This window comes from Pyrus communis, chromosome 14, assembly GCF_041283825.1.
Source record: "Pyrus communis isolate YQ-2024b chromosome 14, ASM4128382v1, whole genome shotgun sequence".
In the NCBI taxonomy this organism is placed as follows: domain Eukaryota; kingdom Viridiplantae; phylum Streptophyta; class Magnoliopsida; order Rosales; family Rosaceae; genus Pyrus; species Pyrus communis.
The window spans coordinates 6675333-6946459 of NC_142578.1; the positions used below are offsets into that span (position 1 = coordinate 6675333).

The 271127-nt window shown below is 36.8% G+C and overlaps 29 protein-coding genes, 1 long non-coding RNA gene, 1 other non-coding gene and 6 pseudogenes across 47 annotated transcripts; 19 read left to right on the forward strand and 18 right to left on the reverse strand.

Annotated features, from left to right (window-relative positions):
* Positions 1–9520: 9520 nt before the first annotated feature.
* On the reverse strand, positions 9521–12369 carry LOC137713748 (uncharacterized). The gene is made up of 4 exons (XM_068453095.2): positions 12234–12369; positions 11752–12057; positions 11078–11266; positions 9521–10052 (listed from the first exon to the last, which is right to left on the reverse strand). The coding sequence occupies exons 2-4, from the start codon at positions 12004–12006 to the stop codon at positions 9969–9971; spliced, it is 528 nt and encodes a 175-aa protein (XP_068309196.2). The 5' UTR covers positions 12007–12057; positions 12234–12369; the 3' UTR covers positions 9521–9968.
* Positions 12370–12401: 32 nt separating this feature from the next.
* Positions 12402–16491, forward strand: LOC137713135 (uncharacterized). The gene is made up of 2 exons (XM_068452394.2): positions 12402–15927; positions 16044–16491. The coding sequence occupies exon 1, from the start codon at positions 12632–12634 to the stop codon at positions 15710–15712; it is 3081 nt and encodes a 1026-aa protein (XP_068308495.2). The 5' UTR covers positions 12402–12631; the 3' UTR covers positions 15713–15927; positions 16044–16491.
* Positions 16492–17119: 628 nt separating this feature from the next.
* Positions 17120–22702, reverse strand: LOC137713988 (ADP-ribosylation factor GTPase-activating protein AGD1-like). Its single transcript, XM_088684467.1, has 20 exons — positions 22447–22702; positions 21891–21967; positions 21424–21524; positions 21277–21347; positions 21069–21131; positions 20851–20895; positions 20626–20691; positions 20459–20506; positions 20273–20368; positions 20152–20193; positions 19825–20040; positions 19605–19736; positions 19296–19520; positions 19105–19191; positions 18687–19022; positions 18467–18609; positions 18292–18376; positions 18027–18192; positions 17700–17949; positions 17120–17579 (listed from the first exon to the last, which is right to left on the reverse strand). The coding sequence occupies exons 1-20, from the start codon at positions 22489–22491 to the stop codon at positions 17465–17467; spliced, it is 2409 nt and encodes an 802-aa protein (XP_088540593.1). The 5' UTR covers positions 22492–22702; the 3' UTR covers positions 17120–17464.
* Positions 22703–23713: 1011 nt separating this feature from the next.
* LOC148691149 (uncharacterized) lies at positions 23714–25857 on the reverse strand. The gene is made up of 4 exons (XM_088684649.1): positions 25740–25857; positions 25116–25245; positions 24706–24855; positions 23714–24187 (listed from the first exon to the last, which is right to left on the reverse strand). Exons 3-4 carry the CDS (start codon positions 24850–24852, stop codon positions 23714–23716), a joined length of 621 nt encoding a protein of 206 aa, XP_088540775.1. The 5' UTR covers positions 24853–24855; positions 25116–25245; positions 25740–25857.
* A 7678-nt stretch (positions 25858–33535) lies between these two features.
* LOC137713620 (magnesium protoporphyrin IX methyltransferase, chloroplastic-like) lies at positions 33536–35244 on the forward strand (annotated as a pseudogene). Its single transcript, XR_015955407.1, has 2 exons — positions 33536–34166; positions 34642–35244. The product of XR_015955407.1 is annotated as a magnesium protoporphyrin IX methyltransferase, chloroplastic-like (transcript).
* Positions 34973–39643, forward strand: LOC137713621 (protein MHF1 homolog). 2 transcript variants are annotated; one of them, XM_088683620.1, is made up of 5 exons: positions 34973–35112; positions 37933–38031; positions 38138–38209; positions 39015–39095; positions 39290–39643. In XM_088683620.1, the coding sequence occupies exons 3-5, from the start codon at positions 38152–38154 to the stop codon at positions 39436–39438; spliced, it is 288 nt and encodes a 95-aa protein (XP_088539746.1). In that variant the 5' UTR covers positions 34973–35112; positions 37933–38031; positions 38138–38151; the 3' UTR covers positions 39439–39643. The 2 variants fall into 2 exon arrangements, with proteins under 2 accessions (XP_088539746.1, XP_088539747.1); XM_088683621.1 differs by lacking the exon at positions 37933–38031 and having other exon boundaries at positions 34993–35112.
* Positions 35397–36799, reverse strand: LOC137713619 (trihelix transcription factor ASR3). The gene is made up of 2 exons (XM_068452942.2): positions 36019–36799; positions 35397–35828 (listed from the first exon to the last, which is right to left on the reverse strand). Exons 1-2 carry the CDS (start codon positions 36767–36769, stop codon positions 35542–35544), a joined length of 1038 nt encoding a protein of 345 aa, XP_068309043.2. The 5' UTR covers positions 36770–36799; the 3' UTR covers positions 35397–35541.
* A 17008-nt stretch (positions 39644–56651) lies between the features above and the next one.
* ML1 (MEI2-like protein 1) lies at positions 56652–64138 on the forward strand. 3 transcript variants are annotated; one of them, XM_088683638.1, is made up of 16 exons: positions 56806–57435; positions 58051–58236; positions 58443–58488; positions 59146–59484; positions 60010–60386; positions 60504–60662; positions 60791–60907; positions 61002–61153; positions 61258–61340; positions 61421–61840; positions 61933–62587; positions 62769–62853; positions 62943–63011; positions 63119–63298; positions 63424–63443; positions 63555–64138. In XM_088683638.1, the coding sequence occupies exons 2-15, from the start codon at positions 58159–58161 to the stop codon at positions 63427–63429; spliced, it is 2766 nt and encodes a 921-aa protein (XP_088539764.1). In that variant the 5' UTR covers positions 56806–57435; positions 58051–58158; the 3' UTR covers positions 63430–63443; positions 63555–64138. The 3 variants fall into 3 exon arrangements, with proteins under 3 accessions (XP_068307760.2, XP_068307759.2, XP_088539764.1); XM_068451659.2 differs by lacking the exon at positions 63424–63443 and having other exon boundaries at positions 56652–57456; XM_068451658.2 differs by lacking the exon at positions 63424–63443 and having other exon boundaries at positions 56655–57435.
* Positions 64139–65305: 1167 nt separating this feature from the next.
* LOC137712652 (uncharacterized) lies at positions 65306–69997 on the forward strand. Its single transcript, XM_068451769.2, has 7 exons — positions 65306–65596; positions 66450–66852; positions 66972–67128; positions 67783–67827; positions 68337–68499; positions 68637–69007; positions 69364–69997. Exons 1-7 carry the CDS (start codon positions 65468–65470, stop codon positions 69680–69682), a joined length of 1587 nt encoding a protein of 528 aa, XP_068307870.2. The 5' UTR covers positions 65306–65467; the 3' UTR covers positions 69683–69997.
* Positions 69998–72666: 2669 nt separating this feature from the next.
* On the forward strand, positions 72667–76085 carry LOC137712653 (uncharacterized). The gene is made up of 5 exons (XM_088684752.1): positions 72667–72786; positions 73622–74034; positions 74234–74353; positions 74457–75043; positions 75528–76085. The coding sequence occupies exons 2-5, from the start codon at positions 73630–73632 to the stop codon at positions 75607–75609; spliced, it is 1194 nt and encodes a 397-aa protein (XP_088540878.1). The 5' UTR covers positions 72667–72786; positions 73622–73629; the 3' UTR covers positions 75610–76085.
* A 5180-nt stretch (positions 76086–81265) lies between these two features.
* On the forward strand, positions 81266–87156 carry LOC137712651 (protein BONZAI 1). Of its 3 annotated transcripts, none has more exons than XM_068451768.2 (17): positions 81294–81910; positions 82389–82436; positions 82706–82854; positions 82957–83005; positions 83325–83381; positions 83851–84039; positions 84165–84299; positions 84669–84730; positions 84821–84923; positions 85009–85123; positions 85431–85507; positions 85591–85728; positions 85820–85984; positions 86108–86221; positions 86356–86452; positions 86531–86651; positions 86756–87156. In XM_068451768.2, exons 1-16 carry the CDS (start codon positions 81761–81763, stop codon positions 86623–86625), a joined length of 1743 nt encoding a protein of 580 aa, XP_068307869.2. In that variant the 5' UTR covers positions 81294–81760; the 3' UTR covers positions 86626–86651; positions 86756–87156. The 3 variants fall into 3 exon arrangements, with proteins under 3 accessions (XP_068307867.2, XP_068307869.2, XP_068307868.2); XM_068451767.2 differs by having other exon boundaries at positions 86531–86629; XM_068451766.2 differs by having other exon boundaries at positions 81266–81910; positions 86531–87156.
* Positions 87157–88302: 1146 nt separating this feature from the next.
* On the forward strand, positions 88303–90892 carry LOC137711962 (ethylene-responsive transcription factor ERF114-like). Its single transcript, XM_068451112.2, has 2 exons — positions 88303–88925; positions 89994–90892. Exons 1-2 carry the CDS (start codon positions 88727–88729, stop codon positions 90605–90607), a joined length of 813 nt encoding a protein of 270 aa, XP_068307213.2. The 5' UTR covers positions 88303–88726; the 3' UTR covers positions 90608–90892.
* Positions 90893–97695: 6803 nt separating this feature from the next.
* LOC148691150 (uncharacterized) lies at positions 97696–98393 on the reverse strand (annotated as a pseudogene).
* A 17172-nt stretch (positions 98394–115565) lies between these two features.
* On the forward strand, positions 115566–117001 carry LOC137713843 (ethylene-responsive transcription factor ERF114-like). Its single transcript, XM_068453198.2, has 2 exons — positions 115566–115977; positions 116345–117001. The coding sequence occupies exons 1-2, from the start codon at positions 115830–115832 to the stop codon at positions 116824–116826; spliced, it is 630 nt and encodes a 209-aa protein (XP_068309299.2). The 5' UTR covers positions 115566–115829; the 3' UTR covers positions 116827–117001.
* A 6229-nt stretch (positions 117002–123230) lies between these two features.
* Positions 123231–125055, reverse strand: LOC137713686 (mitochondrial import inner membrane translocase subunit PAM16 like 2). 4 transcript variants are annotated; one of them, XM_068453018.2, is made up of 5 exons: positions 124913–125055; positions 124664–124760; positions 123988–124075; positions 123698–123828; positions 123231–123578 (listed from the first exon to the last, which is right to left on the reverse strand). In XM_068453018.2, the coding sequence occupies exons 2-5, from the start codon at positions 124664–124666 to the stop codon at positions 123450–123452; spliced, it is 351 nt and encodes a 116-aa protein (XP_068309119.2). In that variant the 5' UTR covers positions 124667–124760; positions 124913–125055; the 3' UTR covers positions 123231–123449. The 4 variants fall into 4 exon arrangements, with proteins under 4 accessions (XP_068309119.2, XP_068309120.2, XP_068309121.2 ...); XM_068453019.2 differs by having other exon boundaries at positions 124664–124734; positions 124913–125016; XM_068453020.2 differs by lacking the exon at positions 124664–124760 and having other exon boundaries at positions 124913–125001.
* A 1698-nt stretch (positions 125056–126753) lies between these two features.
* LOC137713195 (E3 ubiquitin-protein ligase ORTHRUS 2) lies at positions 126754–132106 on the reverse strand. The gene is made up of 9 exons (XM_068452467.2): positions 131466–132106; positions 129780–130312; positions 129536–129661; positions 129214–129316; positions 129061–129122; positions 128884–128986; positions 128562–128706; positions 128120–128334; positions 126754–127850 (listed from the first exon to the last, which is right to left on the reverse strand). Exons 1-9 carry the CDS (start codon positions 131901–131903, stop codon positions 127017–127019), a joined length of 2559 nt encoding a protein of 852 aa, XP_068308568.2. The 5' UTR covers positions 131904–132106; the 3' UTR covers positions 126754–127016.
* Positions 132107–140765: 8659 nt separating this feature from the next.
* Positions 140766–143884, reverse strand: LOC137712309 (uncharacterized). The gene is made up of 5 exons (XM_068451410.2): positions 143696–143884; positions 143473–143601; positions 142706–143395; positions 141790–142103; positions 140766–140888 (listed from the first exon to the last, which is right to left on the reverse strand). Exons 1-4 carry the CDS (start codon positions 143831–143833, stop codon positions 141792–141794), a joined length of 1269 nt encoding a protein of 422 aa, XP_068307511.2. The 5' UTR covers positions 143834–143884; the 3' UTR covers positions 140766–140888; positions 141790–141791.
* Positions 143885–145007: 1123 nt separating this feature from the next.
* LFY (floral meristem identity control protein LEAFY) lies at positions 145008–148419 on the reverse strand. Its single transcript, XM_068453051.2, has 3 exons — positions 147901–148419; positions 146459–146862; positions 145008–145767 (listed from the first exon to the last, which is right to left on the reverse strand). The coding sequence occupies exons 1-3, from the start codon at positions 148355–148357 to the stop codon at positions 145405–145407; spliced, it is 1224 nt and encodes a 407-aa protein (XP_068309152.2). The 5' UTR covers positions 148358–148419; the 3' UTR covers positions 145008–145404.
* Positions 148420–153906: 5487 nt separating this feature from the next.
* LOC137712308 (uncharacterized) lies at positions 153907–155371 on the reverse strand (annotated as a pseudogene).
* Positions 155372–159314: 3943 nt separating this feature from the next.
* On the forward strand, positions 159315–162480 carry LOC137712933 (putative beta-1,4-xylosyltransferase IRX10L). The gene is made up of 4 exons (XM_068452140.2): positions 159315–160069; positions 160657–161045; positions 161238–161479; positions 161763–162480. The coding sequence occupies exons 1-4, from the start codon at positions 159973–159975 to the stop codon at positions 162274–162276; spliced, it is 1242 nt and encodes a 413-aa protein (XP_068308241.2). The 5' UTR covers positions 159315–159972; the 3' UTR covers positions 162277–162480.
* Positions 162481–163386: 906 nt separating this feature from the next.
* Positions 163387–164358, forward strand: LOC137712990 (uncharacterized). The gene is made up of 3 exons (XM_068452214.2): positions 163387–163769; positions 163895–163953; positions 164065–164358. The coding sequence occupies exons 1-3, from the start codon at positions 163522–163524 to the stop codon at positions 164265–164267; spliced, it is 510 nt and encodes a 169-aa protein (XP_068308315.2). The 5' UTR covers positions 163387–163521; the 3' UTR covers positions 164268–164358.
* Positions 164359–164678: 320 nt separating this feature from the next.
* LOC137712989 (chromophore lyase CRL, chloroplastic) lies at positions 164679–166959 on the reverse strand. The gene is made up of 8 exons (XM_068452212.2): positions 166565–166959; positions 166382–166442; positions 166247–166282; positions 166104–166154; positions 165800–165892; positions 165251–165355; positions 165011–165103; positions 164679–164908 (listed from the first exon to the last, which is right to left on the reverse strand). Exons 1-8 carry the CDS (start codon positions 166798–166800, stop codon positions 164768–164770), a joined length of 816 nt encoding a protein of 271 aa, XP_068308313.2. The 5' UTR covers positions 166801–166959; the 3' UTR covers positions 164679–164767.
* A 1115-nt stretch (positions 166960–168074) lies between these two features.
* On the reverse strand, positions 168075–170119 carry LOC137712749 (succinate dehydrogenase assembly factor 2, mitochondrial). Its single transcript, XM_068451900.2, has 5 exons — positions 169938–170119; positions 169727–169834; positions 169477–169603; positions 168547–168615; positions 168075–168458 (listed from the first exon to the last, which is right to left on the reverse strand). The coding sequence occupies exons 1-5, from the start codon at positions 170021–170023 to the stop codon at positions 168312–168314; spliced, it is 537 nt and encodes a 178-aa protein (XP_068308001.2). The 5' UTR covers positions 170024–170119; the 3' UTR covers positions 168075–168311.
* An 11122-nt stretch (positions 170120–181241) lies between these two features.
* On the reverse strand, positions 181242–184113 carry LOC137711991 (NAD(P)-binding Rossmann-fold superfamily protein). The gene is made up of 4 exons (XM_088684670.1): positions 183948–184113; positions 183279–183537; positions 182960–183154; positions 181242–182248 (listed from the first exon to the last, which is right to left on the reverse strand). The coding sequence occupies exons 1-4, from the start codon at positions 184037–184039 to the stop codon at positions 181853–181855; spliced, it is 942 nt and encodes a 313-aa protein (XP_088540796.1). The 5' UTR covers positions 184040–184113; the 3' UTR covers positions 181242–181852.
* Positions 184114–187105: 2992 nt separating this feature from the next.
* LOC137713927 (uncharacterized) lies at positions 187106–190635 on the forward strand. 5 transcript variants are annotated; one of them, XM_088684228.1, is made up of 6 exons: positions 187106–187249; positions 187394–187528; positions 187613–187718; positions 188834–189689; positions 189889–190038; positions 190183–190635. In XM_088684228.1, exons 3-6 carry the CDS (start codon positions 187630–187632, stop codon positions 190402–190404), a joined length of 1317 nt encoding a protein of 438 aa, XP_088540354.1. In that variant the 5' UTR covers positions 187106–187249; positions 187394–187528; positions 187613–187629; the 3' UTR covers positions 190405–190635. The 5 variants fall into 5 exon arrangements, with proteins under 5 accessions (XP_088540354.1, XP_088540356.1, XP_088540357.1 ...); XM_088684230.1 differs by having other exon boundaries at positions 188837–189689; XM_088684231.1 differs by lacking the exon at positions 187613–187718.
* A 2945-nt stretch (positions 190636–193580) lies between these two features.
* On the forward strand, positions 193581–196423 carry LOC137712929 (uncharacterized). 2 transcript variants are annotated; one of them, XM_068452133.2, is made up of 5 exons: positions 193581–193788; positions 194333–195185; positions 195328–195480; positions 195779–196046; positions 196125–196423. In XM_068452133.2, the coding sequence occupies exons 2-4, from the start codon at positions 194340–194342 to the stop codon at positions 196034–196036; spliced, it is 1257 nt and encodes a 418-aa protein (XP_068308234.2). In that variant the 5' UTR covers positions 193581–193788; positions 194333–194339; the 3' UTR covers positions 196037–196046; positions 196125–196423. The 2 variants fall into 2 exon arrangements, with proteins under 2 accessions (XP_068308234.2, XP_088540358.1); XM_088684232.1 differs by lacking the exon at positions 196125–196423 and having other exon boundaries at positions 193609–193788; positions 195779–196118.
* A 5727-nt stretch (positions 196424–202150) lies between these two features.
* Positions 202151–204462, reverse strand: LOC148691151 (uncharacterized; annotated as a pseudogene).
* A 3780-nt stretch (positions 204463–208242) lies between these two features.
* LOC137712907 (calcium-dependent mitochondrial ATP-magnesium/phosphate carrier protein 2) lies at positions 208243–211277 on the forward strand. The gene is made up of 4 exons (XM_068452106.2): positions 208243–209221; positions 209552–210340; positions 210453–210543; positions 210693–211277. Exons 1-4 carry the CDS (start codon positions 208750–208752, stop codon positions 210880–210882), a joined length of 1542 nt encoding a protein of 513 aa, XP_068308207.2. The 5' UTR covers positions 208243–208749; the 3' UTR covers positions 210883–211277.
* A 5366-nt stretch (positions 211278–216643) lies between these two features.
* On the forward strand, positions 216644–216725 carry TRNAS-AGA (transfer RNA serine (anticodon AGA)). Its single transcript has one exon. It is a non-coding gene; the product is annotated as a tRNA-Ser (tRNA).
* A 1847-nt stretch (positions 216726–218572) lies between these two features.
* LOC137713930 (uncharacterized) lies at positions 218573–219475 on the forward strand. The gene is made up of 2 exons (XM_068453291.2): positions 218573–218667; positions 218762–219475. The coding sequence occupies exons 1-2, from the start codon at positions 218650–218652 to the stop codon at positions 219251–219253; spliced, it is 510 nt and encodes a 169-aa protein (XP_068309392.1). The 5' UTR covers positions 218573–218649; the 3' UTR covers positions 219254–219475.
* Positions 219433–221601, reverse strand: LOC137713929 (pentatricopeptide repeat-containing protein At2g22410, mitochondrial pseudogene; annotated as a pseudogene). The gene has a single exon (XR_015955447.1). The product of XR_015955447.1 is annotated as a pentatricopeptide repeat-containing protein At2g22410, mitochondrial pseudogene (transcript).
* Positions 221602–222152: 551 nt separating this feature from the next.
* LOC137712828 (calnexin homolog 1-like) lies at positions 222153–225172 on the forward strand. The gene is made up of 6 exons (XM_088684130.1): positions 222153–222412; positions 222512–222581; positions 223178–224307; positions 224409–224480; positions 224565–224678; positions 224768–225172. The coding sequence occupies exons 1-6, from the start codon at positions 222323–222325 to the stop codon at positions 224945–224947; spliced, it is 1656 nt and encodes a 551-aa protein (XP_088540256.1). The 5' UTR covers positions 222153–222322; the 3' UTR covers positions 224948–225172.
* Positions 225173–226232: 1060 nt separating this feature from the next.
* Positions 226233–232264, reverse strand: TUDOR2 (TUDOR-SN protein 2). The gene is made up of 17 exons (XM_068451996.2): positions 232045–232264; positions 231396–231582; positions 231091–231165; positions 230876–230989; positions 230679–230789; positions 230339–230545; positions 230001–230219; positions 229819–229926; positions 229440–229610; positions 229146–229343; positions 228682–229047; positions 228352–228582; positions 228091–228276; positions 227929–228009; positions 227647–227841; positions 227082–227459; positions 226233–226780 (listed from the first exon to the last, which is right to left on the reverse strand). Exons 2-17 carry the CDS (start codon positions 231549–231551, stop codon positions 226592–226594), a joined length of 2985 nt encoding a protein of 994 aa, XP_068308097.2. The 5' UTR covers positions 231552–231582; positions 232045–232264; the 3' UTR covers positions 226233–226591.
* A 2826-nt stretch (positions 232265–235090) lies between these two features.
* LOC137712307 (uncharacterized) lies at positions 235091–243685 on the reverse strand (annotated as a pseudogene).
* Positions 243686–249827: 6142 nt separating this feature from the next.
* On the forward strand, positions 249828–252298 carry LOC137713305 (inositol polyphosphate multikinase beta). 2 transcript variants are annotated; one of them, XM_068452590.2, is made up of 2 exons: positions 249828–249999; positions 251231–252298. In XM_068452590.2, the coding sequence occupies exon 2, from the start codon at positions 251234–251236 to the stop codon at positions 252080–252082; it is 849 nt and encodes a 282-aa protein (XP_068308691.2). In that variant the 5' UTR covers positions 249828–249999; positions 251231–251233; the 3' UTR covers positions 252083–252298. The 2 variants fall into 2 exon arrangements, with proteins under 2 accessions (XP_068308691.2, XP_088540855.1); XM_088684729.1 differs by lacking the exon at positions 249828–249999 and adding an exon at positions 250043–250878.
* Positions 252299–253031: 733 nt separating this feature from the next.
* On the forward strand, positions 253032–254134 carry LOC137712097 (RmlC-like cupins superfamily protein). The gene has a single exon (XM_068451241.2). It carries the CDS (start codon positions 253166–253168, stop codon positions 253841–253843), a length of 678 nt encoding a protein of 225 aa, XP_068307342.2. The 5' UTR covers positions 253032–253165; the 3' UTR covers positions 253844–254134.
* Positions 254135–257436: 3302 nt separating this feature from the next.
* On the reverse strand, positions 257437–258030 carry LOC148691152 (uncharacterized). The gene is made up of 3 exons (XR_015955709.1): positions 257818–258030; positions 257607–257702; positions 257437–257521 (listed from the first exon to the last, which is right to left on the reverse strand). It is a non-coding gene; the product is annotated as an uncharacterized LOC148691152 (long non-coding RNA).
* Between the last annotated feature and the right edge of the window lie 13097 nt (positions 258031–271127).

Below are 271127 nucleotides of genomic sequence, written 5' to 3' on the forward strand. Positions count from 1 at the left end.
TCATGCCGACATGTTTACGACATTTACATATATGTTTTTGTACATCTCTTTATTATGGTTGTTTACTAAAGTCATTGTAACGTAAGGCTTGTAAGCTAGCCTCTAGGATTAGTCCAAATAATAAGAGTGGGTAAGGAGATGAGTAAGGATTAAATTCAATAAGTTCAGGGTCGCTTATGTTAAACTATATTATACTATCCAATAAATAAATAAATCTAATATTTGAATTATATAATTTTACTAGAGACACCATCCATAGATGGTGGTAGTTGATCAAATAACTGCAATATTTAGTTGCTCATGTTAAACTATACTAGCATAGGGTTAGTCCAAATAATAAGAGTGGGTAAGGAGATGAGTAAGGATTAAATTCAATAAGTTGAGGGTCGCTTATGTTAAACTATACTAGCATATGGGAACACACAAAGTGTGATAATTTTTTTTTATTTTTGTTTTTGAAATAGAAGAAGAGAGGAAGAGATTGATAGACAATATGAGAGTAGGAATTTATTTTTATTTTTATTGCTCATGTGCATATGACGATATTAGGCAAAGTGTCGATATAGGCAAACTAAAACATAAACAATAGTTATCAACACTTTAAAAAAAGTACACAAATCAAAATGATCCAATATTCTTTTTCTTTTCTAATTTTGAAAAACAATGTTATAATTATTTCTCTTGAAATCCTAATTCGCCAAATACTTAAAAGAACAATAATTGGTTATTCAAAAAAAGAGCAAGAGTTCCTACTCAAAATTATTCGTTACCGATTCATATAACTTCGTGGTAATGATCGGAACCATTCATATTACAAATCACTCTATAAAGATAAGATCTGAAAAAATATTTAAAACTAAGGTATTTAGTCATCGAATTGTATAAAAAAATAGACATAATTAGTAAAAGCATTACAAACTTACTTTTAATTTATTTTTTTGCAGAGGTGACCTTTACCAAGTGATTATAATACGAATAGTTCTCATCATAAATATGAAACTCTATGATTCGAGAGATTTTTCAATGTGACCGGTACACGGGGTGATACAACAAGTGTCACTATACAAATAGTGATATATATGTGTTAAAAAGTTAATAACTTGAAAAATAAAAATTTTCACAACATCTATAAAAATACATAGTATATCACTTGTATTCCGATCACAATAAAAATTTCTCCTATAATTCAACAAGAAGAATTTTGAAGAAAAATTTGCATTCACCTTTGAACAGCTATGAGCTAAAGAGCAATAAAAATCAAACCGAACCGAAAAAGGGGTTACACCGTACTACGGTGGTCCAAACGCGAGAGAGGCGGTGAAGGGGAATGGAAAAATGTTTGACTGACGCGTGAAGCTGTAGGAAATCCGGCTTACCATTTTCTCGCAGTAAAGTAAATGACGGTGGGTCCCATCCCCACAACCACAAGGTGTCTCCTTATTAGCTTACAACAAATCCAAGCTGTGGGCCCGTCCTTTCTCTGCCTCCTATCCCTTAGCAGTTCGGGCACTCCCCTAATCCTCCTCCATCCTGACCCCTAACCCACAGACCAGACCTCGTCATGTCTTTCTCTTACATCCCAAATTTACCCCTAACCTTTTTTTTCTTTTTTTTTTAAAATCCATTTTTTCGCTAAAGTCACCGGAAAATCTTAATTACCTTTCTCACGGCCCCAATGGCGCTTACGAACCTCAGGCGGAATTAAATTACGGTTTGCGGAATTCAACTGAGTATTCAATCCAGTTAAGGATCTTTATGGGGGGGGGGGTGACTGCTTTTAATGGACGAATTAGGTGTTGCCACGTGGATGTGAGAGGTCAGTTAGGAGACACGTGGGTCTCTCAGGTAAATGCCAACATGCGCAAGCTTTTTTTACGGTTTCTGAAAATTTGGTTACGTCCTAATCCCCGCACGGGGTTTGCGTGACTCTGGATAGGTGGGGATGGAAATAGCGCGTCATATTTATTGTTCTAAATTTTTAATATGTCATTTATTATTAAAGTGTAATAATATTTTTTTTATTTATAAGTAAGAAGTTTTAAATTCGATTATCATCAAAGACGAATTTGAAAATTAATAAAAGTAAATTGAAAGTAATAATATATAATGTGAACGATGGAGATAAGTCCAAGTAAAAAACCATTCAATCATTCCTAAATGGTGTGACGAGAACAAACAAATGGAAAGAAAGAAAGACGACCACTATGACTTGTGATAGTGATGGCCTCGATGTGTTTGGAAAAGAACGGTACCTAATCTTTAGTTAATTAATCAAATTTTTAAGATGAGATTACAAGGAGATAAACATGAACAACAAATAATTAAAAATTAAATGAAACCTCGTTCATATCCCCTCTCTTTTTGGTGGGTGGCCTGGTGGGAAAAGGACCGTGTCACGTAGATTTGATAAAATTCTATGCCATGGACCCTACATGCATGCCCTTCTTTGTTCTTGTGATATTTAATTATTTTTGGCCATGTGTTGCAAGTGTATATGGCAATGTCAAAAGAGCTTTCTAATATCCAACCAAACCTAGTAATTTTTTCCTTTAATTAGGGGTTTTTCTAATTTTAGTAAATGTCATAAGTGCTTTCAAATACATAGAGAATAGTCAAAGTTTTAAGAAATACTTTAGTGCTTCTAATGAAAGCATTTTTTATGCACCACCATCTAAATCCAACGATGGACTTAGAATTTTGTTTTTGTGAGAATTGACGTTAGTAGTAAGTCCTATTAAACACTGTGTAGGCTTCTCTAATGATCAAATAGATACAAAGCCTTTAGCTTTTTTGATTTTTCAATTTGTGCGACGCACTCATAAGTAATTATCAATTGTCAATGTAAATAATGAGTCCACGATACATAATACGCTCGCACTCCCTACTGCTAGCGCGCACAACTCAGTCATGTACAACACTTATGCTGTTCATATTCAACCTTTGATATTATGGTGCAGAAGTGATCGTGGCGTTTTTGTCTTGGTCGCCCTAGACACCATTCTCTCACTTGGAGGGTCTAAGTCAATGGCCGAAATATTGCAAATGTTATCATGTCATTCAAGAACTGCCCTTCTGCTTGTCCGAAGACTCTGAACATAAAGTGGGAAAATTAAACATTCGGGGAATTTTGGAGATTTATAAACGCTTTTTGATTAAAATGATTTTTGGAATTGTCATAATTTTTCATTTTGATTATTAAGATTGAAAATCAATAGAAGGAGTTATTGAGTTTGTTTATTATCAATTATTTTGGTTATTCAATAAAAAAATCTCTATGAAATTAAAGGTATTTTGTTCGATCAATCCCTCCCCTTGCTTTCCATTAATGAAGATTTTTCACAAAATGATTCATGGTGGATAAATTCAGAACCACTTCTATCGATTTTCATCATCACGAGAAGTAATTATGCCAGTTTCAAGAACTATATCAGCTAAAAAGCCGATTTATAAATAAAAGAAACAAAAAGGATAGCCTTGGACGAAAGCCAACGTATAAAAATCACCGGCTATGAAAGGAGGCAGCTAGGGAGGCATCCTATGCATTCTACCTCCTCCAACCAAGGAACAAACTAGGGTTTGATGGGTTTGCAGGCATATTTTTTGTTATCATTAACCCTTAAATCCCATTATTTTATGAATGGTCTGTGATTAATTATATATAATCACCAGTCACAAAAGGATTCCAACTAATTAAATACGCACTAACAATAAGAAGAAAAATAAACCATAAATTAGAGCTCGACAGCTAAAAGATGTGCTGGTAAGATACCATCATTGTTGAGTACTAAATTTGAAGCAAATAATTATTTAACATATCCATCAGATGCATGGTTTTTTTAATCATATAGGGTCCAATCCTTCTCAAATTTCAATTTTTAAGGAGGGCGGTTTGTTCATTAATTGCTGTCTTTCGTGCATGAAAAATTTGTTTATTAATTTTTGCTCATAAAATAATATGCAGATAGAGATTTGAACTGTCAACTTGAGATTATTAAATTAATTATAATTTAATTAATATAAAAAACAAGGTGCAGGAGGCCCAATAATCCTCGAAGTGGCACGTTTCTGGCGTGATTAGTTGTTAATTAAGCATCAATAGTCTCATATTTCTTGCTTGCATGTGCGGCTGAGACAATTCAAACTCATAAGGATAAAATAAAAAATAAAATGAATAGTATTATAATTGACGTTTTAGTATAAAAGTGTGGTTTTTCATTAAAGTGAACAGTACTGTAAGTGTTTCGTTAAAGTTTCCAATAATCTATTAGACTTTTTGATCTGTATTTATAGTTTCTTTTCAGATCACTCTAATTCTATATAGCTGTTTCCTTGTATAGTGCCAAAAAAAAAAAGTAAATAAATAAATTTGAAGGAAAGTTTGAAGAAATCAAATTATTTTTAACAAGGATTTGTTATGTACACACATAAACATTAGACTTGGACCTATTAAAAATATCAAAAACTAATTTGACATGTATCGATGCATGGGAAAATTCAAACGGGACCTTTAATAATACTTTACTAGCATATGGTCACACAAAGTGTGTGTGGAATTTTTTTATTTTTGTTTTTGAAATAGAAGGAGAGTGGAAGAGAGTGATAGAGAATGTGAGAGTGAGAATTTTTTTTAATTTTTTAATTAGAGATATATTAGGATTACATGTAGGTGAGACTTTGAAAAAAAAAATTTGGTTTTGTGAAATTACATTTCTACCCATATTTCTTATTCATGTTATATTTTAATTAGAGTGTTAAACTTGTAATTTCATAGAATTTTGGTTGACAATGAGTGCTTTATTAATAAGTAGAGATTAGTGCTTGCAACTACAATTTAGTTGTTGACTTTGCAGCAAAGAATACACGAAAAACCAACCTTTAAATGAAACTTCAATGTTGTATTTTTTTGAAGGTCTTGTTCACTTGGTATCATAAAAATAAACGGATTGTTAATTATTTAGTAATGCATATTTTTGTAGCTTTCTTTACTTATTATGTAATCATATTTGCAATATTGATAATTAGCGTGGATTTTAAATTTGTTTTAATTTTAGTTATTGCTTTTTAACATCAATATATTGAAATTATTTTTAGAAGATCATCTTAAAAAGGCCCTTTATAAATTTACAATAAAATTTCTGAAATCTCAGAGATAGCTCTTGCTACCTGCAATACGTGCGCGTGCGCGCGTGCTTGGAAAATCTTACAAAGAAGAGTAAAAAAAAAAACACTAAAAAGCAAAAGTAATTTTGTTTCTTGTTTTCCAACATAGTATATATAATAGTGTATATTTATACCCTTTGTGTTGAAATTAAACAGGGATTATTCTTCATAGTTTATGAAATGGAGTGAGGGCCAGGGCAGGGCAGGGCCTTGTCAAAGAAGGCATAAAATTTGCAGGCTTTTTGTTTGTTCATATTTGAAGTGATAAACGTGCATGCCTAACCCTTTCTACTTTCTACTTTCTGCAGGGGGAGCATACAGCCATATATTCTTTTTTTACCCTAAAATACAAAAACCCTAATCAAGTTAATTTGCATGCTTTCGTACGTCTACCAAATCACTTCGGCTTCTAACAATGATGATATTAATTTTATAAAGTAATAGTGATATAAGTTGATAGCCAGCTTTTAACCGCAGTTGTGCTTGTTGCTAAAACAGTTTATCCGTCTTTTACATTCGAATTCAGTAAAGTAGAGGATTTTAAATGCAGTTTATCATCGATATTTATTAATTTTCTTACATCTCATTAATATAAGGTGAAATTTGTGGGGCTTTTGAGGAGAAAATTCTTACGATAAAAAGTGTATGTAAATCAATAGAAGTAGTCCCTAAGTTTTTCCACTGTCATAATTCTTATGATTTTTGGAATTATCATAATTCTTCATTTTGATTATTAAGATTGAAAATCAATAGAAGTAGTCCCTAAGTTTTTCCACTATCATAATTCTACTTCCCTAAGTTTTTCCACTGTCATAATTCTTATGATTTTTGGAATTGTCATAATTCTTTATTTTGATTGTTAAGATTGAAAATCAATAGAAGTAGTCCCTAAGTTTTTCCACTATCATAATTCTTATGATTTTTGGAATTGTCATAATTCTTCATTTTGATTATTAAGATTGAAAATCAATAGAAGTAGTCCCTAAGTTTTTCCACTGTCATAATTCTTATGATTTTTGGAATTGTCATAATTCTTCATTTTGATTGTTAAGATTGAAAATCAATAGAAGTAGTTTCTAAGTTTTTCCATTGTCAATCATTTTGGTTATTCAATAAAAAAATCTCCGTGAAATTAAAGGTATTTTGTCCGATCAATCCCTTCCCATGCTTTTCCATTAGTGAAGATTTTTCACAAAATGATTCACGGTGGATAAATTCAAAACCACTTCTATCGATTTTCAACATGAGAAGTAATTATGCCAGTTTCAAGAATTGTGTCAGCTAAAAAGCCGATGTATAAATAAAAGAAACAAAAAGGAAGGCCTTTGACGAAAGCCAACATATAAAAATCACCGGCTATGAAAGCAGGCAGCCAGGGAGGCATCCTATGCATTCTACCTCCTCCAACCAAGGAAGAAACTAGGGTTTGATGGGTTTGTAGGCATATTTTTTGTTATCATTAACCCTTAAATCCCGTTATTTTATGAACGGTCTGTGATTAATTATATATAATCACCAGTCACACAAAGATTCCAACTAATTAAATACGCATTAACAATAAGAAGAAAAATAAACCATAATTTAGAGCTCGACAGCTTCAAGATGTGCTGGTAAGATACCATCATTGTTGAGTACTAAATTTGAAGCAAATAATTATTTAACATATCCATCAGATGCATAATTTGGTTTTTTTAATCATATAGGTTCCAATCCTTCTCAAATTTCAATCTTTAAGGAGGGCAGTTTGTTCATAAATTGCCGTCTTTCGTGCATGAAAAATTTGTTTATTAATTTTTGCTCATAAAATAATATGCAGATAGAAATTTGAACTGTCAACTTGAGATTATTAAATTAATTATAATTTAATTAATATAAAAAACAAGGTGCAGGAGGCCCAATAATCCTCGAAGTGGCACGTTTCTGGCGTGATTAGTTGTTAATTAAGCATCAATATTCTCATATTTCTTGCTTGCATGTACGGCTGAGACAATTCAAACTTAAGTTGTTCAAAGAATAAATTTTAGGTATAATCTTAAGCAAAACTAATGAAAAGGGTTTGAAAATTTTGAGTTTTAACCATAAGAACAAAATAAAGGGTAGAGTGAATAATATTATGATTGACTTTTTAGTGTAAAAATGTGATTTTTCGTTAAAGTGAACAGTACTGTGAGTTTTTCGTTAAAGTTCCCAATAATCTATTAGACTTTTTGATCTGTATTTATAGTTTCCTTTCAGATCACTCTAATTCTATATAGTTGTTTCCTTGTATGCCAAAAAAAAAAAAGAGTAAATAATTAAATTTGAAGGCAAGTTTGAAGAAATCAAATTATTTTTAACAATGATTTGTTACGTACACACATAAACATTAGACTTCGACCTATTAAAAATATCAAAAACTAATTTGACATGTATCGATGCATGGGAAAATTCAAATGGGACCTTTAATAATCCTTTATTATCATATGGGTACACATAAAGTGTGTGTGAATTTTTTTTATTTTTGTTTTTGAAATAGAAGGAGAGTGGAAGAGAGTTATAGAGAATGTGAGAGTGGGAATATTTTTTTTTGAATTAGAGATATATTAGGATTATATGTAGGTGAGACTTTGAAAAAAAAACAAAAAATATTTGGTTGTGTGAAATTACATTTCTGCCCATATTTCTTATTCATGTTATATTTTAATTAGAGGGTTAAACTTATAATTTCATATGATTTTGGTTGATAATGAGTGTTTGATTAATTAGTAGAGATTAGTGCTTACAACTACAATTTAATTGTTGACTTTGCAGCAAAGAATAAACCAAAAACCATCTTTAAATGAAACTTCAATGTTGTATTTTTTTGAAGGTTGTGTTCACTTGGTATCATAAAAATAAACTGATTGTTGATTATTTAGTAATGCATATTTTTGTAGCTTTCTTTACTTATTATGTAATCATATTTGCAATATTGATAATTAGCGTGGATTTTAAATTTGTTTTAGTTTTAGTTATTGCTTTTTAACATAAATATATTAAAATTATTTTTAGAAGACCATCTTAAAAAGGCCCCTTATAAATTTACAATAAAATTTCTGAAATCTCAGAGAAAGCTCTAGCTACCTGCAATACGCACGTCTATATATATATATATATATAAATAAATAAATGTGCTTGGAAAATCTTAGCAAGAAAAGTAAAAAGAAAACACTAAAAAGCAAAAGTAATTTTGTTTCTTGTTTTCCAACATAGTATATATAATAGTGTATATTTATACCCTTGGTGTTGAAATTAAACATGGATTATTCTTCATATTTTATGAAATGGAGTGAGGGCCAGGGCAGGGCAGGGCCTTGTCAAAGAAAGCATAAAATTTGCAGGCTTTTTGTTTGTTCATATTTGAAGTGTTAAACGTGCATGCCTAACCCTTTCTACTTTCTACTTTCTGCAGGGGGAGCATACAGCCATATTTTCTTAATTTACCCTAAAATACAAAACCCTAATCAAGTTAATTTGCATGCTTTCGTACGTCTACCATATCACGTCGGCTTCTAACAATGATGATATTAATTTTATAAAGTCATAGTGATATAAGTTGATAGCCAGCTTTTAACTGCAGTTGTGCTTGTTGCTAAAATAATTTACCCGTCTTTTACACTCGAATTTAGTAAAGTAGAGGATTTTAAATGTAGTTTATCATCGATATTTATTAATTTTTTTACATCTCGTTCATATAGGGTGAAATTTATGGGGCTTTTGAGAAGAAAGTTCTTACGATAAAAAAAAAATGCACGTAAATCCAAAAAATTGAATAAATTCTCTTCCCCCTGAACGAGTTGGATTTACAGTTTGGTTTGGACAGATCTTTTGAGTTTTTGAAAGGGCAAAAATTGAATTCAATATGAAAGGCTAGTGGCAAACACACAACTCAGTGAAAGATGTTGCACACTGACATTCTTGTCTCCGATTCTTGATCACTCAATTTGGCATAACTGCGACTCACCGAGCAAGTGATAAAGGGTGAATAAACTTATTGGTGTTGAAGGAGGCGAAGGAGGGGGCGGGAGGAATATATTAGATTTGTGTGGTAAATTGTCACGGTGAATAAACTTATTGGCGTTGGAGGAGGCGGAGGAGGGGGCGGGGGGAATATATTAGATTTGTGTGCAGAGATCACTGCTCTTCTCTATTTGATCTAGAAACCCTCGCGATCAAAGAACTTACCTACAATGAGAATGTCGTTGTGCTTGCTGGCATCTCAAATTAATGACACACGGCTATATTAAAAAGTTAAAATCCATGGCACCACCTGATTGACTTGAAATACTACCACCGTAACAGCTCAGGCGGGAGATTTTAGTTTTTACCATGAAGATGGAGATTGGAGAATAAGATAATACTTTGTCAGTTGCAGCCCAAGATACGAGAGTTTGCCTTTGGAAAGCAAAACATAATACAACAAATAGGTCCAACAAATTGAACAAAATCGTACACATTTGGCTCTGCAAGCTCTGCCTACCATCACATGGAGTGTGCAAGTTGAGCGAATGCTTTACCATATGCCTTTGCCACCATTGCTTTGTGATGGTTTTTGGAAGTATATTTTCTACATTAAAGCAGCACAAAATTATACCAGAAACCAAATCCACACGATTGCAAGATGTTCTTTCAGAAGCTCCTCAGAGATGCTAATCTTCGGGAGGCTCATAAGCGCGCAGAATTTAGCCTACATAGGCTTTGTGTATGATTGATATCGTATAGAGAATCAAAATGTTGAAAAAAAAAAATCTGATATTCACCAAGTGACATGCTCAAAAGACGGGGAAAAGTCACTTGGAAGTGTGTCTAACACTTTCTTCAACCCGAGCAAAAGCATCTGTGAGCACATCAATCGTCCAATCCTTTAAATCCTCCTGCGAAAAACATGTGAACAAACATTCTTTAACTGCTCAAAAGCAAAAAATAAGAGAAGCACAAGCATATGCACAAAACACGGAAGCTTTTTCATTCGAGAAAGTGGAATATAAATTTCTGACTAATGTTCTTTAAGAGAATTCCATTAAAATGAAAACGTTTAAGATCTATGATTTTCTACACTCTACAGCAGTGTAAGACCCTTCCCCTGTGGGCAATGAACCAAATTATGAAACAAAAAGCACCGAAGTAAAATATCACAGAGATTGCCCGTGCATAATACTTTCTAAAGCAGTTAAGCATAGCAAGGTCGCAAAAGAAGACTTTATGCTGGTTGGAAGCTATTAAGGGTGAGAAACATGATACAACTTAAACTCCTTAGATCAAGAGGCAAAGATATGGTTCAGAACTTGCGAAAAGGTCAGCATGCTATTTTTTATCAGCAGTAACGTAAACATTCAGCAAATTAGTCACCAGTGCAGACCTACACATGTAAATATCCAAGTGCTAAATGGCCAATTGAAAGGCAAAAAATAAAAATCAAAGATGTGGTTGCTTAAGCATTCACGTATGTTAGAAAAACCAGCGGTAACCTAACATTCATGTACATTAGAAAAATGATCGGTAACCTAACATTCATGTAAATTAGAAAAACCATGGTTAACGTAACATTCATGTGCAGTAGAAAAACCAGCAGTATCCTAACATTCACGTGCATTAGAAAAACCAACAGCAACCTAACATTAATGTGCATTAGAAAAACCAGCAGTAACCTAACATTCGTGTACATAAGTAGACCCGCTAAAACTATGACTCAAATTCTGTAAATGACAGCTTGGGGGGAAATTTCGTGTTCAGCTGGTGCCATTAGTTTTACAACTTGAGATGCTATACCATTTTTAGTGGCATATTACCAAAATAAAACTGCAATTTAGTGTAGGAAAGCAAGACTGATCCTACCCTATTATTCAATGATCAGAACGACTGATCACCGTTTAAAAGTAAAAAGTAATTTGTGCCTCACCATGCCTAATGGTTCTCCAGTTCTTAAGCGTGCATTTGGACGAGCAAGCTTGGATTCAAACGGAGTCCTTGGTCTTACTTCGCGAATTTCTTCCCATTCCTCTCGGGAGAGCATCCTAACAGTGCCCTGCCCAGCAGGAGCATTCCTTATTTTGCGTTCAATCAATTCTTGTGACCTCGAGTCGTCGTACTGCCAGCATGAAAGACCAGTTACATTAATCACTAAATATAATTAACCAAAGAAATCCAAAATGTTCTCTAATCAAACGAGGTAAGCTATTCTGTTTATGGCCAGGAAGACAAAAAGTAAAACCTTTACATAAAAGCTCTGTACTTTCAACAAGGTCTAAACCATTTACTTATTTCATCTTCCTCTCGAAAATTAAACACAAAAAACTTACTTCAAGAAGACAACAATGTTGAACTTCCAAAAACCGCAACAAATTATAAAGCGCGAGGAAATTTTTTCTAGCAATACACAAGCAGGATCAATAGGCAGAAGAGTGAGCAAAACAATGAAACACAGCTCCGGTAATCATGAATTTCCAAATTTTCAACAAGATGCAGATTCTAGTCGGAGATTACGATACAGCAACAACATTTAGGAAACAGAGAGCAAATAAACAAATGTGGTTGTGGAAACAATGACAGAAAAATATATTCAATTTTACTTACCATCATAAGGAGCTTGGCGAAGAGGGCAATGCCAACGGCGGTGAGAATCTGGGGCATGGTGGCTGTGTCGAGGTAGGTCATCGACTCTGGAACCTCGACGAAAACCGATTGCTTATCTTTCTTTGAGCTTCTCCTCCTCCTCATTTTCCCCAGCTCAGCAATCTTCCTCTTCAAGCTTTCGCTCGGCGCATCGAAAGTATGCAGCAGCCTCTGCCTCCCAATTGAAACCAGAACTCTCTGCCTCACCCAATTCATACCTGCCGGCTCGTATCACTTTCCCGTGCACCAACAGTTCAAAGAACAAAGCTTCAAAGCAAATTTCACATTTCTCATTTAAGACATTACAAAATTATAAACCATCCCCTTCAAGAAACGAAGGGACACAAAAATCCATTGAAAAATAAATAAAAGAAAATTACCCATTAAATATACGATTCGAAATTGCATAACCCATCAAACAATTTGGAAAAAAGAGATTATACCTGATGCTGATTAGATAGGAAAATTACAGAGCACCCATGGCTTTTTCTACAGAATTCAAGGAGGGTTTGTTGTTTGCAAGGCAGTAATGGAGGTTACGAGTTCAAGAAGCTTTGGGGAGGAAGAAGGAAGAAGGAAGGAAACCCAGCAGCAGCCAACGCAGGTGAGAATTTGGACCTGAAAAGGTGCAGGCCATTTGGGTTCATTGGGTTTTTATGAATTGGGCTTCAAAGTTTAAAACTTTACAAAATAGTCCAGGCCAATCTCTCCCCCTCTCTCCCCCCCTCTCTCCCTCTCCCTCTCCTCTTTTCCTCTCTTGGTCAGATGTCTTTGTGTTGCTCTCATCTCATGCCTCCATTGCCATAGCTGAGTGGCTCACCATTTGGGCATCAGGAAAAAAATGGGGTTATTTTCTCATGGACATCTCTTTGCATTTCATCTGAGCAATCGAATTGGTATTGCAAAAGCAAGACTTTTGATTCACATCGAATACTGCACCACCACCTCGCAGCAATCAGAGACGTTCAAACATGACGATGACGAAACAGTGAGAGAAATCTCCACCGTCCTCAGAAACCACAGCGACTGGCACTTCGTTCTCAACTCATCGGACCTCCCCAGGAAGCTGAACCCACATGTGGTCCGAGCCGTTCTGCAGCAGAACCACCAGGTTGGTGACCCAAAACGCCTCCTTAGTTTCTTCCTATGGACCGATACCCACCTGGGTTTTCCCCAAAATTTGCATTCCTTTTCGATTCTTGCTGTTGTTCTGTGCAATTCCAAGATGTTTGAGCAGGCTAATGCTGTGTTAGATAGAATGGTTAAGACCCGAAAACCAGTTTTCGAAGTTTTGGATTCTGTTGTTAGTTGTTTTAGAGACGGTGAGTGTGGTGGGTCTGATAAGATTGTTTTTGAGTTTCTGATTAGAGCTTTTAAGGCGGCGTGGCGGTTGAATGAGGCTGCTGATGTTTTTCTGGGACTTAGGAAAGTTGGGATTTTGCCAAGATTGGATTGCTGCAATTCTCTGTTGAATGATTTGTTGAAGTGTAATAGAATGGAGTTGTTTTGGAAGGTGTATGATGGGATGTTAGAGGCGAACATGAAACCTGATTTTTACACTTATGACAATGTGATCCATGCGCATTGTAGGGCAGGGAATGCCGGGCAGGGAAAGAGGTTTCTGTTAGAGATGGAGGAGAAGGGTGGTAATCCAGATTTAAGTACCTATAATGTGGTGATTGGTGGTTTGTGTAGGGCTGGGGATGTCGATGAAGCCTTAGCGGTAAAGAAGTCTATGGTGGAGAAGGGATTGGTCCCGGATAGGTATACTTATTCGGCACTTGTTGACGGGTTGTGCAGAACGAAGAGACCAGAAGAAACAAAATTGATTTTGAAATACATGTATGATGAAGGTTTGAGTCCCGACAGCACCTGCTACACTGCTTTGATTGATGGGTTGATGAAAGAAGGTTACTTGGAAGAGGCTCTGAGGATCAAAGATGAGACAATTGCTCGAGGCTTTAAGTTGTGTGATGCCACATGTAATGCAATTTTTGCTGGGATGTGTAAAGTTGGTAGGATGGAGAAGGCAGAAGTTCTCCTGAATGAGATGAATGTTATGGGCACTAGACCTAATGCCCAGACATACAAGTTTTTAATTGACGGGTATTGTCGAGAGCAAAATATGGTCAAGGCTTGTGAGTTACTTAATGAGATGAAGAAGAGGAACTTTGCACCAGGTGTGTTCACTTATGGAGCGATAATCAATGGCCTAAGCCGGTGTGGAGATATGGAAGGGGCTAATCAACTTCTGAAGGAAATGATTACCAGAGGTTTGAAACCAGGTGCCGTTATCTACACAACTGTAATTAGAGGTCACGTCCAGGAAGGAAAATTTGAAGAGGCAATAAAAGTATTAAAAGGAATGACCAAAAAGGGAGTCATGCCTGATGCATTTTGCTACAATTCTCTTATAATTGGCCTCTGTAAAGCCAGGAAAATGGATGAAGCCAGGATTTACTTTGTGGAAATGGTTGACAGAGGATTAAAGCCTAATGCGTATACTTATGGGGCTTTTATTCATGGATACTGTAAGGAGGGGCAAATGCAACTTGCAAATACGTATTTCCAGGAGATGTTGGGTTGCGGTATAGCTCCTAATGATGTTATCTATACAGCCCTGATTGACGGGCACTGCAAAGACGGTAACTTAACCGAAGCATATTCTACGTTTAGATGTATGCTTGGACGAGGGGTGCTCCCAGATATCAAAACTTATAGTGTCATTATTCATGGTCTCTCAAAGAATGGAAAAATTCAAGAAGCAATGGGGATTTTCTCCGAGCTCCTCGGCAAGGATCTGGTTCCAGATGTTTTTACTTACAGCTCTCTCATATCTGGCTTTTGTAAGCAGGGAAATGTGGATAAGGCTTTCCAACTTCTTGAACAGATGTGCCGGAGAGGCGTTGATCCAAACATTGTTACTTATAATGCCTTGATTAATGGATTGTGTAAGTCAGGTGACACTGATAGAGCCAGAGAACTGTTTGATGGAATCTCCAGAAAGGGTTTGTCTCCTAATGCTGTGACTTATGCTACAATGATGGACGGATATAGCAAATCCGGAAAATTAACCGAGGCATTTCAGTTATTAGATGAGATGCTTCTACGTGGGATCCCTACAGATAGTTTCATCTACTGCATCCTAATTGATGGGTGCTGCAAGGCAGGTGACATGGAGAGGGCTGTGTCTTTATTTCAGGACATAGTGGGGAAGGGCATTGCGGCCACTTCTCCTTTCAATGCATTGATTGATGGCTTCTGCAAATTGGGGAGGATGGTGGAAGCTAACCGGTTGTTGGAAGATATGGTGGATAAGCATGTGACCCCAAATCATGTCACCTACACGATTCTGATTGTTTCCCTCTGCAAAGAGGGGTTGATGAGGGAATCAGAACAGCTCTTTCTGGAAATGCAGAAAAGGAATCTGATGCCAAATATTTTAACATATACTTCACTTTTACACGGATACAATAGCACGGGAAGCAGATATAAGATGTTTGCTCTTTTTGATGAGATGGTGACGAGGGGACTCAAGCCTGATGAAGTTACATATCGTATGATGGTTGATGCTTATTGCAAAGAAGGTGATTTGGTAAAATGTTTAAAGCTGGTGGATGAAACTTTGGTCAATGGTGCAATCTCCAACAGTGCAGTGGTTGATGCACTGACAAGTACTCTATTCCGAAGGGAAGAATTTTCTGAGATAATGAAGTCACTTGATGAAATGGTAGAACATGGATTTATGCTCAGTCTTGCAACATGCAGCACATTAGTTCGTGGATTTCACAAATTAGGGAATGCGGAAAAAGCAGCAAGGATTTTTGAGAGCATGCTTAGGTTTGGATGGGTTTCACATTCCACCAGTTTAGATGACTTAATTCATGAGGACCAAAGTGAGGTTAGCTCCGGAATATGTTGAAAGCAAGTAAAGATGGCAATCTAGTTGATCGAGACAGAATTTCTGGTTCTCTTCCTATTCATTGCTCCCTCAACCAAATTCAACTGCTGGCCTGAGGGTGGAGTTTGCAAGTTGTGGTATGGAAAAGCTTGGTTTTGGCCATGTGGAGCTTCCTCATTCTTAACCAGTGATTGTGTTCTCCTTAAAGCAAAGGGGTGGATTCAATGCTTAGAAAGGTAAACTTTTACCTGTGCACCTTAATAGTTAACTGCAGAATTGCTTGGAAAAGTTTATTGGTTTAATTTTAACCTCTTGACAACTTTATGGAACTTTCTTTTTTGGTTTGAAACAGACATTGATGTAAAGAGAACGGGAAAGGGACAACAGTGGCAGGATATGAAGTAGTCAGTACACTCGAAGGTTGGTGTGGTGGGTTAATCCAGATGATATGAAGATGGGTGATAAAAGCAAGACCAGGAAACAATGCCGTGAGGTGGTCGTACAGGTAACAGACCTAAGTTAATGTGGTAACTAGCAATTTTTCTTGTGAAAGAAGCAACTTGGTTTGCTGATATTTTCATGCTGGAAGATTTCTGCTTCTTCGTGCTCATGTGTTTAGAACTTAGTTCTCCTCTTAATGATGGCTGCTATTATGTAGCAAGTGCCCTTGTATCGTTCAGATGAAGGCAGATTAGATACGAAAGAAAATATTTTTGAGTCAATGTAAAGAGGATCTATTTTGAACATTCTACTTTCTTGTCTCTCAAGTCAGATTTGATAAACGACTAACTTACGTCTTACTCATGATGCATCTCAGCTGTTTACATATTAAATTTTAATTACCGTATGCAAATTCTCAAATGATACAGCAGTATGAAGTGTTTCTGGACAGATTGAGTTCAACAAAGTGCTTCTAAATTGCTTTTATGCTTTTTATTACTAAAACTCTTCTCAGTAATGAGAGTTTATGTGATGTTTTATGTTTATTATAGGTTGCATTTTCTGCTCAGATTATTTGATTTATAAACCATCACCAGTATTGTTAAAGATTTATCTTCCCAACATTTAATATGGACAATTTAGTTTAAACAGTTAACTTTGAACCTTGGGGGCTCCAAGAGCTCACATCAACGGGAAGGTTTGGCACCTCGATGTCGGCTCTTCGCCACCTAGGGCTGTAGTATGTTCCAAGGGTCTGGATTGTTCGCTCATTAAATCCGTACGTGAGCTGCGTTCAGAATGTCGTGAGACAGTTCGGTTCATATCCAGTGTGGGCGTAAGAGCATTGCGAGGACCTTTCCCTAGTACAAGAGGATCGGAAAGGACGCACCTCTGGTGTACCAATTATCGTGCCCACGGTACAAGCTGGGTAGACAGGTGCAGAGCGCTAAAGTAGTGAAAGTGGGCAGTAATGAGTTAGATTTAAGATATGTGAAACAAGTAATGAGTTAAAATTAAGATACATAAAATGGTTTTACAACGAGAAAGAGAAAGCTAAAACGCTCCGTTCCAATCGACATTTCTTTAAAAAAATGATCATCTACATGCAACAACAAAATAACTTTTGCTAAAACCTCCTAACATTCTACTTTTATACACAACGAAATTATAGAGAACAAAATAGAACATAAACAGATACAAACCAAATCAAACTGCCTCTGTATACTTCAACCCACAAAACTAAACTGATCCTACATTTCGAAGAGGTAAAACGGTCTCACATTTTCGATTAGTTCTCGTGTTAAGTATGCGAAAAATTTCGGTTTTAGAACATCATCTGCCGGAGTTTGTTAAAAGAGCCAGCATCCCATTGTCTTTCGAGGCAGATTCTGATACAAGCTCACTTGGTGTTTTACCTTCTCTGTCAGTGGCTCGAGGATCAGCTCCCCTGCAATTGAATTAAACGATATGAGCATTTAATAAAAGCACTTGTAGAAGAAGCAGTTTTCCGCAGAAGTGCTTCATACAGAAGCAACCCCAAATGAGTCCCAAATGCACAAAGGCTTACCTCGTCAGAAGCAACTTTGCAATAGCAATGTTCCCTCTGATAACGCAATAATGCAGCGGTGTTTGACCTTTTAAATCAGTAGCGTTTACGTGCGCACCATACTGTAAAAGTAGCTCTACCATGCCAATATCGGCACTTTGGCAAGCTAGGTGAAGCAGGGAACAGTCCTCAGCGCTGTCTTTTGCGGGCTGAATTTCACTTCTAGTGACAGAATTTAAGTTACTCGACGAAGGCTTGTCTTCGGAATGATCTGCAAAGCAACCATTCGGTATCACGTAATTTCTGTTCAACCAATTGCATTTCATTTTTCAGATTATAAGAGCATACCATCTAATGCTTGCACTGATCTAGCATTAACATCTGCTTCATAACCAATAATATAGCGGTAAACTGCTTTCTTGTCATTCGCTCGGACGCTTTTGCACAACTGTTGCCCCGTTACGTGGAGCTTCTGATTGTTTTTTGTACGACGAACAAAAAGTTTTTCTGCGTACTGCAAGTAGAGAGAAATCTCAGAGATTCGGAACAACAAATCCTATCGAAATTATACAGTTGAAACAAAAAGGAGTGAGCAGACTATTTAGAAGAATACCTTTGCATGAATATACCTCTCTTTTGTCGAAATAAGATCGTCATAACATGGCTTTATCATAAGAAACGGCTCATTTCTATCAGCACTGGAGAAACCACATCGCACGAACTAACGAGTTATTAGCACAACAAGAACATCAGTTCTAATCATATAGATTTACGGAGTACTTAATTACCCTATAGGCATGTTATCAGCCTGCAAAGAACTTGAATACAACATCTCCTCCCAAATTGAGTTTACGAAAGTATTTCCCAGTGATTGAAACAAGGTTAAGACAGAAGGTTCCCATACTTTCACATCAAGTGTCAGTGACCGAACCTGCATCAATGCGTTAATAAACAAACGGAGACATCCATAAACATTTCACAGAATAAATCTTAAACTAGACAACTTGCCTTTGATACATGTACACCGAGATTACGATGGACACCAGAACATTCGATGCAAATAAGAATCCCAAGGTTCAAAGATGCCCAATCTGGTTCAGGTGCACCACAATCTGCACATTTTTCATTACCAGACACTCTTCTCAGTAAGTCAATCAGTTTCTCACTTTTCGGTTTGAACTTGTGCGGCTGCAAACTTTTAGACATTCGGAGATAATTACAAGCTGTGATCTTAGGTGAGAGCTCCGGAATAGCTGTCTGCTCAGCATCAGGAGCGCTTTCTAATGAACTACCCTCGTTTCCAGAGAATTGATCGTCGCTTCCTGTAGGGCTAGTCGAGAGACGCTGCCAAACAATCGATAACCTTTTCAACAACTATAGATTCAAAGGTTTCATGTTTTAAAGAATGCAGATTCTGAACAATTACCCTCTCAGATGTCTGGAAACTCAATAGTGAAGCAATTACTCCAGTGATTTTCTCAATCCAATCCATTTGATCAAGTGCATTCTCTGCCTGCATCGCCGAAAAAATTTAGAATCAACTGCCATATGTTTAAGGCGTCAAATTTGGTAAGAATCCAACATTAACCTCTCCCAAGAACTTTTTGAAACGAATACCTGCAAAGTGTAGATTTTTATTGGTGATATAATTCTGAAGCAGAACCTTAAGTCTGTCTGGTCTGCATCAACCTTTATCGTTGATGTCAGCAAGTTCACGGTGTGGCGTGCAACGGATTTTTCATCATGTACACCGCCATGGTAGTGAGATGAAAGCCATCGACTCAAAATCCCGGAGCCATTTTCAGAGTAATTATTCTTCTGTGGAGAAGATTGACTTCCATACTGAAACAGTATGATTAACATCAAGTAAGCAGTGGGAGACACAAAACAAGGTTTATACAACATATCCTCCGGCAAATGACTTACAGATGGCCGAGTCAATGGTTTGCGATAGTAGTACAGCATCCCTCGACTATCAAGGATGAAATACCTTCGCTTCCAGTCACCTCTCAAGTTGGAGGAACGTTTTGATAGATATCCTTGCCGAATGGTTTGTACCTGAAAGCATATTCATACCTACAGGGATGCAACTTCAAACTGTGCCGAAACTAAGAGAAATCTGAAATGTATCTGCAACTGCAAGTACCTTCCCCTTTGCAGCAGATTGCATCACTTCCTCGATCACTTTATGTGATTTCCGAGAGAGAGGCTGTGGACCATCTCCACTGGGGGAACCATGGATACTGCTCAAGGACTGTGTACTTTCCCGATCAATCTGCCTTTTGTACTCTAGTATCCTTTCATTAAGAGATATCTGTTCCTGTTTGCAACTTTCTCTTGTCTGTTGTGCATAAGCCAAAACCTACAACGGAAAACAGCAAAAACTCTTACAGTTAACAATAACAGATATTAACTTGACAGTGAAACCATAAAGTTTCCGAAGAGAACTTTGATGCTGTTTATAATCACAAACCTGATGGATATACGGTTCCATTGCATGCAGTAACTCATAACTCTGCAAATGGAAGGGACAATATCATAAGCAGTGTAGACCTTTGCGATGCACAAATTATCAGTAGGGTGGTGTAATATACGTGTTTGAAGTAACGGAGATGAGCATCCATCATGCCACTAACAGCTTCCGAAAACTCAAACTTCTTTTTGGCCTCGATATCAGATAGAACGGTAACCTGGATACATAAGTAAACTATGTTGAAAGCCTAACTTCTTCTGCATTGCATTTTATTTGAACCAAATTGTCGTTGTGAAACTTATCTTACCAGGTTGAAGCGGGCTTGCTCAAACGAGGATCTTGCATTCTGCAGTTCCTGGAATGTCTCTCTACCAAGTTAGATTTGAATGGTCACCCATGGAAAACTATCTTAATTCAACCTATACAACAGACCGAATAGTATTTGAATTTGGAGGTGAACCATTTTGGATATACCTCCTCTATACTAGCAGCTATATCCATCCTCGTACTCTTCCTCAACGACAGAAACTTCTCACGTGCCTGTGCAGTGTGCACAGAATACACATTACCCTTATAAGTCTAACAAAAACACATATGCTTGCTGCACAAGAAACCGTATTTTGATTGAAGAAAAATACTGTATTCTGCAAACTTCGACGCCCAATGCGAATGTATGAAATTGTCAGAACAGAAAACCACCTGATCATATACAAGTGAAGTCTTGTCAAAACGCTTTCGGGCTTCCTGCACCAATAAGATACTTTAGCGAAAAAAAGTTGGACAATGAGAGGGATGAAAGGGAATACAACAGAACACAGTTCATAATATCGAAACCAATGCCATGTAAACCGGAGCAACTACTGTAAGTATAGTGCATACGTAAACAAGTCTACTTAACCTTTCGCCGGACATTGTACCTTGACATCATGGAGGTCAACATGGACAATGTGCATCAGCTTATCATTTAGCATGTGCTCTAACTGAGACCAACATGAAGATTTCAACACAGAAATCATATATAAGCATCATGAGATGAAGAAATGGTTAAGGTTGAAAAAATATGATCATATCGACAAATATTGTTCAGATTATGATTTTGTTGAGGACACGGGAACAGATTACTACCTGTGAACGAAAAACTTCCTTGTACGTCGCGATTTCTCTCAAAGCAGTTGTGAATCTGGTCATAACATGGCCTGAGAAAATTAATGCGGAATTTAGAAGTACTGACAGAAACTAGGCAGAGATGAACACAATCATACAAAGACATACCTCCTAAATCTGAAAAAATAGGATCATTATGCCCTCCCCCAAAAGTTTCGAGGGCAGTTATAAAAGCGATTTCACCATCATACGCTTCTCCAAGCGCTTCTCTGAAAAATTAAATTGGATAAAAATTATAAGACACAAATAACAGCTGCTGAGGATTATAAAACCACAAAAAGAACTCCACAATTCCGTCTATTTTTCTTAAGAAGTAATAAACTCCGTGGCTTGAACGGAGGAGATTGAGTGGGGAAGTTTTGGTTTAATTCTTCATATGAAGAGGGTTTAGTTTTCCTCTGTGCATTCATGTGTTTGTCGAGTAATCTGTTTATTCTCGGATGCTAAAAAGCTTAAAGATTTGATGTTTCGACGCCACAACAACGACACAACTGCCAAAGAAAGCTGTTCAATGAGAAAATGTTGTCATTATTCAGACAGAAGGCATAAGGAGATAGAGAGACTTCTCATCGTACGTATGCTTTCGACATCCTTTGTAAAACTTATAACATCTTCCCCTGAGTGACTCTGCACTTTCCTCCAACCCTTGTATCTGTTTCCAATATAGCATACATCAATAAGCAAACATCAAAACTTCAAGTGTCCAGATTGTGCAGAGTAACGAATATCGAATAAGCAACAAATGCAGGGAAAAGTAGTAACTTTCTTCACCCCAAGTAATTTTAACGACATGGATTCGAATACAATGACAGCATCAAGGCTGCTGCATTACCTATCTTTAACGATCTATATTACGCCGAAAATGTTTCACTATATGCGATGCGTTTATTTGAAAAGAAAATCAACCAAACTGGCAAACTCTAATAGAAGCAAAAATGTCACACCATTGTTAACCATAATTCATAAATTCAGAAGAAAAAAAGAAAAAAAGATGTGAAATTTGTAAACTATGACGATAAAATCAGCCTACCAAAACAAACAAGTTGATCTGAGCTTTCAATGGCATAATGTTAGCATACAAAGATAATGACAATATATATAAGCATATAAAAATTTAGAACATGAAGAAACCTGTTGGCGGAACATAGGCGAATCATCGAGCTTTGCGAAATGCATGTTTGGAAGGAGACAGATCGCATTGAATTTCTGCACACAGAGAAGAGAGAGAGAGAGAGAGTTATGGTGGTAATGAGGTCGGCAAAAGCTTCTCTTGTTTTTTTGGTCGACGAGAAAAGCTTCTTGTTTTCCTTTTTTTTCTTGGAAAGGAGAGGGGGTGGGGTGGGGGATCGAAAGTGCAGCAAGTTTGTGGAGGACGAAGGTGTCTGCGATTTTTCATGGCTGTCACTAAAAATTAAATTACATGTCACTAAATCTCACCCCGCCTTTTTTTCCTTTTATACTCTCTCTCTCTCTCAATTTCGTTGTGTGATATTTTGGACCAGTTCCCACCACAACGCAACGCTTTAGGTTCCGCAAATCTTGTTTTTGTTCACCAAACAATTGACACTTACAACCATACTCCTCACTGCAAAAGTTTTTATGATTGTCGGTAAGGCCTCGTTGGTGGGCTGGATATGATAGGTTGTGATCAGTTAAATTGAACTTGAAAATTCAATGTAGATATTATTATTTGTTAAAAAAAAAAAAAAAAACACTCAAGTTCAATTCGTTGTTTGTTATGTCAAAATGTAAGGTGACGGACATGATGAGTTATCAATCTACAATAGAGTAGATTATCTAACCTATCATCATACATGTGTTGCACCTGTCTTACAAGTCTTTGCTGATTCAATCTTATCCTTAATGCCCAATTCAATTTAACCCACCAAACACGCCTAAATGTCAGAATTTGCATTTATACAAACGATATTGGAGGAATAAAGATTCAACACCAAACGTCAGGTGCATGAATAAAACACTCAAACTACTCAAGTTATAAGCCTCTTGCAAAGTTCCTAATTACCAACTCTAGCTTTCCAATATTTAATAGGTCATAAGTTATAATCCCCCTCCCGAAAATTATTAAAAAATAATAAATTTGACAGCGTATAGGGTTTATGAAATTCTCCAACATAAATCTTGCAAGATAGTTTCGAGATTTGTGCAGCCGATCAATCAGCCCCTACAACTTTTTTTCCAGCAATTGATGACATTGATAGGAACCTCACTCTCTGTGACACGAGTGTTTGTTGCCACTTGCCAGTATTAAGTAGTCATGCTGTGAGATCTGGTAACCAAGTTTCTCTGGAGATGGATATTTCCCCCGACAAACCCGAACCCGTCCCGAACACAGCGGGTTCGGGCAGACCCACAGAGAAGGCCACAGTCGCATGCATCTTCAATGATCGAAATAATCTAAAACCCAAAAACTCATCAGAACAACAACCAGCGCTTTCACTGTAAAATTTCGAGTTCCGTTGTTATATTTTTCATCATTTGACAGCAAAAAAGAAAGTTGCATCTCCATATTCCTGTTTGCTAATTTCGAAAACTGTTTCTCAAAGGCCGCCGAGGACAAAGTACAAGTAACAGAAATCCTCAACTTCTTCGGAGTGTGTAATGAACCTATCGTATAGAAAAACTCAGAGAACTCAACCCAAAACCTTTTAAGGAAGCCGCCGCTTTTGTCTTTCTTCATCCTATGTTGAAGTGACGGGAAGTCAATATGATTGTAGGCAAGGTCGAGCACAATAGGGTTTCGAGGAATTGATTGAAAGGGAGGAGGGAAAGCTTCAATCCGTGGAGCACTTTTCACGTTTGCATCGCCAACTGCAGATTCATAGACATCAAGTTTCTCGAGGAGGAACTCCACCTGGAAAATACCCAAATCAGCATATCACAAAAGTGTCAGAATATTAGACCTAGGCACATTCTATTACATGCCCGAACATGAGCATAATCACAGAGAGGCTTATAGACAAATTTGTCAAAAAAAAAAAACTCATCCAAAAGATAGTTACTATAGCAAAGTATCACGGGTTAGAAGTCCCGGTTTTCTCACAACCTAGAAAACACATAACAGCTTGAGCATCCATAAAGCCTAAGAAGTGCACAAGGAAAAGGCCAGTTCTTAATCTGGAAAGTACAATGTCTGGGCAGGCCTAGACGGGCCACAGACAGCCATAATTGGTCCAGAATCAAGTAGACCTCTTCACTTTTGGACCCAAATGGAGAGGATCCTGATCGAGTATGCAAAACACCCTCACTATCTTGCCCGGCACATTTATACACAAACCAGATAAACACTGACATGATTAACAGAATTTTGTGTGTGTAAAATCATGGAGATTCTGCCTAAAAATGGTTAAAGAGGGAATGACCAAGTCTTACCTTCTTGTCAACACCAGTTAAGTTGATATTAGATATCTTTTTTGAAAGGTTTTCAGGAGCCTGAAGCTCTTCCATGATCCCCGTGGCATGTTCTATGCAACTGTTGGATCTGCACTCATCACACAATGTCTTCAACTCTTTGATCATCGCCTGCTATAAAGATAGAACCAATCAAACTTATATTCATCTTAGTGCTCATGCATGAAAACTGGTATATGGTATGATAAGAGGTCAACTAATTGAAAGCTTCAACTCCAAAAGACAGACTAAACAGATACCTAACGTAGCTTGGCTATACCCAAGATACATCTGACAAAAGGGTATTAATTTAAAGTACAAAGGTCCATATTGTTAACTCAATGTTTATGTAAACACATTGACAACAATAAAAGGCCTACAGTAATACGAACCTCGTCACCATTATTCACAGATTGAAATTTCTGTAGGGCATTCTCTGCAAGGGAGCGAGCATGGCAGTACAACACATAAGCTTCTACCCTCTTACCGGCCAAGCTATATGATTTACCTAGAAAGAAACACCTGCGAAAAATCGGAATGCGTATAAATTATCGAATAGACAATACCCTTGACATCCAGAACCTTGGTTGTTTGTATAAGCAGAAGAAATTTAATAAGCATGAAACCATAAACAAGATATAGTGAATCTTTGACAACATTGCCAAAAAAATTTCCAAGGGGGTGAAGAAGACAAAAGACACGTAATTTGGTAACTGCAGAAAATTTAAAGGTCAATCTAAGTACAAGAAAACCACTTTGTGATATTAGCGTTTACGTAAGAGTTCCTGCAATGGTAAGAGAAGTAATCATGATACATGAAAAATTAGTGTTTTAGGCCTTATGGTTTTGTAGAAGATAGGGATGTCCTGATTCCAATATTTAATGAGATATAGGTGTCATCTGAAAAAACAAACACAGAAGCAATCCCCAGAACATGGCATTCATGAAGACAATTATGCCAAAGTTTATTATTATGTATATAAATAAAATAGAAAGAGAAGTATGCCAAAAAAGACCTCTCTGCCCGGAAAGCCTAACTTTTTAGTTCACATTCATCAGCAAAAGTCACTTCTTCTGGTTTTCTGTCTCTTCCCGAGCTGACTAGATCTGATAGATCAGACGCATTCTGCCAAATACAACAACATTACACAAGGTATTCTATTTATAATCTGAGATATCAGCATCTAGTAAAATTAACGGAGCGTTGATGAAAAAGGCTTGGGCTAACTTTTATTTAATGAAAAACCATCCTAAACTATTATTTAATAAAAAAGGCTTAAGCTTTAATCATAACCCAAGCTCTTAAAAAACAAAAAATGCGGGCTCAACTAAAAGCCCAACCCGCATAACATTTATTATCCCAAAAATGACCATGACGGAAATAACCCAAGCTTGTTACAAATATAATGGTTACTACATTCAATCCACCACTCCACCGCCATTAATTGCACCAACCACCCCTACAATTCGGATTCCTTTCCGCAAAACCCAATTCCAAATTTCAAACCAAAATCTACAAGGACTTGCCAAGAACAACAAATTTCGACGAGCAATAATGGTAGAAGAAGAACAAATTCTAGCCGAGCAACAAGTTCTCAATGATCAACAACTTCAGAATGAACAAGAAGCTCCCTAGAAGCAACAAGTTGCCTCCAAACAAAAGGTACTAAACTGAAATCCTTGTTTGCATGTTCTTGATTCCATATAATCTATCAATTTTAAATTAGAAACTGCATTTTGATAACTAATCAATTATTTCTGAAACTGAAATTCTATGTGTTCACTACTATTTTTCAATTTCATGTTTAAGTTTAGGATGGTTCAAACAATATTGTGTGTTATTTTTGCCTCAAATCCATAGTTAGTTTGGGTTATATTGTTTTAGATCAATAAACCATGTATATTTTGCTAGATCTCATAAAAATCAGGGGTTATTTTTCATCAATTTTGCTAGACCTCATAAAAATTAGGAGGAGAAGGAGAAGGAGAAGAAGAAAGGTAGCAGGAGCAGGAGAAGGAGAAAGGTAGCAGGAGCAGGAGCAGGAGAAGCAGAAAGGTAGCAGGAGGAGGAGGACGAGGACGAGGATGAGGACGAGGACGAGGACGAGGAGGAGGAGCAGCAGGAGCAGGAGCAGGAGAAGGAGAAAGGTAGCAGCAGCATGAGGAGGATGAGGAGGAGCAGGAGCAGGAGGAGGAGGATGAGGAGAAGGAGAAGGAGAAGGAGAAAGGTAGCAGCAGCAGCAGCAGGAGGAGAAGGAGGAGGAGAAAGGAGGAAGAGAAGGAGAAGGAGAAAGGAGAAAAAGGAGGAGGAGGAGGAGAAGGAGAAGGAGAAGGAGAAAGGAGAAGAAGGAGGAGGAGGAGGAGGAGAAGGAGCAGGGAGCGGGAGTAAGAGTAGGAGCAGGAGCAGGAGGAGCAGGATGAGGAGAAATGAGAAGGAGTAGAAGAGGGAGAAAGGAGAAGGAGAAGGAGAAGGAGGAGGAGGAGGAGGATGAGGAGAATGAGAAGGAGAATGAGCGGGAGCAGGAGCAGGAGGAGGAGGAGGAGGAGAAGGAGCGGAAGCGGGAGCGGGAGGAGGAGGAGGAGGAGGAGGAGGAGAATGAGCGGGAACGGGAGCAGGAGAAGGAACAGGAGCAAGAGGAGCATGAGGAGGAGAAAGGAGGAAGGAGAAGGAGAAAGGAGAAATGAGGAGGAGGAAGAGCGGGAGGGGGAACAGGAGTGGGAGCGGGAACGGGAGGATGAAGATAAGGAGAAGGAGATGAGCAGGAGCAGGAGAATGAGCAGGAGAAGGAGAAAGAGAAGAGCAGGAGCAGGAGAAGGAGCATGAGCAGGAGGATGAGAATGAGGAGGAGAAGGAGAAGGAGAAGGAGAATGAGAGGAGCAGGAGCAGGAGAATGAGCATGAGGAGGAAAAGGAGAAGGAGCAGGAGAAGGAGGAGGAGAAAGAGAAGGAAGAGAAGAAGAGGAGGAGGAGTAGGAGAAGAAGAGGAGGAGGAGTAGGAGAAGAAGGAGATGAGCAGGAGCAGGAGCAGGAGAAGAAGAAATAGGAGGAGAATGAGAAGGAGAAGGAGAAGGAGGAGGACAAGAGGAGAATGAGGAGGCATGAGCAGGAGAAGGAGAATGAGGAGGCAGGAGAAGGAAAAGGAGGAGAAGGAGCAGCAGCAGCAGGAGAAGGAGAAATAGAAAGAGCAGAAGAATGAGCAGGAGCAGGAGCAGGAGGAGCAGGAGGAGGAGAAATAAGAAGGAAAAGGAGCAGGAGCAGGAGCAAGAGCAGGAGAAGGATGAGGAGGAGGAGGAGAATGAGAAGGAGAAGGAGAGGAGGAGGAGGAGAAGGAGAAGGAGAAGGAGATGAGCAGAAGCAGAAGCAGGAGAATGAGAAGGAGAATGAGGAGGAGCAGGAGCAGGAGAAGGAGAAAGAGAAGGAGAAGGAGAAGGAGCAGGATAAGGAGGAGGAGAAGGAGAAAGAGAATGAGAAGGAGAAGGAGAAGGAGCAGGATAAGGAGGAGGAGAAGAAGAAGGAGAAGGAGAAGAAGCAGGAGAAGGAGAAGGAGAAGGAGCAGGAGAAGGAGAAGGAGAAAGAGCAGGATAAGGAGAAGGAGAAGGAGAAGGAGAATGAGAAGAAGGAGGAGGAGAAAAAGAATGAGAAGGAGCAGGAGCAAGAGCAGGAGGATAAGAAGGAGAAGGAGGAGCAGGGGCAGGAGAAAGAGAAGGAGAATGAAAAGGAGAAGAAACATGAGAAAGAGAAGAAGAAGGAGAAGAAGGAGGAGAATGAGCAGGATGAGGAGGAGGAGGAGCAGGAGCAGGAGCAGAAGCAGGAGAAGGAGAATGAGGAGGAGGAGGAGGATGAGGAGAAGGAGCAGGAGCAGGAGCAGGAGAAGGAGAAGGAGAAGGAGAAGGAGCAGGAGAAGGAGAAGGTGATGGAGGAGGAGAATGAGCAGGATAAGGAGGAGGAGAAGGAGAATGAGAATGAGAAGGAGAAGGAGCAGGAGGAGGAGAAAGAGAAGGAGAAGGAAAAGGAGAAGGAAAAGGAGAAGGAGGAGGAGGAGCATGAGCAGGAATAGGAGGATGAGAAGGAGAAGGAAGAGGAAGAGGATGAGGAGGAGTAGGAGCAGGAGCAGGAGAAGGAGAAGGAAAAGGAGCAGGAGAAAGAAAAGAAGAAGGAGCAGGAGAAGGAGAATGAGAAGAATGAGGAGAATGAGCAGGATGAGGAGGAGGAGAATAAGAAGGAGAGAAGGAGTAGGAGCAGGAGGAGGAGAAGGAGAATGAGGAGGAGGAGAAGGAAAAGGAGAAGAAAAAGGAGGAGGAGCAGGAGCAGGAGAATGAGAAGGAGAAGGAGAAGGAGAATGAGAAGGAGCAGGAAAAGGAAAATGAGAAGGAGGATGAGAAGGAGAAGGAGAAGGAGAAGAAGAAGGAGGAGGAGGATGAGGAGCAGGAGGAGGAGAAGGAAGAGGATGAGGAGAAGGAGGAGGAGGAGGAGGAGGAAGAGGAGAAGAAGAAGGAGAATGAGCAGGAGAAGGAGCAGGATAAGGAGAAGGAGCAGGAGCAGGAGCAGGAGCAGGAGAAGGAGAAGGAGCAAGAGAAGGAGAAGGAGAAGGAGAATGAGCAAGAGCAAGAGCAGGAGCAGGAGAAGGAGAATGAGTAGGAGCAGGAGCAAGAGCAGGTGCAGGAGGAAGAGGAGAAGGAGCAGGAGCAGGAGCATGAGGAGCAGAAGGAGGAGGAGAATGAGTAGAAGGAGGAGAAGGAGAAGGAGCAGGAGCAGGAGAAGGAGCAGGAGCATGAGCATGAGCAGGAGGAGGAGAAGAAGCAGGAGCATGAGTAGGAGAAGGAGCAGGAGTATAATACTGTTATTAGCACTCCAAAAATCTCATTCTACACTCCTCACAAATGTATTTTTCTTTCTAATTATAGAAAGTTTGGAGTGCCAAATGAGATTTTTGGAGTGCTAATAACAATTCCTTTTTTTTTTTTTTTAACAAAGAATATTATCTACACTAAGGAGGAGGGTGTGGGCTTTGCCTCATAATAGGTTAGCAATAATATGATTAAATTAGTTGTCAAATAATTGTTTTTTCTTAACAAACGATATTATATATACTAAGGGGGAGGGTGGTGGGCTTAACCTCACAATATGCTAGCAATAATGTGATTCAATCAGTTGTTCATTCAATATTATTTTCTTTATTTTTAAATGCGTCCAAAACATCTTAAGAGGCATATAATGCCCGTTATAAATAAAGGCATTCACACGCAGATAATAATGTGATTAAATTAGTTGTCAAATGATTATTTTTTTTTAACAAACAATATTATTTACACTAAAGGGGATGGGGTGGGTTTAGCCTCACAATGAACTAGTAATAATGTGATTCAAGCAGTTGTTTATTGAATATTATTTTCTCTATTTTTAAACATGTTCAAAACATCTTAAGAGGCGTGTAATGCTAGTTATAAAAAAGGTCTTTTGCACGCGGATAATAATGTGATTAAATTAGTTGTCAAATGATTTTTTTTATTTTTTTAACAAATGATATTATCTACATTAAGGGGGACGGATGTGTTTAGACTTTAGCCTCACAATGGGCTAGTAATAATGTGATTCAATCAATTGTTAATTAAATATTATTTTCTCTATTCTTAATGTAAATTATATAGAGACTGATTTTATTATGTGAACTCAATTGCTTCAATTGGTTTATGAGGGGTTCCTTCTAACATTATCTAACACTATGTTTGGATGAAGAAATTTAAGATTATTAAGGAATTTTAAAATGACGGAAATTGAAATGAAGGGATTTTATTTTATAGAATTTGTAAATTTTCTTGTTTGATTAATCTAAAAGAACAATGGAATTGAGAATGGAATTTGTTAATTTTAAACTCTCAATTATAGAAATTGAGAAATGACACATATTTACATGGAATTTATACTTGGGAATTGGAGGCCCCAAATTCCAATTTTTTATTTTCATGCGGAGATTCTAAATTTCTGTGTTTATATGTGATATCCCGTCCCGAAAATATCGAAACGTACGTATGAAATTACAATTTTACCCCTAGTGTACTTTTGTCACGTTTTGGTTATTTGGTGTTTTGTGGCATGTGTTTGGAACCTCACACACACACAGACACTGCCCTTCTCTCTCTCCTTCTGTCTTCTCTCTCCCCCGAGTCATCTATCCCTCTTCTTCTTCCTAAAACGTACGGACCAACACACACCCACTCGAATGTTCACAGATCGAGGAAACCAAGGACACATTTGAGCTCGTGAGGTCGAGGCAAGCTCAGCCATACCCTTTTTAGGTGAGAAATCCTTCGTTTTCACGTCGTTTCGACGATGGCCGATTCGAGTACTGTTCATGCAAAAGTTATACATTGAGTTTTTGGGATTTCTGAGCTTGTAGTTGTGTTTGTGGGGTTCCCAGGAGCTTGGGAGTGGCTCGTTGGTTGAAACAGGATCGTTGGTTGTGGAGTTGGCCGAGTTTTGAAGTTTTGGACAGGTATAATCTCGTAATTTTAGGCCTTAAAACTTGTTGGGACATGTTCTACTAGCTCTAGGGTTGATTTTGGTGCAAGAAACGTGGAAAAAGGTGGAAAAACGAGTGAGAAATAGTGATTTGCAGGTTTTCCGGCGACGGTGCCGGCGACGGCGATATTCCTGACGGCGTCTGTTGACACCGTCAGTGTGCCTGGCACGTGGCCGCGCGTGGGTCCGTGCCTGTTCTGGCGCGTGGGGGCGCGTGTGAGGTCCAAAAATTATTTTAAAATTATGGTTGTGATCCTGAGGTTGTGTAGAGCACGTGGGTATATTCATTTGTCCATTTTGAGCAACGTATGAGAAGTTTTTACGAGAAGTTGGTTATGTGCTTTAAAGTTAACGTTTTTATAGTTATTTCGCATATTGGTGACACGTACCCCGAGGACGAGTGTGGTCACGCGAGGCAGGGGGGTTACGACCCTTCCACGTATCAGTGAGTGGGCTTTTGTTTTCCGTATATACCTATATACATTTATATTCCCAGAAATTGATTAAAAAGGGTTATTTACATTATGCCATGCACTTTATTATTATCGTTTACGCATCATTGCATGCATTATTAGTGGCATACATATACATATGCATATTGGGTGCTGTGGATGCACAGGTAAGTGCCAGGTAAGTGACATTCACGTTTATGTTTCAGTAGTGGTTTGAGATGTCTAGAGAGCTCATAACCTGCACCCCCGGTGTTAGTGCTCCCGCCCAGAGTAGGGCACAGTCCTTCACGTGATGTTCACCTCCCGCACCACACGCTCAGCTTGGATCCAAGTTAGGTGCATAGGCCTGTCGTACAGACCGCATTAGGTGGTTCCGACTCGTAGGTGACCCGCGATTATTCGCACAGCCTTCACGTGATCGTAGCACTAGAGCGTATATATATGTTACACCCAGGCCTGTCGTACAGACCACCTTGAGTGGTTCCGACTCGTGGGCAGGTTTAGTTATAGAGTTGAGATTTGAGCTCTAGATGCAGCCGTACAGGTCACGTTAGGTGACTCCGGCTGCCAGATGTTATGATGTTGATATGATTTATACCTGGGCACTTACATTCATTATGAGGCTTTGGCATGGCATATTCTCAAGCATGAATGGCATATTTTGGAGCATGATTGGCATATCTATACATACGTATATATGTTTATTTTCTGGAAAGTATACGGGTTTTACGGCGAGGGGTTAGAATGTATTTTGTTAAATGGTTTTCAAAGAGCTTTGTTTTTGCCCACTCACGCTTTTGTTTTGCGCCCCTTCAGGTTCTAGTTGCTTAGCCGTTGCGGTGGTTTTCCCTTGAGGGCTTTCCGGCGTTCTGACAGACACTCCACATTGTAGGGTCGCCTTCGGGCGTACTACTGTTGTCGTTTTGTTTGGGCTGCTATAGACCTACTCTGAATTTGTATCTCACTTCTAGCACTTGTTTTAGTACCTTGTATGCTAGTTTTTAATTACTCGTACTTTTATATTACTACTTTATTAGCTTCCGCACGTGCACATGGCTTCGTCACCTTTGTGTGACGGCCAGCACGCTCCGATCTCGGTCGGGGTGTGTCATTATAAATCCAAATAAGGGAATTTGTGCATGTCAATTTATAAATTCTGACTTTTATCCAAATTCCAAGTTTATTTCCTTCATCCAAACATAGTGTAAGATTATTCATTTACTTGAAATATTTGACTTTCCTTTTGTCAATTTTCGCATATAAATACATTTAGAATGTGTAAGTCGCGCGTAACACGCTGTGATTTAAAAAATGTCTTCTGCACGCGCATGAACACATGCATGAAGGCTAGTTTCATTTTTTAAATCTTTGGTTTTTTGTGTGTTTTTTTTTTTCTTCTTGAGACGTTACTTTATTTGAATTAGTTTGGTTTTCATTTTTTTCATGTTATAGGCTATTTGAACCACATGATCATTGTGTTATAAGTTAATGCTAGCAAAGTGGTCATTCAGTACTACGATCTGGTGGTATTCTTTTTCACTTGTAAGTAAGAGGTCTTAGTTCGAATCTCGTGAATAACAAATTCGATATCAAATTAAATTGTTCATTATGTGGCTCAATTGAATTCCTCCTTCCCATAATGTAAAAAAAAAAAAAAAAACTAGCAATGCCTAAAAACTTGCAGGGCTTCCAATTCAAGACTCAAATTCACTTTGATGGAGTGAATGCAAGGACAGGGCGATGTGGCACGGCCGGCGTACCCAAATATTTTTGAAACCACAGCCTGACAAAAAGTGGGGCCTGCGGGAATCGAGGAAGCCTGAGCTCTTATCCTATCGAGGATAAGCTCATCAACTGCCCAGCGGACACACAGTCACACTCCCACAGTCTCTCTCGCCTGTCGGAGAGAGAACACCCAAAAAAGGACAAAAAATGGCATCCTCCGCCTCACTATCCTCCCCACTCCACTTCCCCAACCCAAATCCCAGGCCCATATTCTCCCCAAAGCCAACAAAACCTACCACCCTAAAACTCCCCCACCACCGTCGTCAAGCCACTCTTCGCCCTCCCGCCTCCTGCCGAAGTCGACAGCGCCACAATTGCCGCCATTGGCGGCGGATCGATGGCCGCCCTCGCCGCCGCGATTTCCTTATCCGACCCGGAAAAGCGTCGCCGCCTCCAGGCCGAAGAAGTCGGCGGTGGCGACAAGGAGGTGGTGAAGGACTACTTCAACAATTCTGGATTCGAGCGATGGAAGAAGATATACAGAGAGACGGATGACGTCAACCGAGTTCAGAGGGACATCAGGCTCGGGCACTCCAAGACCGTTGAGACCGATGAGGGCCCACTTCAGGGGGTCTCTGTGTGCGACGCCGGGTGTGGGACTGGTTGGCGATTCCGTTGGCGAAGGAAGGGGTGGTTGTCACGGCCGCTGATATTTCAGCTGCCATGGTTGCAGAGGCTGAGAAGCAGGTGAGTTTTGAACTAGTGATTTTGAAAAAAGCTGCTTTTTTTGGTTTTGGGTTTTGGAGGGAAGTTTTGGTTTGATGGACTTGGGGAAATTGGCAATGTGGGTTTTGGTGGAATCGGAACTTGCTAACCTGGGTTGGTAATGGTTTTGCTCGAATGTGAATTTCTAACTAATTTTTGAAAAAAAAGATTGCTTTTTTGGGTGTGGGTTTTGGAGGGAAATGTTGAATTCGGTGGAACGAAGCCGATTGGCAATGTGGGTTTTTGTGGAATTGGAATTTGCGAATCTGGGTCAGTGTTGGTGATTGTTTTGCTGGAAATTTGAGATTTAAATAAGTAAATTTGGAAAAAGCTGCTTTTTTGGATGTGGGTTTTGGAGTTGGAGTTTTATAATCTGGGTTGTATTGGTTGATTGTTTTGCTTGAATGTGAATTGCTCGTGGCTGTGGTTTAATCTCACACTTTTGATTTTTATGCAGGCAAAAAAGCAGCTTCAGTTAAGCAATGGCTTGTCGGCAGGACCAGTACTGCCAAAATTCGAAGTGAAGGATTTAGAGAGCTTGGATGGGAAGTACGACACGATGGTCTGTCTAGATGTTTTGATTCATTATCCGCAGAGCAAGGCTGACAGGATGATTGCACATCTTGCCTCATTGGCGGAGAACCGGTTGCTTATAAGTTTTGCACCAAAGACATTGTATTATGATGTGCTAAAGAGGATAGGAGAGTTGTTCCTGGGGCCTTCAAAGGCAACAAGAGCGTACCTACACGCAGAGGCGGATGTGGAGAGGGCTTTGAAGAAGGTTGGATGGAGGATAAGGAAGAGAGGACTAACCACTACACAATTTTATTTTTCGAGGCTGGTCGAGGCTGTTCCTGCTAAGTAAGGAGGAAAAGGCCGTATTTGAGTTCTGCCTTTTGCTCTAACTGGTTGTAAGGCTCGTTTACTTGTAAGTTCTCATGAATCTCATCCTCTTCGTGTATGTATGGCTTTGTTCTCTTTATACTAGATGTTCATCTATCAATCTTATATGTATGATGACAATTTTGTGTTCTTCATATGAAATTTAAATTCATTGCCATCGATCCCAAGAAACTATTCTGAAATTTTAGTATCCTGCTTTCAATTTGCATAGCTAGATGGCAAAAATTTGCTAATTATAACAGTAACCAGATGAAACGATCAAGTTTACGAAGCTAACAATGATCTTTGTATCTCTTATGGAGTCTGATGTCGTCTCTAATTAACTACTTAAGATTAGAAGAAATAAATTCGATAGCTTTATGTCAATAACTGGTACAAGAAGAAAGTAAAAATGAGCCTAGGATAAAGATGTGTATGCAGCTTCCTAAGTTTTTCGCTTTACCACAAAGGTTGATCATAATTGGTCGGCGATTCTTGCTAGAACATCTGTGACCTTGCCGAGAGCAACGAGTATGCTGTTGTTTTGCTCCTTCCTTTGTTCCCTCTCAAAATGGCAATTTATGTTATGAGCTTCAAGTTGCGCATTCAGCATGTTGCTGTTCCTTTCCAGAACTTTGATCAGCTGGTCAATGTTGCTGTGTTCGCTTTCATCTGTTGACACCCGCCTCTGCTTCCATTTCTCCTGATAAACATTTTCTCCAGAAGTCTTTGAGCCTAGACTTAGTTTCTCCTTTATCGCACCTGGAAGATAAAACACAACAAATACACAAAATACAAGTTGTAAGTTTGCTTCAATTCCAATGTATTATGTTTGAATAGCTGTTCAGATGGATCTTTGCATTTAGATGAAGAATCATAAACCCGAAAGCTTATATGATCACGATTCACGATTGTAATGAAATACGATTTCAGTGCAAAGAAAATAAATCACCTGAATTAGGCATTGGAGTTGTGACTGTTTTTGTTGGACTGTCTTGCATAAGGTTTTCATTCTTTGATTTCTTGGTTGTCTCATCTTGCCCAGACTCCTCAAAATCTGAACTTAATCTATCTTCTGCCATATCATCTCGACCACCATTTAAATCTTTCTCAGGTCTCTCCTCCTCATCCTCTTCCTCTGCAGCCGCGTCCTCTATCCCATCACCATCCTTCGCATCTGTTTGCCCCGGCATAAACAATGCGAGGGGACAGGCTTCCATTGCAGTCACTTCCTTTCCAACCAACACGTTGTAAACCTCCCGATCAAAGAAACCAGGCAGCCTCCTCTCCCTCCGCACATCATTCCTCATCACCCAAAACGACTCGGCCTCCTGCTTTATCTGTGCCTCCCAGTTCCTGATTTTCTTAAAATCCACAAGCAGATTGCTCCATCTTTTCCTGCACTGAACAGGCCATCTGCTCACGCTGCGCTGCCTGCAGTAAGACGAGACCAAATCCCACTTGGGTTCAAAATTTTCTGTCCCCAACGCTGAAGTAGATCGCCGGCCCCTCTGGACCACATTCTCCACGATCCTCTTGCCTTCTATGAGGACAAAGGTCTCGTGTCGGGTCCATCGAGGGTGCCTCGTGATTTTGGTTTTGTCTTCGCTGACTAAGCTGCAAGTCCCGTCCGGCGTTTGCTGTTTGTCAGCTTGGTCAGGTCTAGGACTGGCAGCTTCATGTTTCATAGACTCCAATTCCATCAGGAGACAAAAGGGTTTTCTTATCACACAAAGTTTTGGTTACAAAAGATGAGGACTGTGCTTTTTGGACAATGGCTTTTCTTTCTATAAGTATTTACAGCCATATATTGGAACTAAATCCTACAAATTAAGTAAAATTTACAGCCTAATCTTCTGGCTAATGGCGAATTAATTGTCTGCAACATCCCCCTTACACAGGTCACAGATGCATCACGTGTATAGGCGCTGTTAGCGGAGAAATTATTCAGTGTAACCGTAACTCTGCTGCTTCGAATTACCAATCCAGTCATTTTGTAACACGTATATATTTATTAAAATTATACGTTAAACACAATGAGGGTAGAAGTTTGTCGTCCACTAATGTGAATGAGGATCCTCGTCGGATCCTCTTTGTGAGGATCATGAGCATCCTCAAATCGTGTCCGTTTATTGTACATCATGGGTCAGAAATTATTTTAAATACTTTTATTTAAAATTAAATATTAATAATATCTTACGAAAATTATTCACACGATGTACGATAAACAAACATGATTTGAAAATCCGGAGAGGATCCTCACTCCACTAATGTTACGGCACGTGGTTTAGTATCATTGTTACAGTCACTATATGTGTACCTCATTTGCTTTTTGAGTAAGGAAAATGATTTCCGAGTGTTAAGTAAATCAAAGATTTTGGTGATTAATTATTTGGTATATCATTAATTTTGAGATATGCAAAAATCTGGGTTTGGAGACAAAAGGAAGATGCAAAAATGATATCACTTTTTTCGACCATCATTACATGGGCATAATACAAGGATAAACTTAATTATGAAAATATTAGCAGCTGTCCTAAAATTATTGGTTTAATTTGTAAACGTTACCCTACAAAAGAAATACGTTATTTGAATTTATATTTAATTTAAAGATGAGAAAATGTCGTTTAGTACTATGGCCTAATAGTTTTCTTTTCACTAGTAACGTCAAAAACAAATTTAAACTACATTATTGTTAATATATTATTAGTATATATAATATCGTTTGTTCGAAAATAAAAAGAAAAAAAAGGGAAATAAATATGTGCTGCAAAATTTCTTAACCCATTTCAATTTAAGAAACGCTGCGTTTGATTCGTTTTCGCGCGCAATTGGTGCAAAGTAACGGAACCCTAGAATTTCCCAGAGAGCAAGAAGAGTAAAAAATGGAGAGGGAGGAAGACGACTCAGTGAGCGAGCTTCTCATAGATCGATTTAGACTCTCCACCATCCACATAAGCCGAAGGTGAACGCACGCACGCACTCTGCAAATTTCCATAATATTTCATTAATTTGGACGGCCCTGATTTCGTTTCCGGTTCTCACTTCTCCAAATTCCCCATTCGCTGCAGGGAAGAGAAACGCCATGGAGATTTCGGGGCCCGTGATGGCTTGCATTGCCGATTTGGCTTTCAAGTATACAGGTATTTTGTCCTTAACTTTGATCTTTTTGCTTTCTGCTATGCAATTAAGAATTTTGGGAAAATTGCGATGACCTTACAGTTTCGTTTAATCGATGATAGAACTGGCTGGAACAGAGTGGTGAGATTCTTGTGCTTGTGTGTTTGAAAATCGAATCAGAAATGCTTGCTAGAAATTTCAGTTTCGGAATTGGGTTTTTGAATTTTGATTGGAAAATGGAATGTCTGATTAGGAACTGGGTTACTGGGTGTAGAAATGAATTTTGATGCAAATGAATGTCGTTTGCGTGGACCGAAGCAATTCCAGTTAGATTCGTTAGTAGGAGGTGATTGAAACTCCAAACTGGACTGCCTCTTTTGGTAGGAATATTAGTTTCTGAATTGGGTTTTTGGAGTTCGATTGATAAATGATAGGTCTGATTTGAAAGTGGGATTTGAAGAAAGTTCTCACAGGATTAATGGGAGGAGAAATTTCTTTAAGGAATGCATTTTGTTTGAATGGACCGAAGAAATCCGATTAGATTTGTTGGTAGGAAGGATGGTGAGAGATAATGTGATGATTTTAAAATTGTCGAAAAAATTCTGATTAGATTTGTTGGTGGGAGAGATTGTGAGAGATATTATGTGATGGTTTGAAAATTGTGACATTGCTTTTGATGCATCATACAATTCACCCTAAGAATTTTTATGCCATAAATTTCCTGAGCTTAACAGTTCTTCTGAAAGATAGTTTAGATTGCTGCAGTGTCCTGTATGTTAAATTTCAATCATGGGTTACTAATGGAAGATTTGCAATTTTGCAAAGCAGAACAGCTGGCAAAGGACCTCGAGTTATTTTCTCAACACGGTGGTCGTAAAACTGCAAACATGGAAGATGTCATACTTTCTGGTGAGTCTTCATTCTTCAAGCCTTAGATTTCTCATTGATGTCACCCCCACCGAGATTGAATGATATAACAATGTGTCCCAAATTCTTATGAACCTAGTTATTATGTTCTGTCTTCTATATTTTTTTGTTTGAACTTTTTTCTTTGGACTCTGGAATCTGGATGTACTGATTCTTCATGGAAAACACGGTTTCAGTTCACAGAAACGAACATCTGGCCACCTTGTTGAGGTCCTTCTGCAACGATCTGAAAGCCAAAGAACCACAATCCCAGAGGAAGAGAAAGAAATCATCAAAGAGGGAAGACCAAGCAACTACCAGTGTAGTGCATATTCCAGATTCTTAGCTTGGGTATGTCTCTTCCTTAACATGATTTACTAATGCACACCCGAAAATCGGATGGAGAGATGAATCCTTTTTGTCCAAAGTTTGATGTCTATGTAGGAAAAGCTGCGACTTGTTTGACCTTTTAGTAGCCTCCAACTTCTTCATCATGTGATTTTCTCAAGAATCCTGAGTAAATACGTATGAAAAGCTAAAGCCATTTCAGATTATCTTGTGTGCATTGCTGTTTAATGTATCTCTCTCTATTGTTCAACTTTGTGGTGACGAATTGCGATAGGTGGGTTAGGATTGCGATCACATTTTCCATGTTCAATGTAGGGCCCGTTCTGGAGTGATTTATGCGAGAACGAAAATCGCTTTCGGAATGTGGAGTGTTTAGCAAATTTTAAAAACGCTTTACATGATAGTCGAGGGCTTGTTTGAGACTGGCTTCTGGAAAGGGCAAAAAGCGTTTTAGACTGTATTTGACAGAAAAAACTTGGAATTGCGTATGTCATAGCAGAACTTTCTAGAGAAGCACATAGCTAGTGATTCTTTAGAAAGCATTTTAAACTGATTTTCAAGAAACATTTGAACTTTTAATAAATTCTTTTTAACATATTTCTAATAAAAGATTAAAACGCCTTAAATGATAATCAATGACTTGTTTAAGATTGCTTATGGAATCTCAAAAAGTGTTTGTGAGAACATTTCGGGCTGCATTGGGAGAAAAACTTAAAAAGTGCTTATAAGTCATAGAGAGACTTTCTCGAAAAGCACATATCTGGTGCTTTCAAATAATTTTTAGGAAACACTTTGATTTTCAAATTTTCTATTTTTACCATATTTATAATAAAAGCACTTTTGCTCCTAATTTGGTAAAATCATTTCTACATAAACACTCCCAAATGAGTCATTAGTTGACCCTTGGTATGACCCAGACTTGGCCCAAGTTTGGCTTATAGTGGGACAGCCCAATCTGAATTTGGGTACTTTTCCACTGGCCTAATGGAAAACAAATCATTCCACCCACTAAGACCATTTTCAACCCATTGGATAAAGCTTAAAATATAAGCTTTAACACCCATCCCACCCCAAACCATCTTTAAGCATGACTAAAATAAGTCGTGGGGAGAAAATATATCTTTAGGCTAGATTCTCCCTAAGATTTAAGCCAATATTAGTGTTTATTCGTGTCGACTAGAAATGGGGCGTGGCCAATTTCAAACGTTTTTTTTTTCTTATAATCGAAAGGCGATGATAAAATGAGATCAAATTTAATAGTAAAAAAAAAGATTTGACAGCCCAAAATTAAATCTAACGCCTAAAATAATTTAAGAAAATTATTTAAATCAATTTTAACTTAAAACTTTATAAATACTTATGTATTTGTATGATTTTTAATTACTTATTAGAATTTAAATATTTTTAGATTAAAATGTTCATAAAAATAAATTTAAGATAATCTACATAAATTTTACTTTAAAAAAAAAGTTACTGAAAACAAAAAATTAGGCTAAAATCATTATTTAATCATTACGGGCTAAAATATTAAGGCATAAGGGTTGGAAAAAAAGAAAAACAGTTTCTGACTTTTGGCTTAAAATTGATGGCTTAAATTTTCAAGCTTTTATCTCCGAGGGTTGGAGATGGTCCAAAAGAGAATTTTATCTTTTATCTTCTTGTTTTTTTCCAAATAAAGGGAATTTTATTTAATGTGAGTATTAATCATATGCAAATGTCCCCACTTAACCGATTTTCAATTTTGTTGCGGGCACGGACATTGCCTAGTTAGGCATACTTAGGCTAACTACCAGGAAAGGTTGTTGCCTACAAAAGGGCGGGCACTCCATCTACTTACAAATTTACAATATTTGTTCTACGTGACGATTGCGACTCACAAGAACAGTTACTGTAAGAAACGTTATATATACATTTCTTGTACGCAAAAGTAAATCTCTTGGATCAAAATCATAAGAGTTGGTTAGTTGAATGAATAGTATGAAAGGGGAAAGATTTTAACCTTGTGTTTATATTTTAGACTTGTTTTAATTTTTAGAGTGCAATTTATATAAAACGAATTAGTTGTTACGTGATGTTTCAATTTAATAATGTAATAAAATACGGAGAAAAACGTATACATTACTTATATTATTAAATCAGAACGTTCCAGTAGTGATGCTAATGTTGTTTCATGTTATAAGATGCAAAGTTTTTGTAGTTGTTGAAGAAGGGTGATGAAATTGGGTTACTTTTTTTTGTCACGTTCAAGGATTTAATTTTAAAGAAAATTAATGAAAATAGTTTAAAATTTTTAAATTTTAACGATAAAGGTAAAATAAATGGTAGAGTGAATAGTATCAGAATTGATTTTTAGTGTAAAAATATGATTTTTTGTTAAAATAAACAGTATCAAAAAAATTTCGTTAAAATGAACCGTACTAAAAATTTTTCGTTAAAATTCTTTTAATTTTATAGTAAAAAAGGACCAGAGATATTTTCGAAACAAAAAAGTAGTCAGTTATCGGTCAGGAATTCTTAAAACCTGTGGCCAAGTAAAAAATTAAATTAAATCAAAATAAAAAAATTAAATTAAATTATATAAAAATAAAAAGGGTGCTTTTGTGGTTCCAGTTGTCCCATCTGTGTCTCTTGCAGCAGAAGCACGCGCCTTTTTAATGTATAGTTTCTTCATCCGGATTCTGGAAACCTGCAAAGTATATACATATTTACTTTTGCAGAAGAAGAATAAATAATAAATATAATTATTTAATTATCTTTAATTTTATTGGTGGCTGATTGGTGGACGTATTTTGCGCTGCAATGCAATAACAATCATTAGTCGCAATCTCAGGCTCAGGATTCCTTTAGGAATCGGATTCACTAATAATAACTAGTGCCGCAGAAACCCATAAATGAACAGTAATATAAATGCACGCGTGTGGAATTTACTCCTGCTCCTTGCACTTCAAGACTCCCTGTGCAATGCACGACGGATTTACTGTTATCGTAACATTCAACTTTAAGAATGTATTTTTGTATGTCAAGGAATTGTATATGATAATGTATTATTAGATCGGGACGTCGTGTTGTAGTAGTATCGATGAATATGTTGTTTCATACAAATGTGTAAAAGATGTTAGTCGTACTTGTTAGTTGAGAATTTTATTGACATGTATACATCGTCGCAATAACTATTTATCTGCATCATAAAAATTTATCTATTATTGTTAGTTTTATCTTCTCTTATCTTTGGATGCCATTTGTCTAAGTAATGAATTTCTGGTCACATTGAATAATCCTAAACCCTACCTCTTCATCAAAATTTATTTATATGGTTCCACTTTTTCTCGAACATGTCCTTCCTAATTATTTCAAGAAAATTTTTCTTCGTCTTTTTATACAATATATGTCTAGCAATAATTAGTCATGTGACCGAGGTTTAAAGTGTTACAACTTACATGAGGTACCGTATGAAATTGCAATGCATGTGGGTCAGTTGACAATGACACGTATCTTTCATCTTGCTCCCGAATTTAGATTCCCTTCTTATAAATTTGAATATGTTAGAGTATCGCATTGAAAAAGATATATTGATAAGAAAATTCAAAGTCGATAACGCTAAGTAGTTGGCTTGATAATAAGTTTTAAATTGAGTAATCACAATGAAATTCAAATTCCCTTATTGCTTAATCTTGAAAGATATTTTTGCATAGCAAATAATCGTGCAATCTATGAGCAAACAAATAAATTAGAAGTGCCCCTGACTTAGCTTAGGGCTATATGTCAATTGTAGTGAGACTTCCTTGCGCGCCGCTTCTTAAACGGGGTCTCATAATGCCCAATATCAGATACCAGTCAATCAAAAAAGCATATTCGGGACTGGTCATCCCCTTACATCGATCATTGTATTCGAAGTATCCTGTTTAAAATTTTTGTTTTTGTTTTTCTTCACAAAAAAACATGTATACATCAATTATTTCATTCAAATTGGACAAATTAAATTGTCTTTGGCAATGTGACATATGCACAAGAATGACCATTCATCAATTTAATTAAGAAAAATGAAAGCAAATGCATTATTCAAAGGGAGAGAGTCATGAACGTGCAAAATAGTCAAAACATCCCCGAATTGTTTTTCTCCAAAGACCTCTCTATCTACATCACGTAATCAAATGTTCACTCCAAAGATTATAAGTGCTTTTGCAGAAAAGCACCCAAAATTCAAAAGCACTTGTGGATTTTCACATTTTGTGAACTGTAGCCACACAAAATAGCCACAAGCAGCTGCGTGGTCCTAAAACAAAAGAGAAGAAATAAGTAGCCTCGAGTATGGAAGCCCATGCTTAATTATCCTATGACTTTGTTGGTACGTACAAGAAACAGCTTTGGCCTGCCACGTGTTCCTCTATTATTCTCTTTTTTGCTTTTATTTCCTGACTTTTCTACGGAGAATACTTCTCTCATTTTTCATGGGTAACGCGACATTGTGAATTAGACCGTACATATTTTATAATCTAAATAGTTTACTGTCTTTATTATCTCCAAAGATCATTTTAAATACATTCGATTCAGATATTGTTTCACATGAACTTATTCACGGTTTATTATGAGGATACTACTTATAACTATAATCGTCGATTTGTTTGATATATTTGGAGGCAAAACTGTCACATCCTGACCCGGGCTCCCACCATATTCCTGTCTCGACTCCACCGTAGCACGATATTCTCTGCTTTGGGCCCCGACCACGCCCTTGCAGTTTTGTTTCTGGGAACTCACACGAGAACTTCCCAGTGGGTCACCCATCCTGAGATTGCTCTCGCGCGAACTCGAAGCCAGTTAGCTCCCAAAATGCCTCGTGCTTGGTAGAGATGGGAATATACATATAAGGCTTAGATGATCCACTCCCTTAGGCGATGTGGGATGTAACAATTCACCCCCTTAGGGGCTCGACGTCCTCGTCTGCACACATCCGACCAGGGATTGTCTCTGATACTAAATTGTCACATCCCAGCCCGGGGCCTTATCACATCATAAGCTCGACTCCACCGCATCACGATATTGTTCGCTTTGGGCCCCGACCACGCCCTCATGATTTTGTTTCTAGAAACTCACATGAGAACTTCCCAATAGGTCACCCATCATGGGATTGCTCTCGCGTGAACTCGCTTAACTTTGGAGTTCCAATGGAACCCGAAGCCAGTGAGCTCCCAAAATGCGTCGTGCAAGGTAGAGATGGGAATATACATATAAGGCTTAGATGATCCACTCCCTTAGGCGATGTGGGATGTAACAATTCACCCCCTTAGGGGCTCGACGTCCTCGTCGGCACACATCCGACCAAGGATTGGCTCTGATACCAAATTGTCACATCCCAGCCCGGGGCCTCACCACATCACAAGCTCGACTCCACCGCAACACGATATTGTTGGGCCCCGACCATGCCCTCACGATTTTCACGAAGCCACCCATACCACGTGAACCTTTGACCTTTAACCGTTTTACTTCTAGTTTCTCCGTTTGCTGGAAACTTGTCAGAAGCTGCAAAACCGATTATTTTTATTTTACTTTATAAAACAATGAGCAGTAAATTAATTAATTAAGAAATTCGATTAGATTTTCAAGCCAACTCTTTGTTGGCCTTTAAAATCGAACCCGAATTGCCCAAATTCTGCCTAACCATTTGTACAAGTTCAAATTAGATCATAAGTTAATAATCAAGCACGAGCTTTTAACCCTAAAGGATAATTAATAAAAGAATTACTTCTCTTTTTCGTTAGTAGTTTCTATCAAACAGGGTAGTAGTTTTCGACATGACACAATGAATACAAGATTTACAGATTAAAATTTAACATTACTTGACACAAGATTAGTTAACAATTAAGTTAATGTGAAATGTTCGATGCTAACGCTATAAACTTGTTTAAATTAAATTCATCGATGATATTTTTTAAAACAAAAAAGTATGTCAATCAAATAAAAGAAAAAGTATGTCAATTCCATTGGTTTCGAGTATGACATACCTGAAAAATGAAGATAAGAGAGTTGTAAATCTCATACGGCCCTCGTACCCATGCACCTTCCTCATCATCTTCGTACCAAATAAGTAAGCATTCCATTGTGTTGCTTTTACATTCTAAGGTTGCGTTTCGTATGCGGGAAAGAGAGTTGGGGAATGAAAAAGTTGTCTCAGCCATGTTTGGTAACTCTAGGCTTGGGAAATGAATATTGGTAAAGACGAATTTAAACCATATTATTACTAGCTCATTATGAAGTTAAATTCAACCTTCTCCGTTTTAGTGTAGATAATATTATTTGTTAAAAAAAAAAAAAAAAAAAAAGAAGAAGAAGAAGGACCAGCTGGTGGCTTGGTCACGGCAGTTTACCTTTTTAGAGATAAAAAAAACTCACAGAGGCATTTAACCCAAAATATACTACTTGAAAAAAGATCCTGAATTTCCTTGCGTGCCGCTTCTTAAACGGGGTCTCGTAATGCCCAATATCAGATACCAGTCAATCAAAAAAACATATTCGGGACTGGTCATCCCCTTACATCGGTCATTGTATTCGAAGTATCCTATTTAAGATTTTTGTTTTTGTTTTTCTTCACAAAAAAACATGTATACATCAATTATTTCATTCAAATTGGACAAATTAAATTGTCATTGGCAATGTGACATATGCACAAGAATGACCATTCATCAATTTAATTAAGAAAAATGAAAGCAAATGCATTATTCAAAGGGAGAGAGTCATGAACGTGCAAAATAGTCAAAACATCCCCGAATTGTTTTTCTCCAAAGACCTCTCTATCTACATCACGTAATCAAATGTTCACTCCAAAGATTATAAGTGCTTTTGCAGAAAAGCACCCAAAATTCAAAAGCACTTGTTGATTTTCACATTTTGTGAACTGTAGCCACACAAAATAGCCACAAGCAGCTGCGTGGTCCTAAAACAAAAGAGAAGAAATAAGTAGCCTCGAGTATGGAAGCCCATGCTTAATTATCCTATAACTTTGTTTGTACGTACAAGAAACAGCTTTGGCCTGCCACGTGTTCCTCTATTATTCTCTTTTTTGCTTTTATTTCCTGACTTTTCTACGGAGAATACTTCTCTCATTTTTCATGAGTAACGCGACATTGTGAATTAGACCGTACATACGTTATAATCTAAATAGTTTACTGTCTTTATTATCTCTAAAGATCATTTTAAATACATTCGATTCAGATATTATTTCATATGAACTTATTCACGGTTTATTATGAGGATACTACTTATAACTATAATCGTCGATTTGTTTGATATATTTGGAGGTAAAACTGTCACATCCAGGCCCAGACCCCCACCATATTCCGGTCTCGACTTTACCGTAGCACGATATTCTCTGCTTTGGGCCTCGACCACGCCCTCGCAGTTTTGTTTTTGGGAACTCACACGAAAACTTCAAAGTGGGTCACCATCCTGGGATTGCTCTCACGCGAACTTGCTTAACTTTGGAGTTCCGATGGAACTCGAAGCCAGTGAGCTCCCAAAAGGCCTCGTACTAGGTAGAGATGATAATATACATATAAGGCTTAGATGATCCACTCTGCGATGTGGGATGTAACAATTCACCCTCTTAGGGGCCCGATGTCCTCGTCGGCATACATCCGACCAGGGATTGGTTTTAATACCAAATTGTCACATCCCAGCCCGGAGCCTCACCACATCACAAGCTCGACTCCACTGCAGCACGATATTGTCTGTTTTGGGCCCCGACCACGCCCTCACGATTTTATTTCTGGAAACTCACACGAGAACTTCCCAATGGGTCACCTATCCTGGAATTGCTCTCGCGCGAACTCGCTTAACTTCGAAGTTCCAATGGAACCCGAAGCCAGTGAGCTCCCAAAAGGCTTCGTGCTAGGTAGACATAGGAATATACATATAAGGTTTAAAGGATCCACTCCCTTAAACAATGTGAGATGTAACAAAAGCAATCTCCAAAATAATTGATATTTCTAAAGATGATCTTTAGTGCGTGTTTACATATGCAGAAAAGGAATGAGTGGAATGAGAGTCATTCCCATTCGTAATTATTCCTTCATTTACCAACTCAAGCAAAACGAAAAGTAGTGTAGCCTTGAAATTTGACGCAATCAAAATTCGGAAGGGGCAAGTCTGGTTGTATTGGACTAGGTGGAAACATAATCATGTTTATCCAGGTTCCTCTTCCCTCCGATTCCAATTTAATAAACACATTTTTTTTAATAAACGATATTATGTATACTAAGGGAAATGGATGAGTTTAGGTTTAGCCTCACAATGAGCTAGCAATAATGTGGTTCAAATTCGCCTTTGACAAAAATCAAATATAAGACCTCTCACCTAATAGTGAAGAACAGTACCTGTAGTAAAAATGATGGATGTATTATCAATTTTTATTTATTATTATTAATTTATTACGATGTTTTTCAGTTTTGCTTTGGTTGCCGTAAATAATACCGATTAGGGTGTCACTTTCACGAAGCCACCCATACCACGTGAACCTTTGATCTTTAACCGTTTTACTTCTAGTTTCTCCGTTTGCCGGAAACTTGTCAGAAGCTGCAAAACCGATTATTTTTACTTTACTTTATAAAACAATGAGCAGTAAATTAATTAATGAACAAATTCGATTAGATTTTCAAGCCAACTCTTTGATTGGCCTTTAAAATCGAACCGGAATTGCCTAACCATTTGTACAAGTTCAAATTAGATCATAAGTTAATAATCAAGCACGAACTTTTAACCCTAAAGGATAATTAATAAAAGAATTACTCCTCTTTTTCGTTAGTAGCTTCTATCAAACAGGGCGGTAGTTTTCGACATGACACAATGAATACGAGATTAACATATTAAAATTTAACATTACTTGACACAAGATTAGTTAACAATTAAGTTAATGTGAAATGTTCGATGCTAACGCTATAAACTTGTTTAAATTAAATTCATCGATGATATTTTTTAAAACAAAAAAGTATGTCAATCAAATAAAAGAAAAAGTATGTCAATTCCATTGGTTTCGAGTATGACATACCTAAAAAATGAAGATAAGAGAGTTGTAAATCTCATGCGGCCCTCGTACCCATGCACCTTCCTCATCATCTTCGTACCAAATAAGTAAGCATTCCATTGTGTTTCTTTTACATTCTAAGGTTGCGTTTCGTATGCGGGAAAGAGAGTTGGGGAATAAAAAGTTGTCTCACCCATGTTTGGTAACTCTAGGCTTGGGAAATGAATATTGGTAAAGTTGAATTTAAACCATATTATTACTAGCTTCATAATACCTTCTCTGTCTTAATGTAGATAATATTATTTGTTTAAAAAAAAAAATAGAAGAAAGATCAGCTGGTGACTTGATCACGACAGTTTACCTTTTTAAAGATAAAAAAAAACTCACAGAGGCATTTAATCCAAAATATACTACTTGAAAAAGGATCCTGAAATTCGTTCTAATCACTGAACAATCCTGATGGTGATTGTCGTCCTTTTATTGTTCGATTTGTGCGGATATGGATTTTGGTGTACATTATTTTCACATGGACCATTCAGCATGTGTCCCCCACTGCGGGACCCATCCAACTCCATCTTGGATTTGTGGCTGCTTGTTAAGATGTTATCCACGTGTCATCCGTTGACACCTAGTTAATTAATTAATTTTGGTTGTTGAAGCTATCGCCTATTGGATGTTCGGGGAAGAAATTAAGAATAATAGTATTTTAAAATAAATGTGGAACGTTACAAAATCATTTTTGCTCCATTCTCCCACTTTATTTTTACTTCTTTTGTCATTCTTTTATTATACAATATTTCCTTGTACAATATAAAATTAAGTTTAGTCCATTTTTTTTTGTTAATGGGAATTTTTATAACAAAGTCAAAAAAGGCATAGTACAAGGGCTTCGCATATGAAAGTAAGGAAATAACAACCACCTCATAAATTCGGTAAGTACAAACGGGACTTTGCTTATGCATTCAACGCATAATCAAGTTTCTTTTGGGTCAATGATGAGTTTTATAACAAAGTTCAAAAGCACGTAGTACGTGGTACGTAGACTTCTTATATGAAGGTGAGAAAATAACAACCGTCCCATGAATGATTTAAGTATAAATAGGACTCCACTTATGCATTTAACATATAGTCAAGTTTTTTTTTTTAATTGGTCAATTGGAATTTTATAACAAAATCCAAAAGGAGATAGTACAAAGATTCCGCATATGAAGGTAAGAAAATAACAACCGTCCCATAAATGGGTTAGGTACAAACAGGACGCCACTTACGCATTCAACGTACAGTCAAGTGATATTCAAATTTTATCATGGCAAACATTTTATCTACATTAAATTCATTTAAACAATATGGAGTGAAATTCGAACATGAGACTTTAGGTGCATATAAGTGAATGTTCTTAATTAATTAAGGTACAAGCCACATGCGTATTCAATTGTGTATGGAAAATAAATCTTCTTGTCATTGATATAAGGAGATTATTTGCGAAATATAGATAAAGAAAAAGTTCGTGAGTTTTTATTTTCGTAATGCATAATAAAAGTTTAAAAGAATTTCAAGTCATGTGGTATGATAATCGAAAAATAACTTCATTTTTTTTTTTGTGGCAATTACAAATAATATTTTTAAGTGATTATTAATTGCATCATCGACAATGATTATGTGGCACACAAGTCGGATAGGTTGGCCAAATTATCTGCGAATTGTGATGTTTACTTGCCAACTCTGGTTAAAGGACGTGACACCTTGATATTCTCAAAATCTTAATCTTGGGAAGTTGAGATTTTGATTACCAAATTCGTCAATGATGGTGACTTTGATTCTTTTATTTATTTATAGAGAAGTGTTATTAGCACTTAAAAAATTTTATTTTACACTCTTCGTCAATGTATTTTTCTTTCTAAATATAGAAAGTTTGGAGTGTAAAATTAGATTTTTGAAATATTAATAACAATTTCCTATTTATATTGTACCATATAAACCTTTTCAACAAGTTTTTTTTTTTTTTTTGGGAATTGTTATTGGCACTTCAAAAATCTCTTCTACACTCCAAACTTTCTATATTTGAAAAGAAAAATACACTTGTGATGAGTGTAGAATGAGATTTTTGAAGTGCCAATAACACTTTTTTTTTTTCTTTTTTTTTTTTTTTTACAAAAGATATAATCTACACGAAGGAAGAGAGGGTATGTTTAATCTCACAATGAGCTAGCAATAATGTAGTTCAAAATCGCATTTGGCAATAATCAAATCTAAGACCTCTCACTTACAAATAAAGATGAATATCATTAGACTGTAGTACTAAGCGGCCATTTTCAACAAAGATGAATAATTAGATTTGAATTGGAAGAGAGAACCTTAATTTTGATTAAATGAGGGATTTAAGTTTTAATTTTTAATTTTTGTGTTCTTGAAAGAACTTGATGTAGCTTACACATACGGAAAAAAAAAAAAAAAAAAAAAGTAAGAAAGAATTTGAAATTTTTTGGCTTTTACTTTTTTTATTTTGATGAAATCGATATATAAGATAATTGAACATAGAACATCTTGTCATAATAACCATTTGAGTATGAAAGTTTTGAAAAAACTAAGAACGAAACACCAAAAACAAGAAGTTGTAGATAACAATTAAGCAAATAGTAGAATGTTGATCATAACTCTTAGTTTCATAACCAAGTTTTGAACCAGTTAATTAAACATTTGAATAATCGATTGGTCTTTTGTTTAATTGTATTTGTTTCACTTTAGTTGAAAGAGGATATTGAGTCTGCGGATAAAAAATATGAATTCTTAATAAATAATATCGAAGGTTTAGGAACTTAAACTCTAAACTCTAAACCAATAAGATTGAATATTTGCTCCATTGGGAAGCTCCTCCTTCATATTGGTTTAAGCTTAACGTTGATGGTTGCAAACAAGGAAATAATAATTATAGTGGAGCATGTGATGTTTTAAGAGATTATGATGGTAAATGGATTTTTGAATTTTGCGCCAATTTGGGTACATATGAGATTCTCACTGCTTAGCTATGAGGTGGCATGAAGATTATGGATTGATAAACTATTGGTAAAATCAGACCATGCGCCCACAATTCATTTGATGTTGCAAGCTGCTGGCAATAATTATCTTTTGGGTCCTCTTGTTTTGGCTTGTCGTGAGTTGCTTTTAAGATCTTGGCAATGCAATCTTCAACTTGTCTACAGAAAAAGAATTTTGTGGATAGATTAGTGAACTATATTCTTGATTTAGATTTAAGCGATTTTTACTTGATAATTCTCCTAGTTTAGTTAGTTTTGTTTGTGAAGATCATCTTGAATGTTCCAATCTAAATTTATTATTAATTAGTTTTGTTTGAGGTTTTCCGATTACCCTCATTTAAAAAAAAAAAAAGAAGAAGAATATATATCGATATAACTCACGTAAAGAAAATTATATATTTATAATAAAGTAACGTTTTTGTTATAAAGTAACCTTTGTTTAATATGATACTTCCTCAAAACCTCGCACATTCAAATGATCATGCCGGACCCTCCCACGCCGACAAGCAAGTCACTTGCTATTTCAATCGGCTCGGCTTTGAACATGAAGTCGGCCCAAAAATATCCACATCGGGCATCGATACAATATTTTTTTTTTTAAATTAATAAAAAAAATTTGAAAAATTTGAGTTTTAGTCAAAAGAATAAAAAGGTGTTGTAAGTGAATAGTATCAGAAATAATTTTTAATGTAAAAATATTATTTTCGTTAAAAGTGAACAGTATCAAGAGTGTTCTGTTAAATTTTATTTTATTTTTCCCTCAAGCAACTAATTTCATTAAAAATAATAGTATACAAAGTGATACAAGTTAGAAGATAATTTACAATACTAAAGTAAAATAAAAAATCAAACTCCAAAAGTGAGTCCATAACAATGCCTAAGTCGAAAGCTCTAGATCTGAAAACGAGACTTCCTTCACCAAAATAGTTGCCAAACAGCCACCATTGGGAAGGAGAACCAACGAATAAAAAAAAAGAACAAAAAACGGGGGTGTCCAAGCAACCCGTGCTAAAAACGCTTTCATAATCTTACCAAATACTGCGAATTGTACTTTAGCAGCCGCCCCATTTTTGCAATATTTAAGTATTAAAATTAACAATGCACCATTATTAACATTTGACATTTCGTATAATTTTTAAACAATAATAGAAGGAGATATTTTATTTTATTTGCTGGCTGGATGAGAATGGAACTAGCTGGCATAATTATGATTAAAAGTTTGATTATCATTTGATTAAAAAAAATAAAAAGTTCATTTGGATATTTGGAGTGTAAAATCACATTATGCTCTTTTAAATATAGGTTCAATTTTTAATAGTTTCTGTGTCTAGGTTACATGTGAACGGGTTGTTTTCGGTGGGCGAACCGATCAAGGAGTACAACTTTTCGAAAGAATAGGATTCTTTTCCGATTTTCTTTCTGAACATCTGGAATATCAATCAATTGTGTTAATTCATCGTATATCATGCTGTTATAAATTATTTTTTATTTTTAATTTAAAATTGAATATAAATAATACCTAACGAAAACTAGCCGCACGATATACAATGAACGGATAAGATTGATTAATTCCCGGAACTCCACAAAGAAGATCCGGAGAAGATCCTTGTCCCTTTTTGAATAATTCTTATTTTCAATTTCTTAGAGTTATTTTTCACTGTTCATTTCCCCCAACTACTTGGTAGTCTGAAATTATTGAAGAAAAAATACATCTAAACATCCAAATTATCATGTCAAAATTTTAGTGTTCACAACCCACATTGAAATGGTTATGATTTGTGTATGTGCATAACGAAATTATTTAATTTATTAGTCATTAGTGAATATAATACAAATTAAACATGATTTGTAAACATCTTAATTTGCGCGTGCATGAGATTTTCATCAAATTATGACTCTTAATTTGAGTTTTAATAATCCTTTTCTTCATAAAACCTTTGTGTTTTGTTTAACAATAACACGACATGTTATTACTTATGTACACCAATCATGTTAATTATTGATTTAGTCAATTGTTCATCATCATACTTATTTTGGTTATTAATTTATGTATTATAATATAAACATATGATGTTTTTATATCTTTAAATACAATATTACTTGATAAAACACATTTTACAAAACATAGTGGACCATATTCACTACGCGAAGCGTGAAATGAAATGTCACACATAATAATTTTCTTAATGAACTTACATTAGTTGTCAAATTTCCATAATTAAGTATAGTTTAAAACCTCAACTGTAGTTTAAGTTGTAATTGCTGGATTATCCTGGTGATTAGGGCATATCTCTTTTAACATATTATATTCCAAATTTAAACTTTTCAACTCTTCAATAATGAAATTTTTTTTTGCACAGGCAATAAAATATCTATGTTAAAATAAGGGGAGATGAATTTAGACACAAGGCGTTGAGCGCAAAGATAAATGCTCTTAATCAACCGAACTATGATGTGTCACCATTAAGAAATAAGCACGTTAATCAACACTTAATTAATAATTCAATCATCTACAACCACATCATTTGATTTACAAATTTGGTTTCCTAACATTACATTTATCCTTATCCTAATAGTGTAAATTAATATAAAAGCTATATCCAAAAAAAAAAAAAAAGAGGAAATGCCAAAAGCAAAAGGACAAAAGATGCAGAAAGTAAATGATTGGTTAGTATGATGTAACCTAACATTTGCCTACATACTTTATGTGTATGAACACATTTTTTTAGGAAATGAGAAGCAGAGAGGAAGAGAGAGAACGTTGGGGGGGGGGAGTGGAAGATTTTTGTTTTTTAAAATTTTAATATTGGATGTATTTTAACATCATCTATATGTGAGGTTTCAATAAAAAAACAGTAAAATTTAGACCTGTGAAATTGCATTATTGCCCATCATTTTGTTTTTGTGTGATAGAAGATTAAGTAGTTTTTTCACCCTCTTTTGGTTAGCAAAAAGAGTTTCATTAATTAAGCAGACAACATACATTAGATTAAATTATATTATTCTTTAAGTATAATGTAGACAATTTTAATTTAATTTTTTCAGATATATTTTCAGGCATTGTATACGACTTTTAAGTTTTAGAAGACAAAATAAGATGAAAGTCGAGTTTCAGTGATAAAGTGAAATGAGCTTTGTGTTTAAGAAGTAAAGTGACGATTATTAAGTTATATAAAAATAAAGTAAAATTAAAATCGAGTTATAGAGAGCATAACTAAAAATAATCTTTAATTTAATCAAGTGAGCCTAATCTAATGTTATACTTTGAGTAAAATGTAGAAAATTGTTAGCACATTTTAATTTAATTTAAAATTTTCAGATATTATTTTCAGGCATTGAATACGCAGTACAAGTTATTAGGTGAAGTTTGTATTTGTTCCTTAAAGTTGAAACCAAAACATTTCGTGCGCGACACCTCACCTCGACCTATATCCGATTAGCGGAAGACGGAACATAACGGAATATACCGTTTCTTATGAATATTTGATTTTTGAAGCTAATTAAATTTAATTTTCCTAACTAATATTAACAAACCAATTAATCCATATACTTTGCATGTAGATGTTGTTTAACTACCTACACCCTTCCTCTTCCTAGTGGTCAATCTTGAGAGAGGATCCTCGTCGAATCCTCTTTGTGAAGATCTTGGGGATCCTTCAATCATATTCGTTCATTGTGCATTGTGCGATCAGTTTTCATAAGGTACTGATGAACGATGATTTCTAATAGCACGATGTACGATGAACGGATGTGATTTGAGAATCCCTATAATTCGCACAAAAAGAATCTGGCAAGGATCCTCTCTCGTCAAACCTTTTCTTAATTCTTGGAGTATTCCACTTTCCAATTGCATGTTTTTAGGGTTTTTTTCTTTTCTTTTTTCTTTTTGTTATTTTTTTAAGAATGAATTAATATGGTAAATGATTAAATTATATGTTCATAATTTACTTTATAAGAGTAATGAATTTCAAAGTTTGACAATATATGAAGAAATGGAATATTATCATATTAATTGGTAGTTGAGAGTAATTTTAGAAGTAATTTAGCGATAGTGTTTGTGTGTCGGAAAATGAAATTTAAAAAAAACGATGATATATATGATTTGTTATGGCATAAGGTAAGCTCTCATATTCAATTCGGAACTCCAACTCATTGTTTATTTGTAGTAAAGAGACGGCGGAAATTTTAGATGCGGCGACTATTATGTAACTTATATGATAAGTCCATTATTCAATTACTTTGTAACAAGCTTGCATCCAACTACTATTAAGATTTAAATAAGCTCGATAATAACTTCGTTGGCACGATGTTAACAAAATCATACCTCTTCAGCTATTCCTATCCCACTGAGGATTAAGATGAACTCTTTGTTTGAGGTCATGGCATTCTTGCAAGCTAAAATTGTGAGACAATACTCTCAAAATCATCACCCTTAAATCTTTAGTAGATATGCTATGTTAGCTGAACTTGTTAGATCCCGTAAGGTTTTGGTTCATTTGTTAACAACTTTATAGTGCGAAAATCATGACTTTTTAAGCAATCTCAATCTCATCATTATGCTCGTATCCTGGTCTTATTTCGAACTTAACTTTTATGGTTCACTCCTTATAAGCCTTGAGCTTTTCAATTCAAAATGTGTATGTAGCACCAGTGTATGCGATAGCACATACAAAAGACACTTATAATGTTCTAGGACAAACTCTCTTTGATAGATTAAAATTTGTCATTAGCAAACAGGTTTAGAGACGCTTAAGGTTGAAGAGGATTCTAAAATTCTAAATTCATGTTATTAATCTTAGGTTTGAGGTTCCTTGGCGTCTCAATACCTTAGTGAAAGACATTCGTTGCGCAGTAACTTAAGAGCATAATTTAAATGGAATCCTAGTTTTGTTTCAAACTCTTTTTCCAAATTCGGTAAACCAAACTTTGTAACAGCTGTTGTAACTCGTGTGTACTCAAGATATTCTTTTTCTCTTGATTACCGTAGGGGTATTGTAAATTTCCATTTTTCTAAAATTGAAAAAGAAAAGACAAGAAAATAGAAGCCGAGGTTGCAAGTAGCAAGCCAAGAGTAGTAACCAAGTAACCCGAACAAAAAGTGAAAGTGGAAAATGGGTCGGATCACAAACGTCAAAACACAAAAGTGAAAGGTAAACACTCAAAACAGGTTCAGAAGAGAAAGAAGAAGGGTCACAGACAGGTGATTTTTGTTTGTCCAATCCAATTCAGTCCAATCCAATCCAGTCCAACACAACTCAACCCCACTCTGGCACTCCCCAGCGGTTTTAAAGCCCCTCGTGGTTTTCTCTCTTTTGAGTTGAGTTTTGTGTCTTCGGTTCAGTTTCCATTTCATGTTCTTCTTTTGATTTTATCCGCAAAACCTCAATACATACACTCTCTCTCCTCTCTCTCTCCTCACACACAAGGAAACCCGCTTCCATTTCTTTCTCTCTCTTGTCTTTGTCTTCTTCTTCCTCCTTCCTCGTCCTTTTTTCTTCTTTTTTATTTCAAATCCTCAAAAGCCAACCAACTCTCTCTCTCTCTGACCTCTCGGATTAAACAAATCCGTAAAACAGCTTTCTTTATGTATTATCTTCCTCCACAGTAACTGACCCACAGGCGGGACGCCTCTCCCTCGCCGGAATTCCCTTCCTTTTCCGGCTACAAGCTCTATTTTTTGGGGGCTGGAAAAAGGATTAGGTAGAAGCAAGCACATAAGAAAAAGGAAGAGAATTTTGGGTTTTTGTTCTCATACTCTCTCTCTCTCTCTCCAATCTTGTGGTGAGTGTGACAACTTGCAATGCTGCAAAAGGAGAAGAGGGTTCAGATGCATAGGTGCTGAGATCCATTGTTGTTTCACAAGTTTCCGTTTTTTTTGTGATAAAGTGATGATCTATGTCTGAATTTTGGAGCTGAATTTTGGACATGGTGAACAATTGTGCTCGTGAGCCTTCTGTTTTACTAGGTCAGACCTTGTTCTTTATTTTTTCAATTTTTGATGTGAATTTTACCATTTTTTGGGGTTATAATTTGCTGTTTAATTTCCTCTAATTTGTGTAAATTTTGAAACTTAGAGTTCCATTTTATTATTTTTCTTAAAACTTTCAAGGGTTAAACTCTAACTGCTTTCATGTTCTTCCTGATCTTTTGCTCTTTGCCTTTTCACCATTTTTTCAAGGGTTTAAACTTCAATTTTGATGTATTTTAGGTTGTTGAGGAACTTAGGAAAACATAATTCTTAAGTTTTGATTTTGTTTTCCTATCTTTTTCTCTGCAATCAAATGGGGTAATTGTGTTTGGTTGTTGGTAGGTAAGCAAACATTTTCACTTTCTTACTATTTTCCCCATTTCCTTCATCTCTCTGAGGTTGTAAGGAAAGAAAAAACATCTTAAGTTCTTCCAAATTTTAGACCCTAATGAGTAAATTTTCATGCTTTGTGTAATTTGATCTCGGTTTTCTTTGAATTCCTAAATGCCATTCTCAATTTCGCTTTAGAAATTTATGGTTAGGTAATAATCTGAGGATAATCTTAGTTTTTAAATTATTGTTAATTTTCAGGTAAGGAGTCATGTAACATAGACAAATTCGGCAATTGAGAAAGCTCGAAAATTTACTATATTCTTCGGTTTTGTTTGGTAATATTCTCTGGTTTCGGAGTGCTGCACGATGCCATTTGAAATAATGGATCAAAGGGGTGTATCTGTCTCTTCTCACTTCTTTGAAGAAATCCCTTTTCCTTCTGAGGTAATTCTTTGTCTTGTTACCATGAAAGTTGTTCCATTCGTAATTCGTGAAGTTTTCACAACGTTTCATTCAACATATCGCACTGGTGTTTATTAGGCATCTTACCCTGTTTAACTCTATCATAAATTTTTGCCTCATTTTTAGCACATCATACCTTTTTGCCATTTGTCTTAATATATATCACTTTGCCAACTTTGATTCACCAGAGACAAGTCGGATTTCAGAAGCTAAAAACCATGCCCGATTATCAAGGTGAGCATCCTGTTAGGAAACTTGCCTGAGAAAGTCTATTAGCTTGTTTGTCGTGTCTGGTTATCTTATGTTTTCGGTGGTTATCTGGGTTTCATTATACCACGTTATCTGTTGGAATAATTTCCCAACCAAACAGATGCCCCTAACTTATTAACAACTGCTGTGACGTGTTGTGTGATGCTAAGCTAACCAGTGTCTCTCACTCAATGCTTAGGTTTGAGTTGCCACACGTGTCTACATAGTTAGATCATGCCTCATAAGAGGGAATTAACATAAATAGTAGTTGTGATAAAATTAATCCAAAGGTTTTGAAGTATGTTGTCTTCATTTTGGTCAAATGGATGACCACTGGCTGCTCAAAATCCCAACTTCAAAACAGAAGTTCTTACTGCTTTACAAAGTAATTGGTTTAACGCTCTAAACTTGGAAGTCTTTTGATTGAAAGCAAATAAATGTGCCATGGATCACGAAGTGGTTCTTTTCTGGTACTTTGTCTGCCAGAAGTTCTGAATGCCATAACTTGTTTTATGGAAATTGTATTTTTGTTGATTTCAGACTATAACCTTGATCCATTCTCATACTTTGAATTTGAATTACTCTATTTTACGGTAAGAACCATAACTTTTCCTAATCTCCTGTGTAAATATTGTCCTTCAGCGGGAGTCAGTGGAATGGTACCAACACCTGGCAGCACGTTGGGTTCTTCAATGCCATCAAAAATGTATTTACCAAACGGGGCACTGTCGGGGGATTACTTGGATCCCCCACAATCCAATCTGGCTGGGGAGCAAACAGAAAGGCTGAGCGTTGTTGAAGGAATTCCCAACATCTCCAAGGCCTCATGGAAACCTATGGATCACCAACCAAAATTGTGGTCAGACTTGTCCGCAAAGCCAACACCTTATAGCTCGGTTGGCGGCAAAACTCTCATTCCTGGTGCCCAGCATGAAAGTAGTCTGTTCTCAAGCTCTTTGTCCGAGACTTTTAGCAAAAAGTGTAAGTTTTCCTTCTGAAGTCTATTAAATGCTTGTCCATATGTTGCATGAGGTTAATGTTACTTTCTGTATTCTCGAATCAGATACTTATGTTGACCATACTCTTTAGTTTTGTCGGTAGATATATCAATCTGCAGTTCTTTCATTCATAAAAAGCATGCAGAAGAAGCTGCAAAATTTAGCTTTCTCACAATATTGTTTCTTCAATTCTATGTCTAAGAAGTTTCGACATCAAATGTTATTTTGCATAAAGTTTCTGCATTTGAATTATCTGGCTCCAAAAAGTTTCTTAAACTTCTTGTCCATGTATAACACATGTTCTAATTTGTTTGCTACTTCTATTTATGTTAGTCGTCACATTTGCAGTTGTTGGGATAAGTCGTGGTTGAGTCGACTTAAGCTGACTACAACTTGATTGATGTATTACTCTGCACATTTTTCCATAAATATGCATATTTATTATCTTAACATCTCTCTCTTTTTTTTTTTTTTTTTTTTTTTTTTCTTCTTCTTTTTCAATATGCAGTGCGATTACTGAAGAATGATTTGATATCTCATCAGTCTACTGATAACGTTGCCTTCCAACATGAGGAAGAACCCTTTGAATCTCTTGAAGAAATTGAGGCGCAAACAATTGGAAATCTCCTTCCAGATGACAATGACTTGTTTTCTGGCATGACAGATGAGCCGGGTTATAAGGCTTATGCTAATATTGGTGATGGATTTGAAGATTTTGATCTCTTTAGCAGCGGCGGTGGCTTGGAAATGGAAGGAGATGATCAAGGGGTTTATAATAGCTCAATTGCGGGTGAACACCCTTATGGCGAACACCCTTCCCGTACACTTTTTGTTCGCAATATTAATAGCAACATTGAAGATTTGGAATTGAAGGCTCTTTTTGAGGTGCTTATACCTCCTTTTCAAGTGTTTTACTTTTTTATTATTTATTCATGTATTTTATTTTAGTTTGAGAGTTCCGTGCAAGCCAGTTAAATTGACAATTGTACTTTGTTCTGTTAGCAATATGGAGATATTCGGGCACTTTACACTGCCTGCAAGCATCGTGGGTTTGTTATGATTTCTTATTATGATATAAGGGCTGCCCAAAATGCACTAAGAGCACTTCAAAGTAAGGCACTGAGGCATAGGAAGCTTGACATACATTATTCGATACCCAAGGTATGATGATCACTAGCTATTCACTTTTGTTGTATCCGCTAGATTCGCGATCTCGTTCTTCTCGTCTTGTTTTATACATTCTCATGTTGCTTTGTTCCATCATGCTTTTATACTTGCCAATATGTCAGGACAATCCTTCTGATAAAGATATTAACCAAGGAACGCTAGTTTTATTCAACCTTGATTCTTCTGTTTCTAGTGACGAGCTTTCTAAAATTTTTGGATCCTATGGAGAAATTAAAGAAGTAAGGCATCCGATTTTCCGCACTCCTATCTTGCTTTGCTTCTAAGAGAAAGAAAGAACTTTGTATCTTATGTGGTTGTTATTTTTGTTTTCAGATCCGTGAGACTCCACACAAGCCTCATAACAAGTTCATAGAGTTTTATGATGTTAGAGCCGCAGAAGCTGCTCTCCATGCGTTGAATAGGAGTGAGATTGGAGGAAAGCAGATCAAGCTTGAACCGAGCCGTCCAGGGGGCATAAGGAGGGGGTATTGATAAGCTACTCTTACTATTGATTACAATATCTCGTATTCTTATTTAAGTTTGAAATTCTTAATTTTCTCCTTTGTAAGAAAGAACATTCCTTGTGCAGTTTGGCTCAAGTTTCCGAGCGGGACCGGGATGAATTCAAATTTTGTAATGGTTTGTCTGACAATTTATCAACAGGCACCAAGGGTATGAATCTGTTTGTTATGAACTGTTGCATAAATTTGTGTTTATCTTGTTATACAATGCTTACCTTTCTTTTAATACAGCGACGCTTCATCCTGGAATGGTCACATCAAGCTGCATGGTTAATGGATCTAGCCTGGGCTTACATTCTGCTGTCCGTTCACCTGTGAGTGCATTTATTGAAAATGCTTTATCTCATCAGAGTTCAAGTGTTCCAGATGCCTTTCCCGCTCCAGCGACATTGGCATCTATAGGGAAAAAGTTTAGCCTTCGTGACACTGAACAGTCTCTGGATGACATGAATTTTGGTAATCAGAGTGCTCCCGGCATACATCCTCATTCGCTTCCTGAGTATAATGACAGTTTAGCCCATGGTATTCCATGCAACACTTCTGGTGCTATCGGAATCATAAATGCCAATCTGGGACTTAGAATGAGAGAAGGAACAGACCGAAGATCCACTGTCAGTGCAAATGGTCACCTAGTGGAACTGAACGGAGGAGGTACTGTTTAACAGAAATATTACTTGTAATGCGGATTTTAACGTAGCATTATTCTGGTGAATTTGTTGTTTACAAGTTGTTTTCTTACACAGCTTTTGGATCTCCTGGAAATGGGAGCTGCCCGGTCCATGCTCATCCCTATCTTTGGAATAACTCCAACTCGTACCAGCAGCATCCTTCAAGTCCTATGATGTGGCAGAATTCACCATCATTTATCAGTGGTCATAGTGCGCATCGCTATCCCCAAATGCCAGGATTCCACAGGACACCACCTCATATGCTGAGTGGTACATCGCCTGTGCACCTCCATGTAGGATCAGCTCCAGCTGTTAACCCTTCCATTTGGGAAAAGCATGCCTTTTCAGGGGAGTCTGCTGACACTTCTAATCTTCACTTGGGTTCTCTTGGCTTTCCACGTTTTGCTGGTAGTCCCCAGATGCATCCTATGGAGATTTCTTCACAAAACCTCTTTTCTCTTACTGGTGGAAATTTCTTGGACATGACTACCAGTACCCGGCAGCGCTCTTCACAGGAGATGGGCCACATGTTTCCTGGTAGGAATTCAATGAGTTCAATGCCTACCTCTTTTGACTCTCAAAACGAACGTGGTGTTAGAAACCTGTCTCACCGAAGAAATGAAGCAAATCCTAACAATGCTGATAAGAGACAATATGAGCTTGATGTTGAACGTATACTCCATGGGGAAGACAGACGCACCACGTTGATGATCAAGAACATTCCCAACAAGTATGTATATTGTCCCCCAACTGTTCTGATGTATTGCATCTTCTATTTGGTATTTTACACTCATCCGCTACCGTACTGTGATAACGATGGATTCTTGAAACTGCACATTTTTGTAAAAATTGCTATCCAGTTGTATGTAGGGATTTTGCCATGTTGCTAAACTAATTAACGGTTGTTACAGATATACTTCAAAGATGCTTCTTGCTGCAATTGATGAGCAGTGTCGAGGAATTTATGACTTTCTTTATTTGCCAATCGACTTCAAGGCAAGGAAATTGTTTAGAATATCATCTTTTGTTGGGTATAGAAGTTATAATTTTTCTAATCCAAAATTTGTCTGTTTAACCTCTCACAGAACAAATGCAATGTGGGATATGCGTTCATCAACATGATTGATCCTCATCAGATTGTTCCGTTCTATAAGGTTTGACCACATGAGAGCTATGAACAAATGCTTTTATATCTGTGATATATTTCTTTGTTTCTGCCTTTTCATAGCCCTACTGAAACTAGATTACACATCTGTTACAGGCATTCAATGGAAAAAAATGGGAGAAGTTTAACAGTGAAAAGGTGGCATCACTTGCGTATGCTCGTATTCAGGGTAAAGCTGCTCTTATTGCCCATTTCCAGAACTCAAGCTTAATGAACGAGGACAAACGCTGCCGTCCCATACTTTTCCACACAGAGGGTCCAAATGCTGGTGACCCGGTAAGATATCGTGAGATGAACAGTCCTCTAATTTCCCTTTATTATACTACATTAATCTAATTGGTCGTCTTTTTTGAAACTCGTGTCTTTCATTTCCAAAATTCATGGTACGAGGAAAGTTCTAGTTCTGAGAATGTTTGCCCCAGTTAAGTGACAATTTCTGTGTGCAAGGGGATGGAATGTCTTTGAGTTATCTTAAATTGGGTTTTCAGTAAATAGGATCCCAAGACTGACCTATTTTTTCCTCTCTCAACAGGAACCCTTCCCCATGGGTACCAACATCAGATCAAGACCAGGAAAACCTCGAACAGCCGGCTACGATGATAACCATAATCACGGGAGCCCTTCAGCAACTGCAAACGGAGAGGAAAATTCCAAGGAATCCGACCGAGACTTGTTCTACCAAGATTTCTAACCATTCAACCTAATGCCGGCTTACTACGAGTATAACCACACCAATTCTCTACAGCAGGGGTGGTCTATTGACTTCATTTTTTACTATAGAGGAGTGCTTCTACTCAGTTTCGGATTTACCTCAACCGAGAGGGTTACTTCGCAACCGTTTGGTATTTTCTCTGGTATTAAGCCAACTTATGGGCACAGAGAATGTCTTGACGAAGCTTAAAATTTTGGAGTCTTGTTTGTTGAACAATGTCTCAGTGTACAGGCAGGCACTCACAGAACCTTGTGCTAAGGCTTTTTTTTTTACCTTGTTTTAACTTTTACCTTTTACTCATGTGGGACCTTTTTCTGGTTGGCCAATGATGGAGGCACACATGTACTTTTGAGTACTACTCCAGTTGCTGAAATTTTTGAAATTCTAATCTTGCTTTGATGCTATGTGAGTGTGTTCTCTTGCAGTCTTTCTTGTTGAATGTTTTGTATTTTGATACTTTTTTTTTGGAACCCCGGAGGGAAAAGTTTCCTACTCCTAGGATCATCCTCTTTTTGGAACCACTGCCTTTGGCGTTGAGGTTGGCGTCAATCCGTCTTGATCTCTCCCTCAGTTTTCCCTCTTTGTTTCTCGTTGTAGTCGCTCTATCAGTGTGTCGAGTATAGCCTTCAGTTTCTGGTTGTGATAGCTCTCTCACTTTGCCGATGCGAAAGCGATGTGAGCTTTCATGATTGTGGCCATGGAGCGGTTTGTTTAATCTCAAACTTTGGAGCGGCGACTATTGTTTAGACCTGAGGTGCTGGTGTTTGTAGTTTGTGCGCTTGTCAAAGAACTATGAGAAGGAAACTTGACGTTTGGTTGGGGGGACTCATAGCAAGGCTTCTTTGCCAACGATTGCAAATCATTAGAAATAGTTCATTAATAAAATATAAATCATTAGAAATATTTCATTAATAAAATATAAATCATTTTCTTTTTGTTTCCATAAAATAGTTCATCCACCATGTAACACTTTGTAGTTTTAATTGAAAGTCATTAAAAATAAGGATTAAGTTCGAATAGCTACTTAATTTTTAGAGGTAATTTCAAATTGATCATAACTTTTTAAAATATTTTAAATAACTATCTAACGACTTGTAAAATGAAAATTTATTAGATACACTAGCTTTAAGTGACGATGCAGACAATTATTAAAGCGGGGTTTTATTCTCACGTTGTCTACGAAGCTTTGGATTTCTAAATCAACACAATTAGGCAAAGCACGTTTACGACTTAACTTGGTTGAAAAGAGTCGATTTGAGAATTAGAGCTCCAAAGATGAGCATTAGTAAAGACCAAATTTAATTATTTGTCTACCTCATCATTTAATGCTAAAAATATCATCACTTAATATTGATAAAGTCATTACTTAATGCCGTTGAACTAACAAATATCTAATTTTTTGAACGTTAAGTAGTTATTTGAAATGCTTTACAAATTTGGGACTAATTTGAAGTAACCCCTAAAATATTGGGTAGTCTTCCTACTTAACTTAGAAAATAAAAATAAATTTAGATTTTTGAATATTAAATTATATTTGATTATTTAAAATTAATTTTTTAGTGAAAAATGAAGAAAGTTCAAAATTTGTTTGGGTTTTCCTACTGCTCCAAAATATTTGATTGCAGCAGACAAAGAAATATTGAACAAGTGCTCTGAAGAAGCCCAAGACAGAGGAGGTGGAAAACACAGACGACGACGGCGGTGGCGGCAAACAAGCCGCAAGCAAGACGAATATGGCGGAAGAGGAGAACGGCTATCTAGATAGCAGGCAAGAGCAAGAAGAAGCCCTCGTCGCTCTGATCGAGCATCGCACCCGGGAAGTCCACCATCTCCGCCAGCGCGTCAACTATTACAAAACTCAGGTTGCACCCCACCATCCCCCTCTCTCCCTCCCTCCCTCCCTCTCTCTCTGGTCATTTCGATGGTGACATATTGGGGTTTTTAGAAATGTTGGTTTTCTTGTTTGTTTGTATTCATTTGGTATGCTTCTGCTGCTGCTATAATGTTATAAACTTTGAATTATGGGTTTTCAGTCTTTTGATTAACCTGCTGCTGCAATGCTTTTTAAGCTTGAAAGTTTTAATCTTTTTGCTAATCCCAAATTAGAACGGTTTACAAAGTTTAATTAGGACTGCTTTTTGATTAATTAAATGTATTGGTTTTATGCCCTAGGCTAATATCATGGCAAATGCACACCTGGGTTTGATCACAGCACAAGAAATCTTTTTAGGGTTCTTGGGATGAAGTTAGAAATAAAAAACTCTTTGATTTTGAGTCTGATCATAGATTTTGAGTCTGATCATAAACACTGCTATTTATGACTTTGCTTTAATGTATGGAGTTGCCTTGATGGCCATTGATTAGCCGAATGGCCTTGTTTAAACTCATTGTATATGAAGTTAATTGCTGCAAATTCAAATCTCCAAGGGAAGACAATATACCATTTTCTTAGGGGTAATGCTAGGGAGACCAAATTTCTAACCCAAATTTTGTAAGCCAAATGATGTGGACATTGACGATTGGATTATTACAAGTGTTGATTAACGTGCTTATTCCTTTTTGGTGACACATCATTTGGTTTAAAAATTTGGTCTCCCTAGCATTAACCTTTTCTTAGATATGCCTGAAATTATGTGTGTTTCTATGTGTTTTAACTTATGAGATGCCTTCCAAAGGGAATTATCCACTAATTATTTATTTGGAAAAGGCGTGCAGCTTGGAGAAACGGAGAAGAGGTTAACTGATACCGAAATTAAGTTGGCTCGACTTCGACACCAAGACAAAGTAGGGTCAACCAGGAGTTCTCCGGGTGGTGGAACGAAAAGTGCAAAGGTGGAGCACAGATCAACAAGTCCTATACATTTAAATGAAGGTTCTTCTAGACACCAGCATCAATCAAAAACGGAACTTTTCATTCCTGCAGTCGGCCCAAAAGTTTCCCATCCTACAATGGTGGCAGGGTCTAGTGGGAAAATTCCAGTTAATTATAGTGCTCAAGCAAGTCCATCAGTTTCTTGTCAGTCTATGAGTGCTAACAGAACGAAAGGTGACAAATCGTATAGAAATTCTTCAAAGCAGGACGTTGAAGTTCAAGATAATGGGAAAAAACGGAAATTTGGTAAGACTCTAGCTTGTTGACTGGCCTCGTTGTTCATATTGTGTTTCTTGACTGTCTGTTTCTAGGCCACATATTTCAGCTTTTCTTTGTGTGTGATGCTAAAATTGTATGTACTTCAGAACAGAAAGAACACAAAGAATTAGTCCCGTTGGTTCGCACTAGCTCTCAACCATGTAAAATCAACTGCTATGCAAGCAGTCACATCTCAAGTCAGCACAAGAGAAAGTTGAGAAGTCTTTCTTTGTGTCCAGTGAATGATCAGCTTTTTGTGACCAGGTAATTAACATGTTTGCTGTCCAAGGAAGAAGGATATGTTCTTTATCATAATAGTAACATTGTTTTACTTGTCATCAATATCCATGATTTCTGTTGTGTTTATTTCACTCTTTCAGGATTTCACCTTTGAATTTGTGGGGGTACATATATTATATGGTTATATCCTCGGGTTATAAGATTAACCCGTGTTTTCTTGTGTCCACATCTTTTGGTTAATAGTTGTCTTTGGGGTAGAAATGGCTTCTAGCTTTAAATCTGTAACTTATATATCAAATTCTCAAATTATCAGGTATCTTTAACCCTTTCAGGTAGTTGTACATATTAATGTGTATTAAATTAGAGATTACAAATTATGGTCCTGCTTCGGATTATGTATATGTCTTTCTTTTTCATAAGCTGGTAGTATTCTCTTGTACTCTGTTAATTGAAATTGAATCCTCATCGTGATATTTTATGTTATTAAGAAAAATAATGGTAAAAGAATTTGTGTAAGCAGCCCAACAAGAGGCAACAACGTAAATTTACACTTAGAATTTAAGTTTAAAAGAAAGCTTGAAGTATATCGCTTACTGTGTCCTACAATTGGTAACTACAAGATGCATCAAATGCTAGCAAACCTGATCAATTTTAACAAGTGCTTTGGAACGTTTGCAGTGCTTTGGATGGAGTAGTCAACTTCTGGCAAGTTCAGTCCAAGGGGTAAAGTTCAAATTCATCATGTTACATTATTATTTCTTAACTTCACAATTGTGTTGTCGGTAGCAATATAAAGTGGATTGAAATGAGCATAAGGTCATATAGTCGAGCTTTCTCCTTTTATTATTATTATTATTATTATTATTATAATATATTTAGGAAAAGCATGTATTTGAGCTTATAGTTATATGATTACATGCCTTTGATAGAGATGTATTCTGACTGATGGACTGTATTTCCTAAATTGACTGAGGAGGTGCAGTATCTCTGTGTTTCAAAACCGGTGTTGGTATCTATGTGGCTGTTATTCCTTGGTCTGTTTAGAAAGGCAGACCTGTGATTATGTTTTCTTGTCATGACCGGCGGATTTGTAAATTCTTGCGTTTCAATTTTTCATCTCATGTCTTAAATATTAGTTGCTTAGCCACTTTTGCAGTGCTCTTAAATTTGCAGGTATGCACTTCTACTTTGCACAACTGATCAGGCGTCCCTTTCGTTTCTTTGAATTGCAGGTCTAGTGCTTCTCGACTTAGTTCTACTGATTGTGCATCTCCAAACAGGAGATGGCCAGAAGATATAGCCTGGCACCCTGATGGAAACAGACTATTTTCTGTTTATAGTGCTGATGGTGGCGACTCGCAAGTATCATTCCTAGATTTAAATATAACACAAGGGGTAAGGGCCACCTTTAAAATTAATTGCTCCAATTGTGTGTGGGGTACACTGAGCCCTGAGCAGCATGCCCTCAGCCCATGAGTTTCCCAAATTTAGAGAATTGACATGCCGATTCTTGGCTTTTTGTGCATTGACAGAAAGGTCGTGTTACTTTCATCAAAGATAAACCTCATGTGAGAGGGATCATTAACAACATAGTTTTCCCACCCTGGGAGGATGCCTGTTTTGTCACTGGTGGTAGTGATCATGCTGTTATAATCTGGAAAGAGGCTGATGCAGAGAATGTATGGAAACCAAAGACACTGCATAGGAATATGCACTCATCTGCTGTTATGGGAGTTGCCGGGATGTTCCAAAAGCAGATAATACTATCAGCCGGAGCAGACAAGAGAATTGTTGGGTTTGACGCTAACACAGGAAGAGCAGAGTTTAAACATCAGATAGAAAGTAAATGCATGAGTGTCTTGCCAAATCCTTGCGACTTCAATATCTTCATGGTTCAATCAGGGTGAGAAGCGCTGATTTTTCATCTAGAATTTTCATATCATCAACTCGTGTGCTGTCTTGATATTCGCCTTGTCAGTGCTCCTAGAACTGAATGCCGTTTTGTTCACCTCATGCATTTGCATGCTGCATCATATTATTTGTTAAGATCCTCACGGTTTTTGACATGTATTTGTATTATTAACCATCAGAAATCTTTTGGAAGAACCCTTGGCTTTCTAGACTTGATTAATAATCATATATTAGAATAACTTGATATGAGTGTGCATTTTGGACGAAGGGCTTTTCTTCAGTTACGATTTCTATGTATTCTTTTACGAGCTTGAAGTTATTAACGTTGATCTGTTTTATAACACGCAGGACCCATGAGAAGCAGCTCCGACTATTTGATATCAGACTGAGGCAAACAGAGATACATGCTTTTGGGTGGAAGCAAGAGAGCAGTGAATCTCAGTCAGCTCTGATCAATCAGGCGTGGTCTCCTGATGGCTTATACATTTCATCTGGTACAGCAGATCCATTGATCCACATATTCGATATCAGATACAACGCCAACAAGCCTTCTCAATCTATAAGCGCTCATCAGAAACGGGTTTTCAAAGCTGTATGGCTCCACTCATGCCCCCTTCTCATTTCCATATCTTCTGATTTGAACATTGGTTTACACAAAACCACGTAGATGGTTATAAAACGTTCCAGCTGACAGATACTACTAGCCCGGAAGTGAAATTCCCTATCTTGTTCTCTGTTCTCATTTTACGTCGGTGCTCAAAGATCTATTACTTGTTTTCAAGAGTAACAACTTTCATAGTACATTTTTGTAAGAGTCGAGCGTAGGCATGCTGTCGAGATGTCGGAGAATTGTACGTAGTTTTTTCGACGGGATGGTGCTGATAAGTGGATTAGAGTATATTTTAGATGCAAATTTCTTTGAGGAAATGGAGGACATGATGCTAAGTGTATTTTTAAGTACGCAATGGCCGCCTTCATTTTTGATGTGCTTCTGTGGAAATCAAACGCTAACCTTCATCTCATACACGACATGTCGTTTTACAGAATTGGGCCCATGGACCGGATGATAGATAATTGGGCAGTCCAAAGTTTGCATAATTTGAAATGGGCCCGCAGTTAAAATTTTGGAAATACTTTCTTTATTCGAGCTGTTCGCCACTTCTTATTGATTGTATTAAAAAAAAAAAAAAAAATAGTGGGGGACGATTTAAACTTGAGTGGAATAGATCAGACATTATTCTAGTTAACTTGACAAAATTCATGCTTGTATGAATACCATTATTGCTACACATGTACGTTTTAAATTCTCTTAAAATTTTCTCATAACTCCATCATCAAAGTTCTAAGTATTTACTAATTAAATTTGTGTTTAACATTTTTTATGACGTTGATCCTCTGAACATTGGTCATGCGCATTACACGTGATGAGACGGAAAATTGTGACAAATTGATATTCGTGGTACGAATTAAAAAAATGAAAGCTAATAAAAATGGTTTGAAAACTTTGAGTTTTAACGAAAATGATAAAATAAAGGGTAAAATGAATTGTACCAGGATTGACTGTTTAGTGTAAAAATGTATATTTTCATTAACATGAACACTATCGAGAGTTTTTCGTTAAAGTTCCCACTAAAAAATTCAGTAGGCTCGAGCGAAATTGAAAATTCGACAGAAGAGAACCACAGTTCAAAGATCAAAAGGAACACAAATTTTTTCTACCCCAAATTATGAAGTATTGCTTCATTATTAAAAGTCAGAAACCTACGGGAAATATCATCATTAAAATTAATTTATTATGTTGTTGTACGTTCTTTTAATCACAAATAATCACCTAGCAGTAGGGTTCAGTGATGTATTTCTTTATAGGTTATTATACAAAATGGTCTTTGAGATTTGCATGATCAATAGAAATTATCTCTGAGATTGAAAATCAATAAAAATGATCCCTAAGATTGTCCACCATTCTTGATTTTGGTTATTCCATTAAAAACGATTTCGAGCAATTTTCAAAGCTTTGTAACTCAATCGTTTCTTAATCAAATTCGACCCATAATATATCAAAATGAAGAGGTAAGTGTAGAATAAGATTATACCATTTGGAAGCCCAATGGTTGCCGGAGATGGCCGGAAAATAGCCTGAAAGGTGATTGGTGAAAACTGGAAAACTCGTCGGAAACTGGGTAAACTTCAAACGTTCATAACTTCTTCAATACTCAACCAAACTGAGTGATTCAAAGGAAAAAAAAAAAAAACTTCTTGACGAGATGAAGAAAATGGTATCTTTTTCGAAGGCTAACTCGCCGTGGTTTGGTCGGACAACGGCTCGAAAGCGGCTAACCATTTTCGAGTTAGCCACTTTCGAGCAGTTTTCCGGTGAAACCATGGAGAGTTAGAAGTAAAGAAAGATACCATTCTCTTCGTCTTGTTGAGAAGTATGATTTTCGTTTTTGAATTACTAGATTTCGTTGAGTATTGAAGAAGTTATGAACGTTTAAAGTTTACCCAGTTTCCAGAGAGTTTTCCAATTTTCCCGCGGACCAGTCACTTTTCAGGCTATTTTCTGGCCATTTTTGGCAATCATTGGGTATTTTTATAGGTATAATCTTGTTCTAGACTTTCTTATCTTCATTTTGATAGGTATAATCTTGTTCTAGACTTTCTTATCTTCATTTTGATATATTATGGGTCGAATTTGGTTAAGAATCGATTGAGTTATGAAGTTTTGAAAATTGCCCAAAGAATTTTTAACGGAAGGACCAAAATCATGGATGGTGGACAATCTCAGAGACAATTTGTATTGATTTTCAATCTCAGAGACCATTTCTGTTGATTATGCAAATCTCTATTTTGTATAATAACCCTTTCTTTATTTGTAAGTAAAATATTTTAATTCGTTTTCCGTGGATACGAGTTCAATACCAAATCATAGGGAATATATTAGATCACCGATCATTACCCTCAAGTGATGGTGATGTTTACCACCATACTTATCATCGTTAGATCAGTTTAAAATTTTGAGATATATGCAGTGGATAGACACAAATCTCAAAAGTTAAAACTCATCCAACAAAGATAAAAGAGGTGTAAGCATTATTGCCACTTGAGAGTGTAGAGCAAAAATGCACTGTGGCTCGCACAACTCCTTACTAATAGATTGCAAGAGAGAGGAAAAAAAAAAACAAAATAGATTGCAAGAGGAAAAAAAAAAAACCAAAATAGATTGCAAGCAAGTATTTTTAGTGGAGATCAACTTATTTGAAACATGTTTACCGTCGTGTAATATTTCGATCCTACAATACATATCGCATGTTAAATTTTTTACTCATATTATTGTTTTATTGAACCAAGACATCATTGTCAATCCATTCTTTGTAGATTCGAGTAATGCTAGAAGACTAAATTTATAGACTAAATTTTGAAAACTAAAAGACATGAAAGTTGATAATTGGTTTATTACTTAAGCGTTGATAAATGTGCTCATTTCTATTAGTGATACGTCATTTAATTTACAAATTTAATCTACTTAAACGTTGATAAATGTGCTCATTTATATTAGTGATACGTCATTTAATTTGTAAATTTAATCTACAAATTTAGTTTTCCTAATATTATTTATTATTTTCAATTCTAGTGACAAAATTTAGTTTTGGTGGGAAGCCCATAATGACACGTAACGTAGGGGTTTCACCTTTCTGCCACGCGCAAATTTTCCGACTCCTAAAAATTTCCAATTCTCCAGAGACGCTCCAAGTTTCCTCTCCTTTGCATTTGGTAAGTCCCAATTTTTCATTTTTCTGAGGTTTTTTTTTTGTACGATTTTTGCATTGCTCTGATTTATTTTCAGTGTTTAAATGCTCGTCCAACTGGTTGTTTTTTGTTCTTTTTTTTTTATTCACCTTAAATTTTAGCATTTTTTAGTGACTTTTGTACTGAGTTGGTGAATTCCTGTGTCGAATTGAGTTAAATTGGAAATAAAGTTTTGGGTTGATGTTGTTCTGAGCTGTGATTAACATTGATGCATTTGTTGAAATGGGTTTTTGAGTGTTACCTGGTAACTTTTATTTTTTATTTTTTATATAATTTATATTTATTTTGTAGAAAAGGGAAAATGTAGGTCAAGAAATTGGGTTGGAGATATTTCACATCATGATTTTGTTGAATTTGGGTGACTGGTTGAAGGGAAGATGCAAGCAAAGCTTTCATAAAACCATAACAACATTTTTCTTGTAGTGCAATCTAGGGTGAAATGTGACACTTTTTAGTACTCTAGATGTAGCTATCTGAAACTACAAAGGCAGGGTTTACTTTTCAGATGGGATTCCCTGCCTAACCCTGAGCGGATTCATACGAGGCGATGTGAGGAAAATTGGGTTGGAAGTTGTTTAGAGAGCTGTGAAATAGTTGTAGAGTTGTTGACTTGCAATTATTATGCCAATTTAGTTTTTCCCTCCAACACCGATTCAAGGACTTGTAGGAGTTTGTTATGAATTTCGCTAATTTAGTTTCAGATTTTTTACATCTGTTTCTTGTTCTAGTTATGAAATCGTTAATGGAATATTGCTTTGTTTGGCATTGCCGAAATGGTGGTTTGCTACTTTCCTATTAGTCTTCAACATGACTGAGAGAAGAAATGACGGATTTGAAAACAAGGGGCCGATTGTAGACTACGCGAGTGCCAAGTATTACCCTGCTCCTGCCCCTTCAAATTATGCGTATGACCATGTTTCTGCTTCTGCTTGTGCTAACGAGGCTCATGGGGTGCATAAGGACCCTCTGGGTCTGGAAGACTTTTCCGGGTATATATTTATGTGCAATGGAAGAACAAAACCGGAATGCTACCTATACCGTGTTTTTGGACTTCCTGCTGGAAGAAGGGAAGTTATAGAGAGGATTCGGCCAGGCACAAAGCTGTTTCTCTTTGATTATGATGTCAAGTTTCTTTATGGGGTGTATGAAGCAACCACTGCTGGAAAGATGAACTTGGAAAGAACGGCTTTTGGTGGAAGCTTTCCCGCACAGGTGAGTTTAGTATTGCTTTTCGTATCATCTCCTACTGCAAAAGGGTCTTTGTTTAAGTTAAATGGGAAGAGAAAATAAGCTTTCGAACCAAACCACCTTTGACATAATAATATGCTTAATGGGTCGTCTTTTAGAATTTCCCGCCTTAATTTATTGTTCAGTAAGAACTAATTCGTATTCACTTGAATTTTGTGTATAGGTAAGATTCAGAATTTACAAGGAATGTCTCCCCTTGCCTGAGAGTGATTTTAAACATGCTATTCTAGATAACTACCAGAAAGGCTCCAAGAAGTTTAACCCCATTCTCAATTGCCAACAAGTAAGTTTCTTTGGTAACGGAATCAGTTCCATTTCATCATTCTCGATTGGATTGCCGTCACTTGATCAACCCTACTTATTTTCCAGTTGATTTTATTGTGCAGGTAAGCCATTTGTTATCACTGTTTCATCCTCTTACCACACAATCACCTGTCAAATATGACAATTCCTATATAAAGGATCAATACCCAAGCCTGCCTCCTTCAGGCAGTACATATTATAACTCAACGCGTCTCAGTCAAGCCCCACAAGTGTTGTTTCCTCAATATGTTCCACAGGCAGTCCTAGTTCAGCAGTGGGATTGTTGTGGATCCACAGGAAGCACGGGTCTTTTCCATCATGCAGACCAACCTGCTGTGCCAAATGCAGGTTCACAATCAGTAATGCCAACTCAATCTGCGGAAGAACAGTTTCAGTCCACAGCAACCCTGCCTTCCATGAAGGATCCAAATGCATCTTCGTTATATGGCGGTCTTACTTCACCAATGTTGGAGCCTCAGCCTCAGCCTCAGTATATTCAACCGAGTGTCATACACCAACAGCCTGCTAGCTATGGATACACGGGCTACATTTATCCTGCTGTGCAACCACAAGCTGTGCGAGCTCCAAATCAGACATATTATTCTGCACAAGTGGATCACAGTTACTCCGCTGAACTACCTGCCTCACAAGCACCCACATCATATGAAAGGTACCTATCTTTAGGTAGTTTGATTCCCCTGTTGCAACCCAAGGTATGCTCTTTATTTTTTGTTGGTTAATGTATGCCAAAAGTTTGATTATTTTAGATTATTATTATTATTATTATTATTTTGAAACTTGGAGTTTCCCTGCTCCACCAAGCAAATTGTATCGTTAAATGGGGATGCTAGTCAAAGAGTATTCTTTGAGAAGTTACAGTACATGTTCTTAAGGATACAATTATTTACTAATGCAGGAAAGGTTTGGGTGACTTTCCTTTGAAAGAAACAAAACATATTACGCAATTTGGGAACTGTTATATTTGATTTGTTAAGCGGAGAGTTTCATTGCATGTGATCATGCTTAAAAACATCCCAGATATTTGCTCCACTCTCTTTTCAATTTCTTAACCTTGTTGTTAGTTCTTAGAACATTTCTTCGTTTTGACTAGTCTTTGTTATTAAACTGAAATTATCATGGTCCTTGTGTTGCAGCTATCACAGGCACGAGGCCACACATGATGAAGTGCCTACTGATCAACAAACGAGCTTGGGATATGGGTACAATCACCTTTGAAGACGGAGACTGGAACAAATTTTGGGCAATGCTGCCGAATACTACAACCTCTACCAAGTGCCTACAGTCCAGTATGTTTCATCACCTGCACAAACCACACACCTCAACAACATTGGAAGCACCTGAGCTTCCAGCAGGGACTCTTCATCAATGAACTCCGCCCCAACCTACTAACCTAGTGTCAAACTGGTTAATTGGGCATCTCAAACATGCTGGTAAAATGAGCATAGCTTTGCCTGGTTGTTATCACTTCACCTATTTAGTTCAGGTTCACGGTTTAGAACGATATATCAGTTAGTTATAAATGGTTACTAGGAATGATGCATTAGCATTGTAGCTCAGGTGGTAAAGGCTGCTAATGTACCCTTGCAGAATAGTTGGTCTTGAATCTTTAAGATGCAAAAAACTACATTTAAACGAATGCTTCGTGTTTAAGATGGAAAATGCAACTAGTAGATGATTCGTTCTTCTCGTAATTGCATTACTGCAGGATGATTTGTGGATCAGCCTAGAAGTGATGCTGCAGAATTCAACCTGAAATCGAATTCCCATTCTAGTACTCATTTTACTTGTCTAGCAGATGGATCTATACTTTTGTTTTGAATTCGTTCGATTGTTGATGAAAACAAAAAAAGCGGATTTCGTATGAGGTCAAAAAATATTCTCAATATCAGCATTATTTCGTATCATTTCGATTAGCATGTGGAGGGAGACATCTTTAATCCCTGTTTTCACCAACTGCTATGGTATCGTGCAAGCATGGATCATTTGGAAATGGGGAAATTGACATTGACCTTGACCTTGACCTTGACCTTGACCGATCCATTGTGTTTCCACTCTCCAGCCATCTTGTCACGGAGAAAAACTTGTGTAACGGTGCTTCGACCATGTTATACGCACGACTTTTTTTACGGATTGTATTTATTTTCGTCTCACTCGATCTTTTACGATTTATTCAGTATAGATATGTCCTAATCAGACAGCCTTACTAATCAGACAACTTTACTAAATATCTTCTGCAATGGCAAAATCTTCAGCTCATGGGGTCCTCAGGTAGACTGAACCAATGAGGAACCATGGTTGGGAAGATGTAGTGGATTCACATGTAGTGTGTGAAATGGGGTCAGATTCAGACAGAGAAGTAGATCATCCACGATCCATGGTCTGGTGGTTGACCCCAATGCTCGTTGACTCCAAGACACTCTTTCTAGCCGGGAGGATTAGGAATGTCATGTCGCCACGCTTTCAGTCCACTCTTTCGTGGAATAACAATTTACATAAAACGGATTTGCTGTCGTTATGGTGTTTCAGATCAATTATGCCTTATAAAGAAAAACTTATATATACATGACAATGCATTATTGAATCGAGATGCTACATAATGTTAAACTCGTTTCATCTAAGTCATTCTCCCTTCATACTGATCAAATTTTTTCTCACTTTAATCACGTGATCCAACACGAGATGATAAAATTTCATTATCCGTTAATCATATGATCATTTGATGATATAAATCATAGGGAAATTTTATTTAAACCCATGTAACCTATTTCTACACTCAACTTAAATTTTAAATGTTAATTGTCTATTTTACCCTATTGCATAATTACTATTAAGTACAAATAAAATTAATAATAAAACTCAAATTTATCAATAAACCCAAACACTATAATTAAACCCTATGATCACTCTTTGTTTATCCTACATTCATTCCGGCTATAACTCTAATAGCTCTCATAGAGAAAAACAAATTTTTTTACTGATGGATGGTGATTTTGAAGTTTTGAATCCTCCAACCAAGGTATGACTCAATTTATGAATTTTTTGTTTGTTTGATTTCAATTTTTTAGAGTTTAGAAGATGAATATTTTGAATTTTACATGTACATTCTTAAAATTTCATGTACTAAATTAGTATTTACGATTTCACACAAACAGTAATGTTTCTGACATTCAAACACCAGAGACTAACCAAGATGCATCTTCAAATACAATATAATTCAATATAATTTGCAGCCTTTGATATCCTGCAGGTAAGTAAGTCTTGTGTCTACGACATATGTGCTTGTAAATTAATATGTGTGTTGCAAATCTTAGGCTGTTGGTGGTTGTCCTGCATTTTTAAGGCTTGGCTGTTGGTTAGACTTGTATAGTGGTGCTGGATCGATTGAAATTTCATAAGCAAAATTTGCAATTGATATGCGAGTGTGCATTTTCGAAATTACAGGGATATTATCTTGTCAAACAAATAGTAATGTTTTCGAACAAACCCAATTTGATTACTAGTGCTCCATGCACTTCATGAAGTCTATAGAAAGATTCCTATGAAAAGGTATGGTAGTAGACGTATATGCTCATGAAACAGAGACCATACAAAGAGAGATGGTGATGCATGATTTTTGTCAACATCTACAGAAGTGTCAGTCTTGTTGTTACCCATGGCTGAATTCATACATAAATTCTCACTCTCCATTTCCAGACGACGTAAAGATATAGTTATAAATCAAATGGGTGTAAAAATAAATTCACATATTGAATTGGATTTATAGGGGTATATTAGGTAATAAATTTGGGTTTAAAGAGATATTAATAGTTTAGTTAAAAATCTTAAGTTAAAAATCAAATGAGTGCAAAGAATAAGTTGAGTGTAGATATATGTTACATGAGTTTAAATAAAATTTCTCTAAATCATATAATGAGAGAGATAAACACATCAAAATTTAAAACACAATAAGGCAAATGTCCACCACCTTCGATCATGCCATTTTTTAATTTTTGTTTGTTGTTTTGGATGGTCGTATGGTCTGATTCTCATATAAGAATATATGATTGGTTAGAACACTGTCACAATATCATTTATCTTGCAGAGACGATCTTATCAACTTTTGATGCCCTAAGTTTAGCATTGCAATAGTCTTTTTCTATTAGTGGGGGTGCACCGTACACATTGAATATATTCTCTTATCAAAATTGAGTCTCAGTTATATTATTGTTCAATAAATATTTGTCACGTATTTAAAAATGCACCATCAATAATTGGGACGTGATCAATTGAAAACATAAGAGAATCTACCACGTCACATATTCACAGTAATGGCCAATGGGGGATTATTATGTTGTGCTTTTTGTACAAAGAGCATCTCCAAGAAATTCCACAAAACAAAAGTTGAAGTGCCACATAGGATTTTTTGTGCTTTAACTAAGTTATCAAACAAGTCTTCAAAATTAGAAGAGAATTATTATTAACACTCTAAAAATCTCATTTAGCATTCCAAACTTTCTATAATTAGAAAGAAAAATACATTTATGAGGAGTATAAAATGAAAATTTTGAAGTGTTAATAACATTTCTCATTTAGAAAATGTCATGCACTCTATATTTAGAGACTCCCTATCCCACTCTGCAAACATTATTTTATTATAAGAATGTCTTTGTCAATTTTTTTTTTTCCAAAGATGAAAGTAATAAAGAAGTACTAAGATTTACGGAAAATGTGAATCAACAAATTTTAATTTTCAAATTGTCATGTAAGTAAACAAATTATATTTGAAGAGTCACATTTGAAGAAACTGTTAGAGATGCTCTAAAGATATTAACTTAGAGCATTTCCAACAGCTCCTCTAAATATGACTTTTCGAATACAAGTTTGTGGGCTTACGTGACAACTTGAAAGACCAAAATTTGTTTTAGCAATCAGCAGACCTCCAATTAAACCAGCTATGCATGCCAGCATCCCCCTTTCACTTTTGCTGGCCATGTCTACTTGGTGTCTCTGCCTTTTCTTTTTCTTCTTGTTTAATAAAAACAAAAATTTATTGACTTTAATTAATGTAATCATTTAATTAGTTTTGCTTATTGAATCATTATTCCTCGTCCATATGTATCATTATTCGTAGTGTGTACTTAAAGAGACAAAGCCGCCATTATATACAATCTTTAAATTTCATGATTACACCTATTTTATATATGCATTAAAACTAAACCCATTTTAAATGCCAACTTTCGCACTTCAATTCAAAATTCGAAAGCAAATTAATAATCTAAAGTTTAAGAGCTTGTGCAATATTTGCACATGTAACCTGCCTTGCTAGATTAGATCCGAGAGAATAAACTTAAATACAACATGTCACGTGAAGAGAGATAAATAGAAAGAAATATACATTAAATTTTAAGTAACGTTATAGTTCTGTACCCAATAAACAATAGTCAATTCATGAATTATGATTGTTCGTGTTAGCTAATATCAATATAATTAGTTTGTATTAATCTATCCTACAAGTGGCAAACATCACATGTGATGAATTCGGATATCCAGTCGTATGCTCGGACATTTTTCAAAAATCTCAACGGCGAAGGTTTTGTTTATTTATTTATTTGGTTTAAATGGAAATATAGTTTTATTATTGTAAATTGAATATATTGACTCTGTATTTTCCAAGTCCGTCCCAACTCCCAACAAGAAAAACAGAAAAGAAAAATAATGAAAAGTTGGCATACCATTACCAGCCAGAAAAAAACTTCTCCGTGATTTCTAACTTTTTTCAGTTTTTGTGTTTTCTCTCGGTCAAATTTGTCGGAAATAATTTTCGCACTCTATTTTTCTGTGCTAAAGGCAAAGGTGAATAAGATAACATAAACAAGAGGAGGAATACACATCAGAGAATAAGAAAACAAAAGTGTAAAAAAATCACCAACATGCAAATAATTGCAGATTAGGTCGTAGTTCAGATTAGGCCGAAGTTAGAAAAAAAAATCTTTCATTACACACCGTTCAGTTCGGAATTTTGAATTTCTTCTGTCATGGTAAAACTACGTGACATTCATGCAAGCTCACAATTATAATTTATTCATACATGTAAATATAAGACACAATAGTAAACTCCAAGGAGAAAATTACAGCAATAGTCCTTGAATTTTTGTCCAATTGAAGTTTTGGTTTGTGAACTAAAAATTCATGAGTATTGTTATCTTAACTTGTTTTAATGTAGAGCAACGATCGTTTTGACTAACTCCGTTAAAACTTCAATTTATTTATTTATCCTTTTAAATTCTTCCCTTTGAATGGAAGTTTTAACAGAGTTGGTAAAAAGAGTTGTAACATCCTACATCGACCAACGGAGAGGGGTGATGTGCCTTATATGTACATGCCCACCTCCATATAGCACGAGGCCTTTTGGGAGCTCACTGACTTCGGATTCCATTGAAACTCTAAAGTTAAGCGAGATTGGACTAGAGCAACTTCCCAATGGGATGGGTGACCCATTGGAAAGTTGCTCATGAGTTCCCAAAAACAAAACCATGAGGTGTGCTCGAGGCCTAAAACGGACAATATCGTGTTACGGCAGAGTCGAGCCCGAGATATGGTGGAGCCCGGGTTGGGATGTGACAAGAGTCATGAAGACACATTATAACAAGTTCATAGACAAATACTCACGACGGGTTGGGATGTGACAAGAGTCATAAAGACACATTATAACAAGTTCATAGACAAATACTCACGAATTTTTAGTTTAAGGGACTAAAACTCCAATTGAGCTAAAATTTAGGAACCATTATTCAAATTACCTGAAGTCCAAAATGAAGTTTATTTTCGTAAATTTGTAATATTATGTCAACATGTCACGTTTTATTACAGTCACAGGCTAATTTTCATATTTGAACAAGTGTTCACATCAGCTGCCTAGTGGATTCAAGAGAAAAGACCACTCCACTCCCATGAAAAAGAAGAAGAAAAAGGACAGCAGTCGCAACTCGCAACTCGCAACTCGCAACATTTTCCTCTTTCTGGAATTCAGTCTTTTGATCATCGCTAGTTTTCGGTATTTCCGTTAACAGAAAAACGCGGCTTATTCAAGTAATTCTCATTTAATCTAATTTCTAAAGCAAAAAACGCGTTTATTCCCTTTTCCTTCCCTAAATTATCAACGGAACAAAATGTGGGGCCAACCAATGCATGAATAAAATAGTATTTAAATAAGTTGGTAGCGAACTGCAAGATCATAGACTGGAGAGATTTTCCGGAGACTGCAAATTTTAATTTCATTTTTGTGGAAATATAAAAGGAGGAAAAATACAAGGGAAGTTATAGTTATTGCAGCGGAGCTGAGGGAGGGCGGAGGAGGAGGAGGCTTAGCTTTTTGGAGTCTTTTGGAATGGGAAACTGCTTTTCCAACGACGCCGGCGGCATGTCGGCGGTGGGCGGCACCGCAGCCTCTCACGCCAATCCCTACGACGCACCGAACGACGCCGTCGATCTCTTCCTCAGGTCGCGCGGCTACCACGGCCTCTTCTCTCAGATCGAGGTTACTTCTCTCTGCTTCTCTTGAATCTTCTGAGCCAAATTTGTAACTGTTAACTGTTAAGTAATTAGTAATTAGTAATTAGCAATTAGCAGGTAGCAGTTTGGATTGGACTTTTGAGTTCTGTTAACTTAAATCTGATGGCGCTAGAGCTTAAGACTGTAGTTATGCACGCCATTGACGCTAATGTAGTCAAGAACATTAAGAAAGAGCTTGAATTAGTAAGATCATTTTGCAAAATTGGTGCCCAAGAATTGGATGTTCATGAAAAATCTGGATTGTTCACTTGGATTCACAATCGAAGTCATTCGAAATGTAATGTTTGTTTAATGACTTCTACTGCAGCCAAAGCTAGATTTTACGATTTTTATGGAATTTTGTGATGTTTTTTTTGGTTAACTAATGAATTCGCTCCCATTTTGAGGTCTGTCAATGTTTGCATCTGGTGTACTTAATTTTCTTGTTAACAATTTGCATGCAGATATCACTTGCTGCTATAGACCTGCGTGATCGGGATGTTCTCTCCAAGGTTTGTCGCTCTAATGCATAGGAGTAGCCATTCCTTGCATTTCTACTGTTAAATCCTTAGGAGTCTTGATCATTGATGTGTTTATGGTACCCTAGCTTGCCTCATACTCTTATTCCGATTATGTTGAATCACAATGTTAAATCCTTAGGAGTAGCCATTCCGATTCGTTATCCATATTTTGCTCTCATGCTAGATATTTTTTGGTTGTGTAAATCTTTCCTTTGTTTCAAGGATGTCAGTCTGTTATTCATGAATTTTATTTTCTATAGAGTGATCCGATGGTGGTTATCTATACAAAAGGAAGAGATGGAGGACTTTCAGAGCTTGGTCGCACTGAAGTAGTTCTAAATTCATTAAATCCAAAATGGATCACAAAACAAAATATCACTTATCATTTTGAGGTTGTGCAAACTCTGGTGTAAGTTTAAAGCTTTTATCTCCGTTTTAATTAAAAAAAATGTTTTTGGTCCCACATTTATGTGCAACCCTTCCATGGTGGCTAACTATATTTTCATAACAGCTTTCGTGTGTATGACGTTGACACTCAGTTTCATAATGTGGAAGTGAAGGTACAAAATTTACGATGTTGTGCCTACATGTAAAGTTTTCATTTCTTAAGCGACTTGACCATCCATGTATCCTCTTAAAACTCTCTATGCAAGAGGCAAGGAAATATGGTTATTTTCTCATTCAGCTAAAGGCCATATCATATTATTTGTTTGCTCCTCATATTTCTGGATGAACACTCTTCTGCTTTGCGCATATTTCTAGGTGGACACATTGGTAGGGGTAGCTTCATATTATATGTATTAAAACAAAGATTTGCTGCATCTCATTCAAGTGCTTGTAAGCATAACTGGTTCACAATGGACTGTTTTACTTGTGCAGATGCTTCAGCTAGAGGAGCAACAATTTCTTGGTGAGGCAACCTGCGCATTGTCTGAGGTGTGACATAGTGACCATTCTCTGTGGAATCATTGAACTACTGAATCTCTATGATATTCTATCTAAACTTGTCAAAGTTGACCAATATGCGCAAAGCCTGCTTGAACCCAACCAACTCTTAGCTACTAAGTGGGTGGTTTTGTGGTCTGTGAAACAGGGCAAGCCTAAACTTGAACCGTAAAAATAAAGATTAAATCAAGGTTTACTCATTGGACCTAACAAGTCAAAGACGAGTATTCTACTTTTGGCTTGCTTGATCTAATCCTCACCTCTCAGGCACACCACACACAACACCAGATATAATACAATCAATGGACATTTGATATCTTTAATCTGAGAAGTAATTTATTTCACCTTTCTAGTGCATCTGGTTACCAATATACACTAGTGGAATTATTTATTTGAAGGACCACCTTAAGCTCTGGCGTCTGATTCTTTTACCCATTAATTTGCCTTTCTACTTGTGCAGATAGTTACTAAATCAGACAGGTTACTAACCCTCAATCTTGAATATAGAGAAGAGTTGGACAGACCAAATCCTCACCGAGACCGTGGAAAACTCATTGTGCACGCTGAGGAATCTGTTAGCTCTAAGACAGCAATAGAGATGAGTTTAAGGTGTTTAGATTTGGAATACAAGGATCTCTTCTCAAAAAGTGTAGGGGCTTCTGACTTATTATTGTTTATCTTTGGTTATCTACTTTGATGAGCATTACTAGTTATGCACGCATGGCCAAATGAAAAACAGTTCATGTTTTGACACATATTGGACTGGTCTTTCAGGACCCCTTTTTGGTAATATCAAAACTTGCGGAGAGTGGGATCACAATTCCAGTTTGCAAAACAGAAGTCATAAAGAATGAGCTCAAACCCTCATGGAAACCAGTATACATAAATATTCAACAAGTTGGAAGCAAGGTATAAACATGTATCTTTTTTGCAGCTATATGTGTAAATTAGTGGAGGTTGAGTTTGCTGGAATATGCTTTGTTTTTTTACTTCCCATGGAAAGTTCAAGGGTTTGGTCCATGGCTGTATTTTCTGTTTTTCTTGCTAAACTCAAAAAGTTAACTCAACTTGTTCATTTGGCTGCCATCACTAAAAATTGTGCTGACATTAATTACCATGTAGTCAAACGTGCAGATTTGGTTGTTAAAGATTTATGTGCACCTTTGCAGATAAGAAGCAATGCTTCTTCATCTGTTTGTTGATAGTTGGATCATATTGTGCTTCTCCTATTGTTTCTAATAGTTTTCCCATTTTAATATTTATTTTGTTAATCTGCAGGACAGCCCATTGATAATGGAGTGTTTTAATTTCAATAACAATGGCAAGCATGATCTGATTGGGTAATTCCTATAGAGTGGATGAGTGACTACTTTTATCGGCTTTATTTTCCTTTTCTCCTATTACAGTATTATGATTTCGTTGAAATACAGAAAAATTCAGAAATCACTGGCAGAGTTGGAAAAGCTTCATAGCAGCGGACAAGGAGAGAATTTATTTTTACCAACTACTGTTGGGCATGATTCCCACAACAAGGTAATATTATAATATGGTGATATATTATTAAGTGGATTTCCATCCCACTTTCTCTTAATTTAGAAGTTCTCTGACTGCATTGCAGGTACTAAAGAGCCAACTATTTGTCGACAAGTTTACCGAGACTGTCCAGCACACCTTCCTTGATTACTTGGCTGGGGGCTATGAGCTGAACTTCATGGTTGCTGTTGATTTTACAGGTGCTTATCTAGACATAAATGTTGATGTACATCATAATTTGTTGGGTGCAAATGCATATCATGATAGAAGTGATTGTTACTAGAAATTGAGCCTTGCAAAGCTAGAAGGGCAGTTGCATGACTTCCGTTGTCTGCTTTAGAAAAGTGTTGCGTCGCTGTACTTGTGCCCTGATCATTGTTATTTCTAGCTTATTGCTTTAAACTTTTCTTACTGTTGCCCTCTTATAAATGCAAACTTGTTCACAATGACTCTTTTAATACGTCTTAAATTGTCTTATCAAATTCACTCATATTCCTTGCTTACCAGCTTCAAATGGAAATTCTCGCCTGCCTGATTCTTTGCATTATATAGATCCTACAGGACGGCCAAATGCATACCAGAGAGTGAGAATTACGTCCCTTGTAATTTAATCCCCACAATTATTTTCCTTTCTTTGGACCCATATGATTGTGACATTGTTTTCCAGGCAATCATCGAAGTTGTGGAGGTGGTACAGTTTTATGATTCAGACAAGCGCTTTCCTGCCTGGGGATTTGGGGCCCGACCAATTGATGGTCCAGTTTCTCATTGTTTCAATTTGAACGGGAGTAGTCATCACTGTGAGGTGAAAAACTTATGGCCAGAACTTGCTTTTGTAACCTTGAACTTTGTAGTTGCTTTCTGTATTAAGGATTATGCAACTCTACTTCTTTCAGGTTGAAGGAATCCAAGGAATTATGACGGCATACGCAAGTGCCCTCCAAAATGTGTCTCTTGCAGGACCAACCCTTTTTGGACCTGTAATCACAAATGCTGCATTGAATGCCAGCCAGTCTGTTGCAAATGGTGGACGAAAATACTTTGTTTTGTTAATAATCACGGTATGCATAATGGGGTTGGATGTGCTCTCTAGTTGTTTTACTTTTACTTCACTCAAAATTTCCCAGCTTCTTTAGTTTTTTTATGATTTTATCAGAACTTTGGCCTAAATTTTACTGCCGTAGGATGGAGTAGTGACAGATCACCAAGAAACCAAAGATGCCCTTGTGAAAGCGTCTGACCTGCCATTGTCTATCTTGATTGTTGGAGTAGGAGGAGCTGACTTCAAAGAAATGGAGGTATCTCCTTCCCTTGTGTTTGCAGTGCCGGAATGTCTTATGTTAGAGAACTGATAATTTTCATTGAACAGCCATACTTGAATAAAAAGCCTGAACGCTACATAACTAATTATCTTTACTTTTTCGTTGTGAAGATTTTGGATGCTGACAAGGGCGAGAGACTTGAAAGTTCTACTGGACGTGTGGCTTCACGTGATATAGTACAGTTTGTTCCATTCCGAGATGTACAAAGTAAGACTTTTCATATTCTTTTACCATATCCGCTTACCAACTTTAATTAGCAGGCAGTAACTTCCCTTTCACCACCAGGTGGAGAAATTTCTGTTGTTCAGGCACTCTTAGCAGAACTACCGGCTCAATTTCTGACTTACATACGATCGAGAGATGACAAACCAATTTTGTGATCATGTAAAGAACTGTACATATGAAGGTTGATATTCTGCTCTTGATCCTCTTGCAATATGAGCCTGAAATGTTTTTTGTTTCTTCCCCTCTTTGGCTGCATGGAAACCCTAATGCAATTTTGTCATGAAGAACAATTTTATGTTGCATTATCACGTTCGAGACTTGGGATGAGTGCAGCTGCACAGTCCTCGCGGCCGCCTTTGTGAGACTGCAAACTTAAGTGCCCGCAGTTCTCTCTACCAGGCTTGTGTTCTACAATTGGATGCGGTAAGCATGGAGAACCGGTTATCTTTTGAAATTAACAATTTGGAGAAAGATGCGAAGAACGGTTTCAGAATAGAAGTACAAGTACTTTCAGCTTTTGGAAATGGAGGTTTATCAAGTGTTCAAAATGTTGCTTAATCTTTTGTTTTCTTCTTTTCTGTTTCCCCCTGCTTTTTCGTTTCCGAATTTCGCTGCACTGCTGCGAATTATATTGTTTTATGAAGCATTTAACATGAACGATGAATGCAAGATTGTTTTGAAACAAATAGAACCCTTTGTATCTCCGGCGATACGTTGCGGTTTAGCAGAGTAACGTTTCTCTACGTACCAGGCCCATGGATGCCTTCTTTTTTATTTTCCAATGAAAACTTGCATAGGTCTTTAATTTGCTAGGCTCTTCACTCGGGACAAATAAATATAAAGTGGTTGGTCTTAACGCTTGTTTGAGGCTGTTTTCGAAATGATTAAAAACGCTTCTACAGCATTTGTAAGAGAGAGAGAGAGAGAGAGAGAGAGAGAGAGAGAGAGATTGGTAATTTTATTTGAACAAGCGATATTATTTACGTTTAAGTCTTACAATGGTTGATAATAATGTGATTTTAATTCGTTTTTTACGAGAATTAAGTATAAAACCTCTCACTTACAAGCTTATTTATTTAAAATTTTAATTCCTGACGACAAGTATTTTGTCGGTAATTAAAGATGTAAGCGATCTTAAATTATTTACACGTTTATGTATCTAGAACGAATATATATATAAATAATTTCGTTCTCTGACCTATATATTATTAAAATGTGAGTCCAACAGTACAATCATATGGTAGTTGATTTCACATCTAATTTAGATTTTTTAATATCTTATGACGTTGCTGATTCATAATTTGCCCCATTTCAAACATGAAACATGGCATCAATTGAGCATGAAAATGCATGCTATGATTTGTAAATACAAGATAATACTTTCCCATTCATGCATGATGCATGATGCATGCTTTGACATACGCAAATTCAATCCTGAATTTCTTCTTTGGATAAGTCCAACCATATATTCCTTTCCCTTTCTGATGACTCCACCATGACATTTTAGGTAAATAAAGTTTTTTAGATCATATTTGTAAACTATGTGATGTGTTACAAATAGAAAATAAGAACGTTAATCAATATTTAAATGATCATTTAATCATCAATAATTACGTCATATGATTTATAAAATACAATTTAAATAAATGATCTTCTTAGCATTGTTTCAAATTTAAACCATCCAGAATAATTAGTCTCAAAAGTAAACGCGGTTAGTTCAAAAAGAAGAAAAAAGAGGGAATAGAAGGCCATAAAGTTGGACCATTTGCTTTTTCAATTCAGCTCCCAAGTTTGACACCATCAAAGAGCTAGGCTAGGAAACATATATTAAATGACTGTTTCAAACCCTAGCATTTCTCCTTCTTCTCTCCTCCTCTTTCTCTTTGCGCTATTGTCCTCTCTCATCTCTTCCTCTCTTGATTTTGCCTGATTCGTACTTTTTACTTAGCAAATTGATATTCTACACTAAATTCATCTAAATCAAAAAAGAATGATTCAAACTTGGGTGTATAAAAGAAAGCACACTGCTATATCTACTGATTTTGATTCATATTTATATAGTAATACAAAACAAGATAATTAATTGCTAGCTCGTAAGAACAATATTTATGGTGCATGTTTGCTTGATGATTTAGCACAAGAATATCTTATATATAAATTTTCAAAGGGTTTTAACAAGGCTATAAAGTGGATCGAAAGCATGGGAAGAGGTCCTTTCCTGGTGATGAACCAGAGGCGAAAGAGGAGGATCATCGAATGATCTTCGAGCCGTTTTTCTCGTCAGCTCGATCTCAACATGAGATGTCTGCCATGGTCTCAGCTCTATCTCAAGTTCTTGGAAGCACTAACAACCAGACCCCTGTTCAAGTGCCGATGGAGCCGCCACTGATTGCTCCCCAGTCCAGCGCCATGGAGTCGCATGATGATCAATCTCCTCCACAGGCTCGAGATCAAGGTTTAATATAGTTCAACAGTACTATATTGATCATGATTATTATTGCTAGTACTTGAACAATTTCATTATTTACTTCCACTTTTAATTAATTTAGTTCCCCCGTGTAGCTAGACTTAAATATTCATAGGGATCGATTCCAGTTTATACGTTGTGACAGTTTTTTACCTGCAAAGGGAAGCATGAACTTGAAGTTGTGTCGTCTTATATATTCTTATATCAGTTTTCTCTCTCAACACGTAGTGCCCTAAGGAATCATGCATGATTCGGCTTATGATATGGATTTAGGGTTTACTGTGCAGATTTAGAATCAAATCCTCTATATTGTTCCGTTTCCATCTTCATATAGTTGATGTTTTTAGTTAGGTTTAATGTTTTTATCTGCAAAAGCAGCCTCGGTACCCTAATAACAGTTTGTTTTTTTTAACAAACGATATTATCTATACTAAAGGGTTAAGAGAGTGGGCTAAGCCTCAAAATAAGCTAGCAATAATGTGGTTTATATTCATCTTAGGTGAGAATCAAACCTAAGTCCTATCACTTACAAATGAAGAGTAATACTACTAAACCGTAGTACTAAGTGGTTTTAGAGTGACATGATAACCAACTACACCACGAAACCTTGTTCCCTAATAATAGTTTAAATAACTGAAGTTTGTCCGTTGTATTTTGGGCCTAATTTTTTTCATGTTTGCCATAGCTCATTTGTGTAGACTGTCTATATGGTTACATTCTTTTTCTCATCATAATAATAACTCATACGCTACTTGTTTCCTAGCTACAATTGTTTTCCATGTAGCTATTCTACCAAATAAAGATGAATATTAGAGTGTGTATAGTTGATATATACAATTAACAATAACAATTCAATATGCAAATTTGAACTTAAGCCAATTGGTTAGAGCAGTGTGTTACTCTTTATGCACCTAAATCCCCTTGCCCGTAGTTAGATGAATTGAGTGTGTTGAATGTCTTATTAACATACCATTTATTCTGTTTGAATGCACGTAATTAGGGTACTGTTTTAATAAATTTGGAAACATACATGCATAACACTGTTAATTTGTGAAGGGACCGCGAGGAGAAGGCACTATAGAGGAGTGAGGCAGAGACCTTGGGGGAAGTGGGCAGCTGAGATTCGTGACCCGAAGAAGGCAGCTCGGGTGTGGCTCGGCACCTTTGAAACCGACGAGGCAGCGGCACTTGCTTATGATGAAGCAGCTTTCAGGTTTAAAGGAAGCAAAGCTAAGCTCAACTTTCCTGAAAGAGTTCAAGGAAGAATTACGGAATTAGGTTCCCTCACTGCCACTAGTACTCAACAAAACTTGCCAGCTGGGGCATCTCAAAGAGTAATTACTGACCACCATCACCCTCTTTCTGATCATCAATATCACCTGCAGGCATTCCCTAATAATGTTGTTACTCCTCCTCATGATCAATATGCACAATATTTTCGGAGTGGTCACGAGTGCATAAGTTATGATTTACCAGCTACTCTTTATGAAAGAGAGAGATTTGCTACCCAGACATCAGAAACTACTACATCGTCATCATCTTTATTACCTTTCTTACCATCTCATCAACAAGAAGATCAACATCATCCCTTAGGCTATTCTATGCCGGGGTTCGGGTCTTCTTCTTCGAGTTCAAATCCTCCTCCTAGGAATAGGAACCGTCGACCTTGACAAGAGTGCTTTATTCAAGAGGACAGTACACATCCAAGTTCCAAGTTCCCTGGGAGATCAATCGTGGGAGAATAAAGATATAATTATATCCTTCAAGTTTTGTGACGTATTTTTGTTTCTTTCTTTCTTGAATTAGACTCTCTTTTGTCGACAAAGGTTTAAGAAGGTGATCAAAAGTGTGTTGTTAATTGATGATTGTTTTCGGTTTGTTTGACGAGGTTTTCACTAGCGTACGTATGTCAAATAATAGTCTATTGAAAATGAAATACTTTCTCCACACCTTAATAATTATCATACCCGCAGGTTTAGACTTAATTAAGTTGGCTAGAGCAGTGTAAATCCCTCATTTGCACTCAAGTTTGAATTCTCATCTCTTAGTTGAGAGTTATTTAGTGTACGACTATAGCTTGTTTAAAAAAGAACAGCACATACCTTCAACTTTTGAGATTGATGTATCCATGACGATGAGATTGCAGTGACCGCGCGCATGCACACTTTTTAAGACATGGATTAATCTACTAGTTAATCAGCCTTCCAAACTCCCAACGGGGAAAAAAAAGATATATAGTAGAGAAGTTGTGGAGGAATCATCTAATAGTGTTGCTTCTAAGGTTTGGTAACCTTCTGTTACATATAGATACGCATACACAAAAAGTGGCTACAACTCGTTTTTGAAGCCAATAATTCCAGGGAATATTATTCTAAATTATTATTTATTTTGATAAGTACAGAAGAAATCTCATACACATCAACTTGATTGATATATTGACATATTGTGTAGACTAACTAATTAATGGTCATCGAATTCGGCTATATCTGTGCGAGACCTGCATGAGTCAGCCTATACATATTTAACATGTTCCAAATGCGTGCCTAAGTATATTCATAGAGGTTCTAGAGATCGTGTTTCAGAACGATATGATATTTTCTGCTTAATTAAATCTTGCAGGTACATAATTAATTAGTGATTAGTTGTGAATAATCAAGGTTCATGAACCTTTTTTCCTTTGTCAAGGCTTGTTATTATTATTATTATTATTATTCTTCAGTGAAACCCTACTACAAAAGGGGGTATAATTGGCGGTCGAAAACCGACAAGAATCACGAATTACTGTCGCCTATTTGGTAAAAATCCGACATTAAATAGTGCAATGTTGGATTGGGTTAGTGACATCAATGCCACTGTCACGGAAATGGTATTGACATCGCTTAGACCCCTTAATCCGCCACCACAAAGCAAAGTAATATAAATTAAAAAGAACAACACCGTCGCTTAAAAGTGACATCGTAGATTACGTTGCTTATAAGCGACGTTAAATTTTGACATGATGGCACTACTAACCGACATTAAGTAGCAATTGAACAATAAAATATTACACTTACTGTCGGCCGTAGCCGACATTACATAACAGTAAACAAAAAAAATAATCAACCTACTGTCAGTCCTAACTGACATTACCTACAACATTTCGATAAATATAATATCTATATATATATATATATTGTTGTTGTCGTCCATAAGCAACACCAAAAATATTAAAATAAAACATAACACAAGCTGTTTCTCCGTTTTTCGTTAATAGTAATTAAAAAAAATATATATATATATAAATAAATAATTCCAATCATATTTCATATATAGGCCAAAGCAAACATTAATAAAAACTAATAACAATAACAGTTGTCCCAATTCATTCTCAATTCTTTGTTCTCAGTCATTAGCACTGATACAGAACTCCTGGATGATCTCTTGGAGGAATTAGAAGTAGAAGCTGAAGAAGATGCATAAGACACCATATCTGGAGTCACCCCATGTCCATACCCACGCACTCTATTATGAAGCACATGACCCATCATCTTGACATATACTTGGGTCCTAAGCTCATCAGTATCTTCTTGACCAAACTCAATCATAGATTGAATATTGCCCTCCATAGTTGCCTTACAATAATATTTTTTTTTAAAAAATCAACAATCATAAAGCAGAAAAATAAATTATAGATATTAAAAATGAATAACAATGATATACTAACACAAAAAAAATCATTTATGCCCATATGCTGAGAGGCTTCATCAATCCAAGTTTTATCTTTTCGAGTACGACAATGACGAAAAAACGAAACAGGATCTGCCTCCTTCCCATGCTTTTTCCGCTATAATTATGTCAATGAAAAAACAAACAATTTTAAGTAGAATTCAAATTAAAAATAATTCTACCAACTATATATTAAACTTTGTTGTAGGCCTATTTGATTGAACGCTCTAAGGTTTAGAGAAAGAGAGGGGTGCGGCAAGATTGAGGGAGAAGAGAGATTGATTTAATTGTGAGGTGTGTTTGATTCACCCCATTATGCCTTTATTTATAGTAGTAGAAAGGGTAAAACCTTTCCCTTTAGGATTACAATATTTAATAGGTAATCCAATCCTAATAGGAATATATAATACTTTCCCAGATTCCCTAGGATTTACACAATCACATTCCTATTCTAAATATGACTGCAACACTCCCCCTTGAGTGTGTAAATACTCAACAAGCCATCGCATCAGATCTTCAGCAGATAAGGTAGAATAGTTGATGAAGTCATCGACACAACGGGTGATTGCGAGTCTCAAATTTACTTTGAAGTATGCATTTGTAAAAACTCACAAAAACCTTGCTATGGTAAAACCCAAGGAATGGGGAAAACTCATAGACTAAGGAGAAAAGCAAGAAAATATGCATAATGTCTAAAACGCTCATCAAACTGGATGAAGGTAGTGAACTCAATGGAGTATGATCATCCTGGGATGGGTGCTTTATTAAAACCTAGTTAGGTAGCAAAAACCCAGTGAGAAAAATGCTCATAATCATAGGGAAAAAGAGTACATTAAGATCATGTGAGTATGCTTCAAGATACTCCCCCTGAGTTAAACATAACTTCTAAATAAGAGAACTACAAGCGATTCAACTCAGATAATTTACACATACCGATTCCTTGGACGAGCTTCTGAAATGTAGACTTGGGCAATGACCTGGTGAATAGATCGGCCAAGTTGTCTTGGGAATGGATTTGCTTGACTTCAATGTTCTGATGCTGCTGCTACTGGTGCGAGTAAAAGAATTTCGGCTCTATATGCTTGGTGTTGTCTCCCTTGATGTATCCCTTCTTTAGCTGCTCGATACATACTGCATTGTCTTCAAAGATCGTCTTAGGAAGGTTAACGATTGATGTAAGACCACTAGTGCTTTAAATATGTTTCATAACTTCTCTCAGCCAAAAGCACTTACGCGATGCTTCATGCAGGGCAAGAATCTCAGCATGTTTAGACGAAGTTGCAACTAGTGTTTGCTTGGTAGACCTCCAAGATATAGTGGTGTCTCCAACGGTAAAGATATAGCCTATTTGAGAACGTGCTCTATGTAGGTCAGACATATATCCAACATCTGCGTAACCAACAAGGCGAGAATCAATCTGAGAGCTATAGGGGGCGGCAATACTCAGAGATTCGTGGGTATAGAACAAACCCAAATCCGTAATACCTTTGTGGTAGCAAAAAATATCTTTAACACTATTCCAGTGTCTGCGTGTGGGCTCATTGCTGTATCTAGCCAAGAGATTCACAACGAATGAGATGTCAGGTCTAATGCACTGAGCTAAGTACAATAAAGCCTCAATTGCACTTAGGTAAGGAACTTCGGGTTCCAAAATCTCTTCCTCATCCTTCTTTGGACGGAAGAGATCTCGTTTAGCATCTAGAGTCCGAACAACCATAGGTGTACTCGAAGGCTTCGCTTTATCCTCATTAAAATGATGCAACACCTTTTGGGTGTAGTTCGATTGATGTAATAGGATTTCATCCGAACAATGCTCGATCTCTAGGCCGAGATAGTATCGAGTTTTCCCAAGATCCTTCATCTCAAATTCTGATTTCAGGTGTGCAACAATTTCTTCAAGCTCTGTAGGAGTCCCAAAGAGGTTCATGTCATCGACATAAACTGCAACAATTGCAAATTCGGAATATGACTTCTTTATGAATGCGCATGGGCATAGTTCGTTGTTCACATAACCTTGACTTGTCAAATATTCACTTAGACAGTTATACCACATCCGCCCGAATTGTTTCAATCTGTAGAGTGACCTCTTCAACCTAATTGAGAGAGTGTTATGTGGTCTATAACTATTTGAACTAGTCAATGGAAGTCATTCCAGAACTTTCATATAGATTTCCGTATGTAGATCCCCATAGAGATACGCGGTTACCACGTCCATAAGCTGTATATTTAGTTTTTCAAAAACTACCAAACTGATTAGGTAGCGGAACGTTATAACGTCCATTATAGGGGAATACGTCTCCTCGTAATCAATCCCAGGGCGCTGAGAGAAGCCTTGCGCTACGAGGCGTGCTTTGTATCGCACTATTTCATGCTTCTCGTTACGCTTCCTCACGAAAACCCAATTGTGGCCAACATGCTTTACACGTGGTGATGTAGGAACGATAAGTCCAAACACATTACGTTTCGTGAGTGAATCGAGTTCGACTTGGATTGCTTGTTTCCAGTTTGACCAATCGGTTCTACTTCAGCATTCATCGATGGAACGTGGTTCAATGTCATCGTTAAGCATGATGTCAGTAGCTACTGAGTATGCGAATGCATCGTTGACGATCATCTCATTCCTATTCCAAACCTCATCCAATATCGTGTAGTGGACTGAAATCTCGCGATTCTCGGGAGGTCGACATGTTTCGTCTGAAGCATCACCGTAATCTAGAATAACCTCATGCGTTGGAATGGATGAGTGAGCGATGTTCGAATTCAAACTAGGGTCACTAGTTGGTGTCATTTTCCTCTTCCGGGGTTGTGAATCTTTTGAACCAAGGGGTCTGCCACGCTTTAGGGTCAAAGTAGATGATTGGCTAGTTACCAATGTACCTTGCCGTGTGGAGGGTGCGGCCTCCCTACCTTTGGGGATGGTCCGGCCTTCCTAGACAGGCAATTGACGTACGCGGGGTACATCTATCCTTACAGGTGTGTTTACAGCGGGTATATGTGATCTCGTCACCTTAGCAAGATCATTAAAAGCATCCAGCATACTTTGAGCAATGCTCTGAAGATTTATAATTCGACGCACCTCAGTTTCAGACTAGGCAGTGCAGGGATCTAAATGAGACATAGTGGGAGCATACCACTACAATTCGCGGAGTTCTACGGGAACGTTAGCATGCTTATCTCCTCTTAACAACGGGAAGACTATCTCATCAAAGTGACAATCCGCAAAACGTGCGGTAAAGAGATCTCTGTCAAGGGTTGTAAGTATCGAACAATTGATGGCAAATCATAACCGACATAGATTCCCATTTTTCTCTAAGGACCCATTTTGGTACGTAGTGGCAACGCTATTGGCACATAAATAGAGTACCCAAACACCCATAAATGCGAGACGTCAGGCTTGTATCCAATGACCAACTGTAACGGTGAATGTGGTTGGGTAGCAGTGGGCCTCAGGCGGATTAACATAGCTGCGTGCAATATTGCATAGCCCTAGGCAGATACCGGCAGTTTGGTTCTCATAACCAAAGTCCGAGTTATCAATTGAATGCGCTTTATGAAAGCTTCTACCAGGCCATTTTGGGTGTGAACATGGGGCGCAGGATGTTCCACATCAATCCCTACTGACATGCAATAATCGTCAAAAGTCTGTGACGTAAACTCTCCAGCGTTATCTAGTCGAATCGACTTATTCAGATAATTAGGGTGGTGAGTCCTTAGCTTAATGATTTGAGCTAGGAGTTTAGCAAACGCGGCGTTGCGTGTGGACAACAAGAAAACATGTGACCATCTTGTCGATGCATCAACCAACACCATAAAATATTTAAATGGTTCGCAGGTTGGTTGGATAGGTCCACAAATGTTCCCTTGAATCCTCTGAAGAAAATTAGGGGGGTCGTGAATAATCTTTGTATGGGAGGGTTGAATATTCAACTTCCCTAAAGAACATGCTTTGCATGACGGAAATCCAACATAGGGATGTAACTTATGCCCGTGAGAAGATTTGAGGATACGGCGCATCATGTCACATCTAGAATGTCCTAAATGATCATGCCAAAGTAACAAAGTGTCTTGGGACTTAGGCATAGGGCCGGCCACACTGTGGGCTTCTATGCCGTGAATGGTTGTGATGTACAACTCACTCGGCAAACGTTTTAACTTCTTGTGAATATGCTTCTGGCCATATTCGTATGAAGTGATACAAAGAAATTCAGAACCATGATCTTTAGTGGTTTCAAAATGATATTTATTATCTCGAATATCTCTAAAACTCAGTAACGTTCTGCTGGAACGTGGAGAATATATTGCCTCCTTAATGGTCAAGATTGTACCATTAGACAACATGATACGTGTCTTTCTGTATCCTTAAATCAGGTTGGATGGGCTTGAGAGAGTTGTCAAATGAGCTTTCTTGGTTATTAAGTTAGTAAAATAGTGTCGTTCACGCAAGATGGTGTGCGTGGTTGCACTACCTGCCAAACAACTAATTTCCCCACTAGACATACCTAGAAATAAAGTGATTGAATTGGTCACATGCATAGATATAAGTCCATTCATTCAATTAAGCAATTCGAGAGAATAATATCCATTCAAATAACAATCCATAATTCAAAACAAACCAAAACCAAACAAATTATTCCAAATACATAGAAAAGTTGTTCAAAATTAAACCATAAACCTAACAAAAGATGGAGGTAGGGCCGGCCACTCCTAGTGGGTTTGGCCACTAGGGGTAAAACACCTTAAAAACATGTCTAATTTATTCATCCATAGATGCTGACGCCTCTTGAAAATCTGATATCTTCATTGATGTAGTTGCATCTTCCGGATGATCCACATGTGCAAAGTTAGACTCACGACGGAAATGATACTTGGCAATGGCCTCAGGGGAAGCTCAGCATATGTGTGACCAATGATCCTTGGATCCACAATGATAACATATGTCCAGTTCAGTATAAGCAGCCTGAACAGGAGCTTTGCCCTTGTTCTTGAAGTTTGGGGCCTTAGGGGCGAGTGGTGGACGCTGCTGAGTCATATTTCTTCCTTTAGGTGCGGCACTCTATTGACCTTGGACCTGTGGTTGGGCTTGCCGCTCATTGCCATAACCACGACGGTTCTTTCGTCGTCTATGGTTGCTAGAATTAGTTGCATGCGCTTTAGGCTCGGCGTTCGAGCCAGTGGGTCGAGCTTGATGATTCTTCATCAAAAGCTGATTCTGCTTTTCAGTGAGAAGTAAAATAGAGATCAAATCTGAGAACTTGGTGAATTTCTATGCCCGATCTTATTGCTGCAGGACAATATTGGTGGCATGGAAGGTCGAATAGGTATTCTCCAGGAGATTTGATTCGGTTAGTTCCACTTTGCAGAATTTCAACAAAGAACGAATTCTACAAACTTCATAGTTGTATTCATTCACAGACTTAAAGTCTTGGAAGCGAAGATGCTGCCAGTCGTGTCTTGCTTCAGGCAAGTATATGTCTTTCTGGTGATCAAAACGATCGACCAAAGCAAGCCAGAGGGTGCGTGGGTCCTCCTCAACAAGATACTCAGCCTGCAGTGCATCATGGATATGTCTTCGAATGAAGATTATTGCAGTAGCCTTCTGAGCTTCGTCAACAAGTTTATCAGTTATAGGTGCCTCGATGGTGGATCTAATGTCTTTGCAGTGAGATGGAGCTTCACATCTTGAACCCATTTCAGATAGTTTCTTCCGGAGACTTCTAGAGCGGAGAAATCGAGCTTGTTCATGTTCGACATGTCCCTAAAACAGAGGGAAAAACGTAAGTAGTCATATGGTGAACCATAGACATATATGTAGAACATACAAGTTTTATAGACATGTATTGGTTTAATTTATGCATGAAAACTACGGGTTTCATGTGGTATGTTTTGAATGAAAACTTCAGGTTTCTAAGACACTAAATTTGAAACTACATGTTCAATTTAGGTTTTATGAACAATTAGTTCATAATAAGAGGTTCTTGCAAGAAACACAGAATACAATATACTAACTTAGTGTAGTGGATTTGAGTTTCTTCGGGAACTCAAGTGTGAGAGCTTCGTTACTATGCAAGTATGTGATGGTTCAAAGTATAAAAATAAATTATTGAATCGTTAATGTCCAAAATTGATCTTCAGATCAATAATTTTGGATATCATTATTAGACTAATGGATTGCCGAAAATATAGCCCTAAAATAATATTGGGCTTGGTGTCGTGGGTTAAGTGGCACAGGTTTAGGTGCCTTAAGTACAAGACAAGGCCCAAAAGACCTCGGGGGTGGACTGTAGGCTATATAGGTGAGGGAGAACCCCCAGCCACAGCTGGGTTTCAGTTTGGGCTGAAGGGGGTGCACGAAACAAGGCCTAGTAGGTGCTGGCCTTGTGGGTGATGCACGGGGGAACAAAACCCAGCCTCATGGGCTGGCATGTGGGTTCGAATAAGAGCCCAGCCGCATAGGCTGGCTTCCTGTGCTGCGAGTCGTAAGGAAACAAGGCATAATCAAGTGGGATGACACCAGAGAGAGTAGGTATGCGAGCCTGGATGTGTGCGGGATAAGGACCTAGCAAGCAAGGCTTGCCGTGGGTTTGGTCTAGATCCATGAAGGTTGCAGGCCTCCTCAGTGATAGAACTAAGGCTGCAGGCTTCCTCAGTGATAGAACTAAGGCTGCAGGCCTATTCTAATCAATCAGGTCGAAGGCCTGGGGGTCCAAATAGGTGCACCAAAGCCCAGAGGGCTGCTTCCGATGTTGTGCCGCATGGGTGATGCCATCCAATGTCCAATTTCCCTTCTTTTTTTTTTTTTCAAAAAAAAAAAAAAAAAAAAACCCCTTAGGGTTTAGGAAACCCTAAATACGCTTCTAATTTATTTTATATAATTTGACTCACAAATTCCACATAACAATATAATTGTGCGATGCATGAAACAAATATATATATTGACAAATATATGAACATATACAATATATATATCAAAAGGAAAATATAAACATAGAGGGGTTCAAGCATCATGGGGAATGTTTTCATGCTTCGTGGATGTTTCAAATATCTTCCTTTATTTTAAGCGTACTTGATTATCAGAAAACGAATAAGCCTTTGAATGTGGTGGATGATAGCCTCCTCCTACGATGCGTCAATTCCTCAGCTTCTAGCAAGAGCGTTCTGATAACGTGTTGTAGGCCTATTTGATTGAGCGCTCTAGGGTTTAGAGAGAGGGGTGCGGCAAGATTGAAGGAGAAGAGAGATTGATTTAATTGTGAGGTGTGTTTGATTCACCTCATTGTGCCTTTATTTATAGTAGTAGAAAGGGTAAAACCTTTCCCTTTAGGATTACAATATTTAATAGGTATTCTAATCCTAATAGGAATATATAATACTTTCCCAGATTCCCTAGGATTTATACAATCACATTCCTATTCTAAATATGACTGCAACAAACTTAAAATTAACCACAATTTTTGAATATGTATACCTTTATTTGAATTAAAAATAAATGTACTATCTTCAAGTAACAAAAAATATTTATACCTTTATTCGATTCCAAAAAACTTCCCTATGTTTTTTCCTTGATGAAACGCCAAACCCTTACCGACGGAATATGTCAGTGATCCCTAACCTCCGCAACTACATGTTTTGAAAAAACACTAGAATTATCACTAATGCATTTTCCAGAAAAATCAAAAGAACCTGGCTGCTCATTCCAATTGGGAATTGAGAGTCCGCGTCTTCGTTGAATTGATCCTTATAAATACAGAAAAAAAATAATTAAAAACCAAGAAACAAAAATCAATTTTCAATTTAGCCATTATACAAGTTAGAATACAACAAAAAAGCTGAAATTAATAATCATAATAATTTAAAAATAGACCACCTTCGAACTCCTCCTATATGAGATGAAGTTCGTCAGAATGTTGATCTTCAAAATGTTGATCCATAGCAAAAGTTTCTGAAAAGAGAAGTAGAAAAACTAAAACGGAAGAAGAAATGGATGCACGGATGAAATTGGGAAGGAGAGACTGAAATTGGGGAAGAATCAAAAGCACGGATGAAATGGGGAAGGAAGGGGTGTAAATTTGGATGCTGAGTTTGCGTCGGATTAAACCGACATTGAGCACACTGACGTCAAAATAAAAGCCACCAGTGTCGAAATAAGTGAAGCCTGGTGTTGCTTAAAAGCGACACAAACTTCTGACAAGCATTACTGACATGCACGCCGAATTAAATCAAACCACTTTCTGACACAATTTAATGAAATTCACTCGGCGTCAGTTTAGATGTAACTTAGCGTTGGTTATAAACGACACCATTTTTTGACACACATATTTAAATCGAACCACTTTCTGACACAATTTAATGAAATCCACTTGGTGTCGGTTTAGACGACACCCTGTTCTGACACAAATCAATTAAATCAAATTACTTTCTAACACAATTTATTGAAATTCTTGTGACTCGGTTTAGATAAACTGGGTGTCGGTTATGAACGACATTTGCTGGAATCCTTCTCCATTATCCATTTCCTCATGCAAAATAAGCGGGAAAATTCCCGCCTGAAAATTTCAAATTATTCGACCAATGTCGTCGCATATAAGCGACAAGAAAATAGCTTAAAAAAAAATTTGTTTAACCCAAACAACAAAAATAACTAGCTTTTTTTTTTCGTGGACTTTCACTATTAATCAGTCTTCATTCCTCGTTACTTGATCTCTGAATGTTTGTTTTTTGCGATTTTTGGTGTATGCGATCTTGAAGCATATATAAATAAGTATGACGGTTGGATCGTTGAAATTAGTTTCGTAGAATGCGTATTCCATAAAAACGATAGATTCACTAACACTTAGAGTTTGTTTATACTTTCATTAAGTATAACATAAGATTTTATGGTATCCACTAGTGTAAATATTTTAAATTGAAGATCGAATTCATTCATTGTATTGATATAGGGTCAATGAGTGTAGCTATAAAAAATAATTAAAATCGGAGTTAGAATAACCATTGAATCGTGATTTTTCGTTTATAATCGTTGCAAAGTTTTGTCCCGTTACTTGATCTCTGAATGTTTGTTTATTGCAATTTTTGGCGTATGCGATCTCGAAAAATATAAAAACATGTTTGACGGTTGGATCGTTGAAATTAGTTTCGTAGAATGCGTATCCCATCAAAACAATAAATTTACTAATACTTAGAGTTTATTTATACTTTCATTAAGTATAACGTAAGATTTTGTGGCATCCACTCATGTAAATATTTTAAATTGAAGATCGAGTTTGGTTATTGTATTCATATAGGGTCAAGGAGTGTAGTTGTAAAAAAATCATCAAAATCAGAGTTAAAATAACCGTTAAATCATGATTTTTCGTTTATAACCGTCGAAAAATTTTGTCTCGTTACTTGATCTCTGAATGTTTGTTTTTTGTGATTTTTGGCGCATGCGATGTCGAAGCATATACAAACAAGTTTGATGGTTGGATCGTTGAAACTAGTTTCATAGAATGCGTATCCCATCAAAACAATAGATTCACTAATACTTAGAGTTTATTTATACCTTCATTAAGTATAACATAAGATTTTGTGGTATCCACTAGTGTAAATATTTTAAATTCAAGATCAAATTCATTCATTGTATTCATGTAGGGTCAAGGAGTTTAGCTGTAAAAAATCATCAAAATCGAAGTTAAAATAACCGTTAAATCATGATTTTTCGTTTATAACCGTTAAAAAGTTTTGTCATGTTAGTTAATCTCTGGATGTTTGTTTTTTGCGATTTTTGGCGTATGCGATCTCGAAGCATATACAAACAAGTTTGACGGTTAGATCATTGAAATTAGTTTTGTAGGATGCGTACGTATCCCATCAAAACGATAGATTCACTAACACTTAGAGTTTATTTATACTTTCATTCAGTATAACATAAGATTTTGTGGTATCCACTAGTGTAAATATTTTAAATTGAAGATCAAATTCATTAATTGTATTCATATATGATCAAGGAGTGTAGCTATAAAAAATAGTTAAAATCGGAGTTAAAATAACCATTAAATCGTGATTTTTCGTTTTATAACCATCGAAAAGTTTTGTTTTGTTACTTGATAATGTTTTGTCGGTTATAACCAACACCGGGTTTAAAAATATTTAATAAAAATTAAAATCTATGGCAGCTACAACCGACACCAACTTTGAAAATAAGCCTTGCAATAGCTGCTTCATCTGCCAAGTGAACTGGGAGGTGCACCATTATATCAAAAAATGCATGAGGGAATATTTTTTCAAGTTGACATAATGTCAAGGCAATTCTTGAACTCAGTTGCTTGAATCCTTCTTACTACACAACTGCCTGAAAATTGCACTCAACTCTAATAATACCATAGTAACACCTTTAGGCAAAACCGGATATAAATTATCCAAATGCTAATCGGACATTTCGAATTTCTGATTCAAAATCCGGATATAAATTATCCAAATGCTTCCATGCTGGAGAATCTGAAGGATGTCTGACTCATCCTTAGGACATTCAGTTACATGCCACCTCATAAACTCATCCTGAAGAATGATGCAAGAAATGAAGAAGAAAGCACGAGGGAGAGGATATAAAGACCATCAATCTGTCACTTACAACCGACGCCGGGTTTCCAAATATTAAAAAAAACTAAAATCTATGTTGCTCATAATCGACGCATGCTTTAAAATATTTAAAAACAATAATTAGTGTCGGTTAGAAGCGACACTATTTTTTTTTTAAGCGACACTATTATTTAAAAATTATTAAAATGTATGTCGGTTATAAGCGATATTAAATGTTTACGTCAATTAAAAGCGACATAGATAGTTTATGATGCTTACGAGCGACAGTAAATCCGACGTCATGTTCAATAGGTGTCGAAAATGTCTTATTCGCCACTATATTATATTAAAGTGACATCACCCAATAACACAATAAATCCATTTTATAGTAGTGAAATATCGTCTTTTTGTGGTGATTTCATTGATAAAACAAGGGTCAAATAACAATATTTGGATTGAACACACAACACTCCCATGGAGGAGGGTTCTATCCACAGCATATCATCAAATAATAAAGCACCAAATTACACGGATCAGTGAGCAATACAAAGATTTGAGAAGAAATCTCACTCACTAGAAGTTGAACGTACACAAAAATTTGTGATAAACATGAAGTATCAGTACCATTGTCAAATATGACCATATATAAGACTCCATATAGGAAAGGAGGAAGGGTGATCCCTCAAACATCCTTCAAGGCTCGTTGTTCTGTTTACACTAATTTGCGGTAAACTAAACGTCCTTCTTGTTCAAAGGGGGGAAGGAATTGATAAGGAAAAGGATTGTTAATTTTATGTGAACCGCACACGTTGCATGCAATCTAAGTGTGGTAAGAAAGAAGCCCCGGCCCCAAGAGTGGAAAATAACCTAAAATATTTAACAATGAAAAAGTCTCTATCTATAATCTCTCTCTTCAACTCTAATACGTATTTGTTTATAATTCCTTACGCTATATATATGGAACCATCGAAGCCACTTGTCAATCAATTGGGAGGGGTTTAAGTTGATTATGCTTTTCACCGATTCAGCTAGAAGGATCGTCCAAACAGCTACGTATATCATATATGTCCACAGAAAAGAACAACTCGATGTTTGTTAACAATTAAGTTTTGAACTCCAACTCTATAAAGTCCAGCACTTCTTTTTCGTAGTTTTTTTTTTTTTTTTTTGGGGTAAGTGGGATCCAAGGAACTTTTATTAAAACAAACATACTTACAAACCAAACAATGAAACAAAGGCCCAATTTATTTATACAAACAAACAAAGAACGGGCCTAAAAACAAAGATAACACAGAAAAAGAGCCCAACAACAGCCAAACAAAACGAACAACTGAGAACCATCCATTGTGGTCACCATCGCCGATCCGAGAATTAGCCACCTACCCGATCCTCCGTCCATCGCAGATCATCCACTCCACAAGCATCACCTGCACACAGCCATCAACAAGAGACAGTCGGCGAGAGAGAAGCCAACCATCGGAAAGAAGCTCCAGGAAATTCCCGAGCAACGCCCACGGAAACGGCAGACAACAAGGAGAACGTGGTGGTGTGGGAGACACCCGAGCCGGATACAACATTGGAACTCTACACACGAACTCAACAGAAAACATGGGTGAAAAAAACGAAGCGAGGAAGGGCCATGAAAGGGGATACCCACAAGGGCTGAAGAATTGGGAAAGCCATAGAGGAAATTTGGAAGAACCAGCAGCAGATGGAAGGGAAGAAGAAAGCAAAACAAAAACAAAAAGCTACCCACCGATCCCAACCATAGCTAAGACTGGCGGTAGCAAAAGGAAGCACGATCGGGATCACTCACACAAGAAGGTGAGAAGCACTTTTACAAAGAAGCAGTGTTCTTTGAGAAACAACCAACTACATACTTTTGCATTGTATATATGCGCTTTTGACAATAAATTAAAGGTGCATCTAGTAAAAATAAATTAAGCACTTTTTTCTCTCACTAATTGTTGCAGAAGTATTTTTCATATATAATCAGCATACAACTTGATTAAAAAAATTATGATTAAATTGTTGATGAAAATTTGATACAAGAATTAATGATCATTAACAAAATAATACCTACTTAATGAAAAAAAAAATATATATATACATGACAATTTATTTCTTAAAAATAAAAGGGCGCATTATAGTTGCGTAGTAATCAAATGTGAAATAAGTATTAACAAGACATAAAAGATTAGCAATTCGTTCTTGTTCAACATTTATCTCTCACCTATGAGTAGAATTTTCATTAACAATCTCTTCATCTATATGGTCTTCCTAATGTCTAGGTGGAAGTACGTAGCTCATCTTCATCCTCATCAAAAAGTTGGAACTCTTGATCTGTAATGGAAAGATTAATTACTAATAAAATTGTGCAAAGTCATTGAGGCAACAACAATTTGTACATGTGTTTCAAAAAAGAAGTTATGAATACGAATCAATATCCATTTATTTTTTCAAACAGCAAAAGTTCTTTCAATTGTGCATTTAAGGATGAATGCCTCTAATTAAATATCTTTTTTTCTCCTCTAGGGTAACTTCCACGTCAAAATTCAAAAAGGTGATATCATTCACCCCTATAAGTTCCAGTATATTCTTATAAGGTCCATTACTATAGAGCTAATAAAATAGAATAATTTTTGTACAAGTATTAACCATGGGATCTTCCAAGGAACCCTCCAGAAACTTAATGAATTATATTGAGTTGATTAGTTCACATATTGTGCAACCGACACATTTGCATTGCACAACCACTAGGTTTGAAGTTTCTATTTTTTTGGGTCAAATTATCATTTCATAACAGAAGGGAAGAGAAGTACAATAGAGATACTCCAATAAAATGAGAAATAAGCAAGGCTTTCACGGGTTGCATGGAAAAAAAAAACAAATTCCCAGAAGGTGAAAACCAAGCCATTCAAGCCCTAGTCCTTGATTATGTGGTCAAAAGCCTCATAGACAATGAATCCCATACAAACCAAATCATTCAGAATAAAAAATAAAATAAAATAAAAATAGAAAAACCAAGAAATCCAATAATCACACAACCATCATAACAAAAACCGATGAATTTCATACATATCAAAGCGCCAGAAGCAGAGCACCATTGTTATATACTTGGACGATGTAACCAGTTCAATAGGAATTGGAATGGACTAATAAAGAACCCCAAAGAAAACATAGAAACACAGAAATTCATATGCACATCGTACATATGTTAAGCTAAGAGACATCTGACTGCTCTCCAGCCCAGCGTCTCTAAAAAAAAAAAAAAAACTTGTACAGGCAGTTTTGAGATTTTTTTCAAAGCGTAACAGTATTTTAGACTTTTGCAATTTAAAAAATAGAAGTAGTATTGGAACTGAAAAAAAATTCATTTGCATTATGTTTAGATGAGGGAAATAAACTTGAAATTTTGACAAAGTTTGAATTTATATTTTGACATGTATCAATTCCCTTGTTTGGATTCGTAAATAGAAATTTAGAATTTCCATGAGAGTTTAAAAATAAAAAATTCCGTATTCAAATTTTATTGCTCTTTTAGGTTAACCAAAAAGTAAATTCACAAATTCTAGAAAATAAAACTATGTGAAAAAAATTTCATTAACATTATGTTTGGATGAGGGAAATAAACTTGAAATTTTGACAAAGCCAAAATTTATATTTTGACATGTATCAATTCTCTTGTTTGGATTCATAAATAGAAATTTAGAATTTCCACGAAAGTTTAAAAATAAAAAAGCTTGTATTCAAATTTTATTGTTCTTTTAGGTTAACCAAAAAGTAAATTCACAAACTCTAGAAAATAAAACTCTGTCATTTCAATTTCCATCATTTTAAAATTCCTTAGTAATCTTAAGTTTCCTCATCCAAATATAATGTAAAAGGAGCCAAGTGCTTCCAGTGTTTTCTATAGACAACACTTCTAAGTGGAAGCACCTACCTAGGAGGTGCTTCTAAAAATTCCACTCTAAGTGCTTCTATTTCTTACCCAAATCGATTTTAAAAGTTTTTCCAAACAACTATTTTTCAAAATAGCAACGCTTTTACTCATTTGGAAGCGCTTTTAGCTCTTCATAAGTACTTGCCAAATGAGCCCTACATTTATCATATTTTTCATATCATATTTGTATTATTTCTCTAATTGAGATAAAGCCTGTCAATACAAGTATGTCTCATATCTATTAAAAAGATGGTATAAATATAATATAAAAATATAACAAGAGTGACATTTAAGGAACTCTTTCAATTATCTTCATCCTGTAAGCCGTTTTTTACTCGCATCACACTGGTGACTCACTGATCTATTACTTCATGGTTTCTACATACAATTGTGATTTTACAACTTGGTAAATTATATTTCCTCACAATATATATGTGTATATATATTGATAAAATGGTTAAACATGTATAACAGTAATACATACTTAGATGTTTATCTTGAGGTACTTTTTCTAACAATGAAAGATGTCACAAGTTTGAAACATTATCTCCTATTAATAAATAAAATAATATATAATATATAAAATAATAATAAGGGAGCTTTATATATAGAGACAAAAACTTTTATTATATTTCAAGGAACTTCACAAGTTTTTAAATATGTCAAGAAGAGATAGAAGCATAAAAACAATTAAAGCCCAGCCCAAAAACATGAAAATAATGTTTTAAAATACCAACCATACCCTTAAGATTTTAGGCTTTTAATAGAACCCAACCCTCAAAATTTCAACAAAATTAATATGTGCCATAAGCTCAACACATCATCAACTATTTCTACATAATCAGTTTTGAAACTATATGTAGAATAAGTTTGTATCATTTATCATTTTTGCAGAATTAGTTTAACCCGTCTTCGACCGCTTTTGTAGAATCAATTCAACCTGTCCTTGACTATTTTCGCAGAATCAGTTCACCTGTCTTCAACCATTTTTGCAGAATCAGTGCAACCCGTCATCGATCATTTTCGCAGAATCAGTTCACCCGTCTTTGACTATTTGCAAAATCAGTTCAACCCGTCTTCGAAGATGGGTGAACTGATTCAGCGAAAATAGTCGATGACTGGTTGAACTGAGTCTGCAAAAATTGTCAAAGACAGCTAAACTGATTCTGCGAAAATGGTCGAAGATGAGTTGAACTGCATTTGCAAAAATGGTCGAAGACAGGTTAAACTAATTTTGCAAAAATGATTCAGGACTGATTGAATTGATTATAGTAATAAATGATACAAACTTATTCTATATATAGTTTCAAAACTGATTCTATAGAAATAGTCGAGGATGGGTAGAGCTTATGGCACATATTAATTTTGTTGAAGTTTTGAGGGTTTGGTTCTATTAAAAGCCTAAAATCTTAGGGGTATGGTTGATATTTTAAAACATTGTTTTCATGTTTTTGGGATGGGCTTTAAATGTTTTTATACTTTTGTCTTTTATTAACATGTTTAAAAACCTAAACTAGTGAAGTTCCTTAAAATATAGTAAATTTTTTTGTCTCTATATATAGAGCACTTGCAGTTAATTAGTACTACAAAAGCAAAAATGCATAATTCATGGAAGAAGAAAAACACAAAAGAAGTGCTCTTTAAGACTTTAACTCGGTTACTATGAGGGATTTTCTAGTGTACTGGAACGTAGCTCGGGTTACCAAACAATATTGTAATACAAGTGGATGGATACTTAAAAAAAAATTACAACCACTTGTAGCTCGGGTTTCTCGGTGTAACGCCTTGACCCAAAAATTTTATTTCGGAAACTAATTTTGGTGAAAGGCCAAAATTAAACTCTTGTTTAATTAACTACCATTAATCACAATTCTTTATTTAAATTTCCTAATTACTCACAAAATTTACTCACCAAAACATAAGACTTAATTTCATCTTATTCATCGAATTTCTTTTCTTAGATCAATTTCCTAACAAAATATAATTCTCGATTATTTAAGGCCGCATCTAACTCCTGTTAGACTGCCTACGTACCCTTGAGTGGAATCAAGTTTTTCGTAGTTCACCATTCATCCTTTTATCCATTTCCGAAAATATTCTAGTAATGGAAATATTCAACATTAGCTTTCACAATCGAATCACCTCAAATGGGTACCAATTATGGATTTAAAATATCAAAATTTGCATGAAAAGGCAACGTCGGCCCACTGGCCATGCGCCGTCGTAGGTGGCAGTTTCTAACGAACGAAAACTCAATTTTCCAATTAAAACTAAAAATTACCAAATTTTACAGGCAAGTAGATTCAATGAGAGGAACAACTTTCATATCTGGGCCGAAGTCCAATTCGGCCGAAAAACCCTCTGAAAGTCCTTCGATCCGCAGGAAACCCTAAAAAGGGTCCACTTCGATTCGATCAATCCAGTGTTCCATCACCCCAAAATATGTTTGGGGTTTGTTCCTGGAATAAAAAAAAATTGAATGATGGTGGTACTCGACGGTGATACCTACACAATTGGCCGATTGCTGCCGCACCCCTAATGGATCCCGACGACATGTTTTAGGAGAAATCAAAGCCAATTTCCCTCAATTTCTGGGTGAAAATGGAAGGAAATGGATCAGGGATGTTTCTCAAGTATTTTCCCCGTCAAAGTGCACCGGAAAAGTGGCCGAAAAGGATCGATTTTGGCCGTGATACCCGGTCGGGTCGCACGGGTCAAGGGGAACCCGTTTTTCCCCTCCTATTTTTCCTTCCTTTCTCTCCTTTCCCCTCTTCCCATTGGCCTATCCTGTTCCTCTCTCCTCTCCCTATTCGCCCCAATCTCTTCTCCTTTCTCTCCCCAAACTCTTCTCTTCTCCCATCTCTCTTCCTGCCATCTGGCAGGTTCCAAACTTTTTTTCTTTTGTTTTTTTTTAAGGGAATTTTTATTAGCACTCCAAAAATTTCATTCTACACTCCAAACTTTCTATATTTGGAAAGAAAAATACATTTGTGAAGAGTGTAGAATGAGATTTTTGGAGTGCCAATAACACTTCCTTTTTTTAAAGCCTCTAATTCATTTGTTTCAACTTCGGTTCACAAACGGTTTTCGCCCACGCTTTCGTAGGGTCGAGCTCTAACCAATTTATATCAAGAAATACGATAAAATATATGAGGATAAAATACGTCCTCGTAAAATTACATGTAGTCAACTAGGGCATTTTCGTCTTTTCCACTTATTAATAAATTTTTCAACATAAATTATAATAAATCCCATAAACAAAATTCTAAAATTCCTCTAATCAAATTTTCATAACCATAATCTATTTATTCTCTATTTACTCCACATATTCATATATTTTTAATTTTCAGGGTACTACATTCGGCATCGAACTTCAACGATCCAAACCGTCTATTTTGTAAGTCTCGATTCATAGATGAACGCACCCTACATCGAACTTCAAAGATCTGAACCGTCTACTTTGTAAGTCTCGATTCATAAATCATCCTTGTAAAAATTCAATTCAATCTGAAACCATTTGCCTATTTAATTATCACGATGAAATTTCATGTTTTCTTAGAACAAAGTGTTTGTCAATTCTTAGAACTTAATTAGATGTGAATGGGGATTAGGTGTGGGGTCCATTCTACATCAAACTTCAACAATCTGAACCATGTATTTTGTAAGTCTCGTTTCATAGATCATTCTTACAAAAATTCAATTTAATCCGAAATTATTTGCCTATTTAATTATCAAGATAAAATTTCATTGTTTCTTATATAACAAAGTATTCGTTAATTTCTTTGAACTCAATTAGAAGTCTTAAACATTTCCGATTTGGCTATACTTTGCAAGAATGATCTATGAGGTGCAATTTGAAAAAATAGACGATTTAGATCGTCAAAGTTTGATATGATGTAGACCCTATAACTAATTCCTATTTTTCTAAATAAAAAAATAGGAATCCTTTTTTAAGTTTCCTATATATATGTATGTATGTATGTATGTATGTATATCTGCAATTCTGCATCCGGTGACTTCCTTGTCAAAAAATAAATACAAAATAGAACCATCGAAAAGCGGCTGAATTGACAGAAAAAATGTAACACTCACGATTTTGATGAAATCTATTAAATAATTTTTGTATTTATGACTTAAGCTGCTACTTCGTGTGGCTCCTTTAGACGGCTTCTCTTTGACGATGCTCTTTGTCGGTTCCATTTGTCCCCCTTCTCGGCTCCAGTCGTTTTCGAGCTCAACTTGTTTGTTTATGTTTCCTTCTTCTTTTTTTTCATTTTAATGCTTTCTAATTTTTTATTTCTAATGAGAATATTTTGTACACACTAATATCTATTCTGGAAAAGTATTTTCACAAAAATTTATTAAGAGGTCTTTTTAGTCGTCGATTGTTAGTTGCAAATATAATTGCGGTCACGTAGTTTGGTGATATTCCAATGTAATTCTTCTTTTTTATTTTAGACTTGATGTCCCGTTGTCAACAAAGAAAAAAAAATGTATTGGGAGTTGACTGCTCACCCCGTTATGGCTAATTGGTGCACCTTATTTTAAAAAAAAAAATATTTTTGGCACTATAAAAATCTAATAGTTTTGCTATCACTATTTCTTTAGGAATGTGATTGTGTAAATTTAAAGTATGAATCCCAATAGGATTTGGAGATCAATCTTTATAGGCTTTGTTTACTTGTAAGACAAGAAAGTCCATCATGATTAGTATCAATAATAGCCAGTCAAGAGGTGATACTATTCACAAAACATCTGAGCCCTTCTATCTCACACCCACTCTTAAATTTTAGTTTCACAACACGTTATGAGCACGAACGTGCCTACCATGGAGTTGAACCCGACCAAAGATGCTACCTAGGCCTTGAGATAAAAAAATCAAGCATCTGAAGAAGGCCTTACACAACTCAACTCACACCCTTGGTCTGGAGATTGACGACTTTCTACAACCTCAGGTCGGTCAACAGTTCGCTGCTGAGCTCCGGTTCCAAGACTACGTAGAGTGTTACAAGAAGATGAAGGTGACTCACCCCAACATGATCTTGATGTCAGGGATTATGAGCTGGGCTCTGAGTTCTCATGGTTGACAAGCCTCCGTCTGTCAATTATTCCACCCAACAGTCTCCTGATGTGACATCCCACATCGCCCAAGGGAGTGATCCTTATATGTATATTCTCATCCCTACTTAGCACGAGGCCTTTTGGGAGCTCACTGGCTTTGGGTTCCGTAGGAACTCCGAAGTTAAGCGAGAAGGGGGCTAAAGCAATCCCATGATGGGTGACCCACTGGGAAGTTGCTCGTGAGTTCCCAAAAAAAACAAAACCGTGAGGGAATGGTAAGCCCAAAGCGGACAATATCGTGCTACGATGATGGAGCGGGCTCGGGAAGTGGTCCCACCCGGGCTTGGATGTGACAATTTGGTATCAGAGCCTAACCCTGGTTGCGTGTGTGCCGACGAGGACGTCGGGCCCCTAAGGGGGGTGGATTGTGACATCCCACATCGCCCAGGGGAGTGATCCTTATATGTATATTCTCATCCCTACTTAGCACGAGGCCTTTTGGGAGCTCACTGGCTTTGGGTTCCGTAGGAACTCCGAAGTTAAGCGAGAAGGGGGCTAGAGCAATCCCATGATGGGTGACCCACTGGGAAGTTGCTCATGAGTTCCCAAAAAAAACAAAACCGTGAGGGAATGGTAAGCCCAAAGCGGACAATATCGTGCTACGATGATGGAGAGGGCTCGGGAAGTGGTCCCACCCGGGCTTGGATGTGACACCTGAGCACACCTCAGAGCCAACCAACACACACATTGGCGGAGGCACATGAGGACTACGGTAGTCCTAGGCCTACATTTACTTGAAAAAACAAGATTAGTATTACACCTATATCCACTGCTTTGTAACCCTTCTCAACACTTAACACAAATCCAATCTATCTCTTCATTTAAATCTCATTCCAAAATTAAGTATAATATTTCAAATGGTCATTTATCACAAATCAATGACATTAAATTAAAACCCATCATTCACTTTTAACTAAAAAAATCATCTTCCACTCATGCACTGGTGGAGCTATTCTCCTATTTTTCTTCAGTTTCATATATTTAGCCATTCCAAATCCCAAATTTATTGAATAAGAACAATAAGGTTAGTGAAACTCTATTGTTCTCCATAAAATATTAGTTTCTATTCTATCCTACCTCTTACTTGAGTTTTAGGGTTTGCAAAATTTTTAGTAATTCTCACTATTGAGTTTAATAATATTTTTCAGTAGTAGATGACACGATGCAATGGTTTCAAAATATGAAATTCATCGAGAATAACTATGATTACTATAAATAGATAAAATTATCTATGCATATGTAATTTTGACTACTTAATTATTTGGATGTATATATTATGATGTTTTGCATTAGTAAGTTTATAACCACTATTCATTTTGTCTTCTTCTATAATTGTGTGAGGCCCCTCTTCACAACAAATCCTCGCCCCCGCCACTAAACATACAGTCAGCCGACCATCCAGCTGATCTTCTTGAGCATAATAATCCAGAAACCTCAGATCCGAGTAGACCAGCCCCGCAATGTTTAGTTTCCAGTGCTTTTCTCTTCTTTTTTAAGTTTTTCAAGTAACAGAACAATTCTAAGTTGTAATAATTTGTTCCTTTTTGCTTAGACATGCCTTAAGGGTCATTTTAAATATGTTTATGAAGTGTGTTTTTTTATCCTTTATCGTTATATGGATGTGTGGTAGAGCATGGGATATTTTTAGCATGAAGTGACAATTGGTTTAAATTTTCAGGTAATTAGTGGTTGGGAAAATATGTATGTGCAAGCATCAGTGGAGCGAAGACCAATTTGGCTAGCTTTGTTTTTCGACAAACTTCTTTTTTTTTTTTTTTTTTTTTTTTAAGGAAAAAAAGAAAAACCCTCCGCGTGGGAGTACATCTCTTGCACCCGCATTCACTGAGGTCAGGCAAGTCTTCCATTTACAAACGGTGGTTTGATGTTCCTACCCCTCTTACACAGCACTCGGCTAATGTAGGACTTATGCACTTCATTAGCTAGCCTTTAAACAAAACACTAACCATTTAGAGCGTTCGTCTTTAAAAAAATATTACCTCACTCGACCTCTCGTGAGTGGATTTAACAACTGATCCTTGTGATCTGGTGGTCCACTACCGCCCATGGTCCTTCCTTTCATTGTTGGACTTTTACTTGTCTGCTTGCTCAGTTTGACCACTTAGTATTGTTGGAGTTGTACCCTAAAAGTGAATTTCGTAATTGGATATTACGTAACAACTTCAAATTAATTAATAAATAAATGGACAAGGTTTATTCATTTATGAGTTTGGCTTTATATTATTGAGATAATTTATTGTGAATGAGTCTATGGGATTTAAGGTATGGAAGCAAGGTCCCAAATGAGGTTAGGACAGGGAGACTTGTATTCCATACTCACTTAGTCCTTAAATAAAGTACCTAGCCATTTAGAAAGTCAATTGGACATTGACGATCTAGAAAGGTTGGTGTATATTGCATTAAGGTTAGCATGACTTCGTGCTACGCGTGTTGGACACGTGGTGGATATACATGTGCTTGTATGTTGAACAGATTCATTGAACACCAACTGTCCAAGAAGCTTAAACAATGCAAATACTTTTTAGACTTGAGGCATCATATTCTAGAATTCATTTTTGACAAATTTTTCCCAAGTCGAGAATCCTACAAATTAATATGAAAGAATTGGTACATATAAGAAAAGTCATGAAGCTGAATAATTTTAAATATTTTGCACGTATAAGTCCTTGACAACATTATACTTCAAAGAAAATACTTCAAAACCCAAAAATTTGGGGGAAAAAACAACTAACTATTCAAACCTAAGAATCAATTATAGTCAGACAAGTGGCTAAATGAGTTTGGGGAGGAGGTGGTGGTGGTGGTTTTGAATTGAACTTTTGATGTGTTGTTATATAAAACTTGCACTTATCATGATATTTTTCAATTTCTTTTCAATGTGAAAGAGACATAGTAGTTTTAACTCTCGTTTGATCCTAATCTAAACTCGATATATTAGGAAAACTAGAGCTTAGCACTAAACTCATGATAACGAGTACTTTTCATATTTGTTGGTTGGATTAGGGGTAAGGTAATTATTACAGTTGGATGACTAGCATCACATTGAGTTAGGAACCTCCATCGTCCAACTTGCTAAATTTTGGATATATCTGTATTGGTGTGTATCCAAGTGTAAAAGAATAATGAAGAATAAATAAATTAAATTTTATATATATATATATATATATATATATTTATATGTTATATTTAAATGAAGAAATAATGTTGGAGGAATAATGTGGATTCTTCAAACGTTCACACCAGGATGACGAAATATATATAAGCATAGAGTTTCCTGTAGCAAACCCTATCTCCCACCTCTCTTCTTCCTCCTCTCTCCTCTCATCTCTTTTTATCTTTCCTTATTTTCTGTCTTTTTCTTAATGCACGCAGCAAAGCTAAACAAATTTGAATCAGATCCTGACTCATATATAACATCAAAGTATTAATAGCTAGACAAAGTGGATCTAATACATGGGAAGAGGCCACTGGCTTCGGTTGAATCGGAGGAGAAAGAGGAAGATCAAATATTTCCTGTTTACTCAGCTCGATCTCAGCAAGACACTTCTGCCATGGTTTCAGCTCTAGCTCAGGTGATCGGAAATAATAGTGACCAAATTAATAACCCACTTGATCAAGTGCAAGGAATAAGTTCGTTAATCACCTCACAGTCTAGCCCTACCGAGACTCAATCTCAACCAGTACTACTTCAAGATCAAGGTAATATATCCTATATTATTATCAACAATGAATTAATCTTCATTTTAACTCTCTTTCTGAAAAAAAAAAATAATTATTTGATATATTTTTTTTCTTCAACTATTTGATTTATTTCCAGCAACACTACTTGATCTCCTTCATAAGGGATTTAGGGCTCCTGTAACCAATTAGTTATGTGGATTGAGGAGTAATTTCTGCATCCCTATTTCCTCCTGCTGCTCCTGTAACCAATTAGCAATGTGTATTGACTATATTCAACTAACGCGATCCCTCTATCATTATTCAAACTAACTTAAGTAACATATGAAATAATTCTTTTTTGTTTTTTTGTTCTTTAAAGAAATTAATAATATACGTTTGTGTGAAGGGAATTTGAGGAGACAACACTATAGAGGAGTGAGGCGGAGACCATGGGGAAAGTGGGCGGCGGAGATTCGTGATCCGAATAAGGCAGCTCGAGTGTGGCTCGGCACTTTCAACACAGCCGAGGCTGCAGCTCTAGCTTATGATAGAGCTGCTCTCAGGTTCAAAGGAAGCAAAGCTAAGCTCAACTTCCCCGAAAGAGTAGTTCAAGGGAGCTCTGAGTCAGGTTGTCTCACAATAACTACTCAATTACAATACAGCTTGAACAATATTCCTCCTGAGGCTAATATTTCTCGACCAACATATTCCAATGTTTTCGATCATGCACGATATAATAATGTCACATGTACGTCGTCGTCCTCCATGCCATCTCAACAAGCTGCAGAGCTCCAAAGCTTTTCGATGCAGTTTGGTTCTTCTTCAAGTTCGAGTTCGGTTCCTCCTTATAAGTATAGGAAAGACTTTGACGGAAGTCACTCAAGATGATGAATAGTGAACTAATCACTAGGGTGAACGCTTGGAGAGACTGAACGATTAAGGAGAGTAAATGGCTCATATAATTTTGATGTATGTGTGTTTTTCTTTCGTTTTTTTATTTTTGTTTAATTTCTTCTGGACTAAAACAACTTTCAGTTTTTATCACAGTTCACTTCAGTTTGCATTTGATGAGGACTAATTTGACAAGAAGCTATATAAATTTCCCACGCATGTGTGTGCAACCTTATGTATGGGAATTGATTTTTGCAGATCTCCTTTTTTACTCGTGCACACTTTGTACATAGCGTGCAGAATGAGGAAAAAAGAAAAACACATTTAAAGAATAGCTGGGCCTTTCCACTTTTTTACTTAGATTTATCAAGATGGAATAATGAAGTTAATTTGAGCAAGCATGAATCAACTCATATATGATGCATGCAATAATTGTGGTGTAAGAGAAATTCCATGATGTATGAAACGAAGTTAATTAATCAAGCAAGCTTGCTAACTTAACTATGTAAGTATGTATTTTGCATGAATTTTGTGCACATATATACATTACATAGAGCCCAAAGGAAAGTACAGACCCTAACAAACGAAAAAGTGAGAGCGCTAAACGTGTACCCGTCAGATCTGGTCATGGTTTTATAACCATATAATATATAGATCTATGCTGCACATTGTAGCTTTTTGAGTTTTATATAAAAAGTTTTGACGAAAAGTTTATGATACTGTTCATTTTAACGAAAAATTATATTTTTATATTAAAAAATCAATCCTGATATTATTCAATTTACCCTTTATTTTGTTCTTATCATTAAAACTCAAAGTTTTCAAACCTTTTTCATTAATTTTCCTCTATATACATATATATATATACATATATAGTTTATTAAGTACTTAAAAACCTAGAGATAGATCGATATGTATTTGATAAAAATAAAAATAAAAATAGATCGATCTGTCTGTGAATCGTGTGTACTCTCGATGTGAGGATTGTCACCGAATTCGGCAGTGAGTGAGAAAAGTTCGGAGTTAAAACACGACAACTGGGGTCTGAAAATTGTGGCTGTTCTGGCATCGATTTGATATATGCAATGTGTGGTTATTAATTACAAGGGTCTCACGCGTTTGTTAGGAGGGATTTTTCAATATAATCGATACACGAAATGATACATTACGTGTCATTATACAAATTATAAGATATATGTACTAAAAAGTTAATAACTTAAAAAATAAAATTTCCCACCAGTTTTATTAAAACACATGATGTACCAGTATTCCCAAAATTTTCTGATTTGTTAGCCTTTCACTCATACACAATATCTGACAGGGCTGGTTACTTTTTACTGGCTGGTTTTGTCAATTCAGAGAAACGATTATTTAAATGGAAGATGATTCTTTATCACCCTAATTTTCTACCATTCCATCTCCTCTTATTTTAACAGTTACGGTTAAATCACGTTAACATCTTATATTGATTTTTTTATAGAGATAATAAGACAAAAAATAATGTGTGAGATAAGAGAATGGAAGGGGATGAGAATAGGAGGGTAGAGAATCATCCTCCTATTTAAACCTGACAAGTCTTGACAAGTTTTTCACTTTTGTGTATTCAAATAAAAATAATAATGTTACTTAAACTTATGATAATAAACGATTTAATCATCCTTGTAAAGTGTTCAGTTTCTATGTGATATTAGTTTGGATAATGTTAGAGATATCAAAATTTTAAATCTAATGATGTATTACTAATAGAAAATAAACATGTTAATCAATATTTAATTAATAATTTAAGGATTTTTTAATAACATCCCATAAATTATTGAATACACCCCACGTAATATTTAGTGTTAAATGACTTGTATAAAATGACTATTTAAACCCTATTTTTCTCAAAAAAACCTAAAATTTAAAAATAAAAAAAATAAAAAAGCAATTATTTTCTTCCTACACCCCAAATCATGAAAAATAAAATCCTAAAACTACCCGTAAGTTTATTTATAATTTTGTACACACCTACACTCACAATGTCTTGTCATTATGTTTTTTTTTTTATTAACTGAAAGTATTCTGCAACATAACAGGCTAAGATATATTATGAAATATTCAAATCTTCTTTGAGATAGTTTAGTAGTGTTTTTTTTTCTTTTGCTAAATTTTTTTAAGCATGCTTGCTGTTTATTTCTTAAGATGGGTGAGGATGCAATATCATTCAAGCATGATTGCATAACCGAATTTTTAACCTGGGAACAGCAGGGTATAAATGGTCTCTGGTGAAAAAATGATCTTCTTGGCTAAATTGGTTGTGGGCACTGAACTTTTCGGATTTGACATTTAGATAGATTAGTAAATTATGAGCTCTAATAAAAAAAATGATCTTCATGGCTAAATTGGTATTTAAACAAAGCAAGTGAATACCATCATCCCCAACCAAGATGCCAACACCTAGTCCCTTACGTTAACACGAGTCACCGAGAGGAGATAGTTCAACATGTTAAATAGAAGCAAAGGAGAAAGTCAAAGTAGCAAAACTATCTGTTGGACAAAAAGAAGGAAACGAAAGATCATTCCATGGAAAATAATGAAAACCATATAAGCAAGAATATGAGCTCGGATCAAATTTTTATAATGTTTTATTTAAGGTAACAGATGCATCGACTAACAGAACTTTAATATAATAAAATTTAATGAATGTGGGGTGTATGTGAAAATATAAGGTGTATGTTGAGAACGTGAGGTGTGAAGGTATTATAGAGAAGTATATGAGGTGTATGAAGATAATTTTTAGTTGAAAAAGTAAATGTGGGGTGTATTAAGTATGTGGAGTTTATTCAACAATATGTGAGGTGTTAATATAATAAGCCATAATTTAATCATCAACAAATATATCATTTTGTTTTCAAATTTAATTTAAAAAATTAAATCTCTCTAATATTATCCTATTAGTTTTGGAGGCAGATTCTCTGCCTCCCACTTCATGTGCTCTCCTGTTTTTGTGATCACGGTTAAGCTACGTCAATATTTTATATTACTATTTATTTTTATCTTATTATCTTTATAAAAAAATAATATAAAACATTAACATGACTTAACAATGATTACATAAAACGGAAAGACACGAAAAGTAGGAGGGCAAATAATCTGCCTCCATTAGTTTTCATCTATTCCAAAGTCAAAAATACGGTTTTAAACCATCATTGTAGTATATGGATCTACCACTAGTGGAAGCTCGAGTGTTTCGCAAATATTTTTCTCAATTTTCTTTTTAGGTAAGCGTTCAACTTCAACACATGGATCCATTTAGTCTTTAGGTAAGAACCGCCGCTACCTAAGCTCTCTTTCTTTCTTTCCTTTTTTTTTTTTTTTTCCTTTTTTTGGTCGAAACCTAAATGTTTTCAGAATTATGACCCGGACGATCATTGAGCTTTCTATCCTCTTCCAATAATAGTATAAGCCATGTACAAAACATCACCCATCAAAAATTCCTAATCTCTATTAATATTCCTTGCACTTTTGACTTCAAACTTGGAGCAAAGTCTCCACTCCACGACCACCACCTGATTCACTTCTCTTCAGTCTTCACCACCACTTAATCACCTAATTTCTGACTTTAAGTTCTCTATTTTAGTCTAAATTAACCATATAGTATGTTACAATTAATGTGCATTGGATGGAAACAATTGAATTCATAATATAGATTATAGTTATTGTTAATTTGTTACGATTTTTTTATATTGTTTTGATCATGTGTTGGTTAGTTCATATATATTTTTTAGCTTCATAAATTGATATAATTTTTTGTTTTGATTATTTGATATGTGTAGAAATTAGACGTATGAAACAATATTACAAGCGAAAATCATCATTGATTAGTTCGAACAATCCTATTCCAAATAGTTCAACTCCAATTTTGGATAGTTCTAAATCATCATGGATCTGTTCTTTCTTATATTGACAATGAAACTATCATGACATATTTTAGAGTACGAAACCTCGTTGTGGACAAATTCCGTCTTTGTAGCTTGTAATGTTGTTTTTACAAAGATTATGAATGAAAAGTTGATAGTTGATCATTTAATTATTCAATGTTATTTTCGTCTAATTTTTTTGGAGATTTATATTGAGATACCACCCGATGTTAAAATCCCGAATCCGTCACTACATGTCACGTGTTTAAGTTTGACAAGAATTCTCACAAGGTTGACTTTGAGGACTAATGATTCACATTTTATCAATTTTATAATGGTTTAATAAATTTTTAATTCATTAATCAATACTACGAAGTACTAATATTTTCCGGTTTAAAAATAGAGTAATGGTAGGTAGACTAAATTTATAGACTTAATTTCTAAACGAAATGATATGTCACCAATAAGAAATAAGTATGTTAATCAACACTTAACTAATAATTCAACCATCAACTTCCATGTCATTTAATTTACAAAATTTGGTCTACAAATTGGGGAATGCTATGGAGAATAAATTGTCATACTAAATTTGGAAACAAATGATATGTCACAAAAAAAAAAAAAAGTTCATTGTTCAATACTTAAGCAATAATTCAATCATCAACTTCTATGTCATTTAATTTACAAATTTGATCTCTCTAACATTACCTCTATAAATTTAGTCTCTTTAACATTACCGATAAAAATATAAACGTAAGTTGTAGTCAAAGTCCTTGCTAAAAACAAAAAAAAAAAAGAGCAGAGGGAAAGTAAGTCTTCCGCTCCACGTATGAGTGGTGGGACGAGTGGCAAAAATTAGTTTGGCGGAAAAGGGGAAAAAGTCGGCTGGTGTTGACTTGAGCGCTCCAGTCTCCACGCCAAATTGCCAAATATGGATCAACCGTTCGAGTTTTGTGGTCCACTGCCTCTGTCTCTGCTTCCTTTTCATGCCCGGCTCTTGCTTTTTTTGTCGCCTCCAAATTTTCAAATCTTTCGGCCTTCACATTCGCCTCTTGCTACAAAACGAGTATTGGTCGCTGTCCTGCAGGTGCTACATTCTAGATTCCAATTTTATACCAATTTTTTATTTTTAAATTTAAAAAAATTGATTCGGTACGGTTTGTTACCAAACCTAAGACGGAAACTGAACCAACTAAACACTGAACGGACCGATCTTGTACCATGCCGAAGTGAGCCGAAAAGAAACCGAACAGACCGGGGTTGCCTAGGCCTACATACAAGAATTCAATTTTATACCAATTTTCTTTTCCTCTTTTTTTTTTCATCTAAGAGATACGATGAAAGTGATTTATGCACATCTCGTTTATTTTACTTGATTTGTTTATTTACTTATCATTTTTAAATTAAATAATTAAATGAAATTCAAAGACGCTTGGAAGAATGAAAAAAAGTGTCCAAATTATTTCTCTACTCTAAGCTACGAAAAAGAATTTGAACTTGAGTTATGGTGAATAATACGTTGTTGTAGCTGCGAGTGAAAATTATTTCTCTGTAAAAAGAAATATAATATTGGATGCATTGTGTACATAGACGGATTCATTAAGGAACTTGGATGGTCATGGAACCATCCAAAAGTACGGAAAGTGGCTATTAGGACATCAGAAGACCACCCAAGTCTACACTATGGTGAGGAGCAGAGCATCAACAGCTTAGCCAAAACTACGTCATTCGTCAGGTCATTAAAAAAGCAAAAAATTAAAGCCACGTGCACGCAGCACGGCCTTTAGACTTCACTTAATTAAAAGTCCAAAAGACTTAACAGCATCTTCTAGAACCACGTGAAAAAACACTCAACTCACATTTTAAATTCAAACCATTTAATAAAAAATTAAAGCCCAAAAGACTTTAAACCTTCGACTTCACTTTACCAAATTCCAATTTTCTATTACGAAACTTTGACGTGAAGTCTTTGTAGTTGTAATGTTGTTTGCACAAACATTATGAATGAAAATTTGTAGCCTCTCGTTTAATTTTTCAATGTTATTTTGTCTACATTATTATGTTTTTAACTCTTTATTAGAACAACCCAATGTTACAATCCTGAATCCGTCAATGTACAACTGTTATAAATTTCATAGTTAACAAGAAATAAGGTAGAGTTGCCAATTCGATGGACCAGCCCCAAAACTATCGGACATAGGAGGATTAAGTTGGGCCTATTTAGTCCGACTTCAAGTTGGTGTTGGGCCGGACCAGATTTGGGCCAGAATATTCTTTTCTCTCCCGGTAAATCCTAAAAACTACCCACAGAATAGTAACAAGAAATAAGCTAATTGTTGCACATAAACAGCTCATCACAGAGCCTGCTCATGGTGGAAATTTTGTTATCGCTTCGGTGGAGTTTTTCATATCACAATGCGCTAATTGTGAGAGTTCGGAATTGATAAACTTGATATATTCGAGCTATAACAATCGGGCACATAAAAATCACGAAACAAAGGATCCGGAGAACATTGAAACGTTATATTTAGGTGGCAAAACCTCAGAGGTTTAATAGCATATACAATAGGAATACAGTAGCTTGATTTAGAATAAGACCGCAATAAGCAGGTAACCGTCAATTTTTCATACCGTGTGGAGATCAAAAGAATGCTGCAGCAGCCCTAACATTGAATGCCGAGAATAATGTAATGGGAGCGAAAAATACTGTGAGCCTACAAGTTATGCATCAGGAGTCCGTTGAGCCCTCTTTGCATAAGCGCCTTCTAAGACTTCTTTAGCTCTATGGACCTTTGACTGAAGATAAAAACTTCCATTTTTGGCATTCTGCTCGAACAAGCTGTCATACCTCTTCATAAAGAAAATTTTTTCAAATGATTAACACTTCTCAGAAAATTCTACGATGACATTTACATGCAGGGAAAACAACAGAGAGAATAAATAAATAAACACAAACAAATAGAGCACACCTGCAAGATCTCCTCCCATGATGCACGCTCCGTGATACCTAGAACCTGCCTTGCCTCTGGTTCAGCCATTATTTTGCTAGCTCTCCTAATATTCTTTACTGCTTCGTTAGCAACACCATTCTTTGAGGCATCTGCATTCAGTGATAACACAAAGAGATTTATCATAAAATACAGATAGAATGTACACTTGTGATTTGCAGAGATGCAAGAAACCTGCTAGTGCCTTGTTAGAGTTTATGGAAAATATCCAAAAGGTTTTAGCTAAGATTTGGGATTGCAAGAGAGCATACTTGAGATTGCCTGCTGGTATGCACGGAGCACAGCCCTGCCCACTATTGCCGAGCCCATTACGAGCACATTGGCAAGAACTTTTGCAGCCTGCACACACAAAGAACAACTTAGCTACATAAGAAAGATTGCAGTTTCGGTGAAGGAAGAACATGAAAGTCCTGTCCAATTATAGAGCCTCAGTTGTCTTCGCGGTGCTGCAGATGGAACAAAATACAAAGATAATTGAGTTTACAGCAGGTAGGAAGTGTGTTTATGGGATAACATTCACTCTGGGCATCATTGTGGGATTCGGTTTCCTCTAAACGCTGGTATAAACCTTTCTTCTTCATTCGTGTGGACTGGCAGGCTATTGTTCCTTCCAATATTCTTTAATTTAGAAGTTTTGGAATGTTAATAAGATACATTATTAGATGTTTATGGCAAGCTGGATATTCAATGGAGAGCTTGTTCAGCAGCAAAAATCGAAACAAAACTAGCAACTCTCTCACGAACGATCACCAACATAAATACATGTACCATTAACAGACTGAATTTTAGTGGATAAATCATAAGACAAGCATCAACGAGAATACATACCATCACCGACGAAGAAGCAAATAAACCCAAGAAATTTCTATCACGAAGCTGAAGGAGAAACTAATAAATCATAAGACAAGCATCAACGAGAATACATACCATCAACGACGAAGAAGCAAATAAACCCAAGAAATTTCGCAACAGGGGAAACCCGTCAGGACCCTGGAAACCTGTAGCAGCACAATGGACACAGATACTAAACACAATCCTAACATTAGAGAGTGAGAGAAACCCTAAACAGAAAAATTTAGATAAACCCTAAACAGAAAAATTTGGAAGAAAAAAGAAGTAATTAATCGATGTACATAAATCAATTAGAGAGAAAGAGAGAGAGAGAAAGAGACTTACAGATTGAATTTGATGATGGCAGGTTTTGGTGTGATTCAAAGAAAAGGAGGGGTTAGGGTTTTAGAGATACAAAAGGGGGGAGAGAGAGAGAGATTAGAGAAGGTCGTACGCCTTGGGAAAGAAGCCAACTACAAAAAGAAAGAAACTGGATTGGGCCTAAATACCGGGATGGGCTTCAGTAAGAACATGAGTAAAAGCATGTTAGAATATTATTTTAATTATTAAAAACAAAAAAAAAATGCTATCCACGTATCCATTTTCACTTCATACCTATTCTTGTTAATTTTTTTTTTTTTATTGATTTTCTTGAATTTTTTGATCTGACAGTCAGAAATTAAGAAGAGTGTGTACAAGGTACAAATAGGTATGTAAATATCACTACATTTTTAATTAATTAGAAAAAACACACTTAATTAATTTAGAAAAAACAAAAATACACAAAAATAGAAAACAAGGAATGAGTAACCAAGTAATTACCTTTAAAATATATAAATTTAATACAAATTACCATTAAAAACATCTTCCATTAAAAATTTCATTAAAGGCCAAATTTTTTTTTCATGATCCCTGTGATAAGACACTACTTTTAAGTCGACCCCTGTGTTGAAAAAAACTGTTAATCCTACCTTGTAGTAAAGTTCATTATCAATTGTAATCCAAATCGAAATTTCGACCAAAATCCATCCACGTACAAGATGAAAGGGTCATTCCATTTTTTTTTTTCCTTTTCATTTTTAATAATCTATTTTTTTTTTAAGCATCAACAACAATATAAGAGTGTTCACATGATAATTGATTAACCAACCAAATTCAGTGTTTGCATAATAATTAATCTAGATGTGGTGAGGTACTTTGTGATTTTTCAAATCTTGATTTTGAATTCTTGGCCTTCTTAAGGGCTTGATGACGACTAGTTCGATAATATAAACCTTGTAATTTTTTTTTTTAATTGTAGTTCACAAAGTTTTAAAAATAAAAAATTTATGTCAATGTGGTGCTTTATGATTGGTTGATGCAACCAATGGAAACTAAAATGACATTTTAGCCCCTACATATGACAAACAAACGAGGAAAAATCCAATTTGAACTGTGATTGATAATGAACTTCATCACATCATTATGATTAATAGCTTTTTCCCCACGATAGTCAATTTAAAAATAGGGTATCACCACAAAGATCACAAAAAGAATTTGACTTTCATTAAAACCTTTTACACAAAAAAAATTATTATTAGCACTTAAAAAATTTAATTATCCACTTCTCAAAAGAATATTTTTCTTTTTAAATATAAAAAATTTGAAGTACACATAGCACTGGGTCGGTTCGAAACTTGAACCAAAATCCCAATCCCAATCTCAACTGCTGATCCCAAAATAATGGCCTATAAAAGTTGATCCTTATCCTGAATCGAATTTTTTAGATCTCAAAATTCAAGAATACAAAAATAGGTTTTGATTTCAAGTCAAGTCAAGAATTAAAATAAAAAATAAAAAATTTGGCCAATTTTGAAGGCCCACAATAATGACTAAAGAAATACTGAAATACCTTTATAAGTTTTTCTGGTTCTCAAAAAAGTAAATTGTCATTACATCAAGCTGGTCTCCTTTTTTTAATAAAAAAAGCATGTTATTGTCGTAGTAATTTCAAATGAAAGTTGTTATTAACATTCCAAAAATCTCATTTGACACTTCAAACTTTCTATAATTAGAAAGAAAAATACACTTGTAAGAAATGTAGAATGAAATTTTTAAAATGCTAATAACAATTTATTTTCAAATAACCCAACTATCATGCACCAGAAAGGAGATTAAAAAAATTGTAAAGAACCAAAGCAAACGAATGAGGCTAAAAAAATGTAACCAAAGAACTTGATAACCACCAAAGTTACTTACCTACATTGGGACAGGATGGAACCAACTATGGGCAAGCATTGCCCGATAAGTTCATAAAACTAAAAGCAAATGCAAAGCAGCCTGTCTATAGACACTTAAGCACTTCCAAAATATAAGTTTGTATGCTGCTGTAACTATCCCACTTCTCCCAAGAACCATCACCAAAATACCACTTAGAAGTTCAACATTACTTGCAGCACAAGTCAACTGATCACTCCAAATCATCGGCTTTCACGTGCAGAGGGCTTGATGGTGAAACATTTCCATCATCAACATCCATTGCTTCTTCCTCCTGAGCCTTCTTTGCTCCAGCACCACCCTCGCCAGCAGCCTTCCTCCCACGCTTTGCAGCTGGCTTTTTGTTCTCTTTTGGATCCTCAACAGATTGCACCTGCTGAGGACTTGACTGTGAGCCATTTCCTTCTTCATTTCCCGATGCTTCTTTCTCCTGAGCCTTCTTTCTTCCTCTGGTCTTCGCTCCAGTACCATCTTGACTGGCAGGCTTCCTCCCACACTTTGCAGCTGGCTTCTCGCTCTCTTTTGGATCCTCATCAGATTGCACCTGTAGAGAACTTGATGGTGAAGATTTTCCTTCTTCATCACCCGGTGCTTCCTCCTTAGTCCTCTTTCTTCCTCGGGTCTTTGCTCCAGCACCGCCCTGAGCAGCAGGTTTCCTCCCATGCTTTGCAACAGGAGCATCAGATTTGCTCTCTTTAGGAGCTCCCTTCGAACGATCAGTCAGGGCACCAAAAATTTCCTTTGCCTCCCCATCATCATCAGTCTTTGATGAGGAATTACCAGCATCAACCTTCAGACGTTTGGGACTCCTTGTGGGCAACTTTGTTCGTGAAGTCTGCCCGTTGCCATTCACTCCTGCTTCATCAGACACAGGATCAGCAGTTTCATTGTCAGAATCATCTTCACTTAACACCTCATTTGGATCCTCATCCTCTTCATCACTTGACTCCTCAGTTGGATCCACCTTCTCTTCCTTTTCATTCTGAGCTTTTAGTGACTCAATCATATCCTTTATCTCTGTATTCACCTGTTAGGTTAATCCCACAAGATACAATAAACAAATTTGCCAAGGAGTTAATACTTCAATAAGGTAATGTTTCATTCATTTCTGAGAAGATAAAAGAGGAAAATCAAAAGAACATTCTACCTACAGGCAGTCTATTATTTCAGGATTAATCAAAAGCAGATCATACTGTCACTTCCATCTTCTCATCAATCAGAAAGGGGGAAAATGAAAGGAAAAATAATCTTACATTCCCATGAAACAAAAAGAAAAAGGCCCAGGTAACAACAAACCTGAGGATTCTTCAGAAAATCAGAGATATCCACCGGGCAGGCAGGGCATTTCATCACATTCTTTTGGGCTCGGAGAGACCGTCCACCTCTGCTTCTTTCTGTCACAAAACTCTTGCCAACAAAAGCACCTTCTAAGCACGACTTGCAAAAGTGATGAACACAAGGTGTGGTTACTGGTGCAGTCATCACCTCCCGACAAATTTGGCAGCTGAATTCTGCAGACAAACATAAATATACATTAGCATGAAATGATATAACCTGTTGGCAGAGTTTAGATTAATTTTAAGTCTGTACCAATATTTTGCTTTCGAAGTATCTCCAACCTCCTTACCAAATCCATAACAGCGGTCCAAGTAGTTTCCAATTTTGATTACACATGTCAGACCAAAGGAAGATAAAATAATACTGATTTGAGTGTAGTCAAGGAGAGAGAGAGAGAGACCTTTCAAGAGCTTCTGTCGTACAGTCATTTTTTGTGCTTTCTTGATTGCTTTCGTTGTCTTCCTTTGAGCTTCAGGACAGAATGCTAGAATAGGTTTTTTGCTGGGAGGTGGTTGCTTCATCCATGTCCAGCGACCATCTTTTTCCTGATAACATTGTACAGTATAGTTTAGAAAATCTCCTATAACAATATCAGAGCGCAATGACAAACTCTTAGGTATTCAGTGACTACACTCTATCCAGGTGCATTATGTTCCCCAAAAGACTGAAAAGCAGTAAAACAAAACATTCCAAATCCAGTTTTAAAAAATAGAATAACTTACATCAAAGTCCCAAGATGGGCTTTCTTTCCTCACTGTTATATCTTTTGCTGCCTTCAGCTCAGGAATATCAGGTAAAGGTCTAGGTCGATCCCCATGCTCATCACTGCAGTTCAAGTTGGAAAGATCTAGTAAAGAGGTCTACAGAAGAGGGCATGAATAAAAGAAACTAAATCAAACCTCGTCCATGGTGCTGGTTCATTATCACATCTGACAAAAAGATACCGGCAGACTTTGAACCCCTAGATAAACAAAAACACTATCAGTAAATCTTTTCAGGAAAGTATAGAAACCCATGAAGCGATGCCATCATTTGGGATAGCACATATTTACCTGGACTCCAACCTTAAGCCAACATTTTTCTATTCTGTAGCATCCATCATACCGAACACCTTTATCAGCAGGGGCATATGAGGAACGCTTCTCCTTGTGAGACCTAATTATCAATTCGAAGGCAACATATACAAAACATTAATCATGATGCAGAACACCCAGATATTAGAAATCTTGAACACAATATGCTCAAGGGAAATTATTGTAACAAAATTTAAACTGATAGTCTTCACATGGTATATCTAACTGCAAATGTACAAAAGACATAAATAGAACAATAAGTTGTGGATATTAGAGAGGGAGTTTGGAACATTGCAATTACCTTACCACCCGCACAGGATAACCTTTCAGGCAACTGAGTCGGAGAGCCTTGTTATATTTGTCAAATGTCTGGTCAAAAGACTGTTTCTTGTTTGTTCGCTTATTACCGCTCAAATCCCTTCCACCACTGCAATGTATATCCATGTAAACAAGGCAGCAAATATACATAAAGTAAAAAAATCAAAATTTTTTTGAAGAGAGATGGAATAGAAGGTGCAGTTTAAGTGGTCAATCCAATGACAAACCTTCCAGTATATAAGAACCACTCTCCATGATCCTCATCATCAAGGTAGCCTCCTGAAAGCACAACTGACTGTGCACCATGATCAGACTGCCCAGCTATACCAGCAACATGGGGAAAATGTGCACCCCATTGTCTACATTCAAGCCTATCCTCCCAGCACTCACCAACCAGAACACCTTGATTTCTCTCTGGATCATTTTCAGCAGGAATGGGTCCAAAGTGATCTCCTGGAATCGTGACAAATATCTTGCCACTTGAAGCATTAGCTTTTCCAGTCTTCTGTGCACGTTCTGTAGTGAATGCCTTGTCCGGCCTGTCTTGATTTTGTACATAATGATAAACCCGAGCAGGCCCCCCATTTGCATTTGCTTTTGACAACTTAGCTGTACGTATGCAAGATACAAGTGAAGAGTTGATTCGGGGGTTACTTGCCATCTTGGGAGGAATTTGACCACGGCATTTTCCACAAATACGCTTCCCTTGTCCAACCCATTTCTGGAAGCACTTCAGGCAGAAATTGTGTCCACATGGTGTCTGGATTTAAGAGCACACAACATGCCATTATTAACATAATCTATCTATATCAGTACTACAAACTACTAACAATCCTCCAACACCTCAGAAGCAAGGTCACCAACAATGTGAAAGCACGCTAAATTCAAAGCCTGAAACACGAAATATCTCAAAAGCCAAAATTTTCCAATCCATTTACCTATTCAAGGAGTTTCCTAGTTTACTCATAACTGTTGGACTGATCACCTTAAACATAGGCTAATACATGAACATGGTAAACTATGCGGACCAACAAAACTATCAATGCATCCAATCAATAAGATTAAATACAAATGATAAATTAATTAGAATATTAGTAAAACTAAACAATGTAGATAATCATAAACCCTGTAAAGACATGAATATGCAGATGATGTAATAGGATTGAAAACTCAGATGCAAACAATTAAAGAAATTAACCAATTTACACACACACAAAGACAAAAAGGGTAAAGCGTCATCAAAGGAAGGTGATGGGACCACAAAACCCGAAATTCAGGATCAGAGTGAACAAAAAGCAAAGAAAACAAGGGGTGCGTTACCAAACCAACCAACCATTAATTTTTTTGGGTGAAACCATAAAGAAATTTTTAAATGGGAACACCAAAAGCTGAAAAATATCGAAGAACACTGTATTAAATCCACTAATCAATTCTACATCTGGGTTTATTTAAGAACTCAACCAAACCTGTTGAAGAAGTTGAAGAGATTATATGATTACAATTAATGAATCAGGACTCTCACCCACCATCATAAATAGTTAAAATCCAACTTTGTTTGAGAAAAAAATAATCACAAGCAAGAATAGAATTATATAAATAAATTTAAAAATTAAATTAATACCAACTAATACCCAGAAAAAATAAAGATTGATGAACACTGAAAACAGAATTTCCATGGAAGAAAAACAGAAATGCATTCAAGAAACAGGGGGAGAATGTGAGGGCAAAACGACAACAAATTTCAAAAAAATCAACGCAAAACGGTATTCCCAAAAACATACAGGCACAGAAGAACCAAACCTGCACTATCACCATCCAAATACGCCAACATCTTAAAGCATTAAAAAAAAAACAAATCACAAAAAAAAGTTAAAAATTCGAAATAAATTAATCAAAAAAGGAAGAAGACCAACCGTAACAGGCCTATCCGGCAACTGCATACAGAAGACGCAGTTGAAAATCCCACCGAGCACATCCAAGACGTCCTTCGCCCCCTTCTTCTCCTCCTCCACCGTCGCCTTCCCGCTCATCAGCTCCTGCCTCCTCCTCGCCTTCTCCTGCTCCGTCAGGGTCGAGTCGTTCTCGATCTCCCGGATCGCCGCCACCAGACCGCCGTCCACGCCGGCGTTCACGGCGGGGACGTGCGCCGGAGCGTCGCCGGAGATTGATGTGCAGTCGGGGCACTCCCACTGGAGAGTGGCGGCCAGGGACTCGGGCTTGGCCAAGAGGCAGGCAGCGTGCCAGGGGGTCACGCAGGTCTTGCAGGTGAGCTTCTCGGCGTCGGTCGGAGTCGCCTTGCAGAGCATGCAGACGCCGTCTCCGTCGCAGGGAAGCTGGCTAACTTGCGCCATTGGGGGGTGCGCACGATAACAGGGCGGAGAAAGAGAGTAAGGACAATGTGGAGTGAAAGGCGTTGAGTGAGTGGTGGAATCGGAAACGACTCAGACTTTATAGGGGTGAGATTTTTGGGCGACGGCGGGTTTATTGAAATTTTTTGGAAAGGTTTTGAAATTTGGGAGGAAATCGGGTGCGCCGCAGTGTATCTGAAGTCCCTGTGTTGACGAAATTTGAGTGGTCCACGTAAGGGGGAGTTAACGGAAAGGGTTTTGGTTGATGGGTTTTGAAATTTTGGTGCCAAATGCCTATCCCGCTTTTGACTCGCTTTTCGAACGTTGCGTGTGCCTCATTTGTCTGATCGTGGCCACATCGGTTTTGCCGTTTCTGGCAGTATGCAATGATAAAATACAATTTTCCTTTTACTCCACAAAATAAAGGGTTAGTGTTGTCTTCTTCGATTGATTTAATTAGATAGTCGAAAATTATAAAAAATATATAAGAGATAAAAATGAATGTGTAAATAAATTACCTTTTACAAAAATAAAATAAGAATTACAATTAGATTAGTATAGGGTAGTGTTAGGCTGCTAGATACACATCTATTTTTACTTTTCACACAATCATCTCAATTTTAACTATCAATATCGAATGAATTGAAGAAAATAAATAACCAAAAGTTAGCAAGAGTGCATGGAAAGTAAAAGTAAATGTGTGAATAACATTATTCTTATCCTTAGTATGTGATATTTTAGTGTTGGAATGACAACTCTACCCATCATGATTTCTAATAACAAAAACTAGACTTTTTTTGTCCACTCGAACGATAGAGAAACCTAGGCCTTTAACTTTTTTTATAGAATTTTAGGTTTTTAGGTCCTTAGCTAATTACCATGACAAAAAAATACACAAGTTCAATTTACATATATGAATTTTTGTTGGTATTATTAAGTGAGTTGGTGTAGCATACATATCATTATTGACGTGTTTAAGAAACAAAATGCATACTAAATCAGCACATGAACAACGAAGATGTGTAATTGAGAATAGTTCACATAACAGTGACGTGTGTTAGATATTCTAGTAACGTAAGTAGGTTAAATATGATAGATCTTTAGTTCAAGAAGAATTGTTTATAGTAGGTAGTGGATACAACTAAGGATGATATTGGTCGATTCCGAATTTCTTTATGTAACAAAGCATGACAAGTCTGCAGTTATCGCGAATGATTAGGGTTGCTGACGAACTATTTGAATACACGTCTGTTATGGTATATGTCATTATCTCCTGAGAAATCACAAGTTTGCAATTATTGTAAATAAATAGGGTTGTTTACGAACTCTGGTCGAACTAAAGAGTACGTAACCGTTATGGCATATCAATATTTTTCAAAAACGATAAGTTTGCAGTTATTAGCAATGATTACGGTTGCTTACGAACTTTAATCGAATTAAGGGTGGTATTATTCATTGTCTCGAATGATTAAGGGTGGTATTATCTATGCACTTCTTTTTACCATTATACACACTTCTCAATTTTCAATTGTCAAATTGAATGATTAGAATATGATCAAATGATTGAAATTAACAGGGAATGTTTGGGAGGTAAAAAAGGTGTGCGAATAACGCCCCCCATGATTACTAGTTTCCAGCAAGCTATAGTTGAACTAATTTAATTACTTGTTTTCTAGTTTGTAATTATCGTTAATGATTAGTGGTTGCTTACAACGCTTGTCGAAGTAACTGAATACTTGTTTGTTATGGCATATATCATCATATCCCAAAGAACAAAAAATTTGTAATTATCGCTAATGATTAGTGAATGTTTACAACCTCTTGTCAAAAAAACTAGATATCTGATTTCAATGGTATATGACGTTATCTTTCAATCCAAAATGTATATTTGCTACCTGACTTTGATATCACGAGGAAACAAGTTGTGGTCTTTTTAGTTAAAAAGTAAAAATGTAAGAGAAAACACATGATGAATTTTGCAACACATAACAAAACAACCTTTACATGATTTGATTTAATCTTTAGGTATGGGTACAAAGTTCTTGAGCAATAAAAGGAAAATAAAGGGAATTATTTTTGAAATGGCACGGTAGTAGTTACGAAGTTTAGACATGGGCATTAGTGGAAATCAAATGTGCATATTATTTTTCATTATCTGCTAGTAAATTATTTCTTGTGGAAAAGCTTAATGCCTCACCAAAAAGGTCTAGATTTTTATATCCAAAAAGTGGCATTGAAATCCCTGAATCTACGCGGCAATTAATGCTGGTCAGTTGGTTGATATTTTACCATTTTTTAAATACTAAAAAGGTATTTTACCATTTTTAAATTGATAGAAAATAAAATAAAAAAATTAATTTAATAATGCTAGTCGCATGCCCACACACGGAATTAAGTGGATTATTTTTTATATAATTATTTTTTATAAAAAATATTTATATCACTTTGTGTTGTAAAATGGAAAAACCTTCTCAAGTTGTTATTTTTAAATATGGTGTTGTTTGGAGGTTTGTAAAAAACAATAAAATACTTTTATTTTTATTTTTTGTTTAGTTTTGATGAGAGGGTTTGAATATTAATTTTCTAGAGTTTTGGTTGACAAATAAAATTTTATTAATAGGTAGTTTATATATTTTGAAAATCTACCTTTTGCATCCACATGTATAGCCATCATTATTTTTGGCCACAACGTAAAGAAGTACATATTATGTATTTCTAATAAAGAGTTTTTTTTTTCAAGTAAAGAAGTACATATTACATATTTTTAAATAAAAAAAATCTTTATTTGAAAATCTACCTATTAATATATTTTATTAATGGGTAGTTTAATTTGTTTCCTAATGCATGACCATACAGATAGAAAGAATACTTTCCGTATTTCTGTTTTCTTAATGAAGAAGGAATTACAACTGAGTATATATATACTTTGCTAAATAAACTTAGTGACTAATGACCACTAGATTAGCATCTAATAACAGGGATTAGTTACAACCAAATTACAGCTGTTAAAATATAAAAATATCTAATGATGAGGTGTCCCTTTACCCTTCCTAAAGCTGAGCGGAGGATCACCGAGAGAAAGCTTGGACTGCAGTAGCTTGAATCGGGCCTTAGACAGTGCCTTGGTATGAATGTCAGCAATTTGATGATGGGTACTGATATGAAGGACCTGAATCAGATTTGCTAAAACAAGTTCGCGAATGTAATGATAGTCAAGTTCCACATGCTTTGTGCGAGCATGGAAAACTGGATTAGAAGCCAGAGAAATGGCAGAAACATTATCACACCAGAGTTTAGGAACCTGCCTAAGAGGAAAAAGGACATCCTGTAAAAGTTTACAAATCCAGGTCCATTCTGCAGCTGTGTGAGCAAGGGATCTATATTCAGCCTCTGTGGACGATCTAGCAACAATGTGTTGCTTCTTTGCGCTCCAACTAATCAGATTGGGACCAAGATACACACAATAACCACTTGTTGACCGTCTGTCAAAGGGGCATCCAGCCCAATCAGCATCCGAATAGGCTGTAAGATGTAAGGGACCTGGCTTGAACCACAGACCTTGAGCAATAGAACCTTTGAGAAATCGCAAGATGCGTTTGACTGCTTGAAGATGAGGTTCGCGCGGACAATGGAGAAATTGGCACACTTGGTTTACAGCAAAAGAGATATCTGGTCGTGTCCAAGTAAGATACTGAAGGGCACCTACAATGGATCTGTATTCCTTGGGATTGGGTAGTAAAGAACCAGTGTGATCCAATTTAACTGATCCAAGAGGAGTAGAACATGGTTTGCAGCCATCCATATTTGTTTTAACAAGTAAATCAAGAGCATACTTGCCTTGAGACAAGAATAAGCCAGTGGAGGTTCTGTGGACTTCTAACCCAAGGAAAAAATGAAGAGGACCCAAATCCTTGACAGGAAATAAACTCCTCAATTTGTGAATGAAGGCCTGACAATGAGAAGCATTTGGACCAGTCACAAGAATGTCATCGACATACACAAGGACTATAACCAGAGAGGGCTGTGTTTGAACAAAGATAGAGGAATCAGATTGTGAATTTGCAAAACCAAGAGAGCTGAGAGCATGAAAAAGTTTGTCATACTAGGCTCCGGGAGCCTGTTTTAAACCATAGAGAGACTTGGTAAGTTTGCAAACAAAGGTTGACTGGGATGGATCAATGAATCCAGGTGGTTGCTGCATAAAGACTGCTTCCTTGAGATCGCCATGCAGAAATGCATTACTAATATCTAATTGATTTAGAAACCAGTTGTGTTGAACAGCAAGTGTGAGCAAAATTCGAATTGTAACTGGCTTGGCAACAGGACTAAATGTCTCCTGAAAATCAACCCCTTCTTGCTGATAAAACCTCTTAGCTACAAGACGAGCTTTGTACCTGTCAATGGTACCATCAAGTTTTCGCTTAATCTGGAACACCCATTTACATCCGACAATATTCTGATTGGGAGATGAAGGAACTAAAGTCCACGTACCAGTACTTTGCAAAGCTTGATACTTTGCAAAGCTTGATACTCTGCAAACATTGCTTGTCTCCAATACTCATACTTGGAAGCTTGAGCATAAGTAGTAGGAACAAAGGTGCTGGTGTTAATAGGATGCTTGGTAGCAGCTAAAATCTTGGGTTTAAAGATCCCAGCCTTGGACCGGGTGAGCATAGGATGTGAGTTTGTAGGAACAATAGGGGGAGAAGAAGCAACAGGGATGGAGGATGGAACAAGGACTGAAGATGCAATAGGTACTGGAGATGCAGCAAGTACTGGGGATGCAGCAGGTACTGGAGATGCAACAGAAACTGGAGATGCAGCAGGGACTGGTGATGAAGGAGAAGTAGGAGGAGATGATTGTAAGGAAGATGGAGCTGCATTAGAGAAGAGAGCAGTGCTGTCCAAGATTGAGGAGTGAGGCTTATCCCAATAAAGAAAGGGAAGAGTAAATGAGGAAGAAGAACTGGAGGCAGATCCCAAAGAGACAGGGCCCTGTGACTGAGAGTTGCTTTTGAAAGGAAAAAGAGTCTCATAAAACAGAACATGTCTTGATATGTATACTCGATGAGATTGAATGTTTAAGCACCTGTAACCCTTGTGTTGCAAACTATAGCCGAGAAAGACACACTGGGTACTCTTGCCATCAAGTTTGGAAGAAACATAAGGTTTAAGCCAGGGATAACAGCTACAACCAAAAATTTTCAGCTTGGAATAATCTGGAGCCCTTTTGAAGAGTAGTTCCCAATGAGAGGTGACCATATTGGATAAGGGTAACCGATTAATAAGATACAAGGCTGTGCTGAAAGCTTCTACCCAGTATTTGTGAGGTACACTTGAAGCAACTAGAAGAGTGCGAGCAGTTTCTGTGAGATGTTGATGTTTACGTTCAACACACCCATTTTGCTCGGGAGTGTGGGGACAGCTATATTGATGACAAATACCATGAGTAGCAAGAAAAGAATTAAAAGCAGAACCAGTAAATTCACCTCCAGAATCAGATCTGAAAATTTTTATTCGATTGCCAACCAAGTTTTCAACATAAGCCTTGAAATTGACAAATACAGAGAACACTTCAGATTTTGCCTTCAAAGGAAACAGCCATGTGTATTTAGTGAACTCATCAACAAAGAGAACATAATACTTGTAACCACTGACAGAGACAACTGGAGCTGGACCCCAAACATCACAATGAATCAATTCAAGACTGGCAGAAGCACGACTAGTACTGGAAGAAAAAGGTAATTTGTGATTTTTACCAATAGCACAATCAGTACAAAAGAAGCTAACAGAATTGCTACCACTATGAGCAAGGTGAGCTTTATTTAAAATCTTCCTAAACATTGCTGTAGATGGATGGCCAAGCCGCCTATGCCATGTCGGAAGAGAAGCTTTAGTGCTAAGAAAAGCTGAAGGAGCAAAAGTGGAGGGAATGCCTTGAAGAGGATAGAAACCTTCATGAACAGGTCCTTGAAAAAGCATCATCCCCGTAGAGCGATCCTTGATTGTAGAGCCATCAGAATCAAGGGTCAATGCACAACAATTATCTTTTAAAAACTGATAGGCAGAGAGAAGATTGAATTTCATCTTGGGAACATGAAGGACATTGTTCAATTGAAATGTAGCAGATGGTGTTTTAAGCAAAGAAGTACCAGAATGATGAATGGACATACCTTGTCCATCACCAATGTAAACCTTCTCTTCGCTGGAGTAGGGAACAGGAGAATGAAGAGCAGCAATATCATTAGTGATATGAGATCTAGCTCCAGAATCAATGAGCCACGGAGGAGAAGTTTTAGAATTCGTGTGAACACACATAGCAGCCAATTTGGCAGGGGGTATTTTGCCAGCATACGCATGATTCATGCATTCATAGCAATCAATAGCTTCATGCTCAAGAGAGTGACATATTTGACAAGATGTTTTACCCCCAAAATAAGAACCAGAGTTGGTGTGAGTAGTGCGATTGAAACCACCAGAATTATAGCGATTTCCACCAGAATTATGGCGAAAAGAACCAGAGCCATTTCCTGAATTATGAACGTTACCACGAAACTGAGAAAAGTTCTTGGAGTAGTTACCACGATTGTGGCGCTGAGAAACCCCTTTGCCATTACCACAATTGTTCTGAAACCTGGGAGGAGCGTTGAAATGTGCAACATAGGCTTGAGGAAAAGGAGAGTATGGTGGTGTAGGCAGAAGAGAACCCTGAGACTGAGCGACAAAGGCCTGAAAAGGTTCTTGAGCGGAAGAGACATCACCTTTCTTTTTGCGATTCATGAATAATTCCTTGTTTATTAACAAACCATGCAGTTCATCCAAAGTAGTAGAAGAGATGCGCAACATAATAGAGTCAATAAACGATTCATAGTCATCAGATAAACCATTGAGAGTGACAGCAATAAGATCCTGATCAGAGACTGGAGAACCAGCCGCCATTAGAGCATCAAAAATACCTTTGATGCGCTGCAGATACTCAGAAATCGAAGAATAACCTTTGTGTATGGCATGGAGACGAGAGCGGAGTTGGTGAATATGAGCAGCAGAGACGCCCCCAAATTGATTTTCAAGATTAATCCAAAGATCGTGAGACGAAGTTACACCAACAGTAAACGGAATGATTTCTTCAGAGAGAGTAGAGTTAAGCCAAATCAGAATGTTTTGATCCTTCTCATACCAAGCTTCATAGGCAGGATTAGGGTTTCCAGTAAGACAACCATGCTGATCAAGAAGATAAGGTGGTGGAGGGAGCTCGGAACCGTCAACAATACCGGTGAGCTTGTAGCGCCTGAAGATTGGAGCAAATAGAGCCTTCCAAACTAAGTAATTATCACGCTTCAACTTCGTAGGCACCATACAACTAATATTCTGGATAGTGATTGATGCAATCGACGAATGAGAAAAATTAGGGTTCATCGCAGAGAAATTGGGGGCGACGAATTCAGACGATGCAGGATTTGGAGGAACAATTTCAGGAGGAGAAGGCGACGATGATGCCGTCGCCATTGTTGAGAAGAAGAAGCTCGAGATCAAGAAGCTCGAGATCAAGAAGAACGAACCGCAAAGAAAGGAAGATCGAAAAACGGTGAAGCAGAGAGGCGAATGATACCAAGATAGAAAGAATACTTTCTGTATTTCTGTTTTCTTAATGAAGAAGGAATTACAACTGAGTATATATATACTTTGCTAAATAAACTTAGTGACTAATGACCACTAGATTAGCATCTAATAACAGGGATTAGTTACAACCAAATTACAGCTGTTAAAACATAAAAATATCTAATGATGAGGTGTCCCTTTACATACAACATTTGTAAATATTTTCCTTGTCGAAAATAACCGCAAATCGAAGAACTCATGCAACCATGCCATGGATAAATTTTTCATTGTGATCAAAGTATGAGTGGTACAATACATCATGTGTTTTTATATAAGTAGTGAATCTTTTTATTTTTTTAATTATTAATTTTTAACATAGATATCTCATCATTTGTATACTGACTCGTGATGTACCACTCCGTGTTCCAATCACACTGAAAAATCTCTCCATGGCATGAAGAGAATGATTTACTTATCAAATCTAGGCACTTTCTTCTTTTTTTGTTTTTCTTTTTTATTTCTAATTTATTATTTATCCAAGTTTTCATTAGTAAATCTTTTTTTTTATATAGGAAAACTAATGAAAATAACTTGAAAACATTGAATTTTAACGATAAAGACAAAATAAAGGGTAAAGTGAATAGTATCATAATTGATTTTTTAATGTAAAATTTTGGTTTTTTGTTAAAGTGAACAATACCAGAAGTTTTTTTGTTAAAGTTTTATTTTTTATTTTTTTCAACATAGCATTATTGATGTTTAGTTGTACTATTTCTCTCCTATTGTTAGTTTTATAGGCCCGTGAATGACATGTTTTACATCAAATTAGTATATGATTAGCCATTGCGTAGCTTACCTAAACACCTCATTCTTTAGTGTAAATATTTTGCAAATGTTATGTGGTATTTAAAAAAGAAAGTTTCTTCTTATTCGGGTTCATAACCAAATTAGAAGTCCAAGGAAGCTCGTAGGTTGAGAACAATGCTAAATTTTTCCCCTTGTAAAATAGTGCGATTATACAAGGTGATGAATATCAATTCTAAAATACAAAAAGATTATTGAAGGAGTGCCACACAAGTATTATGATGATATTTTAGAAACGTTAAAAGTGTTTATGAATTTAAAAATGTATTAGAAGTTTTATTTGGAATGAGCAACTGCTATACATTTCTTTCAAGAAGCCTTCAAGTAAAGAAGTACATATTATATATTTCTAATAAAGAGTTTTTTTTTAAGGTATTTTCAAACGCTCTTATTATTAAAAATAGTCTTACAAGAGAGAAGTAATCCAAATTTACTTGATACATGTAAGTTAAACTTTTTTTTATAAGAATTAAAATTCACATTATACATCGAAGAGTGAATGTGAAGTTTTCCTCTGCATCAAATCTGCAAACAAAGATTAATGGAAACAAAAGGAACAAAGCAAACATGAGTTGGTAAAGGCAATGCAAAAGTCCAGCAGCAGCATAAAGAATCACATGACAATTCTCATAATTAATAAAGATATAATGGGCTATCCCATCATCAATGTTGGTAATTATTTAAACGTCACGTGATCAGAGATATATAAAAAAAAAATACCACCAATTGTATGATAAAATATCTCGCAAAAAAAGACATACCACAATCTTTAGCAGTATGGTACAATCTCTTCTCCATCATCAATGGTGGGTATTATATAAAAATATACATGTTGGAATTACCTTTCTAAGTCCAACATTAATTTCTTAATCCAAGTTTAAATTCGTATCTATCTAAAACTCTAAATTACGTGACGAGAAAAACCATAAAAAAAATACACAAACGATTGTATGATAGAATCTCTCGCGAAAAGACATACCAAAATCCTTCAACAGCATGGAAGATATTTCCACGTGAGAATTCTCAAGATCAATAAACTAATAGTCCTACTCCCTATAAACCTAGGGAATCGGTGGGTTTGATCCACGCACCCCCCACTCCGGCACTCCGCCATCATCAAATGGTGGGGATTATATAAAAATATTCATGTCAGAATATAAAATTGCCATCCCCAACATTTTTAATCCAAAAGCTCTTAAATCACACCACAGCAGCACCAAAGTTTGTCTGGTTCTCTATCATCATGTCTCCTAAATCCCCTGGCCTGACCTACTAAAAGCTCTAAACAGACAAAAGCAGCACACAAACATATTTTCTTGCTTTATGCATGCCCAATGGCCAAGTGCAAATCCCAACCATTGATTTGTTTTTTGGTAAGCAATCCTAGCCATTGATTTGATGCTGAAACCAACAGGAAAATCCATACCTTCAAGCGCGACGCATTTTCGGAGAGCTGATTTGCTTGAGCTTGAGAGAAGCAGCTCGCTGAATTGTTACCGAAGGAGATGAGCCCAAGGGAATCCGAGCATCCGAACGCGTTGTATTTGACCGCAGTGAATCCGTAGAAGTTACTGCTGCTGGTTTTACCTTGGTTGATTTTTGGCGCTTTTTATTTGGCTCAAGGGAAAGAAGCTCTTTGGGTCCAAATGGGCTCTGTGGTGTGTGGTACTCTCTCTTCTTTTCCAGTATCTCCCACAGCAGCACCTCATCGTTTGCTTTTTCCTTCTCCATGCTCAAAAACTTCACATCAAGATAAACAGAGAGGCAATGTCACAGTGTTTTGCTTGATCTTGAAAATTAGGGATAAGGGTATTCAAATTGCTAACAAACACGTGTGGATGGCATTGAAATGCTAACAAAGGGCATGCCCAAAACATCCTTCGACTAATTATATGATGTAGCTGTTGATACGTACTTATTACATCAATTATTATGACTAAATGGTACGCCAGTTCTATAATTATGCAATCAAAGACATACGGTAACGAATATGATCAATCATTCTAGCATTCTTCCCAGTTATCCAATCTAAATGACGAAAATGTGTAATTCGTTAAGCAATTAACTGGATTAGCTAACACTTTCTAGAGTGGCATTCGTCATGCTTCACGTCTCTTAACTGGAGCTGCAATATTATTCTGGCATAATTTTCCAATGCTATTAAATTGGACGACAAAAATGCAGAATTTCATTAAGCAATTAACCAAATTAGATAACGTTTTCTGATATGGCAATGGTCATGGTTCACTTCTCTTAGTAAGAACAGTGTTACAAGAATACATACATCCGGTATTGAATCTACAAACAACCAGTCAAATGGAAAGAAAGAGAAGGGTGATTACCTTCTGTTGGGCAGAAGGCTTCACTTTGGTGGATGCCTTATGAGGCTCAGGCAAAAACTTGAGGCACTCCTTCAACTTGCACTCATTGTTCTCTGCTTCCCGGAGCCTACTCAAAGCCTCAACTCTCTTAGCCTCTGCAACTGCGGCCCTACTCCTCGCTGCCTCCATCTCAACCCTCGCCTCCCTCGCTTCCATAGCCATCTCCTTCACCAACCCCACCAACCTTACGCAACTCCCCTCACTCAAATCAGCCTTAACCCCCTCCACGTACTCCACCATCGGATCGCACATCTGCTCACCCAAATCCACCAGAAGATCATCCACATCGGTCTCTACTGACCCCAGCACGGCGCCCACTTCGTCAAACACCGCCCGGAGGAGCTTCAGGATTGCAATCTGGAAGGTCCGGTGGTCAACGCGGTCAACGGAGGATAGATAATCGACGGCTCTGCCGAAGAACTTCTGGATGTAGAGACGGCGGTGAGTGAGGGTTTTGACCATGTGGCTCTGGCGAGCGTTGACTTGAGTCTCGATTTGCTTCAGGATTCCGACCAGTTGAACCAGCTGATCTTTTTGCTTCTCCATCACGAGCCTCCCTGCCACGGCAGCTTTAGCGGCGTAGATTTCTTCCTTCGCTGAACGGCGGTTCCGATCCGACGATCCGAATTCCCCCGAGTCGGATCCAAAATTCTGCAAATAATTTAAGCTTTAGACCTCTCATTCAGATTTATTAGAAAATGGCGATTCGATTGTTTGGGAGTTGAAACCTGATGCAGAGAATCGGTGTCTGTCTGGATGATGATGGTGGAGAACCGGCCCTCCATCGACATCTCCGCCGTCTTCAGACCTAAAAGCTTCATCAACGGAATTGCGAGCGATGCGAAGACTTCTTCGGCCTCCATCATTACACATAGCAATTTAATTCCATTAAATTCAGAAATAGGTGCGAAAATTTTGAAAACTGGGGAGAGAAATTAGGTAGGTGGATACTTGGAGGAGACCGATTCGGATCTGAGATTTGAGATCGTGGAATGCGATCTTCATCTGTTCGTGATCGCACGTGACTCTTCTGAATTTCGATCGGAGCTGCGGCGTCGCCGTCCCAGATGATCTCCGATGATTAACCATGTTTTGGCGGGAATCTTCGCACTGAAATGAATTGCTTTTGCGGCTTTTGAATTTAAGCCACTGTTTTGGTGTTTACCAAACGGGCAGTCGTTTGTCTCTATTGAAGTAAGTAGGCCTGTAATAAAGATCAAGGCCCGATTGACTGACACGAGTTCAGCCTCATTCTTTGGACCGTGAGCCGGCCCAGCTCAATCTCGGAATCGGTTTCATTCTGCTCCTTTCAAAATGAATTGGACAATAGATTTTCGGTTCACAATAATTAGCAAATTTAAATCAATTTATTCTCATACCTGTTAGTGTAAATACATTATCATATAAAAACATTATATTTAAAATTAGAATAAATTTAGAGAGAGAAGGTGCGACAACATATAGATGGTTCAAATATTTTTTTATGTATATCGTGCGGTCCTTCTAGGTTTCATAATCTTACAAGGAATACAATAGTACATCGGTCTAGTCTATGTCTAACACTACTTCTAGATTACACAATCACGCTTTGATGTAAATGGCTTACAACACCAATTCTGTTTGTAAAATCAAAAAGGAATCGTATCAATGCAGAAGCAATTAATGAAGTTGTCTTGTCAGACACGTATGAAAGAACACATTGATTTATGGATGATGCTTAAAAGAGATTGTTACACCAAAACCTTGCAAGTATGAGTAAATGCGTATGTGTCAATTCTTGAATCTTGAGAGCGTAGTAAGGCTATAGAAATAAACTCACAAAAGGTATGACCATCTCGATGTAGATGCCACATTAAAACATTGCCATGTAACAAAAATCTAACTTGAAATGTTCATGATCAAAGGAAAAAAAAGTGTATTAAGATTAAGTAAGCATACTTTGGGATACTCTCTCTGATTTCGACTCAACTACTTTTGAAACTACATACATTATAAATCTGATAATTTACGCAATCCAATACCTTGAACAAGCTTCCAGAAAGTGGGCTTTGGCAGACTTGATGAAGAGATCTACTAGGTTCAGTAGGTTGTGTTAGGTTAAATGAAGAATCACTTGTAGTTTATTAATTGTAAAGATTGAAATTTTACGAAAGTCTTGAGCATAGAGTCTTGTGCCTTTATCTATAATGCTTGGAAAGGGCAACCTCAATTTTGTCGTTGAGGTGGACTGGGGAGATCGATCTTTCCCTTTCACTCGTAATAATAATAAAAAAATGATTATCATTATCATTGTGGCAAATTGCAAAGAACAATACTTGGCTGCTAAAAATTTAGCCGTCATTCCTGCTTTCACCAATTAGATTTGAATACGTGTCCAATTTGTGTTTATAATTTCAATTATTTGAACATGTGTCCAAATCTAATTGGATAAAAGTAGGAGTGGTTGTTGAATTTTCAACAGCCAAGTGTTGTTCAATTGCAAAAACTTTTATAATTGCTAGCTTTTTTAAATAGTAGATCTGGATCATAACAGGATCCTAAAATATTGATAAAAATTTGTTCTAGGCTTCTAGCCTACTACATAAAATTCACTCCTTAGTTTGCTCAAACTCTCTCTGCAGAGCTGGTTTATCAGTTATATTGAAGCGCATAACGTTTGCTCAATAGGGCAGGTGATCACCGCCACCGGAGGCAGAGCTAGAGGCAGTGGCGTTGTTGCGCTCGGCGTGACAAAGCTGACGAAGCTTCGTGGGAACATACCAAATAGAGAGACGGCAATGGGAATTGAAGATGGCATCAATGTCCCAGCCTTGGCCTGCTGCAATGGCCACAAGAGGCTTGTAACATGCCTGCCGCCAAGCCCCGACATTTTCGCCTCTCTCCTTGAAACCTCTCCTCAGCGCATTCGATGCCTCCTCATCCAAGCAATGCAGGGCGTAGCAGTGCACGTAGTGCCGCATCTTTGGCTTGTTGATGTAGCTTGCCCCTGCCTTTTTGGCATACCTAAACACTTGGTTTGTTACCTGCATATATAATATGTAGAGTAAACAAATGCAAAACGAAATTATACATTTTGTTAAATCCGGTCAGATTATAATTGCGTACATTTTTCTTAACACGTATTTGATTACATCATAATCGAATCATCAGACTCAAATCATTAGTAGAATCAAATTTGGACTAAATACTGAGCTATTTACCCGAAACACGTTTTTAATCCATGTAGCTTTCACAAAGACCTGCGTTTAATTTCATCTAATTTAGTCCATGTAGATTGCAAATTGTTCCAACTCGAGGACACCCCTCAACCTCAACTTCCGTTGATACCTTGTACAAAATCGTTATGTGCACGGTACACAAAAGGGTAAAACTGACAGACTTCATACAAGAATTCAACAAAATTTGACCGGTGCCATTGAATTACAGTAATTTGCCAATTGTAGGGACCAATGTCGATGCTACTTGCAATACATGAACGAAACCAGGCCTACGTAGAAACTGTAAAACTAAAATCGCTATGAACGCGACAATATAATATTTATGTTGAGTTCGATTGAAAGATATAGATTTGTGGTGAAATTTAATACGGCCTACTAGCCTTTAATTGTACTACAGGAAATGGGCCCACAGATCAATGACTAACATGATGAAGTTACTGTTAGTTTGCACAGTAGAAATCAGCGTACGTAAAAGGGAGATGGGTAAACTTCGTACCTTGGTGGGACATTTTTCACCGCGCTCCTTGGCAATGTTCTGGACCTGGATCAAGAAATCGCGGCATTGCTCGTAGAGATGGAAGAGGTAATCGAGGCCGTTCTTTTTGCCACGCGCCACCTCCCCAGGCTCCGTCACAATGAACGGGTGCTCCCTCTGTCTCTCTCCCAGCATTCCCCCTCCTCCGCCGTTCCCATACCCAGTCATGTCGTCCATGTCGTTGTCGTCCTCGTCGTCCACACCCTCGTTATTATGACGCCCTCCAGCACTACAATTTTTAAATTGCCCCTTCTTCATCCTCCGCTGCTTCTTCCGCCTCTCCCCTGCCGTCGCAACCTCCCACGTCGCCCCTCCTCCGCTCCCCACCATCTCCTTCTCTTGTTGCACCGGCTCCTCCGACAGCCCTGCACATCCCATGCACCACGTATCATATATATCCCAATCCACATATAACAACTTAGTGCTCTAGTATCAAAGTCTATCATAATTATTTTCACACAATATGACATGTTATGTTACGAAATATAAAACAATGGTTTCGATTTGTTCATGCACTCGATCGAGCATGTTATACTACACCAAAAGTAATGTTTTACAACCTATTTTTCTCCTTAATCATGAATCATACTTTTCTTTGGGATTTTTTTTTTTTTTGAAATGTTATTATATATATATAGTTTCAATTTATCCAATGAACTAAAATTTTAAGCGATTTGTCATATTAACTTTCTGAGATTATTAATTTATCATTTTACCCTAACACCGTTATATTTCTCACCAACAATAAGCCATGTGCCTCATGACTTGTATTCATGGTTATGACTTTTGACCTCCTTTTTCACAATTTCTTTACTTCTACATAGTACAAACCCTTAAATTTGGCTAGTTAATAAACATGTTGTGTTCGTTTGAAAAACTTATATTGAACTACCAAAAAAAATACATTAGACTCACTAACATGAGTTGTAGCTAATTGCAAACTTTAAGAATTCACATGGTCAACTATGTCTTAAAAAAAACGTGGTCAATCATGGTCAAGTATTCTGAGAGACCCAAAGTGTAATTAAGGGTAATTTAGACATCCAAAAATACAAATTTTGCCAAGTCAAATTTAATTATGAATTTTGTTTAATTGGAATCTAGTCATTGGGTTTTTGTTAGAAAAATTTACCATGATAAGTTTTAGTTAAAGAAAATTGAATTCCAAAGGGTGCACTCATATTTTCAGTTCTTTTTATAACCCAGTGGAAGATCTTATATTGTCACACTATTAATTTACATTTAAAATAAAGTTATATCAAAGTGTAATCAAACCCTAGGTTAACTCACAAACCCTACTACAATTAATATAAGACACAAAGGTAAAGAATATTCATGTAAATGATTACCAAAAAAAAAAAAAAGAAAAAAAAAAAGAATATTCATGTAAATAGGTATAGTACCTTCTTGGGAGAGAGCATCAAGGGCATTGGTAGTGGTATCACCAGAGACAGGGTTGCGCCGCCGAGAATCCTCCTCATCAAGGCGGCGACGCTCGGCTCTGACGGCAGCTTTGATACCATACCTCTCCCCAACAAGCAACTCCCAGCGGAATATCTGAGAGAGGCTGCTCATCATGTCATCAAGCTCATCATCCTTCATGTCCAAGAGGGTCTTCACAGTAAACCCAAGCTCCGCTATCTTTGCCGCCGTGTAGTATCTGACCCCATATGCCTGGAACAAATCCTCAAGCCCTCCAAGTCCAAGCTCACCTGGCGGCCGCAAAGTACAACCAGCCGCCGCAGCAGCAGCTGCCGCCGCTGGTGGCACTGCTGCTTCCAGCTGAACCCGGTTCGTCGGCACAACCATGCCTCGTAGGCCCCACTTGAACAAGTTCGCAGAGAAGGCATCCGGATCCATATTTTCCACAACTCCACACAGCACAATGTGAACAGAGACTATTTTCTGGGGGAGCTTGTAGTGTTCTGTTCCCATAAAAACAAGACGATTTTTGTTCATACTTCCGAAACTACCCTTGTGTTTTGTACAAGTGTTTCGCGAAGTACTAACAAACCGGGGTTCGTATACTTGTATTCAAACTTGACAATTCCAAACCCAACCAAATAATAACTATCATATTGAAGGTGTCGTTTAACTTAGGGTCCATCCAGTTGGTCCCACTACCCAATGAACTTTTAACTTGTTATGTCTGTTAGCTCTAGCCTATGAAGATCTATGCATGTCTGTGATAGATTTGAGTTGAAATTTAAGGTTGGATTTTTGTTTTGGTCGAACTTAAGCTTGGATTCTACATGGTCATGCTAGTAATTTTAGTAGCGGCATTACATGGTGGGACATGTAAAACAAGTTATTCAAAAGTTCGTACAATTTTTATGGAGTCATTCTACCATAAACCCCAACGAGTAAAGCTGAATGAAGTGGAGTTTGTGAGAGAGAATGGACCAAGAAAGGGTTTGAGTTTTCTTATTGAAATTTTTCTTTTAAGTGTTTACCAAATACCTTTTTAAGATCAGTTTTTTTTTATACCTACTTTTTATAAAAATACATCAGTACCAAACCAATACTTAGACTTTAGGGTAAAAGTTAAGTATTTTTAATATATTTCAAGGTAGCCTATACGCCAGTGTTTTTTGTCATTAAATCTTTGGTCAAGAAACTACGAGCTAGATTTAGAGGATAAAAATTATGATATATCTTATAGTAAGTTTTGGGAAAGAAAAAAAATATATATATATATATATATATATTCACCTATAAAGAGGAATGAATCCTTTTGTGAAAGGACTAAGGAGAGCCAAATCTCCTCAAAGTGCTAATAGGAAGTAACTTGTCCAACATTTCTTTGCTTGCTTGTTGTTGTCTAGCTACTTGTCTGCTTTAGTCTCCTACTTACCAACATCCAAATGTCCAAAATATGTGACATGATTCAAACACACAAACATTTTTAAGGGGACTTTTTTAAAAGTGAGACATTTTAGATATTCATTTCATATTTTTAACACAATATTTATAATATTAGTACGAAAATTAATGTTAAAAGATCTTGACAGATATGGATTGAGTTTGGGAAATTAGTCATGGGAAAAAAAAAAAAAAAACGAAAACTCTAATTTTGGTCAAATGGAATGTTAAGATTAGGATTGGTGTTTGTGTAATACATGGTTATTTTTACCATCGCATCATCATCAGATCCATCACACCCGTCGGTCGATCTAGGGCTGCGTGACACACACAACCACCATATCTCTGTTGAGATTCTTGAACCTTTCATTGCTCCACCAGGCCAAGCATGCATGGAGGTCATAACCGTAATTTCATAAACGTACACATTGTATTATATGGTTCACTGTTTCCATGGCAGAAATGAAATTAATAATTTGGCAGGGCAAGTACAACAGTTGGGCAGCTACTTCAGAACTGAAAGGCTGCTTTTGTACTTTCAATGCCCCATCAAAGCGGGGTCACGATCAGGTGTAGCTCCGCCTACCTATTCCCCTTCCCCATCTCGACCCGTGGCCTGACGAATACGATGTTGAAACAATTCCGGACGCGTGTCGCGTGGAAAAGAGGGGATGTGATGGGGCTCAGAGAACACTGCCAGCTGGGCTACTATCAGAATAGATTTTTTAGTGTGAACGGTACACGGAATGATACATGACGTGACATTATATAAATAGTGAGATATATGTGCTGAAATGTTAATAATTTAAAAAATAAAAATTTTCATCACTTTTATTAAAGTACATGATGTATTATTTGTGTTCCTATCACGATGAAAATTTTCTCTATTACTGATGAATTGATGAATGATGAAGCGTGATGTAACAGAGGAGAGAAATTAGAAATTTACGATCGGCATTAACAAGATGAATCCGGATCCTTGTTGGAATTTTTTTTCGTCAGATATCAGAGTTTATCGTATATCGTGTAATTTAATTATTTTAAATATTTTTATTTAAAATTAAATATAAATAGTATTTGATAAAAAATAACCACACGATGTACGATAAACAAACACTATTTACAGAGCTTCATGATCCTCATCAAAAAAATCCGAAAGAATCCTGTTGGTAACAAGATACTGCCTCTATCAACTTTTGAGAATAATATTAAGAGTTATGCTAGGAAGTCAAAATTTTAAGCTAAATTTATAAATTAAATGATATTTCATCAATAAAAAATAAATACATTAATCAACACGTAAGTAATAATTTAATCACCTGCAACCACGTTACTTTGTTAGTAAATTTAATTTTAAAAAATTAGTATTTCTAACGTTATAATATATATTTTTGGGCAACAGAAGGTAGTTGGATGGGACGGGCCATTATAGGGTTGACACGTAGTGTACGGTGGTTCTGGGATGACACCGAAAGAAAGCAGTGACTCAGGCGGTCAGGCTCTGGAGGAGGAGCGCTCCTTCTCACATTGAGTCATTAACAGTACTCTTCCTTTTACCTCACCTTACCCACCATTTTTATTCTTTTAAAATTTATTTATGTTTTATATTTTTCCTCATAGTTTTTATTCACCAATTTTTTGAACAACGGATGTTATTTACACAAATTTAAAAAATTTTAACCTAGAAATAATTTTTCTACTTCAATCATTCTAGATTAAATCATTAGGCCCAAATTATTAAAGAACGAATTTATGATAATTTTTTTCTTTAAGTAACTTTTTTTTAAACTAAAAAATTATGTAGACTATCATAATTTAATTTTATGAAGATTTTAACAAAAAAATATTTAGATTATGATAAATATAGAAAAATCACTAAACCGATACTATGAAAAAATAACGAAACACATGAAAGAATTTTTTTAATTATTTTACCTGTTCTAGCTGAATTTGATCGTATTAGGTCTAACTGTTGGATTTAATGATTTTATAATATACAATGAAAAAAAATACACGTATATAGTGAGTCAGTGCACTAACCTAGTTGGGGAGGGGGGGTTAAATTTGCCCCAAAAACTCATTTTTGGTTAAAACTCATATTTGGCCTAAGGATTGAAGCAAGTTGGAGTAGGTTTAAAACCTAAAATTTGAGTTTTACTCCAAATGTTAGAGTAGGTCTAAAAGAAGGGGGGGAGGTGGGCTAAGTCTCACAATGGCTAGCAATAATGTGATTCAAATTTACATTTAACAAGAATCGAGCATAAGACTTCTTTCTTACAAATGAAGAGAAATACACTAGACCGTAATACTAAGTGTCATTTCACCAGTCTTTTATTTCACATGATTTTAAAGATCCAAGACACTACTCATTAGATATGATTACATCTTCATTTATCGGCAATTTCAAGTATAGCACGTTATATGATTTGAAAATTATTCAAGTATAACATTTGATGTTAACGTAATTATTTTTGCACTAAACTCTATATTTGAATCAAAACTTCGATGCAATAGTCTGATAATATTTTTTTTTACTTATAAGTGAGAGGTCTTATATTTGATTCTTACTAAACACAAATTTATACCAAATTTTTATGTCTAACTTCTTGCGAGACTTAACTCATTTTGCACATCTTCTAAATAATTAATCTCACATGTATTTAACAATCTGAAATGCGATGCATGTATGATGTAACCACATTTAAATTTTTTGGAGATTGATTACAGGTCAACTTAATTTGCCCATTTATTCTCAGATTTTTGTACCAATTTATTTAAACAATAATTCTTTATGACTTTATTTTAAAAAGAATTTTTTATTTCAGCGATATTTTATTTTAACATAATTTGAACTATAGGAAGGTTCTTAGGTTTTAATGAATGTCATTATTTCAATAATAAAATATTTACATATTAGCATAATTAAATTAAGTTTCTAAAATATATTAATTTAGTGTTGGAAACGTTGCATTTGATATATATATATATATATATATATATATATATGGTTATACTTTGTATCATATTTTTATTTTTAGTTTATACCCAATTTTAATTTGCAATCCTTTTTTAAATTTGTACTACATTTCTTTTTAGTTTTAAGTTTTACCCATATATTAACTTCTTGTTGTGCCCTTTTCTTTAAATGATTAGTCTAGTTTTTTTTTTTTTTAATTCTTTATTTGTACCCATAATTTATTCATAATTTACCCATTATTCTTTATAAATGTACCACTTTTTTATATGTAAAATGTATCCTTTTTTTGTGTGTAAATGTACCCCTTTTTTAATGTAAAATGAACCCAATTTATTAATGTAAAATCTATAAATGTACCCCTTTCTCAATTTGAAATGTACCCTTATTTACAATTGTAAAATAAAACATTTTATGTTGTGATAAACTAGAAAATCTGATAATTAAGACGAATTATCAATTTTTGTAAGATTATGGGAAGAAATGAATACTAAAATTTAATATTTTGTCTTTCAATCAAAGTATTTAAATTAATAAAATTTAAGTCTAAGATTTTGGTATAATAAAATTTCAATCAAAATAATGTATCCATATGAATTTTTGGGTATATTACTATATAGCTTATTTACAATTTTTTAATACCATGGATACATTCATTTGCTATTTATGATTTCATATTATTACATTGTTTTTATTCATTTGTTCAATAAAAAATTTGAAAACTTTTTATTATAGCCGTTTCATATTATTACATTGTAATTTAATGAGGGACTTTAAATATAGGATTTATACGCCACATATATATTATAAATCTCATAAATGTCAAACATATAGAAATATACATATTAATATTGATATAATGAGGTTTTCATAGCCATGGGACTTTGATAAAAAATTAAATACTATTAAAATTTTAGTTAAAGAGTGATAGTAATTAGGGATCGAATCTAAAGTCTTCATTTTTTAATTATCTCTCACAAGTAAATTTGGGTTCCAATAGAACCTGCCCCACGACGATAGATGGATGAGCCCTAGCCCATTCCATTATTATTCAACTAGAAATAGAGATAAATGAACCCAGTAATCCACTTTAATTTTTGCTCATCTATATTGTTTTCTACAAAATTCTGTGAATTGTATTAAGCTAGTGATTTCACATACTCGTTTTCTCCTGATGCGTTAATCTTTAATTTATTTAATTCATAAGTTAAGAAAGTATAAAGAAGGGTATGAGGAGAGAAGTTAAATGCACAATATTCCACTTCGATCTTGTAATTTAATTTGTCTTGATTTACTAATTTAGACTATGCAATTTATTAATTGTTACAATTCCAAGATGTGTACTCAAAGAAATTATAGCACACGAAATTCACGCAGTTTTATATTTTAATACCTCCAAAAAGCTTCTAACAAATTGAGCAGAGTTGAACATTATTTTAAATTTCAAGTTTAAACACAATCATATGTAGTAGAGCATATTTATATGTATATTATCAATACATTTGCAAACTTAATGAGATTTGTGCAGAAGCATGAGTTTTAATTTGTTCACTTTTCCTCTTGGCATGGTTCTTCAATTTATCATCCTAGACGGGAACCAACGGCAGTTTGCCTCCGTATATCTTGCTAATTTTACCTTCTTCTTAGTTTTGTTGTCGATAAAAGGGTAAACGATTTTCCAAACCCTCATGAACATCTTCCCTAGCCTTTCGGGATAGTAGTCCTGCAACGATTAGTAGACAGTTATGGATGTTATGGGACAATTTTTATCCTTCTGGTATATTTTTGTTTTCACTTTCGCTGTAGAAGTTATTTATATATTAGACGACTAGCAAGTTTGTTTAATCTTGTACATAGAAAAGTAATGCTAAGCAGCAGAACAGATACCTGCAAAATTGAAAGAGCTCCAAGGTAACCTTGAAGGTCGCTGTTTGAATATCCCCAGCCTTCGAGATCTCCTATGGCAATGAACTTCTCCTGTCCTAGCGGAATCCTGACACATGAAGTTCAATTCAGCACATAAAACATATCGTCTATGGACTATACATGTTTTGCACGTTGCATATCCTTGCGCTCTTACATTACATAGCTTTGCAATGGCCAAAAGAAAAAGAAATCGCTTAGGAACATGGTTGAGTGACAGAAAAACTTACTTAGCACATATCTTGTCGAGACCATAGACTACAAAACCTGTACATACAAAAATATACAACTTTTAGATTTGGAAGACTCGTTAGATTTCTTCTGAGCCATAGGAAATGTTACTTATTGTATGAAGATTTCGAAAAAAATGTGGAAACGTAAGCTTGAATTCCTTGAGGCTGTTTTGAAAGTGTCTATATCCAAGGATAACTGCTATGGGGCATCCATTCTTGTCTGATCCCTGTAAAAACATATTGTTCTGTGCAATTTGGTTTGGAATCTCGGAAGCAGAAATAGAACCTTTAGGAACAAAATCGCGTCTCCATTTCAATTACTTGAGGACCATTGCAGACGCCTACTCTATATCCAAATTGCGAGCACGCAGGACCCTTCTTATCGTCAGATCATCCACTTCCTGCACACAATTACAGACCGCATTCCCAAAATCAGCTATGCAATCAACTATGCAAACTATAGAATACAAGATCAATGCGCCCGAAGATCAGCACAGGCAAAGAAAGCATGACATGGTTCAAGTAAATCAAGCCATCCTTCCAAGGAAAGGAATAATAATTTCTAATTTACCTGTGCCTTCAATTTTTGGCTTTGTACTCAACCTTATTGTGAGAAGTGATTAACTCACTAGTCAATCACGTTATAAACCAAAAACTATCTATATATTAATTTCATTTTTGAAATTAGAACTACTGTTTTCACCCTTTTTTGCAAGACTTCGTCATTCTTACTAATTAAAAAATATGCAAGTATTGTTTTCACTGGTAAGACAGCACCTTGGACGATGGATCTTTGCCTTCGACGAATTCTCTCACACGACGAATTCTCACCAGTGTCACTGCTTCTTCTGCTTCATCTTTCATGGTTTCCTTGCACTCCATCTCAGACACTACCTGCATGCCCTCGAGCATAAATAAATAGCTAGCAAATAGTTCTGCTGAGAAATATTCACGAGTTTTATAGCTCAGAGGAAAATTGGGACTAAACGCAAGGAAATCTGAGAAAAACTCAGTGGAAAGCTGAGTTGAATGATGAAGGAAAAAAAAAAAGGAAGCAGGAAAGAGGGGGAGGGGGGAGAGGCTGCTGTGGATGGCGTAGGAAGAATGGGAAATGGCTAGGAGGAGGAAAGGTGAGAATGCCGCTAGCCCAAGCCTTCGCAAGGGCCAGCAATGCGATTGCCACTAAGGTATTATTTTCTCTGTGCTGGAAAATCACCAGCAAACTTAACTTTCTTTTAAACGAACTATTTGTTCAATCGCTATAATTGCTATATGGATGGTAGCAACTATTTTCCTTTTTGTTTTGATCATCAGAACAATTTATCTTTTAAAATAGGCTTTATAGCCAAAATAGTCATTGAGATTTACATAACACATCACTTTGATCACTGAGATTGAAAATCAATAGAAATGGTCCCTGAGATTGTCCACCATCCATTATTTTGATCATTCCATTAAAAATTCTGTTAAGTGTCCCGGAACTCTTGGCCGGAAGTTTGGACAATTTTCAAAGCTTCGTAACTCAATCATTTCTTAACCAAATTCGACCCATAATATATCAAAATGAAGATAGGAAAGTGTAGAACAAGATTATACCTATTTGGAAGCCCAATGGTTGCCGGAGATAACCAGAAGATAGCCTAAAAGGTGACTGGTCCGCGAAAAAATTGGAAAATTTGCCGAAAACTGGATAAATTTTAAATGTTCATAACTTCTTCAATACTCAACGAAATTGAGTGATTTAAAAATGAATATCATACTTCTCAATGAGAAGAAGATAATGGTACCTTTCTCGATGGTTAATTCGCCGTGATTTAGCCGGAAAATGGCTCGAAATTGGCTAACTCAAGACTAATAAACCATTTTCGAGCCGTTTTTCAGCCAAACCACGATGAGTTAGCTATCAAGAAAGGTGCCATTCTCTTCTTCTCATTGAGAAGTATGATTTTTGTTTTTGAATCATTCGATGTCGTTGAGTATTGAAGAAGTTATGAATGTTTAAATTTTACCTAGTTTCCGGCTAGTTTTCCATTTTTCCCGTGGATCAGTCACCTTTCAGGCTATTTTTTGGCTATCTTCAGCAACCGCTGGACTTCCAAATAGGTATAATCTTGTTCTAAACTTTCCTATCTTCATTTTGATATAATATGAGTCGAATTTGGTTAAGAAACGATTAAGTTACGAAGTTTTGAAAATTGCCCAAACTTTCGGCCAAGAGTTTTGAGACACTTAACGGAGTTTTTAACGGAAGGACTAAAATAATGGATGGTGGAAAATCTCAGGGACCATTTTGGCTAAAAAGCCTTTAAAATATAGATTAATTTATAAAAGATTATACATGTGCAAAAATCACCATATTAGAAATCACTAAATAGACGATCCTAATTGTTTTTCTATTAGAAAATGCATATCATATTGATAATCAAACGCGCACACGATTTTCGAATTAGTTAAATTTTTTTTGCAGAAATAATTATTGAAGGCTAGCGAAGAAAGTAAAACTTTCCGAGATTGTCATACAACATTGGAGATTGGGGAGTAAAATGGGGAGAACATAGAGGAAGAAGGTACAACATGGAGGTAGCTAAGGCCAACTCCAACCGAATGGTCCAGATGGCCAGAGGGCCGAAAATAGCTCGAAAATCGTCTCCAATAGGGGGCTAGGCCAGAGGGCTCGTCGGCCCCACTAAATTTGAAAAGGCCAAAGGGCCAGAGGGCTGACCCAATCCAGCCAACCTCGGGCTGGGCTAGAAATTCTAGCATTCCTGTCGGATATAACCGACATGAATTCTAGGCCAAATTTCAAATGCAACGGCTAGCTGACGTCAGCTAGCCGTTATTTTTTTATTTATGTCTTTTACAGTTTTTTTTTTAAATTTTTTTTACACAATTTTTTTCCTATAACTTCCTATAACTTCTATTTTACAAAATTCGTTTTATATTTTTTTCTAAATTATATATTTTTTCCTATAATTTCTATTTTACAAAATTTGAATTTAATTTAAGTTGTTGTTTTTAAATAATAAATTATGTTGGAGTTTTTTTACAGTACTTAACTGTTGGATTTGAATTTGAATTTAAGTTGTAGTTTTTAAATAATAAATTATGTTTGGCCCTATGACCCTTTGACCCTTAGTTGGAGATGTTTTTTTGTGACAGAGCTAAAACGAGCCCTATGACCCTTTAGCCATCGGTTGGAGATGGAGACAAATATGGCCCTGTATTGTTCATTAAAATATTAAGGTTATGATATGATTTAATTTGGTCTAGGTTTCATTGTCTTGTAGACAAAAGATTGTTTTGATTTAATTTCGAGTATTGTTCCTTTGTAATCCTATAAATACCTCCTTATGAAGAAAAATAAAGTTCTAAAGTTGTTATTTGAGAATTGTGAATTGTAGAGAATTCTAAATTTATGCTAAACCCTTTATTTTCAAATTGGTATCATAGCAGAATTCGATTCTTGGTTGAACTTTGTTGAGAGCGCTTCCATGTGGGTGCACGAAACTAATTTTCTTCATGCACCCATAGACTATGAGCCTGGGGTTGAAAATTGTCTACAATTGTTAGAAGAAGATAAGTTTCCATTGCCATCAAGAAGAAAAAAGTTATGTTGTCGCGGCCTGGGGGAAAAGAGAAAAAAAATATTTGGCATGATGGGATCCGTTTCTTTTCATGGAGCCTTATGTGCTTTATTTTATTTTTCTTCTTAATTTAGTTTAGTTATGAGTTTGAGGAAGAAAAAAAAAAAAAGAAAAGAAAAGAAAAGAAAGAAAAATGAAAATAGAATTGCAAGAAAAAAGAGATTTGGTAGTTGAGGCTTTCGAAAATAGGAGTTAGTTTCAGTTGGTTCCACAATATCAAGAAATTTATTTATTGGGCTTTCAAAAAATGACGTTAGTTCCAATTGAGCTTTCGAAAAGATTAGTGTTAGTTTCAGTTGGGCTTTTGAAAAAAGGCGTTAGTTCCAAGGATTATGATTTGTTAGTCAGGCTTTTGAAAAGAGGCGTTTGTTCTAGTTGGGCGTTAAAAAAGATTGGCGCTAGTTCCAGTTGGGCATTCTAAAAGAGGCGTTTGTTCTGACAGATTGTGATTTATTGAGCTTTCGAAAAGATTGTCGTTAGTTTTGTGGCTCACTTAATGCATGGTCCCATGTGATGGGAGGTGTTGAATTTACAAAGTTTCAAATTAGATCTTATTTCCTTCTCGGCAAACTCATGATTTCACATCATGAGTTTTTTTTGTCTTTTATTTATTTTTTGTCGAAAGGTAGATATTATTAAATTTGAATAGAAATGTTAATATCTGATGCCAAAGTGTTAAACAACCATTTTGGCTTGAGAGAGTCCCAGGTATGGGAGCTCCCGACACGAGATGCAAATGAAGCCACTAGATGTGCGTTGAAAAATAAAAAGGAAAGTATTTCGGGGATATGATTTAGTTAGTAATTTTATATGATTTAATTAGGGTTTGGATATGATTTGATTTGGTGTAAGTTTCCTTGTCTTGTAGACAAATGATTGTTTTGATTTATTTTCTAATATTGCTCATTTTTAATCTTATAAATACTTCCTTATGGAGAAGAATAAAGTATTGAAGTTGTTATTTAAGAATTACGAGATGGAAGAGAATTTTAAATTTATTATAAACCCTGTATATTCAACTAGTGAAAAATGAATCAGGAAAAGTTTATAGCAAGATTAAAAAATGTACTCCATGATCATTATGAAGGTAATGACACTTTTCAAGTAACAATTTGCAAATCCCTCTCCTTTGAAATGGTCATGAAAAGCTTTTATAATCGCCCCTCTGATATTTTGTGATCTTTTGGACAAATGATTTCTTACATTAGTTTATCTAAATTATAAAGCTGAGAAATCAAATTTAATAAGGCATACTGTTCTAGCAGTATTTAGTTAAACTCTTTAAGTCGACCCTTTTTTTCAGTTACAAAATTACATCGGTCTCTTTTCTTTTCTACTTGCTGGTAAAAAGTAAAAACTTTGAAACGACTTCCAATTTATTTCATTGACCAAAAAGGAATAATTTGGTAAATTTTGGTGAATCACGAATCAGAAAAGAGCAGGTTGGGAGGCTTGGTCTTCTGGTGTCGGTGACTGACATGGACTTGCCATCGAACCTCCATGGACGCTGAATAAAATACACATCAAACAACCCAGAAGAGATCTTATTGTCCTTGTTTCTTCAACCCCAAATTGTTACTATTTTTTTCTTCATTTTCCCTGTCAATTTCCTCTCTGCTGCTGAAGCCAAAAGCCAGAGTCTTTGGAGTCGGAAAATAAAGCTCAACAATTTTGAACGAATCATCCAACCAATCCACCTTTCGACGTCCCAACCACCACCTTTACCAGATTGCTAAAGAACCCATCTGCCTTCTTGGGGTCATATCCTTCAGGACCCTTCCACTTTTGCTGGGTTGCTGATTTTGTAGCTGAAGAAAGAGAAGGATTGGGGAAAAAAAAATGAGAATTTGGAAGCTGGGTTTTGCTGGGTTTCTTGTTGCTGCCTTTGTGGTGGGGTTTGGTTCAGGGGAGCAGGCCCGCACTGAGAGAATTTCAGGTAGGGGACAGAAAGACTATTTTTTTCGATTTACATTATTTGATTGCTCTTGGGTTTTTGCCATTTTTCGGTTTCGAATTTCATTTTGCTGCCTTTAACAGCTACCTGGGTTTTGATCACTTGAAGTTTTGGTTTTGAATCTTTTGATTGATGGGGTGTTCGTAGGTTTGGTACATTTTATGGATCTGTTATCTAAATTTGATGTTCAATTGGACATATGGAATGTTGGATGTTGATGTAGTTCTTATCATTGTTAATTTCCACGTTGTTCTTAATTTTGATTTGACAATAATGAGGTTTGTCTCGGAGACGAGTTTAGTTTTGATCCGCCAATAATCGAAGTTATATACGTAGTAAATGCTGGGTTGTTTAGCTGGAGTTGTAGCTCCCAGAAGGGCGGCAAATGCATAATAATGCCATTGTGACGATGTTGATGAACTCCAAGGACCAAGAATTATGCGGTTTTGATCCTTTTGGATTTGTTGGATTTTGTCTTTAGAAGTCTGTCTATTGTATGTAGATTCAGAATCTGCTGAGGAATACAAGTGTATGAGAACTTAAGTATGGTTTGTTTGCACCGAATGTAGGTAGTGCTGGTGATGTTTTGGACGATGACCCAGTAGGAAGGTTGAAAGTTTTTGTGTATGAGCTTCCAAGCAAATACAACAAGAAGATTCTTCAGAAGGATCCCAGATGCCTCAACCATATGTTTGCAGCTGAGATCTTTATGCATCGGTTTCTCCTGTCTAGCCCTGTCCGAACCCTTAATCCTGAAGAAGCAGATTGGTTTTATACTCCTGTTTACACCACTTGTGACCTGACCCCCAATGGCCTTCCTTTGCCTTTTAAGTCACCACGGATGATGAGGAGTGCAATACAACTCATTTCTTCGAATTGGCCTTACTGGAACCGGACAGAAGGTGCTGATCACTTTTTTGTAGTGCCTCATGACTTTGGAGCATGTTTTCATTATCAGGTTAGAAGCTTGGTTTGCTTCTTCTTAATTCTCTCATGGAATTCTGACCGTTTGTAATTTGGACCAATTGGAATAATTATGTTAGCTTGTTCCGATATGCCTGTAGAGCTTACTTCTTTCATGATGTAAATTCATGTGTTGTATTTGAGCATGTCAATTATCTGAGTTGGTTCCATGTATAAACTATTGCAGGAAGAGAAGGCGATTGAAAGAGGAATTCTTCGCATGCTCCAACGTGCAACGTTGGTTCAGACTTTTGGGCAAAAGAATCATGTTTGCTTGAAAGAGGGCTCAATAACAGTTCCTCCGTATGCTCCTCCACAGAAGATGCAAACCCACCTAATTCCTGAGAAAACTCCTAGGTCCATCTTTGTTTACTTCCGAGGATTATTTTATGATGTGGGAAATGACCCAGAAGGTGGTTATTATGCAAGGTAATTCTTCCATAACCTATATGTGAATGTTAACAAAAATGGTGTCTAAGTCTCCCATAGTGTTTGAACGCACAAAATGCATCCTTCCATTGGTGGATGAGAGAGGTTATGCTGTTTTATGAGGTTAAACAACGTGACGGCATTTCATTTTCTAAACTAGAAGTTAACTTCCGATAGCTGTTGAAAATAAGAAATGAGAGTTTGGGGTTCTTTGGTTTGCTAGATAACACTAATATGAAAATAGGTCGGGGCAAGAGGTGGTCTAACTTTTTGTACTTTACAGAGGTGCACGAGCAGCGGTGTGGGAGAACTTCAAAGACAATCCGCTTTTTGACATCTCTACCGAGCACCCCACCACATACTATGAGGACATGCAACGAGCAGTCTTTTGTTTATGCCCTCTCGGCTGGGCTCCTTGGAGTCCAAGATTGGTTGAAGCAGTGATTTTTGGCTGCATTCCTGTTATCATAGCAGACGACATTGTTCTACCCTTTGCCGATGCCATCCCTTGGGAAGAGATTGGCGTGTTTGTAGATGAGAAAGATGTCCCCAACTTGGACACCATACTCACTTCCATCCCACCTGAACTGATACTGAGAAAGCAGAGATTGCTCGCTAACCCTTCAATGAAGCAAGCCATGTTATTCCCACAACCTGCCGAAGCAGGAGATGCTTTCCATCAAGTTCTAAACGGACTTGCGCGCAAGTTGCCGCACGGCCCTGATGTTTTCTTGAAGCCGGGTGAGAAGATCCTGAACTGGACCGCAGGGCCAGTGGGCGACCTGAAACCATGGTAGCCACTCTGACTTTTTACCTCCTCTTCAGCCAAGCCTCCAATTTTACTGTAGTAATTTTGTTATAGTTGAGATGCCGATTTTCATGACTGTAAAAATTTGGATTTCGTGAAAAGGTATCAGATTATTGTACACTTTTCTTTTGTAGCGTGACTTGGATTGTTATAATTTCATTGAAAGCATGATGGTGATTGTTCCATCGTTTCATTTGAAGTTTGTGAATCCCACACCAACCAAATACTCGGCTTCATGACTTTGCTGTGCTTACTTGTACAGGTTATTCCGGATTATTTTAATTCTTGACTTCTCGTGCGTTTACAAATAATACCAACGAAATAAATAAATACGTGGCAATCACACTATGTTGTGCAATTATTGAATACAAAGAATTGAATTACTTAGGGGACTAGCTGGTTTCATTCTACGACTTCTTATATTCTTTTAGTTTGAAGTATTCCGAACAAGTAAAGAGAGTTGTCTAGCAGGTTTGTTTTATTTGTTTGTTTGTTTGTTTGTTTTTCTTTTTATTTTTTTATTATTTTTATAATAAAAACACTTCTAGAAATAGAACTTATGAACATAAGTACCTTTTAAAAAAGCAAACCGAAACGAGCCCAAAAAATAATAAAGAGAAATGCTAGCAATCTTTTCTACTTGCCTTTTCCTACTTAGACTTTCTCAGTCAATAGATGTCATGTTAACTTTGTTAACGCCTACATATATGTATTAAATTCCAGATGTCAACCAAATCGTTAATATTATCTGTCAAATTTTAAATAGGACATAAGTGAAAAGAGAAGAAACAAAACATAGCTAGCATTCCTGAAAAATAAATTAGAAGAGTCGAGAGGGTGCTGCTGGTTGTAACTTGTAGTAAGGGAAAGATATCCTCTTCGAATATTTTCCACCAAGGTCATCGGATCAAGTGATTCGGATTTTCCAAATTTTATCCAATGGCAAAAGAAATATCATAACTTTTAAATGATCAAAACAAGTGGACCGTTGGATGAAATTTGAAAGGTTCAGATCATTTAATCCGATGAAATTGATAGAAGAGATCCTCGTAGTAGGTGTTTGGTATGTGGGGATTACCAAGGCCACGCGACACCCAACGAGACTCGCACAATTCCAATTCACCTTTTTCGTTCCCACCACGCTCTCTTATCCTCTTCATATCTTCCTCTCATTCCTTCAACTCTACAGTTTCACTCGCTTCCCTGTAGCTCCTACTATCTACAAGACTACAACATGGCCCTGCAACTGCAGGCACCCACGACAAGAAACCGCATAGCGCCACCGTCTCCGTTAGCAGCTCCGAAGGGCAATGCCGGCCTCCGACAACCATCCGATAGCTTCGCTCTAAACTCATCCTTCTTTTCTTCATCACACCACCTCTTATTGCTTTCTCCCAAGCAAAAGCCTCTTGCTTCTTCCTCTGCACCCAAGTTCTCCATGCGCGTCGCCTCCAAAGGAGCCTATATTTGTCGCGATTGCGGGTACCATATTATTACAGTTTTTATTCTTGACATGCGATATTCTAACTATTCTAATCTATGGGGAGCGAGATTCGAATTTGAGTCTTTTTTGCTGTTCTTTAATCTTGATCGTCACGATGATGCAGGTATATATACAACGACAGAACTCCCTTTGAGAAGTTACCTGACAAGTATTTCTGCCCTGGTAAAAATTAAGCACTTCATTTTTTTACACAACCTACATTTCACCATCAAATTTCAAAGCTTTTCATTTGTACAAATGATTAAACTCATGTAAGTAATCTGTGGTTTGCAGTTTGTGGTGCGCCGAAACGGAGGTTTAGGGTATACCAGCCTCCGGTGACCCAAGACGCCAACAAGAAGGATGTCCGGAAGGAACGAAAAGCGCAGTTGCAGAGAGAAGAAGCAATCGGGAAGGCACTGCCTATTGCTATCGTTGTCGGAGTTGTGGCACTTGTTGGATTATACTTCTACATCAACGCCGGCTTTCAGGGATAGATCAGAGTAGCAGATTCTGTAACCTCAAATGTATTGAACACAATCATTTGTATAATTTCATTCGATTCGTAGAACAAATCTTTCTGTTGAATTTTACTTCCGTCGCGTCAGCAATTGAATGCACAATAAGAACAAAGAGGATCTACGCAAAAAATTGGTGTCTCCGGAAAGTAGGATGAACTCATGGGAATCGATAGTAGCACAGCCGTGAATTCCTTCAAATATCGAATGCAGTAAGAACTCATCAAATAAAAATGCAATCGCACCGCCAACACATACGGATGTATTCCTCAACATGTAAGCAACGTCTGCATGTGCTAGACGGGTTTTCATACACCGGCACAGTGGCAGATACCAAAATTTCGCCTGAAACCTAAACTACGATATTCAGTAAACGAGAAGAGCGAGAGAAAGATGCAAGCTGATACGAAATACCATTAATAGAGTTGAGCTACAAAAAATTTGAGCATTTACATAGGATGGTTACAGGTATCAAGTGATTATTCTTGCAAAACAAAAGAACCCTCTATTCTTTTCTCCATAGACTGCTGAATAGGAAAATTTAAAGAAGAGAACATGTCGTTGGCACTAGAGGCCGGGGCAGGCTTGAATTCATACGGACCTTCCTTTGGACCCCAAACCTGTAACAATACAAAGCACCTTGACTTACTCCTGGGAAAACTACCACATTACAGCATCCAGTATGGGGATTATAGAGCGACTGACTAAGAGGATAAACTGACCTGATTTCCATCACCATCAAATCCCCTATCCCAGGCATGTATCTCATTATTTTTATGAATTGCAAGTTCTGAAGTACAGTACGCTGCTCCATTCTGTAACAAACGGGGAAAAACGATATATCACTGAATAACAGTCATTTGATTCATAGCAGTTTCAACTATCAAGTAACCAACTGTTATCCATGGACTCGTAACAAGGTCCTTACAAAAGGAAAAAATGACCAAGACTAAAAGAATTACCCATAAATTAGGAAAGCTGTCAGGCGGAGTTGAACCTTCATATAAGCAGCGTTTCCCACGCTCACAACGTTTCAGATGAATTGTTGTCAAATGCTCTGCAATGTCCTGCGGACAGAGAGAAGTTTGAATAAAAACATTGAAAGCATATTTATAAATGTTTTCAAATGGTTAAATATCGGACTATCTAATTCCCGGATGAAGTAGCAACTCCAGAGCTTTCTTTAAGTGCCTACTCACAAGCTTGTGCCTGAAGCCTTACAGGCAAGGTTATGATATCAACGGTCCCTGGTAATGACTCCTAAGTTTTCACTAAAAGATCATCTTAGATTACATTTTTAAATAAGATTAATTCTCTGAAAGGTTCAATGCTAAAGAAGTTATATCAATGTGAAGTTAGCAAGTTGAAAGTCGTCTATAACCTAAAATTAGTATGTTCTACAAGATAACTATAAACTGCATTTGTAAGCCACAATGATGTGTTTGATACCAGAAAATCTAAAAGCAAGCATTGACAAGCTAAGATTATGATTTTGATGCGAACAGACTAACCCCGATAACTTCTTCAGGAAGTGGTCGCTGGTCTTTTGAGCGATCGCAGAAATTCTTGTACTCCTCTGCATCTCTGATTGCATATGAGCTTAGCTGCTCATTAATAGAAATTTCAATATATTAGAACCTCACAGAATCCTGAGATACATCTCGCACACTCTAGTTTCATGCTAGTGCATTGAGTAAAAGAGAGCTAGTAACAATTTACTTAGTAAATACTCTCTGAAAAGAGAAGTTCACATACAGATTATCATTACATTAACACGCTCTTCAAACTAAACTGCAAAACGGATTATACACCCACCTCGACATCACATTTCAATTCTTTCGGGCAAGGCTTCACCATATAGAATCTCTGCAACCAGGAAACCCTAACAATTACTCAAAAAAACAAAACAATGGGCAAGTAAGTTTGCCAAGAATTGACATTTGAAGGCATGAACGTACTTGTCGAAACGGCTTCTGAGGAGTCCTCCAAAAAGCCTACCAAAACCCCACAAATTCAAGCTTAAATTCAACCCAAAAAAATTCAAATTTTACAGAAAAAAATTTACTGAATTTTGCATGGAACAATAAGCTTACTTGTTCAAAGTACAAAACATTAGAACCATCCACCATTTCAGCTGCTGGGCAAGTTACCATTCTGCAAGAATATCAAGAAATCATGTAAAATTCAACCACAAAACCCTTCAAACAAAAAAACCCAATTGAATTGAACACGAAAGGAATGAAGAATTGTGGTCCACTTGGGTTTTGGGGACCCACCTGATGTTGAAGTAGTGGTCAGGATCTCTGGCCGCTTGGTCTTTGGAGAACTTCTCGCCGGAGAGAGAACGGGAAACGAGGCGGGCATGGTCCCACCGGGTGGTGGACTTGGTGAGCCGCTTCAGCAGCAGAGCTCCGCCTATCATCACCAGCGTCTTCACCAGCAGCCCGCGAGCCACGCTCCATCCTCCCGCGGAATCGGAGCTGCCGCTACCCGGCTCCGACCCAATTACCATTTCCTTTATTACAATCTCAATCACGCAGTGTGTTTACTGCTACTGCAACTAGTACCATTTCGATTGAATTCAGCCACACCCCACAAATCTAGGGATAATCCTAAAAACACTTTTTGTTTTTGCTACTTCTGCATTTCTCTGTGTTTGAAATTGAAATGTGAAAATTATAGAACTGGAAATTGATCAAATGGGCTGGGTTGGGTCGGGTCGAATCGCTTTCGGTTCGGTTCATCCAGACCGTTTATCTGGATGTAGTAAAGCTAACATCGGCCGTCGGCTTTGTTTCAAGAGCTTACCAATGATTGCCACGTTGCCGTCACCATTCCGTCCAAAGAAATCATTAAGTGACGTAGAAGTTTCATCTTGCAAAATAAATTTGCTCACCATTCTTAAGTGGTTGTAATGAAGATCATTTATTTATTATTATTAAAATTTCGAGATATGTATAGTGAATAAATATAAATATTAAAATTTAAACTCATTCAACGATAATAAATAAGATTCGACAAAAAAAAAATGATAATAAATAAGAAGATGATCATTACCACTAGTTAAGAACATTTCAACATATATTCTCTTACCAGATAGTTTAGTACGTCATATTTTTGGACTCTCAATCTCAACTATTGTGAGAGAGCTACTCTACTAAAATATCCTTCCAATTTGACACTATTAAACATTAACGGTCTAATTGAATAAATAGTTATCGTGGTAATAGAGTATTTGGAAAATGACCCATGTGGTAAAAAAGAAGTTAAATTTAAACCTCTGTGGTAAAATCTGTTAGGAATCAAGTCCAAAATCAAAATTTTCATTAGTTTCTACGTTAGGATTTTAAGTCTCTACATTTAGGCTTTATACATTTACTTGGATTTCGCTACATCTGAGTCATTATGTACCGTTATGTTTTGTTCCCTTTCATCAGTTGTTGCTTTTGTGCATCTTCACCGTGTCCCTAGCCCGCCGCTCAACTAGCGGTCTTTTAGAACCTTAGTATTTCTTTGTCGATAATGCACCAGCATCAATAAAATACTATAGGGAGCAAAAACCTCAAATGCATAATTAAATACTCTTAACTGAGCTACAAGCACTTGTTGCTAGTACATTTTCTTACCTACAATGATATTTATATTATGGAGGGTATATCGACAGTCAATTCCTATTCGTTACAAGAACTTGTTTAAACTGGTTTTATTTGAAAATTTCGAAGGCTACAACTCAACTCCAGAAGCAAAGAACCAAAAGAATAATTCAGTTTTCAAATAACTGCACCATTTGATTACACAATTTATTTCCTTTCATTCATTCTGAAAACGCATGCCAAAGTGCATCGACTATATTATCAATATGTTACATTGTAAAATGAGAACCATACCTCTTGGGTTTATTGAATCCGCCGGTGTTTAACTTAAGACTCGGCATTGCAAGTTCTAATTGGCATTTTTCATCGCTAACTGATTACACAAATCAACACACTAATAGAAATTTAACTTGAAAAGGTGATGGCAGAGCTACTGGTTCCCGGTTAAAGGGCCACCCTGGCTTTTCTTTATATCATCCCACCCTCTAACCCATGGCTGGCCAGGTGTTGCTCGTGTCTCGGGAGAGGCATAGCTGTTCAGGTTGTTCATGATCTTGTTGCGCACTGCAGTAAAAACCTACAAAAACAGATCATTTGAATGAAAACGGTGTCTATGGAGAATATAGCAACAAATGGAATTTGAACATTCAGATATCACTTCTCACAGGATTAGTTTGGAGTGCTTCAGGGGGTTGCTCCTGGCCACTTAACCACTTCCACAGATCTGGGTTTTCCTGCAGAAGGGAAAATGATATCAGAATGGCAAATGAAAAATCGAGCAAAAGTTTCTCCCTTGTCATTCGACTTTGCAATTTGCGTAGTATCAATTCTAGAAAAACCGTACATCTTGCCTCCATCCATGCTTACATCAAGTACATGAATAGGGAACTGACCATGCTCTAAGTGCTAAGTTCTGAGGTTAACACGAAACATAGTATTTACTTACACACTCTAAATCTTTGTCATTTCAACTGTTGGATGATGAAAATCCAGGGATTTAAAACATTTTATGTTTCTTGATATTTGATTTCAAGTGCTTGAAAACTCAACCGAAAATGCAAAGCCTCTTTTATTCACAAGTGGAACAACTATTTATTGCCAACATACATCACAAGACTGAGTGAGAAACAGTGAACAAGAAAGCTCTAAATAACTGAAGAAGCTAGCGCCATTACAAATAGTGTGCTGGTCACCCTACTCTTGAAAGCACCACATCCCTATATGTCAGTTAAACGCTCAGATGGATAACAAATATAATTCCGACATCAAATACGGATGACCTTATATACACTGCTAACTTAAGCTGGGAACGACCATGAACAAACACATCTGAGCTGGTGTTGCCTATGCAACACTTTCAGTTAGTCTACGATGACAATTAAAATCAACTCACATTAGGGCTGTTACTATACAAGATTTGAGTCTTAGCAGAAAGCCTGTTTAAACTATTTCAGAAACTTATTGGTTAAATTCCAATGAAACAACAACAAATTCGGCAGTGTTTTCTTTACTAGTCACAGCATAAACTATCCAGCATTCGAAAGGGCATTGAAAGCAGAAGATTTTAATGATCAAAGTGGTGATAAGAAATTTACCAGGTCAAGGACATCCACAAGAGATTTAATTCCCTGTTCATCCATGGAATGTATATGCTCCTCCACCCACTTCCCCAGAACCAAATCCAGCTCCAAAAACCCTCTCTGCTTGCTCCTGTATATCAATCTGTTCCACAGCCCAAACCAATTCTTGTCTCAGAAGCAACAAAACCAATTATTTTTGGTTATGTATAGAGGTAACTAAGCGACAGAAAACTGAAAACGAAATGGTTATAGAAGAATTAGTGACCTGTTGAACAACCGCCTTTTGCTCTCTTGGTTGGAGAGGTCGATATCCAGATTGCTGCCATTGTTAGCGGAATAAGAACGCTGAACCAAACCGTATCCGAATTGAGGCCTGGAAAATGAAATCACACCCCAACAAAAATCAGGACCAATTCACTCTACACAAAGCCACCGCCTTTACGAATAGCCATTGCAAATGAGGGAGAAGGGAATACCTGAGATGGGTTTCGGCGGGAGAGATGGAAGCGGTGGATTTGAGAGCTCGGTGGAGGCTGATCAAGCTTCTTCTCAAGCTTCCCATGTTTTCCCTTCTTTTTTCGAATGCGTTCGCAGAAAACAACGGAAGGGGAGAGAGAGGAGTAGAGAAATGATACAATTTGTGGGCTTAAATTAGATCAACAATGAAAAGGGCCTGCCCGCCCCGACGGCATCGTGGCCTTTTTACGTCCATATGCTTGTGAGTTGTGGCATCAATTCAGAAAAGGCAACGTACCTAAAAGGAGATGTTCGGCTTTGATATTTTATTTTCTAAATTATTGTGACTAATTTATTGTATAATTTAGGTTAAAATTTTCGTTTTTAGATTTAGCAGCATTTGTTTAGACCTTTTTTTTTCCTTTTTTTTTCTTTCTTTTGTAACTCTAAATTAAAACTTTTGAACATTTGATTGAAATTTTTTAATAACATTGCTTTTAACTAAAACTATTTATTGTCATTTAGTACTACAGTTTAGTGGTATTTCTTTTCATTTGTATGTGAGAGGTCTCAGGTTCAAATTTCGCCAAAGACGAACTTGAACCACATTATTGCTACGCTCATAGTAAAGATAAGGCTACATCTTTATTAACTCCTAATTAATTTTTAATTTAAAGCATTTCCAAAATAAAAAATGAAATAAAATTTGAATAAGTTTGTATTCATTAGTTTTTTATAATAAAAATTTCAATTATTTATTAAAAAATTTTTTAGTCATTCATATAATTTTTCAATTTTTTTAATTTTAAATGTGTTTGTACCATACTTGACCAATCCCGAAACTGCTAAGCACCGGTCAACTTCATACCTTCAAGGATCCATTGAGAGGTTCATGGTGAGGCACCCTTGCCGAAGCACAAGAGTTTCCTTCTGACCAGGAAGCCAATCACGGCACGACACATGTGAACGTTAGAATAAAACTCATAGAGTCACACATCGACCGCGGACAAAAGCTAGAGACTCTCCTCAACTATAAAAGAAGATCATTCTCCTACAATGAATCCCTAATGTCATTATTATACTTAAACTAGTCATTAAAACTCACTAATGATGATTATGCTTGAACATATTTATTTGTGTAAACCCTTCACTATTAATAAGAACTCCTCTACTCCATGGACATAGCCAAACTTAGGGTGAATCACGTACATCTTGTGTTTCCTTCCCTATCTCTATCTCTTTACATATTTATCCTCACTAGTGACCGAAGCAACCAAGTGAAGGTCACAAACTTGACACTTTACATTGTTCCAAAGTCTTCACTGATTTTATGCATCAACAAAATGTAACTATTCTTAAAATATACCAATTTGTTATATGGAAATGTATCATTTTTTTAATATAAGATGTAACTTCTTTTTTTTTTATATATAAAACCCATTCAATTTTTTTTTTCTAATCCATTTTAAACTTATATGTGTACATTTTATTTTGTTGATTTGAGAATGTATCCGTATCAAGTTTAATAAAAGAAATTTACTAATACTATTAAGCCTATTTTTTTCTTATTTGCGGCTTTGAAGAATGTACCCATGTTTTAGTACAATAAATTTTTTATAATTTTGATGATTGTACCTATGTTTATATATATAAACACACCATATTGGAGAGTATAATTTATATTTTATTATTTTTAGTCCCACAAATTATGGGTTTTATTTAAAGTCTCAAACAAACAACTAAAAACTTCAAATTTTAATTTAAAAATATAGTAACCTACATAGAAATACATTATTTTATTAATGTCAAGAACTTTGATAAAAAACTGAAAACCAACAAGATTTTAGTAAAAGAGCATTGATCGCTAGAGACCACATCCGAAGTCTTACTTTTTAATTTTAATGAAAAGGACATGAGTTATATGCCTAGTATGCTCTAACATATTATGTGCCAACCTTTTTATCACAGCATTTCAAAAACATTCATCGGTTGAACATGCGACACATCATGAAAGATTAGGGGAGAGAAGTGCATGTGGAAAACATAGAAACAAAGTTTTATAAGAAAAGAAAGTCTTCAAAATCGTCACAGAAGAATTTTTCAGTGTTAAGCTCAGAGTAGAAATAAAATTGTTGCCAACATATTTTTTTTTTTTTAAAAAAAAACATTAAAAATAGTTATTAAAAATAGAAAATTCCCAGTCCAATAGATAGCTTTTCAGAATAAAAGGAAAGGAGAATTTAAAAACACTATTCCAATCAAGAAAAAAAATAATATAAAGGTACTAAGACTTTAAAGTCACAAAAAGTATATATTTAGTACCTAGCTATTACAAAGTCATATAGGGTAAGTCATTGGCTACGCGAACCAATCGTCATACCATTGTCCCATGGTTATCAACCCCATAATTGTTGGTGAGGTTGATACCCAGCCAATTGCTGAGAATTATGGTATGGAAGATAAAAGTGTTGATCATTCTGTGGTGGGAGGATTGCTGGTTGATCCGCTTCAAAACAACCGTCATAACCTGTTCCAAATATGAATAATCACTATCATAAGTTAAAACATAAATTGGTAGGTAACTCAAAAAATGAGTGAAATAGGAGATTCAAAATTTAAATTTAAATGCAGATGTCTAACTTCCGTGCCCATGGGATTTGTGTTATATCCACCCTGGTTAGAAACTAAGTAAGGTTGATGATTAGGGATTTGATGAGGATATTGATGATTAGAATTTTGAGGAGTACTATGATCATATGAGTTTTGAAGAGGAGTGTGATCATATGAGGTTTGAGGAGGATGATCATATAAGTTTTGAGGAGGATGAGGATACTCGTCGGGGTTTTGAGGAAAAAGATCTCTCTATCATAATCATGTCCATTGTCTTGTTGTTCCTGAACTTGATTAACATCATGACTTTGGTTTGAAGCTTTCAATTTCTTAGCCTTGATAAGCTTCATATATAATATACCCTACACAAAACCCAGTCATCAAGCTGCAACAGAGAAAATATTAAGTCAAAACTAAGTGTTGGGAGGAACACAAAATTGTTCCAAGCAAAGAAGTTAAACTCAAATTTATTGTGATTGCGTTTTTTGACACTCCAAAAGGTCATCATGCACTCCTTTCTAAGTAAAATTTCTCTTGTATTTCGAGTGCATGACGAATGTAGAGTGACAATATTAGCTCTTTTACTCTTGTCAAAGAAATAGTAGTTAAAATATCTAAATATATTCAAACCCTCATGTTATTTGTGTCTGCCTTACTGGGAGGAGCTACAACGTTAAATTCATGCATCAACCAGTCAGACTTATTACCATTGGGAGACTTCCCCTCGTAGAAAACTAGTGATGTCGTAAAACCAACTTTAACATTTTTTAACACTACATCTTTTTTTAACCCCAGTAACTTTCCAGTATCCGTTCCATGCTGTTCGATCTGGACGTGTCCCTTTTGGATACTTTTTATCCCTTGGTGTGAAAAAGTACCACATGTTTTCTTCTTTCCCCATCACGCTTGTGTGTCGCTGCGCATGATCAACAAAATTGTACAGGCTTACAAATTGTAAAAAAACAATAAAATTAACTCTGAGGAATTACAACCTAATATCAAACAAGAAATCATGAGAAAAAGTCACCGTGTCTATCAAATCCAACAAGTGCAAAATCATTGATGTTAGTTAAACTTTATATATATATATATATATATAGGACCGGTCTAACACTAGTACAAAAACATGTTTGTGCGACGGAGCAAATTTCGTCGCACAAAGTATGTTTTTGCGGAACGCAAAACAGGAGGCATCACACAAACGACTTTTGCGCAACGAAACTTTGTGCGACAAAGATTGACGTCGCGCAAAACAGCTTTTCGCAACGTAGGAGTGTAGCTGTAAAAGCTTTTTGTGGTCCACCTATGTAAATATTTTACATTGACAATAGGAATTGTTCATTGTATTCAAATTTCGTTTATAACTGTTGAAAAGTTATGTCCCGTTACTTGATCTCTGAATGTTTGTTTTTTGCGATTTTTGGCGTATGCGATCTTGAAGCATATACAAACAAGTTACACGGTTCGATCGTTGAAATTAGTTTCGTACAATGCGTATCCCATCAAACCAATAGATTCACTAACACTTGAAGTTTATTTATACTTTCATTAAGTATAACATAAGATTTTGTCGTATCCACTTGTGTAAATATTTTAAATTGACGATTGAATTAGTTCATTGTATTCATATAGGATCAAAGAGTGTAGCTGTAAAAAATCATCAAAATCGGAGTTAAAACTACCATTAAATCATGATTTTTCGTTTATAACCGTCTAAAAGTTTTGTCCTGTTACTTAATATATGAATGATTGTTTTTTGCGATTTTTGGCATATGCGATCCCGAAGCACAAACAAGTTTGATGGTTGGATCATTGAAATTAGTTTTGTACAATGCATATTCCATCAAAACGATAGATTCACTAACACTTAGAGTTTATTTATACTTTCATTAAGTATAACATAAGATTTTGTAGTATCCACTTATGTCAATATTTTAAATTGATGATCGAGTTATTTCATTGTATTCATACAGGATCAAAGTGTGTAGCTGTAAAAAAACCATCAAAATCTGAGTTAAAATTACCGTTAAATCGTGATTTTTTGTGTATAACTGTCGAAAAGTTTTGTCACGGTACTTGATCTCTGAATGCTTGTTTTTTGCAATTTTTGGCATATGTGATCTCATATACAAACAAGTTTGATGGTTGGATCGTTGAAATTAGTTTCGTATAATGCGTATCCCATCAAGTTCAAAGGTATATATATATATATATATATATATTTATTAAGTAAATTTTCAGTAAAATTTATAATACTTTAAAAAAAAAAAAAACCTTGTGCGACGCCACAATGTGGTCGTTGCGCAAAAGCACTTTGCGCGAAGTGGAAATGTATATCTGTGTCGCGCCATTTGTGATAATTTTGTACATTTTGACAAAATGACAATCATATCCCTATTTTTTCTATTTTACCCTCACTTTTGATACACAATATACCACATATTAAGAAAACCCTCATTGTCAACTTTTTGCCACTTTTTTCTTTCAATTTTGCCCTCACTTTTGATACACACTCTTACAAAAGGGAGGGAAAAATAGTAATTTTGTACCTTTTGACAAAATGACAATCATATCTCTATTTTTCCTATTTTACCCTTACTTTTGATACATAATATTTACATAAAGAAGACAAAATGGTATTTATGTAATATTAAGAAAAATATGCCCTTATTAAGAAATTACATCATCATTGTCTCATACTATTTTTAAAAATTTTAAAAACTAATCATACTCTTTAATAAAAAACAAAAAAGAAAATGAAATTGTTCACACACATACTGTGTGCTCATCTTCTAGTGGTTTTTTTTATGAAAACATATTTTAGAAAATATAAAAACTTATTAACCATCTACAGTCCGGCTATGTGAGTTAGTGGTTTTTTTTTTTAGATCCCAATGGAAGAAGAGCAATTTTGGGATTATAAAAACTTCACCCTTTTTGTGTTGTCTCTTTTTATATATATATATATATATATATATATATATATATATATATATATATAGCACACTTATAAATAATACGTCATTGATAAGAGACTTGTAACTCAACTAGTTATTCGATTTTTACTTTTTCAATATCGCTTATATAAAAAAAGATATACCCACAAAGTTCAATATTGTGGTAAGCTTCACTCATGCCCCATCAAAATTAAATTCTCTTGGAAGCAAGGATTTAGGCATTTACTAGTAGAATATAATTGAAGTAAGAAAAATAGTAGAGCAGGATTTAGGCATTTACTAGTAGAATATAATTGAAGTAAGAAAAATAGTAGAGCAGGATTTAGACATTTACTAGTAGAGTATCAAAATTATTTCCCAAGATGATACCAAAAATTCTTCAAATGCACATAGAAAAATCACTTGCATTGATAGGTAAAACCCAAACAAAATAAACAGTGGCATAACAATCACTAAGTGAAGACTTCACAACTTAATCCCTAACCCCAATAACTAAACACTATTGGGAACAAAATGGTGCTTTTAAAAATCCCATCTTTCCGATGACACAGAAGCACGTCGCATAACCTTTGTTGACATCAAATACGTTCTAGCATTTAACCTATCCGTCTACACTCTACAGTAAGTTGCTGGCTCTCTTCTTCAACATAATCCATAAGGTATTCACTCATGGCATATTGCAGTTCGGAAGATGTCGATTATGTTGTGCTAGGATAGCACCAAATCAATTTTTGGAACCAACTCAAGCTAACCCACAGGAAATTTATCAAATGAAAATGCAAGAACAAAATATTAAAGACACAAAGATTTTAACGAGGTTCCTCCGCAGTCAGTGTAACTGGAGTACGTCCTCGGAGCAGTAGGAGCTCACCCAATAATCCACTATCAACCAAATGGGAGTTTACAAAGTGTTGGTGATCTCACAACCCAAAAGCCCAATACACCCAATAACTCTCACACACCAAAGAAACAAATAGAGAAAGAAATATAATGAATAATTTCTTCTCTATACATATAGCTCAAAGCTATTACAACAACAACTACTTTGGTGGATGATTACTAACCGAAGAGAGGAGCTCTTTTCAAATGGGGGATGTGGCACCCCTTGTTCTCTGCCCTCTTTCTCTCTGCAAAACTCTCTGCAAATCTCCCTTCTCTCTTGTTTCCACACAACCGAATGGAAAAGCAACCAAACCCTTTATTATGAAAAAACCAAAACTCACGGGTGTTGTTTCAAAACCTTTTTCAAAAGCAACCAAACATTTCCCTTATTTTCCTCCCCAAAACAAGGAATGTGTTTCCACCTTTGGATTGTTTAATCACCTAAAGTTTTCTTGGACATTTGTCCACTTGGCCACTTGGCCAATTATTCAACAATCTCCACCTTGGCCAAGTTCCGAAAAACGCCATGATAAGCCAAACAACACAATTAACACACAACATCACTCCCAATCACTAGCAAGAGAACAACTCATGCCGAGCCAAATCTCCAAAACTCCTACTGCTCAACGCCTTCTTTATATAGGCAAAATGTGAGCCAAGTTCAAGCAATGAACAAACTTGGCTACACCAACAACCTTAGTCAACATATCAGCGGGGTTGTCTTTAGTTGGAATCTTCTGGAGAATGATTTCTCCTTCACCAACAACTTCACGAACAAAGTGATAACGCACATCTATGTGCTTGGTCCTCGCATGATGAACCTGATACTTAGCCAAATAAATGGCACTCTGACTATCACAATGCACCTCCACCTGCTTCTGATCAACCCCCAAATCTCTAATCAGTCCATGTATCCAAATGGCCTCCTTTATAGCTTCAGCAACTGCCATATATTCAGCCTCTGTAGTAGACAAGGCAACAGACGACTGCAAAATGGACCTCCAACAAACTGGCCCTTTAGCCATAGTAAACACATAGCCTGTAGTAGACTTCCTTCCATCCAGATCACCTGCATAATCTGAATCAACATAACCAACAGCAAAATGACCAATACCAGAGTCATCCCTCTCAAAGCATAAACCAACATCTCGAGTACCATGGAGATACCTCAATATCCACTTAGCTGCATTCCAATGCTCTTTACCAGGATTATGCATATATCGACTCACCATACCAACTGCATGAGCAATATCCGGTCTAGAGCATACCATTGCATACATCAAACTACCAACCAAATTTGCATATGGTATATTTTTCATTTGTAGCTTCTCTTGATCAGTTTTAGGACATTGTAGAGAACTCAATTTAAAATGAGGAGCCAAAGGGGTACTAACCGGTTTAGTTGAATCATGAACTCCAAACTTCCGAATCAACTTCTCAAGGTATTGTCTTTGATTCAAGCATACCAAACCTTTCTCTCTGTCTCTAGTGATCTCCATGCCAAGGATCTTCTTTGCTTCACCAAGATCCTTCATATCAAACTCATTCTTCATTTGCTTCTTCAATTTCTCAATCTCTTCGACATTCTTTGAGGCAATCAACATATATCAATAAATAAATTAAAGACCCATCTTGCAACTTCTTGAAGTACACACAATGATCATATTGACTTCTAGAATAATTTTGGCCTCTCATAAATTTATCAAACCTCAAATACCATTGTCTTGGAGATTGCTTCAAGCCATAAAGTGATTTCTTCAACTTGCAAAACAAATTTTCTTTCCCTTTCACCATATACCCATCCGGTTGACACATATAGATCTCTTCATTCAAATCACCATGTAGGAAAGCCGTTTTCACATCGAGTTGCACAAGTTCAAGATCATATTGTGCAACAAGAGCTAACATAATGCGAATTGAGGAGTGCTTCACAACTGGAGAAAAGATTTCATTGTAGTCAATGCCCTCCTTTTGTGCATACCCTTTAGCAACTAATCTTGCTTTGAATCTGACATTGCTTTTCTCAGCAACATCTTCCTTCTTGGCATACACCCATTTGCAACCAATAGCTTTCTTACCCTTAGGCAATTTAGCTAACTCCCAAGTCTTGTTTTTCATGAGAGAATTCATCTCGTCGCCCATGGCATTGCACCACTTCTCCTTTTCCTCACTCTCAATGGCTTCCTCAAAATTGGATGGAATCTCATCAGTGATAATAGGAAGAGCAAAAGCAACATAGTCACTATACCGAGCTGGCTTGGTAATTTGTCTTTTTCCTCTGTTCTTGGCAATAGACTCTTTAGGTGAAACTTGCTCTTCAACTTGAATAGAATCTTCAAGTTCAACTTCTTCAACATCCTCATGGTCTCCCACTTCTTCACTTGTAGTGGCTTCGACATCAGCGGAAATAGGATTTGAAGTACTAGAGGCAACTTTCTCAAGCTCCACCTGTTGGACATCTTTCACATTCTTTTCAGAGTCTCTGAACATATTTTCTTCATCAAATGTCACATCTCTGCTGATTACAAGTTTCTTCATCTCCGGGCACCATAACCTGTAACCTTTGACACCACTACTAAAACCAAGAAAGATAGCCTTTTTGGCTCTAGGATCAAGTTTATTTTCAGTTACATGAAAATAAGCAGGTGAACCAAAAATACGAATATAATCATAATCAGTAGAAGGTTTTCCAGTCCATACCTCCATTGGCATCTTACCCTGAACAGCAGCTGAGGGTAATCGGTTGATGATGTGACATGCATAAGTAACTGCCTCTGCCCAAAACGACTTGCTCAAACCCGACTGAGACAACATGCATCTAACCTTCTCAAGCAAGGTTCGATTCAATCTTTCTGCAACTCCATTTTGTTGTGGAGTTCCCCGGACACTAAAATGTCTCACAATCCCTTCCTCTTTGCAAACTTTAAAGAAAGGGTCGGATGTGTATTCACCACCATTATCCGATCTCAAAATCTTAATCTTTCTCCCAGTCTGGTTCTCAACCATTTTCTTCCAACCCAAGAAAATGCTCAACACCTCACTCTTGTGCTTCATAGTGTAGACCCAAGACCTTCTTGAATAATCATCAACAAAGGTCACGAACCAATGTCTACCACTCAAAGAGGGAGTCTTTGTAGGACCCCAAACATCCGAATGCACATAATCAAGAATGCCCTTCGTCTGATGTACAGCAGTACCAAACTTCACTCTAGTTTGCTTCCCCAAGACACAATGCTCACAGAAATCAAGCTTACAAGTCGTGGCACCTTTTAGAAGACCTTGTTTCACAAGCCCTTGTAGAGCTTTCTCACCGGCATGGCCTAATCTCATATGCCACAGTCTAGTAGTATCAGAATCGGATGTGCCCATATTTTCTGAGACTACAGATGCTTCACCTGTCACAGTGCTTCCTTGCAATAAATACAAATGGCCACATCGAGGAGCTTTCATCACAACAAGTGCACCATAAGTCACCTTCAATGTCTGCCCATCTGAATGAAACCTGAAGCCCTTGGCTTCCAAAGTTCCCAAAGAAATAAGATTTTTCTTCAAATTCGGTACATACCGAACACCTGTCAACTCTTTAACCATGCCATCATGCAACTTCAAACGAACTGTACCAATCCCTTTTGTTGTGCAAGGATTGTCATCTCCCATGAACACAACACCGCCATCAAACTCTTTCAAGCTTGAAAACCAATCCTTGTGAGGAGTCATATGATGAGTACAACCCGTATCCAACACCCACTTAGTAGCACAATCAAATGATGAGGAAGTGGTTAAAGCAAAATCAGAAAAATCTGTTTCAACCTCAGCAACATTAGCTTCAAAACTTTCTTTGCCTTTGGTCTTCAATCTAGGACAATCTTTCTTCCAATGGCCCTTATTATGACAAAAGGCACATTCATCCCTTTCCAAAGGTTTTCTACCTTTAGAGTTTCCTCTAGGTCGAGACTGTGATTTTTTCCTGCTAGAAGAGGATCTCCTCTCCGATGATCTACCTCTAACAAATAAAGCTTCAGAGGTACTATCATGATTTTTATCTCTATGCCTCATTTCATAATTCATCAAGGCATTTGACACATCTTCAAATTTCACAGTTTCTTTACCATGCATAATAGTGGTAACAAAATGCTCATAAGAGTCCGGCAAGGAATTCAACAATATTAAGGCCTTATCTTCATCCTTAATATCCTCATCTAAATTTAACAAGTCGGCAATCAACTTATTAAAAGCATCAAGGTGTCTAATCATTTTTGTACCTTCTTTGTATTGGAAGCGGTAGAGCTTTTTCTTCAAGTGTAGCCGGTTCTCTGCACTCTTCGTCATATACTTGTCTTCCAATTTTTGCCACAACACACTTGCCAATGTCTCCCGCATCACAAAATACTTCTGAGTTTTTGCAAGGCACAACCGAATTGAAGAGCAAGCCCACAAATTTAATTTCTCCCATTCCAGTTTCGACATAGCTTCAGGCTTCTCTCCCAAGGCGGCAAGAAGATCTTGTTGAGCCAACACATCTTTAACCTCACATTGCCACATCCCGAAGTTGTTTGTGCCATCAAACTTTTCCACTTCGAATTTTGCATTTTGCACCGTAGTTCTTGCAAACCCGGAGCTGCTTCCAAAAGGATTCTCATCTTGCCCGTCTGACATCTTTGGCAACTAGACAGTACCCAAGAGCAACCAGTGCTCTGATACCAATTGTTGTGCTAGGATAGCACCAAATCAATTTTTGGAACCAACTCAAGCTAGCCCACAGGAAATTTATCAAATGAAAATGCAAGAACAAAATATTAAAGACACAAAGATTTTAACGAGGTTCCTCCGCAGTCAGTGTAACTGAAGTACGTCCTCGGAGCAGTAGGAGCTCACCCAATAATCCACTATCAACCAAATGGGAGTTTACAAAGTGTTGGTGATCTCACAACCCAAAAGCCCAATACACCCAATAACTCTCACACACCAAAGAAACAAATAGAGAAAGAAATATAATGAATAATTTCTTCTCTATACATATAGCTCAAAGCTATTACAACAACAACTACTTTGGTGGATGATTACTAACCGAAGAGAGGAGCTCTTTTCAAATGGGGGATGTGGCACCCCTTGTTCTCTGCCCTCTTTCTCTCTGCAAAACTCTCTGCAAATCTCCCTTCTCTCTTGTTTCCACACAACCGAATGGAAAAGCAACCAAACCCTTTATTATGAAAAAACCAAAACTCACGGGTGTTGTTTCAAAACCTTTTTCAAAAGCAACCAAACATTTCCCTTATTTTCCTCCCCAAAACAAGGAATGTGTTTCCACCTTTGGATTGTTTAATCACCTAAAGTTTTCTTGGACATTTGTCCACTTGGCCACTTGGCCAATTATTCAACAGATTACATTAGAATTTTCACTGTCATTAGGGCTGTAACGGATGTAAAGTCCGTAATGAAGCAATTGAACTGTTGCACAAACTTTGTTAGTCTTTAGACAGACTACCTTAGAAGCTTATCTCACGTCTTTCAGCGAAGAACTTCCCCGTTACTGCCAGGTCTGGAAGCAAGGCAAGCCAAACTGCAGTGTCAGCCCCTGCTTCAACTGAAATATTCCCAGCATAACCTGTCATAGCAGTCTTCACCCAACCTGGGCAGTAACAGTTGATATAAATTTTCTGGCCTTCTGGTCTGTCTGATAGCATCTTTGCCATCAGCCTGGTGTAAGTGTTGACTGCAAGTTTTGATACCGAGTAGTCAGTGAACGTTTTAGGCCACCCACCGGATTCCCAACTGCCATCTTGTACTTGTTGTAGAAAACTGGAAACTGTTTGATCAATCAGTTCCTCAGTGATTGTGTCCAAATTGCTAAATTTCTCTCTCAAACACACATCTTCAATTTTCTATCAAGAAAAAAAAAATGATTAGATCGATATAAAACAAAGCTGTGCAAGTGCATATGGTCGGGGAAGATGAACAAGTTTCGTTAAACTTCTGATATATTCTCAATAAATATATAGCATCAAATGACATCATGCAATGGAGATTCACATCACGCTAATGATATCCCACAGGGAGAAATCAGAGTTGATTAGAAAACCCAACGGCAGCTGGAAATCTAGCAAGCCTCTCAGAGATGCTTCATCTAGCAGCTAGACACTTAATTTCCTGACCTGTTCCGGCACCAAATCCACCTCATATCATTCACCCATGGTTTCTCAACAGTGTTCCTCAATCCAGCAGCATAACCTGGGCGAACTATAAGGCCTCCTAGGAATTTGATGCCATTGGGACAAACATAAAGGCAGGTTCTCAAACTTCTGGTCAAAAGGGTAACACTCTGCTAGCACCCAGATGAGCACAAACCCTCTTCTTAACTTCTATAACCTGAATCGGTTATTTTGAAATCCATTAAATTTTGGCCTTTTAGAAAACACAACTTATTTCTTTTCAAGCATGCAACCAAAGATCTCACTGCCCAACGAAAAGTAGCGATCTAGCCCATCCCTGAGCACAACATCCTCCAATGTCCCTACCCGCAACATTGATATACATAAAAAGGATGAATTTTTTATGAATTCAAAAGAAAAGATGTAAGAAACCAGGTTACTTACACTCCGCTTGCCATTTATTCTACCCAATCTTGAGCTCACATTAACCATACGAGCTCCAGCAGCTGAAGGTTTCATCAAGGGGATCATTGCTTGAATCATATTTTTGGTGCCATAATAATTTGTAGTAATAACCTGAGATGCATACTCGACAGTATTATCAAAACCCTGATTGAAATTAACAGCTGCATTATTTATCTGCAAGATTGAAAGGGGAGCAAAATAATTGCATAAAATTAGAACCCGTATGGAAAATGGCAAAGTACAGCTGGGAATGGAATGAAACAGTTTATCTTCAAAGCCCAAAATCTGATCAACTCACCAGAATATCCAACCCACCATAGTTTTGTTTCAACCAGTCACAAAACTCGGTGATGGACGCCGTGTCTAACACATCGAGCTGATGACAAAACACATTGAAACCACCTTCTTGGAAGACCTTAGCCGCTTCAAGCCCCACACTGTGGTCTCTGGATGTGAGTACAACAGTCACCCCTTGTGCCGCAAGCTGCTTCGAAATCTCAAACCCAATCCCCCTGTTACCCCCAGTCACCACCGCAACGGTCTCCGCTGACCACCACCTATACAGTCACACACATGTATGCCCAAATACACAAATCACAATTGGGTTGATCGTTTTGTTGTTCTGAATTCATGAACATAAAGAAATTGCAAAACTAACAAAGATCACAACAGCTAGAGACTAAATTAAGATCATGCATTCCACCATGCACAAAATCACAAATGTGTCTTTTTTTTTTTTTTTTGTGTGTTCGATTCACAAACATGAAGAAAACTTGCAAAAATCATAACATCCAATGCACAAATGACAAATCACAACTGGGTTTTTTGTTCAGTTCTGTTTTCAATTACGAACACAAAAAAATTGCAAAAATAACAAAGATAACAACAGCTAGAGTCATCATTTTTTACTCTTATCAGAAATGGAAATGCGAGGAAAATTAAACGAGCAAAGTAAGAGCAAACCAACCTCTGGTGATCGGAATAAGGAATGGTTCTGAGGAGGGAGATTTCTTGGAGTCTCTTTTCTTTTCTTTCTTTGGCTCTTTCAGATTTTTCCATGTCTGCTCTGCGCTCTGCGTCTTGAGAGAGAGAGAGAGAGAGAGAGAGAGAGAGATGGAGAGAGAGAGAGAGAGTGAGAGAGCGTGTGTTTTGGTTAGTTTAGCGTCGTTGGAACAGTTTTATCACAGCCGCCGCGGCTCTAGGAGCGACAGGGCTCCGTCATTTGCCACGTTGTTGGTTTTGGTCAAGTGCCTGGCCCGATGTTTCATCGTCAAAACTCCTGCCATAATTTCGGATCTTTTATCTCCTCCTAACGATTGCTTCCCATGCAATGGACTTCCAGAACTTGCGCTGTGGTGGCCCGACCCAAAGGCTTGCAGCCGGATTGGGTTGCGTTGGTTAAAAAAAAAAAAAAAAAAAAAAAATTTAACGTAACATTATTTTATGGTTAGTTAAAAAAAAATTTTTATATTAATAATAATTTAAAGGTATGTTTAGATAAATTCATTTAACTTAAAAATCATTTAGTCATTCAAATGCGGCGAATAAATTGACGGTTCTAATAACATCTAGCATCCTCATGATAAATGATTAATATGTTTTTTTTTTTTTTTTTTTTTTTGGTAAAAGATTAATATGTTTGTTTATTCATATGGATGACTACGCAGCCTAGGATGAATTTTTTTTAAAAATAATTTTTAGATGATGATAAAAAGAATGTCAGTTTCGATTATGACGGTTATACAATGGTAAATTAAAAAGGGGAGATAATGTGGGGTGCTTAAGAGACGTCCGATTTAATTATGAAATTGGTTTATAATTACTTTGTACAAAAATTTACAATTAAAAAGTGTATTCAGTTGATACGTTGTTATCATTCAATCAGTATGTCATTAGTATTCGGTTAGTATCTCGTCAGTGTTGGATATCTCGACAGTTTTATCATATGTCATCACTACTTGCTCAATATGTTGTTAGTTTTAGCGGTTGAGTTGTTTTATGGAAGTAGCATTTTGAGATTCAAAATCCTCTTTTTTGTCAAGGGAGGCTACGGGCCCATCCTGATTACAATGTAAGAAATTTACTTGTGGCCCTAAGCCTACAGTTGTTGCTAAATCTGAAGAAGAAGATGGATTGTCCTCATGAAAAAGTTAACTCCAACCACATTGTCGTCTTCAGATTCTAATAGTTTTGTTGTATTAGTAGTTTAATGAAACGGTGAGTTTGCAGATGAGGATTTTAAAACAATTTTTAATATTATTTCTAAAGCAACCTAATCATATATTATTCGTAGACTTCCTTTTTGCCCTCTTCTATAGTTACCCTCCTCTCTGCCTCCTATTGAGTTGTATTGTGCAATTCTTTTGATTCTCTCTATTGAATTTAATGGGTCTTTCAGTTTTATGAAAATTACTTCAATTACTCATGTTATAAGTTCAAAAAAAAAAAAAAAAAAATCCATACGTTTATGAAAGGCCCTCTGTCACATAAAATTCTGACTTTGTCACTGTTCTTTGTCACCCATCCCACCATCCCTTCCTCCATCGCCTCCTCCATTCGACATTGCATTTGCAAAATCATAGTCAAGCTTACTAGCACAATAATTTCCCAACTTTTATATCCATGAGTTGTCATCGCTTCCGATTGATCCCATTTCCAAACTCCACATGAGCGACTAAGAGGCTGTTTGAAAACATTTTTGCTTCCAGTTTTTAATTCTGAATTTTTTTTCATTTTCTCGAAAACTGAAAGTCGTTTGGTAGCTATTTATACTATAAACCAAAACTTAAACATTGAAAGTCAAATTTTAAAAACTCAAAAAACTAACTTTCATTTTTTGGTTTTTGATTTTCAGTTTTCAAACTGAAGGTGTTACCAAATGAGTTTTCAATTGAAAACCAAATAATTACCAAACAACCCTAAACTGAAACAGACCTCTTTAAAATTTTAAACTATCATGCCTACAATCCCTTCTAGATTAGATCGACTTTTCTAACATTTTCCCACAAACAACGCGCTGCGCCAAGAAATTATAAACATGTGGTAATTGACTAGCGCTATGAACAATTTGAAGACCGCAGCTAATTTTGTAATCAAAACTCAAAAGATAACCGCAGCTAGCTAGCGCTATGAACAATTTGAAGACCTATTAATTCTAAGAACTAATTACATGATCAATTCATAGATGTAGATTTCGCACTTATGAATCCTCAGAAATAATGTGTTTGTGGGTCAATTTTCTGTATATTGATTGTCTTCCGTAAGGAGTTTTTTTATTTCCCTTTACAGAACTAATATCTAAAGACCATTTAATTACAGCTGCTAATATTCACTTAGCAACATTTACTGTGAGTAGCAACTAATGTTGACAATATATATATATATATATAAGCCCGCCCTAAGGGTGTGCAACAGGTGCTACTGCACAGGGCCCCTGATTCAGAAGGGCTCCCAAATTTTCATTACATGTATACATATGCATATAAAATAGAGTAGATGCAAAAGACAATGTCATGTGGTTCTAGTGCTAGCGGTTTAGCTTTTTTTCCTTATATCCGTTGTGCTGGGTTTGAATCCCTGTGATATTGTTTTGCTATTTTAAGTTTTTGCAAATTTGTAAACTTAAAAAGGATTTGTTTTGCTATTTTAAGTTTTTGAAATTTGTAAACTTAAAAAGGAGATAATAAAAACATTGTTTTGCTATTTTAAGGAGATAACAAAAACACATCCAACGTGTATCGAACTCAAGACCTTTGAAGGTAAGAAAAAACACCTGACCGATCAAACAACTTATTTTTGTTGTAGTAACTTGTAATATTTTAGTTTTATAGATGAAAAAATTGAAAAAAAAAAATAATACTAAAAAAATATTACATTAAAAAGAATGAAAGGCCTCCATCTAAGTTTTGCACAGGGTCCCTAAATACTCAGGGCCGGCCCTAATATATATATATATATATATATATATATATATGTATATATCTCCATGTTGTTGACAGATAGCAACTATTGTTGAAACCTGCTATATACATATATTGTTTGAATCTTTAACAGCAGCTCTTTTTGACTTTAAAATCTTACTAGCAAAATGGAAAAACTTGGACAAAAAGAAAAAATTGACTTTGACAAATCATTCTTGTTCACCAAACCATCGTAATCAATCGAATATTGAATAATACACAGTCGATCCCTCCGTACGTAACTCCGGCAATCATTCACCCCTCATTATAGCGGCTTCGCGTATCACTTGCAATCTTTTTACTCCGATAGGTTTGAATGTTTGATCCAAATTGAATAAACTTAAGATGAAACTAAATGCAGTCATATTTTCTTAGTTAGTTCCCTTAATTAGCATCGTCATGGCTGAGGGCTGACTGCTAATCTAACCCTTATGCCATTATTTGGCTTGTGCAGGAAGAAATTAACCCATCTGTCTTTCCTGAAGTGGCGGCGGCGATAAGCTTCCATGGAATAGTCTAAGATTGCCCGTAAGTTCTATTCCTCGTGGGATGACCAAGGACAAGTAAACCGTACACATTGATAAAACATGTACAATTCCAGATTCCAGGCAATTTCTCAAGTTTTGTTTTCTTCATTTGTGTTTGACACACTTACAAATAAGTATATATATAGGATAGGATGGATAGATAATGGATTCATATCTTACACGGTCCTCATCTTCACCTCATACTCTTTCGGTGGTTGAGAGCTTCCTCTTCCAGCAGACATCCATTTCGGAGTACTCTCTCTACTTTTAACCTTTTTATTTTCATCATTCTTTCAATTTTTTTGGGGTTTGTAGATTCAATCAAGGTGGAAAACAGTTTATAACAATTACATTGTCTTGGTTTTTTATATTTTGAAGGGTTTTTCTTATGTCTTTTCTTATATCCACAATGTTACTCCAGACAAACAAAAACTGACCTAATAGAAGTAAGGTCTGTAATTATATCTGAAACCCGCCTATATTAGAACGTATGTAAATGAGGGAATAATTTTCCTCACCACTTTATAATTGTTGGATGATTTTAAATTTTGAGATCTGTGTAGTGGTTAAACACAAATATCAAAATTTAAATTTATTCAATAGTAATAATTAAGTAGGGTAATGAGCATTACCATCACTAGGGTAGTGAGGAAAAATGCACCCGTGTAAATGATGAGATCAGTTTTGTGTGTTTATAATCCCTGTAACTATTTGAAAATCTTTTCCCCCATTACAGAAAGCCCTTCAAACTTGCTTTTTAGCTAACTTTTTTGTTTCTTGCGCGTTTCGAATTTGTGATGAACGTCAACATTTATGTCGTCATATGATGTTATTTTATTATCTTACGCTTGGTAATATTATTTTGTAATTTCTGATAGTTTATATATTTATTGATTGATTGACATAAAAAAAATAAGAGATGAATAATACTTTCTTCATTCTTAATTAAGTGAGAAGTTCTCAAATCTCGCTAACGGGGTATTATTTTACATACAAATGTCATAATTTGAGTCGTTATCATTGTTTAAAGATATTTCTAGAAAAAAATTCATTTGAGTTAGAGTTTCTTTGGTTATCTATATGAATCAAAGAAATTGACAGTTTACCTCAAGAATGCTACTTTGTTATTATAACCATCGATTTTTTTTCAACATATATGGATGACAATGGTATCCAAATTGAATGAATTTTCTACAGATGGTCTTAAATTCTAATAAAAAGAATAAACGGTTTCGTTTCTACAATTATACAATGAAATGACATCACGTTAGTAAAGGAAGACTTTTCTCTTAATAGTATTATCCATAAGGGATTTCATGAGCTTTTTGCGCGAGTATTTTTCTAAGAGATTACCATTTCATTATTAGCAGGAAAATGGCACGTTGTTTTCAAGGTTGGGTATTTTTGTTAGCCGTGCTAGTATTGGCATTAAGCACTCCATGTTCACATGCACATCTGAAACACAAGAAATTTAAGACCAAGACTGGCGTCTACCTCTCCCCTAAGTTTGTGTTGGAACCAGGATTAAGTTCCAGCAAATACTTTTACAACGTTCACTTCCCAAAAGGTCACATTGCCCTAAAGAGTTTCAATGCTGAAATAATTGATGAAGAAGGGAATTCCAGTCCTCTTCATGAAGTCTACCTCCATCACTGGGTTGTTGAAAGATATTATGCTCGGAAAGGTTACGTGGAGCCAGATCAGCAGCTTCCCCAGCAGCTCTCGGAATCGGATGTTATATGGCTGAGGAACAGTGGGATGTGCCAGAATGGTGCTCTTGGACAATATTTTGGACTCGGATCCGAAACACGAAAAACAGCCACACACGTTCCAGGTCATTATGGAATCGAAGTTGGGGATCGTAAAGCGGTTCCTGAAGGGTTTGAGGAGAGATGGATGCTCAACGTGCATGCAATTGATACTAGAGGAGTGGAATATGACCTAGGGTGCACGGAGTGCAGGTGTGATATGTATAACGTGTCCAGGGATCCAAGTGGCCAGCCTCTGCCGGCTGGGTACACCGGGGGTTTGACATGTTGCCCTGATGGTGCAAAGTGCAGACTGAAACAAGGGTTTGATGGTGAAAAGAAAAACCACTACTTGAGATATACTGTGAAGTGGGTTGACTGGTCTGAGTCTGTTGTGCCTGTCAAGGTTTATATCCTTGATGCCACTGATAGAATGAATCATTCAGCACCTACTGGAGCTAAACACAATTGCCTGGTAATTAATTAATTAATTTTTGAACTTAATTTTGTACCGTTTGACATTAACGTTCTCTTATCAAACATTGTCTGTCTCGATACAATGTAAAACTTCGTTATGTTGATTGCTAATTTGTTGCTAACACGCATGGGTGGTTCATCGTTACAGTTTGACAACATAAATCTTTTGATTCTTTATATATCTTTCTTTTGTGCAGGTCGAATATGATGTTGAAAAATCTTGCAATGCCACTAATGGGTGCTTAGACAACAAATGGGCAAAGATTACAATGCCAACTGGTGGTTATGTCATCTATGGTGTAGCCCATCAGCACATTGGGGGGCTTGGTTCAACACTGCATGGAGAGGTGCTTTTTTTCTTCCACTCCAAGTAATTTAATTGGTTGTTAATCAAATTAATAATTATACACTGTCGTAGTGTCATTAACCAACTGATTAACTAATGTTCTTGCTAATTATAATTATAATTAATTGTAATCGTTTTAATTTAGGATGGAAGGGTTTTGTGTTCGTCAACACCAATTTATGGAAAAGGAAAAAAGGCGGGAAATGAGGCTGGTTATATCATTGGAATGACCACTTGTTACCCTCGGCCGGGCTCAGTCAAGATAAAAGATGGAGAGACACTGACTTTAGTTTCTAACTACGAGAGCACTCAGATGCACAGCGGAGTTATGGGTCTCTTCTACATTTTGGTTGCAGAAACACTTTGAGTAACATAAGCTACTATTATCACATAAAATAAACATTTGTAAGATCATATTCATCTGTTTGGAGAACGTGTGATGAAGTTATAAAGCTCCAATCAACTTAATAAATTTGAAGATTTGCATAAATATTCAGGTGCTTGTTCACGATATGATCGTCACTATATGTAAAGTTGAAAGCAAGATATCAGTTTAGCACCATCTCGTTTGAATAAAAATTTGATGTCGTTACCGAAATATTCATCCTGTTTTCACTCGGTTTTTATATTGTAGTGAAGCAAAACGTTTTCAATTCTGTTCATATATTTTTTGTAATCATATGATATTCTCTTTGTAGATTAGGTGGTTGGGTATTTCTTTTTGGAAAATACCTAAAAATAGGATAATTTTTTATTTTTGTGACAGAAATAAGACATTTCAAATATGCACATGCCATGCACAACAATCAGACAGAAATAAGATTTTTCTCACACCTTAAAATGACTAAATTGTCCTCCCATATATATAGGTTATCCAGAAATTTCAGCTCTCATTTCTCATTTTGTAGAGAGAGAAACAGAGGAGGGAGAGAGAAAATCCCTCTCCCCAAATTCTAGTTCAAAGAACCCTAACCCACCTATCTTCATCCCAGAGCTCTGTCTAATCCACCCAACTTCTTCATCCAAGCTCTCTCTCTCCTCTCTCTATATTTCGAATATGCACAAGAGCTCTGTTTCTCACCCACCCATCTTCTTCGATTTTTACCTTTTCATTCATAGGTTTTGTGAACTAGGTTTGCTTAATTTTGCTTTTTGATTGATGAATTTTTTGGAGTTGAAGTGATTGGTTTGATGTTTCTTGGAGGAGACCCAAATCCTTCAATTTTGATTTTTTATTTTTTTATCATTTCTATGATTTATGTATAGGTTTTCATTTATTCTGTCTACTCCCTCCCTCAGCTCCCTCTCTCAATCCAAATTTACAAGCACTAAAATTAGGTTTAGATTTGGCCGCAATTAAATGAAAAAACGTATTAAAGGTCAGTTGCCTTTTGTAGAAGAGATAAATTTGGTGGAAAAGAGGGAAATCAGAGTGGAAAGAAGGAAGAAAGAAGGATATGGACGAAATTGTTTCACGTGCTTGTTCGCTTTCTTCGTATTAGGCTTGCTCATACACTGTATGTACACGACATGCACATGTTATGCGCACAGATCTAAGCTTAACCCAAAAACTCATAGCTCACAGCTCTCTCTTCGAAAAATGATGCAATTAGATAAATGACCCTAAACTTTATATGAAGAATCGAAAATTCATTAATTTGAATATGGTATCAAATTTAATTGGGTCCAAATATTTCAAGGATTTTAAAAAATTGCAGTTTGAATGGGCATGAAAGAACCCAACTGAATCAAAGGAAATTGTTTCATAAACTCGTCCGCTTTTTTTTGTATTTGTAGGCTTGCCTCTGAATCAAAGGAAAAAATAGTAAACTACATGTGAAGAGTATCAAAGATATAAATACGCACCATCTACACATAATACACTATATACATACCCTTCCCACAATTATGAAATTTAAACAAGCATCAATAATATTTTTACAATATAATAATTACCTAAACCCTAATATTGTTCTTCACATCTAGCAAAAAAATAATGTACCCACGTAATTATTAATATATTTTAAAAATGAATATTGATATATTATAAAACCTAAAATAAATACATGTAATTAGCATGGTTATATTGAGCAAAAAAAAAAAAAGTGTGCAAAATAAATTAAAAAAAATATGGGTACATATTAAAATTTAAAATTATGGGTACAAATTAATATTAAAAAAATATTTGTACAAATTTAAAAATGGGTACAAATTAAAAATAAAAACATATGAAAAATACTATATATATATATATATTTGGAAATGATTAACAAGGTTTTCATTTTAAAATTGTCATATGAGGATTGTAAATAATTTAATATTCAAATAATGACATGGACAAAAGTCAAAGGACCAGACCAAACATTAAAAATGAATAAGGTTCAATTAATCAAAAATGAATATGAAGGATAGAAACCTGATTTATCTAAAAATAAAATCAAAATTAATGTCGATGCTGAAGGAAAAAAAAAAAGCCAATCACACAAAAAATACATGACGATGTTCTAAAAATTCCTACCTAGCACTGCCTAGGCGGCCACCATCCTGATTAATGCCTAGACATTTGAAAATTAAGAAATAGCCCCTAGACATGTTGAGGCGCCTGCCTAGACCGCCTAGGCACCCGTCTAGACCTGCCTAAGCATCATCCTAGATTGCAACTCACTTAGAAAGAAAATAGATTGCTCTCATTTTGCATTTTTAATTTTAATAATTTGTAAAAGACTTGTTGAACACTAAAATGAACACATATTATTTGCTTGTATCCCCATGTTTTCATTATGTTCTAATACTTTATAATATATATGTCATTCTATTTTGTAGTTTATGATGATTACATGTATTTTAAGTATAAACAGACACATATTTACATAAAATATAATAGATTTACTTAAATTTGTCAAGTTCGTCTAAGCGCCTGCTTAGATCCCATCTAGCTACATAAACGCTAGATCCCAACCCATCGTCCGACTAACGCATGACGTCTTTTACAACCTTTTCTAATAGAGAAGGTCCGAAAGTGTTCATTTACTAGAGTCTAAATTTTGTAATATGAAATTATTTTGTTGTGCGATGGAGGGATCTTGTTTTGCTACTAGGTTCGGCTTGTTTTGGATTTCTCCTACTCAATCAAGGTTTCCTACATGGACATTTTAAAGTACCAAGGAATTCAATGGTTTTTATTCTATTTATTGATGCGTAGACTTGATTGTTAAAATACCATACAAAAACACAGTTAATCAACTATTTAGCACTATAAAATTACTACTAGATTTCAATGATTTTTATGATATTTGTCAATCAAAACAACAAATAGCAGTAAATTCGTTTCATATAAATGATTTTTTAAATATTGTTATAAAAATATAAATAAAGAGGTGGTCAAATTTTCGTAGTTAATTTTTAAAAAACTTTAACGAAAATCTTACGGTGCTGTTCATTTCAACGAAAAATCATATTTTTATATTAAAAAGTTAATTATGGTATTATTTACCCTACTCTTTCTTTTATATTTATCTTAAAATTAAAAATTTTCAAACTGTCGATATCACGAAACGTCATCGCTTCCGTCATACTCCTGGAGTTTCCAATCACCTTCAAGCTCTCTCTCTCTCTCTCTCTCTCTGTGTGCAGTCTATATAGAGTTTGACAGGGCGGTGCACGCTCACCCATACACGCATAAGCCGTGATACATTGTTTCAAACAGTTGGAAGTCTGCAACTTCTCATCTCAGACAACTCTTTTTTTTCTGGTACGCTTCTTCAGCCTTTCATTTTTATGAGTGAATTATATTTGTTCATTTCCATATTAACCGTATGAAAATTTCGCCTGGAAAGTACATAATATGTTCAGAAATGCGCACTTTCAATACGGAAATGATTTCCGCATACTTCCTTATAAAATTAGGAGAGAGATGGAGAAAAAAGGAGAGTGCGAAATCATTTACCTTATGCCCTCTCTTTTCTCCTCCTCAGTCCGTCCTTTTTGTGAGTAGTGATGGAAACAGTTGAAAGAATATGTAGAAGGAGAAAATTAGAGTGTGAAAATCGCTTCACATGTGATTAGCCGTATCCATAATTCTTGCAAAAAAGCATAAGGGAAATTAATTTTGAAGTGTTGTTATTGATACTTCAAAAATGTCTTCCTTTCGCTTTACCCCTATCCTTTTATAAGGGATGATGATGGGTTTTTTGGAGTGTCAACAACATCGATTGTTATGATTTAAAATTATAGGCTTGTGTGTGTGTGTGTGTGTGTTCTCATTGTATAACCAGAGATTATCTTAATTTTGGCAGAAAAAAAATGGCAAGTTGTTTTCAAGGTTGCGTGTTTTTGTTGGCTATGGTAGTATTGGCATTAAGCACACCATGCTTACATGCTCTTCGAATTGTCACACCTAAGACAAGAACTAGTGTTTTTGTCTCCCCTAAGTTTGTGCTGGAACCAGGATCAGTTGCAGACAAGAATTACTACGATGTCAACTTCCCGAGAGGTCATATTGCAATCAAGAGCTTCAATGGTGAAGTAATTGATGAGGAAGGTAATCCGATTCCCCTTCACGAAACTTATCTCCATCATTGGGTTGTCGGGAGGTATTATGGCCGGATAGGTTTTGTGGAGCCCGAGGAGGCTCGTTTTGACGACTTTCAAAGGTCGGATTTCGCTTTTGTGAGAAACAGTGGAGTGTGCCAGGGGGATACTAATGGACAGTACTTTGGACTTGGGTCCGAAACACGGAGAACAGATACACATGTTCCGGATCCATTTGGAATTGAAGTTGGGAATCCGGCAGTGATTCCCGCTGGCTATGAGGAGAGATGGCTGCTCAATGTGCATGCCATTGATACACGGGGGGCGGAGAATGGGTTGGGATGCACCGAGTGCAGGTGTGATCTTTATAATGTGTCAACCGATTCTCGAGGCCAGCCTTTGAGGCCGGGGTACAAAGGAGGTTTGCGTTGTTGTTATGATGGTACACAGTGCAGAGTAAAACAAGGCTTTAATGGTGTCAAGAGAAACCTCTACTTGAGATATACTGTGAAGTGGGTTGATTGGTCTGATTCTATCATTCCTGTCAAGATTTATATCTTCGATGTTACTGATAAAATGAATCGTTCAGCTGGACTTGCCATCGAACATGAGTGCCGGGTTAGTGAGTTTCACCTCATCGTATGATATGCTGTAATTGTATTTGCTCGAGTGATGATAATGCATCAATATTCTGGTGTTCGCAGTTTTGTATGAACGTATTCCTATTTTATGATTGAGGCTATATCCTTCTATTGTGCAGGTTGAATATGATGTCGAAGAGTCTTGCAGTGCGACTAGTGATGGGTGTGTTGACAGCCAATCATCAGTGGTTACTATGCCGACTGGTGGTTATGTCGTCTATGGTGTAGCTCATCAGCACACAGGCGGGATCAGATCAACTCTATATGGAGAGGTGATTTCTTGTTCTACTCTTAGCAATTTGGCTTATGGTGGCCTTAAATTAATTTCTTTTGGTGTGGTAGAACTCAAAAACCTTTTATAATTCCTGTAAGTAGTATGTACTGGCTTGGATACATCACCGTTTAGATTATCTGCATTTCCAAGTCTGCGACCATATTGTATGTAGGATTTAGGTCAAGAGTTTCTTAGTATGTCAGGTTAAATTCCACTCTTCCTTGTCTCTTTCTTGTTTGAGTTATGTACTGAAAGTATGTGCCTCTACGTAATGTACTTGTTTATGATTACATTAGGATGGACGGGTTCTGTGTTCGTCAATACCAATTTATGGAAAAGGGAAGGAAGCTGGAGATGAGGCTGGTTATATTGTAGGAATGTCCACTTGTTATCCTCAACCCGGCTCAATCAAAATAAACGATGGGGAGACTCTGACTCTAGTATCTAATTACAGCAGCTCCCAGACACACACAGGAGTTATGGATCTCTTCTACATTTTGGTTGCAGACTACCTCCCAAAGTCCTCTGTGCTTAGCTTGGACTCTACACTTTGAGCAATATACTGTAAGGCGTCCAGGTTGTTTTTCACCTAAACCCAATTTCTTTAATCAACTGAGTACTGGCGTGGTTTTGTTCTTGCAGATTTTTGAGTCGTATAAGCTAAAGTTGCTCGCATCCTTCATCAACGCTGATGAGGAAGAGGTTGGCGATGGCCATAGATTGATTTTGTTGTGAACTTCTATGTATGAATTATGTAAAGTGTCTTGATTCTGCTTCTCACTCAGTGCTGTGATATGTAGACATAACAAAGCCAATGTACTTATAGGAATAATTTGAGCTTTTTCTTAAGTGTTTTCTTAAATGTGGTGAACTTTGAAGTTCAATTCAGTCTGTTCAACATAAAAAGCTAAATTATATGGGTTTGGAAGCATGTCATCAAATCAAGACTCCCTATTTTTGCTAGGAGAATGTACTTTTAAACTGTTTTATTTGTGTACCTGGCTATTATGATTGTGGTCCGAGGGAAACCTCTACTTGGCTATGATACTAAGTGAAGCTGAAATGATCAATTCTTGAGCTCTTCTTGGGAATAAATGATCAATATTATGGTGTTTCAAACTTACAATGCGAGCATTTGAACTTGCTCAAGTTCAAATGCCTATTCAGCAATCACAATACGAGCATTTGAGCATTGCGTACATGATGTATATATGCCTATTCAGCAATCACAATTTTCAGCTCTAAATGTTGGCACAGAGGACGTTTCTAGTCGTACGGCTCCTGCTATTGTGTCTACTTTTTTCTCTATGTGTTTTGTATACTTGAGTTTGGGTGCTTTTCTGAATACATGTAAACAATATCGTACTGCACTTGGTTGTGCTAAACTTATGCAGCCACTGCTTGGGGCAATTTCTCCTGATTTAACTTTCCTCACCTCCCTTTTAGGTATACTTAGAGGTCTTTGTTGTTGATCATTCGAAGTTCATTTGTTTCCAATATATCAAAAAAAAAAAAAAAAAAAACCAAAAGATTATATATTAATCGAAATCATTGGTTTCTATACAAAATATCTGAATATGCATTGAAATCTATGTTAAGAAGAAATAGGATCCAAATCATTGGTTTCTATACAACATATTTCTTTCATTGTTTGCTTCCATTGTTTAGTTGAGCTCCTGGTCATCGTTTCCTCTTGAAGTAGAGCCATGCATATTATACATACTATAACCTCCATTTCAATATTTATATTGTTGACCCTAAATTAAGGAAAAAAAAACATAAGAATTACAAATAGAGCATTATACTATGCAATGTAAATAAATATTAATAAATAACAACAAAAGAATTATATGCAACCTCTTAGTATTTACCTGAACTACAAATGGCATATTGTACTTTTAGTCAAGTACATTGTGTTGAATGTAACATCACCGAATTCTTCATATCTTGCCTTTATAGAAGAAATTTGCATTATGAACTTGCATCCTTACGAAGTAGTTTTGAACTGCAGTAGCATTCCCTTCTCCAAATGGTAAGCGCCTTACCTTTTCAATATAACTTCTACAGTCTTTTTCTAAACATGTTATGTTCTCATACCCCCTACCCCACCCCAACTTCAACGACCACTGAATTTTAACTTTTGTTTATCTTTATTACAACTTTATCGTTCACTTCAAGCTTCTTTTTTTATAGAAGAACTAACCTTCGGTAAACACTACAAATAACGAGCTTTTGTTAGACTCGATCCATGATTATGGTGAAGCTTTATAGAATTAACTCGCTGCTTCTCACACAAGTATAAGATTGCCCTTAATTGAGCCTTGAAATCATTCTTTATACTTGGATATGGCTTAAGAGGATACATAGACTTCAACGTTAAAATACCATAGAAAAACACATAAATACTACAAAATTACTATTAGAATACTGCACTACAATAACATTGATTAAACAAAAGACTTTTGAATTGACACACTGAAAGATGTGATTTGTTACGTAGAATTGAACTAATAAGCTGCAAATTACTTGGCAAATATGGCTTATCCTTTGAATGAATATGAGACGAGAGAAGCTTGTGTTTGGGTTGTAATGTATAACAAGTTCATTGTCACGTGACGTTCTAACTCAATAATATAATATTATATTAATTAAACTTATACATAACATTATTTTATTTGAAAATGATATAAGTCACGATTACTTTAAAACCTTTCTATCCTTGAAACTTGGAGCTCCATGCAAAAGAAAATAATGAAAAAGAACTTACATGTAACAAGTTGCCCATTATATGATGTTTGTTGTTCAATAATGCATTGCTATGATGTACTAGTAAATCAAGAGGTCGCATAACAGTAAATTCGTTTCATATAAATTGAGCTTCAAATACTAACATAAAAAAGATAAAGTAAAAAGGTGCTCAATTTGTCATAGTTAACCTATGCGTCATGGCTGAGGCAACCAACCATATTTTGACTATTAATACGAAACGTCGTAGATATCACAACATGTCGAGAGAGGATCCTCATTGGATTCTCTTTGTGAGGATCCTGGGGATCCTTTAATCACATTCGTTTATCATACATCGTGCGGTCAGTTTTTGTCATGTACTATTTATATTCAATTTTAAATAAAAAAAATTTACAATGATTTTGATCGTACGATGTACGATGAACGAATGTGATTGTAGAATTCCCGGAATCCTCACAAAGATGATTCGGCAAGAATCCTCTTGGCAAAATGTCATCACTTCTGTAATATGCCCCTCTGGAAAAACAACATGTGTCTTTATGTTCAACAAACTCGCGTTTCCAGTCACTCTCAAGGTCTCTCTCCCTCTAAAGTCTACGGAGTTTGAAGTTCAAGGAGCGGGTGCACACTCACCCACGCACGCATAATCCATTATATATATTTGATTTGTATCAAACAGATGGAAAGTCTCCAACTTATCATCTCAAACTCCTCTTTTTAATCTAGGGGAGAGGATCTCTTTCAACAAAACCATCAAATCAAGTGATATGGACCCTTGAAATTTGATCCAATGACTAAAACATGAGTCCCTTTAAAAGTTATAATAACTTTAGCCGTTGGATCAAATTTCAAAGTTCCAGATCACTTGATTTGGTGACTTTGGTGGAAGAGATCCGCCTTACTTTGATACGCTCTTCACTTCCTCTTTATGTTTGATTTATATTTAGGGGTAGGCATAACAACTGTCAGACCGGAAAACCGAATCGAACCGTGATAAAAAAAAAAACCTTAAAAACCGCGTTGACCAAAAAAGTCAAAATTGGAACAAAAACTGAACTGAACCGTTTCAAACAGATCCCGTTTGGAAATATTAAGAACTGAAGGAACCGGACCGAACCGCTTTTAATATAAATTATTTTTTTATAAATAAGACATTTTTCTTCACTTCTCTCCCCTCCTTTGTTGTTTTATCACTTTTTTCCCCTTACATTATTTTTCTCTATTATTTTCTAGTATATTATGCATTATGTACATTTTAGTTTTAGTTTAAGATCTACACTTTGGTTTTGATATGAGTCTTTCTATCTATTGATTTACCACTCAAATTTACTTGAATTTGTGGTTGAAATATGTGTTTGGTATTAGAAGTAGAAAATTAGAAAAAAAAACATATATATAATTTTGGTTAGAACCATAAACCGGCATAAACCGAACTGTACGGTTTTAGTAATAAATTTAAGCGAAATTGCACCAAACCAAACAGTTGAAAATTTTCCATTTTGAGGGTGGAACCAGACCGTGCCCACCTCTACTTATATTTATTCATTTCTATATTAACCCATATGAAAATTCGCATGGAAAGTACATAATTTGTTTAGAAATGTACAAATTTGATAAAAAAAAAAATGATTTTCGCACTCACTTTTATTCAGTTTTAGCATTTGATTGATCAAATAAAAAAAAAATAAATCAAGAGAGAAATAAAAAGAGTGCAAAATCATTTACCTTATGCACTACCTTTTTTTCCCCATGCAGTCCTTCCTTTTGCGAGTAATGATAGAAACATCTGGAAGAATGAAAATTTAGAGCGTGAAAATCGCTTCACATGTGATTATCCGTACTATAATTATTGCAAAACAATATAAAAGAACTGAGGAGCTGTTACAAAATATTGGCACTCCTAAGACATTATCTTTTTAACTCCTCGAAGTGCAGTTTTTCCCCTATGTTTTTATAAAAGATGCGTGTATGATGACGTTTTTGGAATACCAATAACATCGCTTTGTTATGATTTAGAGCTTTGAGTCTTGAGATTATGTGTGAGTGTGAGTATTCTAATTGTTTAACCAGATATTATCTTAATTTTGGCTGAAAAAATGGCAAGTTGTTTCCAAGGTTACGTGTTTTTGTTGGCTATGGTAGTATTTGCATTAAGCACACCATGCTTGCATGCTCTTCGGATTGTCAAAACTAAGAACTAGTGTTTTTGTCTCCCCTAAGTTTGTGTTGGGACCAGGATCAATTGCAGACAAGTATTACTACAATATCGACTTCCTAAGAGGTCATATTGCAATCAAGAGCTTCAATGGTGAAGTAATTGATGAGGAAGGGAATCCGATTCCCCTTCACGAAACTTATCTCCATCATTGGGTTGTCGGAGGTATTATGGTCGGATAGGTTTTGTCGAGTCGAAGGAGATTAGTTTTGAGGAGTTTCAAAGGTCGGATTTTTACTTCATGAGAAACTGTTGGAACCAGTCACTAACCCTAGCAACGCTAGCATGTCATCTAATATCACAAGTCTCCAAGTAATCTTGGATGCACAAGTCAACCGCCAACTTTCCAGTTTTCCAGCTCCTTGACTCAAGGCCTTTAACTTGCTGATTACTTCTTAGTTTTGAATTTGATGTAAATCACCTTAAATTGTGGAAAAGCTTGTGTCCTAGGTTTACCCGGTCTCTAAGGTTTCATGTAAAGATGGTTGCTTATAACCATTTGTTTCTGTCACCTATATGTATTGCCTTGTACATTCAGAATTATTCATGAAATAGAAATACTTTGAAACTAAAAGATCCACATGGTATTAGAGCGGTGTCATCCTTGACCTGTTTCTGCCTGTGTTGTTTCCGTTGTTGTTCTTTTAAGCTTCTGTAATGGCTGAGGAAAGCTCAGTCAATCTTGAGGGAGAAAGCTCTCAGGTAGCTCCCTCGAATTTTTTAGACGCTGAAGTCAATACCAACCAACGTCTATGTTCGGTGATGTTGAATGAGTTCAACTACCTTCCTTGGTCTAGGGCAGTTTTACTTGCTTTAGGAGGATGGGGAAAGTTAGGGTTCATCAATGGAAGTGTTGAAACTCCAGATCCTTTTTCTCAGGCCTATGAAGCATGGCTGTGCAAGGATCAACTTGTCATGTCCTTGTTGCTCAACACCATGGAGAAACATGTTGTTGAGATATTCAGTTACTGTGAATCCTCACAAGATTTGTGGGAATCCGTGAAGGATATGTATGGAAACCAGAATAACTACTCTAGGGTATTCCAGTTGAAAAGAGATATTGGTTGCCTTCAGCAAGAAAATAAGTCTTTTGTTCACCTCATCGGTATGATATGTTGTAGTAGTATTCACTCAAGTTATGATAACGCATCAATATTCTGGTGTTTGCAGTTTTGTATGAACTTAGTTCCTTTTTTTTTTTTTTTTTGGTGTGATTGAGGCTATATCTTTCTATTGTGCAGGTTGAATATGATGTTGAAGAGTCTTGTAGTGCGACTAGTGATGGGTGTATTGACAGTGTTAGAACCCTACTCTGCATCTTCCACAATTGCACAGAGAGATAGGTAAAGAACATGAGAACAACAATACAATTTCATTAATTGCCTTTCCAATTGCTACAACCTGTTATTTGTCTTCTAACTACTAACTAACTACAAACAACCATGTACACATGTCATCATCTTATTAAGCCACTTGGTAGTATCCTATCAATACGCCCCCTTAAAACTAATCTTACAAAGTAAGATTACAATTGAACTACGACCGTCACAGATTTTCAATCTTAGGAAACTTCATCTTCAGTTCATGATATAGTTCCTAGGTTGCATCAACCTTGGAATGGTCTTGCCATTGAACTTACTTCTTTAGCAACAGATTGATTCTTTAGAGTAGCAGAGTAGCTCACTGCCTAAAAATTGACTCCACATTACACCCTCCCAAAAAATGAGCAATGGTATTGACCAAATCATTTGCCACTGAAACACTACACCTATTTTCCAGTTTTAGCATGTACTTTGCACCAATGAAAGCTACATCCAACTTCCTCTGCTCAGCATCATCTTTACTAAGATGGTAAAGAATAACAACATCTCTCATTGTCATAAATCTTCCACCAGTTATAAACCAGAAATGAAAGTTGTATTGTAAATCCAACACCTTTCAGTAACATATGAGAAACATATGTAGTTGTATGAGCATGATACAAGACACCTTGCAGTTCGTCAGAACCCAAGTTGACAATAACTAGATATTCACTGTCAAATTTCCCATCAATGGTTCCCATGATTGAAGAGCCAAGCTGCACTTCTGCACTTTCCTGACCTGGAAACTAGTTTCTACTCGCACTTTCCTCTACAATGGCTGACCCATTGAAAAGGTCCTTGCTTACAGGTTCAAGCACTGAGATGCTAAAAACTACTTCATGGAGATAATAAGCCTGTTCAAAGTGATACAGCAAAGACAAGTAGTACTTCCATAAGACAAACGAAACACTGGTAATTGTTGTTAAGAAATTGAATGCCACAATCACTTCCTTCCAATTGTGATCTTTAATCACCTTGTCAAGCCCACCACGAGATGTGACTTCAACAAAAAGGAGATGTAGATCCAGAGATTTTCTTCCGATAGTAGGAATCCTGAATTTTGAGCCACCACCCTTATTGCGAATGCCCTTGCAGTAGTCACGATCAAGAACAACACAACAAACAATACAACAACCATTTCCAAATCTGGAGACAGTGAACTTTCTTTCATGTTTTCTATTCTTGTCCATACAAGTTTCTAAATGATGCAATCCCAAATTGCTAGCATCCTCCTTATCAATGATCATGGAAGAATCAAAACTCACCTCACATTTGATCACCTTGGAACAATCAAAACCCAGAACACAATCTTTATTCTTGGACTTCGAGTTGAAGAGCCTCTAACTAATTGTTCCACCCTTGTCACGAATTCCTTTGCAGTAGTAGCCCATGGAACAATTGATAACAACACAGAAACCTGAGTCCTCACAGCTTGCCAATAAATCCATTGACTCAAAACTAGAGAGAAATTTGGCACCACCTTTATCACGAATGCTCATATGGTAGCCAAGTTTAATATCAAGAATGTAACCTGAGTTCGACATTTTGTCGAACAGGCAGAGTGCACGAGAACCAGACAATTCAATTTTCTTAAAATCAACATTGGAAACATGAATTTTCAAAATAAAAACTTGGGATTTGCCATTCTAACAATTAGATTCAAGAACAGTCGCTGATTTCGAATGAAAGAGCCTTGGAATATTTGTTCTTTTTTTGTCACGAGTGAATTCATGGAAGCCAAGCTTCAAAGAACAATTTTGAATGTTTGCTTCCGAGTCAGAAATCGGCATATAATAGCCTAACTGAAGAACACCAATATGTGTTGAGTGCCGCAATTCGTCGAACCCGTTGGGGCCCAAGTGAATGCTGAGTACTTTTGCTGGAATTAACATCTGTTTCACATCAAGAATGAAACCCACGTCGAAATGGATCGAAAAATCTATAAGAATTCCATTAGATATAGAAAAATCAGGAGACTTGAATCTTTCTTTGAGAGAACTAACCCTTTCGTATCCATGATCTGTGCAATTCAACTTTTGCACATTAGATACAAAGAATGCAGAACCCAGAATGCAAGTAGAATCAAGAAGTAGCCTTGTTGCTGGTGGCAAAGATTGGAAGCCAAGAATTCGTACAGAGGCTTCGTGTTGCTTGCCGTTGCGATGTTTGTTGCGAACCCTCTTGAATTTCTTCAATGTTGGTCGTCAACAAGGAGGACTTTTGGGCTTGTATTTTGGACGAAACTGAGACTAGAATTCATCTACTTTCTCTTGGGCTCGAATATTTTCCTCGTGGAAAGATTAAAGCTTGAGAACGACTTGATTCGATTTCACTAGAAAGATAGGAGATGTCATTTTGATGAACGGCTGATGCGTCAGTGTAGCTGCAGAAGATTCACCACCATATTTCAAACAACCATTGCAGCACGCCATAAAGGATTGAAGTTGATGAAGGATCAAATCTCGTGCTTGAAGCTGATGAAGAATCAAATTCTGTGTTGACTTGAGTTCCTCCTGTGTAGCCTGGAATTCATCGATCTTGGATTCCAGGTCGAAACCCTTGACTCCATGGTTCTTCGCGATGCTTGCCGCTTTATACAAAAGGAAGGATTGAGGGGATGAATGACTGGCTCGATACCAATTGTTAGAACCCTACTCTACATCTTCCCTAATTGCACAGAGAGATAGGTAACATAACATGAGAACAACAATACAATTTCATTAACTGCCTTTCCAATTGCTACAACCTGCTATTTATCTTCTAACTACTAACAACCATATACACATGTCATCATCTTATTAAGCCACTTAGCAGTATCCTATCAGACAGCCAATCATCAATGACTACTATGCCGACCGGTGGTTATGTCGTCTATGGTGTAGCTCATCAGCACACAGGGGGAATCGGTTCAACTCTATATGGAGACGTGATTTCTTCTTCTACTGTTATCAATTTGGTTTCAGCTAGCCTTAAAATAATCTCTTTCGGCATATGGTAGAACTCAAAAACCTTTGATAATTCCTGGTGGCCTTAAAATTATCTGCAACCAGACTGCAACAATTTTCACCTTGCATTTCCAAGTCCGTGACCATATTGTATGTAGGATTTAGCTTTAATCACTGCATTGTGATCTCTAAGTAATGTGCTTGTTTGTGATTATTTTAGGATGGACGGGTTCTGTGTTCGTCAATACCAATTTATGGAAAAGGGAAGGCAGCTGGAGATGAGGCTGGTTATATTGTAGGAATGTCGACTTGTTATCCTCAACCCGGCTCAGTCAAAATAAATGATGGGGAGACTCTGACTCAAGTATCTAATTACAGCAGCGCCCAGACACACACAGGAGTTATGGATCTCTTCTACATTTTGGTTGCAGACTACCTTCCAAAGTCCGCTGCGCTTAGCTTGGACACTACACTTTGAGCAATATTGTTGGATAGTGGCCAAATTAGGCTAGGAAACAAAACAATATTGATGAGGGAACATCATGATGAGGATTATGTTTCCTTGTTTTGTGGCTTGTTTTGTGGCTTACTTTGCTCCTTGTTTTGTGGCTTTTTCAAAGCCATAATTATTTGGCTAGGTATTAAAAGGAACGGATGGAGGAAGGGAAATCATCCAAGGAAGAGATGTAAAGCATCCAAAGAGATGGTGAGAGCATTTGGCTCTACCATGGGTAAGGGTGAGAGAAATCAAGAGAGCTAGAGTGAAAGATCTCTTCTGAAAGAACTCTTGGGGTAAAGTGAGGCTCTTGGGAAAATTCTGTGAGTGGGTGTACAAGGGATATGAGATTGGGTTATGTCGATTTAACTCATGTGTAACTTGTACTGTTTTTCTCATAGTGAAGAGCAATATCTCTCCGAGGACGTAGGCAGTTTTTTGCCGAACCTCGTAAATTTCTCGGTGTCTTTATTTCTTGTATTTTATTTTGTTCAACTGTGTGTGTTTTTGGTGAGGTAGTAATCTGAATCTCGGTTCCGCACTAACGAACGGGCCAAGACACAACAATTGATATCAGAGCATCGTTGGGGGCTTTGGTTCGTTGGAGGTCCAGATTTGTTGTTCACCATGGAATTTTCAGTTGAGCAGTTTAAAGGGAGATGCGGTTTTGCTCTTGGTAAAGGAGAGTAATGGAAGCCTGAAGAAATGGAAGCCGTGTTTAGGGATGCTTGGATCAACTGCGAAAGTTGATGTTGAGGAAGAAGACAAATGCCTCTTTCTTCTTACCTCACTTTCAGATTTGTACGAGAACCTTGTGAAACTTTACTGCAAGGAAAGAAACAGTAAATTTGGAGCAGGTGCAAGCTTCTTTGGTGTGGAATGATACACACAAGAGACCATGGATGATGGTGGGCACAAGACTGCTTAAGCTATTCAAGGTTGAAATCGTGGAAGAAAATTGGAAAGAGGATCTGAGAGAGACAGCAGGTTCGGATCCGGTTCCGGAGGCAAGGGTCCATAGTGCTACGGGTGCAAGGCCGGGTTAGCAAGTTTATAGTGGAAGACTTTGAGTATGCCCTCTAGGTACTCGAAGCAACACTTCTCCTGGTGATGTTTAGTCTCAAGTGTTGCAGGGGTTTTGCAGCAGGTGGAGCTATGGGATTCACAGGTGATGAAAAGGTCCTGAGGTAGGAGGAAGTGTGAGGAATGTTTGTCTGGCTCGACGGGTGTTGTTGGAAATGGGTGCACTGACAAGTTTCCAAGTTGCAGACAATGAAGATGAGGAAAACCTGCTGGAGGAGACGAGGATGTGTCAAGATCCTCTCTGAAGCTAAATGTTTTTTTTTGCTTGCAGCAGCTGCACATGCATTGGCAGTGACTGAATCGGAACAGGACCAACGAGGTTGATTCAGAGTGTGCATGCTGGTACGTAAGGCCAATGGACTTTGGTACAATTTAGCCAAGGTGGAGATTGTTGGATAGTGGCCAAATTAGGCTAGGAAACAAAACAATATTGATGAGGGAACATCATGATGAGGATTATGTTTCCTTGTTTTGTGGCTTGTTTTATGGCTTACTTTGCTCCTTGTTTTGTGGCTTTTTCAAAGTCATAATTATTTGGCTAGGTATTAAAAGGAACGGATGGAGGAAGGGAAATCATCCAAGGAAGAGATGTAAAGCATCCAAAGAGATGGTGAGAGCATTTGGCTCTACCATGGGTAAGGGTGAGAGAAATCAAGAGAGCTAGAGTGAAAGATCTCTTGTGAAAGAACTCTTGGGGTAGAGTGAGGCTCTTGGGAAAATTCTGTGAGTGGGTGTACAAGGGATATGGGATTGGGTTATGTCGATTTAACTCATGTGTAACTTGTACTGTTTTTCTCATAGTGAAGAGCAATATCTCTCCGAGGACGTAGACAGTTTTTTGCCGAACCTCGTAAATTTCTCGGTGTCTTTATTTCTTGTATTTTATTTTGTTCAACTGTGTGTGTTTTTGGTGAGGTAGTAATCTGAATCTCGGTTCCGCACTAACGAACGGGCCAAGGCACAACAAATATACCAATGAACATTAAGGTTGATGAATCTAAATAACGCATCCGGGTTGGTTTTCACCAAAAATCAACCGAGTACTGACGTGGTTTTGTTCCTGCAGATTTCTGAGTCGTATAAGCTAAAGGTTCCCGCGTCCTTCATCAACGCCAATGAGGAAGAGGTTGGCGATGGCTATAGATTGGTTTTGGTGTGAACTTTTACGTATGAATTATGTAGAGTGTCTTGATCCTACTTCTCACTCAGTGTCAATGCAGTGATATGCAGATATAACAAAGCCAACGTACCCTTTGGTTGAGCAATTATTTGAGCTTTTTCTTCCAAGTGTTTTGTTAAATGTGGTCAACTTTTGAAGCCCAATTCAGTATGTTCCATATAAAAAGCATTCCTACCTTTTGTGCGTGTACTGTGGTATGATGGATCTAGGAGTAGTTTGCAAAGTATATGGGTTTGGAAGCAGGTCATCAGATCAAGACTCCCTATTTTTGCTACGAAAATTTACTTCTAACAATTTTGCTCGTGTATGTGGCTATTTGGTTTAGCGGCACTCAATTTCTACTTTATGAAAAATATCGTGAGTTGGAATCTTGTATACAACATTTATTTGTTCATTTACTACAATGTGATATTATAAAATACTAGAATAGAATGACGTATGGATGTAAGGCCTTCCACGGTAGGCCGAAAAATGTGGGCTTGTTGTTCTTGTTTGCTCCAAAATTGATTTGAATGTGTATATATTTATCTAAATGTATTAAAATTCAAGTCGATGAATCATGTATCAACCTAATGTAACTAAGAAAATAGTCGAGTTGGAATTTGTATGAATTTTTACAATTTTACCTGCGCGATCAAATTAAAATTCGAGTTAATTTAGGGTTGATTGAATCCAAATTTATCATCAACGTCTCATTAAATTTTATAAAACGAAAAATAAAAAGTAAAATAAGAGAAATTATTAAAGGAAAAACGCAAGAAAGTGGAGGAGCGAAAGGCGACCAAACGCGAGGAAGAATATCCACTTCCATTCCTGAGCGATCCTTCTCCTTCACCGTAAGGCTCATATCAGACGATCTTCACCTCCACCGTCGTATTTATATACTGCAGATAGTATTTATATATATATGCCCACTCGGCTGTTATAATCTGTGTTACCGGTCCGCTCCTTAACTACCATTAAAACCAATCCACCCAATTTCTCAGATTGAAGAAGAAGTTGAGGTCCCATCTCCCCCAACCCTCATTTCCTTTGTCCTGTTTTTATCTTTGCTGAATGGCGATGGCTGAAGAATTTATCATGAATTGATGATCGAACACCCAAAAGTCCAACAACCCATTTGCCCAAAATTCGCAAATCTCGTAACTTTATTGTGGTTGTGATCGATTTGATCCGCCGTTGAAGAAGCTCGAAGAACATTGAGGAAGAAGAAGAAGGGGAAAGACGAAGTGGGTTTTTATGTCAGGGGCAAAGCCGGCCGCGGCAGAGCATGTCGGCTTCCCCAACGTGGATGCGAACAAGTCCACCGCCTCTGCCACCGCCAGAGCCGACGGATGCTGCAATCCGGTCAAGAAAACCGGACCCATTTCGATGGATCACGTTCTTCTAGCGTTACGGGAGACCAAGGAGGACAGGGAAGTCCGAATTCGAAGCCTTTTCAATTTCTTCGATGCTAAAAATCTTGGGTATTTGGATTATTCTCAGATCGAGGCCGGATTGTCGGCCCTTCAGATTCCTCCGGAATACAAGTACGCCAAGGATCTTCTGAAGGTCTGTGATGCCAACAGAGATGGAAGGGTCGATTATCTCGAGTTCCGGCGGTACATGGATGACAAGGAGCTCGAGCTCTACCGCATTTTTCAGGCCATTGATGTTGAGCACAATGGCTGCATTCTGCCTGAGGAGCTATGGGATGCCCTTGTCAAGGCTGGTATGCCCCAACTTTACTTTCTTTTGTTTTGAAATTGTGAAAATTCGTTAACTTTTACATGCTAGTTTATACTTCCTTCTGTAGATTGTAGAGCATTGGTATCATTCTTTGAGGCATTGTTTATAGTATTGCTCTGACTGTAGTATGGTTTTCACCAGGGAGCATTTTTACTTTTGTGTTCTGCATTGAGAATGCATAGTTATAACTGTAATATAATTTCTGAAACTGTTTAGAAGGGAACGAAAGCGGTAGGGTTTCCATTTCTGTAGATTTAAGTGAGAGGATTTTTTATTTTTCACCTTATAAGTCCTGGCAGTTTTTAACTTGTAGGGATTGAAATGGATGATAAGGAACTTGCCCGGTTCGTAGAGCATGTTGATAAGGATAACAATGGTATTATAACGTTTGAAGAATGGAGAGATTTTCTTCTACTGTATCCACATGAAGCAACGATTGAGAACATATATCACCACTGGGAAAGGGTGTGCCTTGTGGATATTGGTGAGCAGGCTGTTATTCCAGAAGGAATTGGTAAGCATGTTCATAGGAGCAGATACTTTATTGCAGGTGCTATAGCTGGAGCCGCTTCTCGTACTGCTACTGCTCCTCTTGATCGCTTGAAAGTGGTTTTGCAAGTTCAGACATCACGTGCTTCTGTGGTGCCAGCTATAAAGAAGATATTGAAGGAAGATGGTATCCTGGGGTTTTACAGAGGTAATGGAATAAATGTTGTGAAGGTAGCACCTGAAAGTGCCATCAAGTTCTATACTTATGAAATGTTAAAGAAGGTCATTGGAGATAATATGGGGGCCGACGAGGGAGATATTGGTACTGCTGGTAGACTTTTGGCCGGTGGTATGGCAGGTGCAGTGGCACAAACTTCTATCTATCCGTTGGATCTTGTGAAAACTCGGTTACAAACTTGTACTTCAGAAGCTGGAAAGAGTCCTCAGTTGGGGACATTAACTAGGGAAATATGGATTCAAGAGGGACCTCGGGCCTTCTATAGAGGTCTGCTTCCGTCTCTTCTTGGGATTGTCCCCTATACTGGTATAGACCTCGCTGCCTATGAGGCCTTAAAAGATATGTCGAAGACATATTTTCTTCATGATAATAGCGGTACAGTTTCTCTGGTTTTCCGTTTTTTCTTTCCTTTCTTTATCTTTTGCATCTCGATAACATTTTTTTGTACCATTTGGTGAATTGCCTTTTAAATCTTTCTTTTTTCCAGAACCTGGTCCTCTCATTCAGCTGGGATGTGGGACAATATCGGGAGCTCTAGGAGCAACATGTGTTTATCCTTTGCAGGTTATCCGAACCAGGTACAATTTCATGGCTGAAGTCTTCCACTACTGGTTATTTATTTTTAGTGAAGAGGGCACATCCAAACTACTTGATTTTCTTCACTTAATCTTAGGTTTTCTATACCCGGTGAATTTGCTTTTGGTTTTAATATATTATTTATTTCCAGATTGCAAGCTCAACGTTCTAATACAGCTACTGCATATAAAGGAATGTCAGATGTATTCTGGAGAACCCTTCAGCACGAAGGCGTTAGAGGTTTCTACAAGGGATTGTTTCCAAATCTTCTCAAAGTTGTTCCAGCTGCAAGCATTACATATATGGTATACGAAGCCATGAAAAAGAAACTAGATCTGTAGCGAGTCGGTAACTACATTGATCTTTGTAGTTAGAAATTGTAACGGAGCTGACGGTGAAGAGAAAGAAAATGAGATTACTAGTTAAGTAGAGGATACGATTGTTATATGACAGATGGTGTCCCCCTTCAGGATACGGGGGCGCAGGATTTTCAATTTTGTAGGCGGAAAGTATTTTTTTTCCCGGATTTATCATAACTTGCTATTGAGAAACAAGGTTACAGGCCCATTCGGAATTTGATGGCAAACGTGACAGGTATTATCTTGTTCCTTTTTCTGTGTTTCTTAAGACTATCTCTCTCTTTTACAGCAAGATTTGAGCGGAACTTGATGCTATTCTCTGAACTAAATCCATATGTGGTGAACATTACAATGAGTATTGTCCCGTTGTTTCGTAACTTCATCTTGTTCTCTTGTTGCTATCATAACCTGAGCTGGATATGCTCTAGTGTGTAACTGAATTTCTTGGTTGCTTGCTTTGGCCTTGTATGTTATTTAGATCATCTTTAACGCTTTGGTTAAATTTTAAAATTTTTAATTCCGAAACTTTTTTTTTTCTGCACCAACCTTTCTGGGTTAATTTTTTGTCTGAAATTATTAAAGAATGAATTTAGGCTAAATTTTAAAAAAATACATATTATGTAGACTATCCTAATTTAATTCTATGAGCATTTTAATCTAAAAATATTTAGGTTTCGATAAATATTGAAAAATCATTAAACCCATCATTTTCTCGAAACAAAGCGTTGCACTTAGCCGTTGATTTAATTTTGAATCGTGAGATTTTTTTTTTTTTTTTTAACCGTTAGATTTGATCATATTTGATTTCACCTGTTAAATTTAATGTATTTATAAATTAAAAATTTAAGATTAAATATCTTTTGATTCTGGATTGTTGAATCAATCAACGTTTCAATAATCTTTGTTGCCCGATCAAATAAAGCAATTGGGATTGCAGATGGGTGGCCGGTAATGTTCCCTTTTCCTCGCGTTTGGCACATTTCCTTGCTTTTAGCGCGTCAATTCTCCGCACTTTCTCTTTTTTCTCAATGCATCTATGCACACAGTGGGTCAGGATTTTAACCCAGTTCGGTTTCTTGTTTTAAATTTGCCCCAAAAATCAGTTTTAACCCAAAACTGATTTTTGGCCAAGGGTGGAGTTGGAGAAAGTTGGGGGACGATTAAAACCTAAATTTTAGGTTCTAACCCAACTCTGCCTTAGGTAGTTGCATTTTAGTGTGTAAACATTAATATACATGTTTGGTGATCGACAACAATGGGATAGAATTTTCTCCCCTCCTATTCCCTTCCCCATCTCTTCCAATGCAATATGTCTGAATTGTCAATACCTCAATCGCCAGTGATCAATATACAGTTGCTTGCATTTCCAGTTCCAACTGGTTGTTTATTGCGCCCAGGGAGTTGTGCAAACTGGCATTGCTACTTTGTAATTATCAGCAGCAGCAGCACATAATTAGCGTTAGGTGGTTGTAAGATTATGTGCAGAAGCAACACATAGGAAAGCGAAAAGCTCTTATGTAGGGGGGTTTGGTATGGGATTCCAAATCCCAAACCACAAAATTTTGGGACGAAATTTTGAAAACCAATCCCAAACCGATATTTGGGTATTCCCAATTTCCGGGATTCTCGAAATATTTTTAGTATTGAGGGATGGTTTCGGTATTCTCAAATTTCATACAAATTGAAATACCAATCATTCATACCAAGTCAAATTAACTTGCAACCAAAATAAAATAAGTAACAAACCCAAAAGCAAAAAAAATAAGTTACTAACCTAATATGTTTGAAAACTAACAATACAATTTTTTTATTTCGTGTTGAAGAAATAGACATATTTGGTTGAGAAGTAATAGTGCAGGGTGAGTGTGTGTGTGGGAGGTTCGTATCTACAAATGTGGCGATAAAGGGTTATGGTTAGTACCTATAAACCACACCAATTATATTGCTACTAGTAGTTAGCAACAATTCAAATGTATAATAATAATATATATATAATATTTATTTTCGGTTCGGTATGGGATTACTGAAAATTTGAGGAAACAATACCAATTCCGGTACCGAAATTTCGGGATCGGTTTGGTATGTCATCTTGAAAATTTCGGGAATTTTGGTTTGGGTTTGGGATTTTTTTGGTTTGGTTTGAGATTTTCATCCTACTCTTATGTACCTGAGATGTCAACAAGGTAGTATTTCATACCATTCATGTGTTGTCATGTCACGTTTATTACTTAATATATTAACAATATTTCATCTGTTGTTTGTATGATTGAATATTTGGGACACCACATACGTGACATCTCAGATGCAAAGAAGTTTCTCTACCGTTGAACTGATCAAAGATAAAGAACAAAATGCAAATATGAGTTTTTTTTTTAATCTTAATGAAACACTCCCAGTACTGTTTACTTTAACGAAAATGATATTTTTACCTTGAAAAGTCACTCCAAGTACTATTTACTTCACCTTTATTTTGTCATTTTTATTAAAACTAAAGTTTTTGAGAACTTTTCGTTAGTTTTCTTTTTTATTTAATCCTTATAACAAGCTTAAAGTGTAGTAATTCTTTCCAAATTGATATTTTGAACTGCACTACTGCAATGTTGAAAAGCTATTAGAAATTAAGTGGGAAGAACAAACAGATCCACATAGACCCTCAAAACAGGCATAGAATTGCTTCTTTTTGGTGGCTATCGGCAAGAATCTGGGCCGTGTAAATAACAAAGACCACAACTGAAGGGAAGAAGCAGCCAAACATTTTGAACATACACATTCAAAATAACTTGGCATGCTTCTTTACTCTACTATTACATAAAGATCCTATTACAAAAAGAGTTCAACATGTGAGAAAAATAAAAACATAAAGATTTTGAGACTTTTCTTTTAGCCATCTGCACTCCAAACCGAAAATATTTCATTATTTATCTCTTTACTGAAGAGAGGAGCGCAAGAGACTACAGAATGAGTGCTAAAATCGCTAGCCGATAATAAACCCGGAAGAAAGGCTTTGCCTCCCCTTTGCCTTTTTGACTTGCCTTTTGTCCCTTCACATCCCATCAAGGGAGGAAGAGGGTGGGATTGACCAAGCATGTAGAAGAAGTTCTACTCACATTCTTCATCATCTTCTTCCTCTTCTTCCTCCACATTTTTGTGTGTGCTTTAGCCAGAGAGAGAGAGAGTGAGAGAGAGGGGGCTTCTTAGATGGTTTACAATGAAAGTGGGAGTGTTGTTATATGCATCTGCAAGTGTATATATAATTGTAGGGATGTGATATCCCCACACCCCTTCTTGCTTCTCCCATACCTTTTTTATTTTCGCCCGTCGGATTGGATGAATTGAAGAAGATCAACGGATAGAAATTAATAAGGGGTGTGAGAGAAGTAAAAAGGATGTGTGAATAGCACACCCCATAACTGTATGAACCTTTCAACGAGCTAGGTGGGTTGCTGGTGGCATCCATAATTTTTTAAAGATTGTTTAGTCAAAATGGTATATGAGATTGATATAATTTTTCATTTTGGTTCGTAACAACAAAAACTGATAAAATTGATTTCTGAGTTTGTCAACCATAAATTATTTTGGTCATTCCGTGAAAAATTTATAAATATCCTCGTTAAGTGGACATGTTGGTTTAACAAAAATATTCTTTAAAAGGTGGTCATGTGACAGTTTAACGAAGACATTGACAAATTATTCATGGAATGACCAAAATGATTTACGGTACACAAACTCAAGAACCACTCATATCGATTTTCAATGTTAAAAAATTAAAATGAAGAGTTATGTTCATTTTAAAAACCATATTAACTAAAAAAATTCTTTTTTCATATCATAAAGAGAAAAAGAGGAACAAAGAAGACGAAGGAAAGAATCACAACTCTAATGGTCCCCATTAGCATTATTAATCTCTAATTGGGGTAAGTGTGCTTATCTTTTTCTTAGAATATTATCACTCTTTCTCTGCTTTCCATCAATCACAACATTAGCCTTTCAAGACAAGAGAGAGAGTTTAGCGTTTGAAATCACTCATAATAAAAAATGAGTTTTATTCACTAAATGATACGTTGGTAGTTAATTTTTAATTTAAACACTTTAAATTTTGTTTATTTTTAACATTTTATGAAAGGAAAAAAACTTAAATAAAGCAGGCTGATCAGTTAAATTATGAGTCACTCACTATAACAAATACGCTATCGCTAACATTTAATATCATCAAACTCCACGAAATCTAAGTTTCTCTATTTGGTAAAACAAGTGGGGGTTCGTTTATTATTATTAATCAAACTAATGGGTGGAAAGATGAGTTAACATATTGCCACGTGGATGGATCTTTTGTAGTCGAGTCCAAGAGGGGAATTTGGAAATAGAACCGGTCTCCTCTTTATGGGAGTGGATTTCCACCGTCCGTCTGTGAGAATCTATGTGTACGTAGCCACTAATCCACTTAGTGGGAGACCCAAAATGTGGAATAAACTGTTGATTATGTCACTAACCTAACAATAATCCAAAGCTAATCTCTCTTTTTTAATCGAGATTTTTCAGTGTACCCGAAACACAAGGTGGTACATCATATGTCATTATACAAGTAGTGAGATACTTGTATTAAAAAAATTAACAATTTAAAAAATAAAACTTTTCTCCACTTTTATAATAACACGTAATGTACTATCTGTGTTCTGAATAAATGAAAATTTTCTCCTCTCTCTTATAGATAAGGAAGACCTAGTGACCTGGTGTGACAAGCAATAGGGAACAACTAGGGTTTGGATTTGCTTTAGTCACTAATTAGACTCCTTTATAGATTAGTGTTTGCTACATTTGTTCTATGTGCAATAATTGAGGACATTTGATTTATTCTTTAATTCCAAAGTGTAATTGTGTAAGCCTTTGTCTTTTAAGTAATAAAAAACCCTAAAAAATTTCACATAGCAAAATAGAAATTGAGAAGAAGATGCATGAGCTCATGTTGTGCATCATTTAATATATGCCTATTGGAACCCACCAATTCCCTTCAATTTGAAGTCACATAGCAAATGCAAATTTAGAAGAAGACGCACCGAAATTGTTATTGATACTTCAAGAATCTAATTGTGCATTACAAATTTTCAATATTTAAAAAGAAAAATACTCTCATGAGGAGTGCACAATCAGAGTTTGAAGTGTCAATAATAGTTCACTTTACTTATATTTCATTACTTAGATTATTATTATAGGAGAAAGATTTGCATGCAACGAGAATATCACTGTAACGGTATTTCAAATCAATCGCGCACTAATACGTGAAAAAGTTAAATGTGTGATAATTAGCTTAAGATACTGTAAAATGAAAATTCCAATAAACGTAAGTTTCTCTCAATGAAGTAACAATCCCAATAAACTTAAGTTTCTTTCAACGAAATAACATTTTGTTCTCTTGGCACTCAATATACGTAGAGTAATCATTTTGCAAAGAAAAAAAAAAATTGTTTAGCCCTAAACCCGATTTTCGCGGCCTTGGTGGTGGCTGCTCGGTTCCCAAAAAACAAAAACGTAAACGCCTTTTTCCAGTGTCCATTTAGTTGGTTCGGGATAGATTGGACTGGACCTAGGCCCAAGATTGTGAACTCCATTTGAAGATCCAGCCTTCTTCTTCACTTTGGTACCGGAGATAGTTTTGTTGTCGTATAATTTGCCCCAAAATAGGTAAGAAAAGATTATTATGAATCAAAGGATATTAACTATTTTTGCATTCGAGCTTACAAATAAGGTGGACGTGCCGGAGTGGTTATCGGGCATGACTAGAAATGATGTGGGCTCTGCCCGCGCAGGTTCGAATCCTGCCGTCCACGTTTTCTTTTTTCTTTTTATTTATAAAAATCAATATTTCATTTTTCTTTCAATTGCTCCTCCTTAATTTACCGCCATTTCCTTCTTTTTGTTCTTCGATCCCTTTGATTTCTGAAAACATAATGACAGTCAGACCAAATCGAAGTGAATGAACGCCGCCAGTTCCACCACCATCGCTGCCGCAATCAAACACTGCAAAACCCCAAAACAGCTCATCCAACTCCATTCCCACACCATCAACAACTCCTCTCTCCTCCAGATTTCATCATCCCCATGCCTTCATCTCGCTCCTCCCACCCTTCTCCGCCTCTGCAACCGCCTCCCTCAGCTATGCCGTCGCTCTCTTCAACCGCATCCACCCGTCAACCTTCTCCTTCAACAAATGGAATCAGTCTACGGGGTCCCTCGAGGGCTCAAGCATTAAGGGTGCATGGCTAATCTGCTTGGAGAGCAGGTTTGATCAAAGAAGCAATGGAGATGATCGTGAAGATGCCGATGGGGGGGCGTTGTGTTTGGGTGGGATGGTTTGCTTGGCGGCTGCAGAATCCATGGCCATGTTGAAACGGCGAAGAAAGCGGCGGAGCAAGTGACGGAGTTGGACCGTGAAGATGAGGAGTGTGTTCAGTCCTGGCCAATGTCTATGCAACTGCAGAAAAATGGGACCATGTTGTGAATGTTAGAAAGTCGATAAAAGATGTTAGAAAGTCGATTGGATGGAGTCACTCATGAGTTCTTTGCAGGGGATTGCTTGCATCCTAAGACAGAAGCTATAATTTGGTTTTGAATGGACTTCAAAAAGATCAGTTCGAAGCATGCTACGGTAACCAATCTTTGTTTTTTAGTAAATCATATTTTTAATTTTCTTACAATCTTAAAAAGAAGTTGAATTTTGGGTTCGTGAGAAAGAACTTCTATGTTGTAGGATGTCAATGCAACGTATCTCTAACTAATGATAGTGTGTGATTGGTTCGAAAATCGTCGCTATTATTGCCTAATTCACTTAGATATTAACTTTTATATAACGGAAATGTTATTGTAGCAATTCTCAAACTATAACTATATGTGATTGGTTACTTTCATATAACAAGAATGTTATTGTAGCATATCTCAAACTAATAACAATATGTGATTGGTTAAAGATGCACTAATGATGTTTGATTAACGTAAGATACAAACTTTCATACAATATGAATGTCATTGTAGCTATCTCAAGTCAATGACAATGTATAATCAGTTTATGGTGCACCACTAACAATGCCTAATTCACGTAAGATACTAAATTTAATATCACATGAATATTGTTTTAGAATATCCTAAGTCAATTGTGACTATTACTATAATATATCTCAAGTTAATGATAAGATTAGTTTGGAATTCGTCTCACGGTAGCTGATTGACTTAAGAATAGCAGCAGTAACATCGTTCGTAGGTAATTAAGTTTTTACTGTCGAGTAAAAGTAAATGATATTTATTTAACCAACAGGATCTCTTCAGGATGAGAATTTTAAGGATTCGTAAATTGTGTATGTTTATCGTATATTATGCAGTCAGTTTTTATTAAGTACAACTTATGTTTAATTTTAAATAAGAATACTTAAAATGATTTTTTATCACACGATGTATAATAAACAAATACGATTCATAGATTTCGAAATCTTTACCAAGAGAATCCGACGAAAATTCGGATTATTTATTTACTAAGTTTTGTTTCAGTAAAGTCCAATAAAGATTGAGGTGCCAGTTTCAGGAGGGTTCTTATGACACTGTGCACTTTATAATTCGACACGTGTCCTATTTGCTTCTGTATTGCGTTACGTGGCTCCAGAACTCTCTACCCTTCTCAGTATCCATCTGACTCTATAAGTAACATCCAGCTGCAGTTAGTTCAGGTAAAAAAATCGCTGGAAACAAATCTTCTTTAAGATCATGGCTTTCAGATCAATGGTAAAATCTTCTTCTTTGCTCTTTACCTTTTGTTTTTGTTTTTGTTTTCTGAGGATTTCCTTGCGATTTAATATAAGTGCATCACATGCTACAGAACCACTGGAAACAAATGTCGACCGGCTTACGCCGATACGCCACCGCGACCTCTCCGAAGATGAAACCCTACGCCCCGGCTGCCGGTGCCACAGAGAATCCCCAACAGAGCTACTTCAAAAGGTTCATGAGGGGCGACTTTGTGCCGGTCTACGTTGCTGTCGGGATGATAGCGCTGTCTGTGTCGCTGGGGCTCCACACCGCCAAGCAGCACCTGAGGTACAACCCCCACGTCTACGTGAAGAAGAACCGGAGAGAGACGCTGCCGGAGGTGGTGGAGCCGGAGCGCGTGGTGGAGGAGTCTGACAAGTTCATTCAAAATTCGTTTTTCAGGAAGGTGGCGCATGTCCAGGAGTTGGACGACTACAATCACGCCGTTAAGGATCCGATCCGGAAAGATGTTTTCGCTCACAAACCCAAACCGCCCCGTTCAAAAACCGTGACGCTCAAGGACGTCGGAGTGGACCCTATCCGTGCCCAACCCGAAGCTTAATTAGTTCTGCTCTTCTTTTTTTCTTTTTTCCACTCTCGGGTTTTTGCACTTGCGTGAATTTCTTGTATTGATCTTTTTAGCTTATGGCTTTATAGTGATGGATGATGGTTTGTTGCTGTAACTTTTAACAATGTATATACGAGGTATTGTAATCTTACAAGTTACAAATGTACCGCAACTTTACTAAGGAAGGATGGAAATGCTTAATTTTCTTTTGATAAAGTCTGGGAACGTGAACAACATTTCGTGAAGCTCCTATATATAGGGAAGGATGGAAATGCCTCACCCTCGAGGTTAGTGGTGACATGGTTTTTGAAACCAGAAGCGATGGGCCAAGATTTGTTGAGCTATGCTACAATGGCCTTCGCTTCAGTTGCCAACTTTCCAAGTAAGAATTGCGTACCATCCAAAATTTCTAATCAGATCTTTCTGATCGTATGACTTTGTTCATTCCTCCAACCGTCTCGTATACAGAATCAATTTGACAATGCGAACAATCTGCAACAATGAATTCGTGAACGAGACCGTCTACTTCAATAAGAGAGCAGCCCGGCTGCTTCTGGGCACCCTGAAGAGCCACACCCTTCCTCATCCTGCTCACATCATGCCACCTTGATGCTGAAGCATATAGATTCGACAACAAAACACGCGATGCAAACTTTCTTGGTTCCAATTCCTCAATCCTTTTGGCAACAGACTCTCCCGAATCTATGTCCCCATAAGTCCTACATGCGAAAAGCAGAGATCTCCATATAACCACATCGGGTTCAATAGGCATATCTCTGATGAACTTTTCAGCCTCGTTTAACAGATTAGCACGACCAAGAAGATCCACCATGCATCCATAGTGTTCGATACGAGGATTGAGCTTATAAATTTCAGCCATGGCTCTGAAATAGTGAAAACCTTTATCCACAAATCCGCCATGACTACATGCAGACAACACACCGAGGAATGTGACCTCGTTTGGCCTCACATCACTCGACGCTTCCATTTGTGAAAACATTTCCAGTGCTCCAACAGAGTCCCCGTTCATAGCAAGACCAGTTATCATGGCAGTCCATGTAAAAACATCTCTTGTGCTCATTTCATAGAAAATTTCAAGAGCCCGTATAATGTCTCCACACTTCGAATACATGTCAATCAAGGCATTCTTCACAGAGATATTGGTGTAAAAGCCACTTCTCTCGCAGTATGTATGCACCCATCTTCCATGGTCTAATGCACCTGAATGCCCACACGCAGATATTGCACAAGCAACCATTGCTGCGTCTGCTTCAACTCCATCTAACCGCATTTCCCTAAACAATTCAATGGCCTCTTTGAACGACCGTGACTGAGCATAACCGGCGATCATAGAAGTCCAACACACTACATTTCGCTGCTCAATTCTATCGAAAACCCTTCGAGCATCATCCATGCGTCCACATTTCACATACATGTCGATCAAAGATGAACCCAAGAATACATCCAATGGAAACCCACCTGGCAACACTAACCCATGAATCTGCCTCCCCAAATGAAGACACCCCATCTTCCCACAAGCAGTGAGAGCGCTGACCAACGTCAAATTATCAGGCCTCGTAAATGCAAGCATTTCCTCAAACACCTGGAGTGCATCCCGGTTCCGATTGCTCTGCAAATACCCAGAAACAACGCTGTTCCAAGAGACCACGTCGCGAACTGAAACGGGAAGAAAGTCGAAAACTTTACGAGCAGAGTGAAGCAATCCGCACGCGGAGTACATCGAAACAAGGCCGTTTTGGACGAAGACGTCGATTTCGAGCCCGAGTGCGACTGTAAAAGCGTGAAGCTCTTGGCCCTTGTGGGAGAGACTGAGACGACCGCATACTTTGAAGAGGAAAGGGAAGGAGTAGTTGTCGGGAAGCAAATGAGGGTAACGACGTCGCACGAGATTGTAGTGAATGAGCTCTTCTTGCGGGCAGGAGCCGAGCGAGAAGGCTTTGAAGATGAAGTTGCAGGCGAAGAGATTTGGGTTTTGAATCTGGGAGAAGAGGGAGCGGGAAAATTCGAGGCGGCGGTGGGAGAGGGAGAGGAGGAGGAGCTTGCTGGAGACGAAGGAGTTGGTGGAGAAGACGCCGGAAGTAAAGGCGTGGGAGACGAGTTGGTAAAACTGCTAGGGGTTGAGATCTCCGTTGCATATATCCAACAGAGACGGCCGTTTGGGTTTTGGTGTGAGGATTCGAAGTGACATTGCGGCATTGCAGGCTCGTCGGCCGCCGGTAGTAGCCTTGTAAAACAAAAACAAACCAATACAACTTTGTATGAAGGCGATCCATGCAAAGTGTTTGTAATTAGCAACTAGCCATAGCATTTTCAAGCCACTTCCTTGTGTTCGTATTTGATGTCCTTTATTTTTTTCTAATGTCTAATTATTAGAAGATCGTATCGAGTTGAACCTACAATTATTAACTGATTACATATCATGGCTTGATGCTACTTATTACAATAATTATTACGATGAATTGTCATTTAGTAGGTTAATCATCAAAGTTAAAATAGTTGAAAAATGCAATCTATTTGACAATTTTTTTTATTAATAATGAAAAAGCGAATGATCTCGAGTCTCTTCAACATTACTCGTATGATTTCTATTGTTTTGATAAATAAAAAACATTACTCGTATTATTACTAATAATATTTCTCTTTTCGAAATTGAAAACAGCCCGAACTCTTAATTCCCCACCTCCTATGAAAAATGACGTAATTAAAAATAAAAAAACCAAATAAGAATATAGAAATTTCCATTTAACCGGGTGAATAATCATTTGGGCTTGGACCCGGCCCAATCACGAGAAAGAACAGAACCAAAAAGGCCGAAACTCACAAGGGACGCAACGATACGTCAAGTATTGACGTGGCCGGATCTCGTTGGTCCACTGGACGTGGCACGTGATTTGATTGGCGGAAGCAAGTCGAAGGCAGTGTTGTGCAGATCTATATGTACAAGTCTCGGAGCTGTGTTTCCCAGAGAGGGGAGTTGTCAAAGAACTTCGAGGAGAGAGAGAGAGAGAGAGAGATACAGGAGAGAGTTTTAAAGAGAGAGAGATGGTTAAGGTTCGCGCTGGTGTTCTTCCGGTGCTGCTGCTTCTCGCAGCTTGCTTTGCATTTCAGCAGCTATCTGCTTCCGACGATACGGTAATTTGCATCGTCTCACTCTGTAATTGCACTTTCATGCTTTGAATCTCAGATTTGAATCCCAATTTCTTACGAATTTCGATTGATTTGTGAATTTAGGTGTTTTACGATTCGTTTGATGACACATTCGAAGGCCGATGGATCGTCTCTAGCAAAGAAGAGTACCAAGGTCCGTTCTTTCTCTCTAATTTAAGAGAAAAAAGATTATATATTTGTGTGTATGTGAATGTTTGTATGTGTCTGTAGTAATTGGATCGTTGTGTGATCGATCGATCTGAGTATATTAATGGTTTCCTTGTATGTTAAACTCGAATAATTGTGTTAGCGCAGATGCGGATTAGGTCAGTTGGTCACGGCACGCTGTGCCTGAGTTCGAATCCCCCACCCTGTAGATTAGATTAGTTAGAATATTGTTTTTGTGACAGAAATAATCATTTTGTAACTATTAAGCTAATAGCTAAGTGAACTTAAGCAACCGTACAAATCCCAGTGATGCGAAATATTGTACCTTTTGGAGGACAATATGTAGAGTGAGATATTACAGTAATGTATCTTTCTGTTTTCATGGAATTATTTATTGTGTGATCGGATCTTGTTGTGCAAACGTATGGCTTTTGTGAATCGTAATGGACTTGAATGAGATACGAAATTTTTATGTCCCCTGCTCATAAAATCTGACAATTCTAGCTCATTGATCATGAGTTTGGGACGTTTGTTGCCATATATGGAGTTGCAAGCTTATAGTGACGTCTAATTTGCGTTTAGGTGTGTGGAGCCACTCCAAGAGTGAGGGTCATGAGGATTATGGGCTTCTTGTGAGTGAGAAGGCCAAGAAGTACGCAATCGTGAAGGAGCTTGAGAAGCCTGAGAGTCTGAATGATGGAACTATTGTTCTCCAATTTGAGACCCGTCTCCAGAATGGGCTTGAATGTGGTGGTGCCTATCTGAAATACCTTCGACCCCAGGAGGCTGGATGGGAACCTAAGATATTTGACAATGAGGCTCCTTATTCGATCATGTTTGGACCTGACAAATGTGGGCTCACAAACAAGGTTCACTTCATTTTCAAGCACAAGAACCCCAAGAGCGGGGAGTACGTTGAACACCATTTGACCACTCCACCTTCTGTCCCAGCTGACAAACTTACTCATGTGTACACTGCCATTCTGAAACCAAATAACGAGTTGGTAATTCTGGTTGACGGGGAAGAGAAGAAGAAGGCGAATTTCCTATCAGCTGATGATTTTATGCCACCGCTTATTCCTACCAAGACAATCCCTGATCCAGAGGATAAGAAGCCTGAGGACTGGGATGAGAGAGCCAAAACTCCAGACCCAAATGCTGTTAAGCCAGAGGATTGGGATGAGGACGCCCCAATGGAAATTGTTGATGAAGAAGCAGAGAAACCCGAAGGATGGTTGGATGATGAGCCTGAGGAGATAGATGATCCTGATGCCACAAAACCAGAAGATTGGGATGATGAGGAGGATGGTGAATGGGAAGCCCCAAGGATTGATAACCCGAAGTGTGTGACAGCCCCTGGTTGTGGCGAATGGAAGAAGCCAATGAAGAGAAACCCAGCTTACAAGGGAAAATGGCATGCTCCACTCATCGATAACCCCAGTTACAAGGGTATCTGGAAGCCTCAGGAGATTCCAAACCCCAGCTACTTTGAAGCTGACAAACCCAACTTTGAGCCTATCGCTGCTGTTGGCATTGAGATCTGGACAATGCAAGATGGTATATTGTTTGACAACATTTTGATAGCGAAAGACGAGAAAGTTGCACAAGCATACAGAGACACTGCTTGGAAACCAAAATTTGAAGTTGAGAAGGAGAAGACGAAGGAAGAGGAAGATGTTCAGGGCGCAGAAGGGTTCCTTGTCACTGTCCAGGTAAATATTTTGCAACTTATCAGTTCTTGCTGTTGTCTAATGGAATTTATATGATGGATACTTTGAACAGTTACTGATACTCGTGTTTTTATTTCCTGCAGAAGAAAATATTTGACCTCCTATACACAGTCGCAGATCTTCCCTTCTTAAGTTCCCACAAGTCTAAGATCATTGTAAGTCATCAGTCTTTCGTTTATTATCTGTTTCGAAGGTGATTTTTTGGAACGCAACCTAAAATCCAAGCTTGTTTTGTGCAGGATCTCATCGAGAAGGCAGAGCAACAACCAAATCTCACCGTTGGCATCCTTGTTGCCATTGTGGTGATCATCTTCACCGTATTGGTCAAGCTACTCTTTGGCGGGAAGAAACCTGTGAGTGTTGAAGGCCCTCAAACACTTCGAATGAAGTATTTCTGCTAGGGATGTTGCTTGTTGCTAAATGTTGCTTTCTCTTTGTGCAGGCAAGAGTTGAGAAGAAAACCACCGCAGCCGCTGCTGCTTCAACCAGCAGCGCAGCAGCTAAGGAAGATGAGAAGGAGAAGGAGGAGAAGGAGAAGGAGAAGGAGGGTACTTCATCTGAGAGCGAGAAGGAAGGAGCCGCTGCTCCTCGCAGAAGGACAACGACCAGGCGTGAAAACTGAGGCGGGGAAGATAGAGTAAGCTACCGATGGCAGTTTGCACTTGCATCATCTTCAAATTTTGAGCCTTCGTATGTTTTTGTAGGTTATTCATGAATGTTGGCAATATTTTTCTTTTCCTTTGTTCTTTTAGCCTTTTATGTTGAAACAGTTAAATGCAAGAGGAGTGTAAATGACGCATCTATTAAGCGATTTTCTAATGACCAAAACAAAAGAATTTCTTTGACAGCATGATGATTGCAAGTCTATGATAGTTCGTGTTTTTATTTGTTCAAGCGATATTCTAATCTCTTCTTACCCGTAGTTTAATCTCTTCTTACCTAAACTACGGAGGACCGACAGATTGAAAGACAAGGGGCCTCTAGTTGTTGATTGTTAGGGTAATTTGAAGGAAGATGTGAGATTAGATGCTAAATATCAAATCATTTATTTGATAAAAACTTTTGCCATTTTTGAGGATTTGGAATTTTATCACCATTGGGACATCATAAAAATGTTATTTATTACTAGCCATACGTTCAACTACGATTTGTCCGTATATCTAGTTTCCTACAAGTAATCTAAGGCCAAGGCATTTCACAACGGTTTATGCCATTTTATAGGATGGAATTCATGAGACCTATATAACACTCAAGAACCCAAGATAGCATCAATGACCAATTTAGAGTCCCCTTCAATCGTCATTTATGAGTAGCAAATTTTAAGCATCACCAAGAGCCACCGTTTCCGCCACCAAAAATCTTCCTACCACCCAGTTAGGGATTCCCAAACTCATTTCTCCTCAACGAATTCTTTTCACAATCAGAGAAGAAGGCAGGCCTTGGTAACGGGAGATTTTTTAGTGTGACTGGAACACAAAGTGGTATACCACGTGTCACTATACAAATAGTGAGATATATGTGTTAAAAAGTTAATAACTTAAAAATAAAGTTTTTCATGTATAAAAACATATAGCGTACCACCCGTATTCCAGTCACAATGAAAATTTTCTTGGCAACATCTTCTCATTAATACAGGACGCCCGCGAAAAATAGGAGCAATTGGATGTTCGATGGTATATCACCGATAACCCAGCGTTGTATTCGAACACAATCAACCAATCTCACTAACGCATTCGGTAAACAGTTGAAGCTGTGGTCGTGGCCTCTGTAACTTTTATCATTCATTGACACAGGTTGACAAACTTGACACTCCTTAACCTTCATTATTGTAAACTTAACACACGTCGATCAATAATAAAGGCCACACACAAACAGCTCGAAACAGTTAATGTTTGCTGCAGGAAAGCTTTTTCGAAATGTATCGTTGTATACCGAAAAAAATTTATAAATACAAGACACTAATTAAAGGTTAAGCTTTTGGTGGACAGACAAAATTGTCTATGCTGGCCTCAAACGAGAGACTGAACAACACATGGGGTAGAGTTTTACCTTATTCGAATTTTGCAAAAAAATTGTTCCCTCTCATCCAAAAAAAAAGACAATCCGCAGACCGGAAACAAAACTTAACTGCAACAACATAACGTTCCTTTTTTCTTCTTTCTTTTCCTCTCTTACTCTGAAAAGCATATGATATATGCTATAAATTAAACTCGTCTTACGTCGGAGTTGTTTTTGTAACTTATCTTCCGTCACTATTACTGTATATTCATCGCTTGCCAGCAGCGGCCTTCCTAACCGGAGGAACGTCCTCATCATCGGACTGGATGTCTCCATAGCGCCACATCCCCCGCCTATCGGACCTTGCTTCTTCCTGGAACTTTTCCAAATTCTCGATTGCCGTCTTCCTCTCCTTGGTTTCACGTTTCTTCATTTTCTCTAGCCTTGCAAGTCCTTCCTGAAAATTTCACAAATTTAAACAGATGACATTCAGAAAGACATTACGAAAAAAAAAGTTTAAAAAGATTCAGACAAGCATTACATATTTATATAACATGATGAGGGTTCTGTTTAACAGAAGCATGAATTCATCGATGTTTTATTGTATACTTGATCACAAGTTAAACATTACTTATAAGTTCACAACAGATTGTTTCCGAGTAAAACTGATTATAGATGTCCTCGAGGGACAACATATATACGCAGATTTGGTGTGGGTAGGATTCAAAATAAATAGAAAAAAGAGCTATAACTCAAACCTGAAGCATGGCGGCATTCAAGCTGATCTCAGCATCCACAGCGACAAGAGTCACAAGAAGCACTGGCCCGGTCCCCTGACCCTTAACTTTCCCCCCTGAAAGATCCCTTTCCTCAATCATGGCCCTAAATTCTTTGGCACTGTTTAATGCGTGCTCACTTAAATACTCTGCTGCTTCTTGACCAAAGTCCTCCTCCAAGCCCGGGACTTTAACGTATGCAAGGCTGCATAATTGAGCAAGACCAGGTGCGGAGGAAACCGAAGGGTCAAGAGGCCGTATCTGACTGTAGGGGACAACCTCTTGGTTACCATAATCTATGTAGAAAACTTCAAACTTGTCTTTAGGGGATTCCACAGCTCCTCGAGGTGCATTGACAATCTTTGCATGAAGAAATACACAAATTAAATAATTTAAAATTATGAAGACTCAGTGTACAAGTCACATAATCAGACTTGCCTTTTATGAAAATAGGGAAAAAATGTATGCTTATGGACTAAAATAACTCAAGAATAAAAATATTTATTACAATTGGAATATAAAACTGACGATTCAGGTTGAAACTCACCATTGCGCGGTTCCAAGAGTTATCTGCACTAAACTGAGCAAGGACAATGTCACCCTTCTTAGGATTATAAGCACCAATTACGGGAGCTTCTTGAAGATTCAAAGATGCAAGCTGTTGCTGAATAGAGGCAATTTTCTGATCCCCAACTGTCTGAACATAAAATTTACCGCTTCCCAAAATCTCTGTTACCACTACCTGAAAGTAAGGAACATGATAGATATTACTTAACATTTTATAACACGTAGAATGGGAAATAATAAAATGCAATTGCATTCCAAGTACCTTTAACACTTCTTTCTGTTTGGTGTTGTCAACAGCTGAACCGTTGGGAACCTCCTCTCCTTCAACATAGTTCTCCCAGATCTGCGAAAGAAAAAAAGAATGTAAATTAGCATAGTTACCAGGAAGACAGCTGTAATAATGTAGGTATGTTGCTTCACATACTTTCAGTTTCTTCTTTTTTGCAGATTCCTCCGCTTTTTCAAGAAGGTGCCCATCAGGGATTTCACCGCCAAAAGAATTTTGAAATTTTGCAAGGCCAGCTTCAACAAGGGCAACCGCCACATTGGTCTTTGACTCCCATAAAGATCCCAAGAAGGTCCCGGTTCTATCAACAGTCTCAACTTCAATCTGTAAACGACATAAGTTTATCAAAGCTAGAACATAACCAAGTGGCAACGAGAAGTTAATGTTAAATGAGATTACCTCAACATCTCTCTGCATAATTCTTCGCCTCATGAGTGCAATTGCTTCGTCTGAATATGGCTCCTCACGACCAGGACATCTGACACCAGAGAATGCGAAGGCAATGCTGCATGTTTCCTTGGGAATCAATAATTTAAAACGATGCCCACTGAGGACATATTCCACAACAGCAGGAATTTTCCTCCTTTTCTGTAAGAATGGAAAGAAGTCCCTGGCTTTCTTTGCTGATGCCTGTTAAAGACAACATCAATTAAGGAATGAGTGAAATTGTATACCGACAGTTAGACACATCAATTAAGTAAGGAATGACTGAATAATTTTATTGCTCACCACTGTCAAGTCTGTAATGTGCATGACTGGAGGTTCCTTGGTAGAATATATTCCTTTCTTTCCAGCAGTAGCACGTGTTTCTGCTGTCATAAGGGCATCATAATAGTTTGATCTCTCCTCAAAATCTCGATGTCTAATAACAGTGCCAAAGCCACGTGAAACCACCAACTCAGCAATATTCACACCAGCCTGCTGACTGGCAGGCGCAGATGAAGCAGGTGCTGGGGCGTCATCACCCTCAGCCTTAGTAGGAGATGCAAGGAAAACTGTTCCAAAATCCATTACCCTCGAATCGGCAGGTCCAGAAGTAGGTGCAGCTCCCTCTCCAGGGACGACCTTCCTTGAATACTCCATTTGAACATTTACCTACAGAACATGAGAAATGGAAATATATTGAAATTATTTGAAATTAAAAGAGAGACTTCTATGATGAAGAAAACAGTGAATCAAAACTAATCTCATACTTGACGTCCAATAAGGCGTGTTCTCAGGAACTCTTTGGCTTCACGGGCATATGGAGCTGGCTTTTCTTCCCTACGAGGATTGCCCATTTTCGGACACCTAATACTTGAAAGATTAACTCGCCTCTCTGCTAGTGGACTACCAAATGGAACAGAATCATCAGCAACAATCACGCAGTCCCCGCTTACAACCTCCACAACCTGGAAGAAAGAAAAATCAATTACATAAGTACATATTATAGGACAAATCATATGTTGTGATAAACATACATAACCATAACTAACATTCCATACTACCTTTCCTGTGAAATTCTGGTTATGAATTGCCTTTGAATTTGTAGGTGGGGGTGTGTAGTTTGTCCAAATCCTCAACTTGCTTTTTTTCGCTTGAAGCTCTGCAGTCTTCAGCCGCCGCTTCACATCGTCTTCCAATGTGGTTGCACTCCATTCAACGTACTTTGCATAACCCTAAACAAAAGGTTTGAATATTGTCAGTATGCCCTAGATGTGGGCCTGAGAGAGGGGATAAGAGATTTACAATCTGACAATAGAGCATGCAAGAAGCTGCATGGAAAGATTGAAAGCATGCCATAAAATATTTCAACAGTCAGGGATAGGAAAACATTAGTCATCAATAATGTTAAATTTGAAATAACTACACAGTTTAAGCTCTTACATTTTCAACAAGCTCAAGGGCCAAGTCTTTTGCCGAGTCCCCATCGGAGTAATATACTGACCCAATCAAATTACTGAACTTGTCATTGCCTTCCAGAACGATGCGGACCTACAAATCGATCACAATATTGATAAGATTGTAATAACAATGTCCAAGATAACCTGCAATAGAAAGTTGCTTACATCTCTATGCAACACACGAATTTCTGTAAAATGTTTAGCTTCCAATGCAAATGGATCAGCAGAAACTTCAACAGACGATGCTGTTGAAGCTAAAATCCTTTGAGCAGAAGTTAGAGGGGCTCGAGGTTCAGAAGAAACATCTCCATTTGTTTTATTGGAAGTTGTTTCTGGTTCAGCAACAATGTCTGATGCAACAGGTCTCCTTCCCACCGATGGTGCCTAATTGGAAGAGAGAAATTATGTTATATATATATATACATGTTGTTACTTTCTGAGTAAAAATCAGATAAGAACAAAATCTTATACGTATGTGTCCAGATTGAAGAAAGAATGCATACCTGAATTCCTGCAACGAATACTTGGACAAACTGAAAATCCGGAAGCAAGTAGGCCCTAACTGTGCTTCCATCACGAACCTGCTCGACAATACATTCCATTGACCTGCCTTTATTTTCAGCCAACAGACTCACAGCATCTAAGTTGCCGGCATTCCCAATAGCAGAGGGAGGTAGATTCCTTTTGGATGCTTCACCAGCACCAGGAACCTGTAATTATCAACAAAATAATCATGCTTCATGTCCTTAAATACAGAACGAGTTTGACGTCAACTTTCAACATACTGCAACATGTTAGATGTACAATATAAGAAAAAAGGAGGGAAAGAATTTAAGTGCAAACCTTGCTATGAAGACCAAGGCCCTCAGTCCTAGCTTGCTCTTGGAGACGTAGCAGCTCTGCAATGTAAGGACTCGCTTCTGCTTTCTGTGGACCTTGCTTACCCTCCTTGACCTGCACAAACAGGATTCAGCTTACAGCCATTAGAAATAAACATTAAATAAAAAATCAGCAACCAATAGAAATGAAAAGATAACTACCTTTGCCCAGCCTTCAGCAACAACCAGCATGGCAAGATTCTTGTCACCAAGGAAAACCGAGCCGAATTCCCGCCCTATCTGTTGGACAACATAGTCCACTCTGAAAGCCACCTCCTGTATGAAAAATATAATGAGATGGATGCATCATGCACATTATTATCAAAGATGACTAGTATTGAGATAATAAAGCACAAAAACGTATATAAAATAAGCACCTTTCCTATGCAGAGTTTCCTCAGAAACTCCCTGCTGCCCCATGCAAATGGTTCATCCTGGCCATCTCTACGAGCCTAGCAATAAAAACATCACAATAGCAAAAAAAAAAAAATTAAAAAATGTCAGCGATCAATCTACTCCGTGATCAATAGCAAAAAATTAAGCTAAAACAGAACCATAATCTGTTATTATAAATTTATAATTCTCAAATGCTGGAAAAGACCAAGAATTTACGACAATTCAATGCAAAGACCAAATAAAAATACATAGGTAGATGAAAGACAAGGGATGTTATTCATTTTACCAGTTTCGGAGCCATAAGTGACGACAGAGTGATGGTTCTTTCGGGTGGAGGTCCGGCCTTGTTGGCTGTGAGGGCCATGACGACCAAAGAGTCCCCTGAAGGCACAGCCTTCACTCTCCCTCTGTACCATCCTGTGGAAGCTGTTGATGAAGCCATCTCAACAGCCTTCTAAAATTTTGATCGAGATCTACACCACCAAAATCCAAATAAACCCATCAACAAAAACCCAATTAAATTACAAACAACACAACCCAATTAATCTTCAAAAAAGCCACAACCCAATTAAATTTAATCACCAAATCTCTGTTAACACTAAATATCTCTCCAACCCAACATGCAAAGCCACAATCTTTACAAACACCAACAATCAAATCCGAACCAGAACGTCAACATTCAGATCCAAATCCCACACCAACAATGACATGCATCAATACGACAACGACATATCGAATACGACATGACAAAAAACAGCAGAATTAACCATTCGAGTCACAAGATCTATCAATCAATCGCAGATTGCAAAACCAAACAGTTTTCCCTCGAATCTTCTTAATTCCGCGTAATGCAAACAATAACAATCCGATTAAATGATCCGAAGCAAAAATTTCAAGCCAGAGAGATCTGCGAATGCGATGGAAAGAGAGATTACCAAGCTGGATCGGATCAGGCTATTCGGATCTATCCGGACTGACGCGTTTTATCGGATCCTTGGGGTCGTCGAAACGGCGTCGTCGAGCGGCGGGATCAAGATGAAAGCGAAACAGAGAGAAGATATTTCGCAATGGCTTTCAGAAGCGTTGCATATATAGGGGAACGATGGCGAGCTCTGCATCCAGCAATACGTTTATATTTATACCCCGCGTTTTGTGCCGAAATTACCCAACATGCCACGGCGGTTTAAATTTCTTACCCTTTCCATTTCGGATTATTACTAATTAGGTAATTAGTTATTTTGAGAGGGGAAATGTGGAATTACAGAATCTATCTGGATGTAAATTCTAATCCCAAAAGGTTCTGACACGGATTAGGACAAATTAAACGGCCCACTTTTCTTATGTCATATTTTTGGCATCCCTTGTCTTCCTCTCTCCTCGATGGAATTTAATTTTAACTCATTATTCAATAAAATACATCACAACTTTCGTATATATACTCAACAAACACTAAAATAGTTAGTAAATTCATGTATTATACTCGTATGAACATATTTTTTTAAATTATTTTTGTTTTTCGTACACATTTGAAAGATTCATTAAGTTGCACGTTTTATAACTTCAAGGTACTATACATGTATTATATACGAACGTAAGTATTAATACACGTTCATTTTGACATTTTTTTTTAATAAAACATATAAAAATCACGGATTCTATGCTTATTATAACATATTAATGAAAAAATAAATAAATTGAAATTTTAAGAAAAATGTCCGATTTTCAAAATTATTTTTTTAACGAAGTTGTCGTATAATACACATATGTATTTTTCACATAATATACCCGTTTTATTTTACTAACTATGAACGCAAGCAAGTAATAAAACGTAACGTAAAGCCAAAAACTACAAAAGGGAAAAAGCAAAGCACTAATAAGCAATACAAGAATTTTATTTTGGTTACATCATATAGAAACAAACTTTTATCTAAGTGATTGGTAATCATGATTCGTCTAAGAAATAAATTTTGACACGTTATCTCACCTTTTATTGTTATGTAGGTTTTTCTAAAGATTCGAGGATTTCCTTTTCTTTTACGAGATAGCTATCTTTTGTGTATTAACTTTACATAGCTTAGCCTTTTATCATGTAACTGATTACTTTTTGTTACGTCATTTATCACACTGTAATTCTCTCTAACACAACCCTGAGAAGAGTTACTTTAATTGACCCAAGTCTCTCTCATTTTATATGATCAACATCATCATTTGTCCCACTTTAGTCCTCATTGTCACATTCTGAGAAGAGTGAATTCAATTGAGCTCGGTTTCGATAATCATTTCCCTCTCAATTTTCATAGTCAACAATGTCATTTGTCACACGTCCAACTTTTTACCTATCATAATCCTGATCCATTTAAGAAATAAATTCTAACACAATATCTCGCTTTTTGTTGCTAGCTATGCGAATCCCAAAGATATGAGATTTCCCCTTTCCTTTTAAAATATAACAATTGCATTTGTATTAAATTTACAAAACTTAAGATGTCTTTATCCTATAATGGGTTGCTCTTAAATACGTTATGTGTCCTACTTCAATCTTTTATGTCAAATTTCGAGAGTAGTTAATTCAAGGAAAAATGTTGACAAAATTATTAAAATGAGACACAACGTTTGGAGGACCAAATTAAACGACAATTATAAAATCCGATTACTTGTCGTAATTAACCATAAAACCGTAGATAAAGGACTTGCACTTTTCTAAAGAGAGATGATTTCAGCATTCTTTTTCAACTTTTGTCACACTCATGTTAATTTATCTCCTTTGAAACTGAGTTCTAAACAATTTTCTTCTTGTATTAAATTAAAAATCGTTGTTGTCCTTATAAGTAAAAATCTTTCATTCGAAAAATCCAAAAAAAAAAAAAAGGGTGTAAACTTACAAATATTTGCAAATGACAGTTTTACTTATGCAAAAAATGGAAAACCCCGTTTTTACCATTTTAATGCCGCAGGGCTAACAGAATTGCAAACCCATTTAAACCTGGAAAATCTGCCTTTTTATAGTCTTCGACGATGGGACACACCGACAGACAATCGTCCCACCGACAGACACTCGAAGTACAACTTTCTTACCACTCTCGGTTCAAATCTAGCGAACTACTACTTTTTGCCGCGGTAAAAGACAATTGGCGACAGTGGGCTGCTGCACAACTGAGTTTCGTTTGCTTTAAGTAACAAATAGCAACACATGCAAATCTGGTACTTCTTCTCTGAGACCTTTAATTTCCATTTTTCTTTTTTTTTTTGCTTAATTTTGATTAGGGGTCCATTTCTAAAATTAGGAAGCTGTTAAATTTTTGATAAATTTTAAAAAGATACACTTCTGTTTTTGTGTGAGCAAAAACCACTGTAAAACTTTCCATTATTATTATCATCTGTAATGTAACCCATAATTCAGAGCAGGGTGGGAGGAAAAGCAAAGGTACAATTTTCAGCTTTTTGGTATTTATTTTCGGGAAGTATGCACAAATACAAAGGTTTTTTTTTATTATTATTATTATGTTTTTTTTTTTTAAATTTATATAAAGAATCACATTTTTTGTCCAAAAGTATTCTCAAAAAAAATTTATATGTATCAGGTCCACCGTAGTTGTTACATCACTTATTAAAGACAATATCGTGTAAAGATATTTTACACGTGATATTGTGTCAATAACCAACCTAGTTGCCCAAAGAGGTGCATCATACATGTAAGTCCTTCCCCTCAAATATTGGAGCACATTAATATAAAACTTATCTTTATGATAATTAACATTAATTTTACATTGTGAACATGAATTAATTTTATCATAATTTAAAAGAAATTCCATTAGTATAAATTTAGCTTAAACCAGGGACTGTTTCATCGCATATAAGATTAGACACATCAACCCATACTTTATGGACAACCCATACTTTATGGACCTTTTTTCCCCATCATATGAGTTGTAAAGTAGGAATGAAGATAAACGTGACCAAAAAATATGCAACAGTGGGAGATCATGCAACTTTGGGTGGAATCGAAATCGAGTCATTTGGTCCAAGATCATCGATCAGAGATCATTTTTTATGGTGGTCCGTCACAGGTTGGTATGCCATTGCCAATGCTAGAGCCTACACATGAAAATATGTTACAAATAATTAAAGGTTCATTTGGATGTGCTTTTAAAATAATTATAGGTTGTTTCTAAAAACATTCCATTTGAAAGTTGGGACCCCAAGATAACTGGAAACACTCACAATGTGATCCTGATGAGGGGGAGGTAAATGCCAGTGGTCATTGCTGTTTTTCGAAGACAGTTGCTACAAGGAGGATCAGATATACTGGTAAATCCTGCTGGAACAACAATTACAGGCATCCTTGCTAGGTTTCCCATACAAACTCTCTCCCAATCAGTTGCATCGCCAATGAAGGCATCAACAGAAAAACTGTCTCTCACTTCCCGAATCAGTCTTCCCCTTGCCCTATGTGCCCAGAAACAATCATTCAGCATTATGCATCAGTTAATTATCTCAAATCTATAAAGTGCTCTTTGTGTCTAGAAACAATCATTATGTGGCAGTTAAATATCCCAAATCAACAAAATAAGATTATAAACCGATTAATTAATCTAACGTTGTAATTAAGTTTAACGATTGGAATTACACTAGAATGACCTTAAGCACAAACAACTATATATAAGTCATGACATGTAAACAAAATACCTGAACATAGTCAACTGCTGGAAATATGCGGGCACGATGCAGTTCAGGAGGCCATTGGCTTTGAGATTCGCAATCATCATCCTTCCTGGACTGCTGCCACTCATCAAAGTGAGCCAACATATCCATGTCCATTGTAAAATTTACAATGCCTTGTACAGAGTCAATGATATAGTTGAGTTTAAAAGGGACCATATTAACCCCTTTCGATTCAAGAACATGAACAACCTAGGGACACGATCAAACAATTTTACACAATGATCAAGTTAAATGAGTTAATCAAAACACAATGATACAATTTACAATCGGACCACAAACCTCCATTTCAGCATCGTCAACATATCTGACAGTAAGCTTTGTTATGTCCACTAAGAAATGATCCTCAAGGAGGATGTCTCTTGATGAGAGGTCATTCGGGTCCTTTCCTCAAATAGCATCCAAAACAACAGCACAATCTGCAGCACTTCTACAGACAGGACGAAGCTTATCCTGATAAAACAAATCCAAAATCAGATCTTATTACTCGGTTAAGTTTGTAACCCGGCAAAAGATTAAGGTTTTGAATATATTATTACTTCAAAATTTCAAATTAAAGAAGAAAATCTTGGTCAAATGTTTATTATTGTTGCAAACCAAGCTTTCGGATAAGCTCATGATGCCGGTTCGACCAACAAAACCAAATGTTGGATGCAAGGCTGCCACACCACAACAAGATGCAGGTAAAGTCATGGAACCAACTGTTTCGGATCTAATTGCAAACGGCACCATACCTGTAAAAGGTTCTTGTTTAAAGCAACAGATATTCCAAAAAAGTTTATTCAAAACTCTCCCAACTTTGTCAGTTTATGATTATAAACAAGAGCACCCTTGGATGCTTCTAAAATAAGTTCAAATCATACAAAATAAAAATGCAGGGAACAGATGAAGGGAATGAAAAATCGGAGTAGCTTTCAATTTGAAACGCACCAGCTGGGGTGCAGGCAGCAAGACCGGATGATGAACCTGTTGTGAATTCTTTAATATTCCATAGGTTCCTTGTCCTACCACCAAACCAGATGTCATCGTATGCTAGCAATCCAGTAACAAGCTTTGCGAAGAATTGCTCCAGCGGACTTCAACCTATACAAATTTTTTTTCAGAAATAAACAAGTATGTAGTAAAATGCCACTTAACAAACTTAATTCGTATGTGATTCATTAATGGTTTTGGCACCTCTTGTACACCCAGGCTTCGGTGTTAAGAACTTGATCTTTGAAAGTTGTAGAACCCCATGTTGTTTTGTAGTGAGGAACTGAGATTATGTCCTTCAATCCATAAGGAATCCCGTGGAGAGGACCTAAAGAAGAAATCATTATGTAATTCTGGTTCACCACATTGCTGCACCGGAACTCTGAGATTACTCAAGATGATTTTTCTAAACTAAATACCAAATTTTGAAGGGTAGGAAACGTGATAGTTTGCAATTAAAATATTCAGAACAACAATCATACCCAAATTGTAGAGCCAAAAATAATTAAGAGGCGACACATGGATTTTTGGGTTAAAATGACAAAATTACCCTCGAGGCACACCAGATTTCCTACGCACGAGCAGCGGGCAAGCATACCTCAACCAAGCCAAAAGTGCCCAAAATAGGTAACAAATTCAAAATTATTTCATCCATCCTCATCTTATATTCCCTACAAGGTATTTACTCCATAACCTTCAAAACATTCCATATAAATTGAGTTAATTGGCCAATTAATCGATTTATTACCTAATTAATCCATTAATTGACAAATAACTCACCCATTACACCCCAAAAAACACCCAAAGGCCAGCCACACTCTCTCCCAAAGAGGGCCGGCCATGCTCTATAAATTGGACCCCATTTTCTCTAAAAAGCTAAGTTACACACTTTTACAAAACTCCCAAAAACTCTCTAAACAGTTTTCTCTCTAAATTCTAACTTTGGCATCGGAGGTTCTTCGGCCAAAGCCCCCCCCCCCATTCATCATGGGTGCGTGAGGCTCTTGGCCTTGACCAAAGGTATTGATTGTTTTGTAGGTGCAATTTTGTCAAAGAAGGAGAAAGCGAAAATTTGCATCTACAAATTAGTGTTTTCATTGAGAGTTGAGTCCTACACAAGTAGAAGACTCTCGCATCCAAGGTTTTCTATTTTCTTGTCCAGTTGTAGATTTATCGTACGTTCTTATTATTAGAATTCTTTATTTGAAAAAATTCTTTGATAAAACATAAAAGAGAAGTACAATGGTTAGAAAATTCAACAAATGAAAAATTCAACACCCAAGAGATGGGACCACGGTCATCCACGAGGCTAAATGTGACAATAGGTGGAGCGGCACCACCCCCACGAGTTTCCACCATGGGAACCACCACGATGGCTACCATGGTAGCCACCCACGACAAGGTCCATAGTGTTACCACCACGGCTCGAGTCGTGCCATCCAAGGTGGCTCACGGTACTAAGGCCATGGCCTAAGCCATGTCACTCCACGCCTAACGCGTTGCCAAGCCGAGCCCAAGCCTCGCACCCACGTGTATCATACGCCGAGCGGCCTACTCCAATGGCCTAGCCTGCTTCCGCCGAGCAGCCCACTCTTGTGGCCCAGCCTGTTCCCGCAGCATTCCAAGTAACCCAAATCAATCTAAGACTATCTCAACTAACCATCAAGCAGAGGGCATTTTCACCACGTTTCTCCACAGATTTGACATTTCCCAATTCAAATCTCGTGCCCGGAGCCTACCACACTTCCATTGTTTAAGGAGGCATATTCCTTCCAAGCTCTTCCAATCCAAATGGCGAACAACACTTGTCTCAACAAGTCATAGAGTTGACGCGCGCCCTTGCACAACAGACAACCTTGGTGAATCAACTCTTGCAACGCACCGAGATCCAACGTGCCTCGGACCAGGTGTCTCGAAGAAGGACAAGGGCAGATAAACCTCTCCACCAGCATCCCGGCAAGCAGCCACTTGACCAGTCACAAACCGAGCGTTCTAACGGAGTACACTCACGATTGGACCCCCGAGATAGCGTATACTCCCGTCTTAGCGCGTGGAGGAGTGTGCACTCTCAGTTAGGACCACGGACAAACACACATTCATGGTTGGGGCCACTCCGATAATCAACATGAACAACCTTCCAGGCGAAGTGTTCATTTGCGACAAGGCCCGCAAGGAGCATCATTTACCTCACATCGGAGTAGGCAGCACATCAGACGGAAAGAAGCAGTTACTTAATTTGGCTCAAGTTCAACCAGCAGTCTGCGAGTTACCCGTTCGCCTGATATGAACATACCACACCCATTGCAGCCGTGGCATAGACAAGCCGAACACATGGAAGAGCAGCCTAGACCAGCAGATCACGACTAGGGGCAGTCGAGAGCTCTGCCACCACAAACAAAGGTAAATTTAGGAAGAAGTAGAAAGACTCTTGACCGAGCGATTGCGCAATTTCCCGCTCAATGAAGTTATTTACAAGGCGCTCCGATGAGACATACCAGCCCAATTACTAAGAATCGGGGGCAGGCTAAGGATTATTTCGGTTGTCCCAGTAGTCCAATTTTCCTCAGCTGCACTCACGACAATGATTTTCATGCTCTCCAGTGCAAGAGGATAAACTAATTACTCTCTAATGCGAGAGGATAAACTAATTGCTCTCCAGTGTGAGAGGGTAAACCAATTTCCCGACACCCAAAAGGGTTTGCTCTCTAGCGCGAAAGGATAAACTAATTACTCTCTAATGTGAAAAGGTAAACCAATTCCCCGACACCCAAAAAGGTTTGCTCTCCAGTGCGAGATGATAAACTAATTGCTCTCCAGTGCAAAAGGGTAAACCAATTCCCCAACACCCAAAAGGGTTTGCTCTCCAGTGCGAGAGGATAAACTAATTGCTCTCCAGCGTGAGAGGGTAAACTAATTCCCCGACACCCATATGGGTCTGCTCTCTAGTGCGAGAGGATAAACTAATTGCTCTCCAGTGCGAGAGGGTAAATTAATTGCTCTCCAGTGCGAGAGGGTAAACTAATTCCCCGACACTCATCTGGGTAAGCTCTCTAGTGCAAGAAAGCCACATGGCTCAAAGGATCGAATGCTTGAAAATCGAGTAGGAAGCAAAATGGTCAGGGGGCAGCAGCCACTTTTTGCACTCAACAATTGGCTCATCCAACACTTCATCTTCAGCAGCTCTGATCTTGGCAATTTCATCCTTGACTGCTCAATCTATGACAGCTGAGAAATCAAACTCAAGCAGTTTCCTCATTTCCGATAGGCAGCCCAAACCATAACCCATGCCACGCCATTTCCTCAGCCCATACTGAGCCAATCATTGGCTTCAATCAAGCCGAGCAGCACAAGCAATGACCTCTGCCACACCACCTTCTTGGCCTATGCCAAGCCGACTCCTGGCCCCTGCCAGTCGATGTGCCGCACCACCCCGACGACTGCACCATGATAGCATTATCCAAGAAGAAGACAAGGAAAATTAAATTTTTTACATCGGTGTGGCGTGGAGACGAAGCAAGCAACGAAAGACAATCTTTTGCACGGGCAAGATGTTGAAGATTGCTAGAGGAGGGGGAACAAATATCCTCTAAACTTTCTCTCTTTTGTAGGGTAGAATAAATCGCTCCCCAAAGTTGATTTAACAACCCATTTAAGGTGGACTTAAATAGACTTTGAGAGGAATTTATTTTTCCATTTTCTAGAAGTATCTAATTTCATATTAAAAAGGGAATCTACATTAAAATAGGAAGCAGTCCTAAGTTTCCTAGAGCAAGATCTCTACACCTGCTGCCCTTTCCTACAAGCAGCCCAGCAGGTGTGGGGGCATTTGTAGAGCAAAACTCCCTCGAGGCACACCAGGTTTCCTATACGCGAGCAGCGGGTAAGCATCCCTCAAGCAAGCCAAAAGTGCCCAAAATAGGTAACAAATTCAAAATTATTTCATCCATCCTCATCTTATATTCCCTACAAGGTATTTCCATAACCTTCAAAACATTCCATATAAATTGAGTTAATTGGCCAATTAATCGATTTATTACCTAATTAATCCATTAATTGCCAAATAACTTACCCATTACACCCCAAAAAACACCCAAAGGCTAGCCACTCTCTCTCCCAAAGAGGGCCGGCTATACCCTATAAATTGGACCCCATTCTCTCTAAAACGTTAAGTTACACACTTTTGCAAAACTCCCAAAAACTCTCTAAATAGTTTTCTCTCTAAATTCTAACTTTGGCATCGGAGGTTCTTTGGCCAAAGCCCCCCCATTCATCGTGGGTGCATGAAGCTCTTGGCCTTGACCAAAGATGTTGATTGTTTTGTAGGTGCAATTTTGTTAAAGAATGAGAAGGCAAAAATTTGCATCCACACAAATAAACTCCTCGGGCAAGCAATTTATCAGCACCTTTTGCTTGCTGGTTTGCTAATTCTTCAGTATAGGTAACCACAGCCTCAAGAATAGGATTGTACCTGGTGCTTTCCTTCCACAATGTATCAATGTACAATGGCCTAGAATATTTCAACAAACATATGAAGCTATGTCTTAAAGCTCAGTACTCTCATTACCTTTTCAATCTTTGCATAAAAATTCTGGTAAGCTCCACAGACATAATTTGCTTCAACTTTATTAGCTCTCCTAATTTAAGAACCTGATAAATGCTCATTATTCAAGATATATATCTAGGGTCGTCTCTGAGATATCGGGGGCCCTGTGCGAAATTCATAAAAGGGGCCTTTCTTATAAGCCATCTTTTATATCTCAAATATGATCACAATAAAATTATAGTAAGTATGAACAATGAAACCTGATAGTCCGTATTGTGTGTGCGTTTAGCGATTTTTTGTGACTCATTTTCTCTTAATTTTGCCCTAAAAAGTACAAAAGAAAAAAAAATCATTATCGATGAGAAATACCCGAATCTTCAAATTTCAAGTCAATATACTTAAATTAGTAAATATCTTACTTTGATTGAAGTCTACATCACTCTGATCAGTTGAATTGTCTTCATGATTTGGAAGTTTCTTTTCAATTTCATAATTTTGTAAATTAGGGTTTAATAATTTGTGGGGAATATAACAATGGGATGAAGAGAGAATGGGAAGTAGATTGGGAAATTGGCGACAGAGTCGGAATTCTAACTTTTGGTGCTCTGATAGTCTAGTGTGAAAGAAGGGAAAAAAAAGAAGAAGAAGGAAACAACGATTAGACTTTGGCATGAGAGAAGAAGTCTGAATCTCTGAATTGTTTGCCTCGGTCAGTGGAGTTCTCCACTTTTAATTGATTAGCATTGCCCTTTTTTTTTTTTTGGCTAGATTAGCTTTGCCCTTTGTTAATTATTATTTCATATAATTTACGTATAGATTTTAGGTAATAGTTTGATGGCTTTTAGGGCCCATCAGATATATATATATATATATATATATATATATATATATTGATTTGATTAGTGTTTCTATATATTATTTTATATATTATTATATTCAATAACAATATTTTTGGGAGCTCCCAAAATTTTGGGGCCTATGCAATAGAACCGGTTGCACTCCCCAAAAACCGGCTCTGTATATATCATGCACATTGTGTAAATGTGTGGGAAAGAGAGAGGGGCATAAGCAAAAAAGAACAACTTTTCAGATGTCGGGTCCTTGATCTCCTAAAAAGACAAGTGCAAAACAAAATAAACACAATCAAGAACACAAAAGTTAGTATTCACACACAATGACACAACAATTTAATGTGGTTTAGACCAATTCACAACAACAGCTACAAGTGAAAAATGATATGAATGCGATCATGAACACGAAACTAAACAATCACACACACACATACTTGACATAAGGTAACAACAGCTATTATTGCAAGACAATATAAACGTGATTGAGAACACAAAAGTTAACAGTTAACATAAACAAATACATGAGAATTTAATGTGGTTCACTTGATTTTCCTAATAACTACAAGTGCAAAACGATATAAACACAATCGAGAACACAATATAAACAATCAGACACAGCTGCTCCTAGAAAGAGTAAGTGCCAAAACATAAAAACACGAACACGATGGAAAACACAAAAGTAAACAATGACACACGCAACGAACAAGAATGTGAAGTGATTTACTCAATTTCGTAACAACAGCTACGAAAAGTCGAACTTATAGTCATGAAGGCGATATCATCATCAATTTTTGGTCTATAAATGCCGGATAGAGAAGGATAATTGAACTTTGTGCTCAAGGGCTGTGATTTCTCATTGCCCTAATCCGGAACGAAAATCAAAGCAGAAGGGTCCTGCAATCCTCCATTGACAGAACCAACTAGCTTTCTGTTGGCTCTGATTGTGGGGATATTGAACTTTTTTGCACCCTTAACAATCTCCAGCATCTGAATTAAGCAGATAATAATACAGAATTAACAGTAAATAATAATTAATATTACTATTAATTAGGCATGTGAGCAACACCCAGATTAGGGATTTACTAAAATACCTTTTCATCATTGAAGAAGTTGGAATCAACCAACTCAAAAACCCTTCGGATGGATGAAATATCACTGATCTTTTCAAGGGATTCATTCTTCTTCTTCTTCTTCTCACTGTCCTGATCAAATAGCAGAATATTTATGCACTTTTTAAATTTTAACATAATTAAAAAATTAATGGACAAAACATTATTACCTGAACATAGGATTAGGGAAATGATCTTTAACTTTCTGACAGACAATTTTTCATGGGAATTGTTATTAGCACTTCAAAAATCTCATTCTACACTCCAAAATTTCTATATTTGAAAAGAAAAATACACTTGTGAGAGTGTAGAATAAAATTGTTGAAGTGCCAATAACATATGGACCGAGGGAGGTAAGGCCCAGTGGGGGCACATGCCCCATCTCATCCTATTTTGTTTGCATTACAAATTATTCAATTAATCATTCCCATATTTTTTTGCTTTACAAATTATTCAATTAATCATATTAAAATAATGAAAATCCTCTTTTAGTTTTTAAATGCCCTTTCTTCCTGTATATTTTTCTTATGCACTAATGTCTAAACCTTATTGAGTTGCATGTATTTGGTTAGTTAGTACAAATGAGCATTGGATTGTCAATACAACAATTAAAGACAAAATTAAACAATAGAGTAATAAAATAGGCATTTTGTAACTAATTTTTTTAGCATTTGTAGAAGAACTAGCTTTATTTGTCCAAAAAAGGAGTTCAAATTTTTTAAGGTGCCCCCTCTTAGTTAAATTTCTAGCTTCGTCCCTGCAATAACACTTGCCTTTTTCATAATTTTTTATAAGTTCTCGCTTGTTTTTCCATGCAATATTAGGCCTCGTTTGGTACACCGTATAACACACCAGATAGGATTAATTATACGGTATCAGGTGTTTGGTGTCCCCATGTATTAAATAGTCAACCGACTAAATACTCCGCCCTAACCTATTCTATACGGCTGACACCCGCTTAACTATCCTTTTCAAAACCACGGTATTATTTAGTTGAGTTGAAAACACAGCTCTCTCACTCTCTCCAACTCCCAGGTTCTCCTTCAAATCCCAGGTTCTCCTCATTCTTCTTCTCTCATCTGAATCCTAGATTCTCCTTCTTTGTCTTCTCCTCCTTCTTCTTCTCTCATCCGAACCCAGGTTCTTCTTTTTTGACTTTTTTCTCCTTCTTCTCTCTCATCTGAATCCTAGGTCCTCCTTCTTCTTCTCTCTGTTCCGCCCTTCACCTCCTATTTTACTTCTTCTTCTCTCTATGTTCTGCCATCCTCTTATTTTTCTTCTTCTAGATCCGAAAATAAAAAATAAAAAAATTTGATCTATGTTTTGAAAATTGTAAAGATCCTAAATTGGGTATGTTGAAAATTCGAACCCAGTTGAAGAAATGGGTTGAGCGATTACATCTGGAATGAAGCTAGATGAATTCTTAATATCAATGCTTGTGCTGTTTTGGCTGCAGCAAGATCTGGATTTGATGTAATTTCACAGTATTGTTCAAAATTCATCATTCATCAATATAATAATATTTTTAAGTCTTTCTTATTTGATAGAGTATCCAACCAAGCACAGTATAAATAATATAGTCATTAATATGATACTGCATCAAACACCTGATTAATTTAGTCAGTACTATCCAGTGGCTATTTATCCTATCTGACAAAAATAGTTAGTACAGTTCGAGTTACCAAATGAGGCATTAGGGTACCATTATGAATATTTAAAACGAAGTTTATTTTCCCTGGTCAAACGACTTCAATTCTTCACTTGCATAAACACAGAGAGAGAGAGAGAGTTACCATATTTTTCGAGGAGAGAGAAAGAAAGCATTAGTTATGGAATACATGAATTGGGCAAAGTGGAGTTTTTCCGAACTAAACAAATTATATTTGAATAACTGCCACATACTATGTGTCCATCGCTCTAATGCATGAGAGCTGGACACTTGTACTTATGACTTCCTCTTTATGTGGTTCCCACGCCTATCTAACACCTTTTTGTTTCCCCTTCTCTTTTTTAGTTTTTTAATTTTTTTTTTATAGGAAAACTAATGAAAATGTCTTGAAAATTTTGAGTTTTAACGATAAGGACAAAATAAAGAGTAAAATAAATAGTACTAGGATTGAATTTTTAGTATAAAAATATGGTTTTTCGTTAAAGTAAACAGTACCGGGATCTTTTTGTTAAAGTTTCCTTTTTTTTATTGTGTAAGAATGCCCCAAAACTGATTAATTAAAGAATAATGTTATTCATACCATGTTTTTATATTACATTTCTATATTACTTTAGGTGCCATCTGATGTGGACAGCCACATCATTTGAAAAATTTGCAAAACTCAAGGAAATGAAAGAGAAAAATTTCTCGTATACTACAATTATCATTTAATTAACTAGTTTTTCTTAATTATTAGTTTATTAAACAATGAACTAAATTTAAAATTTTGATTAACTCAAATGATGTGGCTGTACACATCAAATGTCACCTAAGATGATATGAAAATGTGGTACAAAAACATGATATGAATATCATTACTTTTAATTAAAATCCCCAACTAATTAATCCATGGGCATATTTGGGGTGCATCTAGCTTACTTGATTTCAAATTCTCTACTTCTTATATTAGATAGGTAAAAAATATCACAATGTTAAAGAATCAAATTAGTCCCTAACAATTACTTATTGTGCTTAATTGTGGTCATGAGAAATGTGAAATTCTTTTAGTCTCTTCAGACATGAAAGAAATAGATAATCGTGACTTACTACTAACTGTTATTTTATTTTTTTTAAGAAAAAAAAAATTTACCTATTTAGAAGAATACATGTTGTACCAAAAAAGACATGAATTGGGAACATTGGAAGCATGAAAATAAAATGAATAATAATTGCATTTTTTTAATGCTACTATGCCCACCTCTCAATGCTATCTTTTCACCCACCTTATATTCTCACCCACCACAAAAAATTAAAAACACATAATACTCTCTTTACACCCACAATTATTCCTAAAATGTCCTTCATACATTTGTCCAACTATTTTCCGATAAAAAAAACAAAAATTGAAATTCAAAACCACACCACCTGAGCCAATTCGCCAGCCAACTTTTTCTCTCTGGAAATTTGGAGGAAGGGAGGACGTTGACGTGGCCCATTTCAATGGAAACGAGGAAAATGAGTGACATCCTTGGTCGAATCGATCGTCATTTGTGGATTGATAATGACGATTTGGGTTGGGGTTGAGTTTGTTTATTTGTGGGTTCAATTGAGATGAAGAAAGGAAAAGACCCAAAATAGTGGAGGATGGTTGCCGTTAGATTGGATGGGGTGGGCGTGGCTCTTCGTTTTCCTTCTTGTTTTCAATTTTTGTCTTGTTTTCTCTTCTAATTTTAACAAAGCAGCAACTAGACTTGAGAGCTAGTGTGTTGATTGCATCCCACCATTTTTTTCACAGCTTCTCATATCCTTCTCCTCAAATCTCTCTTTGTTTTTTAGGACTTCTCCTCCAAATTAAAGATAACAGTGTTTTAAAAAAAAAAAATTGGAAACAAAATTTTGAATTTATGTTATTTTGGCCATAAAAAAAAAAAAAGAGTTTTAATGAAACACTTTTGGTACTATTCACTTTTAACGAAAAACCATATTTTTATCTTTTTTTGGTACTATTCACTACACATTTATTTGTCATTTTTCCTTAAAACTAAAGTTTTTATAGACTTTTTATTAGTTTTTCTTAAAAAAATAATAATGATTAATTTTGTTAGAGTTTCAGAAGTCATTTCACAAAAGGTTAAATATGTCATTAAAATTTTTAACAAAAAGTGGATGGGAAAATAAGGTTGAGAAGTGGGCATATCATTATTTTATTTTATTGATACTTAAAAATTAACGTACCTCTATCGTAAGATGTATTAGTAACAAGTAAAAGAATACGCTCACTTCTCTAGAAAGAGAATACAACCATTATCCAAAATATATATATGAATCAGATAAACTATTTTTTTAAGGATAATTTAATTCGACAATTTTTGATATCCTCTGTGCCATTTAGCAAGCGCAAAGAAAATCAGGAATTGTAACAAGTTTAATACTCGTGACAATCAATTTTGAATAAAAACTAAACATATACTAAAATTAAGAATCGTAACAAGATGATTGAGTTGATGGACTCTTGAGGACCTTTTAATTTTATTTTTTCTATTCTCCTTCTCATTATGTAATTGTAAAAGGCTCCAAACCCTTTATAGATAGGTCACTTCGCTATTAAAAGATGCATGCACATCCTCCATGCCTTCAGATTCATGTTTTTTTTATCTGTCAAATTCATGTTTAATAAGTTTTTTCCAACAAAAAAAAAAAAAAAAAAAAAAAAGAGTTTATGATGTGCAACAAAGCTTATAAAAGGCTGAAGCTAACGTTTTGCATATAATCACATCGAAATGAGGCAACACTATATTAAATTTATGTAATTCTTCCATTTAAAAATAACATATATGCTACTTAGTACGACGGTCTACTGGTATTCTTGTTGCATCCCACATTGTCCAGGGAAGTGGATTTTGTAAGCCTTATATGTATATTCTCATCTCTACGTAGCACGAGGCTTTTTGGGAACTCACTGGCTTCGAGTTCCATCGGAACTTCGAAGTTAAGCGAGTTCGCGTGAGAGCAATCTCATGATGGGTGACCCACTTGGAAGTTCTCGTGGAGTTCTCAGAAACAAAACCGTTCAATTTATTAATCTTCATTTGAAGATCACTCCTATATAAAAAATAAAAAAAAACTATTTGAATTATAGATCGTTTAATTATCCCAATTTGAAGATCACTCCTATATAAAATAAAAAAACCATTTGAATTATAGATCGTTTAATTATCCCAAACTTACAAAATAAACAGACGGTTCATCATGAATATGTTATTTGTTTTATACATTTGGCTAGAGTGTTGATGGCGAATGGTGAAGAGAAAGGAAAATTTAGAAAATTAGCCAAAATTTGTGGCTGTGTATGTTTTCATTGATCTGTTTGTGTTTTTCTCTTGGTTTTGTATGCAATAAAATACATCAATGCCTTCACAGAAGCGCTCGTCACTAAAGCAGCTCAGCAATGATGAGGACCATCGCCAACACCAACGACAATGTTCTAAGCAATCTCAACCACAAGACAAACACCAACTCATGCAACAAGATAAAAACCAATTTTTAACGTCGATAGAAAACTGAAGCAAAACCAACCAGCAAAGCCCTCGCTCCTCAATTCTTAAAAACACATCATAAATGCAATAATTGGTTTATAATTATGTGCCGGAAACATAAAAAATATAACGAAATACAAACAGAAAGCACACTATTCAAAACTTTTGAGTATATCAAGCAATTTGGAAAGAAAGTATTGATAACTTATGCAAACAACAGATAAATATAAGGGGAAAATAAATTAGGATCAAACATCTTTCAAGTAGATATGACATAAGAATATGAAAAGAACCACGAAAGCTTTCAGATGGCCTCCAAACCATGGAAAATATATAGTTTTGTAATATTTTAGTTAAGAAAGGGCATTGTAGTATTATCATGTCAAGCTTTCATTAGAATTAAGAAAAATTATAATGATTGGTTAAAATTCTATTCATGGTCTAAATTTTGGCTAGTATTCCAAAATTTTCCTCTTCAAATAAAAGATTAAAATTTGAATGGTTACAAACTTACGATTATAAAAGAGAAAATTGCAGCACTAATATGCATTACTAGTAATTGCTAAGGTGCTTTATGAAGTATTAACCATTGGTTAACGCTCATCCCCAGCTCTGTTTCTAGCTTTTCATTTCATAAACAGCTTTTCTGCGTGGATTAGCAATCAAAGCAGAAACTGTGCGATTCCAGGTGCCGTCACTAAATTGAGATATGTAGAGTGGTGGGGACTTCGACTGCCTTGTAATGGTCTCTCGACTAAAAACTCATGATCATTAGTCTCTTAACTCATCAAAACGTACAACTACGGTCATTTTCGTTAACTCTGTCAGAATTTCGTGAAAATGAGTTATATTGGAATGACCATTACTACAATTGGGTTAAAGTTGAGAGACCATTGCTACAATTTTTCTCATTTGGTTTTCCCTATTTGCCCCTCAATTTAGCCTCATATCCGTGGCACGTGACTCATTTTGACGGAAGTTCTAACAAAATTAAAGAAAATGATCATAGTTGCACGTTTTAAAGAGTTAAGGGACCAATGATCATGAATTTTTAGTTGAGGGACCATTAGTTCAATTGAGTTAAAGTTGAGAGATAATTGTTACAATTTACTTATTATAAAATTTTGGTTAAGATAAGTTGAAGTCTAATAAGAATCCGGATCCTCGCCAAATCCTCTTTGTGAGGATTCTGAGAATCCATGACATATTAGTCGTACATCGTATAGTAAAAAATTATTTTAAATATTTTTACTTAAAATTAAATACAAATAGTATCAGATAATAAATTGATCATACGATATAAGATAAATAGACACAATTTACGAATCTATATGATCATCACCAAAAGATCTGGGAGGATCCTGTTGGGTCTACTAAAATAGGAATTCTTTTTTATTCCGTTGTTTAATATAGAAAGGTTTCTCTCTTTTGTGGCTACAATCGAAAGCGAGTGAAAGATACAAGGCTTTTCTCTCCCAACCTTTCATCGCCAGCAAGTGCAGCCAGATCCAGGTATATTTCTACTCTTGCTTTCTCTCTACCATTTTTCTGTCCCGATTTCTCTGAGAAAGTTAGGGTTTTGATTTGCATTCTTGGATTAGATTTGTAGATATTCCAATGCATCTCAGTTTTCTCTGATTTAATAACAGAATATGGCTCTTGGTATTCTAACTTAGCTTTATTTGCATCAAGATTGCATTTTTCTTGGTTTTCTATATAATCCATCTGCAATTTTTTTAGAAATTGGATGTATTTTGAGTATATTTACATTTGGAATTCTTTGGTGTTGCTATTTTTGTGTGGTGTCAGAAGCTTAGGTTCCATCTGCTAGAAACTTGCATTACTGAATTATATTCGTAAAGGTTCTCATTAGGCCAGTTACCGTAGTTTACATTGTCCAATTCAAGCCTTTCTTTGACAATATTTTCGGGTTCTTTTGAAACGATGGCAATGTGAAACTGGGAAGCGCATTTTTGTTTGCTTAGTTGTACGATATTTGAGAGGCTGAATATTATACTATTCGCCCAACCGAAGAGGTTGTTGGAGGTTTTGATTTCTTGGAGAAAAACAAGGACTAAACCTGGGAGGACACGTAATGGTCAGTAGATACGCCTTCTGAAATTTATGCATGGTAGTGGACTCTAAATCAAAATGCAAAGGAAACTCGAATGTGTCCTGTTAATGGTTGTTTGGCTTTATGAGATTTTTGGGGTGGTCTTTGAAGAGTTGGTGCGATATGAGGTGACTCTTCGGTTGAAGTTTTCAGCATAAGCTTTTTTTTTTTTTTAGCATTTTAATTGGCTCTAGTATAAGTCTTATTATCATTCTGAATTTACATTTCTACAGGAACTAAGAAAGTATTGTTATCCTTGAGTTGAGTGTGCTACGTTGGTAAGTATTAGCGTAATGAAAACTCATATATTGGCTGCGTTATTTATCTTAATGCGTTTAATGTTGAAGCTAGGCGTCTACTTAGACAACTTTGCTTGTTTTGATTTACTATATTAGGAAGTGTGGAAGTTTTGCCATCTTGCTTCATCTGATGAGAAGATTGTGATTGATTAGCTCTGGTTGTTTTTAATTGCCAATAAAGTTTTAATTCTTGGATTCATAAGGGCACTATATTGATTTTTCATGTTGTAGCGTCAACAAATTCTTAATTGTTAACTGAATATTGCCTGCAGAAAAACGAGGATTACTCTTTATCATTTGATTGTATCTGATAATTCTCTTTATTTTCTAGACTATGCTTAAGGTACCAGATCATCAAGTTGCTGGCCACCAAGCTGGTGGTGGAAAGCTTGGCCCTCTTGTAGATGATTCAGGCCACTTTTACAAGCCTCTTCAGAGTGACGAGCGTGGTTCCCATGAGGTAGCATTCTATACAGCATTCTCTACTGACACTAGGATTCCAGACCACTTCCGCAAGTTCTTCCCTGTATTTCATGGCACTAAGCTTTTAGAGGCGTCTGATGGTTCTGGTCTGTATCCTCACCTGGCCTTGGAAGATATTGTCTCAGGCCGAACCAATCCTTGTATACTGGATGCTAAAATTGGTGCCAGAACATGGTACCCACAAGCTGCTGAAGATTATCTCCAAAAGTGTCTTAAGAAAGATAGAGAAACTGCGTGCCTGGAACTGGGGTTCAGGATATCTGGACTTCAAGTGTATGGAAACAAACTGACTGGACTTTGGAAGCCCGACAGGCATGTTATTCAGAGCAGTAGCGTTGAAGATTCTAAGTTAGCCCTTAGGAAATTTATATCTTCTAACCCATCTACCGATTCAGATATCAAACCAGATTGTTCTTTCGCATCGACTGTCTATGGTGGTCCTGATGGGATATTGGCACAGCTGTTGGTACTGAAGTCATGGTTTGAGGAGCAAACGTTTTACCATTTCTATTCTTGTTCAGTTCTGATGGTTTATGACAAGGAATCGATACTGCAGGGGGAGAATCGAGGTGCTCAAATTAAACTTGTTGATTTTGCGCATGTCATTGACGGGAGAGGTGTAATCGACCATAATTTTTTGGGCGGGCTCTGCTCCTTGATAAAGATGATCACAGATATTGTCACCGGTCCTAGTACTTGAACCGACGCATGTTGACAACTCTGAAAAAAAAAGCTAGGAGAAATGAAGTACCCTGTGGGCAGCTTTCTTTCTTCCTTGGGGGATTTTGGATTCTAACTTCATGAATATTCAATTTCCTCCATTTAACGGTCCTTTTTTTTTTTTGTTACTGAAGTAATTGAAAATTGTTGATGGTATTTATTGAATTTTTTATTATTTAATCGTCTTCTTACAGTAGTCTTGCCAATATCCTAGGGAAAGATCCTTGATTTTTGAAATCAGAATAATTCTCTGCTATATCCTCGGTTGTGTACCGCCTTGTGTAATGTGGCCAGAAACAGATTCCCTCTGGGGTGTAATCGGGAGTATATCCCCTATTAGTATTTCTCGTTTTACATTCCACGTAATGAGGGAGATACTGATAGCGGATGTACAACTAGTTATAAGTTAAGAGTCTTTTAGGAGAGCGGTGATGGTCTGCAATCAAAAGTGCTGCAAGGACAGATTCTAACATGTAAGTTGGTGTATATCCTTGTATTAGTAAATCTTCGTCGCGTAACACACGCCGAACGTGTCCCACCCGATGAGTCTTCGGCCGGACATTGATGTGTTCCGGCCTTCCGGACCGAAGAACTTCTCCAAATGTTCACACACAAGTCACTCTACAAATCATTGTTGGGGTCCCATCAAATGGAAACAGGGCTGGTAATAATTGACAGCATAGCTTTCTTTAAATTTTTTTCAATGTCACTGTCTAAAGCGCCAGTGCAGCCATTTCCGTTTCCTGTAATATCAAGGAAGACCTGCAGATTCAGGAAACATCTAACATGGGATAATGTCTTGAATTTCTGTCTGAGTGGGGTCCCTGGAATGTTCTCTGCCGACCTAGGAGCTAAAAAGCAAAATCTCCGACCACTCAGTGAGAGCCAAAATATAATTGTCCTTTAAGCAAAAGCACTTCTTACAACATAATCCATTTCAAATCCAGCAGTGAACTCCAAGCTTGCAAACATATTTTACTTCCATTTCTTGCAACCTCAAAAACATTACTTATATAACTCACATGAAAATCAAACATAGATTACGGCGAAAACGTTACTCAAGATGAGTTCGTATTTTTCCTGCTGCATTGTTTTTCTATTTGTCATCTGTTTCTGCACCAAAATCTGTTCTGCAGACTCCGATAACCTCCAGGACACTTGCCCTACGTCCCCGCCAGGAAAGCAAACCATCTTCATCAATGGCTTCCCGTGCAAGAATCCAAACAGCATCGCTGCCCCCGACTTCAAAACCTCCAAGCTAACCGAACCTGGCAACACAGACAATTTCCTTGGCTCCGCAGTGACTCTAGTCACTGCTGCAGACTTTCCAGGCCTCAACACGCTTGGCCTCTCAATTGCGCGAACAGACTTGAGAGTAGATGGCATGGTGAGCCTCCACTCCCACCCTCGGGCATCCGAACTGTTCTTTGTGAGCAAAGGAATTGTGCTTGCTGGGTTTATTGACACCAAAAACCAGCCATTCCAACAGGTTCTTGCAGAAGGAGATGTGTTTGTTTTCCCAAAGGGTTTGCTTCATTTTTCTCTGAATTTTGGGTATGATTTCGCCACTGTTTTCTCAGTTTTCAACAGCCAGAATCCAGGAGTTGTGGAAATTTCTGGTGCCATATTTCAATCTGATCTGGATATGATTGACAGGATGACAGAGGGGTTTCTCACTCATCACATCGGAAATCTCACTCTTAACAAGCGGCAATTCAGAAAGTTAAATCCTATCATTTGAAGATAAATGGTTCTGAGTGTATGATCTAGTAGTTAAATACATAGGAGTGTTTGAAGTGTGGCACTAGTCTCATGAGTTTGTGGTTTGAGATTAAGAGTGATCATATTAAAGCTATTCTAATTTATGGGGTGGGGTTCAGACTTGAATGTAAGGGGACGGACACACTGTCCTGACCAACAGTCCCAATTCACGTCTACAAAAGTGTTTATAAAGTAAGACTGCCCTTGCTATATATAATGTAAAGCTTTATAGCCTATTTTATGGCAGAATCTATTGCTTTTGTGTTTTCTATCTTCCACATGCTGTTACAGTAGTGTAAGCCTGAGAAATGTTTTGTTGATTGACGGTTTTTTATGGTATGCCGTCAAAGTGTCAATCTAAAGCATTAACTTTTTCTCTTCTCGAAAACGAGGAGGAAGTACAGAAAATTAATAACGAGCAAATCATGACCCAAAATTTTTAATTTTATTCTTAACGGAAACATGTATTAATGGAAGATCAGCGTTGCACCATATGTATCAAATATGATCAAGGAATATATGGTGCTTTTTTTTTTGGTGGTCTTTAGAAACATTACGATAGCTCATGATCATCTAGTCTCATTGACTGACAGTTTATGAGCAAGAAAGGAATAAAGAAGCACTTTGATAAATAGCACAAAGTGGAAAAGAGTTGCATCAACAAACCAAAAGCCCCCAAGAAGTCACAAACCCAATAATTATGACAGCAAATCATACCAAACAAGGGCTAGGACGAAACGAAAAGCTAGGAAGAAAAGCTTTGACAGAATGGATCAAGCCGAAGATCAAACCCCAAAACAACCAAAGAAAACCAAGCACTCAGACCTCATGAAACCCCAAACTATGAGACACAATAAACCGTAAAAATGAGACCACCGGTGGACAAGGAGCGGCAAACCACTTCCACAGCAATAGAACGCCAATTGAAATGAAATGATTCTACTGTCTCCGCGCACTCCTCACAAATTTTTTTTGTTCTCTTTCTGCACATTGAAATTAGTAACAAGTGAGATGCACTGGGTTGTGTGATTCTGTGAAATGAACTGATTCATTTACTTGATATTTTGAAACATAACGAATAACATATACTGAATGGAAGAAGTTGGCTTGGTCTTGAACTTAGAGAGGAAGGCAAGTCAGAAGAGAATCTGGAAACCAGGAAGCGAAACGATGAACCAACAAAATCTTGAATGAAAAAAATAACTAAAAAGACATAAAAATGCTTATAAAGTAAGAATACCAAATGAACAAGACAACAAAAATGAATTAACCTCAAAAAGTTCAAATGAAGAAATATATACCTATTTCATCGGTTCCCCAAGTACAAGGGAAGGAACATGTTGGACTTTATAATATCCTCTCCTCCTTCATTAAGCCTACTACAGAATCGTTTAGGCATCCAATTGATAGTTAATTCTCGGAGGGTAGTGATATATCTCAGAACATCTGGAATTGTCTTCAATTTACTGCAGGAACCAATGTGCAATCGATCAAGACGAGGTATGGCTCCTTCCTCCACCTTCTACTCTTCTAGGTTTGGCAACAAGAAAGGGGAAAGAGATTCAAGACGAAGAAAACCTCCTTTGAGAACACCATTGTCGAACCCTGATTATAAGCGAATGCTGAGTTAAGGCGAAGAGATCTCAGGTTTGGTATCTTCTCTAGCATTGCCATTTGGTCGGCCATGAGGTCACTTAGAGACAACCATAACTTGGTGAAGTTGGGAAACTGCAGGAAGCCCGTTGGTAAGTCATCGATCGGTCCCCACAACATCAGCTTGTATACATTACGATAACTTAATGTAAGAATTACATAAGAATTAAGCTAATAATATTACCAACGCACTGTTAGGATTACCAACATGAACTAACAGATTAGTAACAACCAAATCATAACATTACATTAGTCGCAAGGATGACTTACCTGATGGAGTCGCCATTGAATGAATAACAGAACTAGTCTTCGACTTCTAGCACACAGCAACGATCTCTACTATTGAATAGGGTTTGGTTTAGAGAATCTAATTGTGTGGAAGCAGGGACTTCTTCAGCAGATATATATATATATATATATATATATATATATATATATATATATCTTCACATTATCATATTAGAGTTTCAGTCGAACTAGCCTATTATCAGTAAGAGTGATAATCTCTATCTCTTCAATAAGATTAAGTCCCATCGTGACTCTATATATCAGTATATACTTAATAAGAGTTTTAATTAGTTAGTTGCACAATTATTAAACATCACGATTCTTATCACGTAAAGGATCTCAGACTCTTGAAGTCCCACCTAACTCGTACAACAAGTTACGTGTAACTCATCAAGCAGTCCAGTTGTTATCTCATTTCATTCAAATAAAGTTTTAGATTCTCCCACTTGAATGTCAATGATATACCTTAACATAATAAGACTCATGATGATCATTGAGTGTACAGAAGCTTGCAACTACTTTGCTTACACAAGTACAAATAACGGTTTGTGCGACGAAGCATAGTTCATCGTGCAAAGTAAAAAAATGTCACTTGAAAATTAGCCCAACGAAAACTTTGTCGCTTGCAAACAGTTACGCAAAGGTCGTGAAAGTAGGGTTTGCGCGACGAAGGCGTAAATTACGCCTGCAAAAGGTCTTTGCGCGACGACAATACTTGCGTTGCGCAAAAGATCTTTACGCGACGACAATACCTGCATCGCGCACCTATCTTTGTGCGACAACAATATCTGTGTTTGCACGACAACAATACCTGCGTTGCACAAAAGGTCTCACGTGACACATCTTGTTCTCGTTGTTGCGCAAAGATAGGTGCGTGACGCAGGTATTGTCGTCGTTGCGCAAATCTTTTTTTTTTCCTTTCTTTTTTTCAAAATATTTTTTATTTAATTTTTTTATAAATAATTTAATTAAATTATAAACAATAATTAATAAACCAAGAAAAAATATTTAATTATAAAATATATGAAAATGTACATACAAGTTGTCTGAACATAAAAGAAAAAACTACAAGTAGTCGTCTGGGTTTCAACAGGGTGAAGTGGTTGAGAGGTCAAAGGTGGAGCAAGATCAAGTGCTGGCATTGGGATTTGGAGGTTGGACATCTGTAAGGCTTGTAAGATCATGCTCATCTTCTCGTCCTGGGCTGAAAACTGGGCTGCAATCTGGGCTTCCCGAGCATCCCGAGCTGCTTCCTGGGCTGTAATATTATCTTTTAGGGTTTCCACTTCCTCCATCGGGATGATGACTTGTCCTGTGGTCAGTCTGGAAGAAAAGGCACACGTCTCACGAACCCGTGCCTTCCCCATACCTCGAACAACCTTGCCTTGACGACAACTGAGCTTCTAATCCAGGATCTCAATCAAGATCTGAAGACCTGCATCCTCAGGTATACTGACGTCCTTGATTGAGGTCTTCGGGGAAGCTGCGATGCTGTTTTTTGGAGAACAAGAGTGTCATTCTCCACCATAGCAACCTGCAATAATAAAGAAAAAAACATTTAAAATTTAATAAAAAAAATGTAATTAATATTTGAACGATTCATAAATATAAGAATAATAACAATTACATATACTTAATGGAGCTGCTTAGTGGTTTCATCGCCTGGTCGAACATAAACGTCCTTGAACATGTTAACCTCTGGGAACTTAGAACCCTTCTGAAGAAAAAAAACATTAATAAAATTTTATTAATCAATAATAAAATATAAATTGTATAAAATTAAAAAATTAATATACTTTTACCTGACGTCGCGCCTCAACCCTATACGAGAATGGCATCCAACTGGAATGGTAGAAAAGTGTCTTTGACTCTTGAGCTTTCTTGCTAGTAACATATTTCTTTTGTTAAACACACAATATACATGTTAGTGCGACTATTTGAAAGAAATTATTAAAAAAGCTTAAAAAATAACTAAAACAGTAATAAATTATTATGAAAATATTATGCACATACCACAAATTTTGTGTCCGCAACATGTTTGCAGAGCCACGCCAAATCCTCCGGCCACTTCAACAACTCGATTGGGCAACCTTCTAGGCGAGTAATCTCCGGATCATCCCATTTCTTAAAATGCGCGTGGAGTTCGCACTTCCAATTTTTGTACCAGGTTGCTAAGTTCTCCTCTAAGTAAGCGGTGGCCTCGGGGGATATGTCCTCAAGATTATAAATGACCTACAAATATGAAAATATTAAAATAATAGTATGAAATTTAATGATATTAAGATAATATACTTTGGTTTATAATATTTGTAAACAAAATTAAAAAATTAAAAAGGCTAAAAATTAATATAATAACTGACAACTCATGCTGCACCAATTTCTTTGTCCTCTCGAGAATTTCTGCCTAAGACTCCCATTGCATAGGACAATGCCACCAAATAACAAAACCACAACTGGTTGCGACACTACTATGCTACTGTGAGGTAGACGTTCCACGATGTCGCAAGTCATACGTAATCTTGATCTTTTCGTTGGACACACGTACGTTGTGTGCCAGCTTCAGCATTCGATTAGGCCCCTTGGTGTTTTTTTTAGCTGCCCAAAATAACTTAAATGGTGAAAACCCTACTCTTAAATTTCTACAGAAAATTTGGCAAAACCTACCCTAATAGTATGTCATTTCCCAAAACCAAAAAAACAGTAAAATAACAGTAATTCATACCCACAACACATTTTCACAATGCAGCAAATTTTCACAACCATAAAAATAGTAGTTTTAAAATGAAAAAAAATACAACGTAGTGAGAATTAGAAAAAACTACCTAGCTGGGAGCCCCCACTCTCTACTATGGATGTCGAGGAAGTGTGATCAAAAGGCTTCGAATGACGGTGGTGTCGGTGAGGCCGCCATGCACTGAGTGGCTGAACCGACACTGATGACGCCAATGATGCGGGCACCTAGGACGCCCTAGGAGTAACCTTAGTAAGGGGTGTAGGCTCCCTAATCAATGGAGCACTCACGGCTAAAAGCAGTAGGTGTTGAAAATGCGGGAGGCGCATTGGTTACACCTCGATGACGAGTGATCAACTGTGACATCTGTACAATTTTTGAACCATAAAAATATAACATTAGAAACTAATCCTTTCTTGCATTTAAAACTAATCAATTAGCAGCCAAAGTAATATCATATCCTTTCTTGCATTTGTTCACATATATATAAAGCAATATTGCAACGGTAGAAACAATACTAATTCAAAAGTAAATACTAATGCAAAGGCAATATACAGATTAAGGGAACAAAGGCAATACCAAAGTTCATTACATTTAATAGTTCTCAAAGAAAATTGAAAGCTTAAGAAAACACTCTAGTATTCATGATTCATAAAGGAATTTGAAGTCCCCGTACAAGGTAAGCAACTAAGTTTAAATGAGCATACCAAATTCTACTACCCCATAAATTTTACATCAACCTATTTCTAGAAATTCATAATATCAAGAAAATAAATTAATATTTAATTTTTTTTGTACTAAAAAAGATAACAAATAATAAAGGAAAAAGAATGAGAAAAAGGAAAATCAGCAAAAGTAAAGCTAGCTAAAGAAAGCCAAAAAGTACAGACCTTCCATAGTAGCAAGCACCATTGTCATCCATAGCTACCAAGATCAACCAAAGACAAACCCACCTTTACCCACTTTCCCAAATCACAAAAATCACCCACTCTACCAAAATCAAAAGCCTAAGATCTCGCCAACAAAAAACAACCCACCAATTAAAAAAAATCACAGATTTGCAACCATTCCATTCGCTTTCTCTGCTACCCTTTTCGCCAAACTTCCCTCTTTGCTCCCTCTCCCTCTCTTCTCACTTTTTGGGCACTTTTATGATCTTTAGGTAAACAATTGTACTTTGGAAGCATCATCTTGATAACTCCCAAAAAGTAATCAAAACACTCGTTTGACATACAAAACTTGATCTTGCCATGCATCAACTCCACAATTGTTGTGATCACTGAAAAGTTCTTGCAACCCAGATATAATTCTTGCTTGGCATTTTTCAATAGTTTTTGAATGCCTCACTATCCATGGTTGGACGGACGTCATCTCCCCCTTTCTGATTGGTGTTGGTCGAGGCGTAATGATAAACGTCATTTAGAATATCCATAACTTGTTCATTAGGATCCACATTAGATTCAACAGTCTCCACTCATATTACGTATGAAGACGAAGCATGATCTAATTGTTCTCCATGCTGATTCCAAGTAGTATAGGTCTCCATCATTCCATCTCTTAGTAAATGAAATTGAACATTTTCAAATGTCTCCCTCATTGAGTTGTTACACCTCCTACACGGACACCAGATATGAGTTGAATCTAGGTTGTATCTAGTTGCGAATTCAATGAACTCATTTATTCCATCCAAGTACTCAACATCACATCAATTCTGATTCTGTATCCACTGTCTATCCATTTTGTGTGCAATCACAATAAAAATACAAGAATTACAACAACTTCAACTATTGTCTTGTCACCTTATGCCTCCAGTAAGGGCCTTATCCAATTCAAGAATGCACAGTTATGTGCCGTAATTTACGGTTTCATTGGATTAAATTTCGACGTGGGCAAATTTCGGCAACATCTCTTTATAGTTCTTCAAGTGCATGTCGTAGATATATAATATATACCGTGTACTCGAAGAACATCAGAAAATGTTACCAAAATTTCCACTATCGAAACCTAATTTGTGAACTGCAAACTACAACACATAACTATGCATTCCCAAACTGTCCAAAAAATGGGATAATTCAAGAATTAATTGGATCGCATTCATACACGAAATCCAACTAATTCTCAAACGGGAAGCTAAGCTTTTCTTGAAAAAAATGTACGAAGTTAAGTAGTATTAACTTCGTATAACACAAAACAATTTTGTACGTGATGTACAAAAATATGTGCATACAAATAAATAAAATCACAATAATTAATGAAACTAAATAAAATAGATAAAATTAATAAAGATTAATTTAGCGAAGAAAATACCTTCAAATTTGTTCTTCAATGATATTCGTATACAAAAATCCTATACAAAACAAATTTAGTTGTTTAAGTTTGAATTCTCAATTCAAAGTTAAATATACAAAATCAAATCGCGTACCGGATAGGGATAGATCGAGGAAGGGAGAGGAAATGGAGGAGAAGAGAGATGAAATATTTGTATGATGAATTTAAGAGCAAGGGAGGGATTGGAGAAGGTTTTGAAGAGAGATGGGGGAGGGAGGTAGCTGCTGCAATTGGGTTTGCAGTTTCTGCCTCCCAAACTACTTTTGTGATGTGGAAAAACTCGTCTACTTTGTGCGATGAAGCATTCTGTCGTGCAAAACTATTTAGTGCAAGGAAGGTGTACCTTCGTCGCACAATGTTAGGAAAAAAAAGTGGTAAAAGCCTCGGTTTGGCGCCAGAAAATTGTGTGACAGACCACCCACGTCGCGCAAATAGTCTTTGCACAATGCTGAACCAAAACGTCACGCAAAGGCCATTCGTGTAACACGGTTGGTTCGTCGCGCAATTTTATGGTGCCAAATCAAGGTTTTTACCACTTTTTTCCCAACTTGCACAACGAAGATATACCTTTGTTACGCTTAACAGTTTTGCTCGACGGAATGCTTCGTCGTTCAAAGTCCCGTCACGCAAAACGATTTTGCATTACGGAATGCTTAGTCGTGCAAAGTCCCATCGTGCAATATGTTCTTACATGACGCTTAGTTGTCAACGTTTCACAAAATGTCCTTGTGCAATGTAATTTGCTTCGTCGCGCAAGTGTGTTTTTGTACTAGTGTTAGTAACTTGTCATTCCAAGAAAAATGCAGAACCATGGAAAACAAAGCACGTCTAAATTGCACTTTGCACTCTATGATCACATGCACACTTGACTTGAAACACTATGTTACTACTAGAGTCACGATATTGAGAACTAACAAAACAAAACAATAGTTCATCAAAACAAAAGTAGTTCACAAAAGAACTTAATAACGTTGGTAAAAAAATCCAACTTTTCTGTCAATTTAGAATATTATAAAAGAATAAGTAAAATACGACATACTGTTTACAAACCAAGACCTGTTATTAAAACTTATGAACAAAATTTACTCTTAAAGTATTAGCCGCTACGCTAACACTTCAAAATTTCAATACAAAAGTTAATTTTTTACTCTCACTGATTAAAAGAGATCAAATATATGCACAAATTATTACTCCCACTGAAAAACTATACAAAATCATTTGGTCGGTTTTGTTCATCTAACATTGACAGAAATAGAAAACTTTAACTGAATGTTTTCTGACTACTTCTAGAGCATATAATTCCTGAATCATCTTTGGACAGAAACTGATTATATTAGATTTGCATAGCTAAAACATAAAACACAAGGGCATTCATATAAAGCTTCAACACTTTTGGGCAGATGAAGTACATATAATCTTGTCAATTCCATGTTTCACTATGCATTGATTTATAGTTCGATTAAATAAGAAAACACTTTTGAACAGATTAATTATCTATCAATAACATATAAATAACAAGTTCAATTTCTTGAACAATAAACAAGAATTAATAAGTAAAACACTTTTGAGCAGAAGTATTCACCATATAAATTAGAATTCTGATTTTTCAAAATAATTATTTAGAACTGTATTAAAAAATCCATTTTGTTGGATATTCAATGATTCTCAAATGATTAAATCAAACACAAGAATATGCCGTTATTGACATTAAACAGTAGAGTTCTTGAAAGAGGAAACATGGTTATTCAGTTATTTGATAGGGACCAAAATGATCAATTAGTAAATTGATGATCAAATAAAACATTGGTTTAAGCAAAATAAACCAATACATCTTTAAATCAAAATTTAATCAGTGTTGAGAATTTGCATAAAACAAGAACAAATTGGAACAATAAACTTGTCAAATAATCACTACCATTAGATGTGCACAAATCAATGAAAATAATATTTCAGAACACAACTAGTTGTTTGAAGTTCCAAAATTTAGCAGTACTAACTTATTTTGTAAATTCACTAAAACCTCAAATCTTGTTAGATTGTCATGAAAATTTTCAGGTATGAACTAGACATATATGGCTACTATTTCAATTTTTTTTATGTTTTTTTTTTTAATTTTATAAGGAAGTAAGTGCTAAGAAACTGCAGAAAATGTACAATATAGACTTGCACAATCTTTGGATTTTTGCGGGTCTTTCTACTATTACGGCTATTTGGAAGGCTCGAAATAAGTTTATTTTTGAAGGTCAACCACTAAGTTTATTCCTGGTTACCCTTAGGGTTTTGACACTCGAATCATCTATTCGATAAGGATCCAACCTATCTCTCGCAAGGCGCCTACTATTCTTCTTGTCCTTTGGTCTCCTATTTGGTTTTCTTGGATTAAACTTAATACAAGTGGTTTATCTAAAGGAAATCCTGGTCATGTTGCTTGTGGAGGAATTTTCAGGAATTGCCATGATCATTTTCTTGGTGGTTTCTGCCAATAGATTGGTTATTGCAATTTTTTTTTTTTTTTTTTGCAGAATTATTTGCAATTATTATCGGTGTAGAGTTTGCACATCGGATGGGTTCACATTTTCTTTGGTTAGAAAGTGACAGCTCTAGTGTTATTTCTGCTCTTCAATTATCAGATTTTGATCATCCATGGCCTCTTCATACGCAATGGTTTATTTGTTTGGACTGCATTCGGAAAATGACTTTCTACTCATCTCACATATATCAGGAAGCAAATTTTGTTGCGGACAATTTTACTAACATGGGCTTGTCTTCTCCAACTTTAACTTGACCTGATTCTCATCTGCTAGTGGCTCGTGCTGCATTGTTTTGGACTATGTTGGCTTGCATGGTTACCGCTTCTCAAATTAATGTGCATCTTGGCTAGGGGTGGGCACTTGGAACTGAAAACCGAAATCGAAACACGAATTGAATCGGACCACATTGAACGGTTTAGTTTTGCTGTTTTGAAATAGTTGCGGTTTCGAAACCAAATCGCGGCAAAGAAAATGGTTTGGTTTCGGTTTTAGGTTTTCAAAACTGCACTAAAACCGAAATCGAAATCGAAATTGAAACTGCACTATATATTGAATGTTTTTGCTGCAGTTGTGGGATTCTGGACAAGTCGTTAAGTCATGAGAGTGAAAATTGCTTTGGCAGAGAAGGGAGTCCATTACCTCTATTTGGAAGAAGAACATCTTCTCAAAAAAAAAAGAGCCCTTTGCTTCTTAAAGTCAACCCAGTGCATTAGAAAGTTCCTGTCCTCATTCATAACGATATTGGCGTGACTCAATCAAATTCAGGAGAACAATCACAACATACGTTCCTACGTACATGCAGATGTAGCAGTAAGCAGTAAGCAATCTTCTTCTCTGAGTGAAACCGGGCCAACATCACAGTAACCATTTCAATAAAGTAATTATATATACGCAAAACACTATATTTTTCCTGCATCCTGCATCAAATATATGTAGAATTATTTAGCAAATGAAGAAAACAAAGAAGTTGAAGAGAACTGATTGCTGAGGAAGATATATATATTGATAATGATGATGATGAAATTGAGGGCAGAGGGTGTAGTGAAAGCAATGAGAAGAAAATTGGGGATGTCATGGATCAATATTTAAGGAAGGAAGAGAGAGAGAGAGAGAGAGTGTGTGTGTGACAGAAGCATATTGCAATTGCAAGGTGCTGGTGGTGCATTAAAAACCTGCAAATAGGTGTATATTTTAAATTGTACATTTTTTTCTCAAAAATCGAACCGAAACTGATTGAAACCACACCGAATCGAACCAAACGGTTTGGTTTCATTTCGGTTTTGACTTCAAACCACACCGCAAAAAGTTTCGGTTTCGGTTACGGTTTCACTCGAAACCGCACCGAACCACATCGTGCCCACCCCTAATCTTGACATCCAGGTTTGTCTCACTTTCTTTTCTTTTTTTCCCTAACTTTGTGGTGTTACTTGTTTTGTAGGTTTAGACCTTTAGGTTTGGTTTTAGAGGGGTTAGGTTTCATGTCCCTCCCCCCCCTCTTTTGTTCGTATCTCTCTTATTTTCATTTCTAGAAGGGTACGGTTTATGTCTCCCCTTCTTTTTCGTGTATTATTTTTGTTATTTTTGTTTTATGAGAGGTAAGGTTTATGTCCCCCCTTGAGTATGTGTAACTTCTTTTTTCGTTATCAATAAATTTTCCCTCGCATTGCTGAAGTTTCTCAAAAAAAAAAAAAAAAAGACCTGAGATTAAAAATTCACTAAATACTCATCTTTCATTCAATGTGCATGAAAATTTTTAGACATAAAGTAGACATACAAATCTGCTATTTCCTAAAATTTCATAATTTTTCTTTTTTAGGTTTGACAAGTATAGGAGAAGCATATTTGAAATGGGATATATTGCAGAAACTGCAGAAAGTTTGCAAAACATACCCGAGACTAAATAATTCACCAAACTTTCAATTTTCCTCTAATGTGCACGCAAAATTTCCTGAAATAAAGTAGGCATACAAAGTTACTCTCACCCAAAATTTCATAATTGTTTCGATTTTACCAGTGAGCTAAAAATATAATTGAAATGGAATGTGCTACAGAAACTTCAGAAATTCTGCAATACAGTCCCGAGATTAAAATTCACCAATAATTTATGTTGAAGCCAATGCTCGTGACAATTTTAGAGTTGCTATTAAAATTTCAATACATGTCATACTAAATTTCATGAATTTAGGAGTTACATAGGTTTATCAAAATAATATCACAAACAGATTATGTTGTAGAAGCCTACAGAATTCCAGCAACATAGTATCACCGTTAACATTTTACCATTAATTCATTTCTTGTCCAAAGAAAAAAAAAGTGAGAATATTTCTGTGTAGACAACCCATTATATAAAGTAGCATGACAAAATTTCATCAAAATTGGAGTTAGGAAAATTTATCAAATTATTGTTCTGGAGCAGTGAGTTAAATTTACAAAATCTTCTAATCACATCACAATAAAATGAGATAAATATGCATTGAGAATTTGGCTAAACATTGAACATTCACCATATATTTGCTACACATAATGCAAATAGGTAACAAAAATTTCATTATTTTGGTGATTACAACAAGCAAGGCATCCCTTTTCACCATAAAAGAAAATGATTTAATCATTTAGACAACTTCACTATTGCTTAAAGTCTACATTATCAAAATATTCAAATTTATTAACCATATCAAATTTCAATACAAAAGCCTCACTACTATTGTGACATCCCACATCGCCCAGGGGAGTGATCCTTATATGTATATTCCCATCGCTACCTAGCACGAGGGCTTTTGGGAGCTCACTGTCTTTGGGTTCCGTAGGAACTCCGAAGTTAAGTAAAAAGGGGGCTAGAGCAATCCCATGATGGGTGACCCACTGGGAAGTTGCTCGTGAGTTCCCAAAAACAAAACCGTGAGGGAATGGTAAGCCCAAAGTGGACAATATCGTGCTACGGTGGTGGAGCGGGCCCGGGAAGTGATCCGACCCGGGCCGGGATGTGACAATTATCCTTTTAATTTATTATTCCAAAAAATAATGGACTGAACTACAATATTTAATCATGCAATAAATAAGCCAATGTAGTTAAAATATAAGTTAATATTGGGAAAAATCGCAATACACTACCATTGCAATTCTTTTCTTCAATACAAAGGTAATAGATTCATGAATAATAATAGAATAAGAGTAAGCAAAAGCATGAAATATGTAAACAAGATAAATATAACTCTAGCTTCTCAAGATCGAGAGATTTGGACTTGAAAATTTTTCTAAACCTTTTAATGGATTTTTATGGAGTTGAACTGATTTGTAGAGATTCTATGTAAAATTTTGATTCAATTCTCTCGAAATTTCATGGGGAGATGTGAGATTTGTTGATGCTTAAAATACACTACAAAATCTCTCCAATTTCGTCTAATTCCTCAACTTTTCTAAATTCGTTAAATTTAAATTCTAATTGAATACACCTGGAATGTTATAAATTTCTTTAAAATTGTAATTGAATACACCCGGATTTTTAAGAATTTTAATAAACTATCTTAAAATCTTGATTGAATACACATTGAATTTCAATGAATCACTTAAATTCCTGATTGAATACCCCTAGATTCATTAAAAGAATTAAAATCCCTCAAAATCTCAATTGAATACACCCCCTCCCTCAGCAGAAATCTCTACAAATTAGTTAAACTCCATAAAAATCCATGGATTTAAAAATGCATTAAAATCTCTCAAATTCTCAATTGAATACATCCCCTATACTTCTGAGAACTACTGTTGACCCCTAAAAACTACCAAGTCTACGTGGCGCGTAGGCCGAGTAATTAATAAGCTAACTACGTCATTCAGTTGATGCAAGGCGTGTCAACTCGTCGGCCGAGCTTGATCGAGGAGTAAAATGTGTTGATGTTGCGTCGAGCGCACTGCTGACTTCTTGATCTTGTGACTGCGGCCGAGGAAGGAACACGTCTCGGCCTTCGGGCTCTAGAGCCTGAAAACAAGGCTGCTAGTCTTGCGAAGTTCAGCGCCGGGTTCGGTTATCGTGATTATATTCATAAGAGTATAAGCACGCTGAACCGGTACCAAATTGTGTGGACACGAGTACTAAAAAAAGATATATGTCTTGATGGTAAACATGGTTCGGCCGTCAGAATGCCGAACTCTAAAACTTACTTGTGAGTATCCAATCATAAAACAACTCGACGTTCAATGTGCCGAGCCAAGTAATCTGTAACACTTCACTTCGCTGAAAAGGCTAATGAGATAACATTTGCCAACAAGAACTCGAAGATCCTTCTTGGCCAAGACTTGGATAAATAACTAGTCGAATTTGACTCACTACTATTTATCCAAACTGAGGGTCGGTTGATTCTACGGCAACAGTGCTGTTTATCCAAACTGAAGATGTATTGGCGGAAAAAGAAAATAAAAATCTCAAGGTTGTTGAGAGGTTTCGCGTAGAGCGAGAGTTTGCGTAGGGCAGTTTGTGTATTGAATTAAGGGGGCTTTGCATGTTGCACATCGTCTTATATTTATAGCAGTGATATCTTCTGCTTGGCACTGCCAGATACTTTTGTAGAGTCCAACTGCAACTCTAACTCGCCAAACTGAAATATTGATATGTGGCATAGGCTAAAGCCTATCTTCCAGATGACTACCCGTGACTTTCTGACAAAATAAAAGCCTATCCAACCGTAAGTCTTCTTATCTCACCATTATAGCCTAGCCTACCTAGTCTTCTTATCTCATCATCTTAAATTCCATCACCTTTAAACACATACATGCATGCATCCTGATCCCCGTTAACTTTTTACTAATTATCACCATAATTTAAATGGATAATAATTAATTCAAAATCCAACCCCATTTAATAGCTTTCAAGTGACGTAATAATATCGTCTTGTCTTGCATGCTTCATTATCTGATGCTGTGCATATCCCGGATTTAGAGTGATATTAGGTTCAAATAATTTAATATATTACTAAGAGATAATATCATGATTAAAATCATAATATTATTTCTCAATGATATATAAAAAAAATCATTTCAACCACTTTGTCGTTCAACAATCTAAAATCCTGCTTATTCAACGGCCTTGATTACTCGGGCCGATAATGTAAAATCGAGTCCAAACATTGCCCCCCAGTTTCCTTGAGCTTCAGCTTGTAAGCCCAATGGTTAAGGAAATTAAGTTTCTCCAGCACTTCATAATTCTACCGAATAGAATACTTGAAATGCCCATACTTCCGCAGAATATGAAATAGCGCCTCGGCCGGCTCCATTCCACTAACTTGAGATAGTGTTCGGTCAAACACCAGTAGTCTAGCCGAGTCAAACTAGTTCGACGCACAAATAAAACCACACCACTTTGTTCGGTTGTCTTAAAAACTATTGGATACCGTTGAACAAATCGTCGAACTCGACGTACAGTGCGGCCAAGCTCAGAAAATAATTAAGCAACATATACTGGGTAGCTCAGCTTGCGGTCAGTTATCGGCCATTACTTCGATGAATACAACTAATCATTGACGAATGAACATGGTGATTGCTGGTTGGCTTTCCAAATTTTCTCGGTCGAAAGGGTGGGACAAAAGTGAAGACAAAGTGGGGTCTAACATGGCAGAACTGATAGACCAATGAATAGGTCAAGAAAACTAAAGAGAGCACCATGCAAGCGTGGATAAACAACAGGCCTTTCGTTGAAGAAATGAGCCGAATCTTGTCATGGATGGTAGTTAGAGCAACATCTTGTAACTCGGTGAAGTTAGGGTTAACATTCCACCAATGGTATTTTGACATAACTTGGAACTGATCATGATTCCCCACCTACAACCACATGTCCTAGGCCGAAGCCTACTACCTTTCTTGTCCAGATATAATCATCATAATCACATCACATAATAATCTTACAATTTCTCTTTTATCCCATACATGGATTAACAGCATAAAATTAATCCAGTAGTAGCTACACTGTCGCATTAGTCTACCAACACTGTGGTCTTCCTCGGCTACCACAATTCTATATATAGCTCAACAACTTTGCTAGAAAAACCCCACAACCAGTCGGTCGAAAGACTCAAAACTTGCTTTAAGGGCCGAGAAAAACCTGATTCTTGGTACCTCGGCCTACCACCAATCATGAATGCTCTGATCATTTCTCGGTAATGGCATCCTGAAGCAAGCTCTCTATATATATATATATATATATATATAACCCCATGACCGACTAGTGTATATATATATATATATATATATATATGGCATCCTGATGTAAGCTAACTTTATATATATAACCCCATGACCGACTAGTGTGTTCTGCCAACTTGCATCTTTGATAGTCCTCCCAACTGAGCCATGCATATATAATGTTGAATTTGCATGCATTCCTACCGTCGAGAAAAATTAGGCCAAGGTCGAGAAAAAGTAAGGCGAGGTCAAGAAACATTGGGCCGAGAAAATTCATTCTTGGCAGCTTGGTCTGCCCACCAATCCTGAATGTGATATATTAAACCCAATGTCAACAATGCAGCAAATAAACCTAACCCGCCGACTACTAATGTTGCCCTCTTATTTTCTCATGCATCGGCCTAAAAGGCCGAATGGTTAAGAAAATAATTCATTCATCCTTTTCTTTTTTAAGCAAAAGAAAAAGAAAATGGCTAAATCATAATCAGGATGAGGCCAATGATGCTGTATTCCAAGCCGAGATCTTTTTACATCAAAATTTTCACTTTGAGTTTTTCCAAGGCCGAATAAAAGATTATCTCCAAATATGTTTGGCTTAACGAAAGATTTTTTATCATCGACGGCCGAATGTATTAAATAATTATTATGCCCCCCAGGCATAATTACTTGTTAATTTCGGCTTTTAACTCAAATAACTTAGCCAAACGGGATTTCTCTATATCAGCTTTATCACCAATAATCATATAAATTGGTGTAGTTTCGGCGTCTAAGACCATGTCTCCAATTACCATATCAATTGATGTGGTTTTATGGCTTGGAGCCATGTATCGATCTTGTTCATCATTGGAACACACCTCTGACGAATCATCTTTTGAGTTGATTTCTGACTTAAAAACTTGAACTTTTTCTTCTAGGCCTACCACATTTTCAGTCTCGACCGAAAAAATAAGTGGCCTAGGTTTTTCTTCGGCTATCTTTACAATATTTTTAGGCCGAATTTTGATTGTGGCTGGAGAGAAAAATTGCCCCCCCCTCGGTCTTTTCAACAGACCATTCTTCAAATGAAATTGATTTGTAGTCGAAAACGTAAGAAAAATGTTCTCTATCTAGCCAGGCATTAAATCGAGCTCCATCTTCTTTTAACCATTGATCTTGTAAGCTGTGATGAACCTTCACCTTTATCATTTGAGAGAAATATTTTTGCCTTTCTTCACATGCTTCAAGGATTCGGTTATGTCGAACTAGGATTGCATCCAATCGGCTGAACGGAGTCGGATTGACATCTTGATATATCATATGAACTTCATAGCTTTAGCACTGGGTCCCACTGGGCGTGCCAAAATGTTGACCCTAAAAACTACCAAGCCTATGTGGCGCGCATGCTGAGTAATTAATGAGCTAACTATGTCATTCAGTTGATGCAGAGTGTGCCAACTCATTGGCCGAGCTCGGCCGAAGAGTAAAATATGTTGATGTTGCGTCGAGCGCGCTGCTGACTTCTTGATCTTACGACTGCGGCCGAGGAAGGAACACGTCTTAGCCTTCAGGTTTTAGAGCTTGAA

Coding starts and splice junctions, on each gene's coding strand:
- LOC137713748 (XM_068453095.2), bottom strand. CDS start 12,006: ATGAATTGGGTGAGGCAGAGAGTTCTGGTTTCAATTGGGAGGCAGAGG. Junction 11,267..11,751: donor TCGCCAAGCTCCTTATGATG/GTAAGTAAAATT, acceptor TCATGCTGGCAG/TACGACGACTCGAGGTCACA. Junction 10,053..11,077: donor CTGGAGAACCATTAGGCATG/GTGAGGCACAAA, acceptor TGTTTTTCGCAG/GAGGATTTAAAGGATTGGAC.
- LOC137713135 (XM_068452394.2), top strand. CDS start 12,632: ATGGGGTTATTTTCTCATGGACATCTCTTTGCATTTCATCTGAGCAAT.
- LOC137713988 (XM_088684467.1), bottom strand. CDS start 22,491: ATGCATTTCGCAAAGCTCGATGATTCGCCTATGTTCCGCCAACAG. Junction 20,194..20,272: donor ATCTCCGTTACTTCAAACAC/GTATATTACACC, acceptor TTCCATTTGCAG/AGTTATGAGTTACTGCATGC. Junction 20,041..20,151: donor TGGAACCGTATATCCATCAG/GTTTGTGATTAT, acceptor TTTCCGTTGTAG/GTTTTGGCTTATGCACAACA.
- LOC148691149 (XM_088684649.1), bottom strand. CDS start 24,852: ATGATCAAAGAGTTGAAGACATTGTGTGATGAGTGCAGATCCAACAGT. Junction 24,188..24,705: donor TAACTGGTGTTGACAAGAAG/GTAAGACTTGGT, acceptor GGTATTTTCCAG/GTGGAGTTCCTCCTCGAGAA.
- LOC137713619 (XM_068452942.2), bottom strand. CDS start 36,769: ATGGAATTGGAGTCTATGAAACATGAAGCTGCCAGTCCTAGACCTGAC. Junction 35,829..36,018: donor AACTCCAATGCCTAATTCAG/GTGATTTATTTT, acceptor TTTATCTTCCAG/GTGCGATAAAGGAGAAACTA.
- LOC137713621 (XM_088683620.1), top strand. CDS start 38,152: ATGGAGATTTCGGGGCCCGTGATGGCTTGCATTGCCGATTTGGCTTTC. Junction 38,210..39,014: donor TTTGGCTTTCAAGTATACAG/GTATTTTGTCCT, acceptor TTTGCAAAGCAG/AACAGCTGGCAAAGGACCTC. Junction 39,096..39,289: donor GGAAGATGTCATACTTTCTG/GTGAGTCTTCAT, acceptor ACACGGTTTCAG/TTCACAGAAACGAACATCTG.
- ML1 (XM_068451659.2), top strand. CDS start 58,159: ATGCCATTTGAAATAATGGATCAAAGGGGTGTATCTGTCTCTTCTCAC. Junction 61,154..61,257: donor CCAGGGGGCATAAGGAGGGG/GTATTGATAAGC, acceptor TTCCTTGTGCAG/TTTGGCTCAAGTTTCCGAGC. Junction 63,012..63,118: donor AGATTGTTCCGTTCTATAAG/GTTTGACCACAT, acceptor CATCTGTTACAG/GCATTCAATGGAAAAAAATG.
- LOC137712652 (XM_068451769.2), top strand. CDS start 65,468: ATGGCGGAAGAGGAGAACGGCTATCTAGATAGCAGGCAAGAGCAAGAA. Junction 65,597..66,449: donor TCAACTATTACAAAACTCAG/GTTGCACCCCAC, acceptor AAAGGCGTGCAG/CTTGGAGAAACGGAGAAGAG. Junction 67,129..67,782: donor GATCAGCTTTTTGTGACCAG/GTAATTAACATG, acceptor GAACGTTTGCAG/TGCTTTGGATGGAGTAGTCA.
- LOC137712653 (XM_088684752.1), top strand. CDS start 73,630: ATGACTGAGAGAAGAAATGACGGATTTGAAAACAAGGGGCCGATTGTA. Junction 74,354..74,456: donor CCATTCTCAATTGCCAACAA/GTAAGTTTCTTT, acceptor TTTATTGTGCAG/GTAAGCCATTTGTTATCACT. Junction 75,044..75,527: donor GCACCCACATCATATGAAAG/GTACCTATCTTT, acceptor CTTGTGTTGCAG/CTATCACAGGCACGAGGCCA.
- LOC137712651 (XM_068451766.2), top strand. CDS start 81,761: ATGGGAAACTGCTTTTCCAACGACGCCGGCGGCATGTCGGCGGTGGGC. Junction 83,006..83,324: donor TTCATAATGTGGAAGTGAAG/GTACAAAATTTA, acceptor TTACTTGTGCAG/ATGCTTCAGCTAGAGGAGCA. Junction 86,453..86,530: donor TCCATTCCGAGATGTACAAA/GTAAGACTTTTC, acceptor TTTCACCACCAG/GTGGAGAAATTTCTGTTGTT.
- LOC137711962 (XM_068451112.2), top strand. CDS start 88,727: ATGATCTTCGAGCCGTTTTTCTCGTCAGCTCGATCTCAACATGAGATG. Junction 88,926..89,993: donor TCCACAGGCTCGAGATCAAG/GTTTAATATAGT, acceptor TAATTTGTGAAG/GGACCGCGAGGAGAAGGCAC.
- LOC137713843 (XM_068453198.2), top strand. CDS start 115,830: ATGGTTTCAGCTCTAGCTCAGGTGATCGGAAATAATAGTGACCAAATT. Junction 115,978..116,344: donor AGTACTACTTCAAGATCAAG/GTAATATATCCT, acceptor GTTTGTGTGAAG/GGAATTTGAGGAGACAACAC.
- LOC137713686 (XM_068453018.2), bottom strand. Junction 123,829..123,987: donor ATACCAGCAGGCAATCTCAA/GTATGCTCTCTT, acceptor CACTGAATGCAG/ATGCCTCAAAGAATGGTGTT. Junction 123,579..123,697: donor CATGGGAGGAGATCTTGCAG/GTGTGCTCTATT, acceptor TTCTTTATGAAG/AGGTATGACAGCTTGTTCGA.
- LOC137713195 (XM_068452467.2), bottom strand. CDS start 131,903: ATGGCGCAAGTTAGCCAGCTTCCCTGCGACGGAGACGGCGTCTGCATG. Junction 129,662..129,779: donor TGGTTCTTATATACTGGAAG/GTTTGTCATTGG, acceptor TATACATTGCAG/TGGTGGAAGGGATTTGAGCG. Junction 127,851..128,119: donor ATTTTCTGAAGAATCCTCAG/GTTTGTTGTTAC, acceptor TTAACCTAACAG/GTGAATACAGAGATAAAGGA.
- LOC137712309 (XM_068451410.2), bottom strand. CDS start 143,833: ATGGTTAATCATCGGAGATCATCTGGGACGGCGACGCCGCAGCTCCGA. Junction 143,602..143,695: donor TCCGAATCGGTCTCCTCCAA/GTATCCACCTAC, acceptor GTAATGATGGAG/GCCGAAGAAGTCTTCGCATC. Junction 142,104..142,705: donor AGCCTTCTGCCCAACAGAAG/GTAATCACCCTT, acceptor CTTGATGTGAAG/TTTTTGAGCATGGAGAAGGA.
- LFY (XM_068453051.2), bottom strand. CDS start 148,357: ATGGATCCGGATGCCTTCTCTGCGAACTTGTTCAAGTGGGGCCTACGA. Junction 146,863..147,900: donor TGATGCTCTCTCCCAAGAAG/GTACTATACCTA, acceptor TGGGATGTGCAG/GGCTGTCGGAGGAGCCGGTG. Junction 145,768..146,458: donor GTGAAAAATGTCCCACCAAG/GTACGAAGTTTA, acceptor TTATATATGCAG/GTAACAAACCAAGTGTTTAG.
- LOC137712933 (XM_068452140.2), top strand. CDS start 159,973: ATGAGAATTTGGAAGCTGGGTTTTGCTGGGTTTCTTGTTGCTGCCTTT. Junction 160,070..160,656: donor CCGCACTGAGAGAATTTCAG/GTAGGGGACAGA, acceptor CACCGAATGTAG/GTAGTGCTGGTGATGTTTTG. Junction 161,480..161,762: donor GAAGGTGGTTATTATGCAAG/GTAATTCTTCCA, acceptor TGTACTTTACAG/AGGTGCACGAGCAGCGGTGT.
- LOC137712990 (XM_068452214.2), top strand. CDS start 163,522: ATGGCCCTGCAACTGCAGGCACCCACGACAAGAAACCGCATAGCGCCA. Junction 163,770..163,894: donor TATATTTGTCGCGATTGCGG/GTACCATATTAT, acceptor ACGATGATGCAG/GTATATATACAACGACAGAA. Junction 163,954..164,064: donor TGACAAGTATTTCTGCCCTG/GTAAAAATTAAG, acceptor TGTGGTTTGCAG/TTTGTGGTGCGCCGAAACGG.
- LOC137712989 (XM_068452212.2), bottom strand. CDS start 166,800: ATGGTAATTGGGTCGGAGCCGGGTAGCGGCAGCTCCGATTCCGCGGGA. Junction 165,356..165,799: donor TTCCTGAAGAAGTTATCGGG/GTTAGTCTGTTC, acceptor CTCTGTCCGCAG/GACATTGCAGAGCATTTGAC. Junction 164,909..165,010: donor TTGATGGTGATGGAAATCAG/GTCAGTTTATCC, acceptor GTATTGTTACAG/GTTTGGGGTCCAAAGGAAGG.
- LOC137712749 (XM_068451900.2), bottom strand. CDS start 170,023: ATGGGAAGCTTGAGAAGAAGCTTGATCAGCCTCCACCGAGCTCTCAAA. Junction 169,835..169,937: donor CCCGCCGAAACCCATCTCAG/GTATTCCCTTCT, acceptor TTCATTTTCCAG/GCCTCAATTCGGATACGGTT. Junction 169,604..169,726: donor AAAAGGCGGTTGTTCAACAG/GTCACTAATTCT, acceptor GCTGTGGAACAG/ATTGATATACAGGAGCAAGC.
- LOC137711991 (XM_088684670.1), bottom strand. CDS start 184,039: ATGGAAAAATCTGAAAGAGCCAAAGAAAGAAAAGAAAAGAGACTCCAA. Junction 183,538..183,947: donor CCTTATTCCGATCACCAGAG/GTTGGTTTGCTC, acceptor GTGACTGTATAG/GTGGTGGTCAGCGGAGACCG. Junction 183,155..183,278: donor ATGGTGGGTTGGATATTCTG/GTGAGTTGATCA, acceptor TCAATCTTGCAG/ATAAATAATGCAGCTGTTAA.
- LOC137713927 (XM_088684228.1), top strand. CDS start 187,630: ATGGATTCATATCTTACACGGTCCTCATCTTCACCTCATACTCTTTCG. Junction 187,719..188,833: donor CAGCAGACATCCATTTCGGA/GTACTCTCTCTA, acceptor TTTCATTATTAG/CAGGAAAATGGCACGTTGTT. Junction 190,039..190,182: donor GTTCAACACTGCATGGAGAG/GTGCTTTTTTTC, acceptor GTTTTAATTTAG/GATGGAAGGGTTTTGTGTTC.
- LOC137712929 (XM_068452133.2), top strand. CDS start 194,340: ATGGCAAGTTGTTTTCAAGGTTGCGTGTTTTTGTTGGCTATGGTAGTA. Junction 195,186..195,327: donor CCATCGAACATGAGTGCCGG/GTTAGTGAGTTT, acceptor TCTATTGTGCAG/GTTGAATATGATGTCGAAGA. Junction 195,481..195,778: donor GATCAACTCTATATGGAGAG/GTGATTTCTTGT, acceptor TGATTACATTAG/GATGGACGGGTTCTGTGTTC.
- LOC137712907 (XM_068452106.2), top strand. CDS start 208,750: ATGTCAGGGGCAAAGCCGGCCGCGGCAGAGCATGTCGGCTTCCCCAAC. Junction 209,222..209,551: donor GGATGCCCTTGTCAAGGCTG/GTATGCCCCAAC, acceptor TTTAACTTGTAG/GGATTGAAATGGATGATAAG. Junction 210,544..210,692: donor TTGCAGGTTATCCGAACCAG/GTACAATTTCAT, acceptor ATTTATTTCCAG/ATTGCAAGCTCAACGTTCTA.
- LOC137712828 (XM_088684130.1), top strand. CDS start 222,323: ATGGTTAAGGTTCGCGCTGGTGTTCTTCCGGTGCTGCTGCTTCTCGCA. Junction 222,413..222,511: donor TATCTGCTTCCGACGATACG/GTAATTTGCATC, acceptor TTGTGAATTTAG/GTGTTTTACGATTCGTTTGA. Junction 224,481..224,564: donor CCCACAAGTCTAAGATCATT/GTAAGTCATCAG, acceptor TGTTTTGTGCAG/GATCTCATCGAGAAGGCAGA.
- TUDOR2 (XM_068451996.2), bottom strand. CDS start 231,551: ATGGCTTCATCAACAGCTTCCACAGGATGGTACAGAGGGAGAGTGAAG. Junction 228,583..228,681: donor ACATTACAGACTTGACAGTG/GTGAGCAATAAA, acceptor TGTCTTTAACAG/GCATCAGCAAAGAAAGCCAG. Junction 227,460..227,646: donor ACTCTTGGAACCGCGCAATG/GTGAGTTTCAAC, acceptor CTTCATGCAAAG/ATTGTCAATGCACCTCGAGG.
- LOC137713305 (XM_068452590.2), top strand. CDS start 251,234: ATGCTTAAGGTACCAGATCATCAAGTTGCTGGCCACCAAGCTGGTGGT.
- LOC137712097 (XM_068451241.2), top strand. CDS start 253,166: ATGAGTTCGTATTTTTCCTGCTGCATTGTTTTTCTATTTGTCATCTGT.